This window comes from Manis javanica, chromosome 8, assembly GCF_040802235.1.
Source record: "Manis javanica isolate MJ-LG chromosome 8, MJ_LKY, whole genome shotgun sequence".
NCBI classification, from domain to species: domain Eukaryota; kingdom Metazoa; phylum Chordata; class Mammalia; order Pholidota; family Manidae; genus Manis; species Manis javanica.
The window spans coordinates 90,868,864-91,120,697 of NC_133163.1; the positions used below are offsets into that span (position 1 = coordinate 90,868,864).

Below are 251,834 nucleotides of genomic sequence, written 5' to 3' on the forward strand. Positions count from 1 at the left end.
CTGTTATGTTGTGGGTTTTTTTGGCTTTTCTTATAAACAACTTTATTGAAGTATAATTCACATGTCATATCCACCTTTTAAAATGCACAACTGAATGGCTTTTAGTATATTCACAGATACGTGCGACCATCACCACAATCAATTTTAGAACTTTTTCATCACCTCAAAAAGAAAAACTCACTTTTCAACACATAGTACTGGGAAAATCCACATACAAAAGAATGAATTTGGACCCTTATCTTACACAAAAACAGACCTAAATGTAAGCTTCAACTATAAAACTCTTAGAATAAAACTTAGAGGAAACTTCATGAATTAGATTTGGCGATGAATTCTTAGATATGACATCAAACACAGGGAACTGAAGTAAAAGTAAAGTGGACTATATCAAAATTTAAAACTTTTGTGTGTCAGAGGACATAATCAGAATACAAAGGCATTGTACAGAATGGGAGAAAATATTTACAAATCATGTATCTAATAAAGGTTTAATATACAGAATACACAAAGAACTCTTCCAGTTCAACAAAAGAAAAACACCACCTAATTAAAAAATCGTCAAAAGACTTGAATAAACATTTCTCCAAAGAAGATATACAAATGGCCAACAAGCGCATGAAAAGATACTCAAAATTTGTACTAGGGTAATGCAAAGCAAAACCAAAATGAGATACTACTTATACCCACTACAATGACAGAACCAAAAAGATGGAAAAGAACAAGTGCTGGCAAGGATGTAGAGAAACTGGAACCCTTGTGCACCATTGCTGGGAATATAACATAGTGCAGCTATGGAAAGCAGCATGGCAGTCCCCCAAAAAATTAAAAATAGAATTATTACATGATCTATCAAGTCCACTTCTGTATATGTACCCAAAAGAAGTGAAAGTGCAGACTAACAGTTATTCATGCACCCATGTTCATAGCTATACTCAAATAGTCAAAAGGTGCAAGCAATCCCAGTATCAATCAGCGGATGAATGGATAAATGAAATGTGGCATATTCTTACAATAGAATATTACTCAGCCTTAAGAAGGAAAGAAATTCTGACACATGCTACAATATAGATAAAACTTGAAGATATTATGCAAAATGAAATAAGCCAGTCACAAAGATACTTATGATTCTACTTACATGAATTACTTAAAGTAGTCAAGTTTATAGAGACAAAAGTAGAGAGGAAAGAGGAATGAGTTGTTTAATGGATATAGAGTTTCAATTTCGTAGAATGAAAAAGTTCTGGAGACTGTACAGCAATGTAGATGCACTTGACACTACTGAACTGTACACTTAAAAATAGTTGTCAAATTTTTTATGTTTCTTTTTACACGATCCATAGGCATCGCTGTGGAACCAGATGGGACCCACCAGCCTGGCTTTGTGGGTATTCGATTCTGCCACAAATATAACATGCTTTACCCCAGAGGACAAGGAGAGCCACATTCTATGCTATGCCTGCAAGATTGTGGTTGCCAGCAGGAAGCTGACAACAGCTGGAAATATGTCAACAAAATCATGCATGAAGTGGACGAACTAACCCAGATCATTGCTAACATATTCCAGGGCTCCATGTTCTCAAAAACCGAGCACGACCTTGCCAAAAGTGAGGCCACAGGAAGGCAATGTTCTTCCAGTTGCACAATATCTGCAGGCCCCAGCCCTGGGCCAACACCGAATGAGTGAGCCCCTCTCTGCAAAATGTAATAAATGCTGGGTTCTGTGCATGCAAAACAAAAAAATAATAAAAATCATAGTCTTTAGGTGTTGCCCCTATGTTTACATCACCCCCAAACACCCCACCCCTAAAGCAACTAGAAATCTATTTTTAATCATTATATATTTGCCTTTTCTGGACATTTCATATAAATGGAAGCTTATAATATGTAATCTATGACTGCTTTCTTTCATTTAGGATAATGTTTCAAGGTTCATTCAAGTTAAGGTATATATCAGTACTTCATTCCTTTTTTTTTCCCCCCTTTGAAAGTCTTTATTAAAGTTTCTGAGCTCATGCTGAATACTCTCATCGAGTAACTACATTTATAGCCAGATCCATCACACATGTCTTATTGTCACTAAGCAATAAAGGCAATAATAAATACAATAGGACAAGCATCAACTGCTATTTATTAAGCACTTACTATGTGCCTGCCGTACTGATAAGCAATTTATATACACATTTAAAATACTTTCTAAAATATTTCAGAAAATCACATCATTGTGGAAATGATAGTTTGGTTTTATTTTTAGAAAATGAACTACCTATAGGGTTAAGAGAACTCAAGAGAACCAGCTAGTAAAGTTAGCTTGAACTATTCTCACTTATTTATTTAGGGTCCATCAATAATTAAGCTGTCCCTTGAGGCCACCAGCATACCATTTAATTCTGCTACACTGTACTGAAATTGCTTTGAAAAAGTTCCTGTTGTTACATTATTTACTACTGTTGCATCAGCATACTAAGTCACACTGGTAGCTCTCTGCTAATAAAATAGTTTATTTTTCAGGGGATAGATTACTAGTGGTAAATCACAGCCATGATCATCTAAACTCCAAAAGAGTAAAAGGTAAAAATTTCATCCAAAGCATGAAATTCTAATGCTACTCTTTGATCTAATAATTCTACTTCAAGGAAGTACAGCATAAGAAAAATGTCACAGATGTGTAAAAGATATAATGTTCATTAAAAGGAAAATAACATGGCCATGCAGATAGCGAAACACTATGCAGGCATGAAGTATCCTGTTGTAAAAGATAATTTCTAGATACGGAATGCTAACAGTATTTCACATGAAAACAGCAGGCTCCTAAGCTATATACATTAGAATCTCAATGTTATAAATATATATAATTATGTTTGTATACTACACATATACATGCATATACATATACATATGAAACTGAAAAGATATAGCCCAAAATATTAAGAGTAGGTAGTATTAATATGGGCAATTATTTCCATTTTTATATTTATTTTAGTGTTTTCTCAATTCCTACAATTATATATATTTTTATACTAAAAGGAAATACTCAGATTAGTAGCTTTCAGATTTTTTAAAACATACAGACCTTTTCCTTAAAACAAGGTTAGAGCCTTAGAGATCTGTAGTGGATTGGTATCTTTAATTTATATTAACTTTATGTGAATATTAACTTTAATGAATATTAACTTATTTTAAATGAGCTAAAGAAAACAACATTTTTACTCCTGTGAAATGTCTTTGTTTTATTTAACACTGGGGTATTTAAACAGAATATGACTGGCTTTGATCAAACATTTTTTTAAATGCACACAAATTCTCAGATCTTACTGGTAATCTCTCTTTCCTTTCAGATTAGGCCACACAATCAACAATACCAAAATGGGCTAACTGAATTCCTGTCAGTCTGAATCTGAGGACCTATGTATGGTATTTATGGCAAAATCAGGTAATTCTCAATGGCTTGGGGTCAGTTTCTGCTGCTTGAATCCCTGCCCATAACTTAGGTGACTGACAGATTTTGCTGCGCCATCCAGAACTCTCATTCTTCAGGATTTTCATTAAAAAATGAATAAGCGCAGGAACCACAGTGTCCCATTTTCAGAAGTCTCTGACCTATGCACTGTGTCACAGCTCCACTTCCTACTGAATAATTCCAACAAAGTGATAGTAACTATGAACTCTCTGAGACTTATGGGCAAAGACAAAATGCATACCAGCCAGCCTGGTTCTGCATTTTATATTTCTGAGTCCTCTGTTTCCTCATCCCTAAATGCGGATTCTAATACCTGTTTATTGGGCAGCTGTGAGGAAGAGTGAGCTAATGTGTGAAAAATATAGAGCAGAGGGCTTGGTGCACAGTTAATATTCAATTAAGTGGTAGCATACAGATGTCATCATTACTGGTGAAGGAATTAATTATACTTGTGCAGCACATATTTAGGCAAACCAAGGAAGGATAGAAACATTAATAATATGAAAACAATCCATGGGGAAATGACAGACATCAAGATAATTTAAAACACCCAGAGATGATTTAACATATGCAAATGTTAACATTTTATGGTACTTCCTCTAAACTACATACTTTTATTAACATTCTTAAAATTGGAAAATAAGATCATGTGATAAGGTGCTTAAATACAGTGATTACCACAAGCTGGCTGTGGTCTTTCCTGCATTTGTGACTGCTGGCATTAATTACATTTTTATGCATAGAGTATGAGCTGCACTTTTTTTGGCTGTAGCACCACACCGGATGTGGAACACTGTCTTTCAGCATGAATAATAGAAAGAAGGCAGCAAAAAGATCTCATCACTCTGGGAGGGAAGGCTGGGGAACAGGGCAAAAGGCACCTCACCACCCCCTCATTCTTTGGGAAAGAAGCGAGGGTTGATAATGAAGCGAACCCATGTGTGCTACGCTTCTCCAATTTCTGGCTGTCTCCTAAAATGACAAAGCAGAACTTGAAAGTTAAGAGCACAGCCCTACTCTGTTCATGTTTACGCTGTCCGTATCTAACCACAGGCCTGGAATTCAATACCTCTTATGGTTGAATGAATGAAGAAATCAATGAAGCCTCAAAGCTAAGACTCTTCCTGAGAAATAGATGGAGGGGACCTGAGAGTCACAGAGGGGTTGGCTGACACACGTATTCATCAGCTTAGTTAGTCCTTGATTTCCCATGAATTGTTGAGGTGTGAGGACGTGAATTTTAACTCAGCTCCAAGCATGGATACTGTAAGGGCATTTTGAGTCCGCTCACAAATATGGTTCAGAATTTCACAATGTGATGATATATAAGTAACATGTGATGATCTGGGTGTGTTTATCACAGCTGTGCCACACATTTTCCTTAGAATGAGGACACGTTTGGAATAATGTCTACTGTAATCTCATATTACATAATTATTACAGGCACATGGAATAAGTACTTATATAGATAATAATAAAGATAATAACTAGTTAGGACTTACTAAGTCCAGACACTGGGCTAAGTGGCTTTCCAGTATAATTCATGATCTTCCAGACAATTATCTGAGATAGGTTACTGTATCTATTTTATAAATGCAGAAACTGAGGTTTAAGAGGTTTACAAATATTCCCAAGTTCAGTGGCAAAGCCAAGATTCATACCCAAAATATCTGATTTCAGAGCTTAAAAGATGAATCACTATATTATTCTGACCTAATAGGCTTCATTTACAGCTCTAAAGGCCTAAATCTGAAATAAGCAATATTTCGGTAATTTGGTTCTGTTGTTTTGTTTTTAAAAATCTCTTTGTCTACATGCTGAAAACTTTGTCAAGCACAGACTATTTCTATTAACTGGTTCTGATGAGATTAAAATTTAAGCCTGAAGCTGTTCCCTATACCTATGCATGGAATTAGGTATTCCTGTAAGTATCTCGCTAAAAAACACTCCTAATATGACCTGCTCCAAAGTCTCTATTTGACAGAACAGTCTATCACTAACTGAGGTGAATACGATAGAGCTGTTTAAGAGACTGAAACTGTGAGGCACCCAGCATCTATCTAGATCTCCATATAGATGTGGGGATAGTTTTGAAAAATAAGGATATCTCAGAATCGTCTCCCAAGAAGGACAAGCATGATGCTCACTGAAGATCCCACAGCAGTTCTAGAGATCACTCCAGACTGGATCTGATTATTTCTTTCTGTTCTGATAGAAAATATGCTTCTGGAACCATAACAACCAAAGAACTTTTTGAACATCCTGGTGGAATCCTCACTGATCTGCATGAACCGCATAATGACGTTGTTCAGATAGATGTCACTCAGGGTCGCATGGTCTCTGCTTTCCTTCCTCACTTGGTTCCAGAGCAAATACCAGTCGTTCACTGGAGACAACAAGTTCTGGTCTTTCTTGTACTGCTGATGATCCTTCGTGCTTCTTGTCTTCGCCATGAACCCTTCTGCTAACTTCTCTAGGTTCCAAGAATATTCTGTCTCAATTTCGGCTTTTTTCGAGAAGAAATCTTGCAGGTCCTGGAGAAGCTGAACTCGCATCTCCATCTGCTGCTCTAGGCATTTTTGCTGTTCTACCAGTTGAGCTCGAATTTCTCCAAAGTTATCCCAGACGAGCCCCCAAAGATGATGCCGGGATTCTTGTTCACGAAGCCAAAGAATGAACTTCACAAACACTCAAGGTAGGAGAGCAAGGTACAGGCTTTTATTTAGAAAAAAAATGAGAGAATAGAGCTCCTGGCTCACGCCAAGAGGGAACAAGAGAGTCTGTTCATTCCTTTTTATGACCAATATTTCATTTGCCCAATATACCACATTTTGCTTATATATATATATATATATATATATATATATATATATATATATATATATATATATATATAATAGGTCAATTAGGCAAGAAAAAAGGCATCCAGACTCTATTTGCAGATGACATGCTCTTATATATATATATATAACATCCTAAGGAATTCACTAAACCTATTAGAACTAATAAACAAGTTCACAAAGATTGTAAGATACAAGATCAATATACAAAAATCAATAGTATTTTGGTGATTACAGTTGGTGATACTGTATTGCACAACTGAAATTTGCTAAGAGAATCAAATGTTCCTAGCCTCAAAAAAAGTAAATACGTGAGATGATATACAGGTTAATTAACTCAATGATGGACTACTTCCACAATGAATATATAAAGTCATCATACTCTACAATTTAAATATAACTTTGTCAACTATACCTCAAAAAGCTGAAAAAAAGACAACCTCAAAAAAACTAGTGTTTCTATATGCTTGGCAATGAACAAAAATGAAGAACAATTCCATTTACAATAGCTCAAAAAATAATATATTTAGGAATGAATTTAACCAAAGAGGTAAAACATATGCACTGGAAACAACAAAACATTGCTGGAAGAGATTAAAGAAGACCTAAGTAAATGGAAAGACATCCTATGTGCATGGATTGAAAGACATAAACTGTTAATGATGGCTATACTACCTAAACTGATCTTTAGATTCAATGCAATCCCTATCAAAATTCCATCAGAATTTTTTGCAGGACAGAAAATAGAAAAGTTAGCCCTAAAAAATTAAATGGAATCACAAGGGACCCTGAACAACCAAAAAATCCAGAAAAAGAAGAACCAAGTTGGAGGACTCTTATTTCCTGATATCAAAACTTACTGCAAGAGCCACAGACCAGTGGAACAGATTAGAGACTCCAGAAATTAACCCAAACATATATGGTCAATTAATATTTGATAAAGGAGCCATGGACATACAATGGCAAAATGACAGTCTCTTCAACAGATGGTGCTGGCAAAACTGGACAGCTACATGTAGGAGAATGAAACTGGACCATTGTCTAACCCCATATACAAAGGTAAACTCAAAATGGATCAAAGACCTGAATGTAAGTCATGAAACCATTAAACTCTTGGAAAAAAACATAGGCAAAAACCTCTTAGACATAAACATGAGTGACCTCTTCTTGAACATATCTCCCCGGGCAAGGAAAACAACACCAGAAATGAGCAAGTGGGACTACATTAAGCTGAAAAGCTTCTGTACAGCCAAAGACACCATCAATAGAACAAAAAGGAACCCTACAGTATGGGAGAATATATTTGAAAATGACAGATCCAATAAAGGCTTGATGTCCAAAATATATAAAGAGCTCACACACCTCAACAAACAAAAAACAAATAACCCAATTAAAAAATGGGCAGAGGAACTGAACAGACAGTTCTCTAAAAAAGAAATACAGATGGCCAACAGACACATGAAAAGATGCTCCACATCACTAATTATCAGAGAAATGCAAATTAAAACTACAATGAGGTATCACCTCACACCAGTAAGGATAGCTGCCATCCAAAAGACAAACAACAACAAATGTTGGCGAGGCTGTGGAGAAAGGGGAACCCTCCTACACTGCTGGTGGGAATGTAAATTAGTTCAACCATTGTGGAAAGCAGTATGGAGGTTCATCAAAATGCTCAAAACAGACCTACCATTTGACCCAGGAATTCCACTCCTAGGAATTTACCCTAAGAATGCAGCAATCAAGTTTGAGAAAGACAGATGCACCCCTATGTTTATCGCAGCACTATTTACAATAGCCAAGAATTGGAAGCAACCTAAACGTCCATCGGTAGATGAATGGATAAAGAAGATGTGGTACATATACACAATGGAATACTACTCATCCATAAGAAGTGGAAAAATCCAACCATTTGCAGCAACATGGATGGAGCTGGAGAGTATTATGCTCAGTGAAATAAGCCAAGCAGAGAAAGAGAAATACCAAATGATTTCACTCATCTGAGGAGTATAAGAACAAAGGAAAAACTGAAGGAACAAAACAGCAGCGGAATTACAGAACCCAAAAATGGACTAACAGGTACCAAAGGGAAAGGAACTGGGGAGGATGGGTGGGCAGGGAGGGATAAGGGGGGGGGAGAAGAAGAGGGGTATTAAGAGTAGCATGCTTGGGGGCGAGGGAGAAAGGGGAGGGTGGGCTGTACAACACAGAGAGGACAAGTAGTGATTCTACAACATTTTGTTAAGCTGATGGACAGTAACCGTAATGTGGTTTTTAGGGGGAACCTGATATAGGGGAGAGCAGAGTAAACATAGTATTCTTCATATAAGTGTAGATTAAAGATTAAAAAAAAAAAAGAAAGAAAGAAAGAAAGAATAGGGGGATTACTCCTTGATAGGATAAAACTATTGGTAAATCAAAGATCAACGCATGCTTTAAATATCCTTAATGTTGATCACTTAAATGGTGTCAGATGATCAGCTATGGAGGTACTCTTTTCTGATAATATTCCTTTCTCTTAATAAAAAAAAAAAAATTAGTTCCTGTGTGCTGACCTCCAATGAGTTCTGCACAGTGGTATAGAGGGCATGTCAAAGTGTGGGCAAAGGGTCTGTTTGTTTCTATACAGAAGATCAAGGCCTAGCTTAGCTACCCAGAAAATGAACTAAGATACGATATGAGGAGAAGCTTCTGGCATCAGCACTCTCTGGAGGACTTGTGCCGGGGGATGATCATCAAAAAGCCTCCACAGGGATCCGGACGAAGCTGCGGTTGTGGCTGCATCCACCCCACCGTTTCCTGGACTTGCCATTGGAATGAGGAGGGAGATGTCTAGGCTGGCATGTGCATACAGTGAGACAACGAATTTGACCGGATCTGTACTGTTGGAACTCAACCAGGAGTTGGGAGGGGGGCAAGTTGTAGCACTCCAAAATCTTATGACTATAGGCTATCTACGGTTAAAAGAACATATTGGATGTGAACAGATCCCAGAAATGGGTTGCTTTAATTTGTCTGATTTCTCTCAGACTGTTCAAGTACAGTTGGACAATATCCATCATATCATAGACAAATTTTCACAAATGCCTAGGGTGCCTAAATGGTTTTCTTGGCTTCACTGGAGATGGATGGTAAATATAGATTTGCTTTGTTTATGTCACTGTATTCCTAGGATGTTAATATGTGAGTGCAGGTTAGTTAGTAGTTTAAAACCTATACATGCTTAAGGTACTCTACAAAAAGATATGTCAAAGAAATAATCAATCCTCCCATGTTTTCTTCCATATGCTACCTCTATAGCTTTTCTTCTTCCTTCCTAATTACAACCCTTAAATAGAATTCGTGCCTCATATCCAAGTTACCGAGTATCATAATTCCTCCAGGTGGTAAAGATACCTCGAGACAAGTGCTGGGCATAGAAGCCACAGGGCATAAATCTGCAAAGAAGTAAAAAGCTAACCTTTGCAAACAATATGGATTCTCTCTCACTTACCAACTTTACATCTCCCTGTATGGCCCCGGAAGATGACTGGTTAGCCAGAGACGGGTAAGATTCCTCAAGGGAGGAACAACCTAAGACAGGCACAGTCGCAGGGGGGCCATCAGGTGAGAAATTGGGGATCAACAGTGGTGAGGCTTAGAACCTCACCCCCCCTGTTTTGAGAGAAATCTTCTGCATCCGTGGATGTTTTGCTGCCCTTGTCTGGCTTGGTTTAATACTTAGTCCATAGGCACACACCTGATCATCTACATTTGCCCCCTTACAGCACTAAACTATGTTTTCTACCTTTATCTTGCATCTACCTACCACTTCAGCATTTTATTAAAAATAAAAATAATAATAATAAAGGGAGAAATGTGGGATCCACATATAAATCAAGTATAAAAATCAAACGAATATTCATATTTGACCTGATTGTTTATAGTTCATAATGCGTGATCAAAACCGAAAGTTTCTGTGATGAATGCCCTTGTACTGTTCACCATGTAAGAACTTATTCACTATGTAAGAATTCGTTCACCATGTAAGAACTTGTTCATTATGCTTCAGAAGATTGGAGACTGACGAGAATTAGGCTTGAGATGGATTAATGATTGCGCATTGAGCATTGACCCCCCATACAGAATTTTATTGTTGTTAACCATTTGATCAATAAATATGAGAGATGCCCTCTCAAAAAATAAAAAATAATAATAATAATAAAAAAAATAACTTCGGTACCTCAGGTAAAAACACTCATATGAGTTTGTTTCTAACGTTCTTTAATAAATAAATAAAACCCTAAAAAAAAACAAAACTTACTGCAAAGTTACAGTAATCAAAACAATGTGGTATGGCATAAAGACATATACAACAATGAATAGAAGAGAATGGAGAGCCCAGAAACAAACCCTCCTATATATGGCCAAGTGATTCTACAAGGGTGCCAATGCTATTCAGTGGAGAAAGGATAGTATTCAACAACTGATGCTGGAAAAACTGGATATCCACAAATAAAAAGAATGAAGTTGGACCCTTATACCATACACAAAAACAAACACAAAATGGGTCAAAGACTTAAATGTAAGAGCTAATGATATAAAACTTCTAGAAGGAAACATAGGGGTAAATCTTCATGACATCATGTATGGCAAGGGAATTTTAGAAATGACACCAAAAGCACAAGCAACAACAAAAAGATAAATTAGACTTCATCAAAATTAAAAAATGTGTGCAACAAAGGATATTATCAAGAAAGTGAAAAGACAACCTAAAGAATGGGAGAGCATACAGGCAAATTATATATCTGATAAGGGTCTAGTATCAATAGTATATAAAGAATTCTTACAACTTAATAACAAATAGACAACCCAATTTTTTAAATGAACAAAGGACTTGAACAGACATTTCTCCAAAGAAGACACACAAATGACCAAGTACATGAAAAAGATGCTTGACATCATTGGTCATTAGGGAAAGCAAATTCAAACCACAAAGAGATTCCACCATAAACCTCCTAGAATAGGTAATACAGTTTTTTTAAAAAGTGGAAAATAAGTATTGGAAAGGATGTGGAGAATTCAGACCGTTGTGATTCCTGGTAGGAACATAAAACAATGAGGCTGCTGTGAGAGTTTATCAGTTTCTGGAAAGGTCAAACATAGAGCTATCTATATGATGTAGCAATTATACTCCTACATATATATTCAAAAGAATTGAAATCAGGGACTCAGAAAGATATTTGGACATCAATGTTCATAGCAGTACTATTCACAATAACCAAAAGATGGAAGCAATGCAAGTGTCTACCAACAGATGAATGGATAACAAAATGTAGCATATACATATGATGGAATATTATTCAGCCATAAAAATGAATAAAAATTTCATATATGCTAAAATATGAATGGACCTTGAAAATATTCAGCTTAATGAAATAAGCTAGACACAAAAAGACAAATACTGCATGTGTCCACTTACATGAGGTAACTACAGACCTTAGTTCTACTAGTTTTTATATGCAACCTGTGTGTGTAGTTCTATGCAATTTTATCCCATGTATAGATTTGTGCAGCCACCACCACCACAATCAAGATACAGAACAGCTCCATCACCACAGAGTTTTTTTTCCCTTCTGTTATTACTTTATATTCACATGTCTCTATCCTTATCTCCTGGAAACCACTAATCTATTTTCCATCACTATAATTTTTATCAATTTCAGAATGTTATATAAATGAAATTATAAGGTATGTAACCTTTTGACACTGGCTTTTTTCCACTCAGCATAATGCCCTTAATATTCACCCAAGCTGTCATATGTATAGTTCTTTATTATGGAGAATTATTCCCACTGTATGGATATACCACTATTTGTTTTACCGTCCATCCATTGAAGAACATTGGCTGTTTCCAGTTTTAGGCTATTGTGAATAAAGTGGCTATGAATATTCATGTACAAGTTTGTTTGTTTTTTCCTCTGGGACAAATGCCTAAGAGGGTGCTTGCTGGGTCATAGTGCAAATTTATGTTTAGCTTTATAAAAAACTGCCATATTATTTTCCAGAGTTGGGTGCATTGGCATATATTCTCACCAATAATGCATGAGATCCAGTTTCTCTACATCCTCATCAGCATTTAATATTAGCACTATTATTAATTTTCCCCATTCTAATACTATAATGATAGTATTGTGGTTTAAATTTGCATTTCCCTAATGGCTAAAATCTTTTTGTGTGCTTATTTGGCACTTGTATATCTTCTTTGATGAAATGTCTGTTTTAGTCTTCTGCCCACTTTTTAATTGGATTCTTTGGTTTTTCTCCTACCGAGTTTTAAAAGTTTTTTATATGTATAGATACAAGTCCTTTGTCAGCTTTGTGGCTTGCAAATTTTTTCCCCATCTATAACCTCTCTCTTCATCCTCTTAACAGGGTTTTTGCAGAACAAACTTAGAATTGTGAAGAAGTCCAACTTTACAATTTTTCTTTAATGCATTGTGTGTTTGGTGGCATGTCAAAGAATGCTTCACTTAGTTCTAGTCCCAGAAGATTTTCTCCTAATAGTTTTATAGTTTTATGCTTTACATTAGAATCTATAATCAAATTGAATTAATTTTTTTAAAGGTGTGAGGCTTGTTTTAATCCTAATTTAATTGCTTTAAGTCTAATTGCTCAGTATCATTTTTGAAAAGCCTATCCTTCCATTGAATTGACTATTTAAATTAATTTTTCTTGTGTGCAGTATTTTTTTATTGTGGTAAAATATACATAGTGTAATTTTGATTATTTTAACCAGTTGGAAATGTTCGGTTCTGTGATAAACTTTCTAGTTGTTTCTGATGCAAATATTTCTCTAAACCCTAGAGCATAGAGTATACACTGAAGAAAGAAATTGTTTAGTCAAAAGATATGTAAACCTTAAACTCTACTAGATAATGACAAATTATTTTCAAAAGTGTATCAATCTTACTCAAATCCAAAGTTATGGAGATATTCTTTTATTCTGTCTTCTAAAACTTTATAATTTACATTCAGATATAAATTACATTCATATAAATTACTTTTACATTCAGATGTTTAGTATATGTGACGTTTTTATGTATGATTTGAAATAGAAGTTTATTTTGGTTTTTCCCCCCCCTAAGTGGATAAGTCTGAGCATCATTTGTTGAAAAAATCATCCTTTCCTTCTGATAAGTGATTTGTGATATCTCTGCCATAAATCAAGAATCCATATACACATGGGTCTGTTTCTGGATTCTCTATTTTGTTCCATTGATCTATTTGTCTATAGTTGAGCCAGTTGAGCCAGTAAAACACCATCAATTACTATAACTTCAAAATAAATTTTGATGTCTGGAAAAAAAAGTTTTGTCATTTTATTTCTCCAATATTTCCCTGGCTAGTCTTAGCCTTTTGCATTTCCATATAAATTTGAAAATCAGATCGCAAAGGGAAAAGGTAAACTTGTTGGGATTTAATGATAGCATTGAATCTACAGACCTCTTAGAAAGAAATAAGCATATTTACAATTTTGAGTCTCCAATCCAAAGTTATGCTATGTCTCTTCATTTATGTAGTCATCTTGAAAGCCTTCAAAAAAGTTTTTTATTTCCCAATAGAGATTATGTATATAGTTTGTTAGATTTAGTCCTTGCTACTTGTTACTTTTTTGATATTCTTGAAAAATGTGTCTTTTTCAAATGCTATTTTTGCCAATATGTAAAATATAATTTATTGTTATATGCTGATTTTTGTATACAGCCACCTGCTAATTCTTATTAATTCAGTAGTTTATGAAATTTATTTTCACATTTTTTTCATGTATATAATCATATCATATGCAAAACTGGGTTTTATTTCTACCTTTATAATAGTTATTCTTTTTCTTTCATATTATACAACATGAATCTCCAGTACAGTATTGATTAGAGGTAGTGGTAAGCAGTCACCTTGTCTTGTCCTCATCTCTAAGTTAAGCTGTAAAGTTTCACCATTAAGAGTGATGTTTACTAAAGGTTTTTTTATTGTTAATTTTGCTGTTGGTATACCCTTTATCCAGTTAAGGAAAAGTTCCCTTACTCCTAGTTTTTAAAAGATTTCAAATGAATAGATTCTCAAGTTTTACACACTCATTCATTTATTTACATTGAAGTATAGTTTGTATACAATATATTGGTTTCAAGTATACAAGAGTGACTGACAGTTATCTACATTATATTAACTGCTCACCACAAGTAGTGTAGCTACTGTCTGTCAGCATAGAAAGATGTTACAGAACTATTGACTATATTCTCTCTGCTGTACTTTCATCCCCATGACTAATTTACATATGATTGAGATTTTGTGCCTCTTTATCCCTTTCACTTATTTCACCCACGACCTCAACCTCTCCCCCGTGGTAACTACCAGTCACTTCTCAGTGTCTATGAGTCTATCTCTGTTCTGTTTATTTGTTTTGTTTAGATTCCACATATAATGAAATCTTATGGTATTTGTCTTTCTCTGCCTGGTTTATTTCACTTACCATAATACCCTCTAGGTCCATCTATGTTATCACAAATAGCAAAATTTCTTTCTTTCTTAAGGCTGAATAATATCCCATTGTATATATGTATCAATCTTCTTTATCCATTTATCTATTGATGGACATTTTGGTTGCTTCCATATCTTGGCTATTGTAAATAATGCTGCAGTAAACACAGGCAAGCATACAACCTTTCAAATCAATGATTTTGTTTTCTTCAGACAAATTCTTAGAGGTAGAATTTCATACTGGGTTGTATGGTATTTCTATTTTTAGTTTGTTTTTGAGGAACCTTCATACTGCTTTCCATAGTCGCCTATACTAATTTCATACTTCTATTTTTATTTATTGTGATGGTCATATGATTTTACTATATCTGTTAGGGTGGTGAATTCTAGGAATTTATCCATTTCATCTAAGTTATTTATTGGCATAAAATGGTTCATAATTACTATCATATGTTCCTTTCATTTTTCTACAAAGTGAAGATACGTTCCTATTATTTATCCTGACATTGGCTATTTGTAATTATTCCCTTTTATTTCTTGATCAGCCTAGTCGGAGATTTCTTAGCCTTTTAAAATAAAAAATTAAATTTTGGCTTTGTAGTTTTCTAGTTTACTAATTCCTGATTATATCTTTATTATGTCTGTCCCAGTTTTTTAGGTTAACTTTGCTGTTCTTTTTCTAACTTCTTATAATGGTTGATATTTAGCTTGATTTTCAGTCTTATGTTCTAATAGGTATTTAAGGCTATATGTTTCTAAGTAATATTTTTGTTCTCACTTAGTTATCCTAACCTGACGTTTTAAAAATACGTTAACTGAACTCCCCCCATACACCATTCCACTTTCTGGGGCTTCAGTTACCACAGGTCAGTCATGGTCCAGAAGCAGACATCCTTGTTCTGGCATATCATCAGAAGTTCAATAGTAGCCTAATGCTACATAACAATGCCTACATGATTCCCCTCACTCCATCTCATCACACAGGCATTTTATCATCTCTTCTCATCACAAGAAGGAGTATAGTGAAATATTTTGAGAAAGACATTTAAATAACTTACTACACTATGTTGTTATAATTATTCTATTTTATCATTAGTTATTATTGTTAATCTCTTAGTGTGCCTAATTCATAAATTAGACTTTATCGCAGGTATGTACATATAAGAAAAAATATAGGGTTCTGGGAGGGAATACTCCCAAACTCATTCTATGAAGCCAACAACACCCTAATACCAAAACCAGGCAAAGACCCCACCCAAAAAAGAAAACTACAGACCAATATCCCTGATGAACGTAGATGCAAAAATACTCAACAAAATATTAGCAAACCAAATTCAAAAATACATCAAGAGGATCATACACCATGACCAAGTGGGATTCATCCCAGGGATGCAAGGATGGTACAATATTTGAAAATCCATCAACATCATCCACCACATCAACAAAAAGAAGGACAAAAACTACATGATCATCTCCATAGATGCTGAAAAAACATTCGACAAAATTCAACATCCATTCATGAGAAAAACTCTCAACAAAATGGGCATAGAGGGCAAGTACCTCAACGTAATAAAGGCCATATATGATAAACCCACAGCTAACATCATACTGAACAGCGAGAGGCTGAAAGCTTTTCCTCTGAGATTGGGAACAAGACAGGGATGCTCACTCTCCCCACTGTTATTCAACGTGGTACTGGAGGTCCTACCCATGGCAATCAGACAAAACAAAGAAATACAAGGAATCCAGATTGGTAAAGAAGTCAAACTGTCACTATTTTCAGATGACATGATGCTGTACATAAAAAACCCTAAAGACTCCACTGCAAAACTACTAGAACTAATATCGGAATTCAGCAAAGTTGCAGGATACAAAATTAACACACAGAAATCTGTAGCTTTCCTATACAGTAATAATGAACTAATAGAAAGAGAAATCAGGAAAACAATTCCATTCACAATAGCATCAAAAAGAATAAAATACCTAGGAATAAACCTAACCAAGGAAGTGAAAGACCTATACCCTGAAAACTACAAGACACTCTTAAGAGAAATTAACAAATGGAAACTCATCCCATGCTCCTAGCTAGGAAGAATTAATATCATCAAAATGGCCATCCTGCCCAAAGCAATATACAGATTCGATGCAATCCCTATCAAATTACCAACAGCATTCTTCAATGAACTGGAACAAATAGTACAAAAATTCATATGGAACCGCCTAAAACCCTGAATAGCCAAAGCAATCCTGAGAAGGAAGAATAAAGTGGGGGGGATCTCACTCCCCAACTTCAAGCTCTACTACAAAGCCATAGTAATCAAGACAATTTGGTAATGGCACAAGAACAGAGCCACAGACCAGTGGAACAGAATAGAGACTCCAGACATTAACCCAAACATATATGGCCAATTAATATACGATAAAGGAGCCATGCACATACAATGGGGAAATGACAGTCTCTTCAACAGATGGCGCTGGCAAAACTGGACAGCTACATGTAAGAGAATGAAACTGGATCACTGTCTAACCCCATACACAAAAGTAAACTCCAAATGGATCAAAGATCTGAATGTAAGTCATGAAACCATAAAACTCTTAGAAAAAAATATAGGCAAAAATCTCATGGACATAACCATGAGTGACTTCTTCATGAACATATCTCCCCAGGCAAGGGAAACAAAGGCAAAAATTAACAAATGGGACTATATCAAGCTAAAAAGCTTCTGTACAGCAAAGGACACCATCAATAGAACAAAAAGGTATCCTACAGTATGGGAAAACATATTCATAAATGACAGATCCAATAAAGGATTGGCATCCAAAATATATAAAGAGCTCACACGCTTCAACAAACAAAAAGCAAATAATCCAATTAAAAAATGGGCAGAGGAGCTGAATAGACAGTTCTCTAAAGAAGAAATCCAGATTGCCAACAGGCACATGGAAAGATGCTCCACATCACTAATCATCAGAGAAATGCAAATTAAAACCACAATGAGATATCACCTCACACCAGTAAGGATTGCCATCATCAAAAAGACAAACAACAACAAATGTTGGCAAGATTGTAGAGAAAGGGGAACCCTCCCACACTGCTGGTGGGAATGTAAACTAGTTCAATCATTGTGGAAAGCAGTATGGAGGTTCCTCAGAATGCTCAAAATAGAAATACCATTTGACTCAGGAATTTCACTTCTAGGAATTTACCCTAAGAATTCAGCACTCCAGTTTGAGAAAGACAGATGCACCCCTATGTTTTTGCTGCACTATTTACAATACCCAAGAAATGGAAGCAACCTAAATGTCCATCAATAGATGAATGAATAAAGAAGATGTGGTACATATACACAATGGAATATTACACAGCCATAAGAAAAAAACAGATCCTACTATTTGCAAGAACATGGATGGAGCTAGAGGGTATTATGCTCAGTGAAATAAGCCAGGCGGAGAAGGACAAGTACCAAATAATTTCACTCATATGTGGTGTATAAGAACAAAGGAAAACTGAAGGAACAAAACAGCAGCAGAATCACAGAACCCAAGAATGGACTAATAGTTACCAAATGGAAAGGGACTGGGGACGATGGGTGGGAAGGGAGGGATAAGGGTGGGGAAAAAGAAAGAGGGCATTACAATTAGCATGTATAGTGCGTTGGGAGCACAGGGAGGGCTGTGCAACACAGAGAAGACAAGTAGTGATTTTACAGCATCTTACTATGCAGATGGACAGTGACTGTGAAGGGGTATGTTGGGGGGACTTGGGGAAGGGGGGAACCTAGTAAACATAATGTTCTTTCTGTAATTGTAGATTAATGATACCAAAATTAAATATATATATATATATATATATATATATATATATAAACATGTATGCATGTAGATATTAGTGTGTAAATACACATTTATTCCCTCCCGCTTTTTTACATAAATAATAGCACATCAATATGTTGTATTAGGTAGATAGCCAGACATAAGCAGGGAGGGGGTTGGGGACTTCGGCCAGTATTTACATTCAGCTAGATGCTTGTTTACATTCTAAATATTCCTGTAAACTGTCCTCATGGGATGTGGGGAGTGGGGTATAAATAATAGATCTGCTCAAACTGACTGGTTCCCACAAGGAGGAGAAGTTGACCGTGACTTTGCCTCAGAATATATTATATGCTGATTTGCATTCTAAAAATCACACCCCTTGGTGCCATGACAATTCTGAGGCTGACCCATCTAAGGACAAAAAGAGAGTGTTACCCTACGTCCGGGAAATATCCTCCCTATTCTGAGAAAACCCCACTTATCCTGATGAATATTCCACTCCCTCCTTAAACTCCAGCTATAAGACCACCCAACCCCAAACCCCACCTGGGTGCTCCCCTCTCATGCCTTCATTCCTTCTTGGAGTATGTACTTCTGCCTTATTAAACTACTCTTTGCTTGTATCTGCTCAACCTGCTTGTGCATTCCTTCATAATCAGAGTCAAGCACCCTTTCCCACTGAGAGATATCCCTGGATTGGTTTTCCCAACAACAAATACACATTGCCCTTCATTTTGCCTTTTTCACTTAACTACATTTATTGATAGGTTCAGATCAGTACATAAAGAACTTCCAACATGTATTTTTTTCATCGTAATTAAATAGTCCACAGGATGGATGTACCAAAGCTCTCTTAATCAACATGTAGGTTATCACCTGTTGCTTCTGAAAAAAAAAATCCAAAATTTTGCATATGCATAAGTTTATGTGTAGGATAGCTTACTAGAGCTGGAGCTGTTGAGTCAAAGGCTAGTTATATTTGTAATTTTAATAGATCACCAAGTTGCCCTCTGAAACAGTTGTATCAATCCTACCAACAATGAGTGCCTGGTTCCCCAAACTTATTAATACAGTACATTCCAAACTTTTTAATGGTGTCCCAGTATGGTTTTAGTTTACATTTCTCTTATTATGTATGAACTTCTTTGCAGCAATTTTTATCTCCTTTTCTGGGTACTGTCTGTTGATAAACTTTGCCTATTTTTCTGACTTATTTTTCTCACTGACTTGTAGGATGACAAATATAAGAGAAAATAACTGTGATATATGTTGCCAGAGTTCCCCCTCGTTTGTTCTTTTGACAGTATTTATGATAAGTTTTGTCATTTAGAATTTAAAAGGTATATAGTCAAATGTATCAATATTTTCTTTTGGGGTTTGTGGCATAGATTTTCCCCACAGCAAGATTTATGGTTTCTCTCAGAAATTGTATGGTTTAATACTTTACATTTATATATTTGATCCATTTGGAAATTGGTCCTAACACAAAGTATAAGAACTCAAATTAAACTTTTCCAGATGGCTATGCAGTTATTCCAGCACCACATAAAAATAGTCTATTTTTCCTGCTGATTCTGAATACCTTTTATCATGTACTGAATTTCTATATGTATTTGTATCTATATCTGAGTGTGGTAGGCAGAATAATGGCCTTCCAACTATGTCCACACCCTAATCCCTGAAACCTGTGAATGTTACCTTACATGGCAACAGGGATTTCGCAGATAAATATTTTGAAGGATCTTGATGTGGAGAGACTATTCTGGAACCGTGGATGGGTCCAGTGTAATCACAAAGGTCCTTATAAGAAGGAGCAGGATGTCAGAGTTGGGGAACGAGATATGATTACAGAAGCAGAGGTGAGAGAGTGTTCGGTGGCTTTGAAGATGTAAAGGGCCCTTGAGCTAACAAATGCAGATGCCTCTGGAAACTGGAAAAGGTAAGGAAACAAATTTCTCTCCTAGGACTTCCAAAGGAACACAGTCTTGCCAATATCCTGTTTTTATCCTAGTAAAACCTTCTTACAAATTCTGACATCCAGAACTATAACAACACATTTTTTGTTGTTTTAAGTCATTAAATTTATGATAATTTGTTACAGCAGCAATAAGAAACTAAGACACTGGGATAAATACTCTGTTCCATTGACCCATCTTTTCTTGTATAAGCACTTTTCAGTTATGTAGTTTTATAATATGTTTTAATATCTGATTAGTTCAGGCCCTTTTATTTCAGGATTTTCCTGCCTCTTCTTGCTTTTATTTTACCAATAAAAAGTGAGAGCTAGCTTGCACAGTTCCCAAAAAAATTTTGTTGGCATTTTTACTGAGATCATGTTATACTAAATTTAAAGACAAACTAATGAAGAACTGATATCTTCAGGATGTTGTATCTTCCAATACAAGCAGATAGTATACGTTTCTGTTTCATATCCTTCTTTAATATCTTAAAGTTTCCCTCAAATAGGAAGAGAAATTTTCTTGTTAAGTATTCAAAGGCATTTCATATTTTTGTTATAATTTTTAAATTACCATCATAAAGTCAAAATAAATTCATACCAAAAATTCAAACAATAAATGAAGGCATAGTTATCCAAAATCTTATTAGTGAGTATCTTTCCATATGCTAGTCCTTTTAGCTATAAAGGAGGGTAATGAATATTGATTGGGTAGGCAACCAAAAGTGATTGTCACAGATTGCCACTGGGAATTCTATCGAGAGTTCACTGATTTTGGAGAATTTTCAAATTTTTGAAAATTGAAGCTTTTCTGGGAACATAGTTTTAGAGACTTCTCCATACAGGTCCTGAAAATTTCTATAAGTTTATTCCTAGACATTTACGGTTTTTGTTGATACTGTGAATGGGATTGCTTTTTTTTAAATTTTGGTATCATTAATATACAATTACATGAGCAACATTGTGGTTATTAGATTTCCTCCGTTATCAAGTCCCCACCACATACCCCATTACAGTCACTATCCATCAGCATAGTAAGATGCTACAGAGTCACTACTTGTCTTCTCTGTGCTATACTGCCTTCCCCGTGTCCTCCCCCCACATTATGTGTGCTAATCGTAATGCCCCTTTTTCCCCTTATCCCTCCCTTCCCACTCATCCTCCCCAGTCCCTTTCCCCTTGCTAACTGTTAGTCCATTCTTGGGTCCTGTGAGTCTGCTGCTGTTTTGTTCCTTCAGTTTTTACTTTGTTCTTATACTCCACAGATGAGTGAAATCACTTGAAACCTGTCTTTCTCTGCCTGGCTTATTTCACTGAGCATAATACCTTCTAGCTCCACACATGTTGTTGCAAATGGTAGGATTTGTTTTCTTCTTATGGCTGAGTAATATTCCATTGTGTATATGTGCCACATCTTCTTTATCCATTCATCTACCGATGGACACTTAGGTTGCTTCCATTTCTTGGCTATTGTAAATAGTGCTGTGATAAACACAGGGGTGCATATGTCTTTTACAAACTGGGATCCTGGATTCTTTTGGTAAATTCCTAGGAGTGGAATTCCTGGGTCAAATGCTATTTCTACTTTTAGTTTTTTGAGGAACCTCCATACTGCTTTCCACAATGGTTGAACTAATTTACATTCCCACCAGCAATGTAGGAGGGTTCCCCTTTCTGCACATCCTTGCCAACATTTGTTGTTAGTTGTCTTTTGAATGGTGGCCATCCTTACTGATGTGAGGTGATATCCCATTCTGGTTTTAATTTGCATTTCTCTGATGATTAGCGATGTGGAGCAACTTTTCATGTACCTGTTGCCCATTTGAATTTCTTCTTTGGAGAAGTGTCTGTTCAGTTCCTCTGCCCATTTTTTAACGGGATTATTTGCATTTTGTTTGTTGAGGTGCTTGAGCTCTTTGTATATTTTGGATGGCAACCCCTTATCAGATATGTCATTTATGAGTATATTCTCCCATACTATAGGATGTCTTTTTGTTCTACTAATGGTGTCCTTTGCTGTACAGAAGCTTTTTAGTTTGATATAGTCCCACTTGTTCATTTTTGCTTTTGTTTCCCTTGCCCATGGAGCTATGTGCATGAACAAGTTGCTCATGTTTATATTCAAGAGATTTTTGCCTATGTTTTCTTCTAAGAGTTTTATGGTTTCATGACTTACATTCAGGTCTTTGATCCATTTAGTGTATGGAGTTAGACAATAATCCAGTTTCATTCTTTTACATGGAGCTGTCCAGTTTTGCCAACACCAGTTGTTGAAGAGGCTGTCATTTCCCCATTGTATATACATAGCTCCTTTATCATATATTAATTGACCATATATGCTTGGGTTTATATCTGGGCTGTCTATTCTGTTCCACTGGTCTGTGGGTCTGTTCTTGTGCCAGTACCAACTTGTCTTGATTACTGTGGATTTGTAGTAGAGCTTGAGGTTGGGAAATGAGAACCCCCTGCTTTATTCTTCCTTCTCAGGATTGCTTTGGCTATTCGGGGTCTTTGTAGTTCCACATGAATTTTAGAACTATTTATTCCAGTTCATTGAAGAATGCTGTAGGTATTTTGATAGGGATTGCATTGAATCTGTAAATTGCTTTAGGCAGGATGGCCATTTTGACAATATTAATTGTTCCTACCCAAGAGTATGGGATGAATTTCCATTCGTTAGTGTCCTCTTTAATTTCTTTTAAGAGTTTCTTGTAGTTTTTCAGGGTATAGATGTTTCATTTCCTTGGTTAGGTTTATTCTTAGGTATTTTATTCTTTTTGATGCAATTGTGAATGGAATTGTTTTCCTTATTTCTCTGTCTGCTAGTTCATTGTTAGTGTATAGGAATGCAACAGATTTCTGTGTATTAATTTTGTATCCTGCAACTTTGCTGAATTCAGATATTCTAGTAGTTTTGGAGTGGATTCTTTAGGGTTTTTTACCCTAAAAACTGCAAACAGGGACAGTTTGACTTCTTCCTTAACAATCTGGATGCCTTTTATTTCTTTGTGTTGTCTGATTGCTGTGGCTAGGACCTCCCGTACTATGTTGAATAAAAGCAGGGAAAGTGGGCATCCTTGTCCTGTTTCTGATCTTAAAGGAAAAGCTTTGAGCTTCTTGCTGTTAAGTATAATGTTGGCTGTGGGTTTATCATATATGGCCTTTATTATGTTGAGGTACTTGCCCTCTATACCCATTTTGTTGAAAGTTTTTATCATGAATGGATGTTAAATTTTGTTGAATGCTTTTTCCACATCTATGGAGATAATCATGTGGTTTTTGTCCTTCTTTTTGTTGATATGGGGGATGATGTTGATGGATTTTTTAATGTTGTACAATCCTTGCATGCCTGAGATGAATTCCACTTGATCATGGTTTATGATCCTCTTGATCTGTATTTTTGCAAATACAGATTTTAAAAAACTGTATTTTTGAATTCAGTTTGCTAATATCTTGTTGAGTATTCTTGCATCTATGTTCATCAGGGATATTGATCTGTAATTTTCTTTTTTTGTGGTGTCTTTGCCTGGTTTTGGTATTAGAATGATGTTTGTTTCATAAAATGAGTTTGGGAGTATTCCCTCCTCTTTTATTTTTTGGATATTTATTTTGGGTATTTATTTTGGGTATTATGTCTTCTCTAAATGTCTGGTAACATCAGCAGTGAATCCATCTGGTGTGGGGGTTTTGTTCTTGGGTAGTTTTGTGATTACCAATTCAATTTCGTTGCTGGTAATTTGTCTGTTTAGATTTTCTGTTTCTTCCTGTGTCAGTCTTGGAAGGTTGTATTTTTCTAGAAAGTTGTCTATTTCTTCTAGATTATCCAGTTTGTTAGCATACAGTTTTTCATAGTATTCTCTAATAATTCTTTGTATTTCTGTGGTGTCCATCGTGATTTTTCCTTTCTCATTTCTGATTCTGTTCATGTGTATAGATTCTCTTTTTTTCTTGATAAGTCTGGCTAGGGTTTTATCTGTTTTGTTTATTTTCTCAAAGAATCAGCTCTTGGTTTCATTAATTTTTTTCTATTGGTTTATTCTTCTCAATTTTATTTATTTCTTCTATGATCTTTATTACATCTCTCTGTCAGTCCCCTTCCTGCTTCTGACCCACAGACAAGGGAGAAAACGCGATGAGATATCGAAAACCTGAAAGGGCCAGCCAGGCAACTCAAGGCGTAATAGTGCAAGAGTGGTGCTGAAAGAGCACCTCTCATATTTATTGATCAGGAATCACATTCTTGAGTGGGTTAACAAGTTCTTAGACACAATGATTAACGTGCTTTGTTCCAGGAATGTAATTGCCTCCAGGTCGCTGGGGCAAGACGTCCCTGGTGCCAAACAATGAGGGAGTGGCTGTAACAAGAAACAGATCTTGCTTAAGATTTAGTGAGCTGTGGCATGCACCACAGATTCCAAGGAAGGCAATCAATTCTCATAAAAACACAATGATCTATGAATAACAACCTACACGCTCCTTGTGTAACTTTGGGCCTCATTTGTTCTTCTTTTTCCTGTTTCAATAATTGTGAATTTAGACTATTCATTTGGGATTGTTCTTCCTTCTTTAAATAGGCCTGGATTGCTATATACTTTCCTCTTAGAAGTGCCTTCACTGCGTCCCAGAGAAGTTGGGGCATTTTGCTATTGTTTTCATTTGTCTCAATATATTGCTTATCTCTGTTTTAAGTTGGTCATTGGTCCATTGATTATTTAGGAGCATGTTGTTAAGCCTCCATGTGTTTGTGAGCAGTTTTGTTTTCTTTGTACAATTTATTTCTAGTTTTATACTTTTGTGATCTGGGAAGTTGGTTGGTAGAATTTCAATATTTTTGAATTTATTGAAGCTTTGTGGCCTAGTATATGGTCTATTCTGGAAAATGTTCCATGTGCACTTGAGAAGAATGTGTATCCTGCTGCTTTTGGGATTGTTCTTTCTGTAGATGTCTGTTAGGTCCACCTGTTCTAATGTGTTATTCAGTGCCTCTGTGTCCTTATTTTCTGTCTGGTTGATCTGTTCTTTGGAATGAGTGGTGTGTTGAAGTCTCCTAAAATTAATGCATTGCATTCTATTTCTTCCTTTAATTCTGTTAGTATTTGTGCCACATATGTTGGTGCTCCTGTGTTGGGCGCATAGATATTTATAATAGTTATATCCTCTTGTTGGACTGACTCCTTTATCATTATGTAATGTCTTTCTTTGTCTCTTGTTCCTTTCTTTGTTTTGAAGTATACTTTGTCTGATATAAGAACCACAACTCCTGCTTTTTTCTCCCTATTGTTTCCATGAGATATCATTTTCCATCCCCTCACTTTTAGTCTGTGTATGTCTCTGGATTTGAAGTAAGTCTCTTGTAGGCAGCATATAGATGGGTCTTGCTTTTATTTTTTTTTCTCATATATTATTTATTTATTTATTTATTTGAGAGGGCATCTCTCATATTTATTGATCAAATGGTTGTTAACAACAATAAAATTCAGTATAGGGGGGTCAATGCTCAATGTACAGTCATTAATCCATCTCAAGCATAACTCTCATCAGTCTCCAATCTTCTGAAGCATAACGAACAAGTTCTTACATGGTGAACGAATTCTTACACAGTGAATAAATTCTTACATGGTGAACAGTACAAGGGCATTCATCACAGAAACTTTTGGTTTTGATCACGTATTCTGAACTATAAACAATCAGGTCAAATATGAATATTCATTTGATTTTTATACTTGATTTATATGTTGATCCCACATATCTCCCTTTATTATTATTATTATATTTATTTTTAATAAAATGCTGAAGTGGTAGGTAGATGCAAGATAAAGGTAGAAAACATAGTTTAGAGTTGTAGGAGAGCAATTGTAGATGATCAGGTGTGTGCCTGTAGACTATGTGTTAATCCAAGCTAGACAAGGGCAATAAACTATCCACGGATGCAGAAGATTTCTCTCAAAGCAGGGGGAATAAGGTTCTGAGCCTCACCTCTGTTGATCCCCAATTTCTCACCTGATGGCCCCCCTGCGACTGTGCCTGTCTTAGGTTGTTCCTCCCTTGAGGAATCTTACTTGTCTCTGGCTAACCAGTCATCTTCCGGGGCCATACAGAGAAATGTAAAGTTGGTAAGTGAGGGAGAATCCATATTGTTTGAAATGGTTAGCTTTTTACTTCTTTGCAGATTTATGCCCTGTGGCTTCTATGCCCAGCACTTGTCTCGAGGTATCTTTACCACCTGGAGGAATTATGATACTCGGTAACTTTGATATGAGGCACGAATTCTATTTAAGGGTTGTAATTAGGAAGCAAGAAGAAAAGCTATAGAGGTAGCATATGGAAGAGAACATGGGAGGATTGATTATTTCTTTGACGTATCTTCTTGTAGAATACCTTAAGTATCTATGGGTTTTAAACTACTAACTAACTTGTGCACACATATTAACATAATAGGAATATGGTGACATAAACAAAGCAAATCTATAATTACCATCCATCTCCAGTGAAGCCAAGAAAACCATTTAGGCACCCTAGGCATTTGTGAAAATTTGTCTATGATATGATGGATATTGTCCAACTGTACTTGAACAGTCTGAGAGAAATCAGACAAAGCAGCCCATTTCTAGGATCTGTTCACCTTCCATATGTCCATTTAACCGTAGATAGTCTGTAGTCATAAGATTTTGGAGTGCTACACCTCGCAACTCCTGGTTGAGTTCCAAGAGTACAGATCCGGTCGAATTCGTTGTCTCACTGTATGCACATGCCAGCCTAGACATCTCCCTCCTCATTCCAATGGCAAGTCCAGGAAATGGTGGGGTGGGCGCAGCCATGACCGCAGCATCGCCCGGATCCCTGTGAAGGCTTTTTGATGATCATCCCCCGGCACGAGTCCTCCAGAGAGTGCTGATGCCGGAAGCTCCTCCTCATATCGTATCTTAGTTCATTTTCAGGGTAGCCAGGCTAGGCCTTGATCTTCTGCATAGAAACAAACAGATCCTTTGCCCACACTTTGACATGCCCTGTATACCACTGTGCAGAACTCATTGGAGGTCAGCATACAGGAACTGATTTTTTTTTTTTTTATTAAGAGAAAGGAATATTATCAGAAAAGAGTACCTCCATAGCTGATCATCTGACACCATTTAAGTGATCAACATTAAGGATATTTAAAGCATGCGCTGATCTTTGATTTACCAATAGTTTTATCCCATCAAGGAGTAATCCCCCTTTTCTTTCTTTCTGTCTTTCTTTTTTTTTTTTAATCTTTAATCTACACTTACATGAAGAGTACTATGTTTACTATGCTCTACCCTATAGCAGGTCCCCCCTAACAACCACATTACGGTTACTGTCCATCAGCTTAGCAAAATGTTGTAGAATCCTTACTTGTCCTCTCTGTGTTGTGCAGCCCACCCTCAACTTTCTCCCTCCCCTCCATACATGCTACTCTTAATACCCCTCTTCTTCTCCCCCCTCTTATCCCTCCCTGCCCACCCATCCTCCCCAGTTCCTTTCCCTTTGGTACCTGTTAGTCCATTCTTGGGTTCTGTGATTCTGCTGGTATTTTGTTCCTTCAGTTTTTCCTTTGTTCTTATATTCCTCAGATGAGTGAAATAATTTGGTATTTCTGTTTCTCCACTTGGCTTATTTCACTGAGCATAATACTCTCCAGCTCCATCCATGTTGCTGCAAATGGTTGGATTTTTCCATTTCTTATGGCTGAGTAGTATTCCATTGTGTATATGTACCACATCTTCTTTATCCATTCATCTACCGATGGACGTTTAGGTTGCTTCCAATTCTTGGCTATTGTAAATAGTGCTGCGATAAACATAGGGGTGCATCTGTCTTTCTCAAACTTGATTGCTGCATTCTTAGGGTAAATTCCTAGGAGTGGAATTCCTGGGTCAAATGGTAGGTCTGTTTTGAGCATTTTGATGAACCTCCAAACTGCTTTCCACAATAGTTGAACTAATTTACATTCCCACCAGCAGTGTAGGAGGGTTCCCCTTTCTCCACAGCCTCACCAACATTTGTTGTTGTTTGTCTTTTGGATGGCAGCTATCCTTATTGGTGTGAGGTGATACCTCATTGTAGTTTTAATTTGCATTTCTCTGATAATTAGCGATGTGGAGCATCTTTTCATGTGTCTCTTTGCCATTTGTATTTCTTTTTTAGAGAACTGTCTGTTCAGTTCCTCTGCCCATTTTATAATTGGGTTATTTGTTTTTTTGTTTGTTGAGGTGTGTGAGCTCTTTATATATTCTGGACGTCAAGCCTTTATCGGATCTGTCATTTTCAAATATACTCTCCCATACTGTAGGGTTCCTTTTTGTTCTATTGATGGTGTCTTTTGCTGTACAGAAGCTTTTCACCTTAATGTAGTCCCACTTGCTCATTTCTGGTGTTGTTTTCTTTGCCCGGGGAGATATGTTCAAGAAGAGATCACTCATGTTTATGTCTAAGAGGTTTTTGCCTATGTTTTTTTCCAAGAGTTTAATGGTTTCATGACTTACATTCAGGTCTTTGATCCATTTTGAGTTTACCTTTGTATATGGGGTTAGACAATGGTCCAGTTTCATTCTCCTACATGTAGCTGTCCAGTTTTGCCAACACCATCTGTTGAAGAGACTGTTATTTTGCCATTGTATGTCCTTGGCTCCTTTATCAAATATGAATTGACCACATTTGTTTGGGTTAATTTCTGGAGTCTCTAATCTGTTCCACTGGTCTGTGGCTCTGTTCTTGTGCCAGTACCAAATTGTCTTGATTACTATGGCTTTGTAGTAGAGCTTGAAGTAGGGGAGTGAGATCCCCCTTACTTTATTCTTCTCTTTCAGGATTGCTTTGGCTATTCGGGGTCTTTGGTGTTTCCATATGAATTTTTGAATTATTTGTTCCAATTCATTGAAGAATGTTGCTGGTAATTTGAGAGGGATTGCATCAAATCTGTATATTGCTTTGGGCAGGATGGCCATTTTGACGATATTAATTCTTCCTAGCCATGAGCATGGGATGAGTTTCCATTTATTAGTGTCCCTTTTAATTTCTCTTAAGAGTGACTTGTAGTTTTCAGAGTATAAGTCTTTCACTTCTTTGATTAGGTTTATTCCTAGGTATTTTATTCTTTTTGATGCAATGGTGAATGGAATTGTTTTCCTGATTTCTCTTTCTATTGATTCATTGTTAGTGTATAGGAAAGCTACAGATTTCTGTGTGTTAATTTTGTATCCTGCAACTTTTCTGTATTCCGATATCAGTTCTAGTAGTTTTGGAGTGGAGTCTTTAGGGTTTTTTATGTACAGTATCATATCATCTGCAAATAGTGACAGTTTAACTTCTTCTTTACCAATCTGGATTCCTTGTATTTCTTTGTTTTGTCTGATTGCCGTGGCTAGGACCTCCAGTACTATGTTAAATAACAGTGGGGAGAGTGGGCATCCCTGTCTGGTTCCCGATCTTAGAGGAAATACTTTCAGCTTCTCACTGTTCAGTATAATGCTGGCTGTGGGTTTATCATATATGGCCTTTACTATGTTGAGGTATTTGCCCTCTATTCCCATTTTGCTGAGAGTTTTTATCATGAATGGATGTTAAATTTTGTCAAATGCTTTTTCAGCATCTATGGAGATGATCATGTGGTTTTGGTCTTTCTTTTTGTTGATGTGGTGGATGATGTTGATGGATTTTCGAATGTTGTCCCATCCTTGTATCCCTGGGATGAATCCCACTTGGTTATGGTGTATGATCCTTTTGATATACTGTTGAATTCTGTTTGCTAATATTTTATTGAGTATTTTTGCATCTACATTCATCAGGGATATTGGTCTGTAATTTTCTTTTTTGGTGGGGTCTTTGCCTGGTTTTGGTATTAGGGTGATGTTGGCTTCATAGAATAAGTTTGGGAGTATTCCCTCTTCTTCTATTTTTTGGAACACTTTAAGGAGAATGGGTATTATGTCTTCTCTGTGTGTCTGATAAAATTCCAAGGTAAATCCGTCCAGCCCCGGGGTTTTGTTCTTGGGTAGTTTTTTGATTACCGTTTCAATTTCTTTGCTCGTAATTGGTTTGTTTAACTTTTGTGTTTCTTCCTTGGTCAGTCTTGGGAGGTTGTATTTTTCTAGGAAGTTGTCCATGTCTTCTAGGTTTTCCAGCTTGTTGGCATATAGGTTTTCATAGTAGTCTTTAATAATTCTTTGTATTTCTGTGGAGTCTGTCGTGATTTTTCCATTCTCATTTCTGATTATGTTGATTTGTGTTGATTCTCTTTTTCTCTTAATAAGTTGGGCTAGAGGCTTATCTATTTTGTTTATTCTCTCAAAGAACCAGCTCTTGGTTTCGTTGATTTTTGCTATTGTTTTATTCTTCTCAATTTTGTTTATTTCTTCTCTGATCTTTATTATGTCCCTCCTTCTGCTGACTTTAGGCCTCATTTGTTCTTCTTTTTCCAGTTTCGATAATTGTGATGTTAGACTATTCACTTGGGATTGTTTTTCCTTCTTCAAGTGTGCCTGGATTGCTATATACTTTCCTCTTAAGACTGCTTTCGCTGTGTCCCACAGAAGTTGGGGCTTAGTGTTGTTGTTGTCATTTGTTTCTATATATTCCTTGATCTCTATTTTGATTTGTTCATTGATCCATTGATTGTTTAGTAGCATGTTGTTAAGCCTCCATATGTTTGTGAGCCTTTTTGTTTTCTTTGTAGAATTTATTTCTACTTTCATACCTTTGTGGTCTGAAAAATTGGTAGAATTTCAATATTTTGGAATTTACTGAGGCTCTTTTTGTGAGCTAATATGTGGTCTATTCTGGAGAATGTTCCATGTGCACTTGAGAAGAATATATATCCTGTTGCTTTTGGATGTAGAGTTCTATAGATGTCTATTAGGTCCATCTGTTCTAGTGTGTTGTTCAGTGCCTGTGTGTCCTTACTTATTTTCTGCCCAGTGGATCTATCCTTTGGGGTGAGTGGTGTGTTGAAGTCTCCTACAATGAATGCATTGCAGTCTATTTCCCTCTTTAGTTCTGTTAGTATTTGCTTCACATATGCTGGTGCTCCTGTATTGGGTGCATATATATTTAGAATGGTTATATCCTCTTGTTGGACTGAGCCCTTTATCATTATGTAGTATCCTTCTTTATCTCTTGTTACTTTCTTTGTTTTGAAGTCTATTTTGTCTGATATTAGTACTGCAACCCCTGCTTTCTTCTCACTGCTGTTTGCCTGAAATATGTTTTTCCATCCCTTGCCTTTTAGTCTATGCTTGTCTTTGGGTTTAAGGTGAGTTTCTTGTAAGCAGCATATAGATGGGTCTTGCTTTTTTATCCATTCTATTACTCTGTGTCTTTTGATTGGTGCATTAAGTCCATTTGCATTTAGGGTGACTATTGAGAGATATGTACTTATTGCCATTGCAGGCTTTAGATTCGTGGTTACCAAAGGTTCAAGGTTAGCTTCTTTAGTATCTTACTGCCTAACTTAGCTCGCTTATTGAGCTGTTATATACACTGTCTGGAGATTCTTTTCTTCTCTCCCTTCTTATTCCTCCTCCTCCATTCTTCATATGTTGTGTGTTTTTTTCTGTGCTCTTTTTAGGAGTGCTCCCATCTAGAGGAGTCCCTGTAGGATGCCCTGTAGAGGTGGTTTGTGGGAAGCAAAATCCCTCAGCTTTTGCTTGTCTGGGAATTGTTTAATCCCGCCATCATATTTAAATGATAGTCGTGCTGGATACAGTATCCTTGGTTCAAGGCCATTCTGTTTCATTGCATTAAGTATATCATGCCATTCTCTTCTGGCCTGTAGGGTTTCTGTTGAGAAGTCTGTTGTTAGCCTGATGGGTTTTCCTTTATAGGTGACCTTTTTCTCTCTAGCTGCCTTTAAATCTCTTTCCTTGTCCTTGATCCTTGCCATTTTAATTACTATGTGTCTTGGTGTTGTCCTCCTTGGATCCTTTCTGTTGGGGGTTCTGTGTAATTCCATGGTCTGTTCGATTATTTCCTCCCCCAGTTTGGGGAAGTTTTCATCAATTATTTCTTCAAAGAGACTTTCTATCCCTTTTCCTCTTTCTTCTTCTTCTGGTACCCCTATAATACGAATATTATTCCTTTTGGCTTGGTCACATAGTTCTCTTAGTGTTGTTTCATTCCTGGAGATCCTTTTATCTCTCTCTCTGTCAGCTTCTATATGTTCCTGCTCTCTGGCTTCTATTCCTTCAATGGCCTCTTGCATCTTATCCATTCTGCTTATAAATCCTTCCAGGGATTGTTTCACTTCTGTGATCTCCTTCCTGACATCTGTGATCTCTCTCCAGACTTCATCCCATTGCTCTTGCATTTTTCTCTGCATCTCATCCCATTGCTCTTGCATTTTTCTCTGCATCTCTGTCAGCATGTTCATGATTTTTATTTTGAATTCTTTTTCAGGAGGACTGGTTAGGTCTGTCTCCTTCTCAGGTGTTGTCTCTGTGATCTTTGTCTGCCTGTAGTTTTGCCTTTTCATGGTGATAGAGATAGTTTGCAGAGCTGGTACGAGTGACCGCTGGAAGAGCTTCCCTTCTTGTTGGTTTGTGGCCTTCCTCTCCTGGGAGAATAGCGACCTCTAGTGGCTTATGCTTGTCAGCTGTGCGCAGAGAGGGCTTCTGCTACCTGCCCATTTGCTATGGAGTTTATCACCGCTGTTGCTGTGGGCGTGGCCTGACTGGGGCTGCTCCTCCAAACTGGTGGAGCCCCGTTGGAGGGGGAGCAGCCGGGAGGCTATTTTTCTCCCTAAGGGGCCTCTGTGCTCCCTGTTGTCCCGTGGGTTAGAGTGCCCAGAGATCCCCAGATTCCCTGCCTCTGGTCTAAGTGTCCTGTCCTGCCCCTTTAAGACTTCCAAAAAGCACTCTCCAAAACAAAACAGCAACAGCAACAATGAGAGTGGGAACAGAAAAAAAAAAAAGGGGGGGGGAAACACGCGATTTTTTCTTTAGTCCTCAGGCGCCGGTCCCAGGCACCCACTCACTGGTCCTGCTGCCCTGCCTCCCTAGCACCAGAGTCCCTGTCCCTTCAGGGCTTCCAAAAAGCACCTGCCCACCGGCCCTGCAGGGAAAAACGCGCGATATTCTTTGTCTTCAGGTGCCGGTCCCAGGCACCCTCTCACCGGTCCTGCTGCTCTGCCTCCCTAACACCGGGGTCCCTGTCCCTTTAAGGCTTCCTAAAAGCACTCGCCAAAAAAAGAGAAAAAAAAGGGAAAAACACACGATTTCCTCCGTCCTCAGGCGCCAGTCTCATGCACCCGCCCTCCGGTCCCGCAGGGAAAAACATGGGATAGTCTTTGTCCTCAGGTGCCGGTCCCAGGCACCCACTCACCAGTCCCGCCGCCCTGCCTCCCTAGCACCAGGGTCCCTGTCCCTTTAAGGCTTCCAAAAAGCACTCGCCATAAAGAGAAAAAAAAAAACGGGAAAAGTGCGCAATTTCCTCCGTCCTCAGGCGCCGGTCTCAGGCACCCACCCACCGGTCCCGTAGGGAAAAACACGCGGTCCTCAGGCGCTGGTCCCAGGCACCCCCTCACTGGTCCCACCACCCTGCCTCCCTAGCAATGGGGCCCCTGTCCCTTTAAGGCTTCCAAAAAGCACTCTCCAAAAAGAGAAAAAAAAAAGGGGGAAAAACGCGCGATTTCCTCCGTCCTTAGGCGCCAGTCTCAGGCACCCGCCCACCAGTCCCGTAGGGAAAAATGCGCGATCTTTGTCCTCAGGCGCTGGTCCCAGGCACTGCTCACCGGTCCCACCGCCCTGCCTCCCTAGCAACGGGGTCCCTGTCCCTTTAAGGCTTCCAAAAAGCACTCGCCAAAAAAAAAGAAAAAAAAACCGCTCCGGTTTCTTTCCACCCGCCGGGAGCTGGGGGGAGGGGCGCTCAGGTCCTGCCAGGCCGGGGCTTGTATCTTACCCCCTTTGCAAGGTGCTGGGTTCTTGCATGTGTGGATGTAGTCTGGATGTTGTCCTGTGTCCTCTGGTCTCTATTTTAGGAAGAGTTTTGTTTGTTATATTTTCATAGCTCTATGTGTTTTTGGGAGGAGATTTCCACTGCTCTACTCACGCCGCCATCTTGGCTCCGTCTCCTGGGGTCTTGCTTTTTTATCCATTCTATTACTCTATGTCTTTTGATTGGTGCATTCAGCCCATTCACATTTAGGGTGAACATAAAAAATATGTACTTATTGCCATTGCAGGTTTTGGATTAGTGATTACCAAAGGTTCAAGGGCACCTTCTTTACTATCTAACCATCTAACTTAACGCACTTAGTATGCTGTTATAAACACAGTCTGATGATTCTTTATTCCTCTCCCTTCTTTTTCTTCCTCCTCCACTCTTTATATGTTAGGTGTTTTATTCTGCACTCTTTGTGTTTCCCTTGACTGATTTTGTGAATAGCTGATTTTATTTTGCCTTTAGTTCATACTTGGTTGGTCTGCTTTCTTTGCTGTGGTTTTATTTTCTCTGGTGACAGCTATTTAGCCTTAGGAACACTTCCATCTAGAGCAGTCCCTTTAAAATACATTGTAGAGATGGTTTGTGGGAGGTAAATTCCCTCAACTTTTGCTTATCTGGGAATTGTTTAATCCCTCCTTCAAATTTAAATGATAATTTTACTGGATACAATATTCTTGTTTTGAGGCCCTTCTGTTTCATTGCATTGAATATATCATGCCATTCTCTTCTAGCCTGTAAGGTTTCTGCTGAGAAATTGATGATAGCCTGTTGGGTTTTCCTTTGTAGGTGATCTTATTTCTCTCTCTGGCTGCTTTTAATACTCTGTCCTTGTCTTTGATCTTTGCCATTCTAATTATTATATGACTTGGTGTTGTCCCCCTTGGGTGCCTGGTATTGGGAGATCTGTGGACTTCCATGGTCTGAGAGACTATTTCCTACCCCATATTTGGGAAGTTTTCAGCAATTATTCCTTCAAAAACACTTTCTAACCCTTTTTCTCTCCTCTTCTTCTTCTGATACCCCTATAATGTGAATATTGTTCTGTTTGGATTGGTCACACAGTTCTCTCAATACTCTTTTATTCCTAGAGATATTTTATCTCTCTCTATCCCAGGTTCTTTGTATTCCTGTTCTGATTTCTATTCCATTAACAGTCTCTTCCACCTCATTCCATCTGCTCTTAAATCCTTCCATTGTTTGTTTCATTTCTGTTATCTCCCTCCTGAATTCATCCCTTAGCTCTTGAATATTTCTCTGTAGATCCATATGCATGGTTATGACTTTTATTTTGATTTTTTTTTTCAGGAAGATTGGTGATTTCAGTCTCATCAAGCCCTCTCTCTGGTGACTAGGTTCTCCTTTTCATGGTGATGGGAGCGGTCATCAGTGAGTGGTGTGTGTTTCAACTGGGAGGACAAAGTCCCTTCCTGCTTGCCAGTTGCCTTGCCTGTCTCCGCTGTCTGTGCTGATCAACCATGCTCAGGGAGCAGCCTCTGGGTTAATCCCCTGAGCTGCCATGGGAGGGATGGTCCTCTGGATGGCCTACAGCTCTAGCAGGGGTTGCAGACAAGCAGCACATGTTCTGATCCAAGAACAAAGCCCCTTCATGCTTTCCAGACTCTGCGCCTGTCTCTGCTGTCTGTGCTGGTCAACCACATGCTGGGAGCAGCCTCTGGGTCTCAGCCAGTTAGCCATGCACAGGGAGAAGCTCTGTGTTAAGCTGTGTGGTTGCTGTAGGCAGGGCTGCTCCCCGGCTCTTCTGCAGCAATGGTGGGTCAACCAGTTTGCTTGCACTGCTGCAGGGGTTGGGGGGAAGGAACAGCAGGTTGCTTATTGCTGTGAGGGGCGCTTTGGGGCTGCATTGCCACCATGGGGGTTAGGGCACCTGAAGTTCCTTAAAGTTTCCAGCCTGCTGGGCTGAGTGTGCCAGGATGATTTTATCCACCTGTTAAACCCCTGTCCCTTTTAAGACTTTTAAAGTGCCTGCTTTTCTTTTCTCCCAGGGCAGCCAGCTGTGGGAACCTGTTTGCAGTCTTAGTCTCGGACTTTACTTTTCCACTCCTCTAATATACAGGCGAGCATGCAATGTGTGTCTGTGCTCCTGGGGCAGACCACCAAAGCTGGTTATTTTGCAGTCCTGTGCTTCCGCCCCCTCCCCACTCTGATTCTTTTCCTCCTGCTGGTGAGCTGGGGTTGGGGGTCATGCTCGGGTCCTGTTGGGTCATGGCTTTGTATCTTACCCTATTCCATGAGACATTCGGTTCTCACAGATGTTGCTTGGCTTGTGTATTGTATCTTCCGGTTACTCTTTTAGGAATAGTTGTATTTGCTGTATTTTCAAAATATATATATCATTTTGGGAGGAGAGTTCCACCACCCTACTCACACTGCCATCTTGAGAATCTCTGGGATTGCTTTTTCTATTACATTAACTTTTTGAGGGTTTTTTTTTTAGTATTTTATTATGGCACACAGGGTAGAAAGTGGTACAATGTTCTTCAAATCTCAAACCAACCAGCTGTTTCCATTTGGTTTAAGTTACTTTTTTTTTGGTATCATTAATCTACAATTACAGAAAGAACATTATGTTTACTAGGTTCCCCCCTTCACCAAGTCCCCCCCACATACCCCTGCACAGTCACTCTCCATCTGCGTAGTAAGATGCTGTATTGTTACTTTTTTTATATGTAATTTGCATTTATCTGAGTTTACCGTGTGAAGCATCCCATGTTTACCAAACATAATATGAAAAGTCTGGTTTCTGAGGTGACTCCTAGTCTGTTTGGGGAGTTGATGTACTAAAAATCTTCATAGTTCAAACCCATAGCAGCATGTTACATAAAGAAACATTTTACCCATTTGCATGGTGACATATAATCTAACTAGAAATAGGTAGTGTTAAGAACTTGATAACTTTAAGTGGAGGCCACTTTGCTTTTAGGTTAAAATTGTCTAAAGAAGAAATATTGAATGACATTAGCTGACCAAGCAATTGTGTACAAACAGAAGCAGAACAGCAGATAATCAACAATTTCTTCTACCTTCCATGTCAAATAGACATGCAAGAGCTTTCATCACCTTACAGTGGACAGGATGGGAGGGGTGTGTATTTGATCCAATGTCTAACCAGTTAGAGCTATCACTGAAATTCCAGTATTTCCTGATAGACATATAGAGCAACAGCAATGCAACCTACAAGTGTATAATCTCCCCCTTTAGTGACTGCTAACAATTTCATTACCTCTATCTGTAGTTTTTAAGAAGGTTGAAATGAGTGGCAGTAAGTGTCATTTACTTCAGGCAACAGAATTAAGTTAACACACTGAATCATGATCTCAGGATTGCAGGCAACATGTTTGCAATGGCAAATGACCTTTGATATTCTTTCTCTCTCCATCCACAATTATACATCAATAAAAAATTACTCCTAATTATATCATTTGCTCAGATTTCAACTTTTGCTGATGGTATTTAGGCTATATTTTTTAAATGTGGTTATAGTGATAGATGGGTGGGATTCACATTGTAGCCATATTGCATTTACTATTATATACTAGTAGTAAAGTTACCTCTTTACCATAAAGGGTATATTTATCATAAAATTTTCAAATTGCCTCCAAGAAAGCCATTTCCCAACATTAGATAGTACATTTTAGGGGGCAAAGTATATTTCTATTGTAAAGGAAAAGGAACCCCAGTGACTCTCATTTACTAGTTTATGATCAGTAATATTTTGGCGGGGAATGAGTTCATGAAAGGTCATGACTTAATTGTAGCCCTCAGAATCACCAATTAAGAAGAGAAATGCATTGTCATTGTAAAAATTTTGACTCAAGAAATTTGGAGATCAAATTTCTTTATGGCTCATATTCGTGCTTTTTTAAGGTATTTTAATTAAAGTCAACAACCACAGCAAGAAATTTCATTCAGTGTAACTTTATTTACTATTTATTGCACATAAGTCGAGGTCTTTAATTTCTAGCCACCAAAGATTCAAAGGGTTACTTTTTCCATGAATTTTAACATTAACATTAATGAATTCACTTATTCATGACATTTCTTAAGTTGTAAACATCTGAATTATTCAGATGGCCACAAATCCTGAACTCATAAGCGTAGACCATGCACAGGCTGTCAGCAAGCCAGGAAGCCACTTTGCAAGCAAACAGTTACTCTGCATAAGGAGAAAAGTCATAGCATAACATTTAATGTCCAACCTAAGTCATCTCAGAATTATACATATATTGACTTCTTAATTCATGTAATATCTGGAACTCAAGTGGTTGGTTGGTGATGAGGTTGACCTGATTTTAGGAGAATTATTCCTGGAGTAATTAAGGAAAGGATGGGGGCTCAATCTTTCTTCTTAGTTGCCTGCTCCTCCCCAGCACCTTCTTCTCTTTTCTCATCGTCCTCAGCTTCTTTGGTTTCTTCTCCTTCTTTGCCTTCGCCTCCTTCTTCTTCCTCCTTTGCTTCCTCTGATTCTTCCTTGGCAGCTTCTTCCTCTTCCTCCTACATTAATTATTATTAGTGCTTAATAAAGTTCTGATCTTTTTATTTTTTTTAATTAATTACACTAATGGACATTTTGTCTCTTATTCAGATATAAAATGATATCTGTCTTTTCCAACATTTACATCTTCAATTATTTTTTATCTTTTATTACTTCATTCTTTTATTATTACACTTTGTGGCACTTCCTAAACAATAGTAAATAATAGTGGCAATAGACAATTTTGTTGGTGATTCTAATGAAAGTGTTTCTCATGTTTCACCAGTAAGCAGATGATGGCAGCTTCTTTGGGATATCTGTATTTTTTCTTAATTATGTTAAGGAAACATCTAATTCCTTTTTATCTTTCTTCCCCTTAATCAGAAATTTACGTTGAATTTTATTGAATGCTTTTCCAAAATGATAAAATTAACCATGTCTTTTCTCTTTGACCTATTAATATAGTAAATTATAATATACTTTCTAATATTGAATCATCACTGCACTATTAAAATGGATCACTTCCACATGACAATGCATTTCCCTTTCTATTCTACAGGCTATTCTGATCAGATTATTTTTCTCTAGACAAAAGATTAATTTACTACTGCTTAAGCTTTTGTCTTTAGTAGAGATTGCCTCCTTGAAATTTCAGATAGGTCACTTAAACTGTACTTTAGGGTATACCCAAAGGTTTTCAATTACATATTTATAAATATTCTTTTTTTAAAATTAATTTATTTGTTTTGTTGTCATTAATCTACAATTACATGAAGAATATTATGTTTACTAGGGTACCCCTTCACAACATCCCCCTCACAAACCCCAGTACAGTACTATCCATCAGCGTAGTAAGATGCTGTAGAATCACTACTTGTCTTCTCTGTGTAGCACAGCCCTCCCCATGCCCCCCCACACATTATACATGCTAATCACAATGTCCCCTTTCTTTTTCCCCATCCTTATCCCTCCCTTCCCTTTCTCCCCAGTCCCTTTCCCGTTGGTAACTGTTAGTCCATTCTTAGGTTCTATGATTCTGCTGCTATTTTGTTCCTTCAGTCTTTCTTTGTTCCTATAGTCTTTGGGTTTGAGGTGAGTCTCTTGTAAGCAGCATCAAGATGGGTCTTGCTTTTTTATCCATTCTATTATTCTGTGTCTTCTGATTGGTGCATTCAGTCTATTAACATTTAGGGTGATTATTGAAAGATATGTACTTATTGCCATTGCAGGCTTTAGATTCATGGTTGCCAAAGATTCAAGGTTAGCTTCTTTAGTATCTTACTGTCTAACTTAACTCACTTATTGAGCTATTTTAGACACTGTCTGGTCATTCTTTATTTTTCTCTCTTCTTATTCCTCCTCCTCCATTCTTTACATGTTGGTTGTTTTATTCTGTGCTCTTTTGTGCTTCCTTTAACTGCTTTTGTGGATAGTTGATTTTATTTTTTGCCTTTAGTTAGTATTTGGTTGGTCTGCTTTCTTTGCTATGATTTTATTTTCTCTGGTGACATCTATTTAGTCTTAGAAGTGCTCCCATGTAGAGCAGTCCCTCTAAAATACCCTGTAGAGGTGGTTTGTGGGAGGCAAATTCCCTCAACTTTTGCTTGTCTGGGAATTGTTTAATCCCTCCTTCATATTTAAATGATAGTCATGCTGGATACAGTATTCTTGGTTCAAGGCCCTTCTGTTTCATTGCATTAAATATGTCATGCCATTCTCTTCTGGCCTGTAAGGTTTCTGTTGAGAAGTCTGATGATAGCCTGATGGGTTTTCCTTTGTAGGTCACATTTTCCCTCACTCTAGCTGCCTTTAAAACTCTGTCCTTGTTCTTAATCTTTGCCATTTTAACTATTATGTGTCTTGGTGTTGTCCTCCTTGGATCCTTTCTGTTGGGAGTTCTGTACACTTCCATGGTCTGATCGATTAATTCCTCCCCCAGTTTGGGGAAGTTTTCAGCAATTATTTCTTCAAATACTCTTTCTATTCCTTTTTCTCTCTCTTCTTCTTCTGGTACCCCTATAATGCGGATATTGTTCCTTTTGGATTGGTCACACAGTTCTTTAAATATTGTTTCATTCCTGAAGATCCTTTTATCTCTCTCTGCGTCAGCTTCTATGCATTCCTGTTCTCTGGTTTCTATTCCATCAATGGCCTCTTACATCTTACCCATTCTGTTTATAAATCCTTCCAGAGATTGTTTCATTTCTGTAATCTCCCTCTGGACTTCATTCCTTAGCTCTTGCATATTTCTCCGCATCTCCATCAGCATGGTTATGAGCTTTATTTTTAATTCTTTTTCAGAGACTGGTTAGGTCTATCTCCTTCTCAGGGTTTGCCTCTGTGATCTTGGTCTGTATCAATTTCTTCTGCCTTTTCATGGCGATAGATATATTTGTGGGGAGCTGGCACATGTGTTGGGTAAGAGAAAGTCCTTTCTTGCCAGTTTATGGCCTTCCTCTCCTGGGATAACAGCGGCCTCTAGCGGCTTGTGCTGGGCAGCTGTGTGCAGATGGAGCTTCTGATCTTGCCCGGCAGCTATGGAGTTTATTAGGCTGTGCAGTTGTTGTGGGCATGGCCTGCCTCAGGCTGCTGCTTCAATATGGAGCTGTGTCAGAGGGGGAACAAGTGGGAGGCTGTTTACCGTGGTGAGGGGCCTCCAAGCTGTGCTGCAGGGGTTCGGGAACCCAGAGCTCCCTGAGGTTCGCAGCTGCTGGGCTAAGTGTCCCAGGGTGCTTCCATCCAGCTGTGGGTCCCTGTCCCTTTAAGACTTCCAAAAAGCACTCGCTTTTCTTTGTCCCTGGGTGCACTGGCTGTGGGGACCCGCTCACAGGTCTTACTATCCTATTTCCCTAGTTTCCAGCACCCCACACATGCACTGTGTCTGTGCTCTGAGGCAGATGGCTAGGGCTGGGTGTTCAGCAGTCCTGGGCTCCCTCTCCCTCCCTGCTCGGACTCCTCTCCTCCCCCAGGGAGCTTGGGTGAGGGGCGCTCGGGTCCCGCGGGGCCGTGGCTTGTATCTTACTCCCTTTGAGAGGCACTGGGTTCTCGTGAGTGTGGATGTAGTCTAGCTATTGTCCAGTGTCTTCTGGTCTCTCTTTTAGGATTAGTTGTATTTTCAAAAATATATTTGGTTTTGGGAGGAGATTTCTGCTGCTCTACTCACGCCACCATCTTGGTTCTCTCTCCTATTTATAAGTATTCTTGATGCTGGGGTTCTTGTTCACGAAGCTGAAGAATGAGCTTCACAAACACTCAAGGTAGGAGAGCAAGGTACAGGCTTTTATTTAGAAATAAAGTGAGAGAATAGAGCTCCTGGCTCACTCCAGGAGTGGACAAGAGAGCCCATAGTGGTGTGTTGTCTAGGGGGTTTTATAGGCAGTTGAGGATTTTTCAAGAACATGAAAAAAACTCAGGGGTGGGGACTTGTTAAGTGGTCTCTGAATATTTAGAATTAACTTAACACAAGCAACTTCCTCTGCTGATTTCTCTCTGAGATGCCAGTATCCTGGTCTGGGAGCATATGAAACAAGGCCACCTGCTCAGCCCCCAAGGTGGGCTGAGGTATTGTTTGCTAAAGAGTAAGTTAAGAATTTCTAACATCGTAACTTCTTGGGTATTAAAATGCAATCTTATCTTTAAGGTGGAATCCTTCTTGCCTTTTATTGTGTTGTTTATGCCTGGGCTTATTTGCTAAATTAGTTGCCCAGTTTGCAAAATCACTTCATCAGATCTGAAGGAGGAAAGACAGCACATAGGCCGGGACCTTTTAGTATGCTAAAGTGAATCTTACACATGATTATAAATGATTAGCGTAATAAAACATTGCTACTCTTCTTTATCTGGGGAACATTAACTGACCTCACTGAAGAATGATTCTAGAGCTTAATGTTTAACATAGAGTTTTAGTAGGGGGTTTCCTTGCATGTAGTTACATTGCTCTGACTGCAAATATCCCACCCTGTCTCCTCCAGAGGCCCTCACCCTACTCTGACTACATCCAGGGTCTCTGTCTCATTCTCATAGATTGCTAAATTAACTGTTAGAGTGAAATCTAGTTTTGTTAGGCAGGAAAATAGATATGAGCAGGGTGGAAAGATAAAAAGGCCAGGGAAGTCCACTAAAATGACCCAGAGTTAATCAATTAAAGCTCAAAAAGCCAAGAGCAATTTGGCCTAGAATGTTTGAATATTCCGCAGATAAAGGAGGGTACCTCAGCATAGCCCATTTCTTTATTGTGTTAATCATGCAGGCCCAGTTTATTTTTTAACTTTACCTATATATACACTGTTTTTTTTTCTCCTTTGGCCCTAATCAAGTATTTTGCAACCTAGGCAACTAATTTAGCATGCAGGCCCAACCATAAACAACATAGTAAAATGCGGGAAGGAGTCTGTCTTAAAAATAAGATTGCATTTTAATGCTCATGAAGTTAAGTAAGATCCTTAACTTACTCTTTAGCAAACAGACAATAATTCAGCCCACCTTGGGGGCTGGGCAGGCAGCCTTGTTTGACATGTTACCAGACCAAGATGTTGGTATCCCAGGGAGAAATCAGAGCAGGAAGTTCCTTGTGTTAAGTTAATTCTTAGTATTTAAAGACCATTTAACAAGTCTGCACCCCCAGACCTTAGTCACATTCCTGAAGAATCCTTAAAAGGGGGAATCCCCAACTTTTGGGGCCCTCCTCTCTCAGGTCGCCTGCACTTTCTAAGTGCGTAATCTTTTAACTTTAAACTCTTTTCAACCTTTCAGGGTGCTGCTCTCTGAGGTCGCCTGCTCTTTGTCTCTAAGTAACTTTAAATAAAACTTTTACTCTGCTTCACTACTGTGTCTCTGCCCTTCAATTCTTTCTTGTGGCAGGGACAAGTGAAGGACCGCCACCAGTAAGATGGCGAACTTCCGGCTTCTCTTCGGGGTCCTCAGTTCCCGCCGGCGCCACCTGAAGCCCAATCACCTCTCATCCCCCTCCCAGTCCCAGCACCTAGCCAATAGCCACCAGCCCCGTAGAAGTGACACCTCAACCACCCCATGCCCCTTCCTATATAACCCAGCACCTTTCCCTAATAAAGCAGAATTCTCTGGTGAATTGCTGCTGTGTGTCGCTCCTTTTCTTTCATTGGTGCCGAAACCCGGGAGACGGGACACCCCAACTGGGCCCCATCTTCCCCCCAACACCAGCAGCAGCTTGCCCTTGTCCTCTTGTTCTGGTGCTGGCTCATCACACTCACCACTCCTCTCTGGCCTTTAGGTAAGTTTTCCCCCCGTAGTGGGCCACTCTTCCCCGAGCTATCGCAGTGCCATTGACCGTGATTGTCCAGCAAGGCCCTGACGCTCGGGGATGAGGAGGGAACTCTCCCCGCCTCAGGACTTCATGGCTGAGGCGGACCCTCAGGCCCCTCCTCGAACAGCCATAAATCCCCACCTCAGGCCTTCACAGCTGCGGCAGACCCTCAGGCCACCCCTCCAACAGCCATAAACGAGGTGACTCCTTACAGATGAGAATGCTCCCTTCCCCCCCTCCTCCTTCTGTTCCATCCGCCGAAATCTGTTCTGTCTGCAGAAAACTCCTAGTGCTAGGTACCTCGTGACTCCGGCACTCTGCCTTCTTAGGGAAGTCTGGGTGATGACCCACACTTCCTAAGAAATTCTGACTCGTATACGAGTTTCCTCAGACCACCAAGGATCATCGGGGACATCCTTTGTCTCCTTGCGGTCTGCTTCCAGTCTGAGGATCTCCGTTCGTCTTCCCCTGTTTGTCTCCTTCTCTGTCCTTTAGCCATGGGAGCCTCCTCATTCCTCCCTGAAAGTTCACCTCTTGAATGCCTGCTTAACCATCTGGCTACCCTCTCCCTGATGCCTGATATAAAACCAAAACTTCTCCATAAATACTGCTCCCAATATTGGCCGACATACCCCCTAGAGAATAACAACCAATGGCCCGCAGGGGGAACTCTTGATCCTAACATCACTCGCAATCTCTTTAACTACTGCCAGTGCCTGAAAAAATGGAAGGAGATTCCCTATATCGAAGCTTTCGGCCTCCTCCTCCCCCCACCTGCCCCCTCCCAAGTTCTCCTAGCCTGCAAGCCGCCGCCCCTGTAGAAGCCTCCCGTTCACTCCCTTCCCCTTCTTCTCCTACAACAGCCCTTCTCCCTTCGTCCCCCACCATCTCCTCCCCCATCTCACCTCCTCCGCCTTCATCCCCCACAAATTAAACCTGAGCCTTTCAGCCACCCTTTAACTAGGTCCCAGGGGCCTCCTCCGTCTTTGCCCTCATCACCTGTTTCTCCCGTTAGGGACCGCCTTTGTCTTCTCACATGTTTGTAGGGAGAATGGGAAAGCACCTTCTCCCATGTCTGAATGCAGCATGGGAAAGCACAAGCTAGAGAACAACTGGTGCAGTCCTTGGAAGTTATCTGTCCACAAAAACATATCTTGTCCTCGAAGATGAGCCAAGACTCCTCACTCTGAAAATAGGGAGACCTTGAAGATGTGTAGAAACACCGCCTCTGCTTCTAGCTATGCCCTTCCCCCACTTGCTGATGTGGCAGGAATGGAGAACAAAGAACATTCTGTTTATGCATTCCATAAGCAATTAACTGGAGCCCTGCTGTAGCTCAGTTAGTAGAGCATAGGACTCTTAACCTCAGTGTCATGAGTTCAAGCCCAACTACAGTGGAAGAGGCAAGCAGCTGGGCTGCTGGCTGGCTGGCGACACGTGGGTCCAATTCTATCTTTCTTTACTTTCTTTGCCCCCCTTTCGCACTTCAGGACCTGCTCGACTAGGCACAGCTAGACTGCGTCACTCCCCCACAGACTGAGCAAGAACCCTTCAGTCCCCCTCAGACTCGGTCATGAAGGCCTCCCAAAATTATCGCCCCACACTCCAGGACGTAGCTTAGACAGACTCACTCAAGCCGTATTACAGTATACCAGCCTTGACCCAGAAACGCCTGACGGAAGACATGTCCTTATGACATACTTCCTAGCTCAAAGCTACCCCGACATTAAAGCTAAACTCAAAAAGTTAGAACAGAGCCCCGCTACCCCACAGACTGAGATCCTAACAGTAGCCTTTAAAGTCTTCCATGACCGGGAGGAGGAGAAAGAGCGCCGTAAACAAAAGGCTGATCAGGCCAATTTCCAAATGTTGGCCCATCTGATAAAACCACAACCTGGGCGCCCCTCTACAAACAAGCCCCCCCCAGGAGCTTGTTTCAAGTGCGGAAAAGAGGGACATTAGTCAAGGGCGTGCCCCTCCCCCAGATCTCCTACCACCCCATGCCCCAGATGCCACAAAAAGGGCCACTGGGGGTCTGATTGCCCAACCACCCAAAGGGGAGGCTGGACGAACAACCCCCATTCTAAGCCTGCCATAGTGGGGCTGGCAGAAGAAGATTGACGGGGCCCGGGGGCTTCTCGCCCGACCATTTCCATCACCAAATAGGAGCCCAGGGTTACTTTAAATGTAGACAGTCGCCCCATCTCCTTCCTCCTAGATACAGGAGCCACCTTCTCAGTCTTGCGAGAATACCGGGGCCCTGCCACGCCTGCCATTACTCCTATAGTCGGGGTAGGAGGTAAACAGATTTTCCCATTAAACCCCCCCCCCTTTATGCACAATCGAAGACAATCCCATACCTTTCTCCCACTCCTTCCTGGTTATGCCCCAGTGTCCCATCCCTTTACTAGGACAGGACATCCTTTCTCTCCTCCATATTTCCATAACTATATCCACTCCCAGAGCCCCCAGTACTCCCTTTCTGATGGCCCTCATAACCGATGACCCCCCTCTACCCAATGAAAGCTCCGGTTCCGCCCTCAGACACCCTGTAAATCCCAAAGTTTGGGACATTACAAGCCCCTCCGTGGCTCTATGTCCTCCTGCCTCTATCAAATTACGTGACCCCTCTCAGTATATCTGTCAGGCCCAATACCCCCTAACCACTTCAGTCCTCATAGGCCTCCAACCCATCACTCACAATCTCTTAAAAAAAAATTACCTCAGACCCACTCACTCCCCATTTAATACCCCCATATTAGCTGTTAAAACCAACGGATCTTTCCGCCTTGTCCGAGACCTTCACCTCATCAACATGGCCGTTGTCCCTATCCATCCCTTAGTTCCAAATCCATACACCCTTTTATCGCAGATCCCTGCCTCGGCATCCCACTTCTCAGACCTAAATCTCAAGGACACATTTTTTTCTATCCCTCTGGACCCCTCCTCCCCAGATTTTTTCGCCTTCACCTGGATGGACCCATACACAAGACATTCTGAACAACTCACTTGGACAGTTTTGCCACAAGGCCTCCGAGATAGTCCCCATATTTTTGGACAGGTCCTAGCTCAGCACCTCAAACAGTTTCATCATGATCACTCCGAGTCCACCTTATTACAATACGTGGACGATCTTCTACTCTGCAGTCCCTCGTGGGAACAGTCTCAACTTGACACTGACTCCCTACTTAACCTTCTAGCTTCCAGAGGTTACCGAGTATCCCCCATCAAAGCTCAAATCTCTACCCCTCCTGTCACTTACCTCAGATTCCTTCTATCTCAACAAAGAAAGTCCATTACCTTAGACAGAAAACGGCTCCTCTCTGACCTGCCCGTTCCCAAAATCAAGACAGAAATCCTTTCCTTTCTAAGCCTGGCTGAGTATTTTAGAGCATGGGTCCCTAACTTCTCCCTGTTGGCAAGACCCCTATACAACCTCAGCAAGGGCCCCTCTGAAGAACCATTATCCTCCTCACCCTGACACTCCTTCATTAAGCTCTGTCAAGCCCTTGTAGAAGCCCCAGCTCTCCATCTTCCTGATTTGTTGAAGCCCTTCTCATTATACATTCATGAGAAGTCCAGTCAAGCTCTAGGAGTCCTAGGCCAATATTATGACCCATCCTTTGCCCCAGTAGCTTATCTCTCCAAGCAATTAGACCCCACAGTTCGGGGATGGGCCCCCTGCCTATGGACATTAGCCGCTGGACATCTCTTGCAGAAAGAAGCTCATAAACTGACATTTGGGCCGCCCGTTACTATTCTGTCCCCACATCACCTAAAAGATCTCTTAATCTACAAAAGTTTACAGACTCTCCCTCCCTCCAGACTCCTGACCTTATTGTCCTCTTTCCTCCAAAATCCCATTCACCCCCTTTGCCATCCATACCTGAATCATGACTTTTTCCTCCTTTACTGCTCTCTCGCTTTTTTTCCTCATTCCTATTGTCTTCCCCGCCACCCCAGCCTCCTTTGTATGGCGATTCAGTCAGACAAACTTACACACAGCATCAAACAAAAGTTACTGCCCTCATTGCCACATCAGACTGCCCTCTGAAAAGCTGCTCTGAGCCTTTATACCTCCACTTTCCTCCCTCCACCGGTGTTCACTAGGAACTACCCTTATTCTCCCTACCTCTGCTTCCTCTATGACCAAAAACAAGCCTATTGCAGGTGATGGCCAGACACCTAGGGGAGATGTCCCTACTGTTCTTCTGCCATTCACTACATGGGTAACTCCCGGTACCCACAGTATTACTCCTCCAACCGTTTCATGAAATATCCCAACGGCTAATTCTCCTTATCAATCCCAGATCCCTGGGACTCTCGATGAGCTGCCAGAGTCACAGCCTCAGTTTACTACGGGGGTCCTCGACCTCCCACGGTACCCTTCATATCTCTCGAAAGTATGTTCCCTCTCATTCCCAGATCTCTCAAGTTGCATCAGATATCAGACATTCCAAAAAAGTCATTATCCAAACTCTTGACGGCGCCTCTTCATCTTCTTATCCCCGCCCCTCTTCCAATTTCTCCTACTCTTTGTTACAGCTCATTCAGGACACCACCATCTTTCTCAACCACACCCTTAACACCGCCAATTGTTTCTTGTGCGCATCATTACAGTGCCCACTGCTGGCCGCCATGCCCCTTAATATTTCCAACTACTCCTTCCATGCAGGACAACCCCTCTGCCCCCTGGCAGACATACCCCTTTGAGAACCAGAATACGCAGATAATCTCACCATCCACCACTGTGTAGGCCCGACTACACCCCCCTCCAGCGCACTTCACTGCCTCCCAACTCCAATATACCCTGCATTCTCGTCACCCTAATCCCACAGCTTACACTTTACAGCATGGCAGAATTTCTTGAGCTCCAACCTCCCTTGCCCTTGTGCACAAAAAGGGCTGCTTTCCTTCCCATCATGGTTGCTATCTCTTTGACCACCTCAGCCATTGGGGCAGGGTTTTCGGGAGGAGCCTTGGGTCACTCTCTATGGGCAATTAGAGATCTCAACGCCAAACTTGAGGGGGCCCTGACATCCACTGCTGATTCCCTGGCCTCTCTCCAAAGACAGGTCACTTCGCTGGCTAAGGTCACCCTTCAAAACCGGTGGGCCTTAGATCTGCTTACAGCCGAGAAGGGCGGCACCTACATCTTCCTTCAGGAAGAGTACTGCTATTACACCAACAAATCCGGCATTGTAGAAACTGCCATTACCAAACTCACCGACCTTGCCTCCAGTCTCCACTCTGCTTCCAATTCCAACCCATTCTCATTCTCGCCTGTCTCTTCTTACCCTGTATAATAAAGTTCATCAAATCCCAAGTCGGAAAAATCTCTAATCAAGCTTTCAACCAGCTTTTACTCAGGAACTACCAGCTTCTGGCCACAGAAGATCCCTCACCCTCATGTAACCTCCTCACCACACGCTGAGATGGACCCCTCTCTCCGCTGGAAACTGTTCCTGGAAACAATGGCCGCAGACGCCTGGCTCCTGACACCCATATTCTCTTGGCACCATTAGAATCAACAGGTCCTCGACCTATGGTTACAGGGAACCTTCATTGATTTCCAACCTGAAGAAGTCCACATCTACTCATCCTTACTGTGGGGAGTCCTATCAACCCTTTCCTCCCAATCCTCAAGCCCTCACTCCCTTCTCCGCCCCCGTTCAGCAGGAAGCAGTCAGAGAGAAAGCAATGTCCACAACCCCATAGAGGAGAAAGGGGGGAATGAAGGACCCCCACCAGTAAGATGGCAAACTTCCGGCTTCTCTTCGGAGGTCCTCGGTTCCCGCCGGCGCCACCTGAAGCACAATCACCTCTCGCCCCCCTCCCAATCCCAGCACCTAGCCAATAGCCACCAGCCCCGTAGAAGTGACACTTCAATCACCCCATGCCCCTTCCTATATAACCCAGCACCTTTCCCTAATAAAGTGGAATTCTCCGGTGAATTGCTGCTGTGAGTCGCTCCTTTCCTTTCAACAAGGACCCAGGAAAATACACAATGCTCCCTCAACAGTTTGTCTTATTTCCAAGTTCTTAGCAGATCATCTTGGAAGAAAAGTACAGAAAACTACTCAAATTAGTTTGAGCATAATATATGGAAGAGAGATTTATTGAACTGTTTGGGTATCTCATACACCTCCAGAGCAGTTAAGTGCTACTGGGCACCTGAAAAATAGGAAAGGAGGTCTGGAAAGCAATCAGAATTGTTTCTTCTTGTTTCAGACTCTGTCTCAGACTCTGTCTTGCTAATGGGTTTCAGCCCAGGCAAGTTCGCTATGGATTCAGTGTGACCAAAGAAATTGACTGCAAAACACTCTTTGGGGTGAAAGCATCTTACAAAACTGACGTCCAGCCCATCTCTCTCTCCTGCTCCAGCAGCAACCACACTGGCCCTCCTCCTCACCTCTCAGGTACAGATAAGCCCTCTGTTGCCCAGGTAATTACCCATTAATATGGAGATGAAAGATGCAAATGCACTAAGGCCTACTTCTTTACACCTCTGAACGCCTGTTGATATGTGTAAGAAAATAGTAATTTATCCTCCATTTGCTCCATGGTCCTAAGCTCATAAGCCAGTGAGAATTATGCCTGGGCTTGCCTGGGCTTACCCCACCTTATCTCTAAACATCCCGACCCTCCCTCAAAGCAGCAGGCTGAGTGGATCCACCACAATAAAAAGCACCACGCTGCTGCCCTCTCTCTCTCTGTCTCTGTCTCTGTGTGTCTGTCTGTCTCGCTGCTCTCTCTCTCTCTCTCTGTCTCTCTCACTCGCTGCTCTCTGTCTCACTCGCTGCTCTCTCTGTCTCACTCGCTGCTCTCTCTGTCTCACTCGCTGCTCTCCCTGTCTCTTTCACTGCTCTCTCTGTCTCTTTCACTGCTCTCTCTGTCTCTCTCACTCCCTGCTCTGTCTCTCTCACTCGCTGCTCTCTCTGTCTCTCTCTGCTGCTCTCTCTCTCTCTGTGGCTCTGTCTCTCTCTCACTGCCCTCTCTTTGTCTCTGTCTCTCTGTCCTGCTGCTCTCTCTGCTGCTCCCTCTCTCTCCCCACCCCCCCTCTGGGGCAGCCACTCTCTCCTTCAGATAATAAAGTCTCTTGCATGGGCCCGTGTCTCCTGAGTCATTCTGGGTAAAGAGGGTCAAGGCGAGATACCCTTTCATTGGTGCCGTGACTTCGGATGAGGCTCTCCCATTGACTTTGCTCTTCCTCCAGGAACCTGAGCTGCTCTGGGAACCCTCACTGCCTGATCCTCCTTCACGGGCTCACCGTCCATTTCCCTGGTCGCTCGTCTTCTCGCCCAACACTGGACTTCGATTTGGTGAGTCTCTCCTTCATGGTCAACTTAAATGTCCCTTTGGAACCTGGGAAGTGACCATTGAGTGTCTGGCACCCCCAAGGGCTCCTCTGGGACAGGGGCACCCCCAACCACGACTTTCAGAGTCACGGTTGATCCCCATAGTCGACCCTTCTCTGCCTCCCCATGGTGAGAATCCTCATCCACTGAGGCCCGGTCTCCCTTTATCTACATTTCTACTTGACTCGAAAACTCCTGGTACCAGGTGCTGAGCCTCCCCGGCGTTTTTGCCTTGACCCCACAGTTAGAGGTGGTGACGACCCCCTAACTGTGCCTGGTCTTCTCCACGACCTTCTCAATCGCTCAGGGACACCTCAGCGACTTCTGAATGGTCTCGTTCTCACCATGGGATCTGGCCCCTCCATTCCTGCAGATTCACCGCTGGGGTGCTTACTCAATAATCTAAAGCCCCTCCACCTCACTTCAGACCTCAAACCTTTTCGCTACTGTAATGAGATCTGGCCACAATATCCCTTAGACAATCAGTCTAAATGGCCTCCAAATGGGTCTTTATATCCGAAAATTCTCCGTGACTTATACAACTTCTGTGAGTGCATGGGCAAATGGAAAGAGATCCCATATATCCAGGCTTTCTCCTACCTCCGAACCAAGCTCTCTCTCTGTCTCCCCTGCAATCCTAAACACCTACTACTTGCCTTAAAGTCCACACCCCTAAGCTTTTTTCACGTTCCCAAATATCCTCAACTGCCTATAAAACTCCTAGACAATGTACCACCACGGGCTCTCTTGTCCCCTTCTGGCTCATGCCAGGAGCTCTGTCTGTCCTCTCACTGTATCATTACATCTCAATCTGTGTGTTTGTGTCTAAGCGTGTAAATGAAAAATATTTTTCTACCTCCGGATGGTATTAATAAAAATTGATTTAAAGACAAGCGCTTGTAAAAATTGGGCATTCTGAAACTTCCAGAAAAATTCTAATAGAAGGTATTAAGCATTAATGCTAATTTAAGTTGAACTGAAATAGACATGTCCTTATGGTTATCAGCTGCCTAAGTTTACCTAAAGTCATTTAAGTTGATGCTATCTGTTAAATCTTTCAAAGAAAAATGCTTAAAGTGAAGTGTAGCTTTGTCTAATGTGAGTAACTATTTAAGCAAGTGCCTTAAAACTTTTAACAGCTTCCCAAAATCAAATTCAAAAAAGTGCTTTTTACCTCTAGTTCACTCTGGTATTTTCCCAGAGGGCCCCTGGAACATGTCAGAGGAATTTTTTCTCTTTGGAGAAAATATTTGGCTAATTTGGCTTATTTACATGCTTAATTACCTGGAAGGCACTATCACAGAGAATGATGCTAAACTTTGTTACTGAATGTTTTGTGTTACAGAAATATCCAAATTTCCTTATGACAACTGTCTTACAGTAATCTCTCATCAGATCTTTTACCATTGTCATTTGTAAGTCTTTTGTCATCTATAGTCACTGTTTTATTACTCCTAAACTAGTAAACTAGATTTCAGCAGAACAGGTACTAGTTGCATAGGATTAAGTAAACTAAGGAAGATAATTTCGTGGCTTTTTGTTTCAAATGTTGTTGATAAAGTGTTTTAAGCTTTTTCTCTTAAGCTGACAACAGTTTAGTAAATGACTGCCTTTATAAGCAAAATTGAAACTTTATCTTTCTCTCTACCTGATCCCTCCAGAATTTAAAAACTCTCAGTGACTATTTTCATATTTCATGGCAGTATGTTTATTTGCATAAGTTCAATAAGAATCTGCTTTCCTTGTAAGAGGACCAGTTAAAAACACTGGTTATATTACCAAGGCTTTGACTGGAACGTCATACCTGAGAGACACGTGTGTAAACTCAGATATGAACAGACAGCTTTAAGGAACTAAGATTGACTTTATAAAGCCAACAAAGCCCCTTAAAAGAACTGGCCTGGTACCTTGCTTACAGTTTCCAGCAGCCTTACCAGGTGAGTAAGGAAGGTCACTTCCTGGCAGGTATAGGAACTTCAGAATATCTTGGGAACCTCAAGAAGAGAGGAATTCACCCAAATGTACAGGTACTGCAGGCACAACCTGATGGCAAGTCTGGCTTAGCTGTCTGGCCTCGAGAAGCCTTTAAAAGTTCAATCTGAAATTCCTTGCAAAAAGTTCCAGCAAAGCACATTTAAAAGAGCCTATGTAATCAATTACTCTTCTTGCTGCACTTATGCAAATACGTGAGCCAACTGTTAATTATTTTCTTAATCTGGATACTTCTAATAAAAATGAGGGTGATTTTAGAGAAAAGTATTGTTTCAATAATGCAGTCTTATCTATACTAAATCCTAGTACTAGTCATTGAGATGTAAACTCGATCCAGAATTCTAGTTTCCCCATGATACCTGGCTATGATTCTCAATTAGACTCTTCATATTTCTAGTTCTTATATTCAGCCATGCTTTCTTAATCTCATCAAGTTTGTCCTTCCAGAATGGAAAATCCAACTCCAGATGTTGCTACTTAACCTAATAACAGTTTGTTCTATCTTGCCTAGAAGCCACAAAACTGCAAATAGTAACAGAAATGAAACCCAGAATAGAAGCGCCAACCATCCGAGGCGCTCTCAACTGACCAGTGATGGAGACCTAGCTGCACCCTTTACTGAGCCCCCTCTCAGCATGAAGCAGCCAGAGCGGTCATCGTCCCCTTTCCCTAGCAGCAGCTAGAGTCTCTATCTGTAGAGGGGAGAATGAGACAGGGACCATAGGCTTAGACAGAATAAGGTGAGAGCCTCTGTAGAAAGCAAAGCAGGGTATTTGCAGTCAGAGCAATGTAACTACATGCTAGGAAACCACCCTCTACTAAAACTGTTGAACATTCTTCAGTGAGATCAGTTAATGTTCCCCAGATAAAGAAGAGTAGCATGTGTTTTATGATGCTAATCATTTGTAATTGTGTATAAGATTACTTTAGCATACTAAAAGGCCCAGGCCTATGTGCTGTCTTTCCTCCTTCAGATCTGACGAGGTAATTTTGCAAACTGAGCAACTAATTTAGCATGCAGACCCAGATGTAGATGGAATAGTAAAAGGCAGGATTCTTTAGCAAATAGACAATACCTCAGCCCACCTTGGGAGCTGAGCAGGCAGCCTTTTGATATACTCCCAGACCAAGACGCCGGTATCCCAGAGAAAAATCAAGGCAGGAGATTCCTTATGTTAAGTTAATTTTTAATATTCAGAGAACACTTAACAAGTTCTTCCCCAAGGCTTTAGAGATAATCCCCACCTTTTTGGAAAGGCTCTAGCACAAGACCTCAAATCCCTTACTCTAGAGCTCCACCCACCTTCAATATGTAGATGATCTCCTCCCGTGCAGTCCCTCCCTACAAATCTCCAGGATACTATTCTCCTTTTAAACTTTCTCTCAGAACACAGCTATAGAGTTTCACCCTCCACAGTTCAGCTGTCTGCCACTCAGGTCACATACCTGGGATTTCAGCTCTCCCGGCACTACAAGGCCATTACCATAGACAGGAAAAAACTTCTCCAAACCATGCCCATTCCAAACAAAGGCACCATCCCTAACTCCCAAATGGCAAGGACCATACACCGTAATCCTTTCCACGCCAACTGCAGTTAAACTCCAGGGTCTTCCCCACTACATACACAACTCCAACCGTAAACCATGTGTCTCAGTTTATTCCCCTCCCACCAAATCTCCCACAGGTTCCTACTCCACCCTGACGGGACCTCTTACTCTCCGCCTTTCGCGCTGCTCACTTCCGCTTTCATTCATCACTGAGGAAGTTTCTGCCAGCACGGAGTCCTAAGACCTCCCTTACACCAGCCATGCGTCATGCCTCAGGATTGTTAACCCTTGTCTCAACACTTACTCTTTTCACCAGACCTATGTTCCCAATGCCAGCCCTTTCTTCTCTTTCAGACTGTCCAAAAAATTGCACCATCAAGGATTCCCTTTGCCCTACAGGTTGCTTTTCTGCCTACACATAGGTCCCAAGAAATGCTATTAATTCAGCCACCCTATGTAAACATAGCAATCAGCCCAAATGCAAAAAATTTCTGACCTTACAGGATTACCAACCCCTCTCCAAAGACGATGATCCTTATTGAACCTTGAAAATGCCATCGCCACTGCAGACCAAGGGCTCATCTGAGGACCACCCCCCATCAATACAAAAATGAACTTCATCGCCCCTAATCAGCAGAAAGCAGTTACTGCAGACTGACCATCACCCCTTCCCAAATCCTCTACCACTTATAAAACAGAAAAGGGAGGAATGTAAGAAAATAGTAATCCTCCATTTGCCTCATGGTCCCAAGCACATAAGCCAGTGAGAATTATGCCTGGGCTTGCCTGGGGCTTGACTGGGCTTACCCCGCTTTATCTCTAAACATCCCGACCCTCCCCCAAAGTAACAGGCTGAGCAGATGGCCACAATAAAAGGCACCACGCTGCTGCCCTCTGTCTCTGTGTGTCTGTCTCGCTGCTCTCTGTCTCTCTGTTCCGCTGCCCTCTCTCTCTCTTTGTCTCTGTCTCTCTCTTTGTCTCTCTCTCTCTCTCTCTCCCCCCACCCCCTTCTGGGGGCAGCCACTTTCTCCTTTAGATAATAAAATCTCTTGCGTGGGCCCATGTCTCCTGAGTCATTCTGGGTAAGGAGGGTCGCGGCGAGATACCCTTTCAATATGCAGATGTACCAAAGCCAGGCAAGATATTCTGGAAATACAATTTTATCCATAACTCTCTTCCACTTTCTTAATCTCTGAATTTTTAAATGTTTCGCAGTTGGGATTTCTCTAGTTTGACATCCACACAACCACGGCGATTGCATTTTAATGAAAGGCCAAGTCATGTGACTTCACTCAGCCAAGAGGGGCTGTGGATTTGCAGATACTAAGTGGATGTGTGAAGAATGGGAGATTGTAACTCTGGTGGGTGGGGGAGATCCCAGAGTAAAGTTAACTTTGAAATCGAAATCAGTCAAAGGGAGAAATAAAGTGGGAGAAACCCGTCTATTTCTAACAAGCAGTCGGCCCGCGCAACTGCAGAAGAGCCCAACCTCTCTAATCCAGATAAGCAGGGGTAATGTAACTACCTATTGATATGGAGGTAATAATTTCTCCCCACCCCTCTTAATATGGAAACACATTAATATGGAGATGCACTAAGGCCAGACCAGAGATTCTGGAAATATTGCATTTTTACCCACAGAGGTAAAGGTGGGTAACTTTGTATGGAAGACAGTTCACTATTATCCCCAGTATTACCTTAAAAATGGAACTGTCAGTTATTTTTACCAGCAAAATGGGTTTATTGGGAAACAGGGAATTGCAATTCCAGACAAGCAAACTGGCAAAAACACAGCATGTTGGAGCACAATGAAGGGGCCCTTTAATATAAAAAAGGGAGGAAGAGTTGGACTGTTTTAAGCAAAAAGTCCATTGGTGGAAACTGGCCATCTGTCATGGCTGCTCATAGGCTGGGATCTTTGTTCATTGTGACAGCCTCTCACTGTGGGCTGTAAACGGGGGAGGCAGAAACTCTTCCCTACCCAGGTGATAAAAGAGCCAAAACAGAACGAGTGGTAAGGTGTCTGTCTCTTCTTAACTGTGGGTCTGCCACTGACCAGAGAGCGTAGTGGGTGAGAGCTCCCCTTGCAGGCTTCCGAACTCAGTGAGGCTTCCCTTTATCAATTTTCACAGCAGGGACTATAATCACTGTCTCGATTCTATCTCCAGAATGCTTCCTGAATCTGTTCACAGTCCTTTCAAGCCTCTATCTCTTGCCTGAAATACTATTTATTGCAAAAGCTTTATAACAATTTTTGCTGTCTTTACTCTCATTCTCCTGAAATCTGTCTTACAATGCCACAAGATAATAGTGTGATGATGAAATAAAAGCTTTATAAACTTTAAAGCACTCCACAAATATAAAGTAGTGATGGGGAAGAAAAAAATAGCTCTATATGACTTATCTGCATAAAAACTTTCTATGATTGGTTTATTACCTGAAGAATAAAGACCAAAGCTCCACACATGGTCTTAAGCATCTTTATAGCCTAAACCAAACATAACTTTGCCGTCTCCTCTTAATGACTCTTTCCTCATCAGACAATACTGTTCCTTGACCATGTCATTAATTTCCATACTACTTACTCCATCTGCTTATAAGTCTCCATCTCTTCTTGGCCCCGGAAGCTCTATTCACCTTTTAAAACCTGGATCACAGGCCAAACTTTCTAGCAAACTATAAAGGTTACCTTCGCAAAATCAATGCCTCCTTCCTTTGGGATCCTACAAATCTCCACTTAAGTACCACAGCTAGATTAAAATTCCAGCCACTAGCTGGAATTTCTTTCTTCCCTCCAAAAGCTCTATTTCCCAGTTTCATCCATCCGTCGTTGCTTCTTTAACTCCACTACCTCCAGGGACATGGAAAGCGCCTGCCACCGGGACTTGACTTGAAGTCTCAGAGCTACCTGAGAAGCCCAGTTCACTTTACGTAGTTCAGGAACAATTCAGAAACTGCCTTTGGGTTCCAGGCTATTTCCCAGAGCGCTGAGGGGCTAAAGCCTGGGCGAGTGCCGGCGAGGCATACTGGGAGATGTAGTCTCCACCGGGCCCCACTACCTCTTGGGGGGTGTAGTCCTCGATCTGGTAAAAGAAGAAGGCGGCAACTCCCAAGCTTTGAATTAGTTCTTAGGAGGAAAAGGAAGAGGCGATCCAGAATATAACGTGAGGTGAATTTCCGTGGGCCCTCTCTCCTGGTCTTGAGCAGAGGCCGGAACAGGCGGGTCCGAGGAGGGCGGGGAGTCGTTACGTTGACGCGGGCGTGCCCCTGCCCGAGAATTTGGCGGGATTTCCGAAAGCCGCCCGGCGGAACGCGCGGCGCCCTGAGGCCGAGGCCTGAGGGGAACCGAGACGCGTCCCGGGGCGTGTAGTTGGGCGCTCGAACTTGCCTGGGCTTGTTTGCAGAAGGTTGGAGAACGGAGTAGATCAGTGGGGTGCAAGCGAGGGAGTCTGCAGTCCGTCCGGGGTGGGTTCGCGTCGGGGCAGAGGACTGAAGTCGGAAAGCGCTGCCCGCCCCCCCCCCCCCCCACGAGCGAGTAGCGCTGCAGGCCGAGGTGAGTGTCGCAGGCGCATACCCGGCCCCTTTCCCACGCCGGCTTCGTCCCCGCGTAGCGGAGCCGGGCCGGTGCACCCGCAGCCGGCTACTGCGGCCGCGCTGCGCCAGCCGAGAAACCCGGAGATGGCGGACTGAGGTGGGGCAGGCCTGGGCCCAAACGACTCTCGGAGCTCTTTGTGGAGAAAACAAGCGGACCCCAGTCTTTCGAGCAGGGAGGAACCTTAGAGGCCTTCATTTCCAACACCCATTTTATGGGCGTTTCAAGGAAGCCGACATCCAGAGAGAGGTTGAGTCAGAACCAGGGTTTTCGGATTTCTCGTCGGACCTCTTTCCGTTACACTATGCTTTGCTTACGAAGTACCAACCTCTAGTTGCCAAAAAGATATTTTCATTGTCTAACGCGGAAAACCGTTCACATGATACCTAGGGAATAATGTGTGTAGTGAGTTTTTTTGTTTGTTTCTTCAAAAGTGAAGTGTTAGTACAGATGGAAAAATGCATAAATCAAAAGTGTATACAAAACAAAATAAATAGGCTTACAAACAGAGAACAGAGGGTGGTTGCTGTAGGAGTAGGGGATGGAGAGATGGGTGAAATAGGTGAAGGGGTAAGGAAAATCAATGAAAATGTTTGATGTCTTGATATGGGTGATAGTTACACGTCAAAATTCATCGAATGGTAAACTAAGATATATGCATTTTATATGTACCTCAAAAAAATTAATTTTCAGTAGAAAAAAGTGTATACAGCTCTGAATTATAAGAAAAGGAATATACCTCTGTAATCACCACTTGGGCCCAGAAATAGAGTGCTGTCAGTACCTAGAAGCCTTTTTACCGCCGCCACTTCTAATACTCTACCCTCTTCTCCCCAAATGTAACCACTATATTGTCCTCTAACACCATTGACTAGTATTGCCTGATTTTGAATTTTAAATATGTAATGCTAATAAAATTTGTATTTTTGTGTCTGGCTTTGCTCAACATTCTGTAGATTCAGACATCTTTTCATATAGCAGTAATTCTTGTTGATACATTGTATTCTTTACTCATTCTACCTGTGATGGACATTTGGGTTGTTTCTAGTTTTTGGCTTTTGTGAGCAAGGCTGCTGAGAACCTACATTTTGGTGCACACTTGAATGCTTTTCAGTTGTTGACTTTTCACATTTAATGCCAGTTTTCTAGTTATACCAGTTTACACTCAAACCAGCAGTGTATGAGTGTTTCATTGTTCCACATGCTTGCCAACAGTTGATGTTGTCAGTCTTTTTAATTCTAGCTATTCTGGTGGATATATTGTAATATCTAGTGATTTTCATTTAAGATTTCCTGATTATTAATGAGGTTCAGCATTTCTTCACATGTTTATTGGCCCTTTGGATATCTTGTGAAATACTTCTCCAAATCTCTTACCTATTTTTTCTGTTGGATTGTCTGTCTTTCTTGCTGATTTGAAGGAATTCGTAACATAATGCTCGTTATCAAACCTTGGTTGTATATGTGGCAAATATTTTCTCCCCTCATTATAGTCTGACTTCTCATTCTCCTAGTGGTATCTTTGAATGGATGGAAGTTTTAGGTTTAAATGTACATAGTCCAGTTTCCCAGTCTTTTCCTTTTTGGTTATTGCTTTATGTATCCAGTTCAAGAAATCTTTATCCCAAAATTGTGAAGACATTCACCTATACTGTAAAAGTTTTAGCTATTCTATTTAGAGCTGTGATCTAAATTGGAAGTTGATTCTTTGTTCTGTAAACCCCTGCCCCACATGCACGTCCCCACAAACCCCGAGTATTCTCTAAGGCTCTGCAGTCAACCCAGCTCTATTTATTGAAAAGACCATCCTTTCCTTATTACTCTGCAGTACCATCTTTCTCATAAATTGTGGAGGGAGATGTTTACATTTAAATTGCATTCAAGTGATGCCAATATTTGGAAGTATTGCAGACTCACATTATGCTAAGTCTGCCATCTTGAGAGATCTGCACCTGAACCGATCAAGAGCAAATGGTCATCTTCTGTCAAGTCTTTAAAAATGGACATTCCATATCTGTTATTATTTTTTGTTAAATTTATCTTGATTGTTGAGATTGTTTTGGTGTGGTTCAAGTCTGTTTATTCTTGTGGACATTAAGGCTTATTTGCTTTTACTAATTAATACTTCTTGAATAAAAATTTTTTTGTTCTCAGTTTTTCTTTTCAACCTGAGCAATCTTTGCTCTATCTTAATAACCTACTTTAGGTATAGGCTTTAAGCTCGTATGGAAGATTCAGGCTGAGCAGGGTACTTGCATCTTATTTATTCATTTGTGCATTCATTGAGTTCTGGAATTGATTTAAATGGCGATCTTTATATTTTATATGCTCCTTTTAGAAGCAAAATGTATGACTACAAGCTATAATCCTTGCCTGAGACGGGAAGTAGTTCTGATTTCAGTTCACTGTTCCTCTGTCAGGGGAGGCTTCCAGGCAGTCATTTGTACTTTGATTTCATCCCTGCTGAGCACCCACAGACCACAGTTGCTGGAAGGGAACAATGGAACTGAGCATTTAAACTTTTATCAAACTTTTTTTAAGTGGAGTCCTGGAAAGTCTGCATTCTTCCCAACACCTAACATTTACAATGTGTCATGGGATACATGTAAATAAATAAGACTTGTCCCCAACCAATAAATATGAAGCAGGGGAACAAGGGAACATAGTTGGTGTAGTTAAGTTGTGCATCTTTAAGGAGCAGAGTAGTCTGGCTCTTCCTAAAATTATTCTGATGCAACTAGCTATGTAGAAGGGAAAGCTTGTAAAAGATTTGTGTTTTTTCCAGCCCTGGGTAGGTCAGTGACTAGACCAAAAACCTGGCAAGTAATTTTTCAGAGATTTGTTGTAAAAATAAGTATTCTTACTGATGGCCATCTGTATTTTTCAGTATTGAACACTTGAGTAATGGCTATGCAAATGCAGCTTGAAGCAAATGCAGATACTTCAGTGGAAGAAGAGAGCCTTGGCCCTCAACCTATTTCACGATTAGAGGTATGTGCTTAGTTTCTAATTTTGGAATTATAATGCTAGACTAGATTCTGATATCTATTGGGAGAAATCACAATTTTTATATTAAATCATTGGTTTTAATATAAAAACCTGACCTGAGGGTCAGGACTCAAGAGTTTTCAGGAAAGTTGTCAAGCATCTGCGGAAAGGCTTAAGGTAGTTGCTAAACAGGTCTGGCCAGATCTCTTTTGGCAAGTTTTCCTCCTACTTTATCATTTTTCTTTTCTCAGAGCTGGATTGTCAGAAACGAAGAAGCCCCAAGATTCCATGGTGGAGTCTCTGCTGTTTGTACTAAATATGAATTACAGTGGCCTAGGCCATCTGTGCAGGAGGAGAGAGGGGGCAGTGTCTCTCCATTGACCCAGATCTGTGTTGAAGTTATTAGCAAGACAGCTGTCATGGTTTAGGGAGAAGCACTTGTGGTTGTTAAGATATAAGAACTAAGCTCTAATTCAGGACTCTGCCCAAGAACATCAGTCACCACAGCTGAGGCCTTGGGCTATTTATCCCCTTTGTACAGAGGGTCCAGTGTGAGTACAGCCGGTATGAGCTGAAAGAAGTAGGAGGGAAAGCAGAAAAGGCCTTCATGCATTCTTCTGTCTCTCCTCTTTACACATATTCTTCCCATCCCTAGCTAATACTTCAAGACTCCAGAAGTTACTTAAACAGGTTTGTGATAAATATTAGAGTTCAGAGTCATAACTTTTGTTATGAGCATCCTTATACCCACACATACAAATTACTTACTGCTTAAATGTTAATAGTGGACATAGTTTCTATGGGCCGATACTATTTTTTCCTCTTCCAAACCTTCCCTGACCCCCACATACATAAACATTCCCAACTAACTCATACTGTCCCAGAAGTCATGGTTTCGGTGGCTGATGAAACCAAAGCTGAAGCTGACTTTGTCTAAAGGGAGGAAAAGGTGCCTTTGGGTGGTTTATTTTGAGAAGACACTAGGTAGGTCCTCATTTTCAATGTCAGTTTGTAGGTTTCTAGTCTTTGCTACACAAAGGGTACTGAGATACTAAACCATTGCTCCCTTCAGCTCTGGGGCAGTGTAGCTGTTTACCTCGGCATAGTGTGAAATTATTATTATTATTATTTTTTGTGTGTGCTTTTATTTATTTTTATTTTTATTTATTTTTTATTTTGGTATCATTTATCTACAATTACATGAGGAACATTATGTTTACTAGACACCCCCTGCTTTTATTTTTATTTTTTATTTTTATTTATTTATTTTTTTTTTTGAGAGGGCATCTCATATTTATTGATCAAATGGTTGTTAACAACAATAAAATTCAGTATAGGGGGGTCAACGCTCAATGTACAATCATTAATCCATCTCAAGCCTAATTCTCGTCAGTCTCCAATCTTCTGAAGCATAACAAACAAGTTCTTACATGGTGAACGAATTCTTACATAGTGAATAAATTCTTACATGGTGAACAGTACAAGGGCATTCATCACAGAAACTTTCGGTTTTGATCACGCATTATGACCTATAAACAATCAGGTCAAATATGAATATTCGTTTGATTTTTGTACTTGATTTATATGTTGATCCCACATTTCTCCTATTATTATTATTATTTTTATTTTTAATAAAATGCTGAAGTGGTAGGTAGATGCAAGATAAAGGTAGAAAACAGTTTAGTGCTGTAAGAAGGCAAATGTAGATGATCAGATGATCAGGTGTGTGCCTATGGACTAAGTATTAATCCAGGCTAGACAAGGGCAGCAAGGCATCCAAGGATGCAGAAGATTTCTCTCAAAGCAGGGGGGGTGAGGTTCTGAGCCTCACCTCTGTTGATCCCCAAATTCTCACCTGATGACCCCCCTGCGACTGTGCCTGTCTTAGGTTATTCCTCCCTTGAGGAATCTTACCCGTCTCTGGCTAACCAGTCATCTTCCGGGGCCATACAGGGAAATGTAAAGTTGGTAAGTGAGAGAGAAGCCATATTGTTTGCAAAGGTTAGCTTTTTACTTCTTTGCAGATTTATGCCCTGTGGCTTCTATGCCCAGCACTTGTCTCGAGGTATCTTTACCACCTGGAGGAATTATGATACTCGGTAAATTCAATATGAGGCACGAATTCTATTTAAGGGTTGTAATTAGGAAGGAAGAAGAAAAGCTATAGATGTAGCATATGAAGGAAACATGGGAGGATTGATTATTTCTTTGACATTTCTTCTTGTAGAGTAACTTCAGCATGTATAGGTTTTAAACTACTAACTAATTTGCACACACATATTAACATAATAAGAATACGGTGACATAAACAAAGCAAATCTATAATTACCATCCATCTCCAGTGAAGCCAAGAAAACCATTTAGGCACCCTAGGCATTTGTGAAAATTTATCTATGATATGTTGGATATTGTCCAACTGTACTTGAACCATCAGACAAATTAAAGCAGCCCATTTCTGGGATCTGTTCACATCCCATATGTTCTTTTAACCATAGATAGTCTATAGTCATGAGATTTTGGAGTGCTACACCTTGCACCCCTCCCAACTCCTGGTTGAGTTCCAACAGTACAGATCCGGTCAAATTCGTTGTCTCACTGTATGCACATGCCAGCCTAGACATCTCCCTCCTCATTCTTATGGCAAGTCCAGGAGACGGTGGGCTGGATGCAGCCACAACCGCAGCATCGTCCGGATCCCTGTGGAGGCTTTTTGATGATCATCCCCCGGCACAAGTCCTCCAGAGAGTGCTGATGCCGGAAGCTCCTCCTCATATCGTATCTTAGTTCATTTTCTGGGTATCCAAGCTGGGCCTTGATCTTCTGCGTAGAAACAAACAGACCCTTTGCCCACACTTTGATATGCCCTCTATACCACTCATTGGAGGTCAGTACACAGTGACTGCTTTTTTTTTTTTTAATTAAGAGAAAGGAATATTATCAGAAAAGAGTACCTCCATAGCTGATCATCTGACACCCTTTAAGTGATCAACATTAAGGATATTTAAAGCATGCGTTTATCTTTGATTTACCAATAGTTTTATCCTGTTAAGGAGTAATCCCCCTTTTCTTTCTTTCTTTCTTCTTTTTTTTTTTTTTTTAATTTTTAATCTACACTTACATGAAGAATACTATGTTTACTATGCTCTCCCCTATATCAGGTCCCCCCTAACAACCACATTACGGTTACTGTCCATCAGCTTAGCAAAATGTTGTAGAGTCACTACTTGTCCTCTCTGTGTTGTGCAGCCCACCCTCCCCTTTCTCCCTCCCCCCATGCATGCTAATCTTCATACCCCCCTTCTTCTTCCCCCCCCTTATCCCTCCCTGCCCACCCATCCTCCCCAGTTCCTTTCCCTTTGGTACCTGTTAGTCCATTTTTGGGTTCTGTAATTCTGCTGCTGTTTTGTTCCTTCAGTTTTTCCTTTGTTCCTATACTCCTCAGATGAGTGAAATCATTTGGTATTTCTCTTTCTCTGCTTGGCTTATTTCACTGAGCATAATACTCTCCAGCTCCATCCGTGTTGCTGCAAATGGTTGGATTTTTCCACTTCTTATGGCTGAGTAGTATTCCATTGTGTATATGTACCACATCTTCTTTATCCATTCATCTACCGATGGACGTTTAGGTTGCTTCCAATTCTTGGCTATTGTAAATAGTGCTGCGATAAACATAGGGGTGCATCTGTCTTTCTCAAACTTGATTGCTGCGTTCTTAGGGTAAATTCCTAGGAGTGGAATTCCTGGGTCAAATGGTAGGTCTGTTTTGAGCATTTTGATGCACCTCCATACTGCTTTCCACAATGGTTGAACTAATTTACATTCCCACCAGCAGTGTAGGAGGGTTCCCCTTTCTCCACAGCCTCGCCAACATTTGTTGTTGTTTGTCTTTTGGATGGCAGCTATCCTTACTGGTGTGAGGTGATACCTCATTGTAGTTTTAATTTGCATTTCTCTGATAATTAGCGATGTGGAGCATCTTTTCATGTGTCTCTTGGCCATCTGCATTTCTTTTTTGGAGAACTGTCTGTTCAGTTCCTCTGCCCATTTTTTAATTGGGTTATTTGTTTTTTGTTTGTTGAGGCGTGTGAGCTCTTTATATATTCTGGACGTCAAGCCTTTATCGGATCTGTCATTTTCAAATATATTCTCCCATACTGTAGGGTTCCTTTTTGTTCTATTGATGGTGTCTTTTGCTGTACAGAAGCTTTTCACCTTAATGTAGTCCCACTTGCTCATTTCTGGTGTTGTTTTCCTTGCCCGGGGAGATATGTTCAAGAAGAGATCACTCATGTTTATGTCTAAGAGGTTTTTGCCTATGTTTTTTTCCAAGAGTTTAATGGTTTCATGACTTACATTCAGGTCTTTGATCCATTTTGAGTTTACCTTTGTATATGGGGTTAGACAATGGTCCAGTTTCATTCTCCTACATGTAGCTGTCCAGTTTTGCCAACACCATCTGTTGAAGAGACTGTTATTTTGCCATTGTATGTCCTTGGCTCCTTTATCAAATATGAATTGACCACATTTGTTTGGGTTAATTTCTGGAGTCTCTAATCTGTTCCACTGGTCTGTGGCTCTGTTCTTGTGCCAGTACCAAATTGTCTTGATTACTATGGCTTTGTAGTAGAGCTTGAAGTTGGGGAGTGAGATCCCCCCTACTTTATTCTTCTTTTTCAGGATTGCTTTGGCTATTCGGGATCTTTGGTGTTTCCATATGAATTTTTGAATTATTTGTTCCAATTCATTGAAGAATGTTGTTGGTAATTTGAGAGGGATTGCATCAAATCTGTATATTGCTTTGGGCAGGATGGCCATTTTGACGATATTAATTCTTCCTAGCCATGAGCATGGGATGAGTTTCCATTTATTAGTGTCCCCTTTAATTTCTCTAAGAGTGACTTGTAGTTTTCAGAGTATAAGTCTTTCACTTCTTTGGTTAGGTTTATTCCTAGGTATTTTATTCTTTTTGATGCAATGGTGAATGGAATTGTTTTCCTGATTTCTCTTTCTATTGATTCGTTGTTAGTGTATAGGAAAGCTACAGATTTCTGTGTGTTAATTTTGTATCCTGCAACTTTGCTGTATTCCGATATCAGTTCTAGTAGTTTTGGAGTGGAGTCTTTAGGGTTTTTTATGTACAGTATCATATCATCTGCAAATAGTGACAGTTTAACTTCTTCTTTACCAATCTGGATTCCTTGTATTTCTTTGTTTTGTCTGATTGCCGTGGCTAGGACCTCCAGTACTATGTTAAATAACAGTGGGGAGAGTGGGCATCCCTGTCTGGTTCCCGATCTCAGTGGAAATGCTTTCAGATTCTCGCTGTTCAGTATAATGCTGGCTGTGGGTTTATCATATATGGCCTTTATTATGTTGAGGTACTTGCCCTCTATTCCCATTTTGCTGAGAGTTTTTATCATGAATGGATGTTAAATTTTGTCAAATGCTTTTTCAGCATCTATGGAGATGATCATGTGGTTTTTGTCTTTCTTTTCATTGATGTGGTGGATGATGTTGATGGATTTTCGAATGTTGTACCATCCTTGCATCCCTGGGATGAACCCCACTTGGTCATGGTGTATGATCCTTTTGATATACTGTTGAATTCTGTTTGCTAATATTTTATTGAGTATTTTTGCACCTACATTCATCAGGGATATTGGTCTGTAATTTTCTTTTTTGGTGGGGTCTTTGCCTGGTTTTGGTATTAGGGTGATGTTGGCCTCATAGAATGAGTTTGGGAGTATTCCCTCTTCTTCTATTTTGTGGAACACTTTAAGGAGAATGGGTATTATGTCTTCTCTGTGTGTCTGATAAAATTCCGAGGTAAATCCGTCCGGCCCTGGGGTTTTGTTCTTGGGAAGTTTTTTGATTACTGTTTCAATTTCTTTGCTTGTAATTGGTTTGTTTAACTTTTGTGTTTCTTCCTTGGTCAGTCTTGGGAGGTTGTATTTTTCTAGGAAGTTGTCCATTTCTTCTAGGTTTTCCAGCTTGTTGGCATATAGGTTTTCATAGTAGTCTTTAATAATTCTCTGTATTTCTGTGGAGTCTGTCGTGATTTTTCCATTCTCATTTCTGATTATGTTGATTTGTGTTGACTCTCTTTTTCTCTTAATAAGTTGGACTAGAGGCTTATCTATTTTGTTTAGTTTCTCAAAGAACCAGCTCTTGGTTTCGTTGATTTTTGCTATTGTTTTATTCTTCTCAATTTTGTTTATTTCTTCTCTGATCTTTATTATGTCCCTCCTTCTGCTGACTTTAGGCCTCCTTTGTTCTTCTTTTTCCAGTTTTAATAATTGTGATGTTAGACTATTCATTTGGGATTGTTCTTCCTTCTTCAAGTATGCCTGAATTGCTATATACTTTCCTCTTAAGACTGCTTTCGCTGCATCCCACAGAAGTTGGGGCTTAGTGTTGTTGTTGTCATTTGTTTCTATATATTCCTTGATCTCTATTTTGATTTGTTCATTGATCCATTGATTATTTAGTAGCATGTTGTTAAGCCTCCATGTGTTTGTGAGCCTTTTTGTTTTCTTTGTAGAATTTATTTCTACTTTCATACCTTTGTGGTCTGAAAAATTGGTTGGTAGAATTTCAATATTTTGGAATTTACTGAGGCTCTTTTTGTGAGCTAATATGTGGTCTATTCTGGAGAATGTTCCATGTGCACTTGAGAAGAATGTATATCCTGTTGCTTTTGGATGTAGAGTTCTATAGATGTCTATTAGGTCCATCTGTTCTAGTGTGTTGTTCAGTGCCTGTGTGTCTTTACTTATTTTCTGCCCGGTGGATCTATCCTTTGGGGTGAGTGGTGTGTTGAAGTCTCCTACAATGAATGCATTGCAGTCTATTTCCCTCTTTAGTTCTGTTAGTATTTGCTTCACATATGCTGGTGCTCCTGTATTGGGTGCATATATATTTAGAATGGTTATATCCTCTTGTTGGACTGAGCCCTTTATCATTATGTAGTGGCCTTCTTTATCTCTTGTTACTTTCTTTGTTTTGAAGTCTATTTTGTCTGATATTAGTACTGCAACCCCTGCTTTCTTCTCACTGTTGTTTGCCTGAAATATGTTTTTCCATCCCTTGACTTTTAGTCTATGCTTATCTTTGGGTTTAAGGTGAGTTTCTTGTAAGCAGCATATAGATGGGTCTTGCTTTTTTATCCATTCTATTACTCTATGTCTTTTGATTGGTGCATTAAGTCCATTTACATTTAGGGTGACTATTGAGAGATATGTACTTATTGCCATTGCAGGCTTTAGATTCGTGGTTACCAAAGGTTCAAGGTTAGCTTCTTTAGTATCTTACTGCCTAACTTAGCTCGCTTATTGAGCTGTTATATACACTGGAGATTCTTTTCTTCTCTCCCTTCTTATTCCTCCTCCTCCATTCTTCATATGTTGTGTGTTTTGTTCTGTGCTCTTTTTAGGGGTGCTCCCATCTAGAGCAGTCCCTGTAGGATGCCCTGTAGAGGTGGTTTGTGGGAAGCAAATTCCCTCAGCTTTTGCTTGTCTTGGAATTGTTTCATCCCACCATCATATTTAAATGATAGTCGTGCTGGATATAGTATCTTTGGTTCAAGGCCCTTCTGTTTCATTGCATTAAGTATATCATGCCATTCTCTTCTGGCCTGTAGGGTTTCTGTTGAGAAGTCTGATGTTAGCCTGATTGGTTTTCCTTTATAGGTGACCTTTTTCTCTCTAGCTGCCTTTAAAACTCTTTCCTTGTCCTTGATCCTTGCCATTTTAATTACTATGTGTCTTGGTGTTGTCCTCCTTGGATCCTTTCTGTTGGGGGTTCTGTGTAATTCCATGGTCTGTTCGATTATTTCCTCCCCCAGTTTGGGGAAGTTTTCAGCAATTATTTCTTCAAAGACACTTTCTGTCCCTTTTCCTCTTTCTTCCTCTTCTGGTATCCCTATAATACGAATGTTATTCCTTTTGTATTGGTCACATATTTCTCTTAGTGTTGTTTCATTCCTGGAGATCCTTTTATCTCTCTCTATGTCAGCTTGTATACGTTCCTGTTCTCTGGCTTCTATTCCTTCAATGGCCTCTTGCATCTTATCCATTCTGCTTATAAATCCTTCCAGGGATTGTTTCACTTCTGTGATCTCTTTCCTGACATCTCTGATCTCCTTCCAGACTTCATCCCACTGCTCTTGCATTTTTCTCTGCATCTCTGTCAGCATGTTCATGATTTTTATTTTGAATTCTTTTTCAGGAGGACTAGTTAGGTCTGTCTCCTTCTCAGGTGTTGTCTCTGTGATCTTTGTCTGCCTGTAGTTTTGCCTTTTCATGGTGATAGAGATAGTTTGCAGAGCTGGTACAAGTGACTGCTGGAAGAGCTTCCCTTCTTGTTGGTTTGTGGCCTTTTCCTGGGAGAATAGCGACCTCTAGTTGCTTGTGCTGGGCAGCTGTGCGCAGACAGGGCTTCTGCTTCCTGCCCAGTTGCTTTGGGGTTTATCTCCGCTGTTGCTGTGGGCTTGGCCTGGCTGGGGCTGTTCCTCCAAAATGGTGGAGGCCCATTGGAGGGGGAGTGGCCAGGAGGCTATTTATCTCCGTAAGGGGCCTCTGTGCTCCCTGCTGCCGAGGGGGTTAGAGTGCCCAGAGATCCCCAGATTCCCTGCCTCTGGTCTAAGTGACCTGTCCTGCCCCTTTAAGACTTCCAAAAAGCACTCTCCAAACCAAAACAACAACAGCAACAATGAGAGAGGGAACAGAAAGAAAGAAAAAAAAAAAAAGGAAAAAACAAGCGATTTTTTTTTTTTTTTTTTTGTCCTCAGGTGCCGGTCCCAGGCACCCGCTCACTGGTCCTGCTGCCCTGTCTCCCTAGCACCAGGGTCACTGTCCTTTCAAGGCTTCCAAAAAGCACCCACCCACCGGTCCCGCAGGGAAGGAACGCTCGATATTCTTTGTCCTCAGGCACTGGTCCCAGGCACCCGCTCACCAGTCCCGCCGCCCTGCCTCCCTAGCACTGGGGTCCCTGTCCCTTTAAGGCTTCCAAAAAGCACTCGCCAAAAAGAGAGAAAAAAAGGGGAAAAACGCGCGATTTCTTCCGTCCTCAGGTGCCGGTCTCAGGCACCCACCCACCGGTCCCACAGGGAAAAACGCGAGATATTCTTTGTCCTCGTGTGCCAGTCCCAGGCACCCGCTCACCAGTCCCACCGCCCTGCCTCCCTAGCACCGGGGTCCCTGTCCCTTTTAGGCTTCCAAAAAGCACTCGCAGAAAAGAGAAAAAAAAAAGGGGAAAAACGCGCGATTTCCTCTGTCCTCAAGTGCCGGTCTCAGGCACCCGCCCACCGGTCCCGCAGGGAAAAACGTGGGATACTCTTTGTCCTCAGGCGCCGGTCCCAGGCACCCGCTCACCAGTCCCGCCACCCTGCCTCCCTAGCACTGGGGTCCCTGTCCCTTTAAGGCTTCCAAAAAGCGCTCGCCAAAAAGGGAAAAGAAAAAAAAAAGGGGAAAAACGCGCGATTTCCTCCATCCTCAGGCACCGGTCTCAGGCACCCGCCCGCCGGTCCCGCAGGGAGAAACGCGGGATATTCTTTGTCCTCAGGCACCGTTCCCAGGCACCTGCTCACCGGTCCCGCCACCCTGCCTCCCTAGCAACAGGGGCCTGTCCCTTTAAGGCTTCCAAAAATCGCTCGCCAAAAAAAAAAAAAAACCGCTCCGGTTTCTTTCCACCTGCCGGGAGCCGGGGGGAGGGACGCTCGGGTCCCGCCGGGCCGGGGCTTGTATCTTACCCCCTTCGCAAGGCGCTGGGTTCTTGCAGGTGTGGATGTGGTCTGGATGTTGTCCTGTGTCCTGTGGTCTCTATTTTATGAAGATTTTTCTTTGTTATATTTTCATAGCTCTATGTGTTTTTGGGAGGAGATTTCCACTGCTCTACTCACGCCGCCATCCTGGGCTCCGCCTCTTGAAATTATTTTTTATGTGCGCTCAATGTGGAAAACACTGGGAAACACTGATTTAAAGTGGACTTTTAAGGCCTAGAGTCTCAAACTTCATTTACAGTCCCAGTCATAAAAGGTTGAGAGTTATAGGTAGTAACTCCAGGGATGGGGGAGGAATATATTCCCAGCCCAGGGCAAATTACCTTTGAAACCGAAATCAAAGGGAGAAATAAAGTGGGAGAAACCCGTTTATTACTTACAAGTAGTCATCCAGTTCTGCTTGCCTGTGCGAGACCCCCAGCTGCAAAAAGGGACCCCACCCAACCTCTCTGGTCCAGATATGCCCTGCTTCCCCTTGTAATCACCTATTGATATAGAGATGGCCTACTGCTCTCCACCCCTTGGAAACACCTATTAATATGGAGATGTACTAAGGCCAGGTGAGAGTTTCTGGAAATAATGCAATTTTACCCACACAGGTTTATTCTCAGTGCTTGGGAAAAACTGGTATAATCCCAATTCATAACAGTACCTACTGGTTTTAATAATGAAAAGGTTGATAATTTGTTACTAAAACTTCATATATAGGACACACTTTTCAAAGTTTTTTCATATAATATCACATTTCTTCAAAACGGCTCTGAAGAAGGTAGGGCAAATATCTCCATTAGACAAATGAGAGAACTGAAGCTTAAATTTGTCCGTGGTATTCTTCCCATGCAGCAATGTGGTATAAATGCCAATGATGTGAAGAAATTAGAAGAAGCTGGATTCCATACTGTGGAGGCTGTTGCCTATGCACCAAAGAAGGAGCTAATAAATATTAAGGGGATTAGTGAAGCCAAAGCTGATAAAATTCTGGTAAGTACTACTTATGTGACCTAAGGAAGAATTAGTGGGAATAGTACAAAAGGGCATACAGTGAAAGGTAGTGGTCTTCCTCCTTCTATCCCTTGTTATGTCATCCCGTTCCCCTTTCCAGAAGTGACTGTATTACCAGTTAATATGCCTTCTTGAATAAATTGGGATTTTTCTCTGGGAAACTGTAGTATAATGGGGTATGACAAATACTGCCAAATTTACTACCAGTTTGCCCTGCACCAGCAGTGAGTGGTTTGTACTTTATATTTCTAGATATTATGACCTCATACCTTTGAAATGTATTCATTAGTGTGCAACCACTAAAAATAGTTTTGAAGAATTATTCATTGACATAGGAAATTTCTCTTGATATAAGAAAGCACATTAATAAAACATTTACATGCTTGATTTTTGTTTTTAGGTGTGTATATATGTATAGCACATACACTGATGATAAATACAGTAAAATATTAATGTTATTTCTGAATGGTAAAAATGTAAGCATTTTAACTTTTTGCCTCAACTTTCTGAAGTTTCTACATTTTCTATAATAAATATGCTTTGCTTTCAAATAGAAAAGCTGTTTTATTGCTTGAATGTTAAAAGTCTATTACTTAGGCTCTCAGTGTGTATATGTTAGTCAACTAATCACAAGCAGAATTCTTTAATAACAAGAGACTGATTTCAAATCATGACATAAGAGTGATTTTTCTGGCTTAACCAAAATGAGAGTAACTTAATAATCTCTGATATTATATAGCATGTAATTTTGAAATGCCATCTCTTTCATGTATATTTTCATTTGGCCTTCATAATGATACTGAGAAACATAAGTAAGTCTAGTGTTATTTTATTTTACAAATGAGTAAACTTAGTCACAGTGGTCCAGTGATTCATAGTCATGCAGATGATGGCAGAACTAAGATTAGAATCCAGTTGTTTTCATCCAATTATATTATGATCCTTTTCATATCCCTCCATTGTCTTCAAACAGTGATTTTGCTTCATGTATTTCTTTAGCATGCAATTCCCCATGAATCCATTTTATTTTATGCACTTATCCTTTGACATTTATATAGTTATATATACAGTTTCAGCTTTACCCTTGAAGTTTTATATAGTGTAAAATAGATATTTGTACAATTATATTTTCATGTTTTATCTTGGTAACTTATAGTTTAACAGAAATTTTCTCTGAAAAATCATCTTTAAAAGCTAAAGAATCTTCCAGAAGAGTGAATCCTTTATTATCATGTAGCTTCAGGGCATGTAGTTCTGCCATGTAACTTAGTCAAGTGGATGATATCTGAAATTTATATGTACTAATTCAATATCTCATACATTAATGTATACACAACCCAGTAAATTCTGTCTTGCTGGATATTATACTAAGAGTTTTGAGTTTTAAGAACTGGCAGGGATATTACTCCATTTACTTAGTACCATTCTATAATAGTAATTTAGTCTGGGCTCAAATATCATAAGTAATCCTTAATTTAAGCTCTTAGTGGAATGATGTTGCCACCCATGGAAATAAGAAGTTACCCTTTATTGGATTACTCAAGTAAATATTTGTTGAAGTGGTGACTTAATTGGAAATAAGAGTCCCTAACACCTCATTGAAAAGGTGTTTGTGATATTGACTAAGCCAGTAGGTGTCCCCAAAATCTATTTGTTGTTTCTTTCTAGGCATTAGTTTTTATGACTGAGCAAATCCTGACAAGATCTGAGCTTATATATTGTCAGACCTTAGTTCTAGAAATTAAATCAGTGTTTTGCTTCTGTGAAAAAAATAGAGAACAAGTGAAAAGATGTGCAAATGATACAGATACGTTTTTTTATCTTTCTGTCCTCTTTGATTTCAGACAGTTTATATTGTGAGTTTCTGGCACTTAAAATTTGATTGTGCTATTGGCTTTTAAAGATTAAAGGAGATTTGCTCAATCACTGTAGCTATTCCCTCCCATTCTCCCAAAGTCTTTGGAATTGAGACTTTGAGCAAGAATATCCATTGTCACAGTGGAGAAAAGAAACTAAAGAAAGAAAACCCATTTTCAGAATGTAAATCAAAATGGTTGAGAAAAATACTGTGAATGAAATTCATCCAGAAGGTACCAGCCTCTTCTGTGGCCTTCCCACATTTTTAAAGTTTAATGTAATTTTAACTGGCTTTTGCTGAGCTATGGTCTCTTGGTGCACTATGATAGCACTGACAGATTCAGCATGGATATTTTGAGGAACTTTCCTTTTACTTGCCATTTTATGTCTTATTTCCAAGGGTTTGATATATCTTGGTTATTGAAAACTCCTACAGATTTAAGACTACCTAGCACAGATTAAAGTAAGCTTATTGTGCAAGTGTAGAATTGAAGTAAATTTCTCCCAGATTAAGCAGTTCCATGGTTTTTACTTCAAATTTCACTTTGGTTATAATATTCTGTTCCTCTACGAGCTCATAGACTAGAAAATATAGTGGTTACATTGACAAAGCAGGGAAAACATCTCCTTTTGAGTGTTTTTTTTTCTCTCAATTGTTTTGTTACTGAAATTTTTGAACCTTTTGCAAAGTTGAAAGAATTTTAGCATGCATACTCATACACACCACCTAAATTCTAACATTGGATTTTTTAATTCTTTTCAAAGAAAGTTGCAGTTGTCAGTATATTTCCCCTTAAATATTTTAGCATATATTAACTAGAGTTCAGTATGGTTTATTGTTTCTTCCCTCCTCTCTTTGGTATTTTTGTTTTCTAATTTTCATTAATCTTCATTCATCCTGGAAATTAGTTAGAAGTTACAGAAAGAGAAATCACAGAAAAGGAAGAAATTCTTAAAGAAATAATACAAGAATATTTCCTAGAACTAAAGGGAAGCAGAACTCTTACATAGTAAGACCCCACGGAGTGTCAGAGACCTATACCGAGACGCATCAGTGTAGAATTTCAATATATCATCATGAAAAGAAGATTCTGAAAGATTTCAGAGGGGAAAAAAGTAAGTTCTTTGAAAGGAATAAGAATCAGAAAGATAGCATTCTTCTTACCAGAAATCTGGATGATTTCTGATAAAAGCTCGTAGAGCATTGCCTTCAAGGTTCTGAGGAAAAATAATTTTAAACTTAGAATTCTGTTTATAGCAATATTTATTAATCAGGTATTAGCACAGAATACAAGATTTTCAGAAATATAAAAACTCAGAACATATTTCCTTCATCCACTTTTTCTTAGCAAGTTACTTGAGGTTATACTGTACCAGAGTGAGGATGGAAAACATAGGCTCTAGGTTAAAGTGGCTCCAACTCAGTGAAGGGAGGGGAGGCCCAGGACAATAGCTAACTGGGAGAGCAGATAGCCCAGTTCGGAGAAGGAAAGTAGAGCTTCAGAGAAAGAGATTCAGTAGAACACACAGTAAGGTTGAGAGGTTGGAAAATTTGAAAAATGATAAAGTCAGAGTACTAGGGGAAGACATAACTGAGATAATAAAAGCAAAGTAAAATGGAACATGATTTTGAACTTGACAGTAGACACTTGAGAGATACAGGGTTAATATTGGAATCTTAATTGAAAGAATTGTATGTCTAGCGCACCATTTGGTTCAGCAATGAATTATATTTACAAAACTACATAAACACATTATAATGAATTTTCAAGTGAAATATTAGAGAAGTTAAGAGAGTAGTACATACCCACTACTCGACTGTTTATTGATTCTGGTGTATGTGAAAGTTTTTAAGTTAAAAGTTTAATCTTTTGCTATAGATCTATTCGCATTTTCCTCTTTGATTGTAGTCAGACTCACATAATTTTACTGAATCAGCTACTCATTCAGTGCCTTGACTTGGATTCTTTTTCTACTTGAGTGAATTATGATAATTTGTATCTTTCTTGGAATTTGCCTTTCCTCTATGTTACATTTGTTGGCATAGTTTTATTTTTGTAGGGTTGGTAGTAACTTCCTCTCTTTCATTTCTGATTTTGGTAATTTGGAGTCTTCATTTTTTCATGGTTTTTGTTCATTCCAGAGAACCAACTTGTAGGTTTCATTGTTTATCTTGATTGTATTTCTATTCTCTATTTTATTAGTTTCTGCTCTAATTTGATTTCCTTCCTTCTGCTTGCCCTTTTTCTAGTACCTTGAGGTGGGAGGTTAGGTTATTGAGCTAAGATCTTTCTAATATAGGTGTTTACAGCAATAAATTTGTTTAGCCATTGTTTTTGCTGCATCTGATTAGTTTTGGTATGTTGTACTTTCATTTTCATTAATCTCAAAGGTATTTTCTAACTTCCCATGTGATTGTTTCTTTAACTTACTGGTTATTTAGGAGTATGTTGAATTTCCACATATCTGTGAATGCATTTATTTTTAAATTTTGGAATCAACCAATAGACTGATGATCAAAGACTTATCAGTGACTATAAAATAGAATACGAATGTTCTCAGACTTGACAATTTAAAAGAAAAGGTAAAGTTGACAGAGATGGGGAAGTAGAAATGGCAGGAGAAGAGATTGAAGGATAGATGTCCTCATTTAGCAAAGTAAAAAGTTAAGAGATACAGTCTGGTTGATGGAACAAGGAAACAAAGGTTTTAATTTGTTGTTTGACTTTGTTCTGTAATATCACATTTGTTGTAAGTCAGGTGAAGTACACGTGGTTCTGTAATAGTTTTTTTTTTTAACTACATGAATGTATTACTTGAATTAGGAATTAAAAAATTAATCTTCATGGAGTCTCTGAATTAATTTATCCTTTAGTCCGTTCTCTAAATTAGTTTATCCTTTGCCAGAGAGAGAAAATAATCCTAGACCTAGTTAATGTTTTGTTAGTATTTTAAGGACTTTAAAAAAAAGATCATTCTGGAAATTTTATTAGATGTTGTCTCTTCCCACATTATGCCTGGTTCTTACCAAACATATTTTATTGATTTGATGAATCTTGTTTTTCCCAGACTGAGGCAGCTAAATTAGTTCCGATGGGATTCACCACTGCAACTGAGTTCCACCAAAGGCGATCAGAGATCATACAGATTACTACTGGCTCCAAAGAGCTTGACAAACTACTTCAAGGTGTAGTAATCCCTTATCCTATATTGTGAACTGCAGTCAGCAAAGCATCCAAGTCATAGAACAAAACTAAAGTGTTAGGGTAGAATTTATTTGTTAGATATGATTAAGAGATAGGAGAACTATCCACATTGAAGAAGTTAAGACTGCTGCAGGGTGGGACCTGACTTATAAAATACTAAAATTATCTGCCAATTCGATAATTTAATCTTCATTTAGTATTGCATTCTGAGAGTAAGCTCCCTCTTCCTAAAGGAATAATTATAATTTTAACCTATTCTTAACACAAGTTTGAAATCTGATGACTAGTTAAAACACTCCATCTTTAAATACTACATTGTACTATTAATACATTGTAGTTCACACTGATCTTCAGGACTTTATGGAAAGCTGTAAAGTTTAGAAGAAATATTAAAAACATTGCTGTATTAAATTATTGCAAAGTTAGATTTTGTTCTTGTTGCTTCCCCAAATATTTATTGTTCAAGGTTTTCTTTAGGTATAAAATAGTATGGATTCAGGAGTTATACTCAAATTTGAGTATCCCTTTCCTGTATCCCTTCCCAGCATTTACTGGCTATTTGAAATAGTGCAAATTACATAATATCTCTGTCTGTTTTCTTACCTTCATAACAAGTATTAAAAACTGCCTACCTTATAGGTTATTGGAATTAAATGGTACATATAAAGACATAGCACAATGCCAGGTACAAATTAAGTATGAATCTTGGACAAATTAAGTAAATTTAGATGATACTATTTATAATTTATTTTTTAAATGACTGCTTATTGACTTGTGATGGTATGGTTCTGTATCTTGATTGTAATGATAGTCACATGAAACTACACATGTGATAAAGTTGCATAGAACTACATACATACAGATAACAATGATTGCATGTGTATCTGGAGAAATCTGAGCAAACTCCAGATTGTATCAATGTCAGTTTTCTGTTATTAATACTATACTACAGTTTTATAAAATGTTAACATTTGGGGAGGCTGGGTGAAGAATTCATGGGACCTCCCTGTACATTTCTTTGCAATTTTCTAAAAATCTAGAATTATTTCAAAATAAAAAGTATTTAAAAAAATTACTGGTTGAAAATTTTATTTCCAAATTACATAAACATCTTTCTGATAAACTCTAAGGACATTTCTATCATTATTGTGTAAACAGTACTTTGTATGTGCTAAATGGTGTTACTTACTGCTTTTATAGGAGGAATTGAGACTGGATCCATCACAGAGATGTTTGGAGAATTCCGAACTGGGAAGACCCAGATCTGTCATACATTGGCTGTAACATGCCAGGTAAGCTTTTGAGGCTCTAACTAAATCAGAAGAAGGAATTGGTTCCCACTATTGCAAGCATCTGTTGGGATAGACATAAATGGCACTTCCTCTGTCCTCAAGAATCCTGTAGTGATTTAGAAAATAGACTCCTATTGCAAAATTCTTCCACATCATAGAAGCTTCCAGAGTATTGATTTCATACCATTCACTTTCTTACCATCTGGTAAGCCATCCACTGCTCTCTTCGCTAGTCTAAATTTTATTTTTATTAATAAAATATATTTAATAAAATTTTATTTAATATTATCATTCAAGTCACTTCTTTAAAATATCCTCAGAATTTATATCACCCACCTGAAGAGATGCCAGTTTTAGATGAACCCTATCTGTCTTCTCAGTGCCTATTCCCAAATAGCTAGCTGATCACACTAGAGAAAAATCATACCATAATGCTGATTGGCTTCACTTTCAATTCAAGATGACAAACTTTAGATTAACATTCAAAACTGCCTGGCAAATATAGTGAATTTCTCCATTTAGGTGTACTTTTTCCCACTCAGTAGATAGCTGTCTCATACTTTGTCCTTTCTCCTCAAACCATCATGCTCCCCTTCAGTCCTCACTCTCAGCCACTGACCTAACCTGTTCATGCTCCTCTTCAGTCCTCACTCTCGGCCACTGACCTAACCTGTTCTTCACATCAAATCTCTAAATCCACCAACATTTATACACACCTTTTCCTTACCTTCAGTTAACAGTGAAGAAAGTATCTCTTTTCCTTTCAAAGGCCCATCCTACCAGTGATATTTGGCTCTCATCTCCTGCCACCTTCTCAAGGGCTTTGCTTCTGTTTTCTGCTCTACCTCTGTATTAATACTATCCTCATTAGTATATAGACATGCCTAGTATCACCTCCATTAGGAAAAAAACCTTCCCTGAACTCCTTCAGTTTCTTCTTCCTTTGCTTATGCTCCAATTCGTGCACAAATTTGGAAAAAGACACATTGAGTTAAATAATTGCCTGAAATCATATCACATTTGACTAATAGATACAGGAATCAAACCAGACTTCAGAGCCCATGCTCTTAAAAACCTCCTTAAGAATAGAACCTATAAACTGGTTTGTTCTCTGCTATATTGTATTATTACCTAAGTTAGTGATTGACACTCAGAAGATATTTATGTGGAGGAAATAAGAGAATTGATGTCCTAAGATGTACCTGATATATTATAAAATAAATGACATAGAGGAAGTAACAATTGTTTAAGGAAGACAGAGGGACTACTTCACCCTATAGTAATCACATTAATACTTCATGGCGAAAAGAGATTGGACTAGACTCCTGAAAAATGCTAAATTTGAGCAGGTAAAAAATTAAAACACATCTAACTGTGGAATGGTATGAATAGAAGTACAGGGGGGCAGGGAGGCATATGTATTGAGAAAATAATGAATGAACCCATTTACTTAGCTCAGAGGTTTTATTTGGAAAACTTGAAGATAAACCTTTAAAGGACCCAGAAAGTCCGTATTGTAGAAGGTCTTGAATGCAGTGTAAGAAGTTTAGACTTGATTTTGTGAAGAGTGGGGAATATTCAGTGTCTTTCAACTGAAGAGTAATGAGCAAAATTTTTAGAAATATTCTGGTAGCAACTTGTTGAATGAATTGAAAGGAGAGGTGAGAAGATATTTGAAGTGTGATTATTACAAGCATTAGCTGATCAGGATGAAACTCCAGTAGTGACATTGAAGGGATATAGGCAGAAGATATAAATGGCAGCGCTTAATGACTAACAATAAAAATATCCTTCAGCCCAACAGTGTATTAACTTTGTAAAACTCTAAAAAGGATTTGGGAGAGATATGTTTTATGGCAAGATGAATTGAAGTTTAGAGATGATGGGTTAGAGGTGAAAAGACAACCAAGTGAACATTTCTAGCAGTATTTAGAGATACGGAACTAAGTCCTATATAGAGAAGTAACATTGGAATCTCTGACAGTGAATCTATGAGAGAGAAGAGCTAAAAAGTGAACAAGCCTCTCATTGTTTTACAACTCTACATAGTGTTGTGAGGAGCTTTTTTTCCTATTTGGGTGGGGTCCTAACATTCCGTGGCTTAATGAGAGTACTGCCTTGAGTGGCTGGCTCACGAAGTACCCTGGGAGCGTGCCGATTCCCATGGGTCACTCTTCTGTTATAATCCTTTGAAGCTTTTAGGTATTCAGAAGAAAATGGTATTATTTTAATCTAGATAAATTATACTCACTTCTTTCATAGACATAATTTATTGATGGAGTTCAAGAACAACTGAAATCTGCCTCTTTATATCAGTATGATAGAGAAAGTTTCCTAATACCTTTCCATCATAGTATGAGTTCTTATCCTCTCAATAAAAAAACAGTAGTTTCTGGAACTCATTTATAAATTTAGGCACCAAATATAAATTGTTATTTTGTGTTTTTCCCTCATAAAACAAGTTATGAACTATCCTTCATAACTGTGTATTTAAATAGCACTTTATCAGAAAGTATTTAGTACATCAATGTAAAGTTGTGCTTCAGTTAAAGATGGCATGTGCCATAAAAAATAGAAATTTTGTTAGGACCCTGTGTCTTGCATGGGGTCACATTTAGTAAAACACATGTCTGCTGAGACTAATATTATGAGGCTGATTTTCTCAAGTCATGCAAGAAAGATCTGCCTAATTTTTTTCATGGTAAAGATAGATCCTTTATCAGCTACCACTTCTGTATTGAAGTGGTGAATGGCATTTTTGAGAATAGGAAATATTCTGGTTCTTAATGAATAAAAGTTGGTTGAACAGCAAGAGGCCTTAACTTTGATAGTTTTCTTTTTTATCTCATTTTCCTTTCTTGCTTGTCATTTGTTTCTTTCCTCAGTTGCCCTATTGGTCTTTTCATTGCAGACCAAAATGTCACCCTGTGTCTTATGAGATAGCCATTCCCATATCAAGTAGACCTAAGCAATTGTTTGCTCTCTTCATAAATAATTCCAAGGAGTTAGGGGGATAAAATAACTTCTAGGCTAATAAAGGGAGAAGCATTGAGAAGAGCGGTATAGTAAAGTGTGGCAACAATAGCTTATTTCCTGAGCACCATTAGAGAATTGTTAGCTAAAGGGAAAATAAGACTGTTTAAAATATCACCCTGACATGGGTCATTTGGCATGATGGGACCTTTTTAAATAGAAATGTTTTCATATGTTGTTTTGACAGGGATTCGTGTGGAATAAATATTTAGGGTATGGTCCACAATATGTATAGTTGCCAGAGTAACTCAGCATATCACATTGATGCTCTTAATTTATACAAACAGAATCCTATCCTGGGAATGCTTATTAAATGGTCAGGTGATGCCTGTCAATAATAAACTGAAGCAAAATTCTCAAACATACGCTCTCTAAAAATAACTGAACATTCACAGGTGGCTGAACAACTCTAGATGCTTGGGATTTTTTTCAGAGAAAAAGAATGCTAATTCAGTATTAATAGAAAAGATTACATTTCACCAGCCCAAGAGCTTGAACTAGAGGTATAGAGAGGATGTTAGATTACTTCTTAAATTGAAACATTATCTGCTCTCATTTGTTCAGATTTTTTCAACTTAATGAAGTGAAACACCATTATATGTTTGATCTGATTAATAATGAAGTTATGTAAAGTTGAGAGCCATAGTTCAGTTACAAAAATGAACAGCATGTGCTTGTTCACAGTGCTGTAGTAATTTTTAAATTCTGAAAAGAAAATCTAACATAAGTTCCAGTTTTAAATGCATCTGCACTTTGACAGAAAATCTGTCTTACAGAACTTTTCTCATGGTCAAGGATAAATGTACAAAGAATTTACATCACAGTATTATAAAATGGTGAAAGTTCAAAACAACCTGCATCACTATAAAACAGGAAAAAATGTTGAGTTATGCTACTAAGCAATTACTAATAGTTGCTAACTTGGTGGTGTCCCAGTCCAGTAACACAAGGTAGCACTGAGAGGGCAAGTTGGAGGAAACAATGGGCTGGAGTGCAGAGCATGTAGTCCATCCCCTTCAGAGTGGCCCAGTAATATACTGTGACCTTGTCTGCTCTTCTGCTGTCAGTAGGCTTACCTGTCCCTAGCACATAGGAACTCCCTTCTGCCCAAGGAGGTCTACCTAGCTGTAAAAGAACCCCCTCTCGTGCTAACACTAAAGGTACCAGAAAGTGAGAGAAGGGAGAACGTTATTAATTTTAATTCCTGGGTACTTAGCCTGCTGAGTCTCAAGATTTTTTCCTCCCACAAAAACTGAAGCAACTTCTGCTTTCTGTTCTCTTGGCCAGTGATTTTAAACTTTCCCTCTGTCAAGACCCTTTTTGTTGTATATGTATCCTTTGTTCCTTCCATGGCTTCCTATGATGTGAAAGATTTTATCTGTGAACCTGCCAAATGATAACATAATCATTTTTCCCTTTGCAAATTAACAAAGTCTTTCATAACTGAATATATGCTAAAATCAATGCTCTAGAAGTGGATGATATCATTAAGTCTTCAATGTGCTTTCTTTATGTCAGGTACTGTGCTAAACACTTTATATGAATTATTTAATCTTCAGAACAATCCCATAGATGGGTTTTATGTACATTTTACAGAAAAAGAAACAGAATTACTATCCCCAGAGTCATATTGTAAGTGGAACAACCACGTATCTAAAAAATGTTTATATAAAAATGCTTAGAAAAAAAAATCTGAATGAGTACTTATGGGAGATGGGAGTGAGTGATGAAGATCTTCTGATTTTCACTCTACTTATTTCTATATTTGAATTTTTAGTACAAGCATACAGTACTTCTGTAATTTAAAGTTTTGTTTTTCTCAGAAATAGGAGAAGAAAGAAAATTTGGTGCTACCAGCCCTTAATGTAAAATGTCCCAAGGGATTTTTCTCAGAATTTAAAGGTGTATATGGCTCCAAAGTAGATCGCTAAGGTGGAAACTAACCTTTAACATCGTTCATTTAAAATTTGTAGAACTCAAAGATGTTATGGGATGGTTAACCTAAAGCAAATATTTCCCTAAGTAGCTTGTCAGATAGTTTTCATGGCATTCTTCCCTTTTCTTTGCTTTTTTTTTTAACTCTTATATATTTATTTTTCCTTTATCTCCTTTTATTCATTTTTAACATCTATATTACTATTGGAACAAGCCTTTTTTTCTTTTTTGCTCATACTAAACTTGTTAGGGATGGATGCCTCTGGAGCATTGTAATCTTTAGTAACCTGCAAGAATGAACTCTCTTTAATAAAGTAAAGTGTAAATGTGGTCTGGATTTGCTAAAATTAATTGAGTTTTGAATCATGGTCTCTAACCTGTTAAGCTAATGTTAAATGATCTTTCACATGTTTGTGCTCTTGAGAGAACCGATCTGTCTTGTGTTGGTATGCAGTCAGAATTTTATCTACTACTTTGGACTATATTTCCAAGCAACTCAACTCTCACAATAATACTCTAGCCTCACGTGTTACAGGATACAATGAGTTTCATACCTGTAACTAGCTGTATTCCCTTCAGTTAGAAGGGAATGCCACCTCCTTAACTCTTTCACTTTAAAGTGTTTTTCCTTTTGACTTAAGTGTGGTAGCAGATTATAGACTCATCATGGGGAAGTCAGTTATCTCAGAAGTAAAGTGTTCATTTCCACTGTTCTTTTTGTTCTCTCTAGCTTCCCATTGACCGAGGTGGAGGCGAAGGAAAGGCCATGTACATTGACACTGAGGGTACCTTTAGGCCAGAACGACTACTAGCAGTGGCTGAGAGGTAGGTTACTGGATTAAGATGAGAGAAATATGGCCACACCTGTTAATTAGTGATTGCCAATTGGTCTAGCTGAAGAGTGTCTCTTCTTCTCCTATGGCTCCCTATCCAAAGTTTTATATGTGATTCAAAAGAATGACCTTCCTTAGTAGAGAAAAACATTCTTCTTTATTCAAAGAAGTTGGTATCAGACAGAATAAAAAACAAGATCCAACTATATTATGTCTTCCAGAGGCACGTTAGATTCAAAGACACAAATAGTTTGAAAGAAAAAGGATGGGAAAAGATATCGCATGCAGACAGTAACCATAAGAAAGCTGGACTGGCTATGTTAATATCAGATGAAGTCAACTTTAGGACAAAAAATATTACTACAGGCAAAAAGGAACATTTTATAATTAAAAGGTCAGTTCCTTGGGAAGGTGTAACAATTATAAGCATGCACATCTAATAATAGAGCCCTAAAATATGAGATACAAAAACTGACATAATTGAAGGGTGAAACAGGCAATTCAACCATGATAGGTGGAGACAGTATCTCTCATTAATGGATAGATCATTTATCAGATGCCTCAATCAAGGGCCGCTGCAAAAAACCTAATACTATCATTATACTTAATTGTGGAATTCTAAATGCTGTCCCTTAAGATTGGAAACAAGGCAAGTGTGTCCACCCTCATCACTCGTGTACCACATTGTACTGAAGGCCCTAGCCAGTGCAGTCAGGCAAGAAAGTGAAATAAAAGACATCCAGATTGGAATGGAAGATGTAAAATTATCTCTATTTACCAATGACATGATCCTGTATGTAGAAAATCCTAAGGAATCTACACATAGTACTAGAAAACTAAAAAACTACTAGAACTAAATTCAGCAAGGTTGTAGGATACAATATCAGGTTGCAAAAATCCATTGTATTTCTGTATGCTAGCAGTGTTCGCTTCAAAAATTAAATCCCATTCACAGTGGCATCTAAAAGAATGAAATAGTAACTAAGTTTAAAAGTAGGAGTGCAAGACTTGTTCACTGCTGAAATTGAAGATCTATATAATTAGAGAAACATTACACATTCATGGATTAGAAGATGCAATATTAGTAAAATGATAATTCTCAAATTGATCTATATATTCAACACAAATCCTACTAAAATTCCAGCAAGCTTTTTGCAGAAATAGACAGGCTGATTATAAAATTTATATGTAAATGTCAAGGACCCAGAGTAGCCAAGACATTCTTGGAGAGAAAAAATAAAATTGGAGGTCTTTTAAGTCTTCCCAATTTTAAAATTTACTATTAAACAACAATAATCAAGTGTGGTTTGGGCCTAAGAATAGACATGCATCAATGGAACAGAAATGAAAGTTCAGAAATAAGCCATGTATGTTTATATTCACTTGATTTTTGACAAAGGTGCCAAGGCAATTTAATGGAGGAAATAAGTCTATTCAATAAATGGTGATAATGTAGTTGGATATCTACATGCTAAAAGATAAATTTAGACCTTTAACTTTATACCATACATAAAAATTAACTAAAAATGGGTAAGTCTGGTGGTTCCTCAAAAAATTAAACAAAATTATAATATGATTCAGCAACTCCACTTCAGGGTATATACTCAAAGAATCAACAGCAAGGACTCAGATGCTTGCATACCAATGTTCATAGCAGCATTATTCATAATAGCCTAAAGGTAAAACAGCCCAGTATCCATCAACAGTTGAATGAATTTTTAAAAATGTCATATATACATATAATGGAATATTATGCATTCTTTAAAAAGAAGGGAATTCTTACACATAGTACATCATGGATGAGTCTTGAAAACATGCTAAGTGAAATAAGCCACTTGTAAAAGGACAAATACTGTATGGTTTCTCTTATATGAGGAATTTAAGAGTTGTCAGATTCATGAAGAGAGAAAGTAGAATGGTGGTTGCCAGGGACTGGGGGTGAGGAGAGTGAGTAATTATTATTTAATGGGTACCGAGTTTCAGTTTGGGACAATGAAAAAGTTCTGGAGATGGATGGTGGCGATGGTTGCCCAACATGGGAATGCCCTTGTTGCCACTTGATTGTACACTTTAAAAAAGGTTGAAACATTAAGTTTTATGTATATTGACTATAATTTTCTTTTAACGATGATAGTCCTAACTGTAAGAGCTAAAGCTATATAACTTTTAGGAAAAAACAGGAAGAAATTTTTGTGACCTTGAGGTTGGTAAAGATTTCTTAGATATAATATGAAAAAGTGCACTGCATGAAAGAAAAATTGATAATGCTTTTAAAATTTTCTTCATCAAAGAACATTATCAAGAAAGTGAAAAGACAACCCAAAGTACATGAGAAAATATTTGTAAGTCATGTATCTGATATAAGGGTCTAGTATCCAGAATATATAAAGAACTCTACAAATACAATAAGAGAACCCAAATGAAAATTGTGCAAAGGAATTGTACAGACATTTCTCCAAAGATATACAAATAGGGCCAGTAAGCACATGAAAAAAATGTTGTATTCTTGTCCAGAGGAAATGCAAATTAAAACCACAGAGACCACTAGGATAGTTGTAATAAAAAAGGTAGTAGTGAATGTTGGGGATTATGTGGGGAAACTGGATATATTTCTGGTGAGAATGTAAAATGGTTCAGTCACTTTGGAAAACTGGAAATTAAACATAAATTTACCTATGACCCAGCAATTTCACTCTGGTTATATACCCCAGAGATAAGAAAACATGTCCACACTGAGGTTTGTATGTAGATGTTTGTAGTATTGTTATAATGGCCAAAGATAGGAAACAACCCAGTTGTTGATCAACTAGTGAATTAATAAACAAAATTTAGTTATCTATTCAGTGGAATACTATTCAATAATAAAAAGGAATGAAGTATTCATAATGTTACAATATGGATGAACCTCAAAACAAGCTAAAGGACAAACACTAAACAAAAAAACCCTACCTATATGTGATTCCATTTATGTGAAATTTTCAGAAGGGGAGAATCTATAGAGAAAGTAGATAAGCAGTTGCCCGGAGCTGGGAGTAGGAACAGGAAGTAACTACAAATAAACTTGAGAGATCTTTTTGGGGTGATGGAAATGTTCCAAAATTTGATTGTGATGATGATGGCTGTACAGCTTTGTAGACACTAAAAAGTAAAACATTAATTTTATGGTATACAAATTAAAAGTAGGTAAAGATTTTTAAGTTTCTACATCCCTTAATACAGCTTTCAAATTAACTCCCAGAGTTGTTTTACTTATTTTTCCTTGTCTGTGGTCAAATGTGATAATTTGGTCATTTTACTGAAACCTAGTAATTAAATACAATTTAATTGCTTGTTGAGATGTCAGACTCGAATGGGAACCTGCCTAGCTAAGTTGGGAATTTTATTTTCTAGTTTTGCAATTATAACCAAATTCTCTTTCCCAGTTTATAATTTGAGAAACCCAAGCCATTGAATGTATACTATTAAAACAAAAAATTAGATTGGAATAAAAATTGCAGCTCTCTGCCTCTGCTTGCAAAATCCCTGTCAAAAAAGAATCAACTCCTTTGCAACCTAATCTTAGTTTTCAAAAGATGAGTATACTAAACCATATCTTCCTTCTGAAAGTTGTTTTGGTGCTCTTGTACAGAAATTACACTTTTAAGTACACTATTTTAGTAGTTGAGCTTTCTTTTGGATAAAATCATTAAGATTTTGTCTAGTATAATAAAAATGAGTGTTCAGTTAAGATAGATGAGAAAGTATAGAATGTTGGCTATGAGGACAGGGACATGATCTTCTGGATGCTTGCTGAAGTCTGATAACTATGGTCACAATTGCTAGCTACGGTGTCAACCACTGTTGTTTTTTTTTAAGTTCTTTTAAGTACTGTGAGAGAAAAAATGATAGAACCTTCTTGAGGGAATACAGCTGAATTTTTCAAACTTGCATGTTAATCATCTGAGGTATTTGTTAAGTATAGAAATTATCATGCCTCTTTGAAAACTGCCATTCATTATGTCTAAATTAGGCCTAAGAATTTATTTTTTTACAGGTGTTCAGGTTACTCTTTCAGGGAGTTCTGGAAACACTGTAAGAATGCTTATTTTCAACCAAATTTTTCCAAGTTGTGGGAACTGACAATTCCATGTGCTGCTTCAGGAATATAAAAAAAGAGATCCCCATAGTCATCTTTCTGAACACTGCTGAGATTAAAAATCAGGATAACTCTGCTTTTTCTGGTAAACTATCCATTTCTGATAGCAAAAGATAATCCCCCTTCCTGAGAGATTATATCAATGTTTCTTGAGATAAGACTGGAAGACTTATTTAGGCCTCTTGAATCTTTTTTCTTACTGTCATGATCTAAATAAGGAAAATTTCCATCTCTTTATTCCCATTCTGTTTGATCAGGATCCCAAGGCAAAACAATATCCTCACTCCATCTCCTCACCTTTCTGCCCAGACTTAACGGATTGGCATTATCAGTCCACTTAATGCCAGAGTTAAGCTTCAATTTCTATTGATAATGGCAAAGAATAGCAGGTGAAATGTCCAGGAAAGTACAAGACTGTGTGTCTAATATGAAGAATCCATTGTATGATGTAAAAAAATTGAATTGGGTAGAGTGGGATTTCCTGATATTAAGGTTCAGTTTTACTGCAGTGTTATTGTAAGTGCTAGAATATTATTTTTGGAAGGAAAAATGAGAGGATAACTATTTGCTAAACAAGGTCTCAGAAAAATAGGTTTGATGTAATGTAAGCTTTTGTAATGATTAGTTGCCACATAGCCCACTTTAAAAGACTGATAGAATCATTAACATAGAAACTTCTGGTTCTCAAAAAATTACACCACACTGATTTTGTTTAAACAGATTCTCTTGAACTATTATGTAAAGGAGGCAGTATTATGCTTTTGAACATGATTTTAGGTGCCATATGAAAATATTATGGGTTAAAGTGATTGTATATTCTATTTTTGCTCAGGTTGTAGATAAAATTTTATTCAGCAACATATATTCATAATTTACTAGGTATAAAAAAATATACCAGGTAGAGAGGTGTATTAGCCTTTTCTCCTCAAGGAATTTCTGGTCTAGTAGAAGAAGGGCAAGACAACTCCTCACAAGTACCATAAAAAGGCCTAAAGTGTAGGCATTTAGGTGAGTCTTGGTAGATGGATAAATCAAATTGTCTTTGAAGAAATGGGGCCCCATAATGGTACATTTAGTGAGAATGAAAATCTTATTTGAACCACCTTGAGAATTCATGTTTTAGATAGCAGTTACAAAGGGAAGAGAATACAGATTATTCTAAGAAAATAAATTTTTATTTGCCTTTTTTAAATGGGAGGAAGGAAAACATTTTCTTTCAGTTGATAGATGGATTATGGTATGAAATGAATTAAGGTACGAGTCATGTAACCATACTTTATGTAATTGATTCTATCTTAACTGTAGTGTGTTACTAGCATGAAAAAGGGGAAGAATAGAAGAAATGAAATATACCTATTTCTCTTAAACTTAGGTTTTTTTTGTATCATTAATCTACAATTACATGAGGAACATTATGTTTACTAGACTCCCCCCATCACCAAATTCCCCCCACATATCCCATTACAGTCACTGTCCATCAACATAATAAGATGTTGTAGAATCACTACCTGTCTTCTCTGTTGTACAGCCCTCCCTTTGCAACCCCCCCACTCATTATACATGCTAATCATAATGCCCCCTTTCTTCCCCCACCCCCCGACCCCTTTTTCCTCCCTTCCCACCCATCCTCTGCAGTCCCTTTCCCTTTGGTAACTGTTGGTCCATTCTTTGGTTCTGTGAGTCTTCTGCTGTTTTGCTGCTTCTACAGATGAGTGAAATCATTTGATACTTGTCTTTCTCCACCTGGTTTATTTCACTGAGCATTAATACCCTCTAGCTCCATCCATGTTATTGCAAATGGTAGGATTTGTTTACTTCTTATGGCTGAATGATATTCCATTGTGTATATATACCACATCTTTATCCATTTATCTACTGATGGACACTTAGGTTGCTTCCATTTCTTGGCTATTGTGAATAGTGCTGCAATAAACATATCTTTTTCAAACTGGGCTGCTGCATTCTTAGTGTAAATTCCTAAGAGTGGAATTCCTGGGTCAAATGGTATTTCTATTTTGAGTTTTTTGAGGAACCTCCATACTGCTTTCCACAATGGTTGAACTAATTTACATTCCCACCAGTAGTGTAGGAGGGTTCCCCTTTCTCTACATCCTCGCCAACATCTGTTATTTGTCTTTTGGATGATGGCGATCCTTACTGCTCTGAGGTGATATCTCATTGTGGTTTTAATTTGCATTTCTCTGATGACTAGTGATGTGGAGCATCTTTTCATGTATCTGTTGGCCATCTGAATTTCTTATTTGGAGAACTGTCTGTTCAGCTCCTCTGACCATTTTTTTTAATTGGATTATTTGCTTTTTGTTTGTTGAGGTGCGTGAGCTCTTTATATATTTTGGATGTCAAGCCTTTATCGGATTTGTCATTTATGAATATATCCTCCCATACTGTAGGATGCCTGTTTGTTCTATTGGTGGTGTCCTTTGCTGTACAGAAGCTTTTCAGCTTGATATAGTCCCACTTGTTCATTTTTGCTTTTGTTTTCCTTGCCTGGGGAGATATGTTCATGAAGAAGTCGCTCATGCTTATGTCCAAGAGATTTTTGCCTATGTTTCTTTGTAAGAGTTTTATGGTTTCATGACTTACATTCAGGTCTTTGATCCATTTTGAATTGACTTTTATGTATGGGGTTAGACAATGATCCAGTTTCATTCTCTTACATGTAGCTGTCCGTTTTTGCCAACACCAGCTGTTGAAGAGGCTGTCATTTCCCCATTGTATGTCCATGGCTCCTTTATCATATATTAATTGATGATATATGTTTGGGTTAATGTCTGGAGTCTCTATTTTGTTCCACTGGTCTGTGGCTCTGTTCTTGTCCCAGTTCCAAATTGTCTTGATTACTGTGGCTTTGTAGTAGAGCTTGAAATTGGGGAGCTAGATCCCCCGCACTTTATCTTCCTTCTCTGGATTGCTTTAGCTATTCGGGGTCTTTGGCGGTTCCATATGAATTTTTGAACTATTTGTTCCAGTTCATTGAAGAATGCTGTTGGTAATTTGATAGGGATTGCATCAAATCTGTATATTGCTTTGGGCAGGATGGCCATTTTGACAATATTAATTCTTCCTAGCCAGGAGCCTGGGATGAGTTTCCGTTTGTTAGTGACCTCTTTAATTTCTCTTAAGAGTGTCTTGTAGTTTTCAGGGTATAGGTCTTTCACTTCTTTGGTTAGGTTTATTCCTAGGTATTTTATTCTTTTTGATGCTATTGTGAATGGAATTGTTTTCCTGATTTCTCTTTCTATTAGTTCATTGTTAGTGTATAGGAAAGCCACAGATTTCTGTGTGTTAATTTTGTATCCTGCAACTTTGCTGAATTCCGGTATTAGTTCTAGTGGATTTAGAGTGGAGTCTTCAGGGTTTTTTATTATGTACAATATCATGTCATCTGCAAATAGTGACAGTTTGACTTCTTCTTTACCAATCTGGATTCCTTCTATTTCTTTGTTTTGTCTAATTGCCATGGCTAGGACCTCCAGTACTATGTTGAATAACATTGGGGAGAGTGGACAACCCTGTCTTGTTCCCGATCTCAGGGGAAAAGCTTTCAGCCTCTTGCTGTTCAGTATGAATTTAGCTGTGGGTTTATCATATATGGCCTTTATTATGTTGAGGTACTTGCCCTCTATGCCCATTTTGTTGAGAGTTTTTCTCATGAATGGATGTTGAATTTTGTCGAATGCTTTTTCAGCAACTATGGAGATGATCATGTGGTTTTTGTCCTTTTTGTTGATGTGGTGGATGATGTTGATGGATTTTCGAATGTTGTACCATCCTTGCATCCCTGGGATGAATCCCACTTGGTCATGGTGTATGATCCTCTTGATGTATTTTTGAATTCGGTTTGCTAATATTTTGTTGAGTATTTTTGCATGTACGTTCATAAGAGATATTGGTCTGTAGTTTTATTTTTTGGTGGGGTCTTTGCCTGGTTTTGGTATTAGGGTGATGTTGGCTTCATAGAATGAGTTTGGGAGTATTCCCTCTGATGCGGTCCAGCTGCGCCAAGTCAAGCAGGTCCTGAAGTGCAAAAGAAGGACGAAGAAAACAAAGAAAGACAGAAAGAACTGGGAGGGCTGACGCTCCTGCTTTATTGGGTACCAGAGTATTTATACAGCAAAGAGATACGTGATTCCAGAAAATAGCCTTATCCAATAAACAGTCAAGCACAGTTTTGACGTCATTGGCAGCCCAGTAAAGATAAGAACAGCAGGGCTCCTTCAGTTCCTCATGGAATGTGTAAACAGGTTGTTCTTTGTTCTCCATTCCTGCCACATCAGCGATGTTCTTTGTTCTCCACTTACCCCACACCAGAAGCAGGGGTGGTGTTTTCACACATCCTCAAGGTCTCCCTATTTTCAGAGTGAGGAGTCTTGGCTCGTCGTTGAGGACAAGATATGTTTTTGTGGGCAGATAACTTCCAAGGACTGCACCGGCCGCTCTCAAGCATGTGCTTTCCCGTGCTGCATTCAGACCTGGGGGAAGATGCTTTCCCATTCTGCCTACAAACATGTGAGAAGACAAAGACGCTCCCCAACATCCCTCCTCTTCTATTTTTTGGAAAACTTTAAGGAGAATGGGTATTATGTATTCTCTGTATGTCTCATAAAATTTCGAGGTAAATCCATCTGGCCCTGGGATTTTTGTTCTTGGGTAGTGTTTTGATTACCGATTCAATTTTGTTTCTGGTAATTGGTCTGTTTAGATTTTCTGTTTCTTTGTGGGTCAGTCTTGGAAGGTTGTATTTTTCTAGGAAGTTTTCCATTTCTCCTAGGTTTTCCAGCTTGTTAGCATATAGATTTTCATAGTATTCTCTGATAATTCTTTGTATTTCTGTGGGGTCCATTGTGATTTTTCCTTTCTCGTTTCTGATTCTGTTGATGTGTGTTGACTCTCTTTTTCTCTTAATAAGTCTGGCTAATGGCTTATCTATTTTGTTTATTTTCTTGAAGAAGCAGCTCTTGGTTTCATTGATTTTTTTCTATTGTTTTATTCTTCTCAATTTTATTTATTTCTTCTCTGATTTTTATTATGTCCCTCCGTCTGCTGACCTTAGGCCTCATATGTTCTTCTTTTTCCAATTTTGATAATTGTGACATTAGACTATTCATTTGGGATTGTTCTTCCTGCTTTAAATATGCCTGGATGGCTATATACTTTCCTCTTAAGACTGCTTTTGGTGCATCCCACAGAAGTTGGGGCTTTGTGTTGTTGTTATTTGTTTCCATATATTGCTGGATCTCCATTTTAATTTGGTTGTTGATCCATTGATTATTTAGGAGCATGTTGTTAAGCCTCCATGTGTTTGTGAGCCTTTTTGCTTTCTTTGTACAATTTATTTCTAGTTTTATACCTTTGTGGTCTGAAAAGTTGGTTGGTAGGATTTCAATCTTTTGGAATTTACTGATGCTCTTTTTGTGGCCTAGTATGTGGTCTATTCTGGAAAATGTTCCATGTGCACTTGAGAAGAATGTGTATGCTGTTGCTTTCGGATGTAGAGTTCTATAGATGTCTTTTAGGTCCATCTGTTCTAGTGTGCTGTTCAGTGCCTCTGTGTCCTTACTTATTTTCTGTCTGGTGGATCTGTCCTCTGGAGTGAGTGGTGTGTTAAAGTCTCCCAAAATGAATGCATTGCATTCTATTTCCTCCTTTAATTCTGTTCGTATTTGTTTCACATATATTGGTGCTCCTGTATTGGGTGCACATATTTTTATAATGGCTGTAGCCTCTTGTTGGACTGAGCCCTTTATCATTATGTAATGTCCTTCTTTATCTCTTGTTACTTTCTTTATTTTGAAGTTTATTTTGTCTGATACTAATATTGTAACACCTGCTTTTTTCTCCCTGTTGTTTGCATGAAATATCTTTTTCCATCCCTTGACTTTTAATCTGTGCATGTCTTTGGGTTTGAGGGGTGAGTCTCTTGTAAGCAGCATATAGATGGGTCTTGCTGTTTTATTCATTCTATTATTCTGTGTCTTTTGATTGGTGCATTCAGTTCATTTACATTTAGGGTGATTATTGAAAGATATGTACTTATTGCAATTGCGGCTTTAGATTCGTGGTTACCAAAGGTTCAAGGTTAGCTTCTCTACTACCTTACTGTCTAACTTAACTTGCTTATTGAGCTATTATAAACACAGTCTGATGATTATTTCTCTCCTTTCTTATTCCTCCTCCTTCATTCTTCATATGTTGGTTGTTTTGTTCTGTGGTCTTTTTAGGGGTGCTCCCTTCTAGAGCAGTCCCTCTGAATACTCTGTAGAGGTGGTTTGTGGGAGACAAATTCCCTCAGCTTTTGCTTGTCTGGGAATTGTTTAATCCCTCCTTCATATTTAAATGATAATCGTGCTGGATACAGTATCCTTGGTTCAAGGCCCTTCTCTTTCATTGCATTAAATATATCATGCCATTCTCTTCTCGCCTGTAAGGTTTCTGTTGAGAAGTCTGATGATATCCTGATGGGTTTTCCTTTGTAGATTACCTTTTTCCTCTCTCTAGCTGCCTTTAAAACTCTGTCCTTGTCCTTGATCTTTGCCATTTTAATTATTATGTGTCTTGGTGTTGTCCTCTTTGGGTCCCTTCTCTTAGGAGTTCTGTGTGCTTCTGTAGTCTGAGCAACTATTTCCTCCCCCAGTTTGGGGAAGTTCTCAGCAATTATTTCTTCAAAGACACTGTCTATCCCTTTTTCTCTCTCTTCTTCTGGTACCCCTATAATGCAGCTATTGTTCCGTTTGGATTGGTCACACAGTTCTCTTAATATTGTTTAATTCCTGAAGATCCTTTTATCTCTCTCTGCGTCCACTTCTATGCGTTCCTGTTCTCTGGTTGCTATTCCATCAATGACCTCTTCCATCTTATCCATTCTGCTTATAAATCCTTCTAGAGATTGTTTCCCTTCTGTAATCTCCCTCCAGACATCATCCCTTAGCTCTTGTATATTTCTCTGCAGCTCTGTCAGCATGTTTATGATTTTTATTTTGAATTCTTTTTCAGGGAGACTGGTTAGGTCTGTCTCTGCAGATCCTCTCTCAGGTGTTGTCTGAGCTATCATGGACTGGACTCAATTTTTTTCCCTTTTCATGGTAATAGTGGTGGCTGTAGGCAGGTTGTGGGTGTGTCAGCTGGGAAAAGAAAGTCCTTTCCTGCTTGCTGGATGCCTTGCCCTTCTCCTCTGCCTGTGTCGGTTACCTACACTCCTGGAGCAGCCGCTGGGTTAATCCCCTAAGCCTCTGTGGGCGGGGTCTCCAGAGCAGCGCGGAGCCCTGCGGGAGTGGCAGGCACGCCAGTTGTGCTCCTCCGCAATAGCGGCGCCCCTGCCAGGCATCTATGTGCCAGCAGCGGCCTTTGGGTCTGGCCCGGGCGGCTATGCACTGGGCTGGGATTCTGGTCGGCTGCTGGGAGCACAGCTGCTCCCTCTGGCACCACTGCAGGTGTGCACAGGCCTCTCCCATGCGGACCTCTCCCTGGCTCTTCTGGTGTCACTGCCGCCAGCGCTCGTGAACCACACCCAGGCTGTTGGGTTGCCACTGCTGCGGGCTTGCACGAGCCTCTCCCGGTCCCCCCTGGTGCCGCCAGCGCACTTGATCTGCTCCCGGTTCCTTGTGATGCTGCCGCCCCCGGCGCTCACTTCCACTCTCCCACTACTGGGCCGGTGTGTCGGAGTCCGCGCCAGTTGGAGGAACGACTGGCAGGCTGCTTAGTGCCATGAGGGGCTTCAGAGCTGCGATGCCTCCCCGGGGTTTAGGGCGCCTAAAGTTCCCTGGGATTCCCAGCTGCTGGCTGTGTGCCAGAACGACTTCGTCCAGCTTTGGGGTCCCTGTCTCTTTTAGACTTGCAGAAAGCACTCACTTTTCTTTTGTCTCAGGGGCGCCGGTTGTGGGTACCTGCCCACAGGTATTGCTTTTCCGTTTCTCTAATATACAGTACCCTGTGCACCTTGTGTCTGCTTTCTGGGTGCCGATTTCTAGAGCTGGTTGTTTTGAAGTCCTGGGCTTTCACTCCCTCCCCGTTCTGACTCCTTTCTTCCTGCTGGGTTCTGGGGAAAGGGAGCCTTTGGGTCCCGCCTGGCCGCAGCTTGTATCTTACCCCCTTCATGTGATGTTGAGTTCTCACAGATGTAGATATCCTGGCTGTTGTACTGCATCCACTGGTGTCTCTTTTAGGAATAGTTGTATTTATTGTATTTTCAAAACTATATATGTTTTGGGGAGGAGATTTCCACTGAACTACTCATGCCGCCATCTTCCCGTGATCCACCCCATATAAATTTTAAAACTATTTGTTCCAGTTTGTTGAAGAATGCTGTTGGTATTTTGATAGGCATTGCATTGAATCTGTAGATTGCTTTAGGCAGGATGGCCATTTTGACAATATTAATTCTTCCTATACATGAGCATGGGATGTGTTTCCATTTATTGGTATCTTCTTTAATTTCTCTCATGAGTGTCTTGTGTAGTTTTCAGAGTAAACGTCTTTCACCTCTTTGGTTAGGTTTATTCCTAGGTATTTTATTCTTTTTGATGCAGTTGTAAATGGAGTTGTTTCCTGATTTCTCTTTCTGCTAATTCATTGTTAGCATGTGGGAATGCAACAGATTTCTGTGTATAAATTTTCTATTCTGCAACTTTGTTGAATTCAGTTGTTCTAGTAGTTTTTTTGTGCACTGTAGGCTTTTTTATGTATGCCATCTGCAGTTAGTGACAGTTTAACTTCTTCCCAATTTGGATGCCTTTTATTTCTTAGTGTTGACTGATTGCTGTGGCTAGGACCTCCAGGACTATGTCAAATAAAAGTGTTGAGAATGTGCATCCTTATGTTGTTCCCCATCTTAGAAGAAAAGCTTCCAGCTTTTCATTATTAAGTCTGATGTTGGATGTCGATTTGTCACAAATGGCCTTTATTATGTTGAGGTGCATACTGTCTAAACCCATTTTGTTACGAGTTTTTAAATCATGAATGGATGTTAAATTTTGTCAAATGCTTCTTCAGCATGAATGGATGTGATTTTTGTCCTTTTTGTTGGTGTGATGTATGATTGATTTATGAATATTGTACTATCCTTGCATTCCTGGAATAAATCCCACTTGGTCATGATGGATGATCTTTTTTATTATTTTTGGATTCGGTTTGTTTTGTTGAGTATTTTTGCATCTGTGTGCATCAGGGATATTAGTTTGTAATTTCTTTTTTTATGGTGTCTTTGTCTGGTTTGGTGATGCTGGCCTCATAGAATGAGTTTGGGAGTATTCCCTCCTCTTCTACTTTTTGGAATACTTTAAGTGGGATGGTAATAGCTATTCTTTAAATGTTTGATAAAATTCAGCTATGAAGTCCTCTTGGACAGGGTTTTTGTTTTTAGGTAGCTTTCTGATTACCAGTTCGATTTCATTGCTGGGAACTGGCCTGTTCAGATTTGCTGTCTCTTCCTGGATCAGTCTTGGTAGGTTGTATTTTTCTAGAAAGTTGTCTATTTCCTCTAGGTTGTCCAGTTTATTGGCATATAATTTTTCATAGTATTCTCTAATAATTCTTTGTATTTCTTTGGTGTCCATTGTGATTATTCATTTTTCGTTTCTGATTTTGTTTATGTGTGTATACTCTTATTTTATTGATAAGTCTGGCTAGGGGTTTATCGTTTATTTTCTCCAATAACCGGCTCCTGGTTTCATTGATTTTTTTTTTCTATTGTTTTACTCTTCTCAGTTTTATTTATTTCTGCTCTGCTCTTTATTATGTCTTTCCTTTTACTGACTTTGAGCTTCATTTGTTTTTCTTTTTCTATTTTCTTTAATTGTGAGTTTAGACTGTTTGTTTGGAACTGTTCTTTCTTGTGGTAAGCCTATATTGCTATGTACTTTCCTCTTAGAACTGCCTTTGCTGCATCCCATAGGTTTTGGAATATTGAGTTGTTTTCATTTGTCTCCATGTATTGCTTAATCTCTGTTTTAATTTGGTCACTGATCCATCGATTATTTAGAAGCATATTGTTTAGCTTCCATGTTTTTGAAGTCTTTGTTTTCTTTACATAATTTATTTCTAGTTTCATACCGTTGTGGTCTGAGAAGCTACTTGATACAATTTCAGTCTTTTTGAATTTATAGAGGCTCTTTTTGTGGCCTAGTGTATAATCTGTTCTGGAAAACATTCCATGTACACTTGAGAATGTGTATCTTCCTGCTTTTGGGTGGAATCTTCTGTAGACGTCTGTTAGGTCTATATCTTCTAATATAGTGTTCAGTACCTCTGTTTCTTTACTTATTTTCTGTCTGGTTAATCTGTTGGTGTGAGTGGGTATTAAAATCTCCTAAAATGAATGTGTTGCAGTCTGTTTCCCCCTTTAATTCTGCTAGTATTTGTTTTACAGATTTATATTGGGTGCATAGATGTTTATAATGGTTATATGCTTTTGTTGGACTGACCCCTTTACATTGTCCTTCTTTGTCTCTTGTTACTTTCTTTGTTTTGAAATCTATTTTGTCTGATATAAGTCCCACTACTTCTGCTGTTTTCTATTATTTACATGAACTGTCTTTTTCCATCTCTTCACTTGTAGTGTGTGTATGTTCTTGGGTCAGACATGATCTTGTAAGCAGCATATAGATGGCTCTTCTTTTTTTTATCCATTCTGCCACTCTGTGTCTTTTGATTGGTGCATTCAGTCCATTTACATTTAAGGTGATGATTGATAGATATGTATTTATTATCATTGTAGTCTTTGTATTTGTGGTTACCAAAGGTTCAAGAATAGCTTCCTTACTATGTAACAGGCTACCTTATAATTACTCTATTTCAAACACAATCTAGAGGTTTTTCTTTTTTGCCCTCTTCTTCTTCCTCCTTCCACTATATGTTAGGTGTCATATTCTGCATTTTCTGTATCCCTTGACTGATTTTGGGAGTAGTTGGTGTAATTTTGTACTTGCTTGGTATTTAATTGGTCTACTACCTTTACTGTGAGTTTATTTTCACTGACAGCTATTTAGCCTTAGGAACATTTCCATCTAGAGCAATCCCTTTAACATATCTTGTAGGGCTGCCTTAGTGGTGGTTAATTCCTTCCAATTTTTGTTTATCTGAAAATTATTTAATCTCTGCTTCAAATTTAAAGATAATCTTGCAGGGTAGAGAGCGTATTCTTTGCTGTAGGTCCTTCTATTACATTAAATATATCATGCCAATCCCTTCTGGCCTGTAAAGTTTCTGCTGAAAGGTCTGCTGATAGTCTGATGGAGTTTCCTTTATAAATAATCTTTTTTCTCTCTCGGGTTACTTTCAATACTCTCTTCTTGTCTTTGATCTTTTCCATTTTAATTATATGTCTTGGCATTGTCTTCCTAGAGTTCCTTTTGTTAGGGGATTTCTGCGCTTCCATGACCTGAGTCTATTTCCTTCCCCAGTTTGGGGGAATAATTGTTTCCTCAAAGAGGCTTTCTACCCCTTGTCTCCCTCTTCTCCTTCTGGTACCCCTATTATGCAAATATTGTTCTGTTTGGATTGCCCTCTCTATTTTTCTTTCATTACTAGAGATCCTTTTTTTCTGCTTTTCAGCTTTATTGTTTTCTTGCTCCCTAATTTCCAACTCACTTACAACTTCTTCAGACTGTGAAAGTCTGCTATTAAATCCCACCATTGTATTTTTCATTTCAAATACTGTATTCTTCACCTCTGAGTGACTCTTTTACAGGTCGTCTGTCTTTTTCTTGAGGTCCTCCCAGAGATCTTGAATATTTCTCTGAAGGTTTGTGAGCATGTTTATGATTTAACTTTGAAGTCTTTATCAAGAAACTTGGTGATTTCAGTTTCACTCACCCCTTTTTCTGGTGTTTTGTCTTGTGGTTTTGTTTGGACCAAATTCCTCTGCCTCTTCATTTTTCCAGTGTTTCCTATGGAATAATAGCTTTATGGAGGAGGCACCCTCTATTGCCCAGAAGCTCAAGACACTTCACTTTCCAGTGTGGGAGCCCCAGCTGTTGGCATACAGTGGGCAGGACACTATTCTGTCTGGCTTGTAGTGATCTGATTTCAGAGGGTCTGTGTGGGCCATCAGCTGGCCACATGTGCATGGAGAAAACTTGGGGCTGTGCTGCTGGAGTTTCTGTGGGCAGAGCCACCCTCTGCCCAGCCTGCAGCAATGGCCAGGGTCACAAGTGAGTGGGACCAGCGCTTGCTAGGAGGAAGTAGCTCCTAGGGCTTACTCCTGTGGCCAGTTCCCCAGCTGGCCCAAAATAGAGAAATCTGGGAGGGCCTCCCTCTGCCTACGTGGCAGTAAAGTCTGACTCTCTGCTGGCCAGCCACAGGGAGGAGTCTTGAATCGGCATTGCCAGCAAAGGGGACAGAGTGTTTGATGCTCCCAAGAGTTCCCAACCTGTTGGGGCAAAGCGGGCTGGAATAGTATTGTCTACCTGCCCTTTCTCCTAAGCAGAGAGCTCTGTAACCTTGCCCCTCTGGTGTCCCTCCCACTGCTGGGAAGTCTCTCAAACTGTTCACTTTGCTTTTGTCTCAAGGGGGCTGTTAGAGCGTGTCTCTTCTCCACAAGCAGCTGGAATCTCAGCCCACCTGGTGTCCTCCTGTCTCTGTTGTCCAGCCCCACTAATCACCAGAGCATCATGTAATGTGGGTTTGTGTTCCTGGAGCAGATCTTCAGGACCAGGTGTTCAGTGGTCCTGGGCTCCTCCCTCCCTGCTTGGTTCCTTTCCTCCCATCTGTTGGCTGGGGTCGGGGGAGGGCTTGGGTCCTGCTGGATTGTGGCTTTCCCACTTTACTCTTTTCTGTGAGGTCTCTCTTCTTCCCCAGATGTAGGTAGTAGTCAGTTCTGCAGTCTAGAGGTCATTTTCAGGTTTATTGTATTTTCATGTTCTATGTGATTTGGTGAGGAAGTTTCTGCCTTGCCTTCTTACTCTGCCATCTTTTTTTTTTTTGTATCGTTAATATACAATTACATGAGCAACATTATGGTTACTAGATTCCCCTCATTCTCAAGTCCCCACCACATACCCCATTCAGTCACTGTCCATCATTACTCTGCCATCTTTTTCCCGGAATCTCATCCAGGTAATTTCTTAGAGGTGGATTTCTCATCTGCCTGAGCTCTGTATAGCCTATAAAAAGTCTGTCCTCTCTTCTAGATATGGCCTCTCTGGCAGTGATGTCCTGGATAATGTAGCATATGCTCGAGGATTCAACACAGATCACCAGACCCAGCTCCTTTACCAAGCATCAGCCATGATGGTGGAGTCTAGGTATGTGCTTAGTAAAAGACACTGAATGTGCTCTCAGGGCCCTTACCCTGAATCTTGTATAGGCAGTTTGTGTAAATTCATAGTAACTTGAATTAGAAAATGGGAGATTTAAGTTTTAGTTCCTATTTTGATACTCTTGCTTTTTGATTTTGGTCAAGTCACTTTTTAAAAATGAAGCCATAATTTACTGAAACTTGTAAATTTTACCTTGCTATATGGTGCTTTGGACATGAATGCTATACAAATATCTAATAAAACATTTCTATATATAACTTTAACTATGAATATGACATTTTAGTGTAGTGAGGAAGGGAGCAGAATCTGATGTAAGCTAGAAACAGGCTTCAGAGAATCCTTGTTCCCTATAGGTATGCTCTGCTAATTGTAGACAGTGCCACTGCCCTCTACAGAACGGACTATTCAGGTCGAGGTGAGCTTTCAGCCAGGCAGATGCATTTGGCCAGGTTTCTGCGGATGCTTCTGCGACTTGCTGATGAGGTAAGTTGAGGAGTAGAGACAAAGAATGTCTACTTTTGGGAGCCATGAATTCTAGAAGTCTTGCTGGGAGGCCAGGACATCAAGGTCTTGTGTCGTCAAGATATCAGATATGCATTCATTGCTTTTTTGGGGAAAGGAGCGGCAGAAATAAGGGCCTTGGAATGTCTGTGGCCACAAAAAATGACATTTATTCTTTCCCCATCAGTTTGGTGTAGCAGTGGTAATCACCAACCAGGTGGTAGCCCAAGTGGATGGAGCAGCCATGTTTGCTGCAGATCCTAAAAAACCTATTGGAGGAAATATTATTGCTCATGCCTCAACAACCAGGTAAAGTGATGGGGTAGATGACTTCATCTTGGAATGTCATATTAACTATGAAGTAGTCATGAAGATATAACATTTCCATTTAAACTTTGTTAATAAAGTCTTTATTGTGTTACAAGAGCCCTTGCTAAATCAAATTGTCATGGACTGATTAGTACAGGTATTTGCTTTTAGTTTATAAAGAAATTGTAAGCCCTCAAATTATAAGCTCAAAAAAGAATGAACTTGAAAAATTAATATACCTCTCCCTCATTAGTGATAGAAAAAAAAAGTTTCAATATAGAAAATCTACTAAGGGGGAGTAGGGCAGAAATGGATTCCTCTATTTTAAGTGCCCTAAGGAATACTGGAAGACCCTTAAAGTCTTTCTTATGAAATACATTTGTCTAAAAATTTTTAGATCTTCCATAAGTGTGAATATAATTTTTAAATTATAATAACTTTGGTGCTTTGATCCATCTTTGGGTCAGACTCTACCTTAGGAAAGGAAGAGGAGAAACTAGAATCTGCAAAATCTACGACTCTCCCTGTCTTCCTGAAGCTGAAGCTATGTTTGCCATCAATGCAGATGGAGTAGGAGATGCCAAAGACTGAATCATTGGTTTTTTCCTGTGATAAACCTACGTGCTGCACCTAATGGAGAGGACAGCTCACTGGGGTTCTTCACAGGTCGCTTCCTTTGTGACTGCCAGAAACAGGCTTCTGGAAAAACAGCTGTTGTATCAGCTTTTCTGATGGTGTAAACAGGAGATAGGTTAGTAGTTACAAACTGACCTGAAATGTTTGTTCCTTCTAAAGTGGATTAATCTCTGAATTCTTTGGTTTTTATTGGGAGGTATGGAATACCTTTGACATAACCTAACCTTGGGATTGACTCGGGACTAGAAGCTGTCTATTGGGCAATGTTATATCTGCAGAAGAGCTAAAGCTGGAGAGATTGACTCTTCTCTATATGAATAATGTTTAAAAATGAGCTATGTGGCAAATGGAATGGGTTTCTTCACAGGTTCTTTTTCTCTGTCAGGAGCACATTTTTAAGTTTGTATGTCTGAATTATATAAGAATTTATTTTTAGTTAAGGAGTACTAAGCCAGGCTTATTGGGCTGCCAGCCCTTCACTATCTGTTTGCTTGGTTTTTTACTGCTAAGAGCAATACAAGATAGTTCTGGAATCTTAAGCATTTCAGACGCTTGTTAAGTAAATAGATTCAGTGTGAGGCTGCTAAAAACATTATTTGTAGTGAATGTCGTATTTACAGGCGTTAGTCTGGTACAAGCTGATTATTTCAAAATAGGGCTTTCATGGTATCTTTTTGACACTGGGTAGGTTTAATCGATTTCTATTGCTTTAGAACTGAAATTTTAAAAGGGAAGTCCTATATTCAGATGATTGGATATATTATCCTTTAGCCTAACATAATATTACAAGATAGCTAGACCATGGCTTTCCTGTGTGGCCTTTGTTTTTATTCAGTAAATGTCAGTTTGTAGAGGTCTGATACTTGCCCAGATTATTCTACTTCAGGGGTTTGAGATACTCTTCTTCACCTTCAAAGTTCTGCTCAGAATGGGGTTTACCCAGCTCTTCTAATACAAGCTGAGAGGCCCTTTGAAATTGGGGGGAGAGGCAGTAAAAATCTCTGCTGTTGCCTGTGTTGAGCCTGCTATATGTAGGGAGATAGGAATACAGCTTTGTTTTAAAAGCAGTTCTGTTCCCTGACTTTAAAGAATAGAGTACTTCTCAGGCTTTCTTTTTTGTCTCTACACCACAAATCAAACCTGGCAAGGTATAATAAAGCCATAGTGACAGATGCCGAACGGAGGCTTGGGTCTCATATAAAAGCATCTCAATCTTTTAGTCATATAATATATTTAAGTGACTTTGACCTAGAAACTTGTCTAAATTTTTCTTTATGTGGGATTAGGCTTTGTGCTGTTGGCCCTGACAAGAGTGAACATTGGAGGGTCAGGGAATACCTGCTTAGTTGGAATAGGCCTTCTTATGCTAAAAATAAGCTCTCTGCTTATATTTCACAGGCAACTAAAATTTCACTAGAAATTAGCATTAGCCAAAGAGTTCATTCTAAAGTATTTGGTGCTGCATATCTATTTGTCTGCAATAGATTGTTTGTTAGTAGGAAACAATTATGGAAGTATTAAGAATAAGGAGCTAACAACAAACATAGAAAGGGGAAAATAATCACTTTCAGTCAAATTTGGTTTATTTCAAGGTTGTGCCAAAATATATTCCAGCCAGCTCCTTAGATCATCATTTCACAGTCTCATAAGTCTTTTTGCATTGCTGTCATTCCACAAGTTGTCAGGACTCTGGAAGTCAAGTGGTCCAGCCCCTTGGGCCCAGGAATACAGTTAGAATCCATATGATAGATGAGAGCAACTTCCATGGGCTGCCCTGACCTTTCCTTTTACCCTGGTAGGTAGAAGGTGGTTTTAGTCCTGTATACTTTGGTATATTCATCAGTGAAAGAGATTAGACAGTACAAAAGTTCTGTGTTTTGTTCCTATGGCTCTTTTAAGTTCATCTACCTCACCAGGGGCAAGGCAGCCTCATTACACTACCTGTACTCAACCCTAGGGCAGGTGCTATACTTTTCTTGATTTTGTAAGAATTTGCTTATGGAAGAGAATAGACACCCAGGCCTCAAGTGCTTCCCCAGTTTCAGATTAAGTAAGGGATTAGAATAAATTAACCAGTGGACAATAGGAATGAAATTGGGGAATAGTGGGTACTCGTCACGACGGTCTCTTAACCAGTGTTGCTCAGTTTCCTGATCTCAGCAGGGCCTAAGGGAAAAAAATACTTGATTTTTTCCTCCTTAAGTCACAAAGGCCAGTGAAAGGTGATTATTCTCCTAAAATTACTTGCAATTCTTCCAGGTCCTTCTGGAAAGCTGAATCCTAGGGAGACAAAACAAGAATAGGACTCAAAATCTAAGCCAACAATTTACAAACCACTGGTACCCAGGGAGAAGGGCCCTTCGCTTTCTTTCTGAGCTGTTGATAGTCCTTTTTCCTACCTTTCCAGGACAGCCTGGAGCCTTACAAAACCTGCCTTCTCCCTTAGGTGAGATGTACACAAGTGTAGACTACTCCCTCTTCTAAGGAACTAAAACTTCAAGGGGAGATGTTCTTTTCTGGAAAGGTCACATTCAGTGAGGGCACCCAACCTTAGAAAAGCTCTTTGAAGTATTACCTCATTAGTGACATCTGGCAGGTCTAGGGCCAACTTCATCCACTGTCTAGCTTCAGAGTTTTTTCCTAGTTCTCTGTAACACTGAGATGAGACAACAGTGAAAACCTGGGAGAAATAGTACCAGAGACTAGAAGGGAATGAATATGTATGCTTTCAGGAGTTCCCTGAAGTATCAACATCCCTGTTTTCATCATGTCAAAATAGGCAGGTAGTTTACCTTGGAAATATATACTCGTCCTGCTTTGGAAAATCCTGGCTGTAGTTCTTCAGCCTGGAGAAGAAAGGAAGGCATTTCAATAAGGGGTTCACAAATTCAAGTCAAACTGAAGTTTATATTAGAGATTTCTAGTCTCTAAATTAGAGACTGATCCCATGGGTCTGGGAATTTTTTATAAGCTCTCTAGGTGGTTCTGCTTTTCCCATAGAACAGGCAAACATAAAACTGCCCCCTACCAAAAACCTTCCCAATAATGTCCTTAGGAAAAACAAGGTTACCCTGGTATCTTTGGCAGCTGCCCACCCCTCCCCTCCCCCTCCCTTCCTTCCTTACCTTAAGGAAGCTCTGGAGGGCATCCTCCACAGTGGCACTAAGAGGGCTTTCAAATAAGGCTGCAGCAGTTTTTTTTTCTAGCCAGCTCAGGTGACAGACCTGCCATGAAAAGATCAAAGTATAAATAAAAAGTTTTTAAGAAATTTTTAGAAACACTGAATATACTGTATGGAAAACAGAGTCAAATATGGCTGGGTCCAATCACTAGTAACAGAACTGTTAGAGGAAATGGCACTTGAGCCACATCAGGCTGAGGACCCTTCTAAGTTTTCACTGCAAGGAGATCAGTGTCACAGGACACTTAGGGCCCTTAAGTTAAGCCTTGAAATCTGCTCACCTGGTAGCACCACCTGCCAAGGAGAAAGTGAGCTATGGGGTTTTCTGGCTGGAGAGCAATGGCTTTGTCCACATGCTCCTGAGGAGAAAATATAAATATAACCTAACATCAGACACCAGAATTGCTAAAGGAAGAGGGGCAAGTTATAGAGGCTGCAGGAACATCCTTTACAAGGAGCTAGAATGGAGCAAAGAATCCAGACTAGACCAGCACAAAGGAAGGAAGAGAAAGCCTTTCCTCACCTTGAAGCTAAAGCCACTCTGGATGCGCCTCTGGATGCCCTCATGCTCAGCCAGCTGACCACAAAGCACTGCATACCTAAGGGGGAAAGCGGCAGCAAGCTCAGGGACAAGGAATGGGCTTCCCACCATAACCCCCTCAACTCGAGCTGAATATTTCATTTCCATCTGTATATAAATTCCTCTTTTCACAGACCTGTGGTCCCAATTCACATTCTTTAGCAAATCCAGTGGGAGGCTCACCATTCTCCAAAGAATATGAGGTACAGAAAAGTTGAATCCTCCCTGGTAAATCTGGTAATAATTAGGCAAGTCTCAGTCCAAATTTCCCCTCATAATGAGTAGTCATAGATTTCATAAGAACTTAGATTTCTGATAATCAGTATTGAAGTCTAAGAGACCTGAATACATTGCTTTTTGTCTCCTGAGCAGACACTAAAAGAAAGTATCATTAGCCTTGGAAGGATACAGGTATATCTTTGGGAAACCCTATTCTCAGACAAGGATATAACCTAGTAATTTCTGATGTTAACTTGGGAACCAACAGAAACAGGAAGAGATGTGTCATTACACACACACACACTTTCTAGAAGCACAGTTGACATTAAATGAGTGTCTAAAGGTCCAAGTTGCTTTGTCATATATTCACTGAATATCTTGGGATGTTTCTGTCAGACATTTCAGAGGGGCAGTTCCCCATTTAGTCAAAACAGCTGTTCCCCAACTATAGCTAAGAAATTATGAGGCCAGATCCCACTCTTGGAAGCACAGGAGCCCCAAGGAAGCCCATGGGAAAGCAGCACCTGTGACACCCAAGAAACAGAGGCAAGGTCTCTAAGAAGAGCCTTTGCAGAGAGAGTTCCAGCAACCAATGGAGAAACAGCCTTTCCCAACTCTGAAGGCAGAGATATGGAAAACATTTTCACTAAAATTAGTAGTGCTGGAACCAGGCCCTAGGACACAAGTTGGCCCTGATTTATTCAAATTGGCAGAACTTTGCCTCACAGGAGACTATAAATAGGGCTGATGTTAATAAATTGACTACTGAACTTCTTGAGGGGTGAGCTCATATCCTCTTCCTCATGCAAGTCAAGCAAAGAGCCAAAGTCCACCACCAGCCAAGGACTGCAGGTAGGGCAAAGAAGAGCTTGTACAGGAGAGTGGAGCTGTGAATTGTCCCAGCCTCCTGAGGACCCAAGAACCCACAAGCTTTGGAGCTAGGATGACTTACAAAGCTACTCATTTCTCCAAGTCCCAACAGAAAAAAGTTTGCATTCCTCCCTTGCCTCACCCACCAAGGCACCTCCCCAAGAAAACTTCCCTGGGTTCCTGGCTGATGATAGGGTGGCCAAATGGAAGTAAGGGCCCAGAGCACCCTTTCCCGGTTTCTCTGGCATGCTTTTGTGGCCAAGGCAGAGAGAAGACAGGCTCTCTCCTCTCTTCTATCCCATGCTGGCTGTTCCCCAGACCCTACTGGGTTATTACCACTGGTGACATTCTGCATTCTCATCCCCCTTCTCCAGGGCGGCCTCTGCTGCTTCTTTTCCTATAGAGCAAAGTTATACAGAGTTGACAAGGGCTCCTATGCACACTTCCCCAGGAGGAGCTATGGGAAGAATGACTGCTTTGTTACCAATCCCTTTGGAAATAGTTGTGAACCTGAGCAGAATGACAAACTAAATAGCTCCTCAGGGATGACTTCTACTTCACTTCATTCTCCCATCAGCTGCCCCAGCTACCTTGTTTTTACAATGCCCACCTGATGTGCTCAAAGCATATCAAATATAAAAAGACCCAGTGGCAATCAGAAACTGTCTCAAACAGACTTTGCCTTGGAGGGTTTTTGATTTGGGGTTCTGGACAGGCTTCAGGGTATCCTAAATCCCTCTGAAATTGTATACAATTTTAGGTAAGTGTGCATTTTATGGAGGAGAGGGTCCACAAGCTTGATCAAATTCTCAAAAGGATCTATGACCCAAGAACATTAATCACAGCTCTAGGCTGAAACTCCTCACCAGACCCACATGGACTGAGGCCTGACAACAGATGACTTTTGCTTAGTCTTACTCAAGTTTTCTAGGCACCAAGACTAAGAAATCAAGGCCTTAACACATGTCAAGGAGCCTGGAGCCTTCCAGATGAGAACCATCATGCTTACACACTGAAGAAAACACTGCAAAGTGGGACTTCTCCTTTGATTAAAATGGGAGGGGGCTTGGAAGGGAACATGGAGAAAAATTTAACATAAGTAATGTGTTGAGGTGGTAGGCTGGCTAATCTGAAATGTTTCTTCACGCTTAAGTAACAATAATTATGGTATAATGTATGTACAACAAATACATTTTTAAGACCTTGGATGGGAGCCCTGTATCTCCTTCCAAACAAGGACCAAATTGCCCCACCAGTGAAGGACACTGTCTCTTGGTGTTTTAAAGGGATCTGAGAGAAATCCCCTACCTCACCAGGAAAATAGTGAAGAATGGGATAACTAGTTCCTACCAAGCTAGGTGGGGTGAGCAGATATTGCCTGAGATCCCACAAAATGGCTGCCTCCTGGTCCAACTTGTAGAGGTAGAACAAAATGAAGAACTTTAAACCCAACAAGGATGGTCCTAAAAATCTAGAGTATCATCAGTAGGGCCCTCAAAGACACTACACAGTCATCTGCCCTCCCGCAGGAACAAACCTGTCCAGGGGCGCTAAGCTCTAGAGGCCAGACCAGTGCTAGCTGTGGCCGTCCTCTAACCACCACCCCACATCCACCTTTGGGATTCATGCTGGCTACTAGTACTAATAAGGGAAAATCAATGATTGAAAGAAAAGGTTCTTACTGATACCAAGAGTCTAAAAATCAGCTCAAAAGCTGATCAGATCCTCACCTGAAATTTAGGAGGGAAAGCAGAAACTGTTTTAAAAAGCTAGAATCAAACAGTAATTAAGTAACTTGTTAAAACTTACAGGGATTCTTTGGTATATATCAATATCAATAAACATTCAACTTAATTGACCTGTTCTTTCTATATCAACATAACGCTATGACCTTGAGGTATTGTCAGATTCTACATTATCAAAGAGTCAATATTTACTAGGCTGTGCTTATAAAAGTGGGAAAGTAAAACAAATCTAGTTCAAGTAACTTTAGATAACTAACTTAACTATAAGACCAGGGAATCCAGATGATGCCTGATTTGAGGGTATAAGGGACCTAGCCAGGATACATCATTTTCCCCACAAACCCAGTTGCTTTTAAAGTCCCAGGATTCTCAGTGACCTTATGACAAACAGGAAGGAACTCTTAGCTGGCATAAGTCAGATTCATTCTCCCCTCCAGGGTATAAACTTGGGCAACAGAGTTGCTAAGTACATCCCAGGGACTCCTGAGCTAGCAGTATTCTCCCAAATGGCTCCTTAGTGTCTCCAAACTCCACTCATATTCTTAGAACACTTGCTTCACAGGCTCTGTAACTAAAACCAGATTCCTAAGCAGCAGCAAAAAACCTCTTCAGATTAAGAAAGAAGACTTTGCCCTCTCTTTGTGGTTGGGATTAAGAACAAAGAATTATGTTAATATGATACAACTACTACTAAAAACATGACCTGTATTACTTAACCACCAAGATGTTCAGAGAAGCAGACTATGCTATTGTCTCAAGGAGGAAGCAGGGGTACCAGTCCCTGGAATCCAAAGTTTGTCCCTAGTGAGTAAATGAGCCACAACTGCCCTGACAGTCTGTGTCTTGCTGGTTCCCCTGGCCCCAAGCAGATGGGCTAGCTACACCCTAGAAACACTCACCTTCCCACCAGGAACCTATCAGCACTTACCATTTAGAGCATATGACTTTTTCTTGGTCACCTCCTCAGTGAGCTCACACATGTCGCTATAGGCCCGGGCCAGGCGCCAGAGAAAATCCTGCCGGTTTCCATACTGCAGACCAAACAGACGGATGGATGAGGCCCCTCCTTCCTCAGCCACCGAGAACTGGGCCCTGGCCTTCTCCCCACAGTTTAGGTTTGAGTTTCCAAGCTTGTGTTAACAAACACTGACATTAGGCCAGTCTTATACACAAACCTTCCCTTCAGCCCCCACCCATGACATCCCATGTGCAGTTAGTTTAACTGATAACACATGATCTCTAGCCAGTAGGTTGCACAACCTGCAGAGTGAGGGCATTCTGGCCTAATACTATAAGAAGGAAAGGTGACTCAAAAGATGAAACAAGGCACAGCAAAAGAAGTTTTGCTGACAAAAAACATGCAAATGCCCAAGAAAATAAAATTCTAACTGGGGGCATTTATTCTGGGTGAGCATAAATTCTGGCAGTTAGCCCCCAAGGAAAAGGGAACTGCAGCTGAGTGACCTATACATTTGTCACTTGTGATGGAAACTTCAAGTGAGGCAGGCAGCTTGGGCTCAAACTCAAGGGAAATAAAAGGGGAAAAAAACATTCCAGCTCTTCCCCCATTTCCCTCTACTGTGAGGTAGAGCTAGAGCTCTTGCAGCTCTACAGGAGGCAGAGAACTGCCCCTGAAAGGAAGCTCTGGGGGAGGCAGTACACCTAGGCCCCTGGGGGTGTTACCTGGCCTCCTTGGAATAGGACATGCAACCCTGAGGGACAAGCAGAACCAGCCATCTCGCCTTCATTTCCCTTCCTGTGTCACCTTACAGAGTCAGTAGCCACAGCAGCCCATTTTCATTCTCTGGGGGTCAGCATGGGTTGAGGGACAGAGGGAGGGCGCACAGGCAGCTGAAGCCTCACCGCCAGCTTGTTGTTGAGCAGCAGCTGGAGGCCCTCTCGCTTGCCCTGCTCACTGCCCTGGTGCAGCTCGTCTGCCTGCCGCAGGAGGGGCAGCACATCCTCCAGGCCAGGGGAGTCTCCAGCCTCCAGGGCTCCAGGCACCAGCCCCGAAGCCGCCTCTAGCTCCAGGTCCAGAGAATCCTTTCTGCTCAGTTTCACAGTCTCACAGCTCACTTCATCTTCCCCATCGTCACTCTCCCGGTCAGAGTCCCGCTCATAGTCAGACTCGGCATTGGCTGTGGTGTAACTGGCAGAGAAGTATAAGTTACTGGGTAAAGGAAGGGATCACTTGGCTTCAGAGCCCTCAGGTCTTTCCCCCCACCAACAAAGAGGGACCCCATGGCACTGTGGTCCAGAGCACCAAGTACACCATTTCCACCACTTAGGGACAGAAATCAGTCCTCAAGAGAAAGCCTCCCATGGGAACTATGGACTGGGAAAATGACCTGGGAGAAGACCCAACTGGGGGCACTGTGACAGTCCAGGGCCAATATGAGAACCCCCTGCTTAGCTACCAAGTCTGCCAGAAAACATAAAAAGGCTAGAAAGAAGGAGCCTAGAAAGGTTATGTACCAAAGTGTTGCCAGTAGATCTCAGGATAGAAGAATTAGAGATAATATGTTTTCTATCTTTTAATATTATATGATTGTTTGCTTCAGCATGGTTTTTTTTAATGTAACTACATCATGTTTTTTTAAAGTATTGATATATAATCTTACGTTGGTTTCAAATATACAACACAGTGGTTCAGCAGTTACCCATATTATTAAACCCTCACCCTCTCTAGTGTAGTTACTATCAGCACAGTCAGATGTTACAGAATCATTGAGTATATTCTCCAGAGCATACAGTTTTCTTATAAGTAAAAAGGACATAAATATTTATGACAAAAGCCTTAAGGTAGGTGGAGCTGATCTCCTGAGCTAGACACCTTGCTATGCTAAGGGTTTGTCAGTCATTTCTGCTTTATCAGCCAAAGGCACCTGCCAGAACCAACATGGGTGGGTGCCAGCCTCTGAGGCCATGGGCAGCCAACAAATAAGCACATTTTCTTTCTCAATTCAGCATGTACCTTTGTCCCAAGTCAGGAACCAAATCTGAACGACAACAGGAGTAGCCCTTGGAAAACTTGGGAAGGTGCTGTGGGTAGGGAGGGGCTGGCCATTCTAAGGCTGGAAAAAGGAGAGAAGGAAGATGCAAAGTCCTCTGAGAAGGTATCTGGGACTGCTGTAAGCCAGGTGTCTCCTAGGGAGCCCTAACCTTGAAGCATCCACTTGATCCAAATTTCTCTTGGGCCTCAGTCTCCAGCAGCAGCTGATTAGGGTATTTTTCCTAATTGCCAACTGAATCACAAAAACTTAGCAGGGGAGAAGGTAAGACTTCCAGGGGGAAGAACCAGACTCCAGAGGGCTCTCCAGAGTGAGTGAAGTAAAAGCAGGTTTTGTTGCAGCCAGAAAGTTCTGGAGCATACAAGATCTTAGGGATTTAGGGATGAGCCTTCCTCCATCCTGAAATGCAAGATAGGGGTAAGATCCCCATGGTTGGAGCAGAACAGAAGTAGAGATGAGAGAGACCCAAATACACTCAATACAAGACAGCCTCAAGTCAGGGGCAGAATGCCAAAGTGACAGGCGGCAGGCTCCTTCTAGAAGGTAGCAAGTGAGCAACCAGACCTGGTGCCCAATCCATGCTGTTTATAGAGGAGCTCCCAAACTCATCTAACAAAGAGGCCCTGAGAACATCTACAGGAATTTGTAAGGTATTTAAAGCCTTCCTAATCTCACCTTGCTTTTTAAGAGGTTACCCAGGTATCTTTCCCCTGTAGCAATTAGCTGCACTTCACGGAGCTCTGCCTTGCTAGTCTGCTACCTGACATGCAGTGGGCAAACACTTGAGTGACCAAAGACATCCAGGGCTTCCAGGGCTTGAGAAGAAGTTAATCAGGTGCCAAGGCTGCACAGGCTGCTGTCTCTACATTCACTCGATGCTCTCACACCTCTTGGACTGCCAGCCCAGCCCTTGGAGAAATCCACCAGAGACAGAGGGGTGACCCTTCTGTCTAACATGCCCTGTAGCTTTTGAGATTAGCCAGGGGTTGGCAGGGGCCTTTGAAAAGGCCTTTTGGATCTGTGTGCTTAGGCAGAACACATTTCTCCCAAGTGGGTCAAGGCTCCAGGGCTCCCAGGGAACAGGGAAGCCAGGGCTACCCTACTCTACTCCTTGGGGAAGGCTCACAATTGAGTTATCAAAGACTCAGTTACACACATATCCCCTTCTTCTGGTACTTGTTTCTTTCAACTCATAAGCCCCATTATGCAGGCTGAGCTGAAGCAAAGGCAACCAGATGAGCCCTGACTGTGAGACTCAGTGGTGTGGAAGACAAGACCAACCTAAATGAGGTGATAAATGCCCAAGGAGTGACAGTACTGTTGCAAGCAATCCCTCTTAGTGGGGATGCCTGGGAAGGTTTGCCAGAGGGCAAGCTGGGTTTTGACAGGGAGAGAACCGAAGCTGTGTTGAGTGTGATGCTCGGGGGACAAGCTCACAGATCCATAAGATGATGTGCTTCTGCCATTCAGTCGATCCCCTAGGAGCTCAAAGTTGCTGTTTACTTGGAAAAGAGAATACAGTTTTTATATGGGAGTAGCCCATCAAATATTCTTATCCTTTGATCCCTCAAAGCGCTGCTTCCCCCAGGCCCACATGATTAAAATCATTCCAGAGTTTGTGGTCTCCTCCCAGAAATCCCCCTTGACCTCTATTGCACTGACCATGAGAAAAAGAATCATTCACCATGGCCATGGCACCAGATAGCAGCAGCTAAACCAGATTCTTACACCATACAGCACCATTGGCTTCCACGTGTCACATAATCAGCCATGAGGCTGAGCCTGCTGGAGCTATAACTAAGAAAGCCACCCTTCCTGTCATTAGATCATAGGTGGCTGGTAGGCCTGTCCTGCCCCTTAGGACCTCGGGAGCCCCAGTGTACACCTCAAGCTTCCCTGGTTAAAACTCACTGCTCCCAGAAGTTAAGCTGTTAACAGATTCTTTTAAGAGCCTTGAGTTCTCCATCCTGATCTCGGGCAGAACTGTGACATCTGTTCTGTCCTCTTCCAAAGTTCAAATGTCAATTCCCCACCCAAGTGACCTGCTTCTTGTTGCAGAGAGATGCTCCTTAAGTCTCAGGACCCACCATCAACTACTCCATCCTTTCTTTTCAGTCCAGATGTCAGATATTTATTTCATTTTTGCCCCCTCCTCTAAAAGCCCTCTGGAAGCATCTCTCAGCCCAGATGTATCTGGTAAATTGAATAGAAAAGGGTCACTTCTGCTAGCCCTTGAGAATACATATAATAGAGATCAGACAACTCACGTAACAGTAGTCACAAATGGAGGACTGAAGCTCTTTACCAAGACTGCACTTGTTTCAAGAGGCACCTGAGCAATAATCAAATCCAGCACTGATGCCCAATAACCGTGACGTGGGAAAACAGTAATACTGAGGAGAGGCAGGAGAACATAATTGCCCAAGAAAACAAGGCTGAAATGTCTTGAGTTAGATGTACTGAACAAACCATACTGCTATGGGCAGTGAGCTGTGGCAGCTCTTAGTCAATGGGAAAAACACCCAAGGGCTGCATGTGACATGTCCTCCTATGAAAGCCCTTCTGAGCCCTGAGGACCAAGCCATGCCTCAGACCAGAGACCCCCCACACCTGCACTTAGTAGTGCAATCCTGGGCAAGATGTCAAACCTTACTAAGCTTCAGGTCTCCTGAGAAACGGAGAAGAGCAGCAACTAATGCATAGGATCCTTGTGAGGATTAAGTGAGGAAGTACCTCTAAAGTACTTAGAAGAGTGTCACATAGGAATAAACAGTAGTTAATATTATAACGTGTTTATAGCTAAATCATTCTGACCTGACAGAATGCTTGGATGCTCTCTGCACCAGTCTTTGCTTTAAGGAAGGTCAGCAGAGGCCATCAAGGAGAGATCAGCTTCCAGACCTCACACAGGCCACCTGGATGACTGCAGCCAGCAACAAACAAGGGCAGCTGTTGCCACTAATGGCATAAGGCACTATAGCAAAGATATTCGTTCAGACTTCCATCCTTGGGACCAAAATTTCAAAATGGCACTAGTGTAAAGGAGCCTGACCAAGTTTGGAGGCTGTCCACCAGGCTGCTGCCTGCTGCCCCGTCTCACAGTAGGGCTGTGGTTAGACCTGCTGGGCCACCAACTACTTGGGACAGTTAACATGCTACCTGTGATGATGGCAAGTGAGCAGAGCAAGCCTCCCTGGGGGAAGACAGGAACTCCCAGGGCGGGGGAGCATATTTAGTGCCTAGAGAGCTCTGTAAACCCAGCCAAGCCCCTCGGTGAAGGGAATAAGGTCATAAAACAATGCTTTCAAAGTCCTGAAATAACACAAGGAAATGCCCAACTAATGTTATAGGAAAACAAAAATCAAAAATATACTATATAAAAACCAAACCTATTCAGATGAGAATAACAGATGCAAGCAATAACTACTGTTAACATTTCCATTTGTATGGATGACATAAGGTGGATGGTTTTTCTTTCAACTGTTCTGTATTTTATTTATTTACATAGTTACCATATCCCAAAAATTATTGACAGCAGCTTGGTGTGGATTCTCCATTGATAAACATTACTTTGACAAAATGTAACCTGGCTGAAGTGACAACTGCCTCCAGGAGAGATGACTCACCCTCCTTCACTCTCAGCATCTGTGAACGTGGCTCCTGAGGTGGCCGTGAAGTAGACAGAGCTGGAGCCAGTGGAGTCACTCCTCTCCCGGGCAAACAGGAACCTTCGCCTCCGAGCCACTCTCTGGTTCTCTTCCATATGGGACCTGAAAAGCAGGCCCCTTTCTAGAGGATGCCACCAGGACCCATCCAGCTTGTCCTTCCCCTCATCATGAGAGAGCCTCTTATTACCAGTCCTCACTAAAGGCCAAGAACATAGAAAATCCTAGGTCTCTGCTCTTGGTAGAGCAAAAAGGGCAGCTCCCTTGAACCAGCCTGCCCAGGCAGTGCTGGTTAGTCTGAACAAAATTTCTCAGCTGCTACAACAGACCACAGTAAGGAACTTGTGCAAGGCACAGTACCAAATGTATGACTTCCTTGCTAATTAGGTGAGAACCTATAAAACTGGCTTATTCCTTGGAGACAGACAGCAAAGGCTGAAACACAGCTCAGCTGTAGGGGCAAGGAACTTGGGGTGGGGGACAAGGCAGGAGAGATGAATATATTACTCACCGGACCTCACCAACAATCTGCCCAGCAAGCCCCTGCAGGCTGCTCCTCAGCTCCTCTATCTCCCGCTGCAGTGCCACCAGACTGGTCAGCACAAAGTCCAGGCGATCCAGCACCTCCTCCTGCCCACCTCGTGGAAGACTGGGCAGCACCACAGCATCCCCAGCCTCACTTGGGATGGCCCGCAATGGCTTCACTGAAGGAAGGAGAACAGAAGGTGGTGATGCCCATGGGACATGGTCAAGAAATATCTTGAATCTAGAATTCAAGAACACTTGTGCTTCTCACTAAAGTTCACTTTACAAAGACCTCTGAGGCTCACATAGCCTATGTTCACAGCTAAATCCTGGTAACATGTCCCAAGTAACTATCCAGAAAAAAAGTAAAGGTCCCAACTAAAGCCCTCTGTTCCAAGACCCTTCCACAGCTGGGCCTTCAAGAGCACCACATACCACAACATAATGTAATATCCTTGCTAGAAGGCAGGATAGCTGCCCGGCTAGAGTAACAGCAAAACCTTTCCCTGACTATGGTACCCAAGTACCAGGCAGGCAGAACCCACCACACAGAAAAACTAAAACTGAGCTCACTCAAATTCTGATCTCTCACTCCACAAAGAATACCAAAGAAGACTCTGAGCTCCTCTCAAGAGCTTCATTTAGTATCTTCAGAGAGGGACACAAAGGGGCATTTACTGAGCAAAAAGTACACTGGAAAAAGCCCATCCAGACCCCATCGGAAAGACCCCATTACCAAGCCCAAACTGAGCTCTAGGTAAATCCCAACTGTATTCTTGTGAAACCTTCATAAGAGTGTGTATCAGTGATACGTTAATAAAACAAAATTCCAACTGTAAATGCCAGTAAGACGATAGCTACTGAAGGCAACTGGACTGGAAAATGTAAAAAGAAAGCAAGGAAGGCACGACACATTATCCAGGCAAGCATAAATCTGTTTAAAGGAAATCTAGTAGCAATCTAGATGAGGTTACAATACACATCCAGCAGTGTTAAAGGAATACCCCTGGGAATGTGGCCACTTTCTCCAAACCTCAGCAGATGGAACATTACTGCTAAGAAATTACAAACACACACAAGGAAAAGAAAGGAAAGATAAGCACATGTGCAATACTAGGTTACCACCAGGTTTTAAAATGCTGACAAACAGCTGCAACCTAAGGTGATGACTCTGAAAACTATTGTAAAACTAACTTCTAAACCACCTGGCATTTGGTCATCAGAGAAAACACTCCCAATTAACATGAGGTGACATCTGAATGCTCCTCCATTACACAAACATTAAGGGGAGTGATTTGAACCAGCCTTAGATACTTTGCTCAAATGAGTTAACATTAAAGTTTGCAAAATTGAAAGTACCACCCAACTCAGCTGGGGCTGGCTTCCAGTGATCTTCAGCTTTACTTGCAGTAAGAGCACTCCCAGCCCCGTTCTGTGTAAAGTCCACAGGACCAGGTGAGCAGGCCCAATCCTGCCACTTGCTCTGTGACAACCTCATAAAGTTACATAATCTTTTTGAGTCTTGATTCTCTCTATAAGGATAAAACTTGGACTTGATAGTCTTAAAGTTAGCTTCAATATTACATAATTTAACATACAAGCCTCAAGACTTAATTCCTACAAAATTTGATTTTTTTCATGCCTTGTTTTGGGCTCTTCCTTTACGTACTAAACACCTCACCCAACAGTAATCAAGTATCTTTAACACATGTAGCACTACTGTGGGCCCAGAACTAAAACTGAAAAAGCTCAACAGCCTTTTCACAATGTACTTGCCTGAAATTACAGGAGAAAGAGTATAGAAGAAGAAGGATGCTTTCCTTTTAGGTAAGCATTTCAAAAAGGTGAAATCTCAGACACTCCGCTCCGTTGTCTTGTACAACGGGCTCTGCTACCAGCAGCCCAGACCCCAGGCCCATCAGTTTGGCGTGATTATGGGCTCGGGACCAGTTCCTACCCTGGAGTCCAGGCTCTGAAGTCTGCGTGTAGTCCAGAGAGTTGGTCGGTTTCTGGCTCTGGCCAGGGCGCTGGGTCCGTTTCCACCTCTGGCTGTAAAGGGCACACAGGAATCCAAGGCCCGCGGCGGTGCCCAGCAACAGTCCCAGCCCAACGCGAGCGCCGCCCAAAGGCCCCAGGCTAGACATGATGCACCTGCAGCCCGCGAGAGCCCCCGGGAGCAAGCGGGCGGGACGGGGCGAGGTGAGAGAGTCGTGAGCCTGAGCCACTCAACTGAAGGTTGAACTCCTGAAATAACTCCTTGTCCAGACCCGAAGATCCCGACTGCCCTCGTCCCAATCCAGACCCTAGAATTTCCGCCAACCTTCTGGGCTGGACCCCTCCCCTCACCCAACCAGGTAGCAGCCTCTACTCCAACACGCCCCCTAGCTCTGACCCGGAGTTAGGTTTCTGGGCCTCCAACCCCCTCTCCTCAGCTTCCCGACTCTGCAGACAACAAACCCGCCTCCCTGGCTGCAAAATCCTGGCCTTCCCCGCCCCTTCTGAAGGCGCCCTGGCCTGTCAGGAGATTAACCTAGACCCTTACCTGGCAGCTCACCAAAGCAACAGCCTCCTGGGTGGCCGCCACACGCTGTCAATGATACGTCATTAAACAGCGCCACCAGCCCCGCGCGCCGTCGGGAAGACTCGGGGAGATGACCACACCAGGCTCCAGGTCCAAGCCGTGGTTTGTTTCCCGGGGGCGGGGCCAGCAGGGCGCGGGAAAAGGCAATGGAGAACCGGGGAGAAGGAAGAGGGGAAAGGCGGAGAGCTGGGAGACCTCTTAGGCCCAATGCCCGAGCAGTAACCCCAAGGGCTGGACAGCTGAGGGACCATTTCCTTTGTCACACCAGATTACTGCTGTTCCCGGAGTGCCTTTCTACCTTCGCATCTACTGTTGCATCTGCCTAGAATGACCCATTCTTTACCTGGAAAAAGCCACCTCTGCCCCATCTTCCCTTAACATTCTTTCATAACTCAGACTTCTATTTCTGTTGAATATGTTTATACATTTTTACTCAACCCATTTACTAAGCACTAGACAATAGCGCCTCTGGCAGTTCAAATTTAGAACAACTTGTTGGTTATCCACAAGACGTCCCAAGGGCCAGCTTTTGCCAGTTGATAAAAACACATTAGATACACACCTTGGTACTAAAAAAAATATTAAACCTTACATTGTTGTTATTGCATTAACCAGGGACAGGGTTATAAACTGTTTTTCCACTTCCAGAATGTAAATGAAATTCATTCTTCTGATAACATTTTTAAATTTTAGGGTGAGACTTGAAAGATTTGAGTTGATCTCTGGTTGCTTAAATTGGTTCAGATGCCTTTTCATTGTTTGGGTTTTTTTTAAATCTGTATTCATCAGTTTTCCTGTGCCCACTCATGGCCCATAGATTCTTTTATAAATTCCATTTTACTCTTGTGATTTTTATGCTTCTTGTAATTTTAGAAACCAAAAATACAGAATTTTATGGACTGTGATTCCAGTTTTGTCAGCAATTCTTAAGAGTTAAAATCAAGTTTAGTGACAACTAAAATATCTAGCCTTAGTCCTCCCTAAATCCTCAGCTAGATATTACATTTATTTAACTTTAATTGTGAGATATTTTATACATAAGAGTATATTTACTAGATATGTACACTGTAAAGAATAATTTAAAAGCAATGAGGTACCCATCCCAAAGTTTAAAGAATAGAACTTAACCCATGGCTCCTACTCATAAGGATTCAGTTCAATTAGTACCTCTCAAGATACACTAAGGGATTACCTATAAATGTTTTGGTGGTGAGAAAATAATATTTTAAATATCATTTTTCTGTGTTTTTTCTCATTTTTCTGAAATAAGCATGTGTTTCTTTTGTAGTAAGAAAAATATTAACTTTATTTTGGAGAAAATGAAAATTCATTTTCTCTGGGAAACCTCCCAGACCACCACCTTGGTGGAGTTAATCTTTTTATCTTTCTTTGCTCCTGATGCTTGATTACCTCTGTTAAACTTGGTTCCATGATTATTTGCTTTCTTGTCCTTCTACCCCACTAGACTGCTCAGTTTCCAGGATGGGTTCAGGGCTGATTCATCTCCACAGACAGCTCTGGTGCAGACGCCAACCTGAAGGGAGGGAGAAAAGAAAGAAGGAATGACGAATATCCGGGCCCTGCCACTTTGACGATGATTTCATGATGGAAATCAAAATTGTGGAAGAACAATTTCTCCTCTTGTTTTATAGGGGAGGAAGATCTGCCAGATAAACTGATTGTGGCAAGAGGCGAGGCCAGATGGGCAGACCAAGCAGGGGAATTCATTTCCCCTCTGGATATTAAAGATGTGTATCTGTATCTGGTGGGTGTTTGACTGCAGGGCGATCAGCAGTGGGGTGGGTGATTCTGGATGGAGCTTTCTATCTTGTGCTGCATCTGCAGACCAGTTTTGCAAATGTAATAAAGCCTGACAGCCTGAGGTATGTAATGCCCTCCCATCTCCTCCCTGCCCCTTTGCAGCCCAGCCTGAGACAGAAGAGCAGAGCAGATCACAAATTCCTGTTCTGCTATCTGCCCAGAGCATGACAGTTCATTTACCTGGCTCTACCAAGAGAAGCCATATAGTTGAGTACCTTGGAATGGTGACCTTACTCCTTGAGTCTAACCTCTAAGGTACTTGACACTGAACCTATTTAATGTCTACAAAAGAATATTTATAATACTGTGTAAATATTGAGTACATTCTACAACCCTCTGTACCCATGTCCTAGAAAGAGAATGTCACTTATGCCTTTTAAGACCCCTGAATGTCTGTCCCTATCCCATCCCTTCTCTTCTCTCAGAGGTAGCCACTACCCTAAATATTACACTGATCATTCCCTTACTTTTTTTTTATTAAGGTATCATTGATATACAATCTTATGCTCAGGTTTCACATGAGCAACATTGTATTCCCTTACTTTTGTTTATAGTTTGACCACCAATGTGTTTATCCCCAAACAACATATTGTTTAGTTTTGCAAGTTTGTGAGCTCTATGTAATTAGAATTATTCTGTTTTTCCAAGATTTGCTTTTTTTCACTCAGCATTTTCATTGTTATAGTTTCCATTGTATGGATCAGCCAAAAACTTACTCCACTTTTGATAAACATAGGACTCTTTCCAGTTTCTTGCTAACTACAGACAATGCTGTTACAAATTCTGTTGTACATGAATCCTGATGCATGTTGGTAAGTTTTCCTGACATTTATCCAGGAGAGGTTTGGCTGGGTCACAGGGAAGGCACATCTTCAGCTTTACTAGACAGTACCAAATTGTTTTCCAAGGTGACTGGATCAACCATAACAATTTGCAATCCCAGTAATGTTTTAGTTAGACATCTTCACCAATACTTGATGTAAACAGATTATTATAATTATTATTTTGCAAATCATTAAAGCAGTATCTCATTGTGGTTTAAAATGTAGTTTGATTTGCACTTCTGGGATTTCTAATGGTATTCAACATCATATTATGTTTATTGGCCATTTCCATTACCTCTTATTTTTGTTGTTGGCTCTTTGTTACTTTACGACCAAAGAAAAAAAGCTTACATTTGAACACTTGCAGGAAAAATATGGGGCTTTTAATTCATTAAACGAATGAATTTTTTCTAATCTTGAAAAAGAAGGGGCAGGAGTTTGCAATAATCCGAAAACAGATCTGCCTTGTCTGAAGAGAAGGGATAGCATGTAATCTCATATTAGCTCTAGCTATCATGCAAGGGACATTATATTTAGTGAGAATTGTTCCTGTTGCCAGGCAATCCAATCTGGGGAGACCTCCCTGTATACTAGGTGAGACATCAACCTCAGAAAGAGATCTTGACTGATGGTAAAAGAATTCACAAGTAGGTCTAGCAGGTACAAGCAAAGAGTAGTTTAATAAAGCAAAAGTACACACTCAAGGAGGGAGTGTGAGCATGCTCCAAAGATGAGCAGCCCCATTCTCTCTTTTGAAAAGTGCCCATTTGAGTCATTTTCCCTTGTTCTTGATTTATCTTATCTTTTCCTCATTGATTTGTAGTTCTTTGTGTGTCCTGGACATTGATCTCTTGTCAGTTTAACAAATCCTTTGTTAAGTACAAATATGTCTTTCTTATCTTTGGAGTTAAACTGGCAGTCCTGGAGGTAGAAAATAGGTATAGAGAGCCCAGAAAAAATTCGGATTGCAACTTCCTGTTTCCCTGTCAGTGGCGGCAGCACAGAGCACAGAGTGTGAAGCAAGTGCGCTTCCGTGACCTGAAGATTTTTCCCAGGGCCTGGGAGGAAAGGTTACAGGCAGTTTTTGTTTACTTTTTTTTTTAGAGAACCAGTTGTTACCAAATCCAAGCTCATGCCGCTCTCCACACTCAAGTCAGTAAATTGGGAGACCAAGTTACTGGGGCAAGGAAAGTGACTTTATTCAGAAGGCCAGCAGACCAAGAAGATGGTGGACTCATGTCCGAAAGCACCATCTTAACCCAGGGTTGATTGCAAGCTTCTTTTATGTTAAGGGGAGCAGAGGGGGTCGGGGGCAGGTTTAGAAGTGACTGATGGCTGCAAACATCTGGCACCCGTGAAGGTTCCAGGAGAGCTGAGCAGCTTCCTGTCCTTGGTTAGTTGCCTCTCACCCACCCAGGTCTGGTCATTGTGTTCCTAAGACTCTTTGATAAGACAATCATTATTTTCACACCTACTTCCTTATCTCCTGGAGGAGGCAAGCTTCGGGCAAGGAGTTATTTGCAGAAATCTCAAACTGTCTGCAAAATTAATGTTGATTAAGAAGCCTGTGTGCAGGGCCCCAGAGCTGAGCAGAAGCCTTTTTCCTTTGTTTCCCTTTTGGCCCAAAGTAGCAAAGGAGACAAATACAGTGTGGAGGAAGAGAGGCCACTTTTTTTTTTTTTTGAGAGGGCATCTCTCATATTTATTGATCAAATGGTTGTTAACAACAATAAAATTCTGTATAGGGGGGTCAATGCTCAATGCACAGTCATTAATCCATCTCAAGCCTAGTTCTCTTCAGTCTCCAATCTTCTGAAGCATAACGAACAAGTTCTTACATGGTGAACGAATTCTTACATAGTGAATAAGTTCTTACATGGTGAACAGTGCAAGGGCAGTCATCACAGAAACTTTCAGTTTTGATCACGCATTATGAACTATAAACAATCAGGTCAAATATGAATATTCGTTTGATTTTTATACTTGATTTATATGTGGATCCCACATTTCTCCCTTTATTATTATTTTTATTTTTAATAAGCTGCTGAAGTGGTAGGTAGATGCAAGATAAAGGTAGAAAACATAGTTTAGTGTTGTAAGAGCAATTGTAGATGATCAGGTGTGTGCCTGTAGACTATGTGCTAATCCGAGCTAGACAAGGGCAATAAAACATCCATGGATGCAGAAGCTTTCTCTAACACAGGGGGTGGGTGAGGTTCTAAGCTTCACCACTGTTGTTCCCCAATTTCTCACCTGATGGCCCCCCTGTGACTGTGCCTGTCTTAGGTTGTTCCTCCCTTGAGGAATCTTACCCGTCTCTGGCTAACCAGTCATCTTCCGGGGCCATACAGGGAAATGTAAAGTTGGTAAGTGAGAGAGAAGCCATATTGTTTGAAAAGGTTAGCTTTTTACTTCTTTGCAGATTTATGCCCTGTGGCTTCTATGCCCAGCACTTGTCTCAAGGTATCTTTACCACCTGGAGGAATTATGATACTTGGTAAATTCGATATGAGGCACGAATTCTATTTAAGGGTTGTAATTAGGAAGGAAGAAGAAAAGCTATAGAGGTAGCATATGGAAGAGAACATGGGAGGATTGATTATTTCTTTGACATATCTTCTTGTAGAGTACCTTAAGTATGTATGGGTTTTAAACTACTAACTAACTTGTGCACACATATTAACATAATAGGAATACGGTGACATAAACAAAGCAAATCTGTAATTACCAGCCATCTCCAGTGAAGCCAAGAAAACCATTTAGGCACCCCAGGCATTTGTGAAAATTAGTCTATGATATGATGGATATTGTCCAACTGTACTTGAACAGTCTGAGAGAAGTCAGACAAATTAAAGCAACCCATTTCTGGGATCTGTTCACATTCCATATGTTCTTTTAACAGTAGATAGTCTATAGTCGTAAGATTTTGGAGCGCTACAACTTGCACCCCTCCCAACTCCTGATTGAGTTCCAACAGTACAGATCCGGTCAAATTCGTTGTCTCACTGCATGCACATGCCAGCCTCGACATCTCCCTCCTCATTCCAATGGCAAGTCCAGGAAATGGTGGGGTGGACGCAGCCACAACCGCAGCATCGCCCGGATCCCTGTGGAGGCTTTTTGATGATCACCCCCCGGCACGAGTCCTCCAGAGAGTGCTGATGCCGGAAGCTGAGAGGCCACTTTTTCACTCGGTTACACAATCACAACAAGGCAGATAGACTGCTGAGTTGTCAGATTGTGAAGCATCGGATGAAGGCAGGGCGCAACAAGGTGAACTCGCTGCCCTCTCATTGGTGATTGGTGCGGGATGTTTGGCCCCAGGTGTGGCCTTGGGCTCTCCTGCGCACGCACGGCGTCCCTCCAGCTTCGCGGAGCGCTCTCCCAGCTGAGCACTCGATTCTGTCGGTTTAAGTCTCTCCAGGCCTGGCGCCGCGTCAAGCGCCCAGTTTCTTTACAGTTTTACCAAAACGGCCACAGAAATGCAAGGTCCCACAGCTGCACTAGAACTAACAGTCGGGGAGGCAGGAATGCGCGGTGCACCGCAGTGGGATTTTGGCTGAAACCACAAGCCTCCTACACCTGTCCCCTGCGCGCTTAAGGCGTCTCTGGATGACGTGCCTTGAGGATGGGAAGTGGGAATCCGCTGAAAGCTTTAGAGGAGTCCCTGGGTGGGGTGGGCTAGAGCTTGGAAAGCTTCAGCGGGTTGCCGTTTACTCCCCGCTCTGCTTCACAGGGACGGGGGCGGGGACCAGCAGGACTTTGGAACCTGTTACTGGAGGTGTTGCAGAAAGTGCGCAAGGTCCACCTGCACGGACGGCGCCACGGCGCCACGGCCCCAACCGCCGTAGGCAGCCCAGGCCGCAGCAGCCCCGACCCGGCCTCCAGGCTGCAGGTGCGGAGCCGCCCCGCCAACACTCACCGCTCCTTGCCGCTGGACGTGCGTGGAAGCCGGGGATCGCACGCGGGTCCCTGCGCGTCCCGGGATGGCAGGGGGCGGGCCCCGAATCGCCGACTGGGCGCGTCACGGGCGCCCGCTCCTCATTGGCCTGCCGCGGCGGTCACGGGCCCTGACACCGGGATTGGCACCGCCCGCGGGCAGAGCCGGAGTAACGGGACTCCCGGCTGCGGGTCACAGCCAAGGCGCCCGAGGGGGCTGGCGTCGGCGCCGAGCCCAGAGCCCAGAGAGGGAGCCTGGCCGGGACGCGCGCACCATGCCCTACCTGCTCATCAGCACCCAGATCCGCATGGTGAGTACCCGCCGCCGGCGGGCGGGAGCTGGGGCCGCGCCGAGGGGTGCGCGACCGCACTCGGCGCCTCCTCCCCGGGCAGCGCCCGGCGGTGGCTGGACAAGGTAGGCGCCAGGGAAACGCCCCCTCGGCCCTCGGGGAGGGAGAGTGGGTTCGGACTCAGCTCGGATCCCGGGACTCGGGGAGCTCTGGCTCGCCGAGCCCCTCCAGGGCCGCAGAGATCGCGCGAGCACCGGGCGCTTGTCGCTCCTGTCCTACCTGTCCTCGGGAGGCCCAGCCTCCGGGAGGGACTCAGGAAGCCCTGGCCTCACATGTGCAGCTCCCACTGCCCTGCACAGAGGCGCCCCGTAGGGGAAAAAGTGGAAAATCTCGAGGGAAAGGGGTTTGTAAGAGAAAAGTAGGTGCTAAGACCTATGCCAAGTGCCTGGCCCATCCACAGCCACTAGCTGCACCCTTGGCCACTTAAAGGAAGAGCTCTGCCTGAGCCTTAGGAAGAGAAGAGAAGGAAGAAGTTGCTGTGCAAGGGGGGCCAGGCCGCGGTGTTAGGGTGGGACGCCGTTCCGCAGTCAGAAGCCATCCTTCTTCCTCTGGGCAGTTTCGTCGTCTCAGGGGGTGCTGGTCTCCCTTTCAGCTTCTGAGTGACATGACTGGGTCCCCAGCTGAGCACTCCTCTCCCCCTTCCCACTCCCAGCTGCCTTGGGATGGAGAGGGTGCAGGCTCACTTCATGGCAGGAACAGCTGTGCAGTTAGTGTGCACTCCTGGGCCCCTTCCCAGACTCCCCAAACACTTTAGCGTGGGCCTTGGGAACACAGTGCTCTTCAAGTGGTTCTTTCTCTTTTAAAATAGCAGCTCTATTGATACAGAACACATAACCACAGAATTCACCAATTCAAAGTGTAGGAATCAATGGATTTTTTTTTTTTGGTATACTCAAGAGTTGTGCCACCATCACTAAAAACAATTTTAGAACATTTCCATCACCTTAAAAAAGAAACCCTGAACCATACCCTGTATCTTAGCAGTCACTCCCCATTTCCCCCCAAGTCCCTCAGCCCTAGGTGACCACCAATTTACTTTCTCTCATAATACAGGCATATCTTGTTCCGTTGCACTTCACAGGTATTGCTTTTTTTTTTTTTTTTAACAAATTGAAGGTTTGTGTCAACCTTGCATCAAGCAAGTTTATTGGTGCCATTTTTCCAATAGCATTTGCTCACTTGTCTCTGTGTCACATTTGGGTAATTCCTACAATCTTTCAAAGTTTTTCATTATTATTTGTTATTTGTTAGGGTGATCTGTGCTCTTTGATGTTACTATTGTAATTGCTTTGGGGTGCCATGCACCATGCTTAAAAAAAAGTTGTGTGTGTCCTGACTGCTCCACTGACCAGACATTTTCCTGTCTCTCTCCCTCTCCTTGGGCCTCCCTGTTCCTTGAGACACAACAATATTGAAATTGATAACCCTACAGTGTGGCCTCTTAAGTGTTCTAGTGAAAGGAAGAACACTTGTCTCTCACTTTAAATTAAAAGCTAGAAGTGATTACGCTTAGTGAGGAGAGCATGTCGAAAGCTGAGATAGGCCAGAAGCTAGGCCCTGTGTGACAGTCAACTTATAAATGTAAAGGAAAAGTTATTGAAGGAAATTGAACATGCTATTCCAGTGAAAACATGAATAAGAAAGAAACAGCCTTATTGTTGATAAGAAAGTTGGAGTGGTCTGTATAGAAGATCAAGCCAGCCACAACATTCCGTTAACCCAAAGCCTAATCCAGAGCAAGCTGAAGCCGGTGCTCACTGACCATTCTGAAAATCCGAGGGCATTTAAGAATATACTAAATCTACTCTGTCTGTGCTCTGTAAATGGAACAAAGCCTGGATAACATTATGGTTTACTGAGTACTTTAGGGCCATTGTTGAGAACTACTGCTCAGAAAAAAAGATTTCTTTCAAAATATTGCTTATTGACAACCTACCTGGTCACCCTAGAGCTCTGATGGACACGTACACTGAGGTTAATGTTTTCATGCCTGCTAAATACAACGTTCATTCTGTAGCCCTTGGATCAAGAAGTAATTTTGATTTCCAAGTCTTTTTGTATAAAAAATACATTTCATAAGGCTCTAGCTGCCACAGATGGATCTGGGCAAAGTCAGTTGAAGACCTTCTGGAAAGCGGTCACCATCCTAGATGACATTAAGAACATTCATGAATTCATGAGAAGAGGTCAGAATATCAACATGAACAGGAGTTTGGAACTTGATTCCAGCCCTCATGGATGACTCTGAGGGATTCAAGACTTCAGTGGAGGAAGTCACTGCAGATGTGGTGGAAACAGCAAGAGAACTAGAATTACAAGTGGAGCCTGAAGATGTGCCTGAATTGCTGCCCTCTCCTGATACAACTTAAATGGAGAAGGAGTCATCTGAAAGCTCAGGTGATGGATAGCATCATTTTTTTAGGGATAAAGTATTTTTGATTAAGGTATCAATGTACATTAGACATAATGCTATTGCACACCTAATCGACTACAGTGCCATGTAAACCTAACTTCTATATGCACTGGGAAGTCAAAAACTTCCTTTGACTCACCTTATTGCATTACTCGCTTTACTTTCATGGCCTGGAACAGTAGTGTCAGTATCTCCGAGGTATGCCTGTGTGTGGTCTCTTGTGTCTGGCTTCTTTAACTTATATAATGTTTTCACAGTTTATCCATACTGTAGTGGGCATCAGTACTCATTTCTTTTCATTGCCAAGGAAGATTTCATTGTATGGCTATGGCACATTTTATTTACCTATCCATCAGTTGACACACATTTAGGTTATTTCCACTTATTGGTTATTTAGGATAAGAATGTTATGAACATTTGTGTACATATCTTGTGTAGGTATATGCATTTATTTCTCTGCTTTCCAGGTGATTCTGATACCAACATGGGTGGTCGTGCCTGGCCTATAGGTGCCAGTAGTCGTGCAATGCCCAGCTCATCCTGGAGGGGTTTGGGAGGCCTGCGCTGCTTGCCTTGATCATGGACAGGCTCTTTCCCTCGGGTTCCTTACTGTCCCCTCCAGCCTCTATTGAAGCTGGCTCAGGGCTAGCAGGCAAGGGGAGCACAGGTGAGCCCTTCCACCTCTCCCAGCAGCCACTCTGGCTTACCCTGCAGGAGGTGGGCCCCACCATGGTGGGTGATGAGCACTCGGATCCAGAGCTGATGCGGCATCTGGGGGCCTCAAAAAGAAGCGTCTTGGGAAACAACTTGTAAGTAGTGGCTTTCCTAAGAAACTTCTCCCTGCTGGCACCTAGATCTTTGTTCCCTTATAACCACCAAGCCCAGGGATAGTGGCAGTGCCCAGTCACAGAGACCCTCTGCCTGCACATGGCTCTGACCTCAGCAGGGTCAGTTCCTTCACCACAGCCCCAGGCTTGCCCTGGCCTCTCTTCACAAGGGAGCCCCAGGACAGAGCCGCATTCCCTGGATGTGGGACTCTGTGTGGACAGTTCCTTGCCCTGCTGTCTCATCTCCAAGCTGGACCCCATCAAGGCAAGGAGGGAGAGAAAGAAAGGTTTCCGTCTTGGGAGAGCTGGCTGAGTAACAGCTAAGCCCTAGAAACAGGGAGCAGGCAGCCTGGGTCCTACTTCCAGCTCAGCTGCTTCCTGGGGATGGGCCACTTGGCTTGGCATCCTTCACACCAGCTCCATGGCTGCACAGTGAGCACTGTTTCCTTTTCTGCCCTCTCCCACTTCCTTCCCTTCCTACCCTACAGGCAGGGCAAATGCTGGCTACACAGGCTTGGCACTCCTGGGGAGGCCTGCCAGAGTGAGCCCCAAAGCGGGAGAGGCGGTGAGCTGACTCCAGCCCCACAGGTCAGGGCTGGAGGGCTGAAGCCAACCCCAACCCTATGCCATGCGGCACTTGTCTCAAGATGCCCAGCTTGCAGCTTGAGCCCTTTATCTACTTGATGGCACTTCAGGATCTATTAACCTGAAAGCAGGGGAACCAAGCATCCTTGTTCGAGGAGCCGCACCCACAGCCGGGAGCTCTCAGGGGTCAGCCTGTTGCTCCAGGGCTGCGGGACAGCCAGGGCAGCAAGAGGGAGCGGAGGCCCCGGGGGGTGCCCTGGGCAGGGCAGGCGCTCCTCCTGAAGAACACAGAGCCACAGCGCACCGGGCTGTCAGATTACCATGGCTCTGAAAGCTACTGAACCCCTTCACGTTTTTTCATTTCTCTAGTCATGGTTCCTTAGGGTGTTGGGAGGAATAAATGAGATGCTGTATGCAAAGTGCTTAGCAGGGAGGGGGCAGAGAACATACACCCAGAAGGCACCCAACAAATGTTAGTCACTACTATGGGTATTCCTGACCAGGCCTGGTCTTCAACAGATGCTGGCTTTGTGTGGAGAGCTGCCCCATGTCCCCTCACACCGCCCCTGCCCCTTCTCTTTGCAGTTGTGAGTACTATGTCAACGACCCTCCCCGCATTGTCCTGGACAAGCTGGAACGCAGGGGATTCCGTGTGCTGAGCATGACAGGAGTGGGCCAGACACTGGTGTGGTGCCTGCACAAGGAATGACTCTCACGCCAAGGAGTGGACGGGACACCCCTTCTTTCAGTGGTTGTCATGGGCCCTGGCCCCAAGCCCCTGCCTGCCTCCCTTGCTGCTCTGTCCCTCTTCCCAAATCATTGTTTTCCTTGGCCTAGCACCACTCGGCAGGAAATGGCCTTCTCTGAAACCTGCCTCAGCCAGTGGGTGAGGGGTGGTCAGGGCCTGTAGCCCTGGTGCTCCCAGCCCCCCTCTGCTTCAGGCCTAGAGGCCATTCCCTGTGGGCAGGCTAAGGTGGTGGCAAGAGCCAGCCTGGCCTTGGCGAGAATTGGCACCCCTGAGGAGCCTGGCCCCGGGACTGGGCACATGGGCGGGTCCTGTGTGGTGAGTCCAAGCCAATAAAGTGCTGTGATGAGTGGTTGCTCCTCTGCTCTGCTTGCATACTGCCTCCCGCTGGGGGGAGCCTCCCTGGGGGTCTGCCCACTCCCAGGGAGGGAGAGCCAGGCCTGGGTGGAGCCCTCTGGGGCAGAGTCCAGCAACGAGGGCCATGCTTGGGCAGGCCAACACCCTATACCTATGTATGCAATTGAGGCACTCTTTAAAAAAATGTTTATTAGTGATGTTTGAGAACGGGCTGTGGGAGGGCAGGCCAGAGGCAGGGGGCTACGTGGGCTGCCCCTCGTCTTCCTGCTGTATTTGGGTGATCAGCTGTTGCCGCTCAGCTGCCTGGCGCATTCGCATCATGACGAGGCTCTCATAGTCCCTCTCAGAGACCACTGAGCCCTGGGGGACAGAGGAAGCACAGGGAGGGATCAGGGCAGCAGGACACAGCCCCACGGACTCCAGACTCAGAGGACAGGGCCTAGGCAGGGCTGCATTCAAGACGGTGGACACCCAGGACCTCTCACTGGCTCCCCTTGCACCCATCTCAACCAGTTACCAGCCCCACCGCCCCTGCCCCGTGCCCTTCACACCTGCAGTCAGCTCTTGATCTTCTCTGGGTGAATCACTTCCTCGTGCTTGAGCCAGGCCCTGGTCTCCCTCCATGCTCTCTTAGTCCCTTATCTGACTCTCCTTTCCTCCTCCCCAAGGCTTCTTCCCACAGGTTTCCAGTGAAGGGAAGTCATCAGAGGTGCCCTCTGCTGGGCAGAAGCAAGAGCACTGCCCCTCCCTGTGGTCTGGCTCCTGCTCAGGACGCGGGAGAACCGAGCCCTACCCTGGACACAGCCTCCATCGGGCCCCACCCTGGAAGGAGAGGACCAAGCTGAGGCCTAAACACACGCACGAGGGCTCCTGCAGGGCAGGGCCTGTGGCTTTTTCTTTTATGATCTTGCCAGCATAGCGTGAGGGATTGAAGAGTGCTATATTTTAATAATCAGAAAAATAATAAAACAGCCACCTCAATGGGCCAAGGCTGTGGGGTGGAGCGGCAGCCCCATGTCCTAGAAGGTCCACAGTGGGAATCAAAGCACTTCCTGCCTCAGTGAAGCCATGCAAAGCCCACGTGAACTGGCACAGAACTGAGCCGGACCGAGGGGCTGCTCAGAAGAGAAAGCTGCTGAGCCCCGTCCGCAGCTCCACACTGGCTCCTGCTCATGAAATTAGCCAGGGGGAGAGATCCGTGCTCAGTGACCCCAAGAATAAGAAGGGAGTGGCTGTAGTAAGATGCCAAGCCCTGGCCAACTGGTTTGGACTCCACGGTGTCAAGACTCCGGAAGTGTTACTCAGCCCTGCTCCTCCCGCCAGCCCTCACCCGGGCTGCAGCAGCTCCGAAAGACAGCTGCCCTCCCAGCCAGGCCCACCCAGTAAGCTTGGCCCAGCGCACCACTGACACTGACCCAGGGCAGACCCCTCCACCAAGGAGGGACCCCAAATGTGGCCCAGGCAGCCTGTGGGGAAGGACTAGAGCATAGAGGGGTAGGAGGCCGTGGGACCCTGACCCTCAACTGCGCTCTTCTGCCCTGAGGCCATCTGGGTGACTGTGGAAGGGTGAGGAAGAAGCAGCCAGCCTGGGCGTCAGGCCAAAGGGAAGGCAATTCTCCCCTCCCCAAGGTATTGCCACTCAGCTGAGGGAACCTAAGAGTCACCCTGGCATGGCCCAAGCCCAGCCCTGGGAGAAGCCAGCCTCTATAGGCACGGGGCTGCTCCCATTAACACACCCTCTACCTTTCCCCTCATACCTGCAGGCTCTGCTAATGAAGGCCTGTCACCAGGCCCCAGGGCTGAGTCACCCACACCAGCGACAGGTCTGTTCCTCCCCAACAATTGTTCCACATGCCTGCCTTTCCATTAACTCCCACCCTCCGTGAGCTCCTCCCTCCCAGATGCACCAGAGGCTGGGAGCCAGGCCCACCTGCTAGGGGCTGTCGGCAGAAAAGGAAGCAGCCAAGCAGGGCTGCCCCAGACCTGTCCCCAGAGGAACCAAGCTCCCAGAGCCCTGGGGTGTTGGCCGCAGCTGCCCCATTCCCCGCATGCAGGTGCTGCAATTACCTAAGGGCCTGAAACCCAACTGAGTCAGCTGAAAACAACAACAGATCTGCCCCGCCACACACGGGCACAAACAGCCAAGCCACTCCTCAGAGTCCAGGAACCACCAGCAGAAAGGCAGGGCCCTGCACTGCCCTCAGGACTGACGCCGGGGCCAGGGAGGGAGGGGAGCTCGTGTCCAGGAGGAGCCCAGTGCTGGGGAAGGAGATCTATCCCCGTCACTGTCGGGGCTGCCTGCACGCTGGAGCCAGTAAGTGCTGTTTCTTCCTCTTGCAGTTTTTCCACTGCTACTATCAAGTCACCTTGTCCCCTGGGCAACTCCCATCAGCAGAAACTGCCAATTCTACGCTCTCCAGGACAAAAGCGCCCTCTTTCTGAGACCTCATCTCACCATCAAAGATGCTGGCCAAGGGTCTGTGCTGACAGAAACCAGGGGCCTCTGCCTCTAGCCCATTAGGGCTGTCTCCCTGATTCTTGCCATTCACTGCTCCAGTGAGGACCAGATGCTCCCTAGCTGCTCTTGAACTGGGCTTTGGATACCAGGCTTGTCTGCTAGCATCTCCGGGTCCATGGAGACCTGGCAGAAAAGCTCCTTCCGCAATGCCTCCTTCTTCAAGCGGCTGAGCCTGGGGCGGCCTCGGCGACTCCGGCGACAGGGTAGCGTGCTTAGCCAGGCCAGCATGGCTGGCGGGGACCATGAGGAGTACAGCAACCGAGAGGTCATCCGGGAGCTACGAGGGAGACCGGATGGCCGGCGCCTGCCACTGTGGGGGGATGAGCAGCCCCGGGCAACCCTGCTGGCCCCACCAAAGCCCCCACGCCTCTACCGAGAGAGTTCCAGCTGCCCCAACATCGTGGAGCCCCCTCCGGCCTACAATGCTGCCTACTCGGCTACCCTGCCCTCGGCACTCTCCCTCCACCGATACTCCGAGGAAGACCTCTCAGACACTGCGGCCTTGCAGAGGACACCTGCTCTGGACCTCAACGATCCCTTCTTCTCCTTCACAGTGGATCTGGGGATTTCACTTCTTGAGGAAGTTTTACAGATGCTGAGGGAGCAATTTCCCAGCGAAGCCAGCTTCTGAATGGGGTGTGGGTGGGCAGAGGTGGGGTGACTGGAAGAGCCAGAAGCCTGGGGACCCAGGGAAGGAGGTACAGGTGTGGACAAAGAAGGTAAGGATAGGAATCTGGGTCCTGAATAGTCCTCCAAGTCACCCCAGGGGGCAGGGACTGAGGCAGAGGCAAGCTGGAAATGTCGTGAGGGGGGCACTTGCTGGCAGGAGCCCTGAAGGCAGCTGGCAAGGCCAGGAAAGGGAGGCCATGCCTGCAACCACAGGGACCAGGCAGAGGCCGGCAAACGGGAGGGCAGCAAAGGGGCGGGCAGCAAAGGGGCGAGTCAGGGAGCCTAGGACACAGACCAGGCACGTCAGGTGGTCAGGCCCCTCTGAAGCCGCTGTCCACAGAGAGAGGTTACAGGGTGAGTCTAGGCAAAAGTGATCCAACCCAGGCCGAAGAGAAAAGTGGGGAGACTTGAGAGGAGAGGCATGAACAGGCTTGACCTCGTCTGTATGGTAGCCACGAGCTACGTATGGCTGTTTAAACTTGACTGAAATTAAGTAAAATTACAAATTTAGCTTCTCTTTTGTACTAGCCACATTTCAAGGGCTCAATAGCCACATGTGACTAATGGCTACCACCCTGAACAGTGCGAGGTGAACATCAACATGAAGGGAGGCAATTCAGTGGGACAGCATATGGACACGGCCTGGAGCCACCAGTGGCATCATGGGGGAAGGGGGAAGCCCACGGGGCCTTCAAGGGAAGGGAGAGGCTGGCAGAGGAAGAGGGAGCCGTGTAGAGAGACAGAGTATAGCTCAGGAAAAAAGTCAAATAAATCATTAGCAAAAAGGGGGGCATGGGAGGCCCATGCTGCCAACACAGCTGCCTGGGGCACTCCTGGTGCCCTGGGAAGGCGGCTCCAGGAAATGCCAGCTGAAGGCAGTGACAGCGTGCAAAGGGACGCTTCGGGGAATTCTCAGAACTGTTAGTGATCGGAACCCTTGGGAAACTCAGCAAAAATGTGGTAGATTTCCCTCTTTGCCACCCTGAGAACACGGGATGACTGGATCAGGGGACGGACTCAGAACCCAAGGCTGTGACCGTGCAGAGGCACGCTGTCTCCAGAGTCCTCCACCAGGGCTGGGGGGGCCCTGCTCAAACCCTCTGCCACCCCTGCCCTGCGGTCTGACCAGTAGACTTGAAAGCAGAGGCCAAGGTGGCTGGGCCATGCGGCTCTGACACCCCAGGCCTCTCGAAGGGTGGCAGAAGGGGAGAGGGACGCTTCCACGCACATTACTTCCACAGCCCAACCTGTGGCCACCCTCTTCCTTCCTCTTGAGTGGGTGTGCCAAGCTGACAGGCTCCCTTCCGGATGCAGGACATAATGAATAAAGCCCTTTATAACTGGCCTATGGAATGTCGTCTGGGGCTATGAAATGCTGGGACTTAATGATAGGGGATAGGCCTCTGAAGAAGGGCCCCAAGTTGGGCTCAGACCGGTTCATTTTCCTTTTCTGTCCAGGGTCCAGGACACACTCCCACAAAGCTTCCTGTCCTCACGGCCAGGTGAGGGGCTCATAGAGCAGGGGTCTGTGACCGAGACAATGAGAGCAAAGCCCTTGCTGACCCATGGAGGGGCATTCTCCCATGGAGAGGGCTGGGAAGCCAGCACACTGAGGCTCCCACACAGACCCCAGGCCATTCTGGAGAAGGGAGAGCTCTTGGCCTGAGAGCTCTCTATCCACAAAAGCAGGGGAAGGTGTGATTAGGGCCATGCGCCAGGCTTTTGGGGGTGCAGGGTGCTTAACAAAAGCCTTCGTGGAACTGCAAGGAGTGAGAGCTGGTGCTGAGCACGTACCAGCTGAAGTCTGTGCTCCACCCCGAGCTGGGTGCCCAGGCAGCACCCAGTGTCAGCGGTGTTTTTTCTGACAGGAGGTATCGCCCCTGTACAGAATCTGGTCCCTGAACCCCTGTCGGGGCAGCTACAGACACACCTGGAAGGTGGGGAGGGACACAGCTGCTCGTGTCACCTGCCCCTTCCCCACAGCACTGGGTCATCCAAGCATCAAATGCTTCACACCACAACCAAGCAACCCTCCGGCCAGGAAGAACCCTCCGGGTGGGGACGAGCAACACAGGAGACCAGGACATGAAAACAAGGCCTAAGGATTCTGAATGGGGTGGGGCCCCTGGCACTCAAGAGACAAGGAAGGGTCAGCGCAGGGTCATGGCCCTCCTGCTCGGCACGGCGGACCTGCCAGGCTCACTCCACTCCTGATGGCCAGGGTTTGTGAGGAAAGGGCCCTGAGAAGAGCCCAAACGGGAAAAGGTCCCCAAACCCTGAGCAGGCCCAGCTGAGTGAGGCCTAGCTCCCTACCTGTGATAGTCCTGGGTGGCTGGGGCCCACTGCACCCCAGGGCCGTCCCTCTAACCAGGAAATCTTCAGAGGGTTATCGACCAGGCCCACTTCATTCTGGACAGCCAGCTCCTGCCAAACACAGTGTCCAGTCCTGGTCCCATCACTCCAGTTGGCTATAAAGTGGCTCTCTCCCCACAGACGGAACCCAATCAGCGCCCTTCACCCACTGGTGTGCTGAAGCTCTGCCCCTCCTTGTGGGTTGGGGGGTGGTATGAGCCTTTGGGCTGGGGACTAGGAGAAGGAGAAGGGGGAGGCACTGCAGGGCCCCAACCTGCAGGCATGCCAGCTTCCATGGAAGGAGAGGGAGCTCAGCCAGGTAGCAGGAAACAAAATCGGTCTGTGTTCCCCTTCCACCGTGGAGCATTCTCCCATCTGACCCTTCACTTGCTGGACCTCTAGTCCTGAGAGTCGGGGGGCTCTGGGGAACCCTGGCCCTTAGCTGGCCTAGAAATCTCCAGGGAGTGTGGATCCCTAAGCTCGGACAGCCCACAGCACTGGGTCCCAGGGTGGCCAAGGGCCCCAGGGCCTCACGCAGCACTCACCGCAGCCTTGACGGTTGCAAACTCCAGCACGGCAGTGCCTGCCTTCTTACTGGAAAGCACCAGGTTGAGCACCTCTCCATACTGTGAGGGCAAGGGGGTGCCGGTAAATACGGTTCAGGCTTCAGGATGGCCGGGCTCATGCCCGAGACAAGCCTGGGCTGCCCTGAGGCCCACAGGTACATTTTTAGTGGGGCATAACTTCGTACTGCTAGGATCCCTGAGACGGGAGATCAGAGATGGGTGAGAAAGAATTTTTGTCCAGAATGCAGGACGGCAAAAGAGAGCTGGGCAAAGGCCTGGGGACTGAGGCTGGCAGAGCGGCACAGCTGCCTCAGCAGCCAAAGGTGGCGAAGGGCTGGGTTTCCAGGCCAGATGCCCACCTCCTCTCCCCACACACTCAACTAAGCCCTTTGCATCTAAGGTCAGCAAGGGCTAGACCTGGGTGGGGAAGGCAACGCCAGACTGGAGGGAACACAGGGTAATACGGGTGCCTGCAGGGCCAGGGAGAAGCCTCCAGGCTGCCCTATGGTCTATGAGACAGAGAAAGGCAGCTAGAGAAGTTAGAGGGACTTCAGGCTTGGAGGTCCTGGGGTTTGGGCTGCAATGTGGACTGAGATGATGGGAAAGAGGGGAGTCAGCAGGGCAGACCTTTTGAAAAAGCTGCAGGAGGACATCTCTGGAGTAGCCGCCTTTTGACCCGTTCTCCTCCTTGCACTTCCATTTTAGCTGAGAAGACAGCAGTGGATGTCCGCATTAAACATGGCCCTTTGCCTGAATGGTACCAGACCCCACACCTAAGTTTTGCAGCCTGAGAAGACAGACCCCTAGTCTTCAAGTTACTTGCAATCTAGGGAGCACAGATGTGTTTCTCTTGAAAACAATGGGCAGTGTGGCCTGCTCACCAGCAGCCATACTCCAGCCTCAAGATATTCTCCTTCGAGGGCCTCTGGAGAATGCAGCTAGCAAATGTCAGGGCTAAGAGCAGCCTTTCACGGCAAGCTTGAGAGGCCACCCTGCTGCCCAGGCAGCAGGAAGATGGAAGGAGGCTTGCACAGATCCTACAGAGCCAAAATCCTGTGAGCCACAGCAGGCATCCATTCTTGCTGAGAGAAGTAGTGTGAGGTAGACCACAGACCCCACATGGCTCACCTTTAGCTTGGGGGTTCCTCTGCCTTCAGGATACTCTGCCTTTCCTAGAAAATTTGGGAAAATTGGCAAAAATTAGACCGTGTAGAGGTTCTCCCAAAGGAGACACAGCCCAGAGCTGAAGGACCTAGTAAAGGTCACTCCTGACCAAGGGCAGTATCTGAGGAGCCTGGTGGGGAAGGCAGAGGCAGTCCTACCCCCATGTCATGGGGTTGCCACCCCAGGGGGGTCTGCCCACCTGCCTGCTGAAGGCTACAGTTAGCCATCCAAGGGCTGTGAACACCTTCTGGAGGCAGGAGGCGGAGGTACAGATTTCACAGCTCTACTGAAACCAAGTAGCCCAGAGCCTTATCCTTGGTGATTTGCTCTAAAATAGAGCCAGCTCTGCTTAGAACTAAAACAAACAGGTCCCAGGGAACTGGCAGGAAGAAGGGACAGGTGATGTGTGTCTGACTGGGGTACCTCTAGGGTTCTGCCAGATACAAGTTTCTACAGATACTCCACCAGTAGGTAGCCAGCGTGGCCACTCTGGACGTCCAGAGCTGCCTTGGAGAGGCATGTGGGGGCAATGGACGCTCACCTCTTAGCCTCTGTTCCCGTTCCTGCCGTATCTGCTCCTGGATCAGCCTCTGCTGCTCCTCCAGCTGCCGGGAACCCTCTTCTCGAAGGCGTTCAATCTGCAGAGCGGGGTTTGAGGGGGGTGACAGTTCTGTGCAGATCCAGTTCCAGGTTGGCTCACCTTGTAAAGGTCCCTGGGAGGCCCCACCTGCAAACTAGGGCTCAGCGACCTGGAGGTGGGACAGATTACCTAGATCCCAGAGAGGAAGGTGGAAAAGCAGGCCCTCCCCAGCCACGGCAGCCACATCTGACCACCTTCTCCTCCTCCTGCAGATGGCCACAGGCCAGTGTGCTTGCATGCTCACCTCCTGCTCTAGCGTCCTGGTGCTCTGGCTCTCCTCTCCCTCCTTACTGCCATGGGCCTGGGCCTGCCGCTCCCGGGCCTCCAGATCTAAGCACAAGGGTTGAATGGCCCAATGTCTGGTCTAAGCAGTTTCCACATGGCCGCAGCCTGTCCAGCTCTGGCTGCATCTCCAAAATCTCACACAGAATGAAACCGTAACTCTGCCCCCTCCCTCCATGCCTACGTGGTCCCAAGTTAACTCCCACTGAGCAAAGTCATAGCATGGAAGTATAGTTGCCAGCTGAGTGGCCAGGGTCTGGAAGGGTTAAACCAGCTCACACTGACCAAGCTGGTTCTCTGATCACTAAACAGGGTGTGGGTAGATGCTTCTGTCAGAAGGCTGGGGCCAGGCGGAGCTGCTGGCCTGTTTCTGTGGTTTGGCACCTGGGACCTGGCCTTGGCTTGATGCTTTTCCCACCACGGAGCTCAAGGGCCCACTGTCTCCTCTACCTCCCCCTCAGCTCATGGTTACCAGGCCGCACTGTGGTCCCGGCTACAGTGGCTCCTACAGGGGCAGCAGACTGTGTGAGGAAGTCACCCCAGATCCCGGAGCCCTTCCCACCTTCCAAGAGAAACTTGCTCATGGTACTGTGACAGGCCAGCTGGCATGACAAACCCTTTCCCCAGCCTGGGACTCACTGCTTTCTTCTCTGTACACTTTATCTACCTACAACCTCCCATTTTTTTGGTTTGTTTTTGAGAAATGGATGTATTGGAATGGTGTTTGTACATATAAAATATATAGATAGCAAACAAACAAGAACAGGAGAAAAACTGAGTAAAGAATGCCTGGACGAATCTTATGGGGGTAATGAAAATGTCCTAATATGAATTTATAGTCATAGTTACAATCATTTGTTTAATTTACTAAAAACCATTTAATTTTATACTTGAAATGGGTGGATGTTATGATATACAAAATAAACCTCAATAAAGCTGTTTTTCTAAAAAAAGGAATGCCTGGACCTCTTTGGCTTCTTCTGAGGGAACTTCTCAGAGTGAAAGCTCTGTGCTGAAATGAGGCTGGAAATCAAAAAGACCCAGGAAGGCTTAGCAACAAGGACACTGACTTCACTCACACTGTGTGGGCTCAGCTCCCAGCTCCAGCAAGTTCTTATCCTTTTGTGCCTTAGCTTCTTTGTCCACATAAAATGGCTTTAGCAATACCCACCTCCTTGGATAGTTGTGATAATTAAAGGACACAGTAAAACATTTGTCACAATGCTTTCCTAACAGTAAATCTAATCATTGTTATTTTTCTGAAGGGTGTCCTTTAGGATCCACCCTGAGAGCAGGGTTCTGCCCAGAGCCAGGACCAAAAAGCTTTGAGTTGCTGGACCTGAAGCTCCAGGAAGAAAGGTGAGGGGGTGGCATGAAAATGACCCAGGGACCCCACAGGCCACCCAGCACCGCACTGTCACCTACCAAGCTTCACTTTCTTCCTTTTGTCATCAAGTTTCTGGGTCCTCTCTGCTGCCTGCTTCCTGGCTCTCCTGACTTTGTCATATGCAGCCTGGGAGGAGAGAGGAGCACCGAGGAGCCGTCAGCCAGAGCATAACAGGCTCAGGGCCCAGCCATCTTCCTGGCCCTGCCACCCAGCCCCACAGCCATCAGGAGGCAGCCTGGTGACCACATCTCCAGGCTGGGACAGCAAGGCCAGAGTACAGAGGACCAAGGCTGAAGTGCCACCGTGGGCTCTCACCACGGGGGACAGTTCAGACAGGGGTGCACTTACCCGGGCTGCGGCATCGGTCAGCACCTCCAAGGCCTGAGAAAGCTGGTGGAAGAGTTCAGCTAAACATAAGTATCACAAAGAGAGAGGAGGAAAATGAAGTTAGACTTGGGGATAGTGTGCTCCCTCCAAAAAGCACCTCAAGGAAGCCATAGCCTGGCAGAAAAGCCAACATTGGCAGATATGGACCAGCAAGGAAGGGTGGGCACTTCAGCAACTGACCAGATGCCCCTAGTGTGTGAAGCACACCTGAAGCCAGGCCATGTGCGTCGGCACTCACAGGGGGGCAGCCCAGGCCCAGACCAGTGGCCCTCACCACCCCCCGCACCACCACCACTGCTGTGCCTAGGAGAGTCTCACCTGCTCTGGGATTATCCGGATTTTTGTCTGGGTGGCAGGAGAGGGCTTTCTGCCTGTATGCCTTTTTCACCTGGAGGAGTCAGAAGACGTGATTATTCACTCTCTCACCCCAGGATGGTCAGGAAAACCTTGCTGAAGTGACAAGGGAAATCCAGAGAATGCCCCCTATTGATAAAAGAGAAGCTACTGACTCCCCACACCAGGACAGTCCCTTCCCAGCCACTGAAGAGGCTTGCAGTGGAGGAGGCAAAGGCCATAGAGGGAGCCGGCTGCTGCCCGGCAGGAGCCAGGCCTACTAACTGCCAGCCGCGCCATCTCACTACCAACAGCAACAGGTGCCACAAATATGGAATCATTATGTTGTACACTTGAACCTAACATAATGTTGGATGTCAATTATACCTCAATAAAAAAATTAACATCTTCAAGGTATAGTGTGTGAAAAAAAACAAGGCTTAGAAGAACAATATATGCAATATGGTTACTCTGGGTCTAAAATAAATAATTAAAAAGAAATATAAATAAAGACACTTGGGCATACACATGGCCTTTGTTTCCTTTTTCTTCGCAAAGCAATCATAAGAAACGTACAGTGGCTTCCTTTGCAGAACGGCTGAAGGTGGTGGGGCGGGAAACATTTCCTTCTCATTTTATTCCTCTCACAGATAAAATTTTCAAACCATAAACAAGTCTTAGTTTATTATCATTTTTTATTGTCAACGGGGGTTATCTTGGTGGGGAGGTTATTGTCCATTGTTAGTTTTTATCTTTGCATCTCAGAATTAAAAAGAAAAAAAGTAGTATTTCTCGTATTAGTAAAAATAAACAAACATGGCTACCAAGATCCTCTTTCATATACTGCCCATTCAGTTGTTTCAGGGACAGCGGAGCACAAAATGCCCTCTGCCTCCCGATGCCTTGCCCTCACCTCTGCCCATGCACCTTAGCAGTTGCTCAAACGTCCTGGGAGGAGGAGCCTCCACACCCAGAGTTTCCTGAGCAGCTGAACAGACTGGCTTTCCAGGCTTCGCAGACAGAACCAGTAAATACTTCTATCCAAAGTGTGTTAAATAAGGCCCTTCAGAGGCAGGCAAGCAGCCAGCCCAGCCTGGGGAGGGCCTGTAGGCAAGTGCCGGCCTCCAGAGGACCTCCCAGCCCAGGCCCTCTGGGGTGTGCTGCCCCCTGCTGGGCCACAGCCAGCACCACACCCTGCAGGCCAGGGCGGCCAGGCCCTCCCGGCTCCCGTGGACTCCTCTCCAGGCTGAGCCAGAGGAAGCAAGCAGCACTGGGAGGTCAGGCCCTGAGCGGTGAGGTGTAGACATGCCTCCCTACCCTCTCAACTTACCAACTGTCCACCTATGTTCACCTGGACCCCAACCTAGCTTTTCACCATTAGAAAATTACAACAAAATCCAGCTATTTTCACCATTAAAAAAATAATAATAAGGGAAGGAGATGGAGTCTTACATTTGAAATGTCAACTTTGAGCTCCTGATCATTCGTCTTGGCTCCCTTCCTCTTTCTTTTGCTGCCTCCACTGGGCCCTCGTCCTCATTTTATTTTAACCAAGGCTTTACTATATATTCTTCATATTTTAGGGTCTTTTGTTTCTTTAGTAAGCAATACAAAAAACTGAGAGAAAAAGCACAAAAGTTCTTTCCCCATTTCCCCAGCCCTCTCTCCACAGTTCGGACATCAGCTGGTGGGTATCCTTCTCAACCTTCCTCCTTGATCAGCCCAACAAACAGGCGGGCGTCTTCTGGGCTTTGTCTACGCCTCTCTACCCCCACCTCTCACGCTGATCCCACCTCAGCCCCCTCTCTGAGATGGGTGAGAAGAGGCAGGGAGAAGAAGGTGTCAGTCACCTTAACTAGCAACGCTGCCCTGGGCATGAGCTTCCTCAGGACCAGGACTAGTAGGCGTGCCTTGCTGATGTCGGGTGTTTTGTGGAACGTAGTTTCTTGTATCATGAGGTTCTTTATAAGTGTTATGTGTTTTTCTTTTTTATAAACCTAAGAGGGACAGTAAACGGGAGATGGGGGAGAAAAGGATCAGTAAGAAAGCAAGAGAAAAGGAGCATGGGGTGGTTTGGGTGGTAGTTCATCCTTCAATTTTTTTCTCTCTTGGACTTTATGGATTTGATTCAAAAGGAATGATATTAAATAGTGTTTTATGTTTTATAATTTATTTTGGACGATCTATATCAGAAAATTTTTTTTACTTAAATAGGGAAACAAAGTTGTTCAAACTGAGAAAAATTAATTATGAAATAGGAACTCAATCTACATATATTATTTACTTATCGATTCTCTTTATAGAATGTGTTCCTTTGACAAATGTTTATAACAGCCCATCAGATTTTTTTTAATTAATAACATAACCAGACCTAGGTTACCTCACTCCTCATCTGGGTGGACCCCATCTTATTGCCCCCACCCCTCCAGCCTCCCAAAATCCTAACATCTACAACCAAACACAATGACCCCAATCAACTTAATGCATCCTGAACCCCCATTCACTCAAGGCCTGGCCTGGTCCTCAATTTCCAAACCACTCTTTAAATGTGTAATGGGCTGAACATTGTGTTTCAAGATCCTATAGGAAAAATTTACTAGTCTCATGCACTGGCTGGATTAGCAGGGAGAAAAGTGAGGTGAGGAATTCAAGGTCAGGCTGGTATTCATTCCAGGGAGAGATATCTAAGCATAGGAGAAAAGCAATCTGAAAGCCCTTTAGTACGGCACAGCTTCTACCCTGCCTCCTGGGTCCACTTACGGAGCATCTATGGTGTGCAGGGGCTGAGCTGGAGTTGGGGATACAGAAAAAAATCAGGCATTTTCCTGACACTGAAGAGGAAGGACACTGTTTAGCAGGAAGATGGCCATGAAAACATGAATTACATTACATGCATGAAATGCTTTAAGAATGGTCTATAAGAATGGAAACACAGAGAAGGAAGTGTCCAATATTAGCCTTGAAGGCTTCCCAGAGGAGGGTCTGAGAAGTCCCTCCAAGCTGGGTCTGTTCTCCAAACAGAGAGCCAAAAGGCCATTCAAGACAGAGGGTGTGAAAGAGCCTGGAACTTCAGGCCCCAGACCAGCTGAGAGGAGAAATATAAAAGGTATTGAAGAAAGGTTTAATGAGGAAAAGGTGTTGAGAAGAGAAAATGACATAAAAAGACAGAGACATGGTTGCTTAAGGCATGGAAATAAAATAATGTTTTTGTCAAAGGATATTTTGGTTAATTAAAAAACTTCAACCAAAGAAAAGTCACAAAGTTGGGATGAAGAAATGCTAGAGAATGACAGCATATACCTAGGCAAAGAAATGCAAACTGGACTGAGAAGAGGAGAAAACAAAGATTAAAGAATATTAAAGTTAACTCAAGTATGATACTGAAAACATAAGAAAATGAATGTGATTCACAAGGTATGTGTGATGCATAAAACAGAGTAGAACAATTAGAAGGGAAGCCCCATATTGAACAGGGTCAGGTGTGAGAGCCTTCTAAGTTCAAGGGTAATGAACCAGGATGAATGACTGAGAAGGCTTTTCGGGTTTCCAAGCCCAAAGAACTTAAACCTCAACATTTTCTATCAGCTAGTGAAGTGTATCATAAAAGCACCACGCCAGGATTAATGGAACATATAAGCCTGGCCAAGAAACAAACAATAATTTAAAAATGTAAATTTCACTGTATGGTAAAAAGCATTATTAAAAGTTATTAAACTGAGTGAAAAAAAAGATCTTCCTCAGTTAAACTGTCACTATTTGCACATGACATATTATACATAGGAAACCCTAAAGACTCCACAAAAAACTACAGAAAAACTGAATTCAGCAAGGTTACAGAATACAAAATTAATACATAGAAATCTGTTGCATTCCTATTATTAACAACAAACTAACAGAAAGAGAAATCAAGAAAAAACCTCCATTTACAATTCATCGAAAAGAATAAATTACCTAGGAATAAACCACCTGAAATAAACCTAACCAAGGAGGTGAAAGACCTATACTCTGAAAAGTACAAGACACTCATGAGAGAAATTAAAGAAACCAATAAATGGAAATCTAACCCATGGATAGGATGAATTAATATTGTCAAAATGGCCATCCTGCCCAAAGGAATCTACAGAGTCAGTGCAATCACTATCAAAATAACATTCTTCAATGAACTATAGAACAAATAGTTCTAAAATTCATATGAAACCACAAGAGACCCCAATATCCAAAGCAGTCCTGAGAAAGAAGAACAAAGCTGGGGGCATTATGCTCCCTGACTACAAGCTCTGCTACAAAGCTACAGTAATCAAAACAATCTGGTACCGGCACAAAAACAGACCCACAGGTCAATGGAACAGAATAGAGAGCCCAGATATAAACCCATTCATATATGGCCAATTAATAAATGATAAAGAAGCCATGAATATACAATGGGGAAATGACAGCCTCTTCAACAACTAGTGTTGGCAAAACTGGACAGCTACATATAAGGGAATGAAACTGGATTATTGTCTAACTACACACACAAAAGTAAACTCAAAATGCATCAAAGATCTGAATGTAAGTCAGGAAACCATAAAACTCTTAGAAGAAAAGACAGGCAAAAAATCTCTTGAATATAAACATGAGCAACTTCTTCCTGAACACATCTCCTTGGGTAAGGAAAACAAAATAAAAAATAAACAAGTAGGACTACATCAAACTAAAAACCTTCTGCACAGCAAATGACACCACCAGCAGAACAAAAAGGCATCGTACAATATGGGAGAGTATATTCATAAATGACTCACCTGATAAGGGGTTAACATCCAAGATATATAAAGAACTCATATGCCTCAACACCAAAAAACAAATATCCCTATTAAAAAATGGGTGGAGGACTGAAGAGACACCTCCAAAGAAATACAAAAGGCCAACAGGCACATGAAAAGATGCTCCATACTGCTAATCATCAGGGAAATGCAAATTAAAACCACAATGAGATATCACTGCACACTAGTTACAATGTCCACTATCCAAAAGACAAGAAACAACAAATGCTGGAGAGGATGCAGAGGAACAGGAACCCTCCTACACTGTTGGTGGGACTCCAAACTGGTGCAACTGCTGTGGAAAACAGTGTGGAGGTTCCTCAAAAAACTAAAAATAGAAATACCATTTGGCCCAGGAATTCCACTCTTAGGAATTTACCCAAAGAAAACAAAATCCCTGATTTGAAAAGATATATGCACCCCTATGTTTATTGTCACACTATTTGCAATAGCCAAGATATTGCAACCTAAGTGGTGATCAATTGAGGAGTGGATAAAGATGATGTGGTACATAAACACAACGGTATATTATTCAGCCATAAAAAGAAAATAAATCCTGCCATTTGCAACAACATGGATGGATCTACAGGGTATTAAGCTCAATGAAATAAACCAGGCAGAGAAAGACAAGTACCAAATGACTTCACTCATTTGTGGAGTATAAGAACAAAGCAAAACATAAGCATCACAAACACTAAGAACAACAAATGCAGGCGAGGATGTGGAGAAAGGAGATCCCTCCTACACTACTGGTGGGAATGTAAACTAGTTCAACAATTGTGGAAAGCAATATGGAGGTTCCTCAAAAAACTAAAAATAGAAATACCATTTGACTCAGGAATTCCACTCCTAGGAATTTACCCAAAGAAAACAAGTTCTCAGATTCAAGAAGACATATGCACCCCTATGTTTATTGCAGCACTATTTACAATAGCCAAGACATGGAAGCAACCTAAGTGTCCATCAGTAGATGAATGGATAAAGAAGATGTGGTACATACACACAATGGAATACTATTCAGCCACAAGAAAGAAACAAATCCTACTATTTGCAACAACATGGATGGAGCTGGAGGATATTATGCTCAGTGACATAAGCCAGGCAGAGAAAAATAAGTACTAAATGATTTCTCTCATTTGTGGAGTATAAGAACAAAGCAAAACTGAACGAACAAAACAGTAGCAGACTCACAGACTCCAAGAAGGGACTAGTGGTTACCAAAGGGGAGGGGTGGGGGAGGGCAGGTGGGGAGGGAGGGAGAAGCGATTGAGGGGTATTACGATTGGCACACATGGTGTGGGGGGGATCATGGGGAAGACAGTGTAGCACAGAGAAGGCAAATAGTGACTCTGTGACATCTTACTACACTGATGGACAGTGACTGCAATGGGGTTTGTGGGAGACTCAGTAATATAGGTGAATGTAGTAACCACATTGTTTTTCATGTGAAACCTTCATAAGAGTGTATATCAATAATACCTTAATAAAAAAAAGCAGAAAAAAACAAAGCAAAACAGAAGGGTCAAAATAGGAATAGACTTATAGACTTATAGAAGGGACTAGTGGTTGCCATGGGGGAGAGGTTAGAGTAGGAGGGTGGGGGAGGGGCGTAAAAGGGCACAATAATTAGCAATCACAATATATAGGTTGACCACAGGGACTGTTGAACTACTGTGATGTACATTTGAAACCAACATAAGATTGTATATTAACAATTTTAATTTTTAAAAATTGGGAAAAGTTAGATCTTCTTCTCAAAACATATCAAAATAATTCCACATAGAAAAAACACTAAATATAAAAAGCAAAATGAAAAGAAACTAAAAGAAATAAAATTATGGAACTCTTAATCTGCTTTTAGGGTTGGGAAGATATTCCTAATCATTAAAACAAAAGAAGAAATCATACACACAAGCACACATGCATGCACACATATGCAAAATAAATGGATTTACAATGACAAAAATTTAATTTTCTAAGTCAAAAATGGATAAACTTAAGACAGGGAAAATGAAAACTGAGGGAGTATCTGCATGAAATATGGCAGACAACACAATCCTTGCTATATCAAGAACTCATACAGAAAAAAACACTGTGAGAAAATAGGGGAAGAACATGAAGAGATAATTCATAGAGTATAAATATTTAATACCATGAAAAATATTCAGTTTCACACACAAAAATTAAGTCTTTTTTCACTTATTAATCAGCAAGTAAAAAAAAAAAAACCATGGCATTTAACATTGGTAGCTTTTGTGGTAAATATGTAAACTGAATCCATGATAATTCTGAAAGCAATCTGGCCATACGTATCTGGAGGCTCTGAAAAGTGCAGGCCCTTTGATCCAGCAAGGCATCTTCTAAGAGTCTGTTCTAGAAAAAATATTTATAAACACTGCTTTTCATTGATAGCATTATTTACAGTAAACTTAGAAATCATTACATTCCAACAACAAAAACTGTAGCTAGCACTTATACTGCTTATAATGTGGCAGGCTCTGTCTGAATTGCTTTACATGTAATGACTTATTTAACCCTTAAAACATCCCTATGTGGTAGAAATTGTTATTATCTTCATTTTACAAATAAGGAAACTATGACATAATAAGGGGTTAATTATGATACTAAAATTCCATTCAATGAAAAAACATGCAACCATTATTTCAGACAATAACTATTTTACTCCAGCCAAATACCATAGAAAAAACTATGGCCCCCACCCCACCCATGCCAACAAAGGCCAAATGCGAAACCTAGACTTCATTCTCTCTCCCTGTAACAAAGCACCTTTAACAGGGCGGTGTCAGAGAAGACCAAGCGGGGAGCTCATTTTTGCCAGATGAAAATATAAAATATCCCTGAAAGAGAGGGTTATAGTGGATACTTTTTATAATGAGCTTTTATTACTTTTCAAGTCAAGAAAAAAATTGTTAAAAAACAAACAAGAGGGACTCTCTTGTCCCCTCCTGGCATGAGCCGGAGCTCTGTCCTTTCACTTTATCTCTAAATAAAAGCCTATACCTTGCTCTCCTACCTTGACTGTTTGTGAAGCTCATTCTTCGGCTCCACAAATAAGAACCCTGTCATCACCTAGAAATGATGGGGAGAAGCAGCGCTCACGCCAAGGGACATGTGTCTACACTCGTGTGGTTGTGGAGGCGCCACCACTGCTGCTGGCCACGCCGACCCCAGCCCGTAGCCCGAGCCTAAGGCTACTGCTTCTGCCACTACTGCTGCTCTTGCTGCCGGCCAGAGCCTGGCCACAACCATGGAAAGGAGCAGAGGTCCGGGTCACCTTGATAGAGAAGCAACTGGCTGCTGTGTACCATGCCTTGCTGGCTACAGAGCACATCGCCGGAACAGCTCCGACCAAGGTAATAACCTCCTATCCCATCGTGGGGTGGGTGCGAGACTGGACCCAAAGGCCACAGAGTGCCATGGCACAGACACCTCAAAAGATAATGTGGACCCATCGGTGTGGCTTGTCTTTCACCTTTGAAGAAGTCAGCCGAGCCCGGAAGGAGTGCCTGCATGTTGTGCAGATTAGCAAATCACCAAGAGGGGCCTAGAGCATCTCTCTGCAGCCTATGGTCGGTCGCCGGTTACTGAGAGTGATCAAGGTACCCACTTTAGTGGACATGTGTTGCAAGGATGGGTGCAGCAATTAGGAGTAAAATGGACATGGCCCTGGACATTTCAACACATGGATCAGCGATGGCTGGTTCTTCTGGCAGCTTGGGGAAAAGGCCTGGAAGCTGGCCTTCTGTGTATTCCTGTAATAACAGCAAATTGGCCCCTCGACAATCACTGTTATTTCCTTCTAAGGTCTTTGTGTCCTAGATGCGCTCCCTGGCTGCAGCTGCTGCGTGATGGCTAGAATGGATGAGTTTTGGACTTAATCTGCATGGGACTTTGAACCTAGCTGAATCCTCTGTCTTGAGAATTATGATTGTGTTTCTGTTGTACGAGTTTGGGACTTAATCTGCATGGGACTTTGAACCTAGCTGAATCCTCTGGCTTGAGAATTGTGATTGTGTTGCTGTTGTTAAGAAAATAATGTTTAAAGACAGGCTTGACTTTGTCTAATGTTTGGTGAAAGTTTTGTGAGCAATCTAGCATGATTGTTAGGAATGAGTAAACAAGTGTAGAAACGTATTTTGTGCTTAGTGAGAGATTGTGCTGTAAAGTACATTTACTTAATCTCCATAGGCTGAATCCTCTGGCTTGAGGATTATCAAGATTTTATTGCTGTTGCTATTGCATGTTACTAGATTGGTTCGGAAGAGGGGGATTGAAGAAATCGTTAAGGCGAGATTTCTGGAAGGTGGATTGTGGGTAAAATTGTAGCATTTCCAGAATATCTTGCCTGGCTTTAATATACCTGCATATCAATAGATGTTCAGAGGTGGAAAGAAGTATGGCTTTTGTGCATTTGCATCTTTCCTCAGGGGTGCATGAAGTTCATCTTCATATCAATGGGTGATTACCTGGGCAACAGAGGGCTTATCTGTACCTGAGAGGTGAGGGGGAAGGCTGGTGTGGTTGCTGCTGGAGCAGAGAAGAAAGATGGACTGGGACTGCAATTTGTGAGAAATAAACGGGTTTTAAACTTTAAAAAAAAAAAAAACTAAATTCTCCAATCAAAGCACAGAGTGGCTGAATGGACACAGAGTGGCTGAATGGATTAAAAAAAATAAGACCCATCTATATGCTACCTACAAGTGACTTACTTCAGATGTAAGGATACAGAAAGACTGAAAGTGAAGAGATGGGAAAAGATATTCTATGTAAATGGAAAGAAAACCAAAACTGAAACAAAACACTGGAGTAGTTATACTTATATCAGACAAAAGAGACCTTAAGAGAAAGGCTGTAACAAAAGACAAAGAAGGAAATTATATAAAACTAAAGGAGTCAATCCATCAATAGGACATACATTTGTAAATATTATGCACCTAATATATGAGCACCTAAATATACAAAGCATATATTAACAGACCTAAGGGGAGAAACAGACAGCAATACAGTAATAGTAGGGGATTTTAATTTCTCACTCTCATCAATAGACACATAAGCCAGAAAAAAAAAAACAATAAGGATACATCAGCTTTAAACAACCCATAAGACCAGATGGACTTAACATATACAGAATATTCTGCCCAAAAGCAACAATTCACATTCTTCTCAAGAGTACATGGAACATTCTGCAGGACAGATCATATGGTAGGCTACAATCAAGTCTTAATAAATCTAAGAACACTGAAATTACATCAACTATCTTTCCTGGCCACAACAGTATGAAACTTAAAATCGATTATAAGAAGAAAACTGGAAAACTTAAAAATTTGTGGGGATTACACAACATGCCACTGAACAACCAGTGGGTCAAAACAGAAACTGAAAGAGAAATAAAAAAATACCTTGAGACAAATGACAATGGAAATACAACATACCAAATATACCAAAACTTACGGGACCCAGCAAAAGCAGTTCTAAGACGTTCATAGCAACAAATGCCTATGTTAAGAAGATCACGAACAACCTAACTTTACACCTCAAAGAACTAGAAAAATAAACAAAGGGCAAAGTTAATAGGAAGAAGGAAATAACAAAGATTACAGCAGAAGTAAATGAAATTGAGATTCAAAAGACAATAGAAAAGATCAGTGAAACTAAGAGCTGGCTTTTTGAGATGATAAAATAGACAAACCTTTAGCTACACTCACCAAAAATAAGAGGGAGGGCTCAAATAAGTAAATTACATTTTACTTATTTACATTACAGTTGTATTTACATTACAACTGATACCAAGGAAATACAAAGAATCACAAGACTACTATGAATATTACACCCAACAAATCAGATAACCTAGAAGAAATGGATAAATTCCTAGAACATACAACCTACAAAGCCCGAATCATAAATAAATAGACAACCTGGACAGATCAATTATTAGTAAAGATATTGAATCAGTAATCAAAAATTTCCCAACAAATGAAAGTCCAGTACCAGCTGGGTTTATTGGTGAATTCCACCAAACATTTAAAGAATTAATGCCAAACCTTCTCAAACTCTTCTGAAAAATAGAAGAGAGGTAACACTTCCAAACTCATTTTATAAGGCCAGCATTATCCTGATGCCAAGGGCAGACAAGGACACCACAAGAAAAGAAAATTACAGACCAATATCCCTGACAAACAAAGATGGAAAAATCCTCAATAAAGTATTGGTAAAATAAATTGAAAAATACTTTACAAGGACCATACACTATGATCAAGTGGCATTTATTCTAGGGATACAAGGATGGCTCAACATCCACAAATCTATTAATGTGATACATCACATTAACAAAATGAAGGATAAAAATCATATGATCATTAGACTGGATCTATACTGTCAGAACTCAACCAAGAATTAGAAGTGCAAGTTGCAGTGCTCCAAAATCGTGCGACTATAGACTATCTACTGTTAAAAGAACACATGGGATGTGAACAGTTCCCAGGAATGTGTTGTTTTAATCTGTCTGATTTTTCTCAAACTATTCAAATTCAGTTAGACAATACCCATCACATCATTGATAAGTTTTCACAAATGCCTAGGATACCTAACTGGTTTTCTTGGTTTCACTGGATATGGCTGGTAATTGAAGGTCTCCTTTTGTTATGTAGCTGTATTCCTATTATGTTAATGTATGTGCACAATTTAATTAGTAGTTTAAAACCTATACATGCTTATGTTACTCTACAAGAAGATATGTCAAAGAAATAATCAATCTTCCCATGTTTTCTTCCATATGCTACCTCTATAGCTTTTCTTCTTCCTTCCTAATTACAACCCTTTAGCAGAATTAGTGCCTCATATTGAAAATTACCGAGTGTCATAATTCCTCCAGGTGGTAAAGATACCTCAAGACAAGTGCTGGGCATAGAAGCCACAGGGCATAAATCTGCAAAGAAGTAAAAAGCTAACCTTTTCAAACAATATGGATTCTCTCTCACTTACGAACTTTACATCTCCCTGTATGGCCCCAGAAGATGACTGGTTAGCCAAAGATGGGTAAGATTCCTCAAGGGAGGAACAACCTAAGACAGGCACAGTCGCAGGGGGGCCATCAGGAGAGAAATTGGAGACCAACAGAGGGGAGGCTTAGAACCTCACCCCCCCTGTTTTGAGAGAAATCTTCTGGATCCGTGGATGTTTTGTTGCCCTTGTCTAGCTTGGCTTAATACTTAGGCTATAGGCACAGACCTGATCATCTACATTTGCCCTCTTACAGCACTAAATTATGTTTTCTACCTTAATCTTGCATCTACCTACCACTTCAGTATTTTATTTTAAATAATAATAATAATAATAAGGGAGAAATGTGGGATTCACATATAAATCAAGTATAAAAATCAAACGAATAATCATATCTGACTTGATTGTTTATAGTTCATGATGCGTGATCAAAACTGAAAGTTTCTGTGATATGACTGCCCTTGCACTGTTCACCATGTAAGAACTTATTCACTATGTAAGACCTTGTTCACCATGTAAGAACTTGTTTGTTATGCTTCAGAAGATTGGAAACTGTTGAGACATAGGCTTGGGGTTGATTAATGACTGTGCATTGAGTCCCCTATACAGAATTTTATTGTTGTTAACAACCATTTGATCAATAAATATGAGAGATGCCCTCTCAAAAAAAAAATCATATGATCATCTCAATAGATGCAGGAAAAAGCCTTTGGCAAAATTCAACATCCACTTATGATAAAAACACTCAACTAAGTGGGGATGGAGAGAATGTGCCGCAACATAATAGAGACCATATATGACAAGTCCACCACTAACATTGTACTTGATAAAAAGTTGAAAGCTTTTCCCTTAAGAGCAGGAACATGACAAGGATACCCACTCTTGCCATTTTTGTTCAACATAGTATTGGAAGCCCTAGCCAAAATAATTAGGCAAGAAAAACAAATAAAAGGCATCCAAACTGAAAAAAAAGTAAAACTGTCACTATTTGCAGATGACATGATATTATATAGAGAAAACCCTAATGACTCCACCAAAAATTGTTAGTATAAGCAAATTTAGTAAAGTTGCAGGGTACAAAACTAAATATATAAAATGAACTATCAAAAAGAAAAATTCAGAAAACAATCTCATTTACAATTGCATCAAAAAAAAAATATCTAGGAATAAATTTAACCAAGGAGGTAAAAGACTTGTATACTTAAAACTATAAGACATTGCTGAAAAAAACTGAATACACAAATAAATGTTGAGATATTCCATGCTCATGGATTGGGAGAATTAATACTGTTAAAATGTCTTTACTACCCAAAACTATCCATAGATTCAATGCAATCCCTACCAAAATTCCAATGGCAATTTTCACAGAAACAGAAAAATGCTAATATCTGCGAACCACAAGACTCCAAATAGCCAAAGCAACCTTGAGAAAGAACAAAGCTGGAGGCCTCAGACTTCCTGATTTCAAACTATATTACATAGCTACAGTAATCAAAACAGTACGATATTGGCAAAAAAACAGACATACATCAATGGAATAGAATAGAGAGCCCAGAAATGAACCCACACATATATGGCCAATTAATTTATGACAAAGGAGCCAAGCATATACAATAGGGAAACTGTCTTCCTATGGAATTATGGAAATTTTCTTCCATAAATGGTGCTGGGAAAACTGGATAGCTACATGCAAAAGGATGAAACTGGACTACTGTCCTACACTATATACAAAAAATAACTCAGAATGGACTAAAGACTTGAAGTAAAGACCTGAAACTATAAAACTCCTAGAAGAAAATATAAGCTTCTTGACATTGGTTCTGGCAATGATTTTTTGGACTTGACACCAAAAGCAAAGCAACAAAAGCAAAAATAAACAAGTGGGGCTACATCCAACTAAAAAGTTGCACAGAAAAGGAAACCACCCACAAAATGAAAAGAAACCTATGGAATGGGAGAAAATGTTTACAAATCATTTATCTAATGGAATTAGTATCCAAAATATATAAAGAACTCATACAACTCAATAGCAAAAAAAAAAAAAAAGAATCTGATTAAAAAATGAGTAAAGGATCTGAAGAGACATCTGAAAGACATACAGATGGCTACACATACATGAAAAGGTGCTTAACATCACTAATCATCAGAGAAATGCACATCAAAACCACAATGAGATACGACCTCACACCTGTTAGAATGGCTATTACAAAAAAGACTAGAAATAACAAGTGCTGGGGAGGATGTGGAGAAAAGGGAACCCTCATACACTGTTGGAGGGAAGATAAATTGGGCAACCACTATGGGAAAACAGTACGGAGACTCCTCAAAAAGTTAAAAATGGTACTGTATGATGAAGCAATTCCACTCCTGGGCATACATCCAAAGGAAACAAAAACACTAACTCAAAAAGATATATGCATTGCTATGTTCATTACAGCATTATTTATAATAGCCAAGACATGGAAGCAACTTAAGTGTTCAAGGGTGGATGAATGGATAAAGAAGATGTAAGATGTGATACACACACACACACACACACACACACACACACACACAGAGGAATATTATTCAACCATAAAAAAGAAAATCTTGCCATTGTACTAACAAGGATGGACCTTGAGGGCAGGGCATCACACTGAATGAGTCAGACAGAAAAAGATAAATACCATATCATATCATTTACATGTGGAATCTAAAAAAACAACAACAAATAATCAAACAAAAACTCCGAGATACAGAGGAGAGATCGGTGGTTGCCAGAGGTGGGGGTGATGGATGGGCAAAATGGGTGAAGGGGGGTCAATAGGTACAAACTTCCAGTAGTAAAATAAATAAGGTATGTGTACATGATATATAACACAATGATTAGAGTTAATAATACTGTGCTGTATATTTGAAAGTTGCTAAGAAAGACCTTAAAAGTTCTCATCACAAAAAATAAATGTGTAACTATGGTGATGGATGTTAACTAGACTGTGGTGATCATTTTGCAATATATACATATGTCAAATCATTATGTTGTACACCTGAAACTAACATAAAGCTATATGTGAATCATAGGTTAATTTTTAAAAAACAGAGATGTTTAGCTTCTTTCTACTATTCTAAGATAGAAGGCTGCATGGTTCACTGAAAGAAGTTTCTGGAGTCTAACAGAAGCATTTTCAAATCTTGAATCTTCAGCATATGACCTCAGGCAAATTACTGAATCTCACTCAGCTTTTGGTTCTTCAACTATAACATGAGGTAAGTATCCTCTACACATAGGATTTACAAAATAACCCATGGAAAGTACCTGACAAAAACTAGGTACTCAAAACCTCTTGCTCATGTACTCCTGGGAAGGAGGATAAATTGGAACACCAGCCCAGTATGATGTCAACCTGACAGGAACTCCAGGCATGGACAAGGATCCACAGTGGGCTATGGTCAGTCCAGTTTGAATTCTCAAAATGGAGAGGGCTGGTTTCAAGTCTGGTAGAGGGCAGTTCTAAAATGTAATCTTGGTTAGCCCCCAGGGACTGTGAAATACTGTCATTCAAAGAGTAGGCGGTACAAATAGGTAGCCTGAGACCTTCCAGAGTGGCTGTGAACCAAAACCCAGCTGGCCTAAGAATGCTGGACAAGTGTGACTGTCCTGATTAACTAGTTATTACTATTTTTATCTGCTAAGCCTGCCCTGGGCAGGGCCCATTCCTGGCTTTTAGCTTGCAAGGCCAGGTTTGACTTTGAACCAATTGGCCTGGAGTTTGGTGTTTTGTGTTACAAACTGGATTCCCAGCTTTGCCCAGCCCTCCTGGAGTGATGCTGTCTTAAGAATTTCTCTGCATGTAAACACAGCTCTCCTAAGCAGGCCTTTGAAAAAGCTTCCGGTGTCAATATTGTTTATTATGAAATAATCCTATCTTATTAGCAGCTCAAGAGGCTGGATTCAGGGCAAAAAGATGGAACAATGTTTTCCTTAACTATGATAAAGTTGGGAAGGAAGAGGGACTTTCAGAGGAATAAGGAAAAAGGTTTGTTTTGATATTTGTAATGATATGGGAAAAAGACAGGAATGTCTAATCCCAGGCATTGGGATGGGCAGCTCCTCTATCAAACAGTCTGCAGGTGCTGGATCGCTTCCGCAAGTTTGAAGCAGCCATCCTCAAGGAAGTTGCCAAAGGCTACTGGGTGTCTTAACACTTGCAGCTCTCCTTCCTTACCTAGAGGTTTCCCATAAATACCCTGGTCTCCCTAGCACTTGGAAACATTCATTTGCATCTCCTGAGACTTCACAGACAGGAGGAGCTAGGTGACAGCTAAGGGACTTCCCAGCCAAAGCCCCCTGCCCAGACCATGATGTTTCAGAGGACCAGGCTGTCTCTGAGGCCCAGCACCAGAACAACAAAGATCTCCGATGAACAGAAGCTCTACCATATTGGAACTATGCACAAGTGTGGTCTTTCTCCTGACATCTTTCTAAAATGTTACTGCTTTCTCCTGCTTCTCCATCCTAGGACACTAGAGTTGAGTCTGCCTTCCACGTCACACAATCATCATCCAAAACATAAACTACTGAACAGTACAACATGTACAGGTGCTACTGAGGGCAAAGAGTTGGGCTTTTCCTATGCTCCCCCAGGTGGCAATGACCTTAAATTCTAATCTTTTTTATAGTTTTTCTGTATCTTCCCTGGTCAGCCTCTACTAGACTGTGCCAGATGTTAGCACTTCTCTGGAAGTGCTTCTAATCTGCTGTTTCTTTTCTGGTATGGTCTGAAAATACACATAAGCTGGTATAATTGTCCCTCAAACGAGAGCATACAGGTATAGGAAAGTATGGGGGTTCTTACAAATAAGGGGAATGTGTTTTAGGGGGCAGGGAGTTTTATTTATTCCCAGGGCCCAGAACAGTACACTGAACAGCACCTGACACTTGTAAGCACACAATAAATATCTACTGAATGAAAGGGGCAAATGTTCGTTTGTTCTCAACCAAAATACAATTAGAAAACCTCAACTATGTCAATTACTTCAGGTGCACTGAGAAGTAGAAGGAAGAGGGTGCTGTCCTGACCTTAGGGTACTTGACCACTATTTCACAATTTTCTCTTCTACGAGCTAACACCTCCTCTTGAGAAACCAAGTCTGGAAAAGGGAAATCACTATAGCAGCGTGCCAGGAGAACCACAGTGGGAACTAAATGTTATCCCCCAGAGCCCACATCACAGTGGGGAAGAATGAATCATGAATTGGTAGCCACCTAGCCCTTCCCAGAAGCTCCATAACTGGTTCTGCCACTTGCAGCAACCTGAGCTCAGAGCAGGGAAGGGGGCTAGGAGGTGGGTTTCCTGTCATCTCCATGGGACTTTGTGCCAGGCAGACAGCTAGGCCTCAGACAATCCACCTGCCTCCAGTTTCACTTCTTGAGAGGAACAAATTTGACCCACCCAAAAAAGCACAGCATTAAGGGGTCCAATGAATATAAAACAGCCATCAGTAACTTAAAGGAAAGGTGCCCTACAAAGAAGAGATCATCATTTTTTTTAAAGGCTGCCATCCTTTCTTATAATAAAACTTGAAACCAGGTAAGTAAGTGGTACAGGTAATTAGGCCCAGTTTTCAAAAGCCAGACTCACAGGTCAAACTCAGATACAGAGGACATATGTGGGCTGCTCTTCGTGACAATAGGTACTAAATGAACAAACTATCCCAGTGAATTCACTAGAAAGCCATTACCAGGCCTGGTTCCAGGTATAGAAACAATCAGTAATAGAAGACATTTCTCCCCAAGCCTGGGAGAGGCAGACATCTTAACCCCAACATGAGCTAAAACACCAAAGGCTATGTGACTGCCTGATGTCACAGGCAGGAAGTAAACACAGAGCTCTGGGCCTCTATGTAGAAGTCCTTTCTGCCTGAAATACCGGTCCCCCTTTCATTCCTTCCAGCCTGTGGCCCACAGTGCACAGCACTATAGAAACTGTGGACTGCTTCTAAGGCTCAGCACAAGCAGGGGGCCAGCCACACCCCAGACCGGCCCCCTCAGCTCAATGCTCCCAAAATGGTGGGCCTCCTGGTGGTACTGAGATGATTCTGGTGGAAACTCACACTGGCGTCTCTCTGAGGATGCTAGCCCAGGCCCATGGTCCAGAAACAGGACAGCACCCCATAGAGCCCAGAACTGGGACTGACCATGTACAGGGCCTGACCTTCTTTCCCCAAATATTGCCCTATGGACCCTGTGGATCTGGGTCCTCAGCCCATCCTGAAGTCACTCTTCAGCTCCTCCTAAAACCTGCGCTCTCCCCTCTGAGTTTCCCCTTCCCTTTGCCCTCCCAGCACTCCCTCTAAGCCCCCAACCACTGCCCTGCCCTCCTTCTCGGCCCACCTCTCCCCAAACCAGCTACTCACCTCAGTCCCCAGCCCTCCTCTTCCTCAGACACCCCCTTCTTTCAATCCCCATCTCCTCCCTCCCACCTTACCCTAAGCACTGCTATGTCACGCTCAGATGCCAAAATCTTTGTCTACCTTTTCTAAGGTTGTAGATCCCCACCTCTCAGATCTGTCAGATATCCCAGGTCTGGATGTCCCTCACCTTTCTCCATTGCCTGCTGTCACCCACCACCCCTGGAGACTTGGGGCCCCAGGCCCAAAGCCACTCTCTCTGCCCAGACTCTGCCCTCCTCCCCTAGGGCCCAGAACTCTTTTCTCTTTGGGCCATGGTACTTCCTACATCTCATTCACTTATTTTTTTCCCTTGATGCACTGGATTCTCTTAAAAACAAAATTTATATCAGCAAAAAGAATTAAGCTGATTTAAAGAAAAATAATAGTAACTAAATAACAGTACTCAGGAGCACCTGAACACAGGGAGTGCAGCCGGGCAGGCGGAGGATACTCTGAATGCTGACTCGGCTGAGATGGCAACTGCACTGCGGTAGTACCAACACATTTTATTGCACTTTCTCAGGCTGTCCAGATCGGCTCAATACCTGTCAGGCCTGCCCGAATTGGGCAGCTTTACTCAGAGTCAATCTCCATCTTTGTCACAGATGGAGTCGTGAGGTTCTCCAGGGTCCCAAGACCCATCACTTGTTGCCCCGATTGCTCCTGAAGTGTGGGTTCAGGGAAGAAGCGCTGAAAAAGTAGAAAATTCAGGTTTGGGCATTTACGAGCTACCTTGTAGTGGGCAATTAAATTCTTTCAGTCTTAGTTTTCTCTATCTATCAGTTGTAATTCATAGTCCTTGCCTACTTCACAGGCTTGTCTTGAAGATCAAATGAGATAATTTATGTGAAAGCATTCGGCATCATATAAGTATGAGGTATTATCTTGGATGCTAATGAATAGCTTATAGCTTACAAACACAATGAATCATTCCTTTTGACTTAGCAGGCAACCAAGTAACTCCAAAAATTCAGAACTTGAGCCAGACAATGAAACCCAGCAATGAGTTAACCAGATGCCAAGAAGACTTGGGGGCCTGGCCTGGCTACCAGTCCCACCCAGTACTGGTAAGGCCCTTGGTGAACGAACAACTGTCATCAAATGAAACCAGGCTGGGTGCCCAACCTCGAGGCCTCAGAGCTTGGTCTGGAGGTAACAGGCTTTGGGAAAGGCTTCCAGTGGAAATAGTGGACTGAGACGGGCACACCTTAAACCCAGGAATAGTCCCCTGATGCCCAGAGAATCGAGTCCAACCACCTAGAGTCTGGAGAAGACACCACACTTTTCAGATTCATCTCCTGTCACATCTTCAACAAACCCTAGGCAATGCCCCATTCCTTGTCCTGCCAGGCACTTTCACTTCTACACCTATATGTCCATGTTGTTCCTTCAAGTCCTTCTCTGTGCTCAGAAATGTACTCTTCTTTTTTTTTAAATTTTTTATTAAGGTATAATTGATATATACTCTTATGAAGGTTTCACATGAAAAAACAATGTGGTTACTACATTTACCCATATTATCAAGTCCCCACCCATACCTCAATGCAGTCACTATCCATCAGTGCAGCAAGTTGCCACAGATCCAGTATGTGCCTTCTCTGTGCTACACTGTTCTCCCCGTGATCCCCCACACCATGTGTACTAAACAGAATACCCCTCAGTCCCCTTCTCCCTCCCTCCCCACCCGCCCTCCCACACCCCTCCCCTTTGGTAACCACTAGTTCATTCTTGGAGTCTCTGAGTCTGCTGCCAGAAATGTACTCTTCTTAATTCTGTAAGAAACAGTGTTGGTACACCACAATCTAGAGTATCACAGAAATATGTAGCTTAACTAAAGGTATTACCTAGCATGCAGGTAAAATAGCCTTGTCCTTAAAGTAACTTATATGTTATAATACAACTCACTTCCTAAAAATGTCAATATTAAGTGTCCTTGGTAGTTTTCCTGGCAGTCAGACTTAAAATTTGAGTCTTGAAAGAGTTGATCAAAATGCATTATCAAGCTTCTTCCAGTAACAACTTCCAAGACACACTGTGTTACATACTCTCCAATGGGCTTCGAATGAAATGTGAGACTATTATGGACAGAACAACATGTCGGTTGCACAGGCAAAGAAGAAATATTAAACTGTGGCCCCAGTCTAGGCTCTATACTCATTTCACTCAGTGATCTCAAGCAAGTTCCATAACCCCTCTGGACCCCCATCCTCCTGTCTACAACATGAAGAGAATAAAGGACTACGATGATCCCTTCTAATAACCTGCTGCAATATAGTCTTTATTCCACTCAAGGTCTTGTACAAAAACACCTCCTCAGGGAAGTCTTCCCTGATCCTGCCAATCATATAAATCATGTCTTCCTCTTTAACCCTACAGCATTTTCCTTAAATACTGCTGTTGAACCTCTTTCACCCTGCCTCAGAACTCATTGCTCACTATACTGTGTGACCTGTTAGAGAACAGAAGGGATGTCTTACTCAGCTCTAAAGTCCCGCCATGCCCACACACTACCTTGTCCATGGTGATATACTCTATTCATTTGTAGATTTGAACTGAACAGTGAACTCTTCTGATCCTCAATTTTGTTTTGTTTCCCCAAATCCTTTCTACGCTGACCACTTTGAGAATCACTGGTGTAGTGTTAGGTCAACCAGTGCTGGAACAGGAGAAGGGGTTGGGGAGAGGGCAGCCTCAGACATGAGCCGTGGGAGCTGTGGGTAACACTAACATTTCCAGTGCATGGAAGCTGGGACGGCACTGATCACAAGCAGGAGCTAACATGCAGGAAGTGTTCACTCTGTGCCAGGCACCATGCTAAATGCCTTACGTGATCAAGCCTCACAACAACGCTGGCAACAAGGGCCTGCCATAATTCCTATTTTTCAGATGAGAAGCCAAGGCACACAGAGGTTAAATATTTGCTCAAGGTCACAAACTAGGTTACTCATGGAGCCAATATCCAAGCAGCTGGACTCCAAAGTCCATTTTCTTAACTATCAGTGCTAAGAAGCCAAGGGGATTATAAAGGCGCAGTCACAATTCCCAACACTGCCCAATGCTCTGAATTTTTATTTCCATCCATTCTCAACACATGGCAGATGCAACAATTTCTGGCCTTTCTTGTTAAGATTAGTTATAGCATGTATTTTCTACACCAAGTCACACACTCTAGGGAATCATCTGATTTGCAAACATAAAATTCTAAAATTATCAACTTTAACTTCTACATTTCACAATGATACACTGCAGGAACAAGACATGGAGAAGCTGGTAACAGACCAGATGGGGCAACCCTACAGGGAGCCCTCTCTTCACGTTTGTATCCCTAGCAACAGGCTCTGAGGCTGGCACATAGAAGGCACTTAACATAAGTTTGTGAGGTCAAATACTGTTTTTGGGAAATGTTTTTCCCCTCCCCTAAAACACACACAGTGAAAGGGAAATGAAACAAAAAAGAAGCAGAGAGAACACTGTAAAGTTAGATTTAATAAAAGTCCAGTGTGGGCCTGCTCTGGCTAAAGCACCAGGCACGCAGCACACTGTCTGTGAGAGTCAGGGCGGGGGCTAGAAACTGAGAGATGAGTGGTCTCCTACCTACCCAGTGGGAGTATAAGTCAGTACCATCTTTCTGAAAGACAATTTTGAAAAAGCTTCTAAGTATATTTTATTTTGGGCTAATAATTTCACTTTGTCACAAAGTATTACTGCTTAAGAAAATAATAATGCATATTCATCAAATCATTCAACAAGGATTTAATGAGCACATATCAAGGTCTAGACATTGTTCTAGGTGCTAGTGACATAGCAGAAGTCCTTCTGGATCTTTTACATTCTAATTGGAGACCAATGGTAAGCAAGTGGGTGCAACCCAAAGTGTAGCACTGAGATGTACTAATATACACTACAGGAAAGGTGCTGGGGCAGAAAATTGAATAGGTGGTCAGGGAAATCTGAGTAAGGCATCAGAGTGGAATACACACCTGCTGGGAGAAGAATGTGCTAAACAGAAGGACTAGCAAGTGTAAAGGCTCTAAAGCAGGAATGTGTTTGGTGAGCTTGAAAAAAATACCACCAGAGACCCCTTTCACACCCATTAGAATGATCATTATCCTAAAGCCAGAAAATAACAAATGCTAAAGAGAAAGTGGAGAAATTGGAACCGTTCGGCACTGCTGGTTGGGAATGTGCAATGGTGCGGCTGCCGCAGTAGGCAGCACGGCAGCGCCTCAAAGCATTAAACACACCGTGGTCATATGATCCAGCAACTCCACTTCTGCGTATACACCCAAAAGAACTGAAAGCGGGGCTTTAATGGACATTTGTACACTTAATGTTCACAGTAGCATTAGTCACAAGAGCCAAAAGGTAGAAACCATTCCAATGTCCATCAAAAGACAACTGGATAAGCAAAATGTTGATATATACATTCAATGACACATTATTCAAACTTAAAAAGGAAGGAAATTCTGACACATGCAACAACATGGATAAACCCTGAAAATCTATGTTAAGTGAAATGAGCCAGACACAAAAGGAAAAATACTACATGGTATTTGTATGTTCACTTATACGAGGTACATAGAATAAAGTCATAGAGAAATAAGGTAGAATAGTAGTTATCCTGGGCTCAGGAGAGAAGAGAATGAGGGGTTAGTGCTTAATAATATGGAATTTTATTTTGAGATGATAGAAAAGTTCCAAAGATGGATAGTGGTGATGGTTGCACAACAAGGGAAATGTACTTAATGCCACTGAATTGTGCACTCAAGAAGGGTTAAAATGATAAATTTTGTTATATCTATTTTTGCACAATTTTTTATCTTTTTTTAAATTAAGGTATCATTGATATACAATCATATGAAAGTTTCACATGAGCAACATTGTGGTTTCAACATTCATCCACATTATCAAGTCCTTCCTCCCAGCCCCATTGCAATCACTATCTATCAGTGTAGTAAGATTATTTTAGTAAAATTTTTTAAAAAATCACAGGACTGATGTGACTGGAATCCAGTGAGCAAGAGGAGAATGGTAGGGAACCAGCAGGAGAGGCAGTGAGGGCCCCATGAGGCCAGGGAATGCCTTCAGGTTTCATTCTAAGGATGATGAGAAGCCACTGGAAAGAAGAGGCATAATCTGATTTACGTTCTAAAGACTGACTCTGGTTGCTATGTGAGGAGGCTCCAGAGGGCAAGAACAGAACTGGGAGAAGGGTTAGGAGTCCACTGCAATAATTCCTGAGATTACTTCAGAGTCTCTTGAGTTTGCAAATGGTACTGATTCATAACCTACTCTTCATCTTGGCAGGCCCGTGGCCCTCCCCTGGCCCAAAAGTGAGTTTGTGAAAGGATGTGTGTGGGCACAGGCATGTTAAGAATCTGGGGTTCACTGCTTCTGGTTCTAGCAGGGGACAGGATTCCCTGGGACGTTGACACTCTCACCAGGAGCCCTTCCATACTAAACCCCAGTCCTCAACTCAAGGCTTTCCTACAAGAAGACAACCCTTTGCCCTGCCTGTCTCCTCTAGGGCTGGATAGGGAACAAAAATGTCTACTTTTCAGAACTGCTAATACTCGAAATTCCCATGAATGGTGATGTTTAGCCTACTTTTGGGCCTCCCAGGTTGTTGTGATAAAAGAAAAAAACATTTAATGGAATAGAGAGTCCAAATATTTACCCAAGCATATATGGTCAATTAATATACGATAAAGGAGCCATGGATACACAATGGGGAAATGACAGCCTCTTCAACAGCTGGTGTTGGCAAAACTGGACAGCTACGTGTAAAACAATGAAACTGGATTATTGTCTAACCCCATACACACAAGTAAACTCGAAATGGATCAAAGACCTGAATGTAAGCCATGAAACCATAAAACTCTTAGAAGAAAACATAGGCAAAACTTTCTTGAATATAAACAGGAACAGCTTCTTCATGAACATATCTCCATGGACAAGGGAAACAAAAGCAAAAATGAACAAGTAGGACTATATTAAACTAAATAGCTTCTGTACAGCAAAGGACACCATCAGTAGAACAAAAAGGCATCCTACAGTATGGGAGAATATATTCATAAATGACATATCCGATAAGGGGTTGACATCCAAAATATACAAAGAGCTCACGCATCTCAACAAACAAAAAGCAAATAATCAAATTAAAAAATGGGCAGAGGATCTGAACAGACACTTCTCCAAAGAAGAAATTCAGATGGCCAACAGACACATGAAAAGATGCTCCTCATTGCTTATCAGCAGAGAAACGCAAATTAAAACCACAGTAAGATATCACTTCACACCAGTTAGGATGGCCACCATCTAAAAGACAAACAACAACAAATGTTGGCGAGGTTGTGGAGAAAGGGAAACCCTCCTACACTGCTGGTGGGAATGTAAACTAGTTTAACCGTTGTGGAAAGCAGTATGGAGATTCCTCAAAAAACTAAAAATAGAAATACCATTTGACCCAGGAATTCCACTTCTAGGAATTTACCCTAAGAATGCAACAGCCCAATTTGAAAAAGACATATGCACCCCTATGTTTATTGCAGCACTATTTACAATAGCCAAGAAATGGAAACAACCTAAGTGTCCATCAGTAGATGAATGGATAAAGAAGATGTGGTACATATACACAATGGAATATTATTTAGCCATAAGAACAAATCCTACCATTTGCAACAACATGGATGGAGCTAGAGGGGATTATGCTCAGTGAAATAAGCCAGGTGGAGAAAGACAAGTACCAAATGATTTCACTCATCTGTGGAGCATAAGAACAAAGCAAAAACTGAAAGAATAAAACAGCAGCAGACTCACAGAACCCAAGAATGGACTAACAGCTGCCAAAAGGAAAGGGACTGTGGGGTGGAGGAAGGGAGGGAGAAAGGGATAAGGGGCATTACGATTAGCACACATAATGTAGGGGGGCGGCACAGGGAAGGCTGTATAGCAGAGAAGACAAGTAGTAGTGACTCTATAGCATCTTACTACACTGATGGACAGTGACTGTAATGGGGTGTGTGGTGGGGACTTGATAATGGGGGGAATCTAGTTACCACAATGTTGCTCATGTAATTGTATATTAAAGATACCAAAAGAAAAAAAAAACAAAAAACAAAAAAAAAAGAAAGAAAAAAACATTTGCAGAAGGGCTGGCTCCACATACAGAAAGGTGGAGTTGAGGGTACCCCTAACTCTAGCAGGAATAGGCAAACTTTTTCAGTAAAGGGCCAGATAGTAAAAGTCTTAGGGGACCATATGGTCTTTGTCACACATTCTTCTTTTTGTTTGTTTGGTTTGGTTGTGTTTGTTTTTATTGTAAAATATGTATAACAAAATATACAAAAAATAAAATTTACCATTATAACCACTTTTAAGTGTGAGTTCTGTAGCATTAAGTACATTCACATAATTGTGCAACCATTAACCACAATCAGTCTCCAGAACTTTTTTCATCTTGTAAAACTGACTGTACCAGTTAAAAACTAACTCCTCATTCCACTTCTAACCTCTAGTCCCTCACAACTACCATTCTACTTTCTGTTTCTATGAATATGACTACCCTAGGAACCTCTTATAAAAGGAGTCATAATATTCATCCTTCTGTGACTGGCTTATTTCTCTTAGCATCATGTCTGCAAGTTACATCCATACTGTAGCATGTGTCAGAATGTCCTTTCATTTTAAAACTGAGTAAATCATCACATTTTGTTTATCCATTCATCTGTTAGTGGCCATGTGGGTTACTTCCACCTTTTGACTATCGTGAATAACGCAACTATGAACAAGGGTGTTCAAGTCCCTGCTTTCAATTCTTTGGGTATATACTCAATAAATGAAATTACTGAACCATATGGTAATTGTAATTTTTTGAGGAATCGCCATACTGTTTTCCACAGCAGCTGTACCTCCGGCAGTGCACAAGATTCCAATTTCTCCACATCCTTGTCAACCCTGGTTACTTCCTGTGTTTTGTTTTGTTTTGAATAGCAGTCATCCCAATGGGTGTGAAGCGTGTCTCTCTGTGGTTTTGATCTGCATTTATCTAATGACTAGCGGTATTGAGCTTCTTTTCATGTACTTATTGGCCATTTGTATATCTTCTCTGAAGAAATGTCTAAAGTCCTTTGCCCATTTTTAATGGATTTTGTCTTTTTATTGTTGTGTTTGCTTTTCATCATCCTTTACACATAGCTCATAGGCCATTAAAAAAACAGGTCATGGGCCATTTGACCCCAAAGCCAGAGCTTATCCAATTCCCTCAATTTACTTTTGAGGACAGTTAGGCCCTGAGAGAGACAGTCACTACCCCAGGTCCCCTGATTCTCTCAAGTCAAATTGTTACAGTGGTCTCTGTAGCCACTACTTCATTCACTCAACAAATATTTATTGAGAGCCTACTCTGTGCCAGTACAGAGAAAGGACTTCTACAGAAGTGAATGGACCAGATCTCAGAGCTAAGAGTACAGAGAGGAGTAAGGCATGAGACAAATAATCACACAAATGAATACATAATTGCAAACTGAAATAAGCCCTGGAAAGGAGGGGAGAACCAGCTTTGATGAAAGAGAGTAATAGGCAAGGCCTCTCTCAGGAAATGCCATTTAAGCTGAGTTCTGAAAGATAAGTAAAAGTAACCCAGGTTAACAGTAGGAGAGGAAGCACAGTCCTGGCAAGTGGGAAAGCATGTATGAAGAACTAAGACATTCTATTGAGTATTTGATTAAAAGTGCAACAGGGTTTTTTGAGAGTATCAAGATCATTCCATTTTTTGTGAGAAGAATAGACTGGAGGGTCACAACAGGTCAGAACAGAATAAGTTGGGAGTAGGGAAACAAGTTGGCAGGCTACTCTAACTGCTCAGATGGATGTTGGTGGTGACTTCAGCTGGCATAGTAGTAGTAGAGATGGAGATAAGTGAGCAGGTTTGAGAATTATTTAGGAGGTTGACTCATTAAGAACTTCTGACAGACTGGATGGCAAGAGTGAGAGGATAGGGAGGTATCAACAAAGACTCCAGGTTCCTAGCTTGAGAGGATAAATGATGGTGACATTTAATGAGATGGATTAGTTCAAGGAAGGAGCAGGATTGGAGAGAGAAGTTCAAGAATTCAATTTTGGACATAGTTAAGATTTAGAGCCCTGTGCAACACAAATGGAGAGATCCAGTAGACAGATAGATATGCAGATTTGGGATTCAGAAAAATGGTCTGAAGGAAAATTAAATTAGGGCTCATTACTACCACTGAGCTGTATGGTGTAGGACAGGGCCAGAGTGACAGTGGAAGGGGCACCAACCCGGGCTGGGCATCAGGGGATCTGGATTCTAGTCCCAATTCTGTCATAAGCCACCCTCTCTGAGTTCACGGGCACCATCAGTAACGTAAAGAGGCTGCCCAAGATCAGGTCTTCCTTAACCTTTTCTGGGGCAAGAATAACCTACTCTCCTCAAAACTGAACAAAAATATTACACATGATTTCAGGGATTAATTCAGTTCTTGGAGGCTTTCCGTGGACCCCAAAGTAAGAACTCCTAGACTCTATGACCAGACAACCAAAGTTTAGGAGGCCTTCCTTGTATATACTTTATGCACCTGTTGGCCCTCCAAGTGTCCCTAGAGAATATGACAGGCACTGAAAAAAGGTCGGAGGACACAGGACTTAGGTCTCCCTTGTTCTCCACCAAAAAGTATCCATTACCCTGAAGCTAGCCAGTGTATCCAAAGGCTCAATCAATTTTCCAAGGCTTATCTTTTTTCACCCTTTCTTCTTGGTATATACTCCACAAACTGGACCATACACATTCTTCCCCTTCTCAGAATACTTCCCTCCATCTCCACAGAGCCAAACTCTGCCCATTCCACAGGCTTCAAATGCCTTCTCTATTTCCCCGACCGCTTCTTCCAAACCAGAAGCAACCCCAGCCAACTCTGCACATTCACAGCACTTTGTCTGTATCCCTCTTAAGGAACTTCCTGTGTTCTCCCTGGTATTACAGTTGTGCCTCCGCTACTAACAGGCAGGAGCAGCACCTAGCACTCTTTTATAAACTTCTCACAGATCCCTTACCTCAACTGAGTGAAAATTAGATTCCAACCACTGACCTGCTTAGACCTTGGTCCCTTGCCTAGACAGCACCACCTGATTCCATTCCACCCCCTCATGTCCATTCTGCACACTGATGTTGAATATTTTCTTTAAGATCTGATTATGTTACTTCTCTAATATACACATCAATGGCTCCCAATTGCCTTCCTCAGAAGTTCCCAACTTAAGAATTCTAACACACTAACTGGATTTGGTGTGAACTGTCCAAGGTAATTTCTCACTATTAATGAAGTACAAATTAAACAATTTACGAACGTAGAGCACTGAGAATAATGTCAGCAGATTGTAAGCATTATACAGGTGATAGGTATCATTTGTATTTAAATTCTAAGACTTGTGAGATAGGTGTAGCAATGTTTTTGGTGCTCTGCCCACATCCCCACGGCCCGTTTCTTATTTCTGCGTTAGCTTCAGGTGACAGTTCTGTGCAGGCTGACAGCATCTCTCCTCAAGGGCTCTGTAGGTCTCCCTGCCTTTCTGCCCCAGAACTTCCTCTTCTCAAAAGCTCACTTAACCCATAAACCTATGCAAACTGGTAGTACAGAGGCATTCGTAGGCATTAATTTTCATCTAATAAATTATGTGCCTCCTTCCTACATTGCTACAACCACCACCACAATCCAAGGGAAGACAACAAAATCTTAATTACAGCTTCGCTAGTGTCCAACTTCTTGGCATCTTTATCAACTCCCTTCCACAGAGCTTGAGGCCATCTGCCTTATCCTTCTGCTTTTGGCCCACTAACACACGTCGAGAGGGTAACACCCAAACATCTGCTGCCTGAAAAGGGTCAATGGGCTGAAGAGAAAAAGAAAACAAATGGCAAAGTCACAGGTCACACTGCCAAGGAGGGGACGAAAAGGGAGCGTAGAGTCTTGAGACCTGGACTTTCTTCCTCCCTGGTCTCTAAGCGGAGTTAAATATGCCTTCAGGAGAGGCTGAAAGAAGTACCTCAAGCCACAGTCAGGACAAGCGGAATCAGAGGCTGACACCACGCAGGCGCAAGGAGGCGGCTAGGTTCCTTACCCAGGCTCACCCCGCGGCCTCTCCTAGACAAGGGCCACAGCGACAGCACAGTGCCCCGCGCTAGGGCCTCCCTTCTGTGCCCCCCTTTTCCCCTCTAGGCCCTAGAAATCCAGGAAAGGTCTGGGAGGCTGTCTTCTCCCGCCGTCAGGCCACCCCCGCCCCCTTCGCCCCGGGTCCGACCGAACGTGGAGGGCGGATACCAGCTGCGGGAAAGGCGTCAAGGCGGGAAAGGTCGCCAGGCCTCCCGAGATCGGCCAACCTCGTCGCCACTCTCACCTCTTTGTCCGCCGCCTTCTCCTCGATACCAAGCAGTGCGTACAGGTCGATCTGTAAGAGCTCTTTGGTCACCGCCATTTTTCCAAGCCTGACTGGATCCGTACTACAACCCCCAAGAGTCTAAGCGTGCGAGGGGCTTCACGGGGTCTGACGGCCCCCAGAGGGCTGAGTGGCACTTAGCCCTCTGGGAAATGTCGTGTTCTGGTCAGGCTTGACGGCCTTTCTGGATGTGGGCGGTTTCTGAATGAACTACGACTCCCATGAGGCTCCGCTCTCCGGCCCGGCTGGCAGGGAGAGATTTCCCTGTCAGAGGCCGTAGAGGACCGGCTCGAGTGGGCGTACGGGGCAGGGGCGGGACTGGGTGAAGGTCCAAGGGGTTGTGAACCTGGCGGACGAGATTTCAACTCTGCCGACCCTGCCACGCCAGCCCTGGAACCAGGATGGACAGTAGGTGCTACAACTGCGCTGTCAAGTTCACCCTCTTCAAGAAGGAAGTGAGTCTTCCCGGGAGCTAAAGGGCCAGGGAGCACACGGAGTAGAGCGAAAAGCACAGGACTTGCTTTTGGAGTCCGTAGACTTGCTTTTATTTTATTTACTTTCAGCCATGTGGTTTTGATGAAGTCAGGCTCAAGTTCCATTTTTGTAAAATGAGGCTAACGCTCCCTTGCTCTCCAGGTTGGTGTGAGAATCCAGTATGGTGCTGGAGGTGAAATTTCCCTGTAAACTGTAAGGCTCATTGCTGTTGTTTTTGGAAAGCTAGGCTTTTCTGTCCAACTGTGGGATCCGGCTCTTTCCTCCCCTCCGCTCTGCTCCTCCGCAGCCCGGTCTTAGTTAATCCCCCGTGACCCTCTCCATCACACCATGCACGGTACTCTCTGTGTTCTGAAACCATCATCATGCAGCCTGCCCGTCCCAGGTTTCTTGAATTAGATTACCACCCTCCCTTCTGTCCCCAGGGCACCATGACAAAGACGCTCTTGTCTTTAGCACAGATCCACCAACTTACCTCAGTATAAACTGCAGGTTTCCTCTGCCTCAGTTGTGACTAGAAGCTAGTAACCAGATAGGATGAATGATGAATGGAGGGTAGGGAGGCAGATCCGTGTAGCACTTGGAAACCTGGTTTTGAAGTCGGAGCTCTGTTGTCTTATTCACAGGGTGACCTTGGTTTGAACAAGTCATGTAACCTCTCTGACCACATCAAAAATAAGAATAATAATGGTGGCTGTCAGGATTAAGTAAAATAGTGTGTATAAATTGTGAGGATTAAATCAGATGATGAATGTTAAGTAATGAGCTTAGTGCCTGGCACACAGTAAGTACTAAATAGAGGCCACTGTTAATCATCCCATCCTGAAGCCAAGCCTTCCTCCATCTCTACTTGAGCAGAGAAGACAGGGACTCTGTGTCCTCTCCGATTTCCCTTTATTGAAGTGTGATCTGAGGCATGGGGCTAGGTAAGGGAATTGAAGACAGGGTAGAAAGCATGGGAATTTGCATGAAGCTCTACTTGATTTGAATAAAAGACTGGAGCTGAGGATTTGCTTTACTTTTCATCCCTGTCTCTCCTTAGGGCTTAGGGGCCCGCTCCTCCTCCTCCTTCCTAGCTGCTGGTCATAACTTCACTGTCTTCTCTCTGTGTGTACTTGGAGAGTCCCAGGGAGGAACCTGCAGGGGTGGGTGAGAGGTGGATCCCCCTGCTTCATGTTTCTTGTAGTATGGCTGTAAGAACTGTGGCCGGGCCTTCTGTTCCGGCTGCCTTGGCTTCAGTGCAGTGGTGCCCCGGGCTGCGAACACCCGACAGAAAGTCTGCAAGCAGTGCCATGAGGTCCTGACCAGGTAAGAAATCACCACAGGTGAGGGTTCAGCCAAGCAAGGCAGCAGGCAGCTGGTCAGCCTTTGCGGCCTTACACATTGTGGCTACAGGTCAGCCCAGGAAATGTGTGGGGTAGGGGGTGCTGAGTGGCAGATGAGAGGACATCTGACACCAGATTTCTTCTCTATAGAGGATCTTCTTCTGCTAATGCCTCCAAATGGTCACCACCCCAGAACTATAAGAAGTAAGTGCTGAAGAGACAGAAACAAATGGGGATGGGGAAAGGAAGGCAGAACTCTCTTACCAGCCTCTAGGTCACATGAGCACAAGATCAGGAGCTCCTGACTGCCATTTTAGGCTCAGAAAACAGCTTATTAGCCCTGTCCCCAGAAAAGGTTCTTGATAGGCCTGGCCCTCTCAGCTGGACCCTCTGGCTGGTCAGCTGGGTTGGGCTTCAGGGCTACATGAGCAAGAGCCACAGAAGATTGTCCTTGAAGGCCTCCCTAAATGCCTAGATTCGAATGGAAACACTGAGTGGGTGCCTTCACCCCTCCCTTCTACATTCTTCAAGAGCCTCTATCTCATATCACATCAGGCGTGTGGCAGCCATGGAAACCAAACAGAAGCTCCACACTCCCCAGAGCCAGGGACAGACCCGGCAAGACCAAGTCATCGCTGAGCGCCTGGCACGGCTCCGCCAGGAGAACAAGCCCAGTGAGTGGGGGCAGACAGGGTGGCCTGAAAGATACCATCCGAGGCTCCTGAGACTAGAATTTCTCTGGGTCTTACAAGGCTTCCCCGTTCCAATTACAGAGTCAGTGCCCTCGCAGGCAGAGATAGAAGCCAGACTAGCTGCTCTGAGGGATGAACCCCAGGGTTCCATCCCTTCCACCCAGGAGATGGAGGCACGGCTTGCTGCATTGCAGGGCAAAGTTCGACCTTCTCAGAACCCCCAACTGGTAAGTGCTGTGGCCTGGGAGAGAAGGGGGTCCTAGGACAAGGACCCAGCAGAAGCTCAGATACATGTATGCTTATGTACTTTTCAGGAGTTGGCAAAGCCTCCCACCCCCACCTCCTGAGCCTGCTCCCAGGCCCAGGAACAGGGACTGGCAGCAGGATTGGGTGGGCAGGAAGGAATGGCCCCTCAATCTTGTGGGGACTGCCAGGCCTACCTGACTATGTGGGTCCTGGATTAATCCCCTTTCACGGAGCTTTGGGAACTCCTCAGCATCCACTCCAGAGCTAGGCTGCTCTGGGCCTTACAGGATGGCCTCGCCCTACCCTGCCCCTCACTGAGACTCCCTCCTCTGTGCAGGCGCACAGGCCACCAGACACCAGGACCCAGGCCCAGCAGGCCCAGGATCTGCTGACACAGCTGGCGGCAGAGGTGGCTATTGATGAGAGCTGGGAAGGAGGCGGCCCAGGCAACTTCTCCACATGGCTTCCCCAGGGACCTGCCCCCTCTCTTTCCCTAGGTGGGAGAGGCCCTGCTGCTCCCCCTCTGGGAGGCGAATATAAATCAGAGAACAATGAACATGGTAAGGGCCACCATTTAGTGAGTGTTTATTCCAGTGGGAGCCAGTGGGAGCCTAGTGGATAAGCGTGTGGGCTTTAGAATCAAACAGTGGATCTCCATCCTGCCACTTACTAGCTGTGCAACCTGGGCAAGTTACCTGACCTAAGTTCCACTTTCCTCATCTGTTAAGTGGAATTATGTGTGGTAAAACCTACCTAGTGAGGAAGTCATGAGGAGTAGACGAGAGCATCGAGCAAGTACTTAGGACCCTGCCTGGCTTATAGTAAGTGCTCAGTGAATGTTCCCTGTGATGATGGTAAGGAGGAGGAGGAGGCTATTTAAATGTAATTAAAATTCAGTAACACTTAAAATTCAGCTCCTCAGAGGTACTACCCACATGAGGCTCATAGCTATCATCTTGGACAACACAAATATAGACCGTGATATGAAACATTTCCATCATCATAAAACAGTCTACTGGACAGTGCTATTCAAAGACTTAGAGCAGTAATTCTCAACTAGAGATGATTTTTCCTCCAGGGTCCATTTGGCAATGCCTGGAGACTTTCTGGTTGTCACAATTCAGAGAGTACCCCTGGCACCTAGTGAGCTGAGACTAGATGCTGCTGAACATCGTACATGCACAGGATGCGCCCACAGCAAAGAATTACCCTGTCCGAAGTGTCCAAGATTGAGAAACCCTGCCATAGAGATGCAGTCTCACTGAATATCCTCAGTAATCCTGAAGTACATACTGTTAGTATCCATATTTTATAAATGAGAGACTGAGGCTGGTAAGCTTATAGAACTTGGCCACAGCCACACAGCTATTAAGTGGCAGAGCTGGGACTTGAGCCCAAAGCTGTCTGATTTCAAACCTTTTGTTCTGAAACTCTGAGCTAAAGGAGACCATGTTAGGGCCACACCCACTCTGGTAAAATTCTTCCCAACTAGGGACATACAAGACCTTAGCTTCCCTCATGTCCTGTCTTCCCTACTCCCTGGAAATGCTAATTCTAGCCTGTAAGGCAGAGAGTCTGGCTGAACCTTGGCCTCCCCATATCCTGATCCTTTAGGTTGTGATTCTCATACCATGGGACACCCACCCTAAGGGCAGCATATTAAAAATATCAAGTAGTGGGGGATGGGGATGGTTGAAAAAAAAATGTGTCTAAGATTACTAGTTTTTTTACATTTGGAAAGATGGAGGAAATACTCATTTTATTGTAATATAAACCAAGGAGCTAGTGCTGAACAAAAAGTTGATATCTATAATTTTTTTTAAAAGTTGAGAAATGGGCTCAGTGTCTTCTGATGAGAGGCCTTGGAATGTCTCTGCCTTCCTGACTGCATTGCTCCTTCCAGCTGCCTCTAGGCAGAACAGCCTCAGCCAGGGTGGCCCAGGGGGCCGGAGCCCTAATTCCAAGGGGAACGCCACCTGGTCTCTGCAAGAGGAGAATAGCAGGCTGCTGGCTGAGGCAGCTGTCCAGCTGCAGGAAGAGAACACAAGGCAGGAGCGGATCCTGGCCCTCGCCAAGCGTTTGGCTGTGCTCCGGGGACAGGACCCTAATAGAGGTAGAAGCTGGGGAACAGCTGCTCACTCATGTCCATTGGCAGGCCCACCCCCACCCCCAGGCCAAGCTCTCAGAATGGCTGTACTCCCTGTAGGCTGAGAAAGGCACCAGGGGTCCTGTGCCTGGGAGTCTGTCAGGCTCTGCTCAGAGCCATGAAGAAGGTACTGGGGCAAAGCACTGGTTGAAGAACAAGTAGCAACCATCAGGGGACAGGGGACCCTTAGTTCCTGCAGGTGCAAAGTCTTCTGTTCCTGCACCTCCCACCCCACCCCCGCCCTACAAGGTGGGGTAGGGAAGAGCAGTGTCTGATCAGAGAGGCTGCAGAGGCAGCTCAGCTCTGGAACAAGTGCCACAGGAAACCAAAGCAGCTTCTCGGGGCAAGAGTACAGCCACTAAAGTGACCTCTCAGCCTCTTTGCTCCCAAGCTCCCATCTCTCTCTTTTCAAGTGACCCTCCAGGATTATCACCTCCCAGACAGTGATGACGATGAGGATGAGGAAACAGCCATCCAGAGAGTGCTTCAGCAGGTTGGCCCTGCCCTACCTGACTACCTCTTGTCCTGTTCCTGCCTCACTGCCCCATCCCCCACCTGGCCCTGATCACCCTTCCTCTGCTCTGGGGCTGTGTGGCCAGTCACTCTGCAACTCCTCTTCTAACTGGAGCCCCACTGTCCCTAAGCCCCAGACCTGCCCCCTGGCCCCTTGAGATAGGCTAGGCCTGGTTCCAGAGCCTCTTTGCCTTATCCATAGCTCACTGAAGAAGCTGCCCTGGATGAAGCAAGTGGCTTTAATATCCCTGCGGAGCCAACTCTCCAACCCCAGGCCCAATCCTGCAGGGCAGAGCCTGAGGTGAGAGAAGCCCCAAGCCACTGCCACAGTTTCCTCCCTGCCTGGCCAACTGCTGCTGCACAGCTCCCATGCCCCCATCCAGTGCCTTACCTCCCCTGTTCATCTCCAGGCCCTGAAGGCCCGGGCTGTAGCCCTCAAGCCTGAGGCTGAGGAAGAGGAGCTCCCCTGGTGCTACATCTGCAATGAAGACGCCACCCTGCGCTGTGCTGGCTGTGATGGAGACCTCTACTGTGTCTGCTGCTTCCGGTGGGGGCAGGTAGAATGTTCTGTGGAACTGGGAGAGCTTGAGGCCCCTGTGATCCCTGATCTCCTGAACTGTATCTCTGCTCCACAGGGAAAGCCATGATGCCTTTGAACTTCAAGAGCACCAGACATCTGCCTATAGTTCCACGCATGCAGGCCAAGAGCACTGAGGAAACCCTGGTCCTCCCAGGAAGGCAATCCTATGGGCAGCTGCACAAGCTGGGGTGGCTACCTCTGAGCTCAGCCTCGGGGTATCTGATGGAAGACCATGTCAGGCTAGACTGCTCACAGAATGGCTCTTTCCTGAACTTCAGTGTCCCTGGAAGGAGGAAAGCAGAAGTCAGGAGCCCTCCAGCAGCAGAGCCAGGACTGGGAATGAGGCATGATGCAGAAAGGCCAGACTAACTCAAAGGATGAACCTTGAAACTTGCCCAAGGACCCAGAGCCCTACCCAGTACTTTGCGGATCTAATAAAGTATGTTTGATTCCTTGAGCCCTGCATCTCTTATCTCTAGAACCCAGTGGGCCCTGAGCCAGAGACCTTGGAGAGATGGCAAGAGCAGAATAGGCTTAAGTCCAGTCCTGTGCAGTGAGGAGAAAGGTTGAGCCAGCCTGCAAGTTTCTGCAGGTGGGACTGTTCCTGCTGTTCACACAGTAGGCATGAATATTTGCTGAACCAAATTATGCATCCTGTTCCGAGCAGCCCAGCTCAGCCCCTAGGCTTCACCATCGGATTTCTGAGCCTCTGTAGTACTCAGACACTGCATGCACAATGATTACACACCCTGCTTCCTGCCTTACTCACAAAGGATGCCTCTTCCCAGGGCCCCCATCCCAACCTATCTGCCATTCAGACCCAGTGTGTGTTTCTAGCAACTCCTTCCTGACCTGACTCTCGGCTTCTCAGCCTGTACCCTTTATACCCTTCTGCTTAGCCCCTGCTTTCTCTCTTCCTGTCTCTGGCTACAGCTGCTCAAGGAGGAGTCCTCCACCTAAGGCCTCCTGAATCATTTAAAGGGGAAGAAGGTGAAACCTTCCCAGATGCCCCCAACCCAGCTAGGTTTTTCCTATTAGCTTTCCTCTGGGATTCAAGGCTAGTCTCTGCTACTTGGGCTCCTGTTGTTGGAGGTGCCAGGCGGCTCTGTGTTGCAGCCAGGTGCCGCAGCTTGGCCTCTGGGCCTTGTTAGATTGTGATGTCTCTAGCAGAATTGTGACCTTCCTCTTCGAATTTTTGGGTCCTGTTTGGATGGATGGATGGGGTGTGTGGCCACAGCCCAGTGACTCAGGATGTGCCCTCTGGTATATTGCTTTGCCCTCCCCCTCCCCCATCCCTCGGCACAGATATGCTCCACACTCCATTCAGCTGGGGCTCCTAAAGGTTTTATCCACTTGGTTGCCAAGGAAAGCATTGGGAAACAGCCATGACTGGCTCCCAGAAAGCCCAGCGACAGGAACTAGCTGTGACTGCACATACACTAGGGGTGTCCAAATGTCCCTCCTTGTCCTCCATGTTCTTTGTCTGTGTCCCAAGGAGTTGTTTCTCTCTCAGCCCAGGATCCAGAGATTCAAGGCAGGCCTGGCAGTGCTGAGGCTGTTGATGTTGGTCTCACAAGGCTTATTTCTGAGGCCGGCTGAGTCTCCGGAGTTTCTTGAGTTGACTAAGCAGCTCAGAGATAAAAGGCTGAAAGAGAAACAAGGGTGAGATCAAGACCTGAGGTCACACCCACCCACCACTCTGCCCTCCCTAATCTCCCCCCATTCTACCTCCCCAAAGTTGGGGAAGGAGAGAAGGACCTTGGGCTAAGCCTTCCTTTCAAATCCTCCCCTTCATTAGCTTCCTCCCCAGTGGGCCTCCTCTTAACCCCAGACCAACAGAACATCCCTTACCTCTGTGGGGCGAGGGCAGTTTTGGAGAATAGCCTGGGTAGAAGAGAGCAGAGAGTGGGTTCCTAAGCTATAACGCTTCTTCACAAGCCCCTCTCAGCCTCCCAGGGATTCTCCCTTTTGAACTGGTTGTCCTCATTCAAGGAGGCAGAGATTGGGGTTCCTTGGTTCTCCTTGGTCCAAGCCCAGCTTCCATCCCTCAGTGCCTGGGGCGAGGGGCCAAACCCCCATTTTACCTCCAACTGGGTCTTCTGCTCCTCTATGGATAGTTCCATGAGAGCCTCCAGGTCAATCTCAGGCTCAGAAGGACTTGGCTGATCCTGTTTGGGAATCACATGGGGCTCAGAGGGGCCTGGCCCGCTGGTGCTGCAGTGAAAGTTACTGTCAGACTCACCCATATCCCACCTCATTCCCCATGTTCAGTCCCTCTTTGTACACTACTCAAACCACCCATTCATACTTGCATTCAATAGGTAGTGAACAGTTACTATGTTCTACCTGAAATCGTGCTAGGGTTCTTTAAAAGGAGTGTCTGTTTGATTTCAAAAGATACATACATTGTCAGCAGGAATGAAAAATGCACCACTGCTTTGGAAAAGAGTTTGGCAGTTCCTTAAAAATGGTAAATAGAGAGTTATCACCTGACTCAGCCATTCCACTCCTAGACCTATGCCCAAGAGAAATGAAAACATAAGTTCACACAAAAATTCACACAGGATTGTTCACAGCAACATTATTCATAATAGCCCCAAAGTGAAAACAATCCAAATGTCCATCAACTGATAAATAAATAAAATATGATGCAGTCATACAATATTACTCAGCAATAAAAAGGAATAAAGCACTGTTTCATGCTGCAACATGGGTGAACCTTGAAAATATTATGTTAGTGAAAGAAGCCAGTTACAAAAGACGACATGTTTTATGATTTAATTTATAAGAAATGTCCAGAAGAGGTAAATCTATAGATGCAAAGTAGATTAGTGGTACCGATCTGGGTAGAAGAGATCAGAGAGTGGGTTCCTGAGCTATAACACTTCCCCACAGGCCCCCCATCAGCCTCCCAGGGATTCTCCCCTTTGAATTGGTTCTCCCCACTCAAGGAGTGGTGATGGTGGGGAATGAGGTATGACTGCTGATCACTGTAAGGCTTTGGCGGGGGGATAAAAAGTTCTAAAATTAGATTGTGGTGAAACCACTGAACTGTACACCATAAGTGGGTGAATTGTATGGTATGTGAATCATATTTCAAAAACACTTTTTAAAAGTTATTATAGCCATTGAAATAATTTAAACATTACAGAGTCTATCAAAACACTGAAAATACAAGCCATAGACTTGGAGAAAATATTTGCAAGAGACACATCTGCTAAAGGACTATTATCCAAAATACAGAAAGAATTCTTGAAACTCAACAATAAAAAGTGAACAACCCAATTTTAAAAAAGATCTGAACAGATACCTCACCAAAATGATATGCAAATGCCAATATCATATGTGATTACGGAACTGCAGATTAAAACAAGATACCACTACATACCTATTGAAATGGCAAAAAAATCAGAACACTGACAAGTGCTGAAGAAAATGTGGAACAACAGGAACCTTCATTCGTTGCTGGTAGGAATACAAAATGGTACAGCTACTTTGCAAGACAGTTTGGCAGTTTCTTACAAAACTAAACATACTCTTACCATATGATACAGCAATCATGCTCCTTGGTATTTACCCAAGTAAGGTGAAAACATATCAACACAAAAACCTGCATATAGTGGTTTACAGCAGCTTTATTCGTAATTGCCAGAGCTTGGAACTAACCAAGATGTCCTTCAGTAGGTGAATGGACAAATCAACAGTGGTACATTCAGACAATGGAATATTATTCAGTGCTAAAAAGAAATATGTTATCAAGCCATTAAAAGACATGGAGGAATCATAGAGTCATATAGTAAGTGAAAGACCCCAATATGAAAAGTTTACATACTGTATGATTCTGACAGTAAAAAGATCAGTGGCTGCCAGGGACTAGGTGGGAGGGAGGGATGAAAAGGCGGAGCATCACTTTTAGCGCAATGAAACTACTCTGTATGATACACTAATGGCAGACACATGTCATTATATATTTTCCAAATCTACAGCACATACAACACCAAGAATGAACCCTAATATAAACTATGGCCTTTGGGTCATTATGATATGTCAATATAGATTCACCAATTGTAACAGTGTACCACTCTAGTGGGGGATGTTGACAGTGCGGGAGGCTATGCATGTGTGGGCACATGGGGAATATGGGAAATCTATATTTTCTGCTCCATTTTGCTGTGAACCTAAAAGTGCTCCAATAAATAATGTCAATTTTTTTAAAAAGTCAACTCAAGGGCAAAGATTTATTGAACTTAATAATTTTTATAGCTTCATCAAGGACTTAGTGAAAATGGCATGGTGGTGATGAATGTAGCTACTAGTATAGGTTGGCACCATTTTCTTGATTCACACCAAGGGCTACCATTGTTTTTGCCTTAATAGTGAAATGCCAACATAGTTAAAAAGGCAAACATCTTAGTATTATTATAAAAATAATCATAGACCCCCTAAAAGAGACTTGGGAACCCCCAAGGTCATCAGAATACATTTCAAGAACTGCCACTTTATACGTTTTTCTATTAAGTTGTTCAGCTTTTTCTTACTGATTTAAGAAGTCTTTTTTAAATTTAGATTAGCTCTACCATTCCACACATGCATTCCAAATACCATTTGCTTTTGGGCAAGGGGTTCTTCCTATATTAACTTAAATATTTGATATTTATTTGCCTTTACATTTTTCTAGAGATTTGGTCATTTCACCTTTTCCATTTGATTATTTCATCCTTTAAAATCTATTTACTCAACAATTATGTGTCCTACTATTAACTCTGCACTGTGAACTCGGAAACTTCAGTGAATAAAATAAAGATCCTGCCCTCAAAGAGCCTACATGTTAGGAGCAATGGAGGAGACATAATAAAAACAGGTATAATAAGTAACTAAGTTATCTGATTTGTTTAAAGGTAAGTGCTATTTGGGGAATTTTTTGGAAGATGGAAATGTTCCATATCTTGATTGGGGTAGTCATTATATACGGTAAAGTGCATCCAAACATACATCTCAAAGCACCGTGCTTTACTGGGGTGGGGGTAAATTATTCCCTAGATTAAAGGCTACTCTAGATTCACCCTAATGGAGCTTAAAAACAAGCCTCAGAAGGATCTAACTGAACCACAAGTAACTAAACTGTCAACTAGAAAGAGGCCAAACATTCTTTAAAGGAAGAAAAAAACTCCAGTTACCCAACAATACAAAATTCATAATGTCCAGTGTCCAATAAAAATCACTAGTCATGCCAAGAAGCAGGAAATGTAACCTATAATCAGGAGAAAAATCAGTTAAGAGAAGCAGACCCAGAAGTGACAGAGACAATGAAATTAGCAGATGAAGAAAGCATGACCATAATAATGAGAGACATGGAAGTTATGAAAAAGAATAAATGGAGCATCTAAAGATGAAAAATATAATATTTTAAATGAAAAACTTACTAGGTAGAATTAACAGCATATTTGACACCACAGGAAAAAAACAATATATTGAACTTCAAGATACAACAAAAGAAACTAGCCAAAATGAAACACAGGAAAAGAACCTCGGGGGGAAAAAAGAACAGAACAGAGCCTTGATGACTTGTGCCATGATATGAATTGGTTAACAAGTGTAACTGGAATCCCAGAAGGTGGAGGGTGAAGCCAAATAATTAAGATACATTCTAATGATTAGAATTCTGCCTAGAAAGTATTAGTCCAGAAAAAAAAAAACCTTTATCACTTACGATACTATTTATAAATCAAATATAAGGTATGTGTATTACTGAGAGTCAGATTACCACTGCAGACTGGAGTTAAGAATATAGGCTCATATCATAATCTAAATATTTTCTTCAAGTATTTTTGAATTCTCAGAAAATAAGCAGATATAGCAAACAACTCCTCCTGAGATGAACAAGTGTGGTAAACATGTAACTCTATATTACATGTGGTGGTTTCCTGCCAGATACTGTCTGGTTTGATCATTTTCTTACTTCCAGTCCATTCTCAGTCCCCTTACTTCTGATGTCTCTCCACCATGGGAATCAGCAATGGAGTAAGATATTGAGATGAGCTAACAAATTTTGTTTCATATGTTCATTGACAATGAGTTTTTAAAGTTGGAAGTTTAATAGATTGCTTCTTAAAATGTTACCACGTCAAAAAGCCCGTATTTAAATGCCAGCCTGCCATCAGGAAAAAATAATGTCATGGAAACTGTAGGAAAAGAATGTTTCAAAACTGTGGGGTGGTCAACAGTGTCGTCTGCTCATATGTCCATCAGATTTAGTCCCAAGGCAGTGATTGGTGACCTTGGCAAGAGCTCTCAATAGAGTAGTAGAAAGAGAAGTGATTTCAGTGGTTTGAGTGGTGATAGGAAGGGGAAAGGTAAGTAGAGGATGTGATTGTGGACAGATCCTTTAAGAAGTCTTCTTGTAAAGGAGACATGAAATAGGGAAGGTAACTGGAGGGGGCACATTGTTGAGTGAGAATCTCAAGATAGGAGAAATTCATGAGTGTTTAAGTCCCTGCTTATAGCCAAATGCACACTCCACTTCTGGACAACAGGAGCTGTTGAACCCAGACTTAGTTCCTCTGAAAACCCCAAAGCAGATTACACACTCAGTGAGAAGAGGTAGGGCCCTCCCACAAAGGAAGGTTGGGTCCCATTAAACTAAACTAAACAATTAGTGATTCAACCCTGGAACCATTCCCAGTGGAACTATCCAAGGTGGGCCTGTTGCCGAGAACCCTGGTGGGCGAGAGGGGCTCTACGAAGGTACAACTGGAGCAGGGTAAGCCTGGAGACAGTGTTGCCTCCATCTCTGCCCAAGATAACCAGCCACCTGGGGCTTCCCCAGGCACTTGGCTGCTTCCTGCTGGAAAGAGTAGAGATTGGGAGAGGAATTACCACCTGGCACCTTTGGACAATTACCATGGCAACTGTAAGCCAGGTATTTTATTTCGGTCATTGCCTGGGAGCAGTCCTCCCACATGTCCTGTTTTCCAATGTTATGAGCTCATTAGTATACAGCTTTCCTTCTGCCTTGATTTTTCAAAACAAGGTTCTTTTGCTGTGTCTTTCTCTGATGCCTGAAAGGATTTGCCCTGAGGTGTCTGAAATACGAGACTTTTCTTACAAGTACACAATTTGAAATTGAAACTTATCTGGAAAGGGAAGGTGCTGGCAGTAGATGAAGGGCAGTGGAGGTGTCCTGCAAGGTCAGAGCAGACACAGGCCAAGAAAGCTTGTGTCTCCTTCTCCCAGTTTCAAGGCATCTCCCTACTCTCCATGAGTGAGCTCAGGTTGCTGCAGGGCACATGGGCAACACCCAACACCTGGACCAAACTGACCCATGACCTGTTCAACTTCACAAGACAGCCTGAGCCACATGCAACGCTCCTCCCCACCCCAACAGAGAGCTGCTGATCCACCCCTTACCCGGAAGAGTTGCAGCCCTTGCTGCCCCAAAAAGAAAAGACAAGCCCTGAGTCAAGAAGAAGAAACAAGGACCATGGTAGGTGGACAAGGACTCTGGTCTCTGGCTTGGTGCAGTGGGTCTCAGTGGGCCACACACTAGAATCAACTGTGGAGCTGATAAAAAAGACCAATGCCTAGACCCCAGCCTAAGAAGATTTCAAGTCAGTTGAGGTATAGCTGGGGCACTGGATTTTTCTGAAGTGTGTCAGGTGTGAAGCACTACTAGCTGCTCAAATAAGAGCTCAGGCTCTGCACAGAGCACCAGACACAGCCTCTGGTCCCCTGGCTTCCTAGCTGTGTGACCTTGGGCTACTTAACATCTCTAAGCCTCCATTTCCTCCATGATAAAACAGTACCTAACTAATGGAGTTACGGGGAAGGGTTGAATGAATGAATGTGTGTGAAGTGCTGAGCACTGTGCCTAGCACAGAGTTAAGTGCTCAATATGTTATTCTGTTGAAGCAGCGGTTGTTACTAGTCTAGGATCCCGATTTGGAGGTAAGTATCCCGTGAGAAGGGGTCAAGCCCCGTCCTTTTCTCAGGGTGGAGTTAAGAGGAGTCAGTCAGAGCCAGGCTGGGTCAGCTGCTGGTGTTTGCCATCACCATGGGTTAGCTCTGACATTCTAGTCCAACACTGCCCATTCTGAGATGATGGAAATCTTCTACAGCCAGGCTGACAATATGGCAGCCACTGGCCACATGGGCCTGTTGAGCACTTGAAATGTGGTTGCTGTGACTGAGGAACTGTATTTTAAAATTTATTCAATTTTTATTAATTTAAAGTTAAGCAGCTACACGTGGTTGAGAGCTACAGTATTGGACAGTGTAGCTCTAGACATGTATGTGTATTGAGGATGAGAGGACACAAAGAAAAATAGCCCTACTACCTCACACAAGTGTTAAAAGTCCTACAACAGAGATGTTACAGGCATAGCTCCATAGCCCCATTTTACTGATTAGGGAACTCTCAGAGATACACAAAGACCTGCCCCAGATTATGAAGAAAGTTAGAGGTAGAGGCCTGACCAAAGGCAGGCAGGTTTCTGGACTGTGAACCCATCGTCACCTGTTGGGCAGAGCTTTGTCTCCCTGGGAGCAGCTCCCACCAGCCCTCCCGCTCCCCCTGAGGTCTGCAGGCAGGCTCTCTCCTGGGCCCCTGTGTCCTTCCCCCTGCCCCCATGCTACCCACCTGGAAGAGCTCCTGCACTTTCGCATCCACCCACTGCTCCGTCTCCAGCCAGCGCTGGAGCTGCCCCCGGTCGTACTTCACTGTGAGCCGGCTGGGTCTCCGGGACCTGGACACTCTGGAGGGGGGGTCAGGGTGGGACTTGGACTCTGAGTCTGTGGATGACGTCCTCCTCCTTCCAGAAGCCCACTGGACCTTCTTACTTGGGTTGTCCTTGTCTGGGTTGGGAGATGTACAGGAAGCAGGGCTTGAAGACAGCATGGAAGGACTGGCCTGAACAAGGAGCTGGGAAAAACTGCCAGTTAGAGCAAGGGTGCCAACAGAATGAGAAGACAGAGAAAAGAGGGAGAGGCCAGCAGGGAAGAAAGAAAGGCGGAGGGAAGGAGGGCCAAGGCTTAGGGAGGGTGGGGGTCAAAGATCAACAGGCCTTGGTGCTGGGAATGCCAGTCTCCTGCCTCCTTGCTGCCAGTGAGTGGCACTCCTGAGCAGTGCCCCAGCCTCACCTTTCTGCAGTTGCTGGGGCCCAAAGTGATATCAACAGCAGATGAGCAAAGGTCAAGAGGTGCCATGCCTTGGGGGAGGAAGGAGCCCCTGAGTTCTGAGGGGTGTAGGGCTCTGCTCAGGGCTCTCTGACCAGCTGTGGATCAGGACCTGAGTCATACTGACCTGAGAGCCCACGGCAGCCCACCTTCCTGGGACTAGATCCACATGGGCTCAAGAAGCTGCTGTCAGATCCTGCAGGAGCAGAGTCCCTGGCTGTCTGGGGTTTCTGCTCAGCGTGGCACCTCTAGGGGCAGAGGCTCGCCCGGGAGAGCTAGACCAGTGGTTATCTCCAGCCTTTATGGGCCCTGTACCCTCTTGCATCTGGATGGGTCTGTATGTGTGCTGCCTTTAGGAATATGCCAAGGAAGAAGCGTTCCCCTGTCAGTCTGGCCCTGTGTGCCTGAGAAGCCAAATTTATCAAGCTTGTTTCCTGTGCCCAGTCCTCAGAGGCAACTGCTCGGGAAGCTGTGTTCTTCATCGTGTGACTCTCCAGGGACTTGGTCCTTCCTGACACAGAGGAAACCTGCAGACCTAACTTTACCCAGGTATCCAGCACTAACTTTTAGACATACTTGCATTCTAAAGGAAGGGTGTTTTTGTTCGTTTAATTAGTCCTTTGTAACAAACATTTCAAAACTTTTTAGAAAAGTTACAGAGCATTATTTTTTTTTTTAATGAACAGCTCAGAACAAACAAATGAAAAATGAAAGTTTCTCTCCTTTCCCCAGCTCCACTCCCCAGAGGCAATGGCCACCAACAGCTGCTGGTTTTGGTTCTCCTATAATCACGGTGATCCCTTTGTGTAATACAAATTTGTCCATTTTAGGCAGTATCTCTTGTCTCCTCAATATGAAAGATAAAAAATTAACTCCCTCATCCTTTTTATTTTCCACATTCCAATTTTGTTTATGTATTTATTTTTAGGTCTTGTAGTGGTTGCTTATACATGGTAGAGTTTCTTTTTCCAGCGTACCAACTTCCACCATCATACACTGACTCCTAAATGAGAGCTTTAGACAAAGGTGAATAGATGAGTTTTTAATGATGAAATTTTAGGCCATAAGTTAACAGCGTGGGGGAGGTGTTTGAGGGCTGGAGGCCAGGATGATAGCCTGGAAAAGCCCAGACTTTGGAGGAAGGCTGAATCTGAGTCCAAACTCAGCTTTGCCCTTCATTAGACGTTTCACAGCCTCTTTGTGTCTGTTTTCCCATATGCAAAATGGGGCTTGGGGGAGGATTAGGTGAGACAATGCAGCATGACATCCAAAACAGAATCCCTTCTCAGCAGACATCCACTCCCTCTCTTTCTTTCTTTGCGTTCCTGGTGAGATTCTGTCCCCACCAGGCTGGTCCTGGGATTTCTCTTCAGTGGCTTCCTTCTTGGCCCTCTTTGGAAGAGGGTGGTTGAGCAGAAAGAAGTAGGGAGGCCTCCAAAATGTTGCCCATAACCTCAGTTGTTCCTTTGATGACCTGTTACACTCTGATGGAACAGACATTATGATAGTTCCTTCTCTCTTCTGTTTCCTGTCTTCTGAAGGGTTTGGGAGCCCTTTTAGGATCAGAAGAGTCAATGGGTTTTGTTCATTCATTAAACAAAGATTTTATGAGCTCCCCTAGTAGGCTAAGCATTATGCTCAGTACTGGGGTTTGGTGATACAAAAGAGACACCGTCCCTGCTTTCATGGAACTTACAGTGTAAAAATAAACAAACATTGGTCAATTAATCAAACAAATGTAACACTACAACTGTATTTAGTGATCTAAAGAAAAGGTAAGAGGTGCTATGAGAATGTCTAACAAAGGTGTGACCCAGCGAGTGGTAACATTTGAACTGAGTTCTGAAGGACGAATAGGAGTTTATTAGGCAAAGGGGCCAGCAGGAATGGATCTGGCAGAAGGCAGAGTGTATGCAAGGCCCTGTCGCAGGAGGGAGATGGTGAGTACAATAGGCTAAGAGAAGATCAGTGGGGCTGAAACAGAGAAAGCAGAGAGGGAAAAATGAGTCATTAGGCAGAATTTGTGGAGATAATCTACACGGACACCTGTGAGCCATCTTAAGGAGTCAGATCCTAAGAACACTGGGAGTCATCACAAAATGTTCAGCAATGGTGGCCGGGTAGGCTGACATGTTCACATTTAAATTTCCAGAAGATCACCTTGGCTGTTGAATAGAGAGAGGATTAGAGCATGCAGAAGGCCTGGAGGAGATCAGTTAGGAGATCAGTGCTGTAGGGCTTGACTGCAGAACTCATGCTGTCATAGCAAGACGTGGGCAGACGGAGGGTTACTTACGGGGTTAGTTAACAGAACATGGTGATGGACTTAGGACACTTAAATACGCAAACTTCATGGATGCCTACACAGAGACAAAGACAGGCTCATGCATGGAGCTTCTCTGAGCCTGTTCCCTCATCTGTAGACTGGGATTGGTGCAATTCTGCATCAACTACAGCACAGCCCCTGTGAAGCTCAGTGGCACTCAAATGAGTAATGCCCATTATCTACAGTGTGAGACTCCTTATTTACATTCTTTTGTATCAGCATTTAATTTCATGTCACACATCTCTCTGGCCTATGGGTGTCACCATTCACCAGTAAGTTTGCCCTAGATAAGGGAACTCAAAACCCAAGATTAGATGGGAAGAAAAATGTATCAGGACCACAGGGCCACATCAGGGCAGGGAAACCAATGGGGTGCAGGCCTGGGCACAGGTAAGAGCCCTGGAGAGCTACTCACCACATGGCATATGGTTTCCACTAGAGCCAGGGCACTGGGCAAGATGAAAGTCACAGTCTTTTTTTTTTATTAAGGTATCAATGATATACACTCTTATGAAGGTTTCACATGAAAAACAATGTGGTTACTACATTCACCCATATTATCAAGTCCCCCACACACACCCCATTGTAGTCACTGTCCATCAGCGTAGTAAGATGCCACAGAGTCCCTACTTGTCTGTTCTGTGCTACACTGTCTTCCCTGTGACCCCACGCACACCATGTGCACCAATCATAATACCCCACAATTCCCTTCTCCCTCCCTCCCCACCTGCCCTTCCCCACCACTCGCCTTTGATAACGGATAGTCCTTTCTTGGAGTCTATGAGTCTGCTGCTATTTTGTTCCTTCAGTTTTGCTTTGTTGTTATACTCCACAAACTAGGGAAATCATTTGGTACTTGTCTTTCTCTGCCTGGTCTATTTCACTGAACATAATACCCTCTAGCTACATCCATGTTGTTGCAAATGGTAGGATTTGTTTCTTTCTTATAGGTGGATAGTATTCCATTCTGCATGTGTACCACATCTTTATCCATTCATCTACTGATGGACACTTAGGTTGCTTCCTTGGCTATTGTAAATAGTGCTGCAATCAACATAAGGGTACATATGTCTTTTTGAATCTGAGAACTTGTATTCTTTGGGTAAATTCCTAGGAGTGGAATTCCCAGGTCAAATGGTATTTCTATTTTTAGTTTTTGAGGAAACTCCATATTGCTTTCCACAATTGCTGAACTAGTTTACATTCCCTAGTCATGGTCTTTTTGTAACCTAATCTAGGAAGCAATGTCCCAGGACACTTATACTCTGTTCATCAGAAGTCAGTCGCTAGGTCAAGCCACACTCGAGGGGAGGAGGTTACACAAGGGCTGAATCCCAGCAGGTATGGATATTGCTGGCCATTTAGAAGCTACCTATCACACTGGACTATTGTGAGCATTTCTGACATTAGTAGGATTCTTCAAAAATGCTCCTTGCAGGGCTTCAGCAGTATCTGAGAGGACCTGTTTTCTTTACCTAAAGATTAAACCAATGACAGCAGCCTTACCTTGAAAAATATTGCATTATTTTCCCCCAAATTCCCTATCAAAACTCTTTGGTTCTGCATTATTAGGGAACTAGTGGGCTTTTACTCAGATCATTACAACTAAAATTTATTCTCTAAATATATTATCTTCCTGTTTCAGTTTTTATTGCTAAATAATAAACCACCTGGAACAGAGAGAGCAGAGATGGGAAAATGAGCCTTTTAAAGGCTTAAAATAAAACACAGCTATTTGTTTGCTTACAATCCTGCCACCCGGGCAGGGCTTGGCAGGTGCAGCTGGTCTCACTTGTCCTGGGGACTCATTTGGGTCTAAGGATGCAAGATGGCGTCCCGCAGCTGCTCAGCTGGGAACACTGGGAGATAGCTGGACCCCTCTCTCTGCCTGCATAGTCTCTCACCCTGCAGGGGCTGCTCTCTTCAGGTGGCCTCTCTGTCCTACAGGGCAGTCAATCTCCTTTACATCACAACTGGTTCTAACAGGGAAAAATGCAGGCCACAAAGCTGAGGCCAGAAGTCAAAGGCCACACTTCTGCTATGTCCTATTGGCCAAGGCAGGTCACAGATTCAAAGGGTAGGAAAAGATAGATGCTACCTCTTGGTGGGAAGAACAGCGTGCATGCACAGGAACTGAAGGCCCTTCTACCATCTTTGCTAGCCATCTTTGTAAACAACCCATCACACCTACTGTAGAAACCACCAGGCGCCCAACTGAGATAAGACACTCAGTGTTCCTTACCTGACAGCTGTGTTAAGGTAAGTAACCACTTACCTTTTGGTGAAAATATTCAGTGAACCACCCACTCCTAAGAGCAATGGTTGGTACTAGTCATATGGCAAATAGGAACAAAGCCTCAGGTATAAACCCAGGCCTTCTCTTCCCCAAGTTCATAGAGGAAGTATGAGCCACATGGTGGAACTCATCCAGACAATTCCACTTGGGCCTGCAATATACAATTAGAAAACAGTATCATCTGGAAATACTTTGCAGGAAGGCAGTTCAGAATCACGGGCAGGGCCTAACATTGGCAGTCAAGAGACCTGAAGTCTTGAGGTAGCCTCTGCCACCTACTAGGCTCTGTGTCTTTGAATAAATCAAGAGCAGGTGTGTCTGGGCCTCAGTTTCCCATATGTTAGGGAAAGGGCTTTAACTAAGGCCCCAACTGCTCTGATGCTCTCTGCTGCTCCACAGAGCTAATTTTAATAACCAGTCCAGGGAACAGGTGTCTCTGTACACACTGCCAGAGAGGCTCCTGGTGGGGGGGGTCACAGATCCATAGGGCCTGAACAGGTGAAAGGCAGGGCTGGAGGAGGGAGCCTCCTGCAGTGTGCAGGGGGCCTGGAGTCCATCTAGAAGCTGGCACAGAACCCAGAACAAGGGCAGCAGTGGAAATAGACAAGAAGGGATGTATGTGAGCAATTATCAGGGAGCAATTGTCAGCACCTACAGCTGGCTGGATGTTTGCAGGGAAAGCCTACGGAAAGGCAGGGGCGCAGGTATCCCCAGAGGGACTGGGACAGTGAGGCCAGCATCCCAGAGAACGTGGACGGAGAAGCAATTTGGGGATCAGAATGGTGAATGTGGAGGTTGTCATAATGCATCTCTCTCTTCATTATGGAAGCATCCCACACTCACTAAAGAGAACTTGGAAAATGATTTAAAAACTGGAAAGAAACTGTTACCCCATAACCATTCAAATGCCATCACTTTCACCACTTGGGTGAACTGTCTTAGTCTTTTATCCCTTCACGTGTAGTTTTTCTTTTTGGTACATAAGCAGCGGAAGGCAATGGAAAGAGTGTAGTTTTTGATGTCAGCGAGAATTAGGATAAAATTCTGGCTCTGTCACTTTTGGAGGAGTAACATTGATTGAGCATTCATGGTGTCAAATGTTTTATCCGTATTAATTCACTTAACAGTGGTAATAACCCTTTGAAGCCCTACTTCATATACAAAGAAATGAAGACACAGAGGGGCTTAAGGACTTGGGGAAGGTCACACCAGTAGTAAGTGGCAGATGAAAGAGTTAAACCCAGGAGTGTGAGTCTGAAGCCCACACGCTCACTGTTTACACAGACTTACCTCCTACCCTTTATTATGTGACCTTGAACTTCTCTGCAAAGTGGAAACTATTCTCAGAGTTGTGAACATTACCAAGTATATATACATTAAATGCCTGGCACACTGTAAGCATCTCAACTAACGGTGGCTGCTCACCACTTGAAAATGAATTTTTGTTTCACGCAAGTTGAATCTGAGGTGAGGACGGGGCTGCCATCTAGAGTCGGAATTGTGAGTGTAATAAAGCCCAGTGTTTAGGTGCTGAAGCAGTAAGTTGGCCTGCCTGGACCCAATCCCCTAACTCTGTCACCTGTCATATGACTTGACAAGTTAGTTCACCTGTCTGAGCCTGTTTTTTCACCTATAAAATGGGGATTAAAATAGTACCTACTTTCTTGGTTTGTCTGGAATATATGGAGTGATATGTGGGAAGTGATTAGGAAGAGGGTTTGGACATTGTCACTGCTTGGTAAGTGTAGGTTGTTGTACTAGTGTGTATGGTGGTTGTAATGATAAACCTGTGGTAATGTAATGTTAGCACAAGGTAATAATCTCCTGTGTTAAAGGTTCTTGTAGGTATAAGGTATTGGGGGAAGTAGAAATCAAATCATAACAAAACCCTTTCTTCCCAGTAACTGCACAATCATTTGCCTCATTCCAAGCATATGTCCACCATTGTGCCTGGGGTTTTAAACAGAAAATCCAGCGAAGGGGAGACAGATTCCACCCAACACACCCATAATTCGGGCAGTTGGGGGATGTTGCCAGGAAAACGATCGAAGGGCTGGCTACAGGACCTAGTAGATAAAGTGCTCTACGTAAGATATTAGGAAGAATGTTCCCTGTGGGTGAGGTATGTTAAGTCATCATGAAAAGATGTAGAATCTCTTTTTGGGGACAGCATTAATAGGACCAATCTGTTAGGAATGGTCTTTAGTCCTTCACTCAGGAAAAGCAATGAGCTGACTTCAAGAAGCACACAGTTCTGTGAAGGTCATTAACTCAGTTACTTGGTGGGTTGCAACTTCTAGCCTTCCAAGGACGGCATTTCACAGGAAGAGAGTGACCATGGGCAGCCCCTTGGTGGAGATGGGGGGACTGATGCGCGCTGACAGGGTACTCAGCTCCCGCACAGACCTGCAAGGAAATTTAGTTGAGATGAAGAAAGGCCTCAAACAAAATGGAACCACTGCAGGTAAGCAGGGAGGCCTGGACACGGGAAATCGCCTGTTTCTCACTGGCAGAAAAGAGGACCTCCGTGAGCTGGCAAGGGCAGTGTCGCTGGAGCAGGCATTCCGGGTTCCGGTTATCAAAGGTGCAGCCACACAGCATCCGAACTGCTTCCCACCACAAGATGGAAATGATTTCCCGAGGGCGAGATCTTTTGCATCGGGCTTTCCCCCATTTCTCCCCGTACAAGTCACTTCTCAAGACCCTCGGGTCTGGGACTGGGAATTCTAGCGCAGACCAGAAAGGGAAGCCAGTGGCCGCCTCTCCAGGGCGCATGACCCTCGCAGGACTGACTTCGCTGGAACGTCCTGGCCATGTCCGGGCCTCCTAGGATGGACTGCACTTCTGGGGCTCGGGGCCTCCGGCGAGGCTGGACTCAGTGGAGCCGGCGTGCAACAGCCTCCGGGGCGCAGAGCATCAGAGCCTCAGAGCCACTTGGGGAACGAGGCCACAGGGGACGCCGAGGGGTGCTGGGGCCGCAGTCCGGAAGCTCGGCTGGGAAGGGCGGGCCGAGCCTGGGCGGGCGTGGGCAGGGCCGGCGGCCTTGGGGTTAATGTCCGCCCCGCCCTGGCCGCACTGACTCAGTTTCACCAGAAACTACGGGGAGGAAGTGGTCGATCCCCAGCGCACCCCGCACCGGGGAGGAAGCGGCGGCCCGAGCCGCTCGCGAAGCCGGGACCGGAACCTCGGCTGGCCGGGCCCCACCCCGCTCACCTGCGCAGGTAACCGGGGCCCGGGAGCGCGAGGTGGAGGCGGAGGCGGAGCCGGCTCGGAGCATGTTTGGCTCTTTGTTCTGCGCTGGTTCGTGTGTCTGGGTACGTGAGCACCTCAGCCGTCCCTCTGGGCGGCCGACGGGCGGCCGCGTCACGGCAGTGTGCGTGGGAGGGCCGGACCCCCGTGCCGTCTACACTAGCGGGGTACCCGGTGCTCCCCAGCCCTCCCCCTGACTCCTCCCGTCCGGCCGCCTTGCAGTCTCCACGGCTGATCCGGTATGTCTTCTCCTCCGTCGCCTCCCCTCTTTAAGGTCGCAAGCACTCTCGGAGCCCAGAGGCCCACACTGTGAAGGTGACCCCGTAGGGAGGAGGGCGACGGCCCTTGCGAGGATGATGGCCGGCGCCCGCCTCTCCCAGGGCCGCATTCCTGCGGTGGCCATGTGGCTTCTGTGCGCGCTCTGTCCCCTGAGCACCCAGGCCGGGCCGCCTCCCTCGCCCCCCGGGTTGCCCGCGGGAGCCGCCTGCCTGGACCGCTTTACCGCCGGGGTGCCTGCCTTCGTGCTCGACACCGAGGCGTCGGTCAGCAACGGGGCCACCTTCCTGGGCTCCCCCACGGTGCGCCGCGGCTGGGACTGCGTGCGCGCCTGTTGCAACACCCAGAGCTGCAACCTGGCCCTGGTGGAGCTTCAGCCCGACGGCGGGGAGGACGCCATCGCCGCCTGCTTCCTCATGAACTGCCTGTACGAGCAGAACTTCGTGTGCAAGTTCGCGCCCAGGGAGGGCTTCATCAACTACCTCACGCGGGAGGTTTACCGCTCCTATCGGGAGCTGCGGACCCAGGGCTTTGGAGGTAAGGACAAGGGGGCTGGATTGGACAGCTTTGGGGAGACTCAGAAAAGGGGGCTAACATCAGAAAGGAGTTAAGGAGAGTCTCATTCTATGCAGCTCCTTGGAAATAGGTGGTAGAAACAGTAAACAAAGTGAGTAGGGAGAGGTGACATCCTAGAGCCCAGACTCTGGCTCCTGAATTCGGGACCTTGAGTGGGCCGGGGCTCTAGGACGTGTGTATGGGAGATAGGAGGCAGCTCCTTGGGATTCGCAACTTCTAGCCCTGATACCCTGAGTGAGCGAGCCTTCCGGAGGCCGCCTGGTGACTAAATAGGCACCCCTGGCCAAGCACTGCCCTAGGTACCTTGAAGCCTTCTCAGATTCGCCTGGTGAAGGATAGCCCCTTCACTGCTGGGCTTGGGATTGGTTAGCATTTCTCTGCAGCCCCTTTGCCCCAGCTGTTGGCCTTTCGGTGGTCTGGGGAAAACTGCCAGACCCCAGATACTAAAGAACAAGCCTAGACTGGGGTTGACCAAAGGGAGGGGTGGGGGGCTGCAGTGTTGTGGGCATAGCAGCCAGAGGCCCTGGAGTAGGGATGAGGAGGTTGCTGGATGAGTCACCCACTGGTTTGTGTACCTGGTAGGGGAGGGATGTCAGCTGTCCAGGCAGTTGTGTGTGCGTGGTGTGATCCAGCAGAGCTCTTCCTGCTTAGGATGTTGTAGCCAAGCTGTCTGCTCACCTTGTTTACTACCAGGGATAAGGGCAAAGTGGGGCCAGGGCCCCTCTGGAGACCTTCCTTCCCCATTCTCTCCACTTGCTGTTCTAGCCAGGTGGAGCTCTAGGGCAGGGATGGGTCACAACGGATAACCTCTGTGAGCACATCACAGTTTACTGATTTCTGTACCACTCAGCCTCTCACTTAGGCCTCATGATAGGCATTTCTGAAAAGGGTTCTCTTAGTAGTCATCCCACTCTTTAGGTTAGGGAACTGACTCCCAGGTTCAATAATTTACCCAGGATAACACTGCCCATAAATGGGTGACCTAGGAGTCAGCCCCAGGAGGGACCTCCAAAAATCCTGTGCTGTTTTCACACAAGACCACCTTTCTGGGAGAAACCTAGTACCCTGACTCCATATAGCCAAGTGGATAGCAGAACCAGAGACATGGGGAGCTCAGGGGCCCAGGCTGGGCTGGGGCTCAGTCTGGGCGTTGTTTGGGTTCTAGAAAGTGGAGAGAAGACTTTCCTTTCCAATCTTTCCCTTGCTCATCTCTCTCTGTCAGGTTAAGGGCCCACTCTTCTGCATCTCCTTCCTGTAGCTCTTCTGGGTCTCTTGAGGAGGAGTGGGATGGGAATTCCGGGAAGGGGGCACCATCTCTGGGCCGGCTGGGCCACCAAGTCCTCTTAGGCCAGTGCCTGAGCCTGTTCCACGAGGAAGTGGTGGCGAGTGTAGGTGGTGTTGATTCTAATTGACCTGCCTGTGCCCTTGGTGCTGACAGAAGCCCTCTGGGAGGCCCACTGCAGGGTCAGGGCCTGGAACTCAGGGCCAGTCAAGGAGCAGAGCTGGATGGCTCCACATGGTTTTGGGACCAGCCTTCCTCATCTGGAGGCTCTCACCCCCAGAGGGGCCTGTTTGGCACAAGACAGGGTGGAGCGGGAACTTGCTGGGGTATTTAGGAACTTGGGTAGGGCTTGAACTGAGTGTGAGCTCCAGGCCATTTTCAGGGCACTGCAGTGCTTTGTGTGTGTGTGTGTGGAGGGGTTGCTCTGTGCTTGTCGAAGAATCCGTTCTCAGCTGAGCCCAGCTAGAGAGGTTGGAGGTGGGTAAAAGCAGGGTAAAGCCATCCTGGAAGCGAGGGCAATCTGTGCAGGCAAGGTGGGCGGATCCTCAATGCTTCTAAACCTTTGATTCTCGTGTTGCATAGAGAAATCCTAGTGGCGGGGTCGCTCCCCTTTCCCTGCCGGTGGCCAGGCCAGTCCAGTCCAGTCCAGATTCCAGCAGTGGGAGCACCCTATGCCTCCCTCCTCTCCCCCTCTTTCTGTTGGAGGCGTGGTCTAGGACGTGGAGTTTTTGTTTCCCTGGAGATGCCCTGAGGCCTGGCAGCTGGGGGAAGGGCCGGGTTTATTGCCACTGGCCCTTTGCTCTCTCTGGGTGGGAGGAAGGGAGTGGCAGCTGGCACACCTGCCCCCTTGCTCCCAAATGCGGGGCTTGGGGAGGACTGGCTGTGTGCAGGAGGACACTACCCATCTGGCCAAAGGGCTGGCTCATGCCTGCCTGCCACTGCCATCCTGGGGCCCATGGATTGTCTGCCAGATAGACTGCGAAGTAGTCTGCCTTCTTTCCCTTTTCAGACAGCTGATCACTTTCTTCAGAAATGTCAGGAGGGAGAAACAGGCACCTCCCCACTCACTGTCCCCTTGGCTTTGTCTCTCAGAGGTCACTTCAGGGCCCGCCCCTGTTGGACCCTCTCCTGATTGCCAGCCAAGCCACTGGGGTCTGGGTTGGTTCCTTCCTGCTCTTCTGGTCTTGCTTCCCCTCAATCCCTAGAACCAAGGTCTCCTTTTCTCATTCCTGTAGGCCTCTCCACCTTTTGACATTTTCCCTGGAAGCTACCCCTCCCACCCATTTGCTGTCATTGTGTGTCCCCTGGGCACCCCCCCTTTGGAGAGTGCCCATTGGCTCTGCTTTCTCTGCCTCATCAGAGAGGAATTCCCATGACTCAGCCTCCTGTTATCTGTTCTTATCTCTTTACCTTCTCTCCTTTCTTTGAACTCACTCTTAGGCTTGACAACTCCCCCCTGTAGAGTCTTGATGGAGGGCAGCAGTCATCAAAACTGTAAATGCTCATAACCTCAACACAACTCCACTTGTAGGAATTCATCTTGTGGCTGTGCTTAAACATGTACAAACCAACTTACCAACCAGTTATTCACTGTAGCATTGTTTATGATAACAAAAAATTGGAAACAATTTCAATGTCTGGCAACAAGTCCTATAATTGGTTGCTGTAATGCTGTTTTAATAACAATAATGAACCCTGAGGCAGTATGGTTTAGTCTATAGTAGGGAAAGAAAGACTGTAAATCAAGAAGGGACTGGTAAGTTGGGTAAATAAGTCATAAATGCTGTAACTTCATACAGTGAGTATTATGCAACCCAAAAAAAGGTTCCTCCTAATATATTTTGGAAATCTTTCCATAGCAGCATATTAGGAGGAAAACAAGAAGAACTTGCATGCTTAGAACTTCACTACTGCCTTTCTTGATACACACACACATAAGCTAGTGAGAGCGGTTTCCTCTGGAGAGAGGAACCTGGGGAGTTAAGGAGAAAATGGACTTAATTCTCAATACCCTTTTGTACTTTTTGAATTTCATATCACATATACGTATTAGCTAAGTTAAAGACAAAACCCCCAAGATAGAAGAAAGCAGTCAGAATCATACCTCTGAACAGGTGGGTGACCTGCAACATGGTATTTTGGAAAGAGTGTGAGCTAATGGAGTAGGACTGACCAGGGTTCAAATCCCAGCTCTGCTGTTTAGAAACTGAGTGACCCTGGGCACATCATTTAACCACTGGTGTCAGTTTTCTCACCTGGAAAGAGGGACAAGAATGCAGTTGTGGCAGAATGATTAGGAAGGTAGGTGATGTATATCAGCAGTCAGTAAACTTCTGTAAATGTTCAAATAGTAAATACTTTTAGGCTTTGTGGCCCATACAATCTCTGTTGAAATTACTCGACTCTGCTGTTGTATGAAAGCAGCCGTCTACAATAGGTAAATGAATAAGTGAGGCTGTGTTCAAATATATGGACACAAATTGGAATTTATATACTTTTCACACATCACAAACTATTATTCTTTTGATTTTTTTTCAACCATGTAAAAATATGACAGGTAGTGGGGCCAGGTTTGGTCTACAGGCCATAGTTTGCCCACCCCTGATGGAGATGACATAGGTAAAATACCTCTCATGGTACCCAGCACACATTAAACAAGTAGCGGCTTTGTTAATAAAAATGACTCCAGATCTGTCTCTAACTCTGGCCTCCCTGGAGGTCTTATGTGCAGCTCTACTGCCTATGGTCAGTTCCCCTCTGGATGGTCTTCCCCTCCGGCAAATTCAACCTCTCTGTTACTGAACTGCACATGTTCCCTCTCGATCTGGTTCCCTCCCACCTGTGCCCTGGCTCTTCCTCCCCAGTTCCCAGTGCCCAGCGGGCATGGAGGCCTGAAGTGCCTGTTCAACATTCTTCTCACATCCTCCTTTCCATTCCCCTACCTGTAGTTCAGACCACCCTGTTGCATCTGCCCTGAACTGCTGCACAGGTCCACTTACCCATCTTTCGCTCCATAGATATATAATTCCAAACAGATGGGTAAACAGCTGCTGCCCAGAGCTCAGGAGTGTCCCTGCTGCCCCAGCCCTTGGCCCCTCCCTTAGGACTCCTGGACCTCGGCCCTGCATCCCAGAGGTCAATGTTTGGTGCAGCTTGGCCCCTGGGACTCTATGCCCACTGCTCACAGCCAGTGTCTCTCCCCTTTCTGTACCACCAGTTGTTAAATATGTGAATGCCCCTCCTGCTGTGTTCACAAGCCCTGAGCGAGCAGCCTGGGCTATTGGGGGTCTCTCCCAGCCCAGCTGGTCTCCATGTCCACCTAACCAGTGTTGCAAATTTCCAATACCTTGTTTGGCTCATCATGCTTTCTGCTGCCATTAACAGCACAGTGTATTGTTTCCCACAGCTAAACAAATAAAAACAAACAAAAGAATCAAAACATCCTTCCTCCCTTCTCTGAATGTCCCCTTCCTTGTCTGTGCATGTATTACATAGTGCTTCTTCTTGCTCGGTCTTTTCTCCCATGTGGCTTCATATCTGATCTGTTCAACTGGACTGTGTCCCCTCCAGGGTGGCGCATTAATTCTCTGGCTGCTGAGACAAACTACTATAAACTGGGTGACTTAAAACGACAGAAGTTCGTTGTCTCACAGTTTTGGATACTGGAAGTCTAAAATCTAGCTGTTGGCAGAGCCACTCTCCCTCTGAAGACCTTAAGGAAGGATCTTTCCTTGCCTCGGCTAGCATCTGGCAGCTCCAGGCCTTCCTCTTCCCCGTTGTCACACAGCCTTCTCTTCCTTCACTCTCTTCTCCTCTTCATCTTTTTTTTTTAATAAGGTATCATTGATATACACTCTTATGAAGGTTTCACATGAAAAGCAATGTGGTTACTACATTCACCCGTATTATTGAGTACCCCCCACCCCACTGCAGTCACTGTCCATCAGCATAGTAATATGCCACAGAGTCACTACTTGTCTTCTCTGAGCTACACTGTCTTCCCCGTGACCCCCCCACACCATGTGTGCCAATCATGATACCCCACAATCCCCTTCTCCCTCCCTCCCCACCTGCCTTCCCCAACCCCTTCCCTTTGGTAACCACTAGTCCCTTCTTGGAGTCTATGAGTCTGCTGCTGTTTTGTTCCTTCAGTTTTGCTTCATCCTCTTCATCTTTTATAAAAACATTTTTCATTATATTTAGGGCCTACCCAGCTAATGATCTCATGTGGAGATGTTTAACATAATTAGTTTGGCAAAGACCCTTTTTCCAAATAAGGCCACATTCACAAGTTTTGGAGTTAACATGTAAACCTGTATCTTGGAGGGTAACTGTTCAGCCCCCTAGAGGCAGGAACTCTGCTTTAAGCTCGTCTCTCTCTCCAGCCCCCAACCCCAGGCTGGAGGAAGCCTCAGGCACGGGCACTGTCAGGTTCAGGGAACGAGGGTGCTCCCACGGGACCCCTTGTAAATGGAGACAGAGTCTGAGGTGACAGTCACCTTGCTCCCATGGCCACTCACCCTGGGACACTAAGGCTTTCTGCTTCGCTGCCTGGGAACTCTGTGCTAAAGGCTTCTCAGCAGCCATCCAGGCCAACAGAGTGAGGGGTGATGGTGTTAATTACACATTTACTTATTTGGCTTTTCAAATATATTATTACTTTAACTTCTCAAAGCAGTTAGCACAAGTACCTGCTTATTGTAGAAAATAGAAATAAGGCCCCCATTTATCTAGCTAGCTAATCTATCTAAATAGGATCAGGTGGCACATGCTATTCAGTAATCTGCTTCAGAAAGCAGGTTTTACAACATAAAAATGTCCTCAGTATTTCAAAGATAAAATAGATCTAAATAGAGAGCAATGAGATGATATAGTGTGAGCTCCTGCCTTCACCCGTGGAGATTGCCGAGTCCTAGGGTGGTCTAGGTGTGGCCCATATTGCACCCCACCTCAGGAGAGATCTAGTGTACTCAGTGAGAGTTGACCCTACCTCAACCTTCCCCCCAGGGTCCCGGATCCCCAAGGTCTGGGCAGGCACAGACTTGAAGGTACAGCGCCAGGAACCCGTGGTGTTGAAGGGTGTGGGGAACACGGATTGGCACCTCCTGCAGGGTGACACAGACATCAGGGTAGAGGTGAGATGTTGGGCTGGCCCCCTGACCCCCAGTTCAGCTCTCTAGGGCCCCATTTCCAGTGCCATAAGCCATCCTGTGGGTCCACACAGGGTGGGACGGATAGAAGCTGAGGATACTTTTAATGCCAAGTCCCTCTGCTCTCTCCAGGAGGTGGGTGTGTGGCTAAGAGGGCCCGGGGCAGCCCAAGGGCACCAAAGGGTTCCAGCCTGATGGCTGCTCTTGTGCACAGAGGAATGATCCAGACCAGGTGGAGCTGTGGGGACTTAAAGAAGGTACCTACCTGTTCCAGCTGACAGTGGCTGGCTCCAGTGAGCCAGAGAGCACAGCCAATGTCACGGTCACAGTGCTGTCCACCAAGCAGACAGAAGGTGAGTTCGGTGGGGGGTGGGAGGCAGCACCTGGAGCCATGCCTTGCTGTTGATTGGCCCCACAGGCCCCCTCACAAGCTTTCCTCCCTCCAGAATATTGCCTGGCACCCAGGAAGGTGGGCCGCTGCCGCGGTTCCTTCCCCCGCTGGTACTACAACTCCACAGAACAGGTCTGCAAGAGTTTCACTTATGGAGGGTGCTTGGGCAACAAGAACAACTACCTTCGGGAAGAAGAGTGCAAGCTAGCCTGCCAGGATGTGCAAGGTGGGCCTCTGGGGTGGCTTTGGGCCTCAGGTGACTCTCCCCCAGGGTAGGTGGTTTCGGTCCACCAGTCAGGGAAGTGGGCGTGAGAGTCCCCACTCCCAGGCTCCCCATCAACTACTCCTTGCTGGTGCCTAGCCCTGCCACCCCTCACTTCTCTGGTTTTTCTCTTCCAGGACCCTCCATGGAAAGGCACCATCCAGGTGGGCTTCGCTCCTTTCCCTGGTCCCCCCACCCTTGCCAGGTGTCCAGGCCATATCATGTCCCTGCCCCTAACCAGGCTGCTTTGGGCCAACGCATTCCTACCTCATAGGCTGTGGAAGGGCCACATGCACCCCACCCTTTGCAGCCCAACACCCTCCTTTCAGGATCTGCCCAGTTGGCATGTAGGAATGTTCAGGCAGGGCATGGGAGTGGTGGAAGGGGATCAGGGGACATGCCATGATACTGTGTGGGGGTTGAGAGGACCAAGTAGGTGATAGACTTGGTGCTTGCTCGCTTCTGCTCCATCCTGACCTTCCTCTGCCCGGAACTGTCCCCATGCAGTATGCTCTGGCACTTGTCATTCCACCCAATTCCGCTGTAGCGATGGCTGCTGCATCGACAGCTTCCTGGAGTGTGATGACACTCCCGACTGCCCTGACTCCTCCGATGAGGCCACCTGTGAAAAATGTGAGGCCTGGGATATGGAGGGGCAGTGGGCAGGAGAGGTGGGATCGACTGCTCACCCTGCACCCCAGGAAACCCTTGTTAGACCTGTATCTCTGATCTTTCCTCTTTGCAGACACCAGCGCCTTCGAGGAGCTCCAGAACATCCATTTCCCCAATGACAAAGGTGAGCAGCTCCCAAGGCCCTGGGCCAGGGCAGATGCCAGGCTCTGCCATCTTACTCTCCCCATCGGTGTGCCAGGGGAGGTAGGGGGTTGCTCTGTGTGCCAAGCTGTGGGCAGAAAGAGCCAAAATAGGCTCCTGGGCTTCCTTTTCTGGCTCTGTGTTTCCCAAGCATCAGTCATCCTCTTAACACCTTCAGAAATTTAGCCATGCCCACGTATCACTAAGATGCTGTTTACTTAATATTTTTTGTATGTCAGTTGATTTTTAACTTAATGTATTAAAAAGGAAATTGCCCATCACTACCATAAATGGAAATGCCATTCACTATTGAGACTGACTATTAAAATAAGTATAATAAAACAAAAAGTTTTAGCCAGACATTGTTGCCTGCTAAGGCTCAGACCTGAGCCTTCCTTGTTAACAGTAGACTATGAAGTCCTGGAGAGGAAATTGAGACCCTGACAGAATCAGGAAAGTTGAAAGAAAACTAAAAAGGAAATAGTTGCATGAGTCAGTGTAGGGTGTTTTGGTGCCTAAGATTATTGCCCAAGATTTGTTTTCCTGGCTCTGGCAAGACTCTAGATGGGCCAGATATTTCTAGGTCCCCCAAGGCCCACACTGAGTCCTACTGTCCCTAGTATGAGGCAGCCTGAGGGGTGGCCAGCAGCAGCCCTGTGCAGTCTGGGAATGGTCTGGGGGGGCCCTGTGAACTCATTCACCCCTGTGCCTGCTCCTTCCTCCCAGGGCACTGTGTGGACCTGCCATACACTGGCCTCTGCCTGGAGAGCATCCCACGCTGGTACTACAACCCCTTCAGCGAACGCTGCGCTCGCTTTACCTACGGTGGTTGTTACGGCAACAAGAACAACTTTGAGGAGGAGCAGCAATGTCTTGAGTCCTGTCGTGGCATCTCCAGTGAGCCGGGCAGTGGTGGGGGGGAGACGGGGAGCGGGAAGTCTTAGCTAGAATGCCCAGCTCTGTCCCGAAGCCTGGGCTGGTCACAGCTGGTACTCCCTGGAATGGGGGTGCAGGAGGACGGCAGTGGTAGTCTGGGGCACTAGGAAGCAGCTGGTCTCAGAGCCCTTAGTATTGACTTGTCTCTCCCCATCGTTTTGTAGAGAAGGATGTGTTTGGTCTGCGGCGGGAAAGCTCCATTCCCAACGTAGGTAAGCTCTGGTCTGCCCTGTCACCAATGAGTAGCTGTCAACTCAAGAACCCACAGGATGGGTTGTGACTGCCTAAACCTGTGTTGAGGGGGATCCAAGGCTGGCTAAAGGGACAGTGTTCCACAATCAGCAATACTTGCCATGGGCAGGGGAGGAAGGGACAATAAGGTGCGTGACAGATGTTTGCCGTCAGAGCTCCTGATGGAGCCGTTCAGCCGCCCTTGTGCTAGAGGTCCTTCCACACCAGGCATGCATTTGACTTGGCCCTCTCTTTACCAAGTAGGGGTGGGCATCAGAACTGAGCAGGCCCTGGGAACCCCTCATGAGCCCCCTTCTTCCCCTAGGCTCCATGGAGGTGGCCATTGCAGTGCTCCTGGCCACCTGCATTGTGGTGGTAGTGGCTATCCTGGGTTACTGCTTCTTCAAGAACCAGAGAAAGGGCTTCCACAGATACCGCCACCGCCACCACGATCCCCAGCCCCCTACCCCTGCCAGCTCCACAGTCTCCACCACCGAGGACACGGAGCACCTGGTCTATAACCACACGACGCGACCCCTCTGACCCTGGGGCTGCCCTGACCCTCCGGCTGGGCTCTTGCCATCTCTCACCTGGCCTTGCTTCCTCCTTGGGGACAGAGGCCTGAGCGAGGAAGACTGGGAGCAGAGTCCTCAGAGGCCCACCCTGCCTCTGAGGCCCACCCTGCCTCCGAGGCCAAGGCTCTAGCCCCTCCCTCGGTTGTCTCCGACAAGCTCAGGCCTCCTGCTCCTGAGAAAGCTCTGGGATCTGGGAGGAGCAGAAAACCTTTGATCCCAGGATCCCACACACAGATGGACCTGTCTGCCTAGGATTTCAGGGGAAGTTTGAGTTTCCTGTTCAGAGCTGCTTGCCCCACCCCCAGGGCACTGGGAAGGGGCTGAGGTGGTATCAGAAGCTGGCCCTCCCTCTTTGCACCATCCAGGGCTGGGAGGAAGGGGCCTCCCTGTATATTTTCTGCTGTACAGAGTTGCTTTTTGTTTATTTAATGCCATGGGTGTAGGTGAGAGGAGCAGCAAGTGGCCATGTAGCCTCTGCCACTTGTTCCCTCCCCGTAAAGAGTGAACCTCGATCTGGTCTAGCCCAGCACAAAGAGCCAGACCCCCACAACCTCCCTACAACTCGAGGGCTCTCCGGCATCACACTCCCAACCCGCTCCCATACTTCTCACAGCCCCCAGTCCACCCCCAGTGTAATAAAACGGTTTGTCCTGTGAGGCTTCTGTCTGTGCTGTGGCCCGGAAAGGACCGAGCTGCTTGGAGCGGGGGAGGTGGGACCGCCCTGTCCAACTGGTTCAGGCTTTGGCCACCTGGTTTAGCAGGTTTTCCCACCCTTCCCTAAACTGCCCCAGCCCCTGCGGGTGGAGAGAAATACCAGGTTTGACCACCAGAGGGGAGGGGTGAGGGCCATGGGAGTGGCGGCCCAGGGAGACTGCCAGGCTGATAAAGATTACTCTTGGCTTCAGCCTGTCAGCAGGCTTTGTTCAGTAGCTGGAGCAGGTCTTCAGTGCAGTGTGTGGTTGAGTACTGGGGAGGAAGGAAACACAGGCTGGAACTCTGGTTCTTATCTCCACTCCCTGTAGTGTCGGGGTAGGGACAGGAGGCCCGTGTGGCCCAGGTCACTGCTGTCCTCTGCGCACTCACAGATGCCTTGGCTTCTCCATAGGAGTATAGCTACTCTCCAAGTTCTGCACGTCTGCCCAGGAGCCCTGAGTTGAGGTCCTACTCCATCCCACACCCTTCATTTGTTTGAGCCACCTTTTGTTTGGTGCCAAAAAAAAAATCCCTTTAGTTCACTTCTTTATTTATTTAATAAATTATTTATTAAGCTCCTATGCTCCAGGTACCACTAACCATTACAGATTTAGTATTGTCAAGATAAAACATATAGCAAGCATTATGTCATGCTTTACATGTCTCAACTGCCTGCACGGAACCCTGTGTCAAGGCACTGTTACTATCCCATTTTACACATGGGGAAACTGACTCAGCAAAGTTGAGTTCTCAAGGTCCTAGAGCTGGTACTGAAGGACCAGATTCAAACCCTAACATCCAGAGTCTAATCTTAAAACTTAAAAAGAGATACTTTTAGATGATGATAAGTGCTACGAAGAAAAAATGGCAACGTGAGAGGCTAGGGGCTGCTTTTAAACAATTGGAGTGTAACTGATCTTTGAGTCCCAAGTGTACAGCCCAGTGAATTTCCATAACTGCACATCCAGAAGGCAAGTACCCAGATCAAGAAGCAGAACCTTATTAGCATCCCAGGATGGGCCTTCTTTTGATGGGTAACATACTCACCCCTTTGTGTATCTGTTATGCTCAGCCTAGGCCAGCTCCCCATTTCTCACCTTTCAGCCTAAACTCAAGTTCTTATTTCAGAAACCCTCCTTCATACACTCAGGTGGGGGACACTTACTGCTCCACACCCCTGTGTCTACTAATAGGACCCTGAGCATAGAGCACCCTGTTTTCCTTTCCATTTACTTAACTGTCTTCTAGCTAGGTTGTGAGCTGCTGAAGATGGCATCTTAGCTGTCTCTGTCTCCAGCAGCACATTCTCCCTCTGTGACCTTGCTGATTGGTAGTGGTTTGATAAAAGTTGAGTGCTTGGCAGGAGGTGCGGCTCATTGCCATGCTTTGGCTGTCCCCATTTCTCAGGGCACTATATTTTTGCTTTCTCCTTTACCAGCTACTCATCCATCCTTCAAGGCTCAAAACAGGCTGGGTTCCTCCTCTGCTCTTCCCAGCGCTAGTAACAACCTCCATTATCACTTAGTTCTGCATGAGAACTTCCAGGGCTGAGATTGTTAATGATTCATTAAAGTCTATCCCAATGCCTAGAACAGTCGTCAACACAGAATAAGTGCTTCATAAGTGTTTGTTGGACAGAAGGGAGCACCCTCCTATTGGAGGGGTAGAGCTGAAGTGAGATGATGCCAGCAAAGTGCCATCCTCAGCGCCAGCTGCTGGAGTGGAGGGAGGGCACAGTGGGTCAGTTCTGGTGACAGGTGAGATTTGTGCAGGGGCCACTAGGGTGTGCTCCCTGCCACTGGGTGCTGTGCTCTTTGCTGCAAGGGTTTGAGTACGTACTCTGGGACAGGTGTAAGGTGTGGAGCACTGAAAGCTGAGGCACAGCCCCTGCTCTTTTGGAGCTAACACTCCAGAGTGCAGGTAGGCAGAATGCAAATACTGTAACAAAATAATCTGGCCCTCAACTACTCCTTATCTCTGTGGCTTTCCCAGCTGTCCTCAGCACCATCCCCACCCAAGTGACTCCCTTTCTCAGAACTTTCATGCTTCCATTCTTTTGTAAAGCTGTTGCCTCTACCTCAAATTTGTCTTTGCCCTGGGAAAGCTCCTGCTTACCCCGTGATGTAACTCAAAAAGCCGTCCCTGTTTCTCCAGCCGAAGTTCATTGCGGCCCTCTCTATTCTCTCATGCAGGACATGGTCCTGCAGCATACATGGCCCATGTTAGTAGGCATCTGCCTGCACCTGGACTCCTTGGGACAGGAACGGAGGGTGGGGTCTTATTTATCTCAGCCGTTATGCCAGGACCACGTGTGGATGGATACAAGGTATCTAATAAATGGCTGTTGAATGAGGCAGAGATTAGTCAAGCCTTGGAGATTGAGGGGCAGGTTGAGATGTGGCTTCATGGGGGATGTATAAAATGAGATGGGCATGTGAGCATGGGTGTTCCAGGCATAACAAAATCATCGTGAGCCGAAGCTGGGCAGTGGAGATCATGAATCTCATTTTAATTGGGAACCAGCAAGCTGCTTCGCTTGGCTCACACTGAGAGGGAAAGCTGGGAGGCTGGTGGGTAGAGTTCATGCTGGTGGACACTTGGAGGTTTGAACAGGGGAAGAAGTGATTCAGACTCAAGTTTAAAAAGTGGACAGGTAAGCAGGCCATATCACAGGTCACACCACAAGGAGAGGGAAAGAGGGAGGAAGCCACACCAAATAAGTCAGGCAGGGTAACTTATGTGACGTGTATAGTAGAAGCACAGTGAAGGCTAGTTGAAAGGCTGCACACTGCAGCCAACATACTTTGACTCAAACAGTGGCTTCATTTATTTAATTACTAAGATTTAAAGAGTCAGAAAACTTCATTTTTTTTAAAAACCTGTATTTCTAACTTGTGAAAAATTGGGAGTCTGGCAATCAGGCCCACATTCCTGCAGCAGTCCAGGCTCTGAGTTCAAGTCCTCAAAGCTGCTCAGGCACTAAGTCATCCATAGCTCCCCCAGCTCCAGTCTGCTGCTCTCAGAGTTAGCTGCCTGCCTGGGGCTCCAGGCATTCAACTTTGGGACACCCTGCTGCCCCCCATCATCTTATCCCTTAGTTCTGCATATATTGGGACGTTTTCTCCAAAACTTGTGGGTCCCAACAGTTCAAATAAACGCTGATTAAGAACTGGGTTGTTTCTCCCAGACCCATCCCTGCCCATTTAAACAAACAGCCCTGAATGAGCAGTGGTGTGTTTTGCACAAGATCACTCCCTTCCCCACCCAGCCACAGCCCCACTAAAGCCTGGGAAGGCACTTTTCAGCTCCCCCTGGGAGGGTTTGTTGTCAATACCACCACTTGGAACTCCAAACCCGGAAGCCCAGCTTCAGCTCTGGAGGAAGTGGTGAGGGCAGAAACTCCCACAGATTCTCTGTGAGTGTCCACCTCTCTTTCCCCCACCTGCTCTGGCTCCTGGGGGTTCTCTGAGCAGAGAACCAGAACCCAAGCCCAGAACCAGGAGAAAATAAACCGGGAAAGAAAGGCCCCTTGTTGTGGGGTTAAGAACAAAAGTTCTGTGTTCAGAAAAACAAAACAAGACTAGGGAAGGATATTTACCCAATGTCCACAGTGTTCTCTCTCATTGACAAAATTACAGGTGGTTTGTGTTTTCTTCTTTTTGTCAACTTACCTCTTCTAAATTTCCTACGATGAGTGTCTATTGCTTTTGTGATAGGAAAAAGTTATTTTGTTCATGAGGCCATGAAGCTCAGATGGGATACAGATGGTGGAGGGCAGGGGGGAAGAAGAGCGAGCTTCTGGAGATCCGAGAAAGGGAAGAGCTCTGAGACTTGGTACCAGGTTGTACAGGAGAGCTTGCGTCGGGGGAGCCTTGATGTTTTCTGTCCTGGGAGCCTGGATGGGGGTCAGTGCCACCAACAGGAAAGGTCGGGTGGACGAGGGGGCAGCTTCAGGAGAACCAGGCAGAAGGTGAGGGGCCCTCAAGGATCAGATGAGGCTGGTTTTATTGATTTCAGTGCTGATAACTTGGTTTTATTTGCTTTTGCCTTGCTTCATGGGGGAAAATTTAAAGGCAGCTTAAAAGGTCTATAAATACGAAAGAAGGTGAGTATAACATAGGAACTACATAAAAAGAGCAAGAAGGAACATAAAATAGGGCCAGGAACAAGGCAAAGACATGAGTCCTGCAGCCTCGGTCTCCGGGCCACCCGGCCAGCTCTGAGTGCTCCAGCTGTGGCACATGCTCATGGGGCCCAGAGCACTCCAGAGGTGAGGGGTCTGGGCTTGGCAGAAGGACGGAGCTCCTGAATTTGGGACTGGGCTGTGTAAGGGTGAAACAGAGGGTTGGGGAGATGAATGAGAGAGACAGAGCCTCTGCCTGGAGGAAGAGGATGCAAGGAGGGGTGGCCACAGGGGTGATGGGAGAACCAGGAAGAGAGCAGTTCAGAGGCAAGGAGTTTCAAAGCTTGCCAGGGTCAGGAAGGAGGAAGCTGGGATGAGGAGCCAGCTGGCTATGGATGGTTGAGAGGGTCACACAGCCGAGGAGCCAGGTAGAGCCTAATGGGGGCAGGGAGACAAGCTGAGTGGAGGCTGCAGTGGGTGCTGTGGCGGGGGGGAAGAGAGCAGCTCCCTGCCACCAAGAGCTGGGTAGAGGAGAGGCCTGCGCTGAGTTCCAGACGTGGAGGGAGAGGCTGAAGCACAGGGAGAAGGAAACACTGATGGGGCACAAAAGATGGCATGGATGACCCACTAATTCACTTGGGGTTGTCGTCTCAGTGGATTTGCTCTGACCGCCTTATCTGCTCCTGAATGATCCCCTTTGCAACCAGTGTATGATCTTGGGTTAACCAGGAGGACCACGGGTAGTCTGTGGCCCCCAAAGAAGGGTCCGTAGTGATCTATGAAAAGTAAAGGACTTGAATTACATGACAGGATCCTTTCTATCCCAAAACTGTGATAGGATGTTGGCTCCTGATTACAGACCCTAGGGCCCTCTGGGTGCAAAGCTGGGGTAGGCTGTCTGAGTCAAGTTGTTGAGGCCCAGAGAGAGTCAGTGACTGGCTCAAGGTCACACAGCCAGTGGTTGGGGGCAGTGCTAAGCCTAGGGGTCAGTGTTCCTGAGCCCTAAACTTTTTTTTTGCACTCATGTCTCATCTTCTCTGGACAACCAGACTCCTGGCTTTGGTTTCTGTCCTTTCTCTGGAAGTGGGACAAAGGAGCCAGGAGCCAGGCCAAGAAGCTGTCAGGGCTGGTCCCAAGCCCCTGGAGGCTGGGAACCCATGGTCCACACCCATGTAAACACAGGCCAGCCCTGATACCTCTTACTTGGCTCTCGATAGCTTCCTTCATATCAGTTCTCTGGCTATTATCTAGCTTATCCCTGCAGGTCCCCTGGAAGCCAGGGAGGGGCAGAGAGTATTAACCCCACTTCACAGCTGAGAGAAACTTAGACAAGGAGGAAGGCAGTCATTTTCACAAAGTTGCCCAGCAAGTCAGGGATGGGGCTGGAAGAGGCAGCCCCAGGGGAGACAGGGGGTCAGTAGAGCATGTGGCCCGTTGGGCAGGGGTGGGGTAGTGCCATTGGTAGAAAAATGCACACAGCCCCAGTAATCAAGGGGCCCCCCTCACCAGGAGAGTGATCTTGCTGTCTCTGGAGGGACGCCTTGGGGGACAGGCGCTGCTTGCTCCCAGCTAGTACAGGGTCCCAGAGAGGGAGAGAAGACGGTCAGTGGCAGTGGAACTGGGCCACAGAGAACAAGACCCGAGGGAGGAGCCATCGTGGCTGTATGTCCCCAGCTGGGGTCTGCGAGGCCCGCTTCTCTGCTGGCTTCAAGGGGCCCAGGGAACCCCTATGCCTACACAGGGACAAAAGGGCCCCTGTTCCTCCTGCCAAGATGCCCAGGAGTCATCTGGACAGCCAAGGGGAGAGGCAGATTGGCGAAGGTGAGGGTCAAGGAGGCAAGGGAGATGGTAACAATGGCTGGCTTGGTAAGGAGGGTGACGATAAGCCAGGGTTGTTAACAGAGCTTCTGTTCAAGCTCAGAAAGGTTTGAATCTGACAGTGACTTCCACAGTCGTCCCAATCACGGGGCAAGTCCTCTGTCCCATGGAGAAAGCCTGAACTTCCCACAAGGGAGGGAGGTCTGGTTCAGCGTTCTCATCTCTGCTCACGTCTCACCCCAGCCCTGCCTCCCTCTGCCCGACTCCTGGCCGAGGACAACCTGTCTGTCCCATCAACTGTGCTTCTCAGCCCTGGCCTCTAAGAGAACCACAGTTAGGGGACAGACCAGAAAGAGGCCTGGACCAGGGGTAGGAAACCCAAGTGGGAGGCTGAGCTCCACCTTCTCCTTGGCCATATGCCTCTGTGCTTTGGTCTCCTCATCTCAAAACTAGAGCTAATAAGAGCCATCCGGCCTATCCTGAAGTTCAGTTGTAAGAACAGGAGGCGATAATGGAGGGGATAAGGCTGTGTAAGCATTGCTGCATGCAGGGACAGAAAACAGTGGTACCCGGGAACAGCCAGCACGGCTCAGAGTCAGGAAGTCACCCCTTGCTGTTGCCACAGGGTGACTAAGTGACCCCTCAGCTGGCCGAATTCTGCTCACCAGACGATCTGGCCCAGACCCAAGGAGGGCGCTGACAGTGCAGCCCTGCTGGGAGCTGGGTTTCCTGGCAGCCAGGCACAGTGGGCAGGTCTGACCTGTGGGAGCCTCAGTTACTGCCTGGGGCCTGGGCTGGTTGCAGAAGGGGCTGGTGCTCCTGACGCAGTCTGCTCTCAGTCTCACTCATTCTCTCGACTGGTTCCCAGGAGAATGGGGAGCTCGGAGAGGGTGTGTCACCTCTGCCCTGGGCACCACTCTACTCCCATGGGGAAAACAGGCAAGGCACAGCTCCTTCAGATATGCACCCAGCCACCCACCAGCCCAGGCTCGGCACGCACACCCTGCACAAAGATACCCCCCACCCCTGACCCAGAGATCCTCACAGAACTGAGCCTAGGCACACACAGACACAGCACACAGTCCTCAAGAAACTCGGCCCGACCTAGATGTGCACACACAGGCACCAAGACCAGCATACATATCCAGATGCACACATAGGGCTGTGTATAATATACACTCCTAAGGGCAGCCATCACATGGATACACAGACATATATGTGCAGAGTTATCCACATCTTACAGAAAGAGAGACACCCACATTTACAGACAGATACACAGACTTGAACATATATGGAATTATTCCAATTTTTGCACAAAGACAATACCCACTTTAAATATGCAAGAGCAAAAACAGGACACAGAGAAATGTACACAAACACAAATATATAGTATATATATATACCTCATCATCATTAAGTATTTATCAAACACCCACAGTCTGCTAGTCATGCTCCCACAGAAAGAGCCCACCCCCCAATCACACATACATAGAAATCCAAGGTAATCAGAGCCACTCAGGGTTAGACTGGGGCCCTGGCCTCCAAGCCAAAGATGAACTTTATTTCTGTAGGTAGTTACCAACTCATGGTGGGAAAACTAATCAATTGTCAATGTAGTCTCATTTATTTTTCTTTATTAAGGTATTATTGATATACACTCTTATGAAGGTTTCACATGAAAAAAACGTGATTACTACATTCACTCATAGTATCATGTCCCCCCCATACCCCATTGCAGTCACTGCCCATCAATATAGTAAGATGCCACAGAGTCACTATTTGCCTTCTCTGTGCTACACTGTCTTCCCCATGATCCCCCCGACATCATGTGGACCCCTCAATCCCCTTCTCCCTCCCTCCCTTTTGGTAACCACCAGTCCCTTCTTAGAGTCTGTGAGTTTGTTGCTGTTTTGTTCCTTCAATTTTACTTCGTCATTATACTCCACAAATGAGGGAAATCATTTGGTACTTGTCTTTCTCCACCTGGCTTCTTTCATTGAGCATAATGTCCCCCAGCTCCATCCATGTTATTGCACATGGTAGGATTTGTTTCTTTCTTATGGCTAAATAGTATTCCATTGTATATATGTACAAACCTTCTTTATATATTCATCAGTGTAGTCTTATTTATAATAGGGGAAAAAAGTTAAAACAAAACAAACAGCAGGCCCCCAAATGGGGATCTACTTGAAGAAGTTATGGTCAGGGTGAAACAGTAAGTAAACATACACATCTGGTTACAGCCTCCAGTCAGAGTTTATAACATGAAAAAGCACTTAGAATTTTAAATGAAAAACAAAACAAAATTGTATAAAAATCATGATAAAAAATATCTGGTAAATTTTTTATTTTCTAGTTCTTTGGATTTTCTATTTTTTGTATGAGTATTTATTATGGAAAAAACAAACTTTAAAAAATCAACTAAGGGTTGGTTACACAGACATTACAAAAACAATTCATAACAATAAAGACATATGTAAGAATATATAAGAAACATACCATTTTATCCAGTTAATATAATCAATATTCCTTTAAATTTAGATTCAAGAGTGGAGAAAGCAGGAACAAAGAGGCACAGGAAAGAGAGATAAAGAGATAAAAACAGAAAAGTAGAGAGAGACCATATTACAGAGAGAGACAGAAGCAGAGTGAACCAGTGGGTTTGGAAGCAGAGGTAAATCCCCCTTGTCCTGCGCAGGCTTGGGCCCATCGCCGCTGAGGATATTTCCAGCAAACTATTGCTCTTAGGCCTCTCTCTAGGCTTCAGAAACACAAAACGTGGAGCTGAACTTGATCCTCAGAGTCCCCTCCATGGCTCACTGGTAGGCTTTTATCTTATGTGCTTAAGAACCAGCAGCAAACACTGCCTGAGCCCGGCCCTGCGGGAACAGTATGCTGAATGTGCTGAATGGAATTTTCTATTCAGCTGGGGAGATGCAGCCTGAGTGAGTGACCAAATTCAGATTGCTCTCAAGGGCTCAGAGAGCAGTGTGCACACTAATACAGGTAAGAGATGCTTCCTGGAGAAGGGAAGTATTGGAAATAGAGAAGAAATAGCCTCTGGGGAGTAGGGGGAGGGAGTACTTTCCAAACTAGAGGATTTGGCAAAAGCGAGGAGATGGATGGAGTCAGAAGTCAAGAAATAATTGGGGATCAGAGAGTGGGGATCACTAGGACAAGCTGGCCTGGTTCAGGTCGGTGTTCAATTTCTGAAGGCCCAGAGTGCTGAAATGAGCTGAAAGTTCACTGACCCAGTGAGAGCTAGAAAGAGTCTGCGTTGGGGAGATGCCCGAGGGAAGGCAGCACTGGAGGGACTGGAGTGGGGACGGAGTGGGTACAATTGGGATGTGAGAGCCTCAGGACCTGGCTGCAATGGTGCAGCTCAGTACCTCTACCTGAGGGGGCGAGGGGACTAAGGAAGATGAGGCTGGAGATCTGGGGATGGGCTCTCATGGGGCAAGAGCCAGTCTTAGCTAAAACCCAACTTGAGGTTTCACTTCGTTAGGATTTGTGTCCCTTAGCCATGTTCTTTCCCACACACAAGCAGAGCTTAACTTCCTGTGCAGGGAGCTGGGCTGGGACAGGCTGAGTGCTCACTTGCCTGGCAGGTGTCCCAGGTGTGCATTAGAAATACCTCTCCATAGGAATAACACCCGAGTACTCAACTCTGGAGCTTGCAAAGTGCTCCTACTGCTACTTGGTGATATTTTCAACTTTTTTCTTTGGGCCTCACTTTCCTTATGGGTAAAATAAAGTGGCTCCCCCTAAAGTTGCCCTTCAAAGTTCCTTCCAGATCCAATTTCAAGGAGTGTTCTTTAGATCCCTGCTCCTCTCCAAGCTCTCACCCAATGAACTCTCACTCCCACAGGATTTCTAGGACCAAACATCTATTTAAATTGTTGGCAAACAGCACCCTGACCTTCCCTAGTCATATGTGAGTTTTGAGTGCCAAGACTGAAAGCTGGGTCCACTTAACCCAAGTTCAAGAAGTTTGGCTAGTGGCTGAGGTTGAGGCTGTATGGGGCCCCTTTGTGCTCAGGCTCCGAGCCAGGGGGGCCCCCCAACCTGAAACCTTGGACCCTGTGGTCAGCTGGAAGGAGCAGAGGAGGGGTAAAAGGCTCAGGATTGCCCCAGAGCCCCAGTGCTGAGAGTAGTGCTCTAGAAAGTCGGGGGGGAGGGGCACCATTCACCAGGTGAGGTCATGGGAAAGGAGCTCTGGCGGTGACACCTGGGGAAACCCGTTTCCAGGCTGCTTCCCACGCTAGCTCTCCTGAGAACCAGCTAAGCCCCAAGTGGGGAGCCCCAAACCTGCCTCCCCAGTCCAGTTCCCATCACTGTCCCGTCTAGTCCAGCCACCACCTTTCAACCTAGCCTCAGTCCCTAGCCTGCCTATCCATGCTGTTGGGCATTAAGGAGGGACATGAGAGTGATGGGATGGCCACTCCAGGAAATGACGCAGAGACAGCAGTTTCAGAAACTTAAGGCTTTATTTGCAGACTCTGCACTGCCCTGCCTACTAGGCTGTGGCCTTGGAAAAAGTAGTGACGCCCCCCACCCCTCAGCCCCTTCTTCCTTCAGGTTCTAGTTTGCAGCTCCTGCCCCTCCTCCCGCTGGGCTTTGCCTCTCACTTCCTGCCCCACTCCTGGCCCAGCCAGTTTGGGCAGTGCCTAGGGAGCCCTGAGACCCAGTTCTTCCCAGGCACCAGCCCCGCCCTCCCTGGCCTTGGGGGTTGAGGGCAGCTCAGGTGTCAGCCTGGCTTCTCAGCTGCCCCACTCCTCTGCTTTCCTCGTCCTTGCTCTTCCTCCTTCCAGGCCTAGCTCTCTGATCTGCCTCCTCCTTCTTAGCCTGCCTCTAGTCCCAAAACTCTAAGGCCTCACTTTCTGCTCCCTCTTAATCTCTCACTGTCCTGTCTTACCCAGTCCATCCCAAACTTCTCTCCAAATCAGAGCTGGACACCTTCCAGCCCTCCAAGATGCTCCGTTGTTCCTGGATCTCTTCCTTAGCCCTGTGCCGAGGGGGGGCTGGGACCACCACAAGGGGTCCTAATTCAGCCAGGCTGACCTAAGGGCCTATTATAATAAACTGGGAATTGTATCCCAAACTGCTTGGAGGTGGTTGACACTGTTAAGACTATCCCATAAAATCAAAGTGCTAGAATTTCTCTGTGAGCCTTGAACACAGAAATCCAAGTCAGAACTTTCCCTCTTCTAGGCCCTAGGCTCACCTGGCATGTAAGACTGGGCAGTCAGAGACCCACGTCCTCACAGTGTTCAGAAGGGAACGGTCCCACAGGATGGCCTGTCCCTGCCAGTAGCCCCTTCTAAGGCCCCGCCATACCCCAGGTTCCAGTAGTCTGTGGCTTTATGCCTGCTACTCCCTGCACTGGCATTGCCATTCAAACAAAGCAGAAGAACTTCTTCCAGCGGCAGCGGGAAAGGGTGCGCACACCTTTGGCATTCAGTTTCTTCTCCAGCCGGGCTTTGTGCTCGATGGCACTGAGAATGGCCGAGTCAAACACCTCCTTCAAGTTCTTCTGGGTCAGGGCAGAGCACTCGAGGTAGCAGCAGGCCCGGATCTTCTCTGCCAGACCCTGAGCCTGGGGTTGGGGCACGGGGCCCTCCCGACCTCCCTGGTCCAGCTGAATCAGTACATTGACATCATCCCTCAAGTCGGCCTGGGTGCCCACTAGCAGCACAGGCGCCTGGGGGTTGTGAGTGCGGATCTCTGGCAGCCATTTCTCTGTGATGTTTTGGAAGGAGCTGGGCTGCACCACGCTGAAGCAGGCCAGGAAGACATCAGTATCCGGGTAGCAGAGGGAGCGAAGGCAGTCAAAGTCTTCCTGGAATGGGAAGGCCAGGTCATTAGTAGGAATATTCCCGTTCACAGGGGGCAGGAATCCGATTGTCACCTGAGGCTGGAGGCCTGAGACTCATAACCAAGGGCCCAAGGCTTTCTTTATTCCTGATGGATCCAGGTCCTCCCAGCCTCCAGCCCACCTTCCCCCAAGACCAGTAGAGGCCGCTCCCAGCTTCTCACCTGTCCTGCCGTGTCCCAGAGCTCAATGCGCACTGGGGCTCCATCCACCAAGACTTGTACTGTGTGGGTTAGGGGGAAAGCCAGGGTTAGGAAGACCCGTTAGGGCCCCACCAGCGCCACCTCGGAGCCCACGCCCTCCTCCGCCCTACCGGGGGGCCTCCGCACCCGCCGTACACAACCCCATCTCCATCCACGCGGCCGCCCGGGCCGCTGGACGTACCAGAGAAGGTGTCCAGTGCTGTGGGCCGGTAGCGCGCGGGGTACCCATTGCAGGTATAGCTGACGATGAGGCTGCTCTTGCCCACGGCGCCGTCGCCCACCAGCACGCACTTGATTCCCAGCTCCGGGGACGCGCTGCCCCGTCGCGGGGGAGGAGTCGGGGCCCGGAGCGGAGACGACTCGGCCTCGCTCAACTCTCGCGGGGGCATGGCCCGCTCCGGGGACAGTCCGGGACCGGGCGCCGCTGTGCTCGGTGAAGCAGGTTCTGCGGCTGCCTCTGAGTCAGCGGGCCTGGCGCGCAGGCCGGCCGGCCGCTACACGTGGGTATATATGGAGACCCCGCCCACTTCATCTACATATCCCCAGCAGCCCCTGACCCCGCCCACTCCCCTGGCCACCTCCGGGATCTCCTTCTGCAGCGCATCCCACCACGCCTAAAGAGCTCTTAACATCGGAGTAAGAGTGCCTGCCTAGCCAAAAACACGCTCAGAGAAGCACACAGGTACAAGGACAAAGAATCACCAAAATGAGGCAGATCTAAGTATCTTGGCAGAGAAAGAAATTGAGGATTTATTGTTAGGAAGTTCTGTTGCATGTTCAAATTAAACCTTTGTTCAAATTAAAACAGAAAAACTAGACATAAGTTGTATGAGTATATAAAAGCCTGGAAAATAATTTTGTTAATTAAAAAATGGTTTTTTAAAGTGTACATATCATGAAGAGGCAGAAGGTAACTCAAGAGTGAGCAGCACAGGCAGGAATGTTTGGTACTCCCCTCCGTGGAAGAGCTTCCTTTAAACTGGGGCCTTTAACACCTTCACTCTGCTCTGCTAAAGGAGCTCAGAGTGCTAGAGAAGCTAGCTGGGGAAGACCTTCAAGGACAATTCTCCATTTGAATATAATTCGCCCAGTCTCTAATACTGTCTTCATCAGCATGGTCAAAAGCACATAGTAATTAACTATTTGCTGGTGCGCTCTGGGCCACCCACTGTTCTTGCCTCAGAAGGAGTTTACAGAGGAGACAAGGTATCTCGGGTAGTTCTAGGAAGGTCACCAAGAGAGCCAGGGAAGAGTAGGTAATTTCATCTTTTTGTTGCAGCCACACCAAGTGATGCCAGGCCTGAATTCTTTTACTGACCTCCAAGGAGATCTTTCATCTCAGTCTATACAAAGATCATTGAAAATACTTCTGTTCAAGAGTTGTTGCAGGGAGTGTTGGGAGAGGGAGAGAGCAGTGAGTATTAAAGGAAAGAGATAATCCTATTCTCAAACAGTTGGTAGTATAAAAATCTGTAAATCCACATCTCTACATCTCTTGGAAAGTCTCAGGACGCCAATTTTTTTTTTCTTTCCCTCTCTCTCTGCCTCCCTCCTTCCTTCTTCTTCCCTTCCCTTCTTTCTTGTCAAATTTGAAGAAATAGCTAGTAAGTTGCTGATTTAACCATTAAAATCTTGACTGTGGAGAAACAGTAGGATCTCCAGTACTCGGTTCTACACCCCAATGATTATATACTTCATTCCCTGCATCTGAATGTCTGGGGATGCTAATCACACCTCGATGATAGCCTTAAAGACTTTTCAGACACATCTATGTAAGTTTATTCATCTAGCAAGTGAAAGAGGTCCTGAAGCATTGTCTTGCCGTTATATCCCCCAGAAGGCCCAAAAGCTGTTCTTTTTGCTCTCCTAGAAAGACCTGTCCCAATATTCCTAGTTCTTCAACTCATTAGCCGTGTGACTCCTGAGAAGTCCCTCGATACATCTCAGCACTGTAAAATGACAGGTGAAGTATGTTTATTGATAAAAGCCCTGTGATGCTAGCAATCTAATTCAGGGAATCTAGGAAGGCTGCCCCATCCCAGGTGCCTGGGACAAAGTAACTTTACACACATGCAGGCTCTTCTTCACAGTGCTCTTGTCCTTTTGCCCAAGTTTTAGTAATAGTATTATTGTGGCTGTAAATTTTAGGGTAATCCTGTTTAATCCTTTCTGCAGGTAGGAGGGGCATAAACAATACGCAAATGTGGGGAGGTGTCCAGTGGGCATGGGTAAAAGCCCTAACTTGCCCTGCAACTGGTCATTCTTTGCAGGCCCCATGGGTGGGAACACTTTCTTGACCTAGGTCCCCCTGTCTGAGCTGGTTTAGGGACAGTCTTGTCAGCAAGAGGGGGAGGGAGGAGACAACCTGGGGAGCTGGTGAGTCACCTATTTCTCAGCTAAGGATTTGCAATTCTGGCTGCCACTGCTGGGAAAGTCCCCTCCTAAGGGTGGGTTGAGTCTAATCCTGCCCACCTGACAGACTATCCCAACTTCCAGGCTGACACATATTTGCTAAGATTAAAACTTGGCTCTGACATTCTTCTTGGAGAAATGATTGCTTCGAGGACCAGGGCAGGAAATATAGAAGATGAGCCTGGAGCATTCTGTAGTACAGAAAGTAAGGAAATGCTAAACAAACAAACAGAACAACAGGAAGATGGAAGTACATCAAATGGACACAGCTGCCAACTGAATGAGCTTCCAATGGCCAAATCTGGAACAATTTGAGCAACAAAATAAAGGAGTATTGGATTATAACCCAAAGTATTAAATAAATATCCACAAGTGTATTCTGCTATAAATAAATGATTGAATACACTAAATAAGTAGGGGATAACAGACAAATCTCCCATTAGAGAATTACAAATGATGTATGCTGATACTCCACCCTCAAGAAGGAGTGTAAACCCCCATTCCTTAAATGTGCCTTGTGCATAGTGACTTCCTTCCAAAGAGGACAGTATATGAAAAAGACGGGGGGATAAAAAAGTAACTTTAAGGTGGAGAATTCTGACAAACATTCCTTCAACCAGGTGATCAAGATTAAGATCAACATCAATTAATCAAACTGATAGTCTGTACCTTTAATATGATGTGATGAGAATGGCATTTCACTTCTGTGGTCTTCCTCCCAAGAACCCCAGTCTAATGAGAAAAACATCGAAAAAGTTCCAACCAGAAGACATTCTACAAAATGCCTGCCCAGTACTCCTCAAAACTGTCAAGGTCATCAAAAGCACAAAAGTCTGAAAAACTGCCACAGTCAAGAGAAGGTTAAGGAGACAGAATGACTAAAAGTAATGCATGTCCTGGACTGGATCTTGTAACAGAAAGAGCATATTAGGCAAAAACTAAGGAATTCTGAATAAAATGCGAAATTTAGTTAATAACGTATTAATGCCAGTTCATGAATTGTGACAACCATATAGTAAGATGTTTATAATAGAGGAATCTGGGTGTAAGGTATATGGAAACTCTCAGTGCTATCATCTCAATATTTCTATAAATCTAAACTGTTCTAAAATGAAGTTTATTAAAATAAGATACTAAGACATGGCCCTGACATTGACTCATGGCAGTGATAACATTTTGTTTCCAAAATGTCCAATACAGTTGTATAGGGCCTTAACTTGTAAAAGTGCATTAGCTTGCCCTGTTTTTTTGGAACCTGAGTGAGATTGCTGGGGTGGGGTTTCGGGGTGAGGGTTAGTACACAGGGACCCAGACGAGTTATGGTACTTGCCCCAAGATTGAAGAAACTAGTAAGCACTGTCCCAGAACCAGCAATCCACAGGTTTACCCTCAGGGGTGGTCAAATTCTTAGGCACTCTGTTAATCCCTTATTTTATTTTAAATTACTGCAGACATTGGGATACCTATAGTAAGGGAGTTAACAAAACAATACCAGTTGTGAGGAGGAATTTACTCAAAGATTTCAGTGCAAAGGCTGTGAGTGAAGTGCACCTCATGTGGTCTTTCTTTCCTCACTGCAGTGCCCCCAGATCAGGCTTGCTGTTCAGTCCAAGCCCAGAGGCCCAGATGAGCAGGTCAGAAAGCTTGGAAACAAAAAAGGATGCAAGAAAAAGAATTTTATATTTAGCACTTAATTTCTTTGTCAATCATACCTCAATAAAGCCAGTAAAAACACCACTTATTTACCAACACACTAATGATAATGATACAATAATTATATTGCACACTTTCCAAGCTTTCCAGTTAATTAGGTTACCAGAGGCTTTTCTCTACTGGGTGTGCTGGTGTCCTTGGAGGGAGTTGGTGTGGCAAACTCAGTGGCCTGAGCGGAGTTGCCCTCTCGGTGCCCCTCTGGAAATGGATCTTTCTTGCTAGCCAGCCGTCTGGTCCCCACAGTCCCAACACCCCCCATCTCATCCCAAGGCTCAGTTCACCTCCTGGGCTTCTGCCCTGTCCTGCCCCCTACCCCATACTTGGCTTTAGCCTCTGCTGCTGTCCATCCCCCTGACGCCAACTGCTTCTGCCCTCTTCAAACCTTTCTCTCCTGCCTGGAGCTTGCACTCAAGCTCTGGCCAGTATTTTTTAAATGCCCTGCAGGAGTAGCCACCTAGTTCGTCTAAAGGACTCTCCTTTCATTAGCTGGGCTGCCCTCCTAACTTCCTGATTTCTGACAATAGTAGCACAATTCTTTCAAGCTAACGAACTGGAAGGAGTTGGAGCTGAAAAGTCTCCGAACCTTGTAATGCACTTGGACTTCTTCCTTTCCTCCTTCCTGTCAGCCCTTTGACACCTTTGACTCCCCTCTTTCTTTTGGCATATTTTGCCGATAATCACCTCCATACCTGCCTCCCTGTCTTCATTGTGTTCATTTCTAATGCACCCAAGATTCCTAAGTCAACAAATCTACTCTGTCACAGTCCTACAGTGAATCTGCTAGCTGCTAAACAGAGCGTCGGAGTCTCTGGCAGGCATTCCTCATTCTCCAATTAGAGAACACTCCCAAGATGGGATCAACAGCCACCGAATATGATTAAGAGAATTTTCAATGGCATGGGAAAATATTAAAAGACAGTGTGAAATGATACAGAATTTGAGTCGAAGGATTTTAAAAAATGTGCAGTTAGAATGAAAGACAGTCCTACATGAAGGACATATGCCAAAATGTGGTATGTCATAACCTCTAGGTAGGAAGGTTGTTTTGCCTGATATGTAATGAGTGATAAGCATGTTAACTCATCATCATGTTGCTTATTAGCATTTTCTCCTTTTTCTACAAGGAACATGTTGCTTTTGCACAGAAAAAAGTTACTGAAATTTTTTAAATGTCATTATTGTATATTCAGAAAAAAAGAGGAAAGGCACTAGCATGTCAACAAGGTTACCTCTGAAGGGCAGGATTATGAATAGTTTGTTTCCATTCGTTTACTCATTCCAGGAGGTTCTTTGCAAACTCACTCTGGGCCAGCACTGAGAGCTCAGTGGGGAAGATGGAGTTCTTCTGCTCCTCACCCTTGTTCTACCCTACTTAACCACCCCGTCTCTGAACTCATTGTCTGTTTCACTAATGTGAAAACACTTCATGTTTCCTGCGTGCACATATCATGCTTCAGGCGGCTACAGGCCAGCGAAGATCCTTTACAGCTCTGGCTGATACAGCCTCAGCCCAGTGGCGTCCTGCGCAGTAGGAGCTCATTAACCATTTGTGGAATGAACAGATGAATAGTGAGGCATGGTGCCAAATGGTGAAAAGACTGGTGGGCAGCCCCACCTTCTCTGATGCCACAAGCACTTGTCCAAAACGCCAAGCCCAGGTCCAGACAAATCCTTAGTTACTTTTCCCAAACGACTGGCTCAACTGGCCCAAAGCCTCCTCTTAAATGGAAATTGGGGCCCCATCCCATTGAGGTCCACTCCGGCTTGGGTTCATCTGACAGCAGCATCCCGTGATGATGGTCATGATGATGATGAAGAATATCAGCAACCTTAAAAAAGGAGGACCCAATAAACAAGCATTCAATTAATAATCAAATCACTCCATGAATAAAGCTGCTATAAACATTCATGTACAAATCTTCGTGTGTGGATATATGTTTTCTTTCTCTTGGGTAAATACCCAGATGGGGAATTTCTGGTTCATACAGTAAAGGCATGCTAAGTGGCTATTAATCATTGCATCATTTTATATTCTCACCAGCAATGAGTTCCATCCCCTTCACAAACCTCACAACACTAAGTATTGGTGGTCTTTGAAAACATTTTGGATTTTATTGTTGTATTGTTGCTATTGTTTTTAAGACAAAAATCTCATTTTTAAAAGCTTGAACAGTTCCTGCAAGAGGCCGTGTAGGTGAGTATCTAGGCAATTTTAATTCAGAGATATGCAATATGAAGTAGTATGTGTGTGTAAATGTACATAACATGTCAAGTCATGTGTTAATTCAGTAGGCACTTCCTAAGTACTGACAGTGTGTCAGGTCTTATGATCTACGAGGCTGGAGGCAGGATGAGAGCTGGTTGTTAGATTTTATTGGGTTTCACATTAATCAGAGAAGGCTTCCTGGCTGAGGCATCTTTTGAAATGTATCCTAGACTAAGGGATAGGGATAGATAAGAAGCATAGCAACCGGCTCTGAGGCAGTGCCCTGACAATCATTATTCTCTTGGCACTGTCCCGAAATGTCACTAAACAGACTGCGACAAGGGTTCATCTTTCAGAGAATCACAGAATATTAGAGATGGTCTTCTACCCTCACGGTTTACAGCTGAGGAAAGGAGAGGAGCTCAGAGGGACTAGGTGACTTGTCCAACAGCATCTGGCCAAGCTAGGTTCCATATACTGAAAAGAAGGGGGACCCAGAGAGCCAACACAGAGGGAGGTGGTAGGAAGAGCACAGGGAAGCCTGGGAGACTCTCTTGAGAGAGGTGGTGCTGGTAGGGAGCATGGGCCCCATACTCCCTAAGATCCTCGTGCTCCCTCAAAGAAGGTCATAACATTACACTGACTACTAGAACTTTTCATCTTAGGACCAAATAGTCAGAAAGGACGTCACTTATAGCATGTGTGAATATTGATGTCTAAATAAAACCATTGCCTCACTCTTAACTATTGCTTTGGAATCTGAATATCAAAGCGGTTAGATATCCTCCCTTATCCACTGAAAAAAATATGTGAACAAGCTCTACTTTAACAGTTGGAAATGTTACGTTATCCATTTTCTTTTTCAGTGTTTCCAATCTTATTGTAATGTAGGTTACACTTCAAAGTTTTTATTGATACCCTACTCTAATTATTTGTACTTAGTATATATATAGAGAGAGAGAGAACATTATGTTTTATTTCTTGTTACTATAAGCTCTAAGTCTTAATACTGTTTCATTTTGAATCAAGTTATCATTACAATTACTATTCAACTGCTCAAAACACAGATATATTACATATTTTGATAAAAATAATTACACATAAAAAGTTATATTTTATTATTTGGTGCCTTGTGCCTCTTGGGAGAGACTGTCATGTCCCTAATGACACATGAACCCCAGTTTGAGGACTGCAGATCTGATGCTTTCATTTCATTTTCCAGTTAGACAAGTGAAAAAAGTCTTATTCTCTCCCACCCAGTGGTTTATCTGGGACCACTGGGCCTACAATCCTAGAAGGTCATGGGGTAGAAAGAGGGAAGGCTGGCTCAATACATGCCTTGGGCAGGGCTCTGACATTCACTCAGTAAGAGAAAGGATGACAGTAACTGGAGTAGAAAAAGCTTTTTGAGAACTGAGGTAATTCAGGTAGGTTTGGAAACATCTGGAAGGGTACTACATAAGAAGAGATTGACAACTTCTTGTAAAGGGTCATGAAGAGGAGCTTTGAGTGAGCAGAGACCCTTCCTTCCTTCAACATATTTTAACAGGAGCCAACAATGTGCTAGGCCCTGACCCTGGAGGGGGTATGCAAGAGACCTGTCCTTGCCCCCAGGGTCCAGGGAGGGAGAAAGAGGGAGGAGGAGGAGGAAAGGGAGGGAAAGGGAGAGAGATGGGGAGCAGAGAGTAGAAAGAGGGTTGGGGGAAGAGAGAGAGAGAGAGAGAGAGAGAGAGAGAGAGAGAGAGAGAGAGAGAGAGAGAGAGAGAAGTTAGCCAGGCAGCTGTAATGCAGGGTGATCATCATGTGGGTGATCAGCACAGGGGACTGGGGGAGCACCCAGGAGGGTCCCTGATCCTGGAAAGGGGAAGAGTGTCAGGGAAGCCTTCCCAGAGGTAGCACACCCCAAGACCAAATACTCAACTGTCTGGGTGGTGCTTTCTGGGAATGCCCTTAGATCAACACACTGGGACAGTAACAGATAAGTACAGACAGACTGGATGGAGTTTAACTGGGTTTCTTAATAAGTTTTGTAGCTCTATTTAAAAATTGTATACCTATATTATGATAGTTAAAATAAAAGTTAAATTTAAATACAAATTCCTAAATCTCCTATGCAGAAGAATTCCAAATGATGTATACTTCATCCTCAAGGAAGCATCAACTCCCACTCCCTAAGTGCAGGCTATGTGTAGTGCTTTCCTTCCAAAGAAGACAGTATGGAAAGGTGAGGAAAGAGTAACTTTACAGTGGAGAAACCTGACAAACACTTTCTCAGTCAGACGATCAAGATCAGATCAAGATCACCATCAACAGTGATAAGTCATGTTGATGGTATGTACCCTTGACAGGATGTGAGGAGAATGGTATTTCACCTCCCCAAAACCCATAGCCCCAGTCTAATCATGAAAAAAGATATCAAATTCCAGTAGGAGAGCATCCTACAAAATGCCTGCCCAGTACTCCTCAAAACTGCCAGGGTCATCAAAAACACAGAAAATCCAAAAAACTGCCATAGTCAAGAAGTGCCTGAGGAGTCACGACGACCTAGTGTAAGGTGATATCCTGGATGGATCCTAGAACCAGAAGAAGATATTTGGTAAAAACTAAGGAAATCTTCCATCAACAGATGGATGGACAAAGAAGATGTGGTACATATACACAATGGAACATTATTCAGCTGTAAAAAGAAAAGAAATCCTACCATTTGCAATAACATGGATGGAGCTAGAGGGTATTATGCTCAGTGAAATAAGCCAGGCGGAGAAAGACAAACACCATATGATTTCACTTATTTGTGGAGTATAAAAACAAAGCAAAACACAAGGAACAAAACAGCATTAGACTCACAGACACTGAGAAGTGACTAGTGGTTACCAAGGGGGAGGGAGGAGGACTGTTGAACCACTGTAATATACATTTAATTAAAAAAAATTCTATATAGTATCTCATGGAATTAACATCCAACTGATTCATATACTTCTAAATAAATATATTTTTTTCATATCACAAAATCTACACAAGCTTATCATAGGAAAAATAGGCTAGAAACTGCTATTTTACTCTATGTCATTCAAAATGTAAAATGAGATGTTTATTTTTATGACTCACTTTTCACTTAACATTATACATCTTTCCACATTGTTAAATGGCATGACTTTAAATACAATTTGCAACATAATACTTATTTCATCATGCTCTTATAATGAGCATTAAGATGATTTCTCATTTTTTGCTGTTACGATGAAATCTGTGAATACAGTATTCAGCTTGTAGGAGGTTCTCAATAAAAATGTTATGGCATGAATGAAACAAAAAAACTAAGGAAATCTGAATAAAATATCGACTTCAGTTCACAATAGTGTATGAATATTGGTTCATTTGTTTTAACAAATGTACCATACTAATTGTAAGATGTTCATAATGAGGGAAACTAGATCTGAGGTATATGGAAACTGTCTTTTCACTTGTGTACATCTAAAACTGTTCTAAAAAAGAAAGTCTACTTTAAAAAAATTACTCTTTGGTCAATTAATCAATTAAATCACTCCTTTTGGTCTAGGTCTTCATTCAGTCAACAGTTACTAATAGTTAATTTGTATTAAGCATTTTCTTGATATGGTCACAGTGCTGAGTGATTTGCATAATATCCTACAACACAGTGCTATAATGTAGACTTTTCTCACTTTTACAAATTTAGAAAGCAGAACATAAGAAAGCTCATTCATGCAATTGTTTAATAAATATTTATTAGTGAATTAGTGACTGCCCCACCACCCTGGGTCTCTTCAAGTAAGTGTCCTGCAGGGGCCTCATGTGCAGCTGTCTGGATTGAGCTCAAGCATGTGACCTCCACTTCACCCCCGCACCCCCCACCCCCGCCCCAGCTCTTCCTCCTGCTGGACAATGGTGACACTGTACCATCTGCCGGGGCTCCCCAGGAGTCATCCTGCACTCTTCCTGCACCCCCCACATCTAACTTGATGCTAAGTCCAGTGGGTCCTTCCTCAGAAATGTCTCCCCATTCTGCTTGTCTTTCCAGGTTGGGCCCTAACTGCTTATCCTGTTCTGCCTCAGGTCTCATCCTCTCTGATGTGGACTCCACCCAAGCTACCACCCAAGCCCGAAACCACATCAGATGATCTCATCCCCAACCAAAGCCTTCTGATGGGCCATTCAACAGCTTTCACAGCCTGGTCACAGCTGGTCCCATATCCTTCACTGCCCTGCTCCCTACTGCTTCAACTTTTCCCCCAAACTTCACACTGCTTGCAGGCCTTTACTCTTAGTTTTCTTGAGGCTGCCTAATGCCTTCCCGTGGAAATCATACATGCACTTCAAGACTTGGCTCAAATTCACCTGCTTTCATACACTCCTCTCTCTTCCTGGGCCAGCAGTCAGCTCAGCGCAACCACTACATGGATTCTGAGGTGTAGGAGCTGGCTGGCGGATCTGTATCTCCATCTGTGAGTTCCCTGAGGTGCTTCTGTGTTCCTGTGCTTAGGAATATTTGGGTTATTCCCCACAATCAGCCACATTTACAGTTTATTGAGCACATGCTCTATATTGAACATTATCCTATAGCAACGAGCTTTCACCCAGATCACTTCATTTACTCTTCAGCACAGACCTATTGTGTAAGTATCATTATATTTATTTCTGTAGAGGAGGAAACTGAAGCTAAGAACATTAAATGTGCACAGTATCACAGCTGGTGAGTGATTGGGCCCAGATAAGAAGGCTGATCTCTGGCTCTGGCTCCAAAGTCCAGCCTAAGGATTGAAGAATGAGAATGTGCAGGACTACTGCTGTAATCAACTCAAAAAGACGGATGTACCACATCTGTAGCGAGTGAGGCCAGTACCTCCCAGAGGGCTGTGGAACACAAGAGAAAGGCTTTGGGGACAGTGAGGAGCGACTAGAAGGACTCTGTCCCTCAGATGCCCCTCCTATGCTGACTGGGCTCCATGAAGGGAAGACACTGTTCCTGCATAGCCCAGGCCTAAGGAATCAACTGTGCACCCTTCCCTCAGCTTGCCCTGAGAGTGTGAACAGTGTGGGGGTGAACTCTTCAGCATCTGCTTGGATCTGAATACTGCCTCCTGCTTCAGTACTTCTTGGCTACATAACCTTGGACAAATGGCTCCATCATTCTGAATTTCAGTTTCTGCTTTTGTAATGTGGGGGAAAGAGCAGTACTCTTTGCTCCTACTATTTCACAGCATTAGTAGGAGGGTAAAAGGAAATAACAGTGAATATTAGGAATTTAGTGTGGTACTTGGCACATCGTTGGTGCTCAGTATATGTACCTTTTATGATTATTTGACCTTTGGCTAGACTTATTTGTGTTGCCTTAATGCAGGTGGCAGGTGATCTGGGGTGGAGGACAGAGCAGGGCAGCTCCAGGACTGGGATCACTTTTCCCACGGCAGGAACCTCCTGCTTTCCCTCCCATCTCTGGCACCTTCCCTCCTCCGACCTAGCCTGCGGGGCAGTGCCCCTGCTGGAAGAGTGGCGTAGTCACCAATGATTTCAGGCGGGAGAGGTGAGACCCGGGCGTGATGGGAAGGTGTTTGTACTGCGTAACCTGTCTCCCGGTCCGGGGCCAGGGCCACTCAGGTTCAGAGGGCCCTCGGTGGGGGCTTAGGAGGGTTCAGTCCTCTGCGCCTGGTACGAAGGTTTGGAAAGAGTAGTTTAAGCACACAGTGCACAGTGCAACCCAGGAAGCTTTTGCGAGTAAAGGAGGAGCTCTTAGTCATTACCTTCGGGCTACCCTTTAAAGTCGGGACCGCGGTGACCATGGCCAAGAGCCTACCACTTTAGCAAGGTACAGTCCACGGGCCCTAGAAAGGAACAGACTTCTAATCGGTGAGAAAGAGAAAACCTCAGTCGCACTCGAACCCTCGAATTTCTGCAGCTTAAGACTTCCCAGCCACCTCCAACTTCACTTGTCCTTGGTTCCTGCCTGGTTTTGCAGGTATTTGTTCCCCACTCCTCAGTGCTTCCAGAGAGCTGTGGCCACGTCCCTGGGAAAGCTGCCGTTTGTCCGTGTTGTTCTCTGCCGTATCCCCAGAGCCTGGAACACTGCCTGGCAGAATGTGCACTCAGATGGAACGTGTAAGCTTCTGAACAAATCCATCACTCTACTAGCATTAATGATCTATTTACTGGCCCATCGCCCCTGCTGTATTATGACCTTCAAGGACGGTACTGTACTTACCTGTGACCCCTGCTTCTAACCCAAAGCCTGGCAGAGTACATGCTCAATATCGTTTTGTGGAATGAGTGAATGGAAGCTGCCAGACCCCTTCTGACGCTCCTTCCGTCTCCCCGTACACCGAAGAGCCACTGTGGAACAGGTTAGGTAGAACATAGCTTCCCGCACGCCGGGCCACCTGCTCTGCCACTTCCCGGAAAATGGTGGCGCTTGAATGCGGGAGAAGCCAGGACTGCTTGCCTGTGCCCTGTGAAAGTAGTACCAAGACACAGATAAGACTGAGGAACGGGAGGCTCTCCTGGGGACCTAGGGCAGCGGGCTGTTTAGAGAGGCGGGTGAGGCCGCTGGACAGGCAGGCTACGTCGTCCATCTGACGGAGGGAAACGGGTTTGCCTCCGAAGCTGCGGCTGGACGGCGCTGGGAGGGTCGGCAAGGGGCTAAAAAAGCCGGGATTGCCTCCTGGTGCCAAAGCCTGGAGCTGCAGCAGGGGCCTGGCGGGAGGGCCCGGCTCACCACTCCGCTGGTCACCAGCTCTGACGCGTCCCGGGCTCCGCCCGCAGCCAGCTCGGGCCTTAGAGCGGGCTGGGCCTCGGCCCCGCCCTGTCTCCGCAGCCCTCGCCGCGCCTCCCGGTGGCTGGCGGGCCCCGTTACCGAGCTAGCCGCCGAGGGGACGCTGAGAAACCGGAAGTGACGTTAAGGCCCGCGTCCCGGGGGCGGGAGTCAGCTGAGCGGCCGCGGTGAGGTTGGGATCGCCTGGGTTCGGCTCCTGAGGGCCGGTGATCCCTTGAGGGCGGCATTGGTGCGCAGGACTGAGCCAGAGTCAAGGGGGAGGGCTCCTCGGTCTTCTCGCTCTATAAGGCGAGATCGAGATCTTCAGTATTTTAAATAAGAGGAGTGGACGGCAGATTGCCAGGATCTGGTAGATCTCTGTGGAAGCTGGGGAGTCGCAGCTTCCAATCCGTGGCGACGGGGATCCCCTGGGGGGAAGCCCTGTTGTAATCCCTGGGCCCGGGACGGAGGGCCCAGAGGCCGGGCACCATGGCGTCCATCCTGGATGAATACGAGGATTCCCTGTCCCGGTCGGCAGTCTTGCAGCCCGGCTGCCCTAGCGTGGGCATTCCCCACTCAGGTAAGGGAGAGGGCTCCGGTGATCCTCTTGGTTCCCCTAGCACATTTGGAGAAGGAGCAGGGAGGGTGGCTCCAAGAGCTACGGTTCTCCTCCTAGACGTGCATCCAGGTCTAGGCCCCAGATTTTCCTTGGGCTCTCTTGGCCCCCAGCTGTTGGATGGTCGAAATTTGAAAGAGCAGACCCCGCGTGATCTAGGCAATGTTATAGGGTCCTTCTAAGAGGGAACTGGGACCCAGATAAAGAAGTCACTTACCTACAGTGCTGCAGTTGGGAGAACTGAGAATAGGCTCCATGCTTCGTCTGATTCTGCGCTTTCCTCATCAGTTCTCTTTTAGAGGTGGGAGAAAGAGAATGGACAAAGAAACTGGTGAAAGGGGAATTGTTGTAGGGGAAGGAACTTTGTCACTGAACATGGAAACACGAGTTCTTTTAGGCCTTTGCCAGAGCTGGGTGCAGCCTGGAGTTGACAGGAAATTTTTGTATAAAGTAGTATAGAGTTGGCAGAGGGGTCTGAAGTGATGGATATTTTGAGCAGTAGTAAAAGAGAAAGTAAAGGCTAGAGAGGAAGCAGCTGCAGTTTGTTAACCAACTGATTGGAACAGTTCCGCAGGGCTCTCTGCCTCATTCTTCTGGAGGCTCTTAGCGCATTATTACATGGGCAGTGAGCAGGGGACAGAGTGGAACTAGACTAGTTGAGTTGAGATTCCTACAGAGTGGAATTAAACTAGTTGAGTTGGGATTCCTGGGTCAAAGATTGATAAGGGAGAATGCCAACCCTTTCCCCCCATTACCACTGGAGCAGGTACATCATGGTGTAACAGAATCCCAACGGTTCAAAGAATCAATCCCTCACTGCTGTCAGAAGTGTGGGAAGAGCCCAGGACTCCTAATGTAGAGGTGATTAGCAAACTACTTGATATTATTGATATTAACTGTTAAGTGAAAGTCCTGGAGTAGGAATATGTTGGGAAAGTAGAGAGGAGCATTGTTTTTTGTTGTTGTTGTTGCCTCTTTTTTCCCTTCCTCCATCTCTTCCATAGCTAATCTTTTCTTTGCTCCTTACCTGTAGGGTATGTGAATGCCCAGTTAGAGAAGGAGGTGCCCATCTTCACGAAGCAGCGCATTGACTTTACCCCATCTGAGCGTATCACCAGTCTTGTTGTCTCCTGCAATCAGCTCTGCATGAGCCTGGGCAAGGATACACTGCTCCGGTAAGCGGGGTCCCAAAAGTTCAGGAGTAGGGAGTGGATTGATGGTGTTTGGGGACTATTAACTGACTGGGGCTTTTCTTCCACCCTAGGCAGATGAAACAGTGGATTTGGAATTTTCAGAAAATACCCCTTCCCAAAGGGAACCAATGAAATATAGTAGAGAATCAGGTAGACCTGGATTCACATCCTAGCTTTCCCATTTACCAGCTATGAAATGTTGAGCAAGTCACCCAGTTTCTCTAAATGAGTCCCTTCACCTATTAAAAATAGTACCACCTACAGGTTAGTCACATAGATCAGTGGAACTGTTTAGTGGATTTAAAATAAATCCACTACAGATGGAAATAACATACCTCAGTAAAACCGGAAATAATTAAGTAAATAAATGGAAGTAATATATGACAAAGGGGTCAGCAAGATTGTTTATCTATTTGAAATAACCATCTAGGATAAAATAGCTAAGCCTCTGAATCACAAAAATGAATTCTAGGTGGCATAATTTAAATATAAAAAGTAAACAATCTGACTGTTAAAAGAATATTTACTAAATTTCTATGTTCTTGGGCTGAAGGGAGACCTTCTTACTCAAGCTAGAAAAATCCAGATGCCACAAGGAAAAAGAAAGATATATTTGACTACATAATAATTGCTGTTATGCAAAATAAAAACAAAAGAGCATATGAATCAGGCCAAGACAAAGAATGGTGGGAAAATGTTTTTTCACGTATGACTAAGGATTTACATTGCTGTGCCTCAAAAACCTCTTACAGATTCCCCTCACCCGTCACACAAATTGAAAGTCAGTCCTTGACACAAGGATTTGTGTTTTTTTTTTAAGATATAAATTAATAAGAAAAAGACAATTCAGTAGAAAGGGAAGGGCAAAGAATATAAACAAGCAGTTCACATAAGAGGAACTCCGCAAATTTCTAGTAAACATCTGAAAATTTTTTTCAACCTCTGGGAAATGCAAATTAAAGTAACAGTAAGACACGTTTTTTTTTTAACTTATCAGATTGGCAGAAATTAAAAACAGTAATATATGGTGCCGATGAAGATAGACAGAAATGAACTCTCATACATTGCTGCTGAGAGTAAAATTGCCACATCATTTTGAAAAGTAATCTGGCAATGTCTATTAAAACTTAATATATCTACAACTTTGACCAAGGAATCCCAGTTTGAGGAATACATAACCATAGAAAGAAAAGTACCAGTTTGCAAGGACATAGATACAAGGATATTGATTGCAGCACCACTTGTGAAAGGAAAAACTGGACCCAAGCTGAATCTGTTGACCCAGTGGGATGTGTTCATTAAATACCATTAAGTGAGAAAAGCAAGTGATAACTTAATATGCATACACACACATACACACACTATGAAGGCATTTTTGTAAAAACAGTGACAAAACCATCCTTTTTTATGTTACATGTCGAGAAAGATGTTAACATCAGTTTTCTCTGTTGGGAATGACAGGTTTGAGAAGAAAACCATTAACTTTTTCTTTATACATATTTATATTGATTATTTAGAATGAGCGTATAATTTGAAAATAATATAATAAAGGAGATATAATTTAAATAGGAGTGTACCTCAAGGTGAAGATTGACTGAGATAATACTAGATTGAACTCTTGGTATGGTGCCTAGTATACCTACTCAGGAACCATTAGCCACTATTTGTTTTTCCCTTTTTACTCCAGCAATCTGGCATACCCCTGACCATCTTTCCAGATGCACTGCAGATCTGTTGAGGAGAGGGAAAATATTTCTGCTCACTGACTTCTCAAAAGGAGGTCAGGGAATTCTCAGAGCTGAGGTTAAGCAGGACCCTGTATGTGGAATGTGGAATGTTTCAGAGTTCCCTTAGGATTATATTCAGAATTTTATGTGTATGTGTAGATTTCAGGGAATAAAGGCCATGTCTTTCATCAGGTGGTAGAAAGGTCTCTGGAGTGATGCTGTGACTCTTGTCCCAACAGCATTGACTTGGGCAAGGCAAATGAGCCCAACCATGTGGAGCTGGGGCGGAAGGATGATGCCAGAGTTCACAAAATGTTCCTGGACCACACTGGTAGGTGGTGAGAGATGTCCACGGTGTGGGAGGCAGGGAGATCTGAGGGTGGTGGAGGCAAGGTGGAGGCTGAGGGTGGGAATGGCAGCATCCTCTAGGGTGCCATGTTCTCCCCTACTCCAGGCTCTCACCTGCTGATTGCTCTGAGCAGCACTGAGGTCCTCTATGTGAACCGTAATGGACAGAAGGTACGGCCACTGGCACGCTGGAAGGGGCAGCTGGTGGAGAGTGTGGGCTGGAACAAGGCCCTGGGCACCGAGAGCAGCACAGGCCCCATCCTGGTCGGCACTGCCCAAGGCCAGATCTTCGAAGCAGAGCTCTCAGCCAGCGAGGGTGGGCTTTTCGGCCCTGCCCCGGATCTCTACTTTCGTCCACTGTATGTGCTAAATGAAGAAGGGGGTCCAGCTCCTGTGTGTTCCCTTGAGGCTGAGCGTGGCCTGGATGGGCGTGGTTTCGTAATTGCCACCACTCGGCAACGCCTCTTCCAGTTCATAGGCCGAGCAGCAGAGGGAGCTGAGGCCCAGGGCTTCTCGGGGCTCTTCGCTGCCTACGCTGACCACCCACCCCCATTCCGTGAGTTCCCCAGCAGTCTGGGCTATAGCGAGTTGGCTTTCTATACTCCTAAGTTGCGCTCTGCACCCCGGGCCTTTGCCTGGATGATGGGGGATGGTGTGTTGTATGGAGCGTTGGACTGCGGGCGGCCTGACTCCCTCCTAAGTGAGGAGCGAGTCTGGGAGTACCCAGAAGGGGTAGGTCCTGGGGCCAGCCCACCCCTGGCCATCGTCTTGACCCAGTTCCACTTCCTGCTGCTACTGGCAGACCGGGTGGAGGCAGTGTGCACACTGACGGGACAGGTGGTGCTGCGGGATCACTTCCTGGAGAAATTTGGACCACTGAAGCACATGGTGAAGGACTCCTCCACGGGCCACGTGTGGGCCTACACAGAGCGGGCTGTCTTCCGCTACCATGTGCAGCGAGAGGCCCGGGATGTCTGGCGCACTTACCTGGACATGAACCGTTTTGACTTGGCCAAAGAGTATTGTCGAGAGCGGCCTGACTGCCTGGACACTGTCCTTGCCCGGGAGGCTGATTTTTGCTTTCGCCAGCGTCGTTACCTGGAAAGTGCCCGCTGCTATGCCCTTACCCAGAGCTACTTTGAGGAGATTGCCCTCAAGTTCTTGGAGGCCCGACAGGAGGAGGCTCTGACTGAGTTCTTGCAGCGAAAACTGGCCAGTTTGAAGCCAGCCGAGCGTACCCAGGCCACACTGCTTACCACCTGGCTGACAGAGCTCTATCTGAGCAGGCTCGGAGCTCTGCAGGGTGACCCAGAGGCCCTGAACCTCTACCGGGAAACACGGGAGCGCTTCCGTGCCTTCCTCAGCAGCCCCCGCCACAAGGAGTGGCTCTTTGCCAGTCGGGCCTCCATCCATGAGCTGCTTGCCAGCCACGGGGACACGGAACACATGGTGTACTTTGCTGTGATCATGCAGGACTATGAACGGGTGGTGGCGTACCACTGCCAGCATGAAGCCTATGAGGAGGCCCTGGCTGTTCTTGCCCGCCACCGTGACCCCCAGCTCTTCTACAAGTTTTCACCAATCCTCATCCGTCACATCCCATGTGAGCTGGTGGATGCTTGGATTGAGCTGGGTAGCCGGCTGGATGCTCGGCAGCTCATTCCTGCCCTGGTGAACTATAGTCAGGGGGGTGAGGCCCAGCAGGTGAGCCAGGCCATCCGCTACATGGAATTCTGTGTGAATGTGCTGGGCGAGACTGAGCAGGCTATTCACAATTACCTGCTATCGCTGTATGCTCGAGGCCAGCCAGCCTCATTGCTGGCCTACCTTGAGCAGGCTGGTGCCAGCCCACACCGTGTGCATTATGACCTCAAGTATGCGCTGCGGCTCTGTGCTGAACATGGCCACCACCGTGCTTGTGTCCATGTTTATAAGGTCCTGGAGCTGTATGAGGAGGCTGTGGACTTGGCCTTGCAGGTGAGCCAATGAACCTTAACACTGTCCAGAAGAGGGACTTGGAGAGCAGTAGCTTAGATGCCAAAGGAGTGGGGGTGTGGCCAGGGGATGCTACTTCCCTTGCATAGAGGTTAAGAACATGGACTCTGAAGTCAGGTTCTGCCACTTATTAAGTTGTGTGACTTTGGGCTGGTTTCTTCACTTCTCTGTGCCTCAGGTTTTTTAGCTGCAGAATGGGGGTAACATAGTACTTACCTCATAGGGTTGATTAAAGTACCACATCTGGAAAGGACTCAGAACAGTGCTTGGTACGCAGGTGAGTTCTACATACATACTAGCTTTGCATTTTATGGGCACAATTGCAAAAGGGAAAGGTGCTGAGTTACATTTTTCAAATCATGAATTATGATTTGTGCCTTAGGATCACATGAAGTGCTATTTAAAATGCAAATTCCTGGGTCTGAATTCAGGACTTACTGAATCAAAATTTCTGAGGGTAGGGCCAAAAATACTGTATTTTGAATATGTTTTCAAGGTGATTTTTAAATTCACTAAAATTAAAACCCTATCATCCTAAATAGCTTTTACTTGGCTGTGACAGGGACAGCCCCATTGCTGAGAAAGGTTCCTATTCCAACCTCCAAGAGTCCCATCTCCCTTGATGGTAGGAATGCTAGGAATCCTGTCTTGCGGCCTCTCCTTGGGCCCATGTTCTCTCTGGGCATCTGCCTCTCCCACAGTCTCCATCCTGGTTTATGGGGAGGGGTCTGACCCTAACACCTTGTTCCTCTACAGGTGGATGTGGACCTGGCCAAGCAGTGTGCTGACTTGCCTGAGGAAGATGAGGAACTGCGCAAGAAGCTGTGGTTGAAGATTGCCCGGCATGTGGTGCAGGAGGAGGAAGATGTGCAAACAGCCATGGCCTGCCTGGCCAGCTGCCCCCTGCTCAAGATTGAGGATGTCCTGCCCTTCTTTCCTGACTTTGTCACAATAGACCACTTCAAGGAGGCGATCTGCAGCTCACTTAAGGCCTACAACCACCACATCCAGGAGCTACAGCGGGAGATGGAAGAGGCCACAGCCAGTGCCCAGCGCATCCGACGGGACCTGCAGGAGCTGCGGGGCCGCTATGGCACCGTGGAGCCCCAAGACAAATGTGCTACCTGTGACTTTCCCCTGCTCAATCGCCCTTTTTACCTTTTCCTCTGTGGCCACATGTTCCATGCTGACTGTTTGCTGCAGGCTGTGAGGCCTGGCCTGCCAGCCTATAAGCAGGCCCGGCTGGAGGAGCTGCAGCGGAAGCTGGGGGCTGCTCCACCCCCTGCTAAGGGCTCTTCCCGGGCAAAGGAGGCCGAGGGTGGGGCTGCTGCTGGGGGTCCCAGCCGGGAGCAGCTCAAGGCTGACCTAGATGAACTGGTGGCAGCTGAGTGTGTGTACTGTGGGGAACTGATGATCCGCTCTATCGACAGACCCTTCATTGACCCCCAGCGCTACAAGGAGGAGCATCTCAGCTGGCTGTAGGAGGGTATCGTGCCTGACGGGTGGGCAGGCAGTTGGAGGCAGCTACTTGCCCCCTCTTGGGAAGGCTACACCATAGACCGCTGGGCTGTGACTGGGGCATGGGGGGCAGTGGTGGAGTTTTAGCTGTGGCCTGCAAGGTGTTTAGCTGTGAGTGCATCCTGCTGGCTGCCTGTGCTGTTCTTTAGAGATGCTTTAGAGCTGCTGTTTGCCAGACCATCAGCTGCCTCCCATTAGAGGGTGTTAGCCTAGAGAAGTCAATTCTGACCCCACACCGTCCCCGCTACATCTGACAGCTCTTTTTTCCTTTTCATTCCCCACACACATCCTGTTCATCTAGAGTGAGCACACATTCTTCGTTTTTACTCTGCCTCATTTTCCTCAGAGGCAGCCTTCTCTTATGTCTGCCTCTGTGCATCCAGGCACTGGTGGTGGGAAAGGTACTGGTGGTGAGCATACTCGTGCACACTGCCTGGGGCTCTAGTGTGAGGGACAGAGGGCCTCATGGAGGACAGCAGGAGATGGTGCTGAGGGTGGAGAGCATTAAACTGCCTGCAGTGCTCTGGCTGTGCTGGAGTTGATGGCTTTGTGTTGATGCTGGGCTGAGGGGCCTGTGAGTGATCCAGGAGGGGCTGGGCTGCCAGGGCCTGCATGCTTTCAAGTTTTGGCGCTTACTCCTTCACCTAGAGATGTGATGGGACCATTTCGCCATTTTCTGCTCTCTCCCTTCTCCCTCCCCTCTAACCTCTCTGACTCCAAGCCTCAGTTGGGAACTCCAGCCCACAGCACTCTCTTGGAGCAGAGACTGTTCTTCTCTTTGGCCAGCAGGTGGTAATGCTTCCCACAGAATCCTTTACACTCAGGCAGCTGAGTGCTCTGATTTCTCACTTTGTCCATTGTGCTTTCGCAGTCTGTTTTCTCCCTAGTTGACCCAAGAATTTTCTGGGAGTCTGCACTGCCTAACCATGAATTTAAGCCCCTCATTCTTTCTCCCTCTACCAGCCCTTATGCATGCTAGATTTTCTTGCTCCTGTCTTTGCCAGCCTGGATCTCTGCATTCCAGCTTTGGTACCGGCCTTCCACAGTATTTAACCATCATGTTGAGGTCCTGCCTGGAGGTGAGACTGCCACCTTCACCGCCACCATCCCTGGCATTTGGCAGATGTGTTTTCTGCCTGTCTAGCTCCTGGGACCTGCTCCTCCCGCTAGATTACACTTCTTTGGTTGGAGGGTAAGCCCTAGGGAGTCCTGGAACAGGACCTTACTGTGACAACACCTGAGCACCCTTTGCCCCATGGACTGGTGTTCACAGTCCACTGCCTAGCTCTGTGGGTGTGGTCTATCAGCTGCTGACTGAAATAAAATAAATGAGTGTTCCTGGAATCAGGCTGGGGTCAGGCTACCTGGCCCGTGACTGCAGGCTTCTCTCTATCCCCTACAGCCTTATCCTCTTCAAAGGTATTTATCTCCTTTAGTCCTGGTGGAATCTTACCCTGCTTAGTTCCCCAAATACTAGAATAGGGCCAATTGAGAAGGCTGGAAGTTGTCTGTCTTTGATGAGCCTCAGACTTCTCCATCTTCCCCTGAAAGAAAGAGTGGGAGCAAATGAAGTGGGGTTCCACGTGGGTGGAGAGCATCCTAATCCTGTCCCCTTTCCCTGTTGCAGGAAGATTTGGAGGACTCCTGTTCCCTTTCTCTCCCCTAGTGACCCAAGACTCCCTTCATACCTAGACTTCCCCAGTAGAGGGCTCAGGAGTACTATTCCCCCGTATTAGGTACAAACCTCGGCCTACTCCTGGCATGGTCACTTGCCTACTTAGAACAGCTTGGAGCTGCTGTCTTTGCACATAATGGGTTCCTAATACATGTTATTTAAACAAACACTGCCCTATTGCTCCCTCTTCCCAGAGGACTTGGCTAACAGGGCCTGGGACGCCTCTGCCCCTTCTGTCCTCTCTTAAGCCTGCCCATCTGGTCACAGGCTGCTTCCTCCTTTCTGGAAAAAGGCCCTGGGCTTCTCTGGCACTGACAGAATGGGGTTCCGTTGAGTCAGGGCAATGGGAAACCACAGCTCTTAGATCCCTGGAAACCAAGCAAGGCCTAGAATAGAGGGGGGATTGAAGGCCCTCAGGGCCTTGGCCCTAAGCCTGGATGGGGGAGGAGCAGCTGTGTGGGTAGAGGCCAAGATGAATGAGCTGCTCCTGGAGAGGTCACTGGAAATAGGAGGAGTGGCCACAGACAGTGACGCTGGGATCAGGGCAGGAGGCCTGTAAACAAGGAAGCCACCTGGGGGAGACACAGGGCGGCCACTAGTCCTGGGGAGCAGGTGCTTCCTGAGGCCCGCCCTTGAGAGGGCCCTAGGGGGCTGGACGGCCAAGCCGGCAGAGGGCACTAGGGGGCGCTGACTACTGGTTTCCTGAGCCCCCGGCTCCGTCCACAGCCACATGGGGTGTGGCTATCGGAGGGTGTGCCAAACCAGCGTCCAGGCCTGCTAGCTGGCCTGGCCACTCTCCCTTCTGTCGCCAAGACAGACTGGCCAACAGCAACAGGCCTTGCAGGGATGGTGCGGGGCTCAGAGCCTGGCCACCCTGGGTGTGAGCTCATTCCCCTGGGGCCAGCAATTCTCGAAGTTCCCACCCGACCGGGCCCTCACCACCTCCACTGGTTGGGAGGGGGCCCCGAAGCCACTAGGCCCCAGGCTGCCCTTGGCGCTGCCCCCCTGGCTCCAGGGAAAATAAAAGGTTAGGGGGCCCAGAGGGAGTTATCTGGCCCCACCACCACCGGGGAAAGGGGGAGGGTCCAAGAGGGGCACACCTCCTTCCACTCCCCAAGTTGTGCAGATTCTTCGAGACACTTTCACAGGCGGAAATTCCCAGAGGTCAGAGGAGGGAAATGGTTAATTCCTTTTATTCAATGGGTCCCCCTACACTCCTCCCCCCAACTTCCTCCCTCCACTTCCCGCCCCCCCCTGTGTGAACAGGAAGTGGAGAGGAAAAAGCTCTGAGCAGAGCAGCTGGGAGCAGGAGGCAGGGAGTGGGAGGCAGGCTTGGTGCCAGCCCTGCCCCTCACGGAGGGCCAGACCCACTGTGGCCTGGGAAAGAACCTGCAGCCCCACTGGTGAGTGGCAGCAGAGCCAGGAAACAGCCTAGTGTCCAAGTCCCCTTCCCTTAGCTTACTCCCAAGTGAGGCTACTGCCCTGAGGATGCAGAACAGCCTCTGTCCAAAGACCCAGCTGTCTTTGCCTCTGAAGCCCCACCCCCACTGCAGTCTGGGCATCCCAGGCTGGCGGGCATCTCTTCAGGCAGCCGCCAATCCTGGCACTGGCTAGCTGACCCTGCCAGTTCTTTGAAGCTCATGCAGCACTTCCTGTTTGGGGCAGGCCATGCCAGGGTCCCACCCCCACCATTGTTCTGCAGAGACCATACGTCCATCTGCTGCCCCATGGTGAGGCCCCTCGGCAGTGCCACACGGGAACAGCACCACAAAGGACCCTGCTGGCAGCTTTGCTTATATGGAGCAAGGCTGGGCCCTGCAGCAGGTTGAGGGTGACGGGTGGTCAGAGGCAGGCCTGGGGTGGGCAGTGAGATAGAAGGAGGATGCTAGATAGTTCTAGTTCTTGGGCCGCTGGAGCCCTCAGTTTTCTCCACCTGGAGCATGGAGAGGGACACGATTCTTAACGCACAGATTCCAAAAGCCTAGATTACCACTGCCAGAAGATAGAGCAGCAGAGATCTCAGATAAAGGCCATAGAATGCTGTGGGACCTTTGTTCAAATAAAAACCTTCATGGATATCCAATACCTGAAATTGATATGCTGAGCTTCCCTGGTGGAATCTGGGCTGGAGGGTCCACACCTTTATTTACTGTTGTTTCCTCTACCATTCCAATCTTTATGGGATGCTAGGATGCGCAGGAACCCAGTTTGAAAACCATTGAGCTGGTAATCCCACTCCTGAATTTGCAAATGGTGAATCTAAGGAGAAATCGGTGGCTGACACAAGGCTCCATCCAGGATCCTCTCCCCTTTCCATGAGATTCAGCATCAGTCAACAGTGATCCCGTGCCCAGTGGGCCCAACCCTTCATTATGCTCGCTGTCCATCTCCAGCCAAAACGAGCTGAGGGACGGGTTGATCTGGAAAGAGCAAGTGCAAGTCTCTGCTCTGCCGTTTACTAGCTGTCAGTTTAATCACGCTCTCAGAACCTCAATTTCCTCATCTATAAAATATGAATAATTATAGCAGAGGGTATAGCATAGACAAGAGCAGGGCAGCACTCTGCAAGGTTAGCCCAGGGCCTGACCCCTGAGCAGTTCCTGTTGGCTTGTTTCTCTTCCACTTTACTCCTCCACTCCCCTTACTCCTCTAGGATTGGGACCCTGTGAGCCTATTCTGGCTCTTCCCTCACAAATCCCTCTGATCTCTGGGAATCAGAGTGGAATAGGAAGAAAGAGGCTTACTTAAGGCTTTTCTGGTTTCTGATTCTGGGGAAGAGAGGTTCAGGATGAATACTAGATACAAAGCCCTCTGGCATGCATATAGAATATAGCCACTGAGGGGATAGAAATGCTGCCTTGGGGGACTGGGTCCTGGTTTCCTAGAGGTAAGAGGGCAGGGAATGGATAGGATAGGCTGAGGGGTCTGGACGTGGCTCCACTGCCAGCCTGCCCTCATGGTCCAGCCCAGAGCTTGCACAACAGCCTGGCTGGCTGGCACTCCCCTGGGAGCCTCAGGAAGTTCCCCTTGCCCCCCCTTGACCTTTGACCCTTCAGGCCTGCTGTAGGCCAGAATTCCAGGCAGCTGTCCTCTCTTTTACCTTCTGTTCCTGACCATTTCCCTTTAAGGCTGGAAGTCAGAGACACCCCAACCCCCCACCGTATAGCTCATCTTTTCACAAGCTCTTGGGTACAGACCAGCTGGAGCCTCCCCTGGGGCAGCAACTCCCCTGAGCCAGCAGGGAGCCTCAGCCACAGGCCAGCAGGACCCATGGAGTCCTGGCTATCTAAAGGGTCCAAGGCCATACAGGAGAGCCCCCAAAAAGTGCTTCTCAACTCCCAGGTTCCCTGCTCAACTCCATTCCTGTGCCAGAGCCCAGCGGGTGAAGTCAGGAAGAGCACACAGAACTTCTTTCTCTTCCACCATCCTCTGAGCAGTCGGAGTCAAAGGAACCCTTGATGGGGTTCCACGTCAAACCATGCTGCACCTCACAGCATGCAGTTTCACAATCAAATAATTCCCTTTGATTTTCTGGCGGAATTTTTGCTTTTATTTTTTAGGGTTTCTTGGCCTTTTTTTTTAAAGCAATCAGTCTAAATTTGTCATTGCACATCCCCCATTTCCGCCCTAAGGGCCTCCTTTTTATCCCCTGGAATCTGGAAACCGTATGTGTGGGCAGAAACCCCCCAGCATCCCCCAGGGCACCCTGGCCCAGCCTGGCCTCCACAGGAGCAGCCCCTTAGCTGGGAAAGAGCCTTCGCTCCAGCCTGGGGCTGGAAAGGGAGTTTCTCTTTGGACCTTCCCAGTTCAAGCCATGGAGAAGACATGTGGTCTAGTGGTTAGAACTGGAACACATGGGTTTTATCCCCAGCAATTGCTTTGACTAACCCCAGCAGCCTGGGAAAGTCCCCTTGGTACTCAAGGGACTCAGTTTCCCCAATGGCTGAGAGCTTCATCAGCTAACTCATCTCCTATTTGCCTTGGTAAAAGGAGTTTTTGATCCAACTTTTTGCTTTGTCCTTTACAATCTGTGTGACCTTGACAAACATCTTAATCTTTCCTAACCTCAATTTCCTCATCTGTAAATGACTTTAGAGACTATTATTGTACCTTCTTCCTGGTTGTTGTTAGGGTTAAATGAGAAAACATATTCTCAAGGGTCTAGTGCTAGACATGCTATAAAAGTTCAATAAACAGTAGTTATTGTTAATAAGTAGAAATACACAATGCGGTGGGAGTGTGTTCTTGGTGGGCATTGCTCTGAGGCTCAGCCTGTCTGCCACTGCCTCTCCTACTTAGGCTGCCCTACCCAGACCTTCCCTCCTCCATCTCTAGAAGGGGCAGGGATGTGTTACCAGTTGTGGATCAGGGCTGAGGCTCTGCTGCTCGGTCCCTGTCTCCATGGTGACCCCAGCCCCTCCCCTCCTTCCTTCCTCAGGAGCTTTCTGTTTACTGTAAACAGCTGCCCCTGCTCAGCTCTAGCTGATCCCACCCAGGGCAGCCAGACCCTCTCTGAACTGGGGACTGGCTTTATGTGTGAAGATATGAGCATAGTGTCCTGGGCCTCGACATGGCCTTGAACAGGCTCTGTTTTGCCACCTTGACTGGAGGGGAGGGGATAAGAAGAGGGAAGGGCCTGTCACCTCAGCCCAGGGCAGCCAGGGTCTCAGAGACAAGGTAAATGGAACTTAAATGAGGCAGACCACACTGGGGAACCTGGTAGAGAGATCTCTGGTTTGGCCTTAGAGTGACCTGGGTTCAAATCCTGCCCTGGATTTGCTCACTGTATGAACCCAAGCTGGTCATTTAACTTCTCTAAGCTTCACTCAGTTTACTGATCTGTAAAATGGAGATAATAACACCTTCCTCAGAAGATTCATTGCTATACAGCTTGGTGATAATACATGTGCATTATCATGGCATGTAGCTACCCTGCACTGACAGTGGCTGGATTTATTGTTTCATCTCTCAGAAGCTTGACTGCTCAGGGACTTTGCATGCATCCCTGCTTATTCCTCCACCTGGCATGCCTCCATCACACAGGCCTTTGAGCATGTCTGTGTGCACACACACACATGCACACAGCAAACACATAGAAGCAGGTAGTGAAATGAAACTTGTAAGGGTAGGAGGCACAGAAGATTCTTCATGAAGGCAGAGGAAGAGTCCAGCTGTTTCCTAAGCCTGTACCTGGCCTGAGTGGGCCAACATTGGAGCTGGGACATCTGTGATACCACCATCACCAGGTCCCACAACTGCCTACCTCTCCCTCCACTTAGCCCCTCAGATTTTCCCCACCCTTCCTGCCCTGTGGACCACATTGCAGGAATACAGGGAATTCTGTTAGGGTATGGCCCCCCTTTCCTAGGGGCCGGGGTTTCAGGACGAGATGCCTGAGCTGTAAGGCTCCTTGTCCAGCTGCCACAGGGCCCATGTGGCTCCTCGGACTCTCCAGCATGCTTGGAAGCACCAGCCAATTACGGGAGCCCTAGAAGATGAGGTTTAGACCTACCATTCTCCTTACCATAAGAAGCGGGGTGGGCTGGAGTTAAGCAGGGGCACTCATTTATCTGAGTCATTCCCCACAGGCCCATGAGTAAGTGTGGCTCTGGATTACCAGACCTCCTCCCCACCAAGAAACCTGTTGGGGTCTTCCAGAGCTGGGTCCCTGTTGGTCTCAGGTGCAGCCCTTGGGCTTAGCTCCCTCTGGAGCAGGCAGTAGCAGCTGGAGGCTTGTGGGCTTAGCTGACTCTGCTGTCCCCACGCCACCTTGCCAACACTGGGCCTAACTCTGGAGTTTCTGTCATCTCCCCAGCCTGGGCTGCATGAGAAAGGAGAGGAGCCCCTAGTACTAAAGTCAGCCCCGTGGACAGGGCTGGAAATCCCCCACTTCTTACCTTGGCCAGTTGAGGAAACAGCCTCCCGGCAGAGGGCCGCCTCCCGCCAGGGACTTTTCTCCTGGGGGTGACATAGCATACAGGGCAGCTACAGAGACCCCAGCCACACTTTAGCAAGCTTGGGGTGCAGGGAGGGTCACAAAGGACCATTCTCTCTGTTGCAGGGAGCATGGGAGCCAAAGGTCCGAGAACCCACCTGGGCTTAAGCAGGCTGGAGAGAGTGGGCTGGGGACAGGGGGCCATGAGGAGTGACCCAGGAAGGCGCACACTGCTGCTGAAATCCTGGACTCTGGCCAGGCCCAAGCAGGTCTGCACCCAGAGCTTGCCATCTCCTCCTCCGGGGCTCCTTTACCTCACCCAGTGCCCAATCTGAAACGGGCTTCTGATTGGACATAAAGCCTTCACTAATCTCCCAGAGTGGCGATCTCCAAACTCTTTTGACTATGAATTTTTATGTATAGATTATACACTACAGTCAAAACACATATTAAATATTCAATTTATTTTTGGATAAAAAATAAGCCAAAATAGGAGTCCTCCTATTTCCTCCCACCCCCAACAGATGGCCTTGCTTGCTCCTGCACAGCCCATGGTGGAGCCCACCACACTGATACGCAAAAGTAGGTGAGCCTCTTGCAGAACAGACTGTCCACCTCACAGGGGAGTATGATACATGGGGGGCAGCTAGTTTTCTCAATACACTGCACACCACAATTGAGTGACCCACATCGGAAGCCCCTCTGTTTGTTACCTGGAAAAGAACCACGGCCGGCACAGGTAAGGCCCACCTGCTGCAGCGGCGGCTATGCTGCAGCTCCCCACCCCAAAGGGCCAGGCAGCCTATCCTGAGGACCAAAGCACTCTGATACAGAAGGTGAGCATTTACCACGGCCTGGGTGTGAAGCCTGTGTAAGGTGTGTTTTGTGTGTGCGCACACACACCCAGGGTGTGCCATTCTAACAGAACCTGCTCAGTGACAGCCTCCACTTTCTGGTTTGCTGGTTGTGGAGGGCCGAATGCCAATCACACAGTACTGAGACACCTGCCACTAACCCTTCTGACCCCAGACCTAAGAACCCCTGACCCTGAACCAGATACATTATCTCATCTATCCTCACCATGTAACCACTTAGGTAAGTGAGGCAGGTATCAGTATGTCCCTGTCAGAGACAAGGGCCCAAGGCACCAGGAGTTAAGGGAAATGCTCTCAGCCTCTCCGCAGTTTGGCACAGCTGGGTCTTTGGTGTGCCCCCTGTCATTCCCAGGATGTCTCTCCTCATGACCTGTCACCCTGCAGCTGTGGGGTCACCTACACTCTCCGCCCCACTAGAAGGCAGGCAAGCCCAGGACTCAGTCTCTCCCCGTCTTTGGAAGTGTGACCCAGCCCATAGGTAAACCCCCTTAGGAGGGAGCAGGGCACCCCAGGCAGAAGCTAGGGGTATGACTTTTCTGCTGAGGCCTGGCTCCAACTGGCCTGGCTGGCTCTGGGGCCAGGCCTTCCGCCCTCACTCAACTATAAGGGTGGCAGAGCAGGAGGGTGAAGGGAGGGCTCAACCTCCAGCCCCCTCCCCCGCCACTGACAGCTGTAATCTGCTTGGGAAAATCTTTTTTTTTCTGCACAGGAAAAAATATTAGTTGTCCCGATAACAAGGAAAACAAATCCAGCGCAGGGCATCAGAGACTTCCTGAGGCGGGAAACAATGTCCAGGGAGTTCAGTGGAGAAGCCCGAGCAAGGAGGCTGAGGGGGAGCTGAGAGAGGACACTGGTCCAGGCCTATCCGGCCAGCGGGGGAGGGGGATGACAGATCGAGGAACTTGGAAAAAAGATTTCCCCAAAAAAACCTTGAAGTCTGAGCTGTTGAGCTATATCCGGGAAATGATTCAGGACCCTTTGCACGTCCCTGATTGGGGTCAGGCCCCATCAGCTCAGGTGCTCTAAGTCTACCTCTCTTCCCTCCTGGTCCCCAGCCTGTTCTCCCAGGTGCTGTCTCCCAGCCTGGGGGGCTGGTGGTGAGGCAGGAGGGTCCCTTGGGTGGACGCCTGGAGAGGCCATGGGTACCCCACGGGCACACCTTCCCTAGGCTTCTTGGCTTGTCTGTCCACAGCTGCTTCCCTGGGTAACTTTCCACTGGGGGGTGTCAAGAAGGGGAGGACTTCTCCAAAGGCCCCACACCCAGGGCCTAGGGGCTCTATTGCCCATTTCCCTCTCAGTCCAGGGCTCTTGTGCTCTTTAGTCCAGCGGGTGTGGCCTTTGAGCACCACGGGCCCTTGGGAGAGGCAAGTGAGGTAAAAAAAAGGCCCTTGTGCTCCCAGTGAGCAGCAGTTCTCAACCCTGGCTGCACAGCGGATCACTTACAGAGCTTTTAGAAAACACCAGAGCCTCGGTGGCCACATCCCAGACCAAAATTATATCAGCATCTGTAGGGAGCGACTCAGGTGATTCTTGTGCATAGTCAGGGCTGAGAACTCCTGCTGCATGACCCTGTGACCCTTTGGTCACTTACTGGCTGGTCTCCTCCACCTCTATGTCAGCACAAGCCCCTCAGTTCCAGATTGGAACCCCTCAGAAATTACCACCTAGCTGGCATCCCCCAGAGGGACCTGCAGAGTTCCCTGCCCAGCTGGAGGCCAGCTGCCCAACCCAATAGCAGGTTCTGGGTTATCTGCAACTCCTCCCTCTGCTCCTTCCCCTTCCCTCTTGGGCAATGATGCCTGGGGCCTTTGTTCTCAAACAAGAGTATGACCAGAAACCTACCCACAGCTTAATTATAGCCCTATTCACTGGCCACAGGCTGGCCACTGACCACAGTCAACCTGCCCAGCTCTCCTACTCAGCAACCCCCTTTCCCCCAGGCAACCCACATCTCAGGGCCATCACCAGCTTTGTCAGGAGGACCTGGCAAGAGTCTGCTACTGTGACCCTGCTGTGTCATGCCAAATACTAGGTTTACATGGTAAACTCTTTGAAGTCAGAGACCATTCCTGCCTCATTTTTTATTGTTCATCAGCATGTACCAGTCACCTAAGTACTAGATCTGTGAGGGGATAAATACATGGAGCAAGCCACACAGTCCCTCCTCTCAAAGGCCTTCTCAAGACACAGGGAAGGACTGTAATGAGCTATCACAAGGTAGTACCATTTGAATTCCCCGAAACCTTCCCAGGAATTCCCCAACAGCATAGTGTAGGGAGTACTGCAACTACTACATAAATGTTTGTTGAATGAATATTTGTTTCTTAAGTGGAACATAGTATGTCCCTCCCCTAGCAGTACAAATAAAGGGAGACATCTCAGAGATCAGGGACAAGGTGAGGTTCCAGTTGCATCACATGGGGACAGTGGTGGGGGTCGGGTGGCTGAGGATAGAATGAGCTGGGTCCTGCAGCCTGGCTGAAGAGGACTCACTAGGGTCCTCTTTTGTTCCCAGCTAGGCTTTTACCAACTGAAGGGGTCTGCAAGTCCCTAGAGAATGTCCAGACAGAGGATTACCACCATCAACTGCCAAAATGGTCTTGCCCACTTGAAGAATCACCAGAGATCCTGAGAGGTAGGACCTCACAGCAGGCTTTTCCCTTTTCCTAAGGATGTCTTGTTGGCCTGGGATTCCCAAGGGTCTCCCCATTCTCTCTGAGGATTCCAACCCAGCTCCCAGCCCCCATCACAGCATTTTCCAAACAGGTGAAGGATGCCGTGGACAAGTGGCCACCTGGCTGCAGGAGAGGGGAAGCCCCAGCACATGTCCTTGGGGCTTCAGTCACTCCAGGGAGAAACGGTGGTTGACTCAGAAGCCACTGCCTGCTCCCCAGACGCTTAGGCTCTCTACCCCTTGGCCTGGGCAGGGGGCAGCCGGCTTCAGGAGCTTGGGGTGAGGGGTTTAGAAGGGAGGGGCTCCAATCCCAGCTGCCTAGCTCTGGGTACTAACAGGCTATGCTGGGGCAGCCGAGATTGAGGGGGGGCACCACCACCTGCTTTTCCTTGTTTTGTTTTCAGGGCACTAATTACTGTGCTGAGCTCTGAGCTGCCTAATGAGGCCGTTTGGATTTCCTGTTGTTCTGGCTTCCCAAGACCCTTAAAGGGCCAGCATCACACTAGACTTGTGCCCAGGGGAGACACCAACTGCTCTGGCGAGGGTGAGCACAGAGGGGCTATCCCTAGGCTCAGCCTGAATGACAAGGGCAGTGGCAAGGGGCTGGTCCAGTGCTCCCTGGCCCACTCTCACCCTCCATGAGGACCTGCTCAGAAGTGCCCGCGACGGAAGCAGGAGCTTCAGAACTATGTAGCCTGGCCAGAGCATGAGGTTGGGGAAGGAGGAGGCAAGGAGACCTGGGCTGAGAGGAAAGGCTGATGATGTCACTAATGCCCAGACTGTGAGAACCACTGCAGCACCAGGCAGGAGGGAAACGCCATGACGTCCTGTCCCCCTCCCCTGCTGGAAAATAAACACTTGTCTGAGTGGCCAGCGCCACTTCCGAAGGAGCAGGCTGGCTGGGCTAGAGCTCCAGAAATGGGCCTGAGCCCAGCTCTGAGCAAAGGCCTTTGCCCAAGGTGGATGCAGAAAGGCCTGTGGTCAGGCTGCCCATAACTCAGTCCCTCTATGGCACACCACCCAACGGGGCTTACAGGATGCATTCGTTCCTTCTGTACATTTAGGGCTTTGTCTCTGCACATGGAAGAGCTGAGTATATGGCTGGGGATGCCAGGGAGACCCCTTGTCACAGGCTGCAGATGGACTGGCAGGGCAGGTTGGAGAGCACCCATCTGCCTCCTGAGCCTCCCTCAGATTTGAGGCACAGCTTCAGCCCTAGGACCTGTCCCAAGTACCCCTCTGCCTGGGACCCAGGGGGCCTGGCCTACAGCGCCCTTTCCCTGGCCCTCCAAGACAGGGTGACGACATTGTTGTTCTTATACGGGGCCTTCCGCCTAGAGTTCCGGCTCTGCTAAATGGTGGGAATGAGGGTCCCAGGGACAAAGCCAGCCTGGTTCCCGCAGCCACCTCAGAATGGACGGAATCCCCATTGTGTGCGGGCGCCCTGTGCCCACCCTCCCCTTGCCCGCGCCGGACATGCCAACAAACAGCTCATTGAGCCCGGGGGAGGGGCCCAAGAGACAACAATGTCCCCCAGCGGGCCAGGGCAGTGAGCTCAGCTGGGGGTGGGGGCTGCCTGAGAGGCCAGAGGGCGATGATCTCAGCCTGGGGAGGGCTGGCCTCTGCAACAGGCTGACCTGAGCCTGGCCTCCCTGGTGAGGCTGAGAAGGGCTGACCCAGGCTGGCCTCGCCTTGGCCGCCCCACCCCCAGGGCCACGCTGGGGACCAACCGGTGCTTCTCACGCTTAGAAGGCCCCAGCCCAGTGCATCAAGCTGGCACAGCAGGGGAGCCCACAGGAGCCAGCAGAGCCACCTCAGTCCCAAGAGGCTAGTGGACCATTCCTCTGATGGTGCCATTCCAGAAGCCTCACAGTGATGCCCGGGCCAAATAGAGATTTCCACACCACAGCCCACACTGACCACAGCAGGACTTTCAGATCACCAGAGGTTGGACTTTCTATAACCAGAACCATATAAAAAAGCAGGGATCAGTCTGGGGAGCGGTAAGCATCCTGCCCCTGGAGGTAGTCAAGCCTTTGGCTATAGAATAAGAGGTTAGTGTAGGTGGCCTTGAGAACTCACCTCGCCCCGAGCTTCTAGATATCTTGAGGTGATGAGCTG

At 44.4% G+C, this 251,834-nt stretch overlaps 10 protein-coding genes across 20 annotated transcripts; 6 read left to right on the plus strand and 4 right to left on the minus strand.

Moving 5' to 3' along the window:
- Positions 1–57,173: 57,173 nt before the first annotated feature.
- On the plus strand, positions 57,174–103,760 carry RAD51 (RAD51 recombinase). Of its 3 annotated transcripts, none has more exons than XM_073211647.1 (10): positions 57,174–57,228; positions 61,694–61,797; positions 72,416–72,553; positions 77,501–77,618; positions 78,838–78,929; positions 84,628–84,722; positions 102,011–102,124; positions 102,493–102,622; positions 102,828–102,949; positions 103,417–103,760. In XM_073211647.1, exons 2-10 carry the CDS (start codon positions 61,711–61,713, stop codon positions 103,538–103,540), a joined length of 1,020 nt encoding a protein of 339 aa, XP_073067748.1. In that variant the 5' UTR covers positions 57,174–57,228; positions 61,694–61,710; the 3' UTR covers positions 103,541–103,760. The 3 variants fall into 3 exon arrangements, with proteins under 3 accessions (XP_073067748.1, XP_036874795.1, XP_036874793.1); XM_037018900.2 differs by lacking the exon at positions 57,174–57,228 and adding an exon at positions 57,248–58,383; XM_037018898.2 differs by lacking the exon at positions 57,174–57,228 and adding an exon at positions 58,482–58,767.
- Positions 103,761–105,146: 1,386 nt separating this feature from the next.
- Positions 105,147–120,049, minus strand: RMDN3 (regulator of microtubule dynamics 3). 2 transcript variants are annotated; one of them, XM_017641198.3, is made up of 13 exons: positions 119,924–120,049; positions 119,339–119,532; positions 117,368–117,560; positions 116,818–116,961; positions 112,044–112,329; positions 111,109–111,211; positions 108,772–108,832; positions 107,290–107,365; positions 107,048–107,125; positions 106,711–106,809; positions 106,378–106,431; positions 106,161–106,241; positions 105,147–105,865 (listed from the first exon to the last, which is right to left on the minus strand). In XM_017641198.3, exons 2-13 carry the CDS (start codon positions 119,523–119,525, stop codon positions 105,812–105,814), a joined length of 1,416 nt encoding a protein of 471 aa, XP_017496687.3. In that variant the 5' UTR covers positions 119,526–119,532; positions 119,924–120,049; the 3' UTR covers positions 105,147–105,811. The 2 variants fall into 2 exon arrangements, with proteins under 2 accessions (XP_017496687.3, XP_017496688.3); XM_017641199.3 differs by having other exon boundaries at positions 119,339–119,430; positions 119,924–120,015.
- A 4,296-nt stretch (positions 120,050–124,345) lies between these two features.
- On the plus strand, positions 124,346–131,820 carry GCHFR (GTP cyclohydrolase I feedback regulator). The gene is made up of 3 exons (XM_017641206.3): positions 124,346–126,857; positions 130,024–130,118; positions 131,307–131,820. Exons 1-3 carry the CDS (start codon positions 126,594–126,596, stop codon positions 131,428–131,430), a joined length of 483 nt encoding a protein of 160 aa, XP_017496695.1. The 5' UTR covers positions 124,346–126,593; the 3' UTR covers positions 131,431–131,820.
- Positions 131,821–131,994: 174 nt separating this feature from the next.
- DNAJC17 (DnaJ heat shock protein family (Hsp40) member C17) lies at positions 131,995–171,993 on the minus strand. Of its 2 annotated transcripts, XM_017641204.3 has the most exons (11): positions 171,788–171,988; positions 142,107–142,176; positions 141,750–141,808; positions 141,440–141,527; positions 139,977–140,062; positions 139,634–139,730; positions 139,057–139,100; positions 138,556–138,633; positions 137,908–137,988; positions 137,324–137,434; positions 131,995–132,183 (listed from the first exon to the last, which is right to left on the minus strand). In XM_017641204.3, exons 1-11 carry the CDS (start codon positions 171,863–171,865, stop codon positions 132,064–132,066), a joined length of 912 nt encoding a protein of 303 aa, XP_017496693.1. In that variant the 5' UTR covers positions 171,866–171,988; the 3' UTR covers positions 131,995–132,063. The 2 variants fall into 2 exon arrangements, with proteins under 2 accessions (XP_017496693.1, XP_036874675.1); XM_037018780.2 differs by lacking the exon at positions 137,324–137,434 and having other exon boundaries at positions 171,788–171,993.
- C8H15orf62 (chromosome 8 C15orf62 homolog) lies at positions 133,911–136,355 on the plus strand. Its single transcript, XM_017641205.3, has one exon. It carries the CDS (start codon positions 134,457–134,459, stop codon positions 134,970–134,972), a length of 516 nt encoding a protein of 171 aa, XP_017496694.3. The 5' UTR covers positions 133,911–134,456; the 3' UTR covers positions 134,973–136,355.
- Positions 171,994–172,004: 11 nt separating the features above from the next.
- Positions 172,005–178,277, plus strand: ZFYVE19 (zinc finger FYVE-type containing 19). 4 transcript variants are annotated; one of them, XM_017641201.3, is made up of 12 exons: positions 172,005–172,281; positions 172,463–172,513; positions 173,505–173,626; positions 173,794–173,847; positions 174,199–174,317; positions 174,417–174,562; positions 174,919–175,141; positions 176,485–176,694; positions 177,141–177,220; positions 177,443–177,541; positions 177,651–177,787; positions 177,876–178,277. In XM_017641201.3, exons 5-12 carry the CDS (start codon positions 174,212–174,214, stop codon positions 177,952–177,954), a joined length of 1,080 nt encoding a protein of 359 aa, XP_017496690.3. In that variant the 5' UTR covers positions 172,005–172,281; positions 172,463–172,513; positions 173,505–173,626; positions 173,794–173,847; positions 174,199–174,211; the 3' UTR covers positions 177,955–178,277. The 4 variants fall into 4 exon arrangements, with proteins under 4 accessions (XP_017496690.3, XP_017496689.3, XP_073067749.1 ...); XM_017641200.3 differs by lacking the exon at positions 172,463–172,513; XM_073211649.1 differs by lacking the exons at positions 172,005–172,281; positions 172,463–172,513 and adding an exon at positions 172,300–172,462.
- A 125-nt stretch (positions 178,278–178,402) lies between these two features.
- On the minus strand, positions 178,403–186,845 carry PPP1R14D (protein phosphatase 1 regulatory inhibitor subunit 14D). Of its 2 annotated transcripts, XM_017641196.3 has the most exons (4): positions 186,456–186,841; positions 179,905–179,988; positions 179,672–179,704; positions 178,403–179,465 (listed from the first exon to the last, which is right to left on the minus strand). In XM_017641196.3, exons 1-4 carry the CDS (start codon positions 186,711–186,713, stop codon positions 179,400–179,402), a joined length of 441 nt encoding a protein of 146 aa, XP_017496685.1. In that variant the 5' UTR covers positions 186,714–186,841; the 3' UTR covers positions 178,403–179,399. The 2 variants fall into 2 exon arrangements, with proteins under 2 accessions (XP_017496685.1, XP_017496686.1); XM_017641197.3 differs by lacking the exon at positions 179,672–179,704 and having other exon boundaries at positions 186,456–186,845.
- Positions 186,846–194,665: 7,820 nt separating this feature from the next.
- Positions 194,666–206,010, plus strand: SPINT1 (serine peptidase inhibitor, Kunitz type 1). Of its 2 annotated transcripts, none has more exons than XM_017641209.3 (11): positions 194,666–194,834; positions 195,137–195,675; positions 202,004–202,131; positions 202,361–202,499; positions 202,593–202,763; positions 202,937–202,963; positions 203,307–203,432; positions 203,545–203,595; positions 204,339–204,509; positions 204,713–204,760; positions 205,105–206,010. In XM_017641209.3, the coding sequence occupies exons 2-11, from the start codon at positions 195,216–195,218 to the stop codon at positions 205,320–205,322; spliced, it is 1,539 nt and encodes a 512-aa protein (XP_017496698.1). In that variant the 5' UTR covers positions 194,666–194,834; positions 195,137–195,215; the 3' UTR covers positions 205,323–206,010. The 2 variants fall into 2 exon arrangements, with proteins under 2 accessions (XP_017496698.1, XP_017496696.1); XM_017641207.3 differs by having other exon boundaries at positions 194,697–194,927.
- Positions 206,011–213,605: 7,595 nt separating this feature from the next.
- RHOV (ras homolog family member V) lies at positions 213,606–218,553 on the minus strand. The gene is made up of 3 exons (XM_017652804.3): positions 218,245–218,553; positions 218,025–218,083; positions 213,606–217,827 (listed from the first exon to the last, which is right to left on the minus strand). The coding sequence occupies exons 1-3, from the start codon at positions 218,450–218,452 to the stop codon at positions 217,384–217,386; spliced, it is 711 nt and encodes a 236-aa protein (XP_017508293.1). The 5' UTR covers positions 218,453–218,553; the 3' UTR covers positions 213,606–217,383.
- A 12,753-nt stretch (positions 218,554–231,306) lies between these two features.
- On the plus strand, positions 231,307–239,898 carry VPS18 (VPS18 core subunit of CORVET and HOPS complexes). 2 transcript variants are annotated; one of them, XM_017652805.3, is made up of 5 exons: positions 231,307–231,737; positions 232,807–232,948; positions 234,933–235,024; positions 235,148–237,018; positions 237,793–239,898. In XM_017652805.3, exons 1-5 carry the CDS (start codon positions 231,647–231,649, stop codon positions 238,516–238,518), a joined length of 2,922 nt encoding a protein of 973 aa, XP_017508294.1. In that variant the 5' UTR covers positions 231,307–231,646; the 3' UTR covers positions 238,519–239,898. The 2 variants fall into 2 exon arrangements, with proteins under 2 accessions (XP_017508294.1, XP_017508295.1); XM_017652806.3 differs by lacking the exon at positions 231,307–231,737 and having other exon boundaries at positions 232,819–232,948; positions 234,886–235,024.
- Positions 239,899–251,834: the final 11,936 nt, after the last annotated feature.

Bases quoted from the DNA above. Each gene is read 5' to 3' on its own strand.
- RAD51 (XM_073211647.1), top strand. From the start codon at position 61,711: ATGGCTATGCAAATGCAGCTTGAAGCAAATGCAGATACTTCAGTGGAA. The intron at 78,930-84,627 runs GTAAGCTTTTGA...TGTTCTCTCTAG, and splicing joins CATTGGCTGTAACATGCCAG to CTTCCCATTGACCGAGGTGG. The intron at 102,623-102,827 runs GTAAGTTGAGGA...TTTCCCCATCAG, and splicing joins TTCTGCGACTTGCTGATGAG to TTTGGTGTAGCAGTGGTAAT.
- RMDN3 (XM_017641198.3), bottom strand. From the start codon at position 119,525: ATGTCTAGCCTGGGGCCTTTGGGCGGCGCTCGCGTTGGGCTGGGACTG. The intron at 107,366-108,771 runs GTAATAACCCAG...TTTCCCCCTTAG, and splicing joins AATGCAGAATGTCACCAGTG to GTATGCAGTGCTTTGTGGTC. The intron at 106,242-106,377 runs GTAAACTACCTG...GTCTCATCTCAG, and splicing joins GACGAGTATATATTTCCAAG to TGTTACAGAGAACTAGGAAA.
- GCHFR (XM_017641206.3), top strand. From the start codon at position 126,594: ATGGCAGGGGGCGGGCCCCGAATCGCCGACTGGGCGCGTCACGGGCGC. The intron at 126,858-130,023 runs GTGAGTACCCGC...CTTACCCTGCAG, and splicing joins TCAGCACCCAGATCCGCATG to GAGGTGGGCCCCACCATGGT. The intron at 130,119-131,306 runs GTAAGTAGTGGC...TTCTCTTTGCAG, and splicing joins AGCGTCTTGGGAAACAACTT to TTGTGAGTACTATGTCAACG.
- C8H15orf62 (XM_017641205.3), top strand. From the start codon at position 134,457: ATGGAGACCTGGCAGAAAAGCTCCTTCCGCAATGCCTCCTTCTTCAAG.
- DNAJC17 (XM_017641204.3), bottom strand. From the start codon at position 171,865: ATGGCGGTGACCAAAGAGCTCTTACAGATCGACCTGTACGCACTGCTT. The intron at 140,063-141,439 runs GTAGGTGACAGT...CCTTGTGCTTAG, and splicing joins AAGGAAGAAAGTGAAGCTTG to ATCTGGAGGCCCGGGAGCGG. The intron at 139,731-139,976 runs GTGAGCATGCAA...CCCGCTCTGCAG, and splicing joins CCAGGACGCTAGAGCAGGAG to ATTGAACGCCTTCGAGAAGA.
- ZFYVE19 (XM_017641200.3), top strand. From the start codon at position 172,228: ATGGACAGTAGGTGCTACAACTGCGCTGTCAAGTTCACCCTCTTCAAG. The intron at 172,282-173,504 runs GTGAGTCTTCCC...TGTTTCTTGTAG, and splicing joins TCACCCTCTTCAAGAAGGAA to TATGGCTGTAAGAACTGTGG. The intron at 173,848-174,198 runs GTAAGTGCTGAA...ATATCACATCAG, and splicing joins CCACCCCAGAACTATAAGAA to GCGTGTGGCAGCCATGGAAA.
- PPP1R14D (XM_017641196.3), bottom strand. From the start codon at position 186,713: ATGCTGTCTTCAAGCCCTGCTTCCTGTACATCTCCCAACCCAGACAAG. The intron at 179,989-186,455 runs GTGGGTAGCATG...ATTCCCAAACAG, and splicing joins AAGTGCAGGAGCTCTTCCAG to GATCAGCCAAGTCCTTCTGA. The intron at 179,466-179,671 runs GTAAGGGATGTT...TTTCTCTTTCAG, and splicing joins ACTGCCCTCGCCCCACAGAG to CCTTTTATCTCTGAGCTGCT.
- SPINT1 (XM_017641209.3), top strand. From the start codon at position 195,216: ATGATGGCCGGCGCCCGCCTCTCCCAGGGCCGCATTCCTGCGGTGGCC. The intron at 202,500-202,592 runs GTGAGTTCGGTG...TCCTCCCTCCAG, and splicing joins GTCCACCAAGCAGACAGAAG to AATATTGCCTGGCACCCAGG. The intron at 202,964-203,306 runs GTGGGCTTCGCT...GTCCCCATGCAG, and splicing joins CATGGAAAGGCACCATCCAG to TATGCTCTGGCACTTGTCAT.
- RHOV (XM_017652804.3), bottom strand. From the start codon at position 218,452: ATGCCCCCGCGAGAGTTGAGCGAGGCCGAGTCGTCTCCGCTCCGGGCC. The intron at 218,084-218,244 runs GTACGTCCAGCG...TAACCCACACAG, and splicing joins AGCACTGGACACCTTCTCTG to TACAAGTCTTGGTGGATGGA. The intron at 217,828-218,024 runs GTGAGAAGCTGG...TTCCCATTCCAG, and splicing joins TCTGGGACACGGCAGGACAG to GAAGACTTTGACTGCCTTCG.
- VPS18 (XM_017652805.3), top strand. From the start codon at position 231,647: ATGGCGTCCATCCTGGATGAATACGAGGATTCCCTGTCCCGGTCGGCA. The intron at 231,738-232,806 runs GTAAGGGAGAGG...CCTTACCTGTAG, and splicing joins CGTGGGCATTCCCCACTCAG to GGTATGTGAATGCCCAGTTA. The intron at 235,025-235,147 runs GTAGGTGGTGAG...CCCCTACTCCAG, and splicing joins AATGTTCCTGGACCACACTG to GCTCTCACCTGCTGATTGCT.